Source organism: Erithacus rubecula, assembly GCF_903797595.1.
Source record: "Erithacus rubecula genome assembly, chromosome: Z".
NCBI lineage: Eukaryota > Metazoa > Chordata > Aves > Passeriformes > Muscicapidae > Erithacus > Erithacus rubecula.
Window position 1 is genome coordinate 22,318,808 of NC_136661.1, and position 254,511 is coordinate 22,573,318.

The 254,511-nt window shown below is 40.8% G+C and overlaps 5 protein-coding genes and 1 long non-coding RNA gene across 9 annotated transcripts in view; 5 read left to right on the forward strand and 1 right to left on the reverse strand.

Annotated features, from left to right (window-relative positions):
* The window catches only part of LOC306814121, an 8,549-nt gene extending 1,443 nt beyond the window's left edge, over window positions 1-7,106 (forward strand). Inside the window, exons 2-3 of the long non-coding RNA XR_013777100.1 lie at window positions 1,302-1,556; window positions 6,141-7,106. This is a non-coding gene — a long non-coding RNA (uncharacterized lncRNA). The remainder of the gene's footprint in view (window positions 1-1,301; window positions 1,557-6,140) is intronic.
* A 9,099-nt stretch (window positions 7,107-16,205) lies between these two features.
* C1QTNF3 (C1q and TNF related 3) lies at window positions 16,206-34,167 on the forward strand. 3 transcript variants are annotated; one of them, XM_079330645.1, is made up of 6 exons: window positions 16,206-16,443; window positions 25,251-25,362; window positions 27,576-27,730; window positions 30,271-30,400; window positions 31,085-31,184; window positions 32,314-34,167. In XM_079330645.1, the coding sequence occupies exons 1-6, from the start codon at window positions 16,249-16,251 to the stop codon at window positions 32,471-32,473; spliced, it is 852 nt and encodes a 283-aa protein (XP_079186771.1). In that variant the 5' UTR covers window positions 16,206-16,248; the 3' UTR covers window positions 32,474-34,167. The 3 variants fall into 3 exon arrangements, with proteins under 3 accessions (XP_079186771.1, XP_079186770.1, XP_079186772.1); XM_079330644.1 differs by lacking the exon at window positions 16,206-16,443 and adding an exon at window positions 20,184-20,711 and having other exon boundaries at window positions 32,314-34,165; XM_079330646.1 differs by lacking the exon at window positions 16,206-16,443 and adding an exon at window positions 20,184-20,507 and having other exon boundaries at window positions 32,314-34,161.
* A 6,728-nt stretch (window positions 34,168-40,895) lies between these two features.
* On the forward strand, window positions 40,896-60,378 carry AMACR (alpha-methylacyl-CoA racemase). The gene is made up of 5 exons (XM_079329875.1): window positions 40,896-41,261; window positions 43,918-44,061; window positions 46,580-46,740; window positions 51,250-51,436; window positions 59,580-60,378. The coding sequence occupies exons 1-5, from the start codon at window positions 41,006-41,008 to the stop codon at window positions 59,987-59,989; spliced, it is 1,158 nt and encodes a 385-aa protein (XP_079186001.1). The 5' UTR covers window positions 40,896-41,005; the 3' UTR covers window positions 59,990-60,378.
* A 1,236-nt stretch (window positions 60,379-61,614) lies between these two features.
* SLC45A2 (solute carrier family 45 member 2) lies at window positions 61,615-79,360 on the forward strand. Its single transcript, XM_079330230.1, has 7 exons — window positions 61,615-62,493; window positions 63,563-63,739; window positions 67,059-67,384; window positions 71,190-71,333; window positions 72,492-72,615; window positions 73,444-73,652; window positions 77,556-79,360. Exons 1-7 carry the CDS (start codon window positions 62,055-62,057, stop codon window positions 77,772-77,774), a joined length of 1,638 nt encoding a protein of 545 aa, XP_079186356.1. The 5' UTR covers window positions 61,615-62,054; the 3' UTR covers window positions 77,775-79,360.
* A 9,892-nt stretch (window positions 79,361-89,252) lies between these two features.
* RXFP3 (relaxin family peptide receptor 3) lies at window positions 89,253-92,359 on the reverse strand. Of its 2 annotated transcripts, XM_079329903.1 has the most exons (2): window positions 91,410-92,359; window positions 89,253-91,205 (listed from the first exon to the last, which is right to left on the reverse strand). In XM_079329903.1, the coding sequence occupies exons 1-2, from the start codon at window positions 92,282-92,284 to the stop codon at window positions 90,947-90,949; spliced, it is 1,134 nt and encodes a 377-aa protein (XP_079186029.1). In that variant the 5' UTR covers window positions 92,285-92,359; the 3' UTR covers window positions 89,253-90,946. The 2 variants fall into 2 exon arrangements, with proteins under 2 accessions (XP_079186029.1, XP_079186028.1); XM_079329902.1 differs by having other exon boundaries at window positions 89,253-92,359.
* A 7,933-nt stretch (window positions 92,360-100,292) lies between these two features.
* On the forward strand, window positions 100,293-243,517 carry ADAMTS12 (ADAM metallopeptidase with thrombospondin type 1 motif 12). Its single transcript, XM_079330281.1, has 23 exons — window positions 100,293-100,576; window positions 105,159-105,520; window positions 151,437-151,611; window positions 173,223-173,419; window positions 175,300-175,383; window positions 176,731-176,855; window positions 178,091-178,240; window positions 180,714-180,857; window positions 181,532-181,676; window positions 185,555-185,647; window positions 185,877-186,022; window positions 186,851-187,020; window positions 195,684-195,817; window positions 202,600-202,720; window positions 207,601-207,845; window positions 209,225-209,366; window positions 216,444-216,570; window positions 223,311-223,521; window positions 225,590-226,738; window positions 231,222-231,374; window positions 233,890-234,063; window positions 237,249-237,402; window positions 239,797-243,517. The coding sequence occupies exons 1-23, from the start codon at window positions 100,447-100,449 to the stop codon at window positions 240,030-240,032; spliced, it is 4,767 nt and encodes a 1,588-aa protein (XP_079186407.1). The 5' UTR covers window positions 100,293-100,446; the 3' UTR covers window positions 240,033-243,517.
* The last annotated feature ends 10,994 nt before the right edge of the window (window positions 243,518-254,511 follow it).

Sequence of the window (254,511 nt, forward strand, 5' to 3'; positions counted from 1 at the left end):
ATTTTGAAATATGTATGGCACATTACACAATAAGATTGTTAGCAAACAGCATGTAATCCAACTACCATGCTGTTCTCAGCAGTTATTTTTCTCTGGCACATTATGCTTTTGAATTTATGCAACTGCTGGTGTAATTCAATCTTATGTATAAAAATTTGAGATGTTCTGGTGTTTCCTTCAAACTCTCTACTGGAGAAAGTAAGAGTACACCAGTCCCAGGACTGGAGGCAGAATATGCCTGGGAACTGAGGGACTTTATGTGACTGTATTTTAGCAGCTGGCAAATAAATTTTCCTTCTTCTATTCAATTTATCCACTTGTCAAATAGTGGCAGCTGCAGTGCCAGACTGCCATAACTTGTAAAATTATTTGGGACCTATGGACAGGGCATGCATTTATAAGCAAGGGCTTATGATTAGAAAGGAACAATTTGCAGTGTTGCAAATTGCAGCTGTAAATGTGCATTAAAAGGTAAGGCAAAATGCATGCAATTGTCCTCATAGTGCCATCACAGTCCTGGGCAAAAAAAACAACCTGCAAAAAGTGTCTTTCTGCAAAGAAGCAGCAGTGGACGAAGAGGAGGGAGTGCTAGTGCCTGGCAGCTGCCTCTGCTCCAGGGACTGCACCAACCCAGGATGCTCCAGCCTGGCTCCAGTGCAGTGCAGTGATCTCCCTGTAGCTGCAAGGATGTCTGGCCTGGCCAGAGAAGCCCCTGTGCTCTCCCACAAATCTGTCACTTCTGCCCCTGGGGGTCCACCTAATTTCTCACAACCTGCCCCTCAGCATGGCTTGTCTGTCTGTCCTGCCCAGCTGTGCCAGCTCTCGGGGTGACTGGCTGTCCTTTCTGCTCTCAGACCAAACTTATCATCACTGGAAATCAATATCGGGGACCTGAAAAACCACTCCACAGCTTTCTCACAGACCATCCAAAAGACTGAGGTGCTGCAGGTCTCTCTTATTCCAGCTCCTGGCAGATAAACCTGGCTAAACAGAACCTGCTGAGTGAGAGTGCTGCATCAGTGCCACAGCCTCCAGAGCCCTCTCTCACATTGCTTGTGTTCTGTGCGCTGTCTCCAACCTCAAGCAAATAATCAGCTGTGGAATTGACAGAGTGGTCTCTAGGCACGGGGGGAAGAAAAACAAAAAGGAAAAAAAAAAAAGGGAAAATGAAAAATAAAGGAAAAAGAGAAGAAAAACAATAATAAGAAAAAGAAAATAAAAATAGAAAAAAATTATGTATAAATTAAAAATAAAAAAAAAAAAAGGAAATTCCCCCAGTCCTCATGATCTATGCAATACAGATAGCAGCAGCCAGTGCATGTTTGTCACAGTGTCTGGAAGCATCTGGAGTGCCTGGAGATGACCTCTGCTCAGCCTGAAAATCAGAATGGAGGGACTTTGACTGCAGGTCATTGCTCTTCTTTCCAAACCTTCTCGTTGTCAATACTTGGCTGAGAAAATTCCAGTACTTGCCAGAGGATGTGGAGCATCAGTGGACAGTTGTCATTACATGAGAGAGCTGCAGCTGGTTTCCCTCAGGCCATCCTGAGCCCCAGGTGAGGCTCCTCTCTAGATGTCTTCTCTGAAGCAGGACCCATCTCACACAGGGCAATGGCCAGGCTCCATGTGAGCCTCCCTGTTGCACTTTGAGCAATGAGTCATCCAAATGGATTCCCAGTGCTCCTCAAAAGCCCTGGGATGTCTTTTCCACCCCTGCTGACTCCCACAGTTCTGCCAGCCAGGATGAACACCAGCCCTTTTTCCTGCCTGACCCTTTTTCTGCTGTGTCTGCTGCTCTCCTTTGCCCCACCGCACAGTGTTTCAGATGCTTTCATGGACCACAGCAGCTTCTGCTTGTTCCTCCCAGAAGAAATCCAAACCCCAGAGTAGCAACCCTCATGGCCTGCCCACCCAGATTAACCCATAAGACAAGATACTGACACCACTGAGAATAAATTGTGCCTATGAAAGTGAAACCTGGTAGCAGATAACTTGCAGGGAGGACATCATGTGCCCTATACTTGCATGGACTTGCTTCTGTTATTTCCAATACAAATGCAAATACACTCTTGTCTCCATATCTGCTAATTAGGGAGGCTTTAGGATTCACAGTCATTACATTTAGTAAGGACTGTGAATAAACTTTAAAATATCAGGATTCCATGGCACAAAAGCTCTTTCATAGTCTTTATTCAAAACTAGGCTTCTGCTGCATTCTTGCCATTTTAAAAAGACCCTGCTATCTTGAACATTGCATCTTGTGATGCACAAATTGGCTACAGGAAAAGGTTTCTAAACCAACATAACTCATTATTGATAATACAATAGTTGTACTTTATCTACAGATCTCTGATCTAGGAAGTCATTATTTTTCAGAGCCTTTGCCATAGCAAGGGAGAAACACTGAACAGCATTGTTCAACATTATTGTGTAAGAACAGCATATTATTCTACAGTATTTTCATAACCTAGTTCTGTTCCAAGTACCAACTGGAACATGGAGGGGTGCTTTTAAACACTAGATACAAATTCCCCATTGGTACCAGCTTCAAGGTAGTGAAACCTCCCCATTCCTCACATGTGATTCTCATCTCACCTGAAATGCACATAATTGTGCAGAGCCTCCCATGACTGCAAGGAATCCAATGAGATTTATCGAGTGTGTGTCCCAAATTCATAAATTACTTGTATACTCACCTAGATTATGGACTCTTTGCTACATGACCCTTTTGACACAGTTCCTTCCCCACTCCCCCTCCCCAGCCTCTCCTCCTGTTTCCCTGTTTATTCTCCTGCATGTTGGAGTTTCTATCTATGTGTTTCCATATTCCACATGACCTTTTGGGAACAGGAGGTCACAATGTCTGCTGAGCATTCAGTCCTTGTTGTGTTGTGGGGTGCTGGAGAAGTACATCTTCAATTCACAAAGAAAAGCATGTTTATTTTTCTAGGTCTTTATGGCACAGGGTAAGTGATGCTGAGATCAGTCAAATTCCAGTTGAATTGGAAAGTGGTTCCTTTAATTTAAAAAAGAAAAACCTTGTCTTACATCACAGTTGTTTTCATAACAGATCTAGAATCCTTGTATAAATCATACTTAATTTTATACTACACTAATTACTTAACTGATACTTAGCTGATGCAGCACAGTGTAAAGGGCTGACTAAACCAGTCCTATAACTTGTTCCCCAAAAGTTCACCCTTCCCATGCAAACCTACTCCCTGCGTTCATCTAGTTCCCCAGAAACCTTCCAAAACACACAGGTCAGCTATGTGAAGTGGTCCTTGTGGTTCTATTTATGATGCAAAAGTGAATCCCAGTGTGACAGGACTGAGGGTGGACTCTGGTGTCACTCTCAGCCAATGCCATGGCCTCAGCAGCGTGGAGCATCCCTGTGGTTTTCCCAGACTGGGGTTGAAGGAGGTGAGGAAAGATCCCACTCGTTCAACCAAGCAGATACAGCAGCAGAACCCCCTCTATATGCATGCAGAGATGACAATTCATACAAGAGAAACAATTGAAATTAGTAATGATAAATTACAATGCTCATGGTTGTGCAAAGTCACCACCCCACTGTGCCCCTGGCTCAGTGCTCCTCTGGCAAGGTCAGTCTGTGTCAGAGATACCCCAGAGCAACCAGGGCAGCCCTATAAAGAGGAACATCTATTCTTGCTTACATTGGGGTCCTGTTTTCCAGCTTCTCTTCACAGCTGTGGGGGGCTATTTTCTCAAGACAGAAGGTCAGAGACAAGCCTGAAAGTAGCAACTTCATCTAAAGTGATGGTACATCACTTTTGAGGAGAGATATTGATATCGTTCTTATCCAGCTTAATTAACAGGAATCCCACTCCCTGTCTGTATTTTAAGATAGGTTAGCACTGAAGTTCTTCTGTGCAGCACTTTGGTTTTTGACTCTAGCACTGGGAAGTTTGGCACTCTCACATGGCTGTTCCATCGGCTTGTAGCTCCTTCCAAACTTGTCTCTGCTGTAGAGAGAGCTCTGAATTCAAAGTTACTGTTTGACAGCTGGTGGAAGTGAGTGTTGCAGTGTTCTGAAGGTCAGCTTGAACTAGCAGGAGAGGTGTGACCACAGTGGTTCCTGGCAGTGCCCAGACTGCTGCAGGGAGAGAGATGCATTTTTCACCAGCCAGTCTCCAGACTACTGGAACCTCTCAAGCCTGTTTCATAAAATCCCATTGATTTTCTGCTGTGACTGTGTGTGAAAGCTGCAGGGGAGTGCCTCTGTACCTCACAGGCATATGCAAGGAGAAGGGCAGTTTTAAGAACTAATTTGCCCTTCAGGAATGTGGATGAAAGACTGTTGTATCCTAGAATGAATGCAAAGCCAAAGGACCAAAATACAGCTGATATAAACTTGCTGTAAGCTCCTCTTTGAAGCACAGTTTGGTCTTAGTTCCTCCCTACATTGCTGCAGGCACTGCAGTGTCTGAAGTGTATCATTCCTTTCTGTTTGTTTGAATGAAGGCCTTAGACTTTGGTATCAGACCGTGGGTCTCACCACACCAGGACATTGAACATACATGTAAAAAGCAAATATCAAGGTTTGAACAATAAAAAATGAAGCTCAATAAATTATTTTCTTTGCTCTTAAGAATATGTTTTTGTGGCTTTGTAGAATTGTTTTCATATTAATTTTTAGGATGTATAGAATGTGTTAGCCCTGGGCAAAGTGCATGCATCCAAATTTAAGTACTGAAAAGGACTTGGATGCACATGGGCTGGCATGACAGGTGTCTTTCCACCAGCAGTCATCCCAGCCATTTTCAGAGACAGAGGTGTTCCAGAGAATGTGCTGGAGCTTGAGATTTCAGTGTCTGGGCAGGAGAGTTGAAGCTGCTGCTCTTGCTGGCCAGAGGAACAATGCTGGCTTGGGATCACCTGCAGCTGTGGCTGGTCTCTGTGGACTCCTTGGGGTCAGGTTATAGTTTCCTGGCTGGCAGTTGCTCTGATGAGGAGGTGAATAGTTCTGGGTGACAGGAGAGTAAGGGGTATTGGCTCATAAGATAGAGAAAAAGACTTGGAAACATGCAGACAGTGCTGGTAAGTGTCCTGGCAGCTACAAACAATCAAACAACTCTCTGTCTACCTTTCTTTCTTTGCCTTGAAGGTTATTTTGAGAAACAGGTTTCTTCTGTGGGATCTTACCAACATTTTCCACGGGGCTGGGCAAAGTCAAGGTAAATGGTAGAGTGAGGCTGGCATGAGCACCACCATCCCAACTGCAAAGAGTGCCCAAGAAAGAAACCAAAGAGGCAAGATTGGAAATCCCTCTTGGACTCTTTCTCTCACTCCTCCCCTTGGGACCAGAAGATCATGAGTACAGGGAGGCTGGTCCCTGGGATGTGCTGTGCTTGCCTGAAAGCCCTGGCTGTGTTGAAGCAGAGTGGAGTTGTTGAGGCCAACATGTGTTAAGTGTTGTTAAGTGTTGTTATGTTTCTGTGTTAAGACTTAAACAAGGACAAGGCTACACTTAATTAAAATGACATGTTTATTTGGGGTTGTGCAAGTATCATGTGGTGTCCAAGGCCCAAAGGTGAAAGGTGCCTGTGTGACAGGAGTGTTGTACTCAGATTTTAGTGAACTTCTACCTCCTGTACACACAGTACTCCCTGGGCATCTTCACCAGTGTATGCTCTCAGAATTGCACTCTGCAAAAGTGATGTGATCTCTGATTATTCTGTGGGTAAAATTCAACCTTGGTGGCCTTTCTGGTGAGAAATTATTCTGGTTTTAACACTACACTCTTGTGTCCAGGACTCTAGCATGAAGCTTCCTGCATTTTTTCCCTACCTGGTGCCTATTTCTGTGTGTTGGTCTCCCTTGAACTTGCTCTCTGGGAAATGTTTCCATGAGCATCTTCAGCTGTACTCTCCCATGCTGTGGAGCTGAGAGCCCACCATTGGAGGCTGAAATGTTTGTTCTGAACTTCTTTTGTCTTCCTCTGAGATATTCTCTTTATTTTCTCATAACATAAAAGCCAGAGCAGACATAAGCACTGATGTATTGACTTTCTGCATTTTCCCAGACCTCACAGAGGACACACCAGTGCTCCTACATAAAGCACTTTTGACCAGAGGGCAGTGATATCCCAACTTTGCTTTTACTGTTTCTTTCTCCAGCAGCAGTTGCTTCCCTGATCTAGATGGAAGTGCATAAGGAGCGTGTCAATCAGCTGTGGCTGTGTCCTGTGTGGTTACAAAACGTTCCCACCTCCAACTTCTTGTGCTAGTCTGTGCTCATCAAGTGTCAAGGACACCTTGGATGGGTATTGCCAGTTCCAGGCAGCCCTCACACGTTCTGTCTGCACAGGAAGGAATCCTCAAACAGTTTTGATGAGTATTTTCCTATCAAAGTCTGTGATGTAATTGAAGTTGAAAATTTCTGTGAAACAGCCTTGATTTTGGACCAAAATCTCAACACAAAAAATGCAAATAAGTAACCTAATGTAGTTCTGAAAAGCAGATAACAAAGAAAGAAAGTTTAACTTGTGTGCTTTGGTTTACTCTATTTCTGCCTTTTAAAATCTTCACATATCCCCCTTTTTTAATATTGTCACATTTTACAGTGGGGTGGCAAAAGGAAAGAGCCATTCCAAAAAAGTCAGAAGAAAACCAGCTTTATTATTTTTTTCTTATTTCTCTTCACATGTTGAAACTTCAAGTGAAAACTGAGACTTGATGTGAAACAAATGTCAGTTTTATTCTGATATTTTATGTAAGGAAACCAAACACTTAAGTGTGGGGAAAGAGGAGGGGATTGGAAGAAATCACATTTTCCATCATAAGGTATCTCAACCGTAACACTGATATCCAATTTTCCAAACACAACTTTGAAGTAGAGGAGAACAGCAGCTGCCAGTCACCTCTGACTCTTTCAGCACCCTCCTTCAATTCCTCAGAACAGTGTAATTTGTTTTCCTCACCTTATACTCAGAATTCAGACAAAAGAAATTTTTGGCACTCTTCCTGGACAAAGCAATAGGCAAGGGCTGCAGGGGGGTGGAGGTGTGCAGCTCCTGGCAGCTCTGCTCTGGTCTGGGATGGATCCTGCAGGTCCTGTGGCCCTACATGCCAGCAGGCACAGTGCCCTGATGCAATACTTCTGCCCTGAATGTCTTTCAGGTGCTACTGCTGCAGACATGTGGATTGCAATAACTTAGGTTACTCCGGTACCTGCAAAAAGCACATTCTCTGCTGTGCATGTAAGAATCAGACCTAAAGATCATAATTGCCAGATGTTTGTCTGAGTAACTTAGACTGTAAGGCACTCTTTACAGCAGACTAGTTGAAATGAAACATCCCCTCTCCCAAGACTGGGTCTGTGAGCACATGGAGTTTGCCCAGCTTGCCTTGGCTCCAGCCATCTGCACTGTCTGGACTCCCCAGAGGAAGCTCTCACTAAGGGAGAGCAGCAAAACCTCGATAAACAGCAGCATTCCTCTCCTAAGCCACGGACAAGGATCTCCTCCTATGAGTGTGAGCTGCAGGATGATGAACAGCCTAATAGCCCAGGAGATCCCTGTTCACATTCCATGGTTTGCCCACGTCTGCTCCATAGCCCAGACACTCTTTCATATATTGGCTCAAGCTGCTCTGAGGAAAACAGAGAGGAATTTTCCACCGTTGCTATCAGGGGTTAGCCACAGCAATGTGAGAGCCTGGCTGCCAGACAGCTTCCAGCTGGAAGCAGGGCTTTCAGCACAGTGTCATCTAACCCTTCTGTGAGCAAGTGACAGGAAAGCAGTCCAGAGAAATGCAGCTCCTCAACCAGCCAGACAACGATGGGTGGTGCTGCTTGGACAAGAAGCATCCTGAGGAATATGCTCAACCTGATGTTTAGGGATCAAAATAAGCCTTGAATGTATTTTCCGTTCTCTTGTGGTTTTTACTTCTTGGGGGTCATACCTACACTGCAAGACTGCTGGAGAAATGTGAAATGAGCACTGCTTTTACCAAGTTTTTAAAACAGGGCACTGTTTCTGTAAAATGAAAAAGCAGTTGTGATTCAGCTTATGTGTCCAGTGGATAAGGTTAAATTATCCCAGTCTAAGCCGTCCTTGAAAATAAACATTTTCCTCCTCATTTAATTTCTCTGGCATATGGTTTATTTCTCCTAATCTTCTTCTGGACAGGAAAAAAACTCCTGTGATTGACAGCACAGAGAGCAACAGATGGTGCTGCCTTTGTTCAAGCAGGACCGAGAGAAATAACTCTATTCAATAGCATTGCTCTATCTCCTCAGGCACTTTATTTTTTTGGTGATGAGCTGTCATTACCTTTTAAGTCAGATATTCAGATACGCACCAACTTTAAATTAAAAAACAACAACAACAAAACCAGGAACAAAACAAGCCATATTTCTGGCTTCATGTTCCTTTCTAACACCTCTCACAAGTTTAAAAGCAGATAATTTCTCACACAAGCATCTGCAAGTGTGTTGTAGTACCCAGCAAGATATCCATGGTGCAAAATTCCCTAGTGATTGCTCAAGGATGATGGTACTACTCACTACACTATACCATGTAATGCATGTGGGAGGAAAAAAAACCAAGTTTCACAAGCACAAAATTAGTTGCAGAGATATGTATCCAAAGTAATTATAGACACTGTTTCAAAATGGATCAGCATAAGATGGTAATTTAGATTTTAAAAGTGTTCAGCAAGTTTCTACCTTGATTTCTCAAATAATGAATTTTCTACACACATTTTTTTCTGCGTGGTCAAATACAGCAGGGCAGGCAAGCAAAGCCCCAGAAATCCTGATGCACAGGAAAAACCCTGTGTAAAGGAGAATTTCAAGTTTTTAATCTACAGTTTTGGTAATTTAAACTAGTGATCTCTCTGTGTTTTCTCATTTTGCTCTTTCCCTCTCAGAAGCATATCAAACCCACATGGCTCCATCCATCCATGACACATCCTCCTCTTGTGGGCTGGAGGAAGTTTCTGAATGACCTCCACAAGCCTCCACAAGCAGCTCTGAGACAGAGCTTAGGACTGAATTCCCAAATTCTCCCTGGTCTTTGGGGCCAGCAGCAGCTTCTTGAGCCCCTCCAGCATCCTCCCTACTGAGCAGAGTGCAACTCCTGAAGTTGCCTCAAACTAGAAAACAAAAAATAAACTCTTGTTTGAGCAAAAGAAGATGAAAACACAGGTTTAAGGATTTTCCTCAAGTGGGACCAGAACTGGAAGTTTAGTGCTATGCTGGAGAAAACAGGGTATGTAGCTCACCCATGCCCACCCCTGTGACCACCACAGAGCCTGCACAGGGACAGCAGTGCTGGCAGTGCTTGCCAGCAGCAGCTCCAGCTGGCCCAGGCTCCCTGGCAACATCCTCCTGCAGACCCCACTGCCCTGTCTCACGCCAGGTTCAGTTCCAGCTTGTCCTCAATTAGAAGGGATGTGTGGCACCGGGCAGGATCTGTCTCCTTCATCACCAAGCTGCAGGCATGCAATGCACTCCAGGCATGGAGACAAGTGGGGCTGCCTCTTCTCTCTGCTGATGAAGCTTGTTACAAATAATATTTTAGATAGTTGGGTCTGGCCTCAGCTGAAATGTTCCTTTCCCCTTTTCCAGCCTCTTTGCCTTCCCTCTGCTCCAGTGTCTCAGTCTCCTGCAGAGATCCATAGTGGGCAGTGCTGGGAGCTCCTGTGGCAGCTCCTGCTGATTTGCCCACTGCACATGGAGTGTCCTACATGCTTTGATTGTAATGTCAGACAGTTAGAAATTCATCTGGGGTAATTTTGGGGTTTCCCCTCCCCAAAAGCAAGTATTTCCTCTCTGGAGTGCAAATGATAGACAGATCCCAGGTCACGTAGCTAATTCCTTCAAGGCATGAACCTCTTTGGATGCAGAAAATAATTTACAGCAACTCAACCAAGCAGAAGAGTGTATTTTAAAAGAAATTTGCATATGTGGTGGGCAGTCTCTGGCTTATACTGCCTTCACTAGTACTCAGATCAGGCTTGCTGCCAGGGAGGAGGTAGATGAGGTCCCTCTCCCCTGTGGCTGCTGAGCAGAAGTGGGCTGTGTTTGACAGAAGCTGTGAGTGTTTGTAGCCAACTATAATTTAAAATTTAGCAGATCACTTCAGATTTTCCCAGCTCCAACTACATTGCTGCTGTAGGATGGTAAATCTCTGTTTCTGACTTGCACAGGTACTTCTCTGCTGCTGGGTTGGGTGAACACCTTTGGCCTCAATCTCTGATGCTCCTCGTTTCTCTGCCTTGCAACCTCCTGGCATCCTTCTGCCGAAGAGAATTGTTTTTTCCTGGTTTTCAGGAAAATGTGTCCTTTCCTATTTCCTAGAACACAGGTAATCTGTGCCACGTGGTATGTTTTGGGAGGCAGAGGCAAAGGAGAATGAGAATCCCATCAGCTGCAGCACATGGTAATGATGTTACTTTTAGAAAATACTCGAAAGAATTCAATTTCATCTTTCAGAGGCAGCCCGAGAAGTGCAGAAAAAAAAATTACTTAAAGGAGGGGATCTGTGGCTGGTGTCCTGCATCAATTTTGGCAGCAGACAAGTGAAACTGAGTGTTCAGAGGAGCTGAAAACTGCTGCCCTGGGGAGAGGGGGTAAAATTGCCCCCAGCCCCAATTCGCCCAGCCCCTCCTCAGCTGGTGAGGATGATCTTGGTCAATGCCATCCAAGTTGCCTAGTGGGGTTGTGGTCCACCAGTTGCCCCCAGGCAGGCAGGCAAGCAGGCAGGCAGGCTCTGCTGCCTTTGCTGCTGCAGCAGCAGATATGTGTCCAAAGGCTGCTCTGGGATGCACAGCTTCTCTCCCTTGCTCACCCTCGTGATGCTGCTGCGCCTTGGCACCCTGCCTGCTTCACCCATGCCTACAGCTGGCCACAGGCTGCAGCAAAACAAACGAGCTGATGGCAGTGATAGCGCTGCTTCTCCTACGCCCCGTCCTCACAGCTCAGCCCGAGGTGCGGGCGGAGGCTGCGCTTGCTGCCTCCTGCTTCGGGACTGTCTCCACTCAGAGATCTGCTAACAATCCTGTGGCTGAGCCTTCCATAAAATTACTCAGGTTTCTTTCCCACCAGAAACTGAACTTGACATTACTGAAGAAGTTAATAGAAATTACAGATGTGGAGTGAAACTTGCTGAGCCAAGTGTGTCCCATTGCAGATGAACTTCTGGCCATAATTCATTGTCCCATCTGTTTTTCTTATGAACTAATGAGCTACATTAAAATCAGATCATTCATTTAATGTCTGCTTTAGCAGCTTCTGTGTCCTGAGGTTTCTGAGGCTTTTTTAGAAATGTGCTAGAGAAATCAGCTCTCTTTATTTCTCTCCAAAGCCTGTATTGCCTGAATGAATCTGAGCCATATATGAAAAAATGATACCTCCTATGAACACATTCAGACTTCTGCTCATAGAATCATCGAATGAATTGGACTGGAATAGGCCTGTGAAGGTCATCTACTTCAATCCCCTGCAAATTCAACTTGATCTTGAATGTTTCTACAGATGAAGTATCTATCACCCCGCTGGGCAACCTGTCCTAGTATTTCACCACCCTCACTGTAAAAACTGTCTTTGTATCTAATGTAAATCAAACCTTCTTTATTTTAATGGCTCTTGTCCTGTAACAGCAGACTCTGCTATAAAGTCTGCCTCCATGTTTTTTATAAGCCTCCTTTATGTATTGAAAGGCCACAGGAAGGTTTCAGGAGCCTTTTCTTCTCTGGACTGAACAATCTCATCTGTCTCAGCCTGTTTTTACAAGAGGTGGTCCAGCCCTCTGACCACTTTCAGTCTCATCAGACAAAAGACTCCACCTTGTTATCTTCAAATTGTGAAATATGCCAAGATGATTCTCTAAAAAAAAAGAAAACAAACCTTGAAATAATTTTTCTCTTAAATAGAAGCAGTAATAAGTTAGTTAACAAAAAATTAAATTAATACACCTTAGCAGCAATTGATTTGGAATGGAAGACTGATGTCTTTGAACTTTTACCTGGTAAGGCTTATAGAAAGAAATGTTTTCTTTCCATAAAGTATTATTAAAAATAAAAGCAACACATCTTTCCATAGCATGTTCCTAACAAAGTAAATTGACATGGTTGTCGTGTGGGTGGCCATAACATGGCCATCACATTGCCTTGCATTATATTGGGAAGGTGATTTTAAAAATGAACCTTCTGGCAGGAGATGACAGCAAAGGCTCTAGCTCAGAGTTCACCCATTTCTTACATGAATGTAATACTTTTTACTTTTAAAACCTCAGGATGTAAACCTGCTCAAACCTTCAGCTTTGCAGGGATCATCTTTACCTGGAGCTGGTGATGATGCAGTTGTGCCTCACTGTCCAGTCCCTCTGTTTGGGGATGTGTGGCTTACACTGAACTGGAGAGGATTAACTGCTTATACAAGGTCCTCAGCTTCTCATGTGACTTTTAGTTTTATGCTAGAGAAAGAGAAGCTTTTTGGCTGTCCTATTTGTTGACAAAACCCATCAGGGGAACAGCAAGGAAGAGGCCCCTGCTGACATCAGCAGGGTACAGAGCAATTGTGCTGAATGGGGTGGTATGATCCACCACGTGAATCATGGCACTCAAGCTTGAGAAACTTCTAACCCTTGTTAAAAACAATAGACAGACAAAGAGAGGTGGAAGCAAAGCATGAGAAAACACCCAATTCAAGAAAGTTCACAGCTTTCCCCACCTATGAAAGCTCAGGGAGAACAAGAACCAGAAATGCTCTGTTAAGGATTTATCCAGAATCCTACAACCCCATGGCTATCTCTGATGAAAACACCACTGTCTGAGGATGGGCCACTACCAAAAAGACTATTCTAAACCACTTAGGGTTTTCCAGAGCATTTGTGTTATCATGAAAGTGAAAAAACATGACTCCCAGTGCTGCTAGCAGAAAGAATCTGGGGAAATCCTTCAGCATCTGAAGGCCCAAAGGGCAAATACCTTAGGCAGTGCTGTTTTCACCCTTAATTTTTACACTGTCTGTTGAACTGTAGTCTTTTTTATTTACTCCATGACAGAACATTTTATTCATCTTGTGAGGTTGTGCTCACAAGAAATCGATTCACATGATGCATCGTCCCCCAGGGCAGTGCACCATGGGCTGCAGACACTGCCTCACTGTGATGCCTTAGGAATTTGCTTTTATATTTTCCAAATCCTGTACTGCTTTGGGGTATAACTCTGAAACTCCATAGCTTGTCAACTTCTGTTCTCCTGTTTTATTCAGACAAAACCATCCCTCTAGGCCTGTAACTCAAGGACTGCCTCAGGCCCCAAAAAGTAAAACCAAAAGTGAATTGGGGTGAGCAAACTGAGGGTATATGAATTCACTACCTGAAGCTGTAATTGGAGGAGTAACTCCTGATATGCAAATGGACCAAACTTATAATTGTCTAAAAAGCTCCTGATCATTGTCCATTTTGAGTGTAGCCCCTCTCAGAGGCTCCTGACTGTCCAAGGTGTGCCTTTTGAAGGCCTTTAGTAAACACCCACTTCCATTCTCTCAATCTTGTCTAGCCTCTGTTCTAGGCAGCCACGCCAGGCTGTGCCTGTGAGCAGCAGAAGGGCTTCTCCAGGACAGCAAGACACTCTTCTCCTCACCTGACCAGTGCTGAAATGGCATCACTGCTCTCAGAGAACCCCTGTCTCCACACAGCACCTCTCCCTAACACCCCTCTATCCTGAGGATGCTGTCCTGATGGCAGGTTAAAACATCACACCCAACATACACAGGCATAAACAGGTTGCTCAGGTCCTTAATTGGCAGCAAGGATGCGACAGACTGCTCTTGTGTCTTTGTTAAAAGAAAAACTCCAACAACACAGACACTTGAAGCAGCTGGAAAAGTAGCTGTGCCTAAGGCACTGCTAGAGAACTATCCACCCAAACCATTTAGGTCTAACTTGCTTTTATTTCCACTTTACTCACTCTGAATCAGTCCAGTTGTTGTCATAAGGGCATAAGCATTTGGTAATAAATGTGGCAGAAAAAATTTGGAGAAACTCCAGAAAGTCCTGTTAAGAGCTGTCCCCTCAACCAGAGTAAAAGCTGACAGTCTCAAGACCAAAGGCTGGATGTGGCTGGTAACAGGTCTATAAATGGTCTGTAAGTGTCTAGACTTTGTAGGAACATCTATCTTTTCCTATGGATGAACAAGGAATTCATCAAGTGTATAAAACCATTGTATAAAATATAATATAAACCCCCCACCATGGTGATGTAATATCCTTTCAAAAGTATCTTTTTTTTTTTTTTCTTTGCCCTATGAATATTTAGAACTCAAATTAAGGAAACAAGCTTAGCTTTTCCTCGTAGGAAACTCATTCTTCTCTGTTATAAATGGTGCTAGTTGGCTGGGCTTTAACCCAGCAAGGGCTGCCAGCCCTCTAAGGGAGTTTTACTTGTCTTCAGTCCATGTGGCTCTTTCCCAGTTCTTATTGCAGCATAAATTTAAAAAAATATTTTTAGTTCAAGCAGGCAAGCAATGAATGAAAGTGAATGTGCCAGATGTCCCTCTCCATTCTGTCCAGTCTGTCCATTTTCTCCCTCTTCTAGGGTAAACAGATGGTTGTGGATGGGGTATTTATCACAAACCTTTTACAAGGAGAATAAACAAAGCAAAAAGCTAGGCCTCCAGCACATTGCAGCTGCTGGCTTTATACATGAGGTTGGCTTGGGTTCTTCTGACAAGTCCATCCTTTTTCCCAACCTTTCTAAGGCTGGTTCTCAGCTCCCCTCAGGCTGGCCCATTTGGGGTATGTACTGCTGGTTGGTGGTGATGGATGCACCTCCTCCTACCACAGTCTGATTTATTTTGTCCCTTTCATGACCCAGGCATGGTGACACAGGTTGCAGCCTGGACACAGTGTGTTCACAAGCAAGGGCTTGGACCTTTGGCCTAATGATCTCAGCAGAGCTCACCAGAAGGTTGAAATCTGAACCCAGAGTGCTACCACTTTCCTGACAGCCCCACCCTTAACTGATAGTGTTCCCTGTCCCAATATATGAATAAAACAAAGATGTGAATAATCAGATATATAATCACAACAGTCAAGAACTATCTCATTAACAAGATTTTATCATGGTAATGGATTATGGATCTGCCACAGTTTATTTTCATCCTGGGGCCAAGCAGAGGAGGGAGAACTGGGAAAGTTTGACCATTAATATAAACTCTGTTTTTCACTTGACAGCCTGCTTTCTTGAGGCTTTTATAGATCATCTCATCTTTTACAGATCTTTGGAATCTTAGGAACTCTGCTAGAAATTATTTGTGTGACACTGGGTCATGCAAACTCTGGAATTCTGCTTGCAGTCCCCAGACAAATATTTTACAGTTTATTCTAAACCTCTCCTGGACATGGCAGCACACTGAGAACATTTTGTCTTTGTGTCTTTCATTGTGCAGGGCAGAAGAAATCTGCAGGCCTGAAACTGCTTCTCAGCTTCCCACCCAAAATCAGCACACCTCACCTGAACTCGTCACACCTCCTGAATGTGCAGAGCTTGAGCTGAGGGTGCAGCCAGAACAGGGCTTCTCACAGGACCTTCATTACTGCTTGTTGGGTGGTTAAAATAACCAGTAGTTGTTTCTGTGGTATTTCAGCAGTGCACAGTTTTGGTCCTGGCCAGGACAAAGGAACTGCAGAGAGGAGCATATTTCAAGTAATAAATTTAAATATTTTGAAACTTGAGGGGGAAAAAGGGTGAATTAAGAGGAAGCCAAAGATTTGAGTTAGATTTTATTTAATCCAAACTAGGATATCCATCCCCGACAAAAATGTTGACCATGGCTATTCTCTTGGCACTGTGTCTGTTCTCTCCCCACCCTGCTTTCTGGGAAGTCACTGTGCTCTGGCTCTTCAATTAGAGACGGATAACTGATGATTGCACACTGGAAAAAGCTTATCACGCTGCATTATTTGTTCCATCTCTGCAGCCCTATCACCACTGTGAAATCTATTTCTTCAAGTTTGAAAGGGACTTGGATAAACCACCTGGCCATCCCATCTGGGACCATCAAGTGCTGGATCCAGGCAGTTTGTCAGACCTGTGAAAACGGCATTGATGAAGTGAATGTCTCTCTTGCACATATTTTGGAGCAAGGGTTTCTGCAGATGAGCTGGCAGAGGCTGAGATGTGTTTTGGAGGATCATGTGAACTGCAGCTCTCCTGTAGCTGGGAGCTCAGGCCTGAGTTTCTGCCCTTTTAGGAGATCCTTCCATTTAGGTGTATGGACAGGGTAAGAAAAACGGTTTTAGGCTGTAAAATGGAGGGGCAAGGTAGCAGGGGTAGTCCCAGGCTGCTGGAACATATCACCTCCGGGTACTACCCTGGGGAATCCAGGAGGTGGAGAGTGGATGGAGACACAGGACCTCAGCCCCAGCTCTCATATTATATTGGAAAGAAAATTCCAGTGTCAAGCAAAGTAAGGGGACTTCCTGACTGATAGAAAGTCAGTTAGGGAGAATCCACACCTTTCTGGAAAGGATTTCTGCACTGGTGAGGGCAGAAGCCATGTAATGGAGCTGGATTTGCCCTCCCCTCACTCTCCACAGCTATTGGGATAGCTTCCTATAGCCAGTTTGGGAAACACCCGTAAACCACATTTCTTTGCTATGTTCCTTGGGGAGCTGGTGTGACTGCAAACCCCACACAGCTCGGGTGCCACAAGCCAAACTGCACCACCACCCACTGCACACCACTGTCTGCAGAGCTCAGGGGCTGCGGGTTACAGGAGAACAAAATGTTTAACCATGGAGAAGGTTGTGGGCAATGACTGTAAGCTCTTTTTAGGTTACAAACACCTGGAAAGCCCCATGAATCTGCCTTCCCCTTGGTGGCCCACTCTGTAGGCTCTCCTGGGGAGGAGGGTGATGGGTTTTGCCTGAATCCCTGTTACTGACCAAAACTGCCACAGAAAAGGGAGCAGACCACAGACACTTTCAATTTGATCCTGTGGGTTTACAGCAGTCAGCACAGACATGGGAGAAGGCCAGGTGCCAGGCTGGGGTCTGAGGGCTGTGCCCAAGGCTGCTATAGCAGTGAGCTAAAGGGCAGGTGTTTTTCCTTGGCACCAGACAGAGGAGACTTCATCCTGTGCTGCTGCATGGAAATTCCAGCCAGACCAAGGGGGCAGGCAGCCCTACAAGGGCAGGATGAAGAGTGAACCCAGGGAGCAATGAGCCCAGAGAACTACAGTGGCCTGGGAATTTGGAGTTGGTCAATGTGTCATAGTGGCATGGGGCAGAGTGACCCTCATCCCTTCAGCTGTGGCCTCTCTCTGTCTCAGTGGAGACTTGCTTGTGAAACTGCAGGTGCACATTATCTCCATGTCTGGTATGGAGGAGTTATCACTGCACACAGGATTAGCTGTAAGTGAAGGAGCCATAAATGTTTAATTACAGATACAGGCCTCTCTTGAGCCACAGAATTCTTAATTATTAAAAAAAAATAAATTATTGTAATGCTTCTGTTTTGTTGCCTCTTGAAAAAGTAGCTTTCAATTTTACATACTAACCTCACCAATAACCCACCTACCCAATGTCAATATGAATAGCATGGTTGTAAGAGATCCCTTTTCTCATGGAGATGTTTTTACCTGCATACAAGGTGGGGAGCAGCTTTCACTCTACAGTTTTAGCATTTTAGCTGGTATCTCATTACCTGACCCTAACAAACCCACGTGCTTCACTTCATCTTAGCTGCTGATTAGCAGATAGAGGCACATTTTGTTGCCAGAGACCAAGAGGACAAATGCAGTGGCAGCCATGTGTGAGTTCAGCTGCCAGAGGCTGGAAGGGTGATGCTGGATGTGCAAATCCATAGTGAAGAGGTAGGGAAGGGGTCAGGTTTTATTTTGTCTGTAAAAACACCTGCAACACACACCAGCTTTGCACCTGAAAGAAAAATCAAACCTTTCAGGATAGTCCTTTTTTCATCTCCAGATCAGGAAGATCTGTTTACCTCAGCATGAAGCTTTTTCAGCATTTTATTCTAGCAGAAAGTTAATTCAAAGCTGCAATTTTCATGTCCTGTTATTTTAGATTTGAGTCACATGTTTGAATGAGTGTATTTGATCATTTGAAGATTAAAAATGGAGAATGAGAATCAATTGCTCCATTGTTTCTTTACTTCTGAGTCCAGAATTTCTGCCTTTAGACAATGAATTTGTGGGACAGTCATTCCTTGCTGAAGGCACAGAGAAGAATAATGGGCAGCAAATATTTCTGCAGATGGGATTCTGTTCAAAAGACTGGAAATAAAAGAGCAAAGTCTAAACTCTGCTATTAATTGGGCCTGAGAAATGTGTGTAGCATCAAACCACAAGAGCAGTGATGGGCAGGGACCAGGTGGACTCTATTAGTGAGCGAGGAAGAGAAGGAATCTTTTTTCTTTCTAATAGCTGCCAAGAAACATGCTTGTTTCAGCTTTTGCATGAAATGATAGATGGTGGCTTTGAAGCCTGAATCTCTTTGGTTTTATCCCTTCTCCTTTTGGGACATGGGTGCTGTGGATGTTCATTACTCACATTGGAAACATGTGCCAGAGGAAGCTCCTGGAACAGATTCTGGAAAGCTATGAAACCCCTAATGTCAGCCAAAAACATAAGTGCTGTCCCATTTGCTGAATCAAATTATTAAGTGCCAAGATAAATTAATGTTTGTCACTCCCAATTTTACAAAATCCAAGGTTTTCAAACCTCCTTCCTACCAAGAAAGTCCTCTCTACTTGAAAAGTTAACCCATGTTGGTGGCAGCAGCTTCTGCAGAATCTGCAACTGTTTTCTGAATTCTTCTGTAAATTCCCTTCCATCTCTGTTTCCCTGGTAAAATAACCAGAATATTTGCATTTGTTTAAAAATCAGGATTTTCAGTAGTTCATACAGCATAGGCTAATGAGCCTTTTCTGCAAGACTATTTAGTCAATTAATATTTATATACTGCAGCAAGGCTCAAGAGCTCATCTATGAAGTGTTATTTAATAATTCTGAATATCTGCCTCGGGGACCTGAGATTGAAATTCACTGAAATTGAATTAAGATTCAATTAAAGGTTTCTGCCATTAAATCTTTAGCATAGGAGCAATAAAGACAACAAATGCATGAAGCAAGAAGATGCATCTCTGCCTGGCAAGCCTGTGGGTTGAGATAACCAGGAGCCCACACTCCTCTCCAGCCAATGTCTCTCCTGTGACATGGCTTGTCCTGCTGTCTCCCACAGAAGAACCAGAATATGGAACTGAGAATTCTTTCTCACCATCATTCAAGCACTTTCCTACCATCACTCAGCAACCACCACATTGCAGGGCTGGGGATCATGCCTGGGACTAATGCCTTCCTCAGTAATGTTGCTGCAGCCATGTACTGGTGAAGACTTGCTCACAAACCTAAGAGCTAGTTACTTTTGGGGAGGTTGGTTGTGCTTGTGCATGCGTGTACAGAACTGTATCCTGCAGTAATGGCTTTTTAGAGAATACTAGTGGGTGGTTCAAAAAATAAAATAAGGATATTATTATTATACATATATAATTTGATTCTTTTAGTCTGAAATAAGCCCCCGGTAAATTTATATTTACTCGGCAGTGAAAACATAAAACTTGGTTTGGCAATTACATTTAGGAAAACATCAGGAACTCGAGGGAGAAAATATTACTTGGCCAAGTATGTTGAACTAATGCTGAGAAATGGGGCTCTGTGAATCTGAATTCAACTCAGTTTTTTAAAGCTACTTACCCGGTCTCCTTCCACTGTTGGCCAACTGACAGAAATTCAATATTTTTCTTCTAGTGAATGAAAAGCATAGTCAGAAACAGGCATTGGGTCAGGTTCATATGCAAAAGCTCCTCTTGTGCTTTTGTTTCCTAATTGCTTTTGGAAGGATTTTTCGGACTGGGCTGACGCAGTTGTGTGTGTGAATTTCCTGGCAAATAAGAAAGGTGACTGTGTCCAAAAGACATTTAAGAGTGTGAATTCACAGCCTTTCCATGTCTAATCAAGGAGCGTAAACCATTAGCCACATGTTCCCCATTTCCATCACATTTTTTCACACTTAAACAAAAACATGCCAAAGGAAAGGTGCTACATTTTTTAATGCCCCCAAATAGGAACCACAGGAGTCCATTAAATGCTGTGGTCATTTCCAGCATACAAATCAATTTTCCTTGTGGTGGTGAAGTGGTGAATAATGCCTGGTTTGTTTAAAGGAGCATGACTGATTTTGGATGAAGGATCCTGTCACTTTGGCATTTTTAGTTTTATTTATTGCATGCAAGCATATAAAACCTGGTACTGGTCTCAGTGCCAGGCTTACTAGTGGAAAAGCTGAAAGGACCACATAACGTCTGCAGCAAAGAGGTTCTTCTTCTGCAAGGCATTTGCTGGACTCCTGAAAAACTATTTTGATTAACATGGCAGAGAAGGATTTCATCATTTGGCATCTACTGGCTTTATTTTTTCTTCCATTTTGCCTGTGTCAAGATGAATACATGGAGGTGAGCAGAAGATCTTATAAACCAGTGGCCAAAATATTGCAAAGTCACCACCAGACTGGTCACAAAGATTCCAGAAGCAGGGAAATATTGAAACAGCGGAATCAACTTATAGAATGGACTGTTGATAATAGCACATCTACAGACCATAAAGTCCTGAGACCAGAGGTAGATGATGTAGAACTGACTACCTCAGATAGAGTCCAGGTACTCTGAATTAATCTTCTAAAGATATCTTTAAAGCTAATGAGATATTTTATTTTTTTGCTAACATTATTAGTTAAATATTTATGAAATAATTATTATTAAAGTTGTATATTGGTCTGTATTCTGCTGGGCTGCTTTATGGGATCTTTTAATGAGCTGGTAGTACCAGCAGTGGTTGGGGACACTGCTTTCAACACAGGCAGCAGTACTTTGTTCTGTTGAAACTGTGAACTTGTGAAATCATATATTCTGAAATACAGTCTCTTAATTATCCCAAGGTATTAATTATTTAATATATCAAAGTTTTATATATTGCTAACTCATTTGCATGTGAAGGAAAATTACAGCATTTCTAGAGGTATTTGGAGAGATTCAATTAGCAGAGAATAATTTTACTTTAAAGCTATGTATATAAATTATATTTCTTGAGCTTGAGACAAACATAATGAAATTCTCAATGTTCAAAAATTTTATTCTAAGGAGTTGCAGATACTAATGTAATGAGTAGATTTAATAATATAAATCAACTGAGAGTTCAAGAAGAAAAAAGGCTTGCAATGACATTCTAAATTGTCTGTAGTATCTGCATTTTAAATTGAGAATCTTTTTATGCCTTTCATGGCCCTTTACATACTACAATGAGTAGTTTATAACACAGGGAAAATGGTATAACTTGACTATACACAAAATATCTCAGTCCAAATTTGAAAGGAAAAAATCTGAAGGGCAGAAGGTGAAGCTTTTTCTAGCTCCAGGAAAAACAAAATTCCACTCAAATGAAGGAGTTTTTTTTATCAATGTGTTTGAGAAACAGCAAGAACTGTGTTTACTACAAGTGCTCTTTTCTGCAGCTGATACAAATATTTGAGTCCTGTATAGTTCACCTTTTACCATCTGGGGTTTTAATATTTTTCCAGATCAAAATATGATATGATGAATTGCCAAAATCAAGAACGTGCACATATGTGTTGAATAATAACCTATGTTATGATAAGCAGAGAAGAACTTTTGATTTAAACTCTGTCCTGGGCTTGAACATATCACAGTGTGGGAATAGGTTTAATATACCACTGTATTTCCTGTATTAAAACTTCATGGTGCTTTGTATTTTGTATTTCTTGGGCAGGAATTAAATGTTCCTCCAGTGCACTCAGCAAAACAGATATTTAACTGTAGGCATGTTAAACTGTGCTTACAGAATACAAACAGTGTAAAACATAAGGTATGCAGTCCAAAGAGCCAGACAGTGTGTGCAGTACTCCTTTCTGCAGGGAGAATTCAGCAGCTGTGTGCTGCAGACCATGTACAAAAGATTCCCCTTTAACACTACACAATGTCAGATAATGTAGGATTTAATGCAAAGCCACAGCCTTTTATGGCTCAAACTCTCCCTCGCAGAAAGTGTCACTGTGTTCAGGCCACATGTGTCTCTTGTCAAAGAGTTTAATGCAACTCATCTGGAGCTGCCTGCTGGGGGAACTGGTTGTGATAATAAAAATGAGCCCTGAGTCTGAGTACAGCTGATGGCAGTCATTTACCTGCCAGCCCATGTCCAAGGAGTAATCTTTTCTGGGGAAATGATGCGATTTTTGGCTTACTGAAATGAAATGGAGCACTAGCAGATGCATGACAGGGATAATCAATCACAGTGGCTTATGCAATATGTGTTTTCCACTTCCAGACTCCAGGAATTTCTAGGCAGAGGAAGAACAAAGGTGGCACTGACATATTTTAATTCATACCAAATCTCTCTTTCCCTTGAGTTATGTGGAAACTATTCAATTCCTATGTTCCTGCTTTCTTGGTTGTTTTAGATGGAATAGCTCCACCCAGCTAAAATGAATTTAGGCTGGGGAATTTCACCCTCTTGCTGAAGTGCTTTAAAGGTCCCATTTCCTGTTGTGGAAAAGAGATGATAGCATTTGTTGTTACTATTGTCTTTGCTGCACTGGGTGCAAGGCCAGTTTCCACACTGCTGTTAACTCATATAAAATATGAAAAATCTCTATACACAGCTAGCCAAGCTGTGTTTTAGCCTGAATTTTGGCAATTTTTGTTTGTTTATTTGCTTGGAAAAGGGGCATTGAGGGCCTTACTGCCCACAGAGAGAGACTAGTTTGCATTCAGAACAGAAGCCAACAATGGTGGAGTTACTTGTCTTCTGCATTGTCTTAGATAATAAAACAGAAACTCACAAAATCAATCTGGAAGTCAAAAAGGCTGGGTCTCCAGTTATAACTCATTCACAGCTTTAAATTAAGGGAATTTTATAGACCATCTGTTGTCTAGATCATTCTCCTATATACTAAATCATGGGAAATTCAGCAAATAGCTTCAGAAACAGTTCCAGTTTTCTATCAGTGTTAGGATATCAATGTGGCAGATGTGTTTCACAAGATCCTAAATCATGTTCATGTTCTGTCAGCAAAGCCAAAGATTCACTAACAAAATTTATGCACGAATGGCTGCAAAGGCTGCCTTTGGCAAATAGATTGCAACTAATCTCTTTGTCACTTTTGAGTGCAATTTTACTTTACTTTACTTTATGTTCATATGTTTATGAACATGTTTTTTCTTTAAATGTAATCTTCATGAAGTTGTCTGGTGTTAAAGATTTAAAAAAATCCCAAATATCCAGCCTCTTTGACCATGAAAAATTTTTTCTCCTAAAAAATGTGAAAGAATCAGTAAAGGTTATATATTAATAACTTTATGGATTGCATAAACAGCTATTTTGTAATCAGTGAAACTGTTGCATACAACCAGATAGGCAGGACTTGCCTTATTTCACACCTAAGAACCTAATGAGCTTTTCTTGAGGTAATGCCAAATAGTACTTGGCTATGACCATTGCTTGCACCTATTTTATTTTAAAAAAGCTGTTTCTCTAATAAAGTTGTTCAAGATTTCAGTGCATTGTCAGAAAAAGACAAACTGCACAGAGAGAGTCTCACACGCAGTCCACTTTCCTGGATTTATGTCTTCTCACAGTTACAATCCAGCATTCTAAATCTTTGGATATTTTTAGGCTGATATGACTTCTTAGCTCTTGGCAGGTGTGTATTTATTTCACCTTCCCATTTAACATGAATATGAAGCACTATCTAAAAAAAACGGCAATTTTAATCTCAATGCAAAAATCAATGTTGTTTTTTAGGGGGTACAAAAATTCCAGTCCTCTTGTACTAGGCTTCCTTTCAAGGACTAAAAATGAGCTGAAAGCAGAGCTACTTCTTGTCTCATATTAGGAAAATTACAAAAAGTGTATTGGGTGATTGTCAGTAATGTCCTGCCTAACAACTGGAAGAGACAAAAACAGCCAGAAAAATACAAACAGGTTCTCCAGGAAGACACAGTTCAAGAGGCAGAATTTATTTTTCTCATTAAGTATAGACCTTGTCCAGAATTAATCTAAAAAGCATAGCCTTGATCAAACCCCATAAATATGAAGTCCTTCTGCCCATTGGCAAGTCATAACTTTTCCATAACTCTTTGAATTTGAAGGATATTTGTTTAGCTGTCAAGTTGGCCTTAATTCCCATGGTAACTCCACCATCACTGGTTCCAGCTGGACAGTGCATGTGTCTGTCTCATTGGAAGGGCTGCAATATTTTGGTGGTGGTATTAATTGAATTTTCTATATCCATAAGTTCATATGCCTCTTGAAATCAATGTATTCTGGGGTTATGCTTGGTATTGTCCCAAACACAGGCAGAAAGCTTCAGATGACATCACTGATGACACTGAGGGCAGGAATACAGCACATCTGTGCTCATTTGACAGCTCCCATTCTGCCAGAGGCTCATCTTCTGCCACTAAACCAATAAGGTTTGCATCTCAGGATATTAGGAAAGAGTTGCAGAGGAAAAGAAACAAAGCAGGAACAAATGAGGAGAGAGAGAAATAAGATTAAACACTGGACCTTGGCCTTATCTGACATACTGGAAGATCTGTGGTAACTAAGTCATGAAATCCAGTCAGAATTGAATGAGTCTCCATTAGTATAAACACAATAATATGGAAAAGAAAATCACTTAAACAAAACCATTATTAAATGGATTACTAAAGTAGGTGAGCTGTACATAATAAATTCATTATTTTATTTATGCTGCTTTATTAGTCAGCATACAGGTTTTCATAGTTACATATTCACCACTACAAATGATCAGAAGCCTCTAATATCTTGTGTTGTGGTAAATTTAATTTTTGTCTTGTGTCTTGGCACTTTTTAGGGTCTCCCAACTTTAGTAGCCTGTAAATACACAGGTCTGGGATCAGGAAGAGGAATATGCTGAATGGATTTATTTTAGTATTTTCTAGACTTTTGAGTGCTTTGAGAGCTATTCCTTTAAATCTTCCAAAAATAACATCTTCAGGGATCACCTAATTATGTGAGAATTTCATGCCAGATAAGAACTGTTTTGAAAACTTACTAAGTGTATATAAACAGAAATATATAATGAAGACCCTGTAACCAACATGCATAAGATTAATGTCCTCCATGAATGAGCTACTTAAAGCTTATTTTTGTGCACTTAGCCCCCCCAGCCTGGACCACAGAATCCAGACTGCAGTTCCTGCTGCCGAGGTGACTTTGGAGTTCGACTCTACCAAGGGCCCCCAGGACCTCCTGGGCCCCCTGGGATGCCAGGTAAGGATGAAGTTTAGTTCACTTTTTTATCACTATAATTGATGACCATAAATTACAGGTTATTCTATGAAATAACAAAGAGTGGTCCAAACATCAGTATTTGGGGACAGATTCAGACACAATCTCTCCTGTAATTTCAGAGAAGAAAGTAGATATTTTCAGTTATATTCTAAGATGTTTTCCATTGAAAACCTCTTTGTTATAAAACCTCAGCTTCCACAAGTTCATACTGAAAGTAATCTTATTACATCTCTAGGGAAAATTGTTGTCTCTTGAAACAGCATGAAGTTCCTAATAAATTTGGAAGAACTTCTTCCCTGGGGCTGATTATTGTGATCACCTTTGTATGTCCAGCTGTGTTACTGTGTACTGTATTCAAGTGCTTTTCTTCATCTACCATCCTGCTAGTCAATATTTATAGAAATACAGATGCTTCTGCTCTCTCACAGAAATTCCTTTACTTCCTTCTTTGATCTTGTCTTCCATAATAAAAAAGTCCTTTTTTTTTTTTTTTTTTGCATTAAAAATGTGCACAGAAGAACAGCATACACAAGAAAAGTATATACTTTGATCTGATAATTGATATGGAAATAGAAGAGTCTAGAGAAGGGAAAATGCTGGTTGCATGCTGGCGTGAGTTTGTTACAGCAGCTACCTTCAGGGATTTGGAAATCACCATTCCTAAAGAAGAGGTACAACATAAATGAACAGGTCACTGAAAGTTCAAAAGCTTACCTCTTCTGTTATCACAATAAAAATGCAATTCAGTGATCCATTACTTATTAATAAATTGATGGACTCTTAGAAGCAGGATATGATTTTATACTAGACCCACATTTTCAAGGCTGCAGTGCACATAATGGGGTGTGGTCATTTCCCAGTTTTGCCCTTCCCTACTGTCTCAATCCCACTTTTTGTCACCACAGGGTACCACAAACACACATCTGGCAGCAGCCTCCTGCACCCTGGGGCTTCTGTCTCCTTCATTTGCTGGATTTCATGTTGCTGTGCCTGTAAGGGGAGCAGCAGCAGTTGTTTTTTCCCCTTGATTGAATCAAATGTTGCTTGCTTCAGAACAGACTTCTGATCTGAACTGGTAGAGCAGTTCTGGCTTCATATAAAGGATCATTCTTGTTATTTTTAAGAGCTGCAGATTCCTCTATTAAAACAAAAAATGTCATAATTTCTTTCACTACTTGGCTTCCTTGTTTGAAGGTTTGTTTTTTTTCTTAATAGGAAAACTTTGAAGGATCACTTCATCATCAGATTTGATCACAACAATGCCATTCTTCTTGTAAATTTGTAACCAGAGAGAATAATCAAAGAACAGAGTGGCAAGGAACGTAATTTCAGTTCAGGTAGAATTAGAACAATGTTTACATTAATTAATCCCCTGAGCTGAAAGATCAAGCTTTTGCTGCAGGATGTGTAATAACTGCTCAGTGATTCTAGCTAATTTTAAAATCCTGTCAGCTGCATAGACATTTGCTCAGTAATTTAGTCAGAAAACACCAGGAAGTAAGTAATACTGCAGATACATGAATATGTTTCGTAATGAGTCCCTTTACTTATTTACTCATAGTAAGCCATCTCAGAACAGCTTAATTATAAATTTTTTTTTCTTTCTTTAAATCTAGGACTATGCAATCAAACGACTGTTAACCTGCAAATCCTCACTGCCCTGTTTTAGCACAGATTTTAGCAACTTTAATGCTACAGCCATGTATTATCTGTGTGGATGTGTTTTAAAGATAGCAAAATCTTATTCAAAATTATCTTATCTTACCATGATTTACTTAATTTACCAGGAAATTGATTTTTATACTAAAGCAAAAGCAAGACTACTTCTGCAGGCTACCTAGTATGTGTCCACAGAAAGTGGCTTTTGCTTTCCTTAAGCCTTCTGTCTTCTGAGGTCTTCTTGAACATCTCTACAACAAAGCAATGACTTGGGATGCAATCAGTTTATACAGCAACACCAAGGCAACATGAGGGTTAACTCCCAAAATCTATGTCCTTCTGAAACTTGCTCACCAAAACCTTTACTGTCAACCTGACCTCACAGCAGTTTCTTATCCATTACAGCTCAGCCTGGGGTTCTTGGCACTGCAGAGTACCTGTGTTGCAAGCTGGTAGAAGAGGACCCTATCACTCTTATCTGTTAAAATACTATAAATTATTTAAGTAAAATGGAAAGTTTTGTTTCCCTTCAGGAAATCATGGAAACAATGGCAATAATGGAGCAACTGGTCAGGAAGGAGCCAAAGGTGAGAAAGGAGACAAAGGAGATATGGGACCAAGAGGAGAGCGTGGCCATCATGGACCCAAAGGCGAAAAGGGTCATCCTGGGATTCCCCCAGAGCTACAGGTACAACACCTCTGGCTTGTATTGGCTGCAGCAAATCTCAGATCATGGTTTTCTTCACTGACAAAACAGCACCTTATTACTATAAGATACTTAAGAAGCAAATTTCCTTGTAAATTAATACTGCAACAGCCATATACAGCTCTTGTCCTTACTGAAAAATGTTCTCTGCCAGATCTTTCTGGAAAAGAAAAGCTTTAGACAGAATCCAGCTGAGAAATAGGCAGAAAAAAACATATATGCTTTCCCTTTGAGGGCAAAAAGCCAGTATCTGGGTTATTAAAGGAGAATAGCAGGGACTATCATTTTCCTACCAAGCTGTATCACAAAAATAATTGCACTTCCCACAGCATATGGAAAGAGTAAAGGAATAATTTTTCTGAGGGAAGCCAGGCTGTGTGAGATTCTCAGAAGCACACGTATCCAGATCCTCAAAGTATTTTTGAATGCACTAAGAGTCACCTAGTTTTTAAAAATACCTCTCAGTAGTTTTCTGTATATTTATATGTCTAAATATTTTAAATATGTTTGGGGCTATGTAGGTTCTGCCTATGAATTAATAACTCAAAAGCCAGATGAGCATTTAAATATGTGTTCAAGCTTGAGCTGCTGATCTCAACTCTTATATTGGCATAATCTCACTGTTTTTGCATTAAAGCTTTTTCAAATCCCAGGAATCTGGCAGATGGCAGACAGCTTGTGTATTTATATATATTTACATGTATATGTATATATATATTAATATACATGCACATATATATAATATATGCATGTATACATATATAAAATACATACAGTATAGCTGAATATCTCATAAACATACCTTTAATTATATTTAACATAAGTCCTTGTACTATATTGAAATATGCTACCACTATTTTTTTCTTACAAAAAGACAGTGGCAGTCATGTAATTTTAGTTATGAAAAAGATGAAGAACAAAAGCTCATATTGTTATACCTATTTCACACACTTAAAATTCCATCACTCCTTTTAACAGATGTGTTTAAAAATGTTTACAGTATAGCATATTATTTCTTACATTATACTTCAGAATTTTACAGTCAGTGGTGGTATAGTGGAGAAAACACTTTTGAATACAATACTACTTTAAGTACAGGATTATTTTGAAAAACTTTGTGCATCCATGTTGACCTGTTACTTCATAATAAGACCTGGGAAGAAAAGACCTACTTTTCTGCTGTTCTGATCAGCCCACAAAAAGTAGCTCAAGGTCAAAGAAACTGTGAAATGGAATCTAGACAAAAGCAATAAATTCCATCAATCTGCCACTGCAGCTGCTTTCCTTTAACACACAAAAAACTTTGATGTGATCTTGGCTGAGAAGCAAGATATTAACAATTTGCCATCACAGAAAATGTATCCATGCAGGGGTAAGGAAAATCAGCCCAAGCTGTCAGCTCACATCTGGAGGTCCTCAAATTTCTGAACAGATGGCTAACAATTTCCATTGTTGGATCCAGACTTGCATTTGATTGTCTGTTTTGGTTTTGTTCTGGTTTGGTTCTGAAATCAAAAGGAGTTTGTTTTTTTTTTTTTTTAATTTTTAAATACCAGCATAACTGGAATTTCACAAAAAACCCATCATAGTTGTGATGGGTAGCAACAGCTGCAGTTGAACACTTGTCATTTAAGAAGCTGAGATAGAAATAAAATGCCAAGTGTATGTAATCTTCTGGCAACAAGGTGCAGCAATTCTGATGCTACCACATAACATTACTCACATAATTGGTGGGGTGGGGGATGACAGACTTTCAGAAAAGGTCACTCCCTTCCCTGGCCAGGCCAGCTAGCAGGGTCATTCCCTGGAATCTTGCTGAGGGTAATTGAAATTGTCTGGTATGGGATGTTTTGCACTGCCTCCTATGAAACATTTCTATGGCAAGAAGTGAAACATGAAGTGGAAGCACCATTTTAATTTTCTTATTTTCCCCTCTTGGTCTCCACCACCCTCTGTTTTCAAGACTGAGGGCAACTGACAAGATAGAAAAAGCATTGAATATTGAGTCCCAGCTGCTGCATTTCCAGAAGATCTCTAATAAAAATGCTTCATATATCTCTAAGCAAGAAACACTAATGTGTATGGATTTTACTGAGCATTGTTCATTTGCATGCAGTTAAAAGCAATATCCCATTTAAATGCACTGAGGAATACATCAAAACTATATAAAACCCTTTTGTCAGAAGCACCATCCATTTCAACACTAGGTTGCTGTGGCATCATTCTAGCAAGACTAAAAAGTAAATAAAATCTGAAATTAAGGTCCTGAACTGCAAACACTTGACCATAGCTTACTTTACAGTCATGAATAGTCCAATTGAATATGAGAACCCTAGTCTTCTTCCAGTTTCATTCAATGGGAGTTTTGTTAACTGGAGTTTATTGGCCTTGGAGCAAGCCCTAGAAGAACATCTCTGTCAGGAAAATAAACAGACTGCAAATACAGGATAAAATCTGTACCTGATTGCCCTATACATGTGCTTTTGTGAATGACTGTCTGAATAAGAACTGGATTTTTGCAGGTCGCGTTCATGGCTTCAATGGCTACTCACTTCAGCAACCAGAACAGTGGGATCATCTTCAGTAGTGTTGAAACCAATGTTGGAAATTTTTTTGATGTCATGACTGGGAGATTTGGTGCTCCAGTGAATGGTGAGCATTTGCAAAATAAAAATAATGCAATTATTGGAGTTACAGGGAGAAGTGTGATCAGTAATGATGAAGCATTATTTAACTGCCTTTGCACTCTCTCTGCATAGCTCTTGCTACAGACTTTCCAGAAAAATGAATTGAAAACTCAGCAAGCTGAGAGAGGTCTTGCCAGCCAGTGAGACTAGTGCTGACACAAAGGCAGGAGGAAGAGGCATGGCCAGGGCTCAGGAGGGAGCAGGACTGTCTGCTTTGCTGTGGCTTAGCCCTTCAGCCACTGTGATGATAGAACCATGGCCTTGATGTTGTAGCAAGCAGCAGCAACTTCACAGTTCCCTCCTCCACCTCCTGCCTCTCATCAATCTCTTCATCCCCATCTTCAGCTGTGAGCTGACCTCCAACAGATGTGTGGCTGGAAATGAGGCATTACAGTCCTTCATGGGTTATTTTTCAGCTGCATTAATCCCTCCTCTTCTGCAGCTGTGATGCAGGAAGAACAACCCCTGCCATATGCAGAATTAAAATTAATCAGATTTTGGAACACTATAAGCAGAAGTAAAATATCTGCTGACAACTGGAAGGCATCTTTGTCCACAGCTGTTATGTGTTTTAAGAAAGAAGCACAAATCTGCAGCATGATTACTTCTTTCTGTGAAGCAAACAAGTTGTATTTTATAACCTTTTCAGGGGTGTATTTCTTTACTTTCAATATGATGAAACATGAAGATGTGGAGGAAGTGTACGTGTACTTGATGCATAATGGTAATACAGTGTTCAGCTTATATAGGTAAGTAAAAGGCCAGGCCATCTTAATGCAAAAGACATTTGTACAGATATAATAGTTTGCTCACATTTCAAGAAATGTAAAATTGTCCATTTTTAGAAGAAATTCTCTAGGGTAAAAATACCAACCAGAAAAACTACTTTATTTTGCCATCCTCAGCTTGCATATTTGGACAGTACAACCACAGATGCTGAACCTAAAATTCAGCCTTGATCACCATTTCCTCAAACTCAGGGGAAAGGAGTTAGCACTGCAAGTCAGGGCTGTAATTCAGTGGTATCGTGCTGTCATTCTGCTAAAATATATCTTCACCCTCATCTTGCTTGTCAGAGAAAGGAAATAATGAAGTGTCCAGTGACTAGTTACAGTCCTGTTAACACGAGGGCAGAGAAATTTACTTTAAAGTTGGAAAGTGTTTAAGCTGCAGTAGTAAGGATGAGTAAGATGCATAGGTAGTAAAGATTCCATTTACTGGCCATTTTATCATTAGCACACCACTACAGGCTGCTTCAATCCCAATAGATCTTTTCTGCAAAAGAAAAAGTGCTTCATTTCTATTCCCCCTGAAGCACTGATGTCAGAAAAGGAAAGAGGTGGAAGAAAGGGGACCTACATTCACACAAAGCCAGGAGGTTAGCCCACATCAAATGTGGGACATATTCCAATAAAAGGCTCAGTATGGAGCAAGCTGCCTGTCTCTGCTCACTGCCTGTGCTGAGAGAACAGGGGCTCAGCTCACATCAGCCTCTTGGCCTGGAGGCATTTAAATTTAGCTGGGATTAATGCAAGGGGAAAAAAGCATCACAGGAAATCTGTAGTGTTGTGATCAATCAGCAGCGCTTCATTTTAAACAAAAAAATTCGTTCCTGTGTTCTGGAAAAAAATAAGTTAAAATTCCAGAACTTCAGAAAGGAATGAAATAATTTAGCACTTAGGTAAGGTAAAAAATTTGACTAGGAGATCAAATGTAGAAAGTTGCCAAAATATCCTCATAAATCTGACAAAATGTTGGCAAGTCTTTCAAGAAAGTTTAACTCAGGATAACAATGTACTTCTTGGATTTTTTAAAAAGTTGTTTATTTGGTCATTGTTGAGAAACAAAAAGCTGACTTGTTAAAATATTCATCCTTAGCTATGAATCCAAAGGGAAAGCAGATACTTCAGGAAACAGTGCAGTGCTAAAACTTGCCAAGGGAGATGAAGTTTGGCTGCGAATGGGAAATGGAGCCCTCCATGGGGACCATCAACGCTTTTCCACCTTTGCTGGGTTTCTTCTTTTCGAAACGAAGTGAAAAAAGGAAACAACCCAATAGATTATCTGAAGAAACAGCTTTTTTGGAACTGGTATGTTTCACTGGACTGTGAAATAGCATTGTAACGTTGAAGGATCAGGAAGCCTTTTTTTGAAGCAATGTGCTGCTACTTGTGTATCAGAGATGACCTGAATACGTAGGGTAGCTGACACAGATTCACAGAGTATTATCATCTGGGTTGCACCTATTTAATCATTAAATGTTGCTATTGCTCTCTTCCACAAAAGTGAATGAAAAACAAAGGAAAATGAGTTTAAGGAATTTAAAGAGCAGTTTACATAAAGTCAATTTAATCTCTAAATATAATTCAGTTAAATATATGTTAGGAATTGAACGACTGATTCAAAATTTTTGGATCATTTATTCAGTTCTCCTTACATGTAAAGTTTGCATCATGGAAACAAGCCTGAATGTATTATAAGCAGAGACAGGTGAGACCAGATCTAAAGGAAGAAAGAAAGAAGTTTGTGCTGGATTGGAATGAGCTCAAATTGAAGAAAAAAATGTGAAAATATAGATGTCAAGGATTCAGGTTTATTGCATTCCCATCTCAAACCTCTGAAGATGTATCTGGTATAATTTTTTACAGATTCTTAGCACATGTTTATGCTTAGTCTCTCTCTCTTAGAAGAAGAGTGTCAGTAGTTCTTGCCTTAGTAACAGCTTGAAGCTAAGGTAATTTAGTTTGCAGTGTGAAGGGGATCAGGCAGGGGAACTGTAACGTTTTCCCCTAGCCTTAGAATTTTTAAAACCTGATGTAACCCAATGCAGGGTGTCAAAGCAAAGGCATATACGCTAGAGAAATCAGGATACGCCAACAGCACAGAGATACACAAACTTTGTGGTGTTTGGAGCTCCTTCAGAAGGATGTACCTTATAATATTGCATATTTACTTAACAGTAAGGTTGTTGAGACAGTTTTCCTAGCAGCTTTCCAAGAATCAGTATTTCAGGAAAAGCCATTGCAGAGCAGCAGGTAAGCCAGTCCAGTATTTAAACTAGTGAAAGCAAATTCTAGCTGGCTTAGTAGTTCTGGTCCCAAAACTCTGGGCCACTTTTCAGTTACATTCATGTAACTGGCTTTCAAAATTTGGGTACCTGAAATTCTGTCTGACTATTTTTATTTGAATAAGCATAAAAATCAATACTAAAGTTTAAATGTATCTTGTTCTAGCTCTCCACACAAAAGTTAATTAATTATAAATTCCTTTTTACAGGCATTACATTTTAATCAGATATCACCTGCCATTAATGTATAACAGGAAGGTGGGTTAGGAAAACATTTATTTGAAATTCTTTTATACTAGATACAGGTATCAGTAGCACAACAATAGAGCAAATGAAACAAAATCTGTCCTATAAATTTGTATGTCCTTGTACACATTCCTAGCGTATGTAATCACATCTTACAAAGAAAAATGCATGTTGATACTTGATTATTATGACTTGTGATTTTTTAGTTTTTTGCATAAACCACTGAAAATATTAGCTTTAATGAACTGTTGTCTGATGAGTTTTTTATCATTTCTTTTTGAACATAGGTCAGGTCTATGCCACATGGGTTTTCAAAACCTGAGACCACGTTATTTTGTTAAGCTTACTTTGTAAAACATACATTTATCCAATAAAGATTAACGGTTACAAAGCTATACTGGTTTGTTCATATTTATATTTACCAAGGACATTATCATTTGGAGACAATAAAATGTGTTTGTTATTTTTAATATGCTTTTCCTAGGCATTTGTTTTGCTACTGAAATAAAGCCAGCATTAAGGATTAAAATATATTTATTTTACATGTGTGCATATATATACATACACATATATATACACAAAATTTAAATCTGTAAGGTTTCCTCTGAGGACTTACCCTTCCTTTGTGACATGTCCATTTTAAGCCATTTTGGTCAGACTGAAGCACTTAGAAACTGTACAACATAGGCTAATTTTAAGCTTCTTTTTATCTAATTATCTACTGTAATGACCACAACACTAAACAAAGTCATGTTTTTCCATACCTATTTTGTTTTGTTTTCATGAGTTTTGTGCAGCTTGGCCTGCTCACAGGGGAAAGTGATCAAGAATTACCACAAAAGCTTCTTCGACAAAGAAAGAGAAGTTCCAAGGTTAAAACAAAACAGTTTTTTTATATCAAGGTTAAAACTTCCCAGGTTTTGACTGAAATCTCAGCAGTTTTTTCTCTGCAAATTAGTGCATGCAATCTCTGCTGATGGAGTGATATGCTGATATAGTTAACTTACATATATATTTCCTTCAAAAGAAGAAGGAAGATCTTTCAAAATACAGCAGCTGATGTGAATATGAGTGTGTGTATGTTCTTCTTTTTTAAAATTAACAAGCTTTATATTCAGTAAATCATGTGGAATACATGATCTTTTTCCTCAGAAATGTTCATCAAGATTAGTCATCTTTCCATTGCTGCTGATAACTGAAAGACTCTTGCTTAGCAGATGCTCAAGACAAAATGTCTTCTTCCAGAGACTCTTATCCTCTGTTATAAAATACATAGTATCTTGCAATTTATTACAACTGAAAAGCCTTCTGGACAGTGCAAAGCTGTAATTTGGAGTATGTTCAATGGCTTCTTGTCTTTGCTAAGATTAATCTGTATCTCTCCCCCTCCCTGAGCTCCCAGATTTAACCAAAACTTGGAAGACCCACAAGTCCTTGCCTGCCATGAGAGCTGTGGTTTGGTAGGTGATATTTGACCTCTGTACTAGGTGCTGCCATCCTGGCAGCTGAAAATGCTTCTCAACACAGAGCCAAGTTGAGCTCTGCCCTGTGTGAAAACCCTCCCCAAATCCTAGTCTTCCCTTCCCTCAGAGTTCCAGGGACTGCTGTCCTTGCCTGTGACATCCTTGCAAGGCAGCAACTCTCATCTCTGGCTGTCATGAGCACTATTGGTTGCATTTTGCAAAACAGGGCTGTTTGTGACTCAAGAGGTGCTGGGTGCACCCCCTTGCCAGGGGTAAAACAAAACTTCTGTGCAAGAAAAACATAACCAGAATTAAAACAAACTGGGGGAAAATGTTACAGGTCTGAATCCCAGTTTCACGAGTAGTGTTTAAAGAAAGGAGAAAGAAGTTTAATTAGAACTCTGAGAGAGAAGAAAGACGTTTATGGTTTTACTTTCAGAAGTTAGTCCATGGCCTGATTGACTGAAGAAGCAGTTTAGACTGACAATAGTTTGCAGTCTCAGCCTCACTGAAAAGGCTGTAAGCCAAAAGGAAATCTTTAAATAAAATAGTATTTTTCTAAAGAGAGAATAAGGAACGAATTTTACACTCAGATCTTTCATCTTCCCCTCTCTTTCACTGAGCTTCTTATGTTGCAACCTGCTGCTTTCTGAAGCAGTTTTTAATAAAAGTGACTTTGAATTAAAACTTTTTTTGCTTCCTTCTTAGTTCAGATTATTAAAATGATTCTTTTGTGCTCAGAACAACAACAACAACAAAAAAAAAATCACACAAGGGCAAAACATGCAGGGAGTCATTGAACAGTGTGTGAAAAGACACAGTTCTTAATTTTGGTGAATCAATAACAAACTTCCTCTATTTTGCAGTTAGTTCTGCTTCAACAACCAAAGAAAATATAACCTGGGTGATCAGTCTGGATTTAAAAATCTGAGGCAACAAAAGGCTGTCATGCTCAGATACTAGTGAAGAAAGCACAAACTCCAGAAACAATCCTCATAAATTAAAAGAACTTGATAGAAGGTGCACTTCCTAGTATGACCAGGTTTTCTCTTAGACCAAACAGCAAGAGGTCCTTTAGTTCTTCAGCAAAATCACACAGTTTTAGAAGGAATTAGCACGTCTGCAGCCCCCCATTAATTTCCAGTCTTCTGCCACTGGACTGATGACAGATGCTGACATAAAGACTTAAGGACGGCAGTGGGAAAGACTCAGCTTTGTGCATCTGCATTTGGACAGAGCAAGCTAACCTCCATGAACACATTCATAGAATAATAAAACCCACATGGGACAAAGTTTTATTAAACAAAGAGACTCCTTGTATCAACTGGTGAAAAATTGCACAAATGGAGGGCTATTCTCCTGCTTTTCTGGAAACAGTCCATCAAATATTAATTAAAAAAAAAAAAAATCCACAAAATGCAGTGTTTTAAAAGAATCACATTGCTGTAACACCAAGAGTGGAAACACCCATGTGCAAATTATCTTTGACATCTCAGCTTCTGTTTCCTCTGAATGTGTCTCATGGTGTGTTCCTCCCATCATCTAGTCACATGCTACTTCTTGGCCTTGTCCAGTGGCAAGTATAAGATGCTTGCTGAGTAAGGACTTGCCCATATCCTGGAATGTGATAGGAAGAAATGGATATATCGAACATCTTCCTTCTGGAATCCATCCAAATGTACAGTTAACAAAGTGATTTTACTGTAGAAAATAGCACAACTAATATGTAAGAAAGAACAGCAGAATTAAATTAACTGTGACTACCTTAATTTTAGAATAGTTTCTAATAGTTTTGGTGTTTTTTCCAATCCTGGCAGTCTTTTGACAGTAAACACTCCAGGTTCTTATGGCATAAAAGTCAACAAAAGTCAAGGAAGTCTGCAAAGGCTAGAATTTCAGGCCAGGAAACTGGAATTCAGACATTGTGCCATTCTGTCATGTGCAAGTTCTGGTCTGCAGCTGGAAGTGCTGGATGGAATTTGATTTTTCTCCTGTTCATTTTTTAACCAAAAAAATAGTGGAAACATAGTTGTTTTAAAGAAAATTTTTTAGATATTACATCACTTCACATCAACATTTTCTTTCCTCTAAGACTACCTGCTTCTAAGAATGCATGTTGTGGCAAATCATTAAAGACTCACAAAATAAATAACACATATTAGGTATTCCATAAGACACACAGTAAATGTGTGTCATGGGCAAGATAATGGAAACAATTAATAGAAAATAAAGGTTTCTCGATCCATCACCCTAGCAATGCAGGAGAAATTGCCTCTAGTGAATGGGGCAGACAACACTGTCTGGCAGGAATGGCTCACTGGAGATAAATTTAGGGCAGAGTTGCTAAACAGTAGCTCATGTGGTGTCCACCTCAAGCTCAGTATTCAGGCAAATAAAATGTGGAAATAATCCCATTTTAGAGTTTCCAGTCTCTACAATAGTGGTTAGTAATAAACTCACAGGAAAGTACTTCTATCTCCTGATTTCCAAAAATAAAGATTATCTACATAAAGTTTCTTGCCATTCTCTTCATCTAAATCATGAAAGCACAGTAATACCACATGCTGTGTCTCAAAAGAAAGAAAAATATTTTGCTTCAGGTACAAGGGTTGATGTCCAAAGTACAGAAACCACTGTCACAGGCATCAGTAATTTGTTTTCCTACTCATCAGAGTATTGGGGGCAAATTTCTGACAATGTCAAAGTCAAAGGTAAAACCCGTTCAGTACAGCTGGGACAGATCACCACCTCAATGACTGACTGGACTAAAAAAACTTGCAAACTATAGTTTTTCAAGAATAAGTCTATTTTAGTGAACAGGGCAGCTTATACAATTACTTTCTGTGGATGAGACAGAGCTTTTATTTCTAAATCTACAATTCTTGATCTCAGACAGACATAGATTTTCAAGTAGCATGAATTCACAGCTGCTTTAGAAGGATATAATGACCTCAGGATAGATTTCTTGCTGCTGAGTGGTGAGATGTACACTTGGGAGAGCAGCAGTGTGCAAATCCACATTCACACAGAAGCACAGAAACACAGACAGACACTGATGCTCCAAGCTGATGAACCTATTGAAATGGCAGAGATTAGGGTGCCAGATTTAGAAAGAACATTGTACAAAGGACACTGTATCTGTCACAACAGCACAAGATAAGAGGTTAAAAATGTGGAGTATCAAGAAGTGTTATGAATGGAGCAGAGGTTCTATTCAGGCAAAGCAAAATGCAAGCTTTGAAATAAAGCTTGTTTGAAAGCTCTGACAAGCTTGGGACACAGAGCTACCATAAGAATTCCATAAGAATTCCATAAGAATTTATAAAGTTCTCAGTTTCAGTTTAATAAGGTATCTTTCAATTTACTAGAAAAATTTCACCTGCTACTTACATTTTCTGGCAATTATACTTACCAAGATTTGAAATATTATAACAAATATAATTTTTTGCTTTTTTATTTAAGAAAACCAATGCAAACTGTACAGATATCAGTATCTCTTTAGCCATGCATTAAGGTGGACTAAATTTTAAACTATATACATGTGAAAGAGGAGAATCCAGAGTTTGTACACAGCTGTAACTTCACATTGCTGCCTTAGTATTTTTCCAAAGGACTAAAATGTATGGATAATTGTGATCAACAAATCTGAGACCAAATGTAAGTCTGGCATGCAGTCCATATTGCAAAAGTGCCTGCACCTCTGCAAGAAATTTTGATATAACTCAGAGTAAAGACAATTTCAGTCTTTTAACACTGACTGTGAAATACGCATTTCACAGGATGACAACTCACTGATGTAATACAATGAAACACAAAAGCACTCTGACACAGTGTGGATTCAATACCAAAATCACTCCTTTCCTATACCCATTACCTCTGCAATGATTAATTAATACACCCTTGTGTTTGCTGCTGCTTAATAATGAGAAATATTAAATGGCGTCACAGAGATGAACATCACACTGTTTTTACTGCAGGCCAATGGTAAAGAAGATATCCTTGTTTTTAACATATCTTTTCTGCTGGCCAACTTGCTGGTTCAGGAGAGTTTGCTGGACTCAAATCATTAGCCTTCATCTCATGGTTAATTAAAATATCCATTTCTCTCTCATGCCTGCTTATTTTTTGGTTTGGTAAAATCCAATTTTTCTAATTGGAATTAATGCTCATAAAATGCTGTCCTCACCCTCCCTGAAACTGAAATAAGTTAATAGGGTTCTGACTTAAATGTTTCTGCCAGAGATTACCCACTGTAATTCTGGATGACAACTAAACAGCAGGTGCAAAGGACTGCTCAGTTTAAACCATAGCAAAATCCAGACATTATCCAGTGTATGATTATGGTGTTATTTAGATGGAGTAAACTAAAGAGCATCAGGCGTAATCAAAGGTGACACAACAGAAATTGCCTGTTCGTATTCAACACAAACTCCAGGACCTGAAGGTGTAAGGGGACAAATGAAACTGAAAATTAGTCAGAGAAACACAGTGTCACAGTAACATCAAAATGTCTCCGAAAACAAACCCTTATATGGAATAGTGTCTCTAAGGGAGATGGCTAACAAACAAAACTAGCCAGCTTCATTTGAACAAAAATGCAAATACTTTTCTCCTGGCCATTTCTTGTGGGTGGCATCATAATAGTGGACATAATCAGTGCCTGAATTACAGGACCTGATGTCTGCACAGAAAATTAAGGGTATTCTGGTGACAGACCTGTTATTGTAGAATGAGAAAAAAATTCTGCATTCATATTAGCAGCCTTTACACATATTTGTGTTTTAACCAATTTGAAGAAATGTATAAAATTAGCATGGGATGGATATTAAGGACTTCCTCACTCTGTCTGCTTCCCAGTAACCTCTAATACCGAGAGTAGGGCGTAAGTTTGAAAAGCTGTGCCAAAGGTTTCATTACCCTTTCTGGATTTACGTCTGTTCCTGTAAGCAGCTGATGCTGCAAGATCAACAGGGCCAAACAGCCCTCTCTAAACAAACATCTCACGAAAATGAACCCCTAGTTTAAATCACGCCTCCTGCAAATATTCCACCGCGGTACCTGGGGGTCTGGGTGTGTGGGGTTTGGCACATTTAGGTGCCCCGGGCATGGCTGGAGCCCAGCCAAGAGCTGCTGACCTTTTCCTAACAATGGGCACAGGGACCTGTGGACCGGCTGCAGCCGGCAACATTCAGCCTCAAAGGTTGCAGTTGACGATGTTGGAGTTTTTTTCCATCTTGAAGGGTTCTGGGATTCTGTGAGATTCCCGCCGCAGTAAGGGTGTAAAAGCCCATGGTTTCCTTTGTTCGGGGTCCCTACACGGAGCCAGCAGATCGCTCTGAGTTTTTTGTTGTTTATTTCCTCACGGTTAAATTATTTTAAGGATTTGGTGGACTGAGCTCTGCTGTGGGAGCTGGTGTGACTGTGAGTGCGGCGGGCTGTGCAGCTGCCAAGGGGCCTCGCTCCCCAGCGGCGCGAGTCCGCCGGCCGGGGCGGCCGCTCCCTGAAGGTCAGGGAAGCTTCCCCAAGAGCAGCCGCAAGAGTGCCGAGCCCAGCAGCAGGAGGACGCCCACTGCTGCTCACTGCGAGCCGGGGCCCGCGGGCTCTCACGGGCTGGGGGGTGAAGAAGCACCGGGAGCGGCGGGGCCGATGGCCCCGGGAGAAGCAGGGTCGATGCCCCCGGGCGAGGGGCGGCAGAGGCCCCGGCCCCCGGAGCTGCGCGAGGGCGGGCGGGGCGGCCTCGGGGCCGCCTCCGTGACCGAGGTGTGGGCGCTCGCCAGCGGCGGCGGCGGCGGCAATGGCGCTGAGCGGGGTGCGAGTGCTGGAGCTCGCCGGGCTGGCGCCCGCGCCGCTCTGCGGGATGATCCTCGCCGACTTCGGGGCGCAGGTGGTGCGAGTCGATCGCCTGTCCCGCTCCGCGATCTCTGCTCACGGAGATGTACAGGCCCGCGGCAAGCGCTCCGTGGCGCTCGACCTGAAGCGGCCGCAGGGCGCCGCGGTGCTGAGGCGGCTGTGCAGCGGGGCGGACGTGCTCATCGAGCCCTTCCGCCACGGTGAGGGGCCGCGGCCGCCGGGGAGCCGAGCGCGCCGGGGCGGCGCTGCGGCCGCGGCAGCCCGGGCCGGGCCGTGGGGGCGAGCGGAAGGTCGGAGCTGCGGGGCGCGGGGCTGAGCGGCTCCCGCCAGTCTGTGGTCTCTGCGATGCTGAGTGGGAGGCGGGCAGGGACCAGCTTTGGAGGTGTATTCCTGTGACGTGAGGCTCGGGTTGTGTGGCGGATTTGTGCAGAGCAGCCGCCATGTGAAACCGCAGGGAAAGGCCGCCGAGAGCGCTCAGACAGGGCCGTGCTCCCGGCCTGGCTCCGGATGAGCAGGAGCGTGTCCGACCCCGGGGTCACAGCGAGCTTGGAGCTCCGGATGAGCAGGGGGATGTTCGACCCCGGGGTCACAGCGAGCTGGCGGCACCACCTTGTGTGATGTGCAGGCCTGCTGTTGCTGAAGTCCAGCTCGTTTTATGGTTGCCGTGCAGGTCAGGGTTTGATTTTACAATTCCTTTGAAAGCGATAGATCTGACATGATGGTTGCACATTTACAAAGCACGTATCCCAGGGGGATGAATATGAGAGCACGTGCTAAGTAGATTTCCTCTGATTCAGGATCAAATCTGAGTTTGTGGAAAGCAACTTCCTAAAATTAAATATTATCTTTGAATTTTGACTTACAAGTCTTCATCTTCAAAGATAATATTTAATTTTAGGAAGTTGCCTTCCACAAACTAATCACTTCCTGCCGGTCTTAAATCTAGTTCATGGAAACCTTCCTTGTGTTTTTGCAAGTACTTTCCATTTTTAACAGGTTAAAAGTAAGACAAATACATCAAATACTCAATTACAGAATTTTTCCATTTTTCAAAGCTGGATTTTAAAGAGAACTTTTTGTTCATTTTTTAATTACAGTGTGTATATTTACTACTTTACCACATTTAGGGGTGCTTAACATCTGATTTTCAGTAGCAAAATTGATGCAGTTTTAAGATTGATACACTTTTCAGATTGACCATGTTCCCTCTTTTTTATAAGTCATACACAGGCACTCACCTGGTGGTTCTGTCAGTATCCCTCTGTGTTCCTTAAGGATGCTGTTCTGTTGGGAAGGATGCCATCAAGTCAGGTTGGACAGGAGTCTGTGTACTCAAATGTATTTGAAGATATCTGCTCCCAGAAGGGGGCTGGACTAAGTGGATTTTACTGGTTCCTTCCATCTCAAACCATTTTGTGGTCATGCTTCACTGAGGAGATAGCTGAAATGTTTTGAGGATTTTACAGTTTAGAAATAGATATTGCATATCATGGGCAGATTGTGTGTCACAAGTAATTCTTCTGTTTTGGAAAATGGGTTTATTCTTACCTTAAAATTGTTTTACTCCCCATAGCTGAGGGAAAAAAAAAAAAGATGTTGAACTCCACTTCTTCCTTCTAGCTGAGCTCCTGGGTTTTCCTGATGAAATTTTGTTTTCTTTGTTTTTATGGGCACTTGCTGGGATTTTTTCTCAGTTGGATGTGCAGGCAATTTTGTAGCTATATATTAGATTTTAAGGTCCTGTAAGTGAACAAGGTAAATCTGTGAGCTGTCCTGAGACTGCTGGAAAACACTGAGAAGGTGGGGGCCCAAGTGGCAGAGCAGTTTCTGTCAAGCCATGTGTGACTTTACAGCAGTGACTTTGTGACACCAGAGGGGTTATTTGTTGTCACCCTGTTTCCACCTGTGCATTTGAAAATCATGGACTTTGCCAAATTTCACTGCTTTCTTCTTGGCAGTCATCACTTGCCACTGCTCATTAATTAATACAATAGAAGTGGATCTCAATTACATTGGCGGTGGAGTAGCAGCATGGATTAGTTTTGTGAAAAAAGCTGGAGTAATAGATTCTGGGGTGGAATGAGCATTTAAATTATGTTATCCCTTCCCTTCCAAAATGTGTGGCCCTGCTGTGTGAGTATAGATTGTAGTTAAAAGTCTGACCAAGCTGCTCTGAACCAGTAAAAAAGTATAATTTATTTGCAGTTCAAATTTCTTCTCTTAAAACCATTGTTTTAGGACTGCAAGGTTAAAATTTTAGCCGTGTTTTCTGTAAATCTATGCTGATTCAATCTGTCTGCCACTGATTTCCAAAATTTGCTTATTCCCTGCTTTAAAAAAGAGTGTGTTTACTTGTTTGTGGTTCCTGCAGATCATGTGTGGAATAGTGGCATGGTCCATTTACATCAGTGAGTTAAAACACACAGGAACATGAGGTACTGAGAAATGATGAGGGAGGTATATTCCAGTGAAATACAGATTAAATTTGAAGTGACTTTAATACAGAAGATATGGGAGTTTTCCCCTCTCTCATTTTTGCTTGTTTTACAAGCCTTTGGTAGCTTTCTCTCTCAGTCAGTGGTGCATCGTTTTCTGTCAGTCTTTTGGAGAAATAAAACTGGAAAAAAGGCTGGGAAAAAAAGACCCCTGAAGCCTAATTTACACTTGGTTTTTATTAAAAATTTATGCAGTACGTTGATAATTTATAATGTTCATGTTGTAACATGGACAGTGAAGTAGAATGTTCTACTTCATAAAGTGTCATTGAGTTCTGCTGTTGTATAATCTAACTTTGAACCACTATGTTTTGAGTATTATTAAATGTGAATTGAAATTCCTTGCTTATGTCTTTTTAAGGTGTCATGGAAAGACTTGGGCTTGGCCCTGAAGTTCTTCTGCAGGAGAATCCCAGACTCATCTATGCTAGACTTACTGGGTTTGGCCAGACAGGAAAATACGCCAAGTCTGCAGGTCATGACATCAATTACTTAGCTTTATCAGGTAGGCTGTAAAATTTTCTGTTAAATAAAGTTTATTTCCTCTCTTTGATCAAGACTCAAGAACTTGCTGGAAGCAGATAGCTCAACATTTATCTGAGATGCAGTCTGATGAGTCAGTCAGCTGATCTGAAGTGTTTGTCAATGAAATGGGACTCACTGTCCTTTCCCTGATTCTTTCAGTCAGCTCTGGCACTTGCATAGCCCCTCTGTAAACTTCCTCACAATTAAAAATCTGGAAGAAATGAGGATGTTTTCTGTTAGGTTATTAAGGTAAAACAAATTGAGGGATCTTCTCAACTAGTCAGCACAAGAGGAAACATGTGCTGGACAGGCTGTTTTGCCAGCACCAGCTTGACAGTGAGCTATTACAGGCTGAATTGGCATGAATTCCCTGGCTGTACATTGTTTTTCTTCTTTTGTGCTATTCTATCTGAATAAAGTATCTGAATATTTATCTGAAGAGAGGACTGAATATTTTCTTCACGCCCTTCTCCTAATAAGTCTGTATACTTATAATGCTGAAAGGACTGCAAATTATTTTATGTGCTTGTGAGCAGATTTTTTTTTTTTTTTGAGCAAAGAGAAACTAGGCAGCACAAGACAATTGGGCTCTTGTACTTTTCTGCTTCTAAATATGTCTCCACTGACAGCAAATGAAAGGAAGTAGGCTTCAAATAAAGAGGAAATCCTGCATTTCATTAAGATGTTGTGGACATTTTGCTGGTTTTAGGTGGTATGATTTTACAAGTATGTAGTAGAAAACAGAAACGAAATTACACACCTCTGGTGCTGTCCCTTCATGGCCCTGCCTCCTGCTCTTCACACTGCTTCTGCCACTGATGCTTCTCTGAGCCTGTGAAGCAGGAGAGAAAGTGGCCCAAAAGTTCTTGGCTTCCCACTGGATAAAGTAGTTCTTTTATCCCCAGGAAAGTATGGAGCAGAGGTAATGCAAACCTGGTGATCTGGTATCACCTACTATGAGGAGTCACAGTGTTGTGGAATTAAATTTCTTTATTTCTTTAAATTTCTTTAGGGATGTATTCAGTCTTCCCTCATGGAAAATTTTTAGAGAGTAGAAAAGATTAAAGAAAAGATGCCTTGTTTGAAACATTTTTGACTTCATGTCAAGATGATTTCAAATATTAGGGTATTTTTATCTGTTATTAGTGGAGGGAATGAGTCTGTACAGAAACATCATGGTCCATCCCTACTTTAATTTGTATTACTTTCTGGTTTACAAATAGAGTGATTTTTTTTCTCTGGAGCTGATTTAATCAGTAGTGTTTTGGTGTTATCTTCCTAAAATAATTTTGCTTGGAATTGCACGGATCAAGTTTTTCTGCCTTTTAAAAGGATATAGAACAAGGTGTTTAGGTGATAGGTATCTTTCCTCAAAATGAGATCTCGTATTATGAGTATTTTCTAATGAGCTGTGAATTCCTTTAACTAAGAAACCGTTTGTGTTAGGAACTCTTAGGAAGTCAGTATATTAATTTTCTGGTGCCTTTGACAACTTTTTGTTAGAAGGAATGTTTTAGGCAGCAGCTGGGGTTTTAGTCCTGCACTACAGGATTTAGAAATCTTTTATATTGTGCACTCTGTTACTTCCCGTAGGAAGTGCATAAGATCAGTAATTAACTAAACAGTGCTTCAGAACCATGCAATTCTCAGGAAATTCTGACCATGTGTTCTGCACATCTCAACCTCAGGCCACAGACACAGGAGAGGGATGATCACACTGCAGTTTCTTGCTTGCCCAAAGGGAATCGCTATGAGGCAACTACAAAGAGTGAGGTCACAGTAAAGAGGTTGTTCAGGATGGCAGAGAACTGCTAACAAATTCAAAGCTCTGACTGAAGTAAACTGGCTTAGCCTTTGCTCTAATTCCTTTCATTTCTGCATAATTGCTGGCATAAACATACATTCCCTGTGTTTACATTGCATAGAATCAGAGATAACCTTCCTGTGCTAGTCACCTGTTCTTACATGCAACACTTTTTTCCCTAAGGATAGTTGGAGAGGGAAGATAGGATTAAAGCACAGTTTTCAATGTGAGATCCTTTGGTATGATTATCAGTTCATTTGTTAGGAACACATAAGACTACACATGTGCATTTTTACTTTAAAGTACTCAAAGAACAGCAGTTTCTCAAAGTGTCTTTGAGACTCATTCATAATGCCTCTGATGGGCAAGATTCAGTGCATGTACAGAGTACTAATATATAATTACTGCAGATGGGATTGGGTTTTTTTAATAAAATTTTGTTCCTATATAGTCAAAATATCAATGTTACTCTGTGAGAATTTTGTTAATCTCTTCAATTAATTACATCTTCACTAATGTGATTTCATATATTTTTACTCTTGTGAATTAAGGAGTCAGCCAAGCAGATATGGAAAACATTAGAAGATGGCTTTATGCCTTATTTATTCGCATAGATTGAAAACAATGAAACCATAGTGGTAAAAATGAATGTTTATAATTAATTTTATGCTTGCTTTGTTTTCTCTTTTTGCAGGTGTATTGTCAAAGCTGGGTAGAAAGAATGAAAATCCTTATGCGCCAGTAAACCTTCTGGCTGATTTTGCTGGTGGAGGTGTCATGTGTGCACTGGGCATTGTTACAGCCCTCTTTGAACGTGCCAAATCTGGCAGAGGGCAGGTCATTGATGCGAGCATGGTAAGCTTGTTCTCAGAGAACTTGGGGTTTCTTAGGCTTGCTTGGGTGTTCTACTCTCAAGGAAAGGGAGGCGATTGTAAGTTTTAAAATTGAGAATTTGGGAAGGGAAAAGTAAGTGATCTCATAAAATGGGTGTTCCTTCACACACAAGCAGTTATTGTGAATCACTGCTGCCATAACATCCTTATGCCATGGAGCACGTACTGCAACCTCTCCCCTCTCCCTACTTTTGCCTGTCTGCCTTCTTCACAAAGTATATAGCTGTATATATTTGAAGAATAAGTGTGGTGCATGGAGATAGGGTGTATAATAAACAATTGGCTTATTGGGTAACAGCAAAAATGACAATACTGTTGGAATAAGAATTGCATTAGCTTTATTCAAGATGCATCTTATGAATTTGTGACAGGTCATACTTTATTTAGAACCACTGTTCCTTGGGAAAGTTGCACTGCCCATGAATCATTGCAAGAAGTCAACTTCAAACACTTTGTGAATGTGCTGTAAAATAAATGAAAGGCTAAATTAGCTTAATAATAAACACTATGGACTTTTTTCCCCTTGAAGGGCACACACTTACACACAGAGCAGAAATACTTACTTACGTTTATCCTTGAAACTTATGTTGTCTGCAAGTGTTGTTTCTTTCTTATTCTCCCAGTTTTCTTTTTAAAGAACATTGCAGTTAAAATTTGACCTCCCTTTGAGGTACAGTGAACACTAAGTTTTGTGTTAAATACAAATTGGAAAAAACACATTAATTGAAACAAATCCATTTGTTGAAGTGGTCTTGAAGAGAGTAGAAGACCAAGAGGTGTTGGAGTTCAATAACTTTTTGATGAATTCACATGATGTTCTTAGAAGCAGTCCATGACATTATGGTCTAGATGAAAATTCTATGGAAACAGTGCCAAACAGGACTAATGGAACAAAAGTTTTTTAGTAGTTAATTATCAAAACAAAAATCTTAACAAGTGAAGTTCTGTAGATGTTTGTTGGGTTTTTTTCTGTGTTTTCTCCAGTACACTGAATGACAGATGAGAGATTGATTGTGTTTAGTAAATTTACAGATGATACACACATGTGAAGGACTGCAAGTATGCTGGACTTGGATTAGAATTGAAAATGACCTTTTCAGATGGGAGACCTGGTAAAACTGGCTGCCATTCATGGACATTGCTGCTCTGTAGCCCTCTGTAGGCAGAAACAATTTGCTGCACAAATGCAGTAAGGGAACAATTGGCTGAAGTACAATCCTGGGGGTTTGTAGTAGTCACAAGTTGAACATGAGTCAACAATATCATGCTGTTACAAAACACATACACACTGTATTAGGAGGTACAAACAGGAAATAGAGCCAGCAACGTTTATGAAGCAATTTTTCTAACCTATTCAATGTTTATGAAGTCTCAGGAAAATAATGTTTCAGACATTGACCATTGTCTTTCAGCAAGTAGCACAACAAAAATGATGACTCTGAAAACATGAACTAAAAGAAGAATTGAAGGAGATTGTGTATTTGTGAAAGAAAAACTGTGGAGAATTGTGACAAGTCTTCAGATATTGAATAATATACTTCTTGTCTTTTGTAGTACTACCAAATTTCATTATCATCCTTCAGAGAATTAAAGGAATTGTTAGAAGAAGAATCAGTTAAGTCTGCTAATGTCCTTGTTTGGAGTGGAATGTGTTGTTTTTTAAGGCCCTAAAATTGTCTCTTCCAATTTTTTCTTGTCTCATCATAATTGTGGAGTTTACAGTTCTCTGCTGATGTGCCTGATGACCTGTGAATGGATGAAGTATTGTCCAGTATCACAGGATGTACTTTACCTGGCATTTGGTCATATTTGTTATTTCTTGAATAGGCTTTCAGTGACACAGTTGATGAAAACTGGACATGCATCATCAACACTAAAGACTGCAGTGAATTGACTGGTGGATGAGCGTGTTTTTACACCTAAGTGGCTTTTTTGTGGAAGAAAATATTTTAATAATCACAGCACTGCAGCATTTCAGCTGTTTTGTTTTCACACTATTTTTGTTTGAGAAACCCTTTACTTTAGCTGTTGTACAATTTAGACAGTCTGAATATGTTAACGACTCAGACACATGGTAGAATTTTCTACAGTAGCAATTGCACTGTGCAAAACCCAGTGGACCCTGGGTCCTGCATTTCATCTGTCTGTCTCAGCAAAATTAAGTACCTGGCCTGAATTGATTGCTGCTGGTTGCTGGCTCTTCTCTTTGACTCTGTAGGGATCATGGCCATCTTACAGGAAGCCAGATAGTTGCCACGTGGAGTGGACACTGAGATGTGACACAGTAGGCACAATTGTACCTCTTCATTCTTGCGCCGCAGTGGAACAGAGGCATGTGAGTCAGGAGCACAGTTTGGGTTCACTGGAGTTTCAGCCACAGAACCTTCTGCTGATGGCAGGCATCTGACTGAGCATAACTCACTCTTTGTGAAAAGACAGCCACAAGAAAGCACGCTGGCAGTGATTGCTTGCATAATAGTCTCATGGCAGGAGCATTTAGCAGTCCAACAGAAAACTGAGGTCCCAGGTTTTTCTCAGCCTGGAGGTACTCAAAACCAAAACTCCCACATCCTAGAAGCCTTCATCAATCACGAGGATAGTTAGGTTTAATTCATTCCCGCTTTTGTTTGAGCTGTTCTCAGTCTGTGGAAAGAACAAACAGTTTGTGGAGCAGACAGGTCACCCATTGGGGTGATGCCTCTGGATTCTTGTGCCTGCTTTGGAGACTGCAGCTGTTCTTAATATGAGGGAGACATGAAACACATAACTGTTATTATAATCATTCTGCAATTAGGCTAAAGTGGAGTCTCTCCTTGTTATCCTTTTTATGTTGTAAAAGAAGGTGACCACATTAGTTAGTGTGTGGTGTCATTTTTACATGCCTTTGGAGATCTGGTGTAGATGTAAAAAAAGATACTTTTTTTACTTGTCTCGGAATTGCAGCAGGCCTCAGGCAGACCCTAGCTGAGACAGGGATTTCTGAAGTCCCTATACCAGTCAAAAATAGATGTGCTGTTGTAGTTTAAGTGTTTCCAGGGTAGGTAGCACATAGATATTGTACAGGTACTGACTAAGAGTTTTGTCAGCACCAAAATCTAATTTTCAGTTAGAGCTTGTTCTTGTATTTTCCCTTTCTTTTATTATCCTTAATTTCAGTGCTTTTTGTGTAATATTACTTTTTGTTAATATGAGCAGTGCAAGATCAGATAATTAGTAAAACAAACTTTATTTTAGCATCCTTGCAGTAGATTTGTAGATACGTCGATGAAGGTATGCTGTATTTTCTCTGTGAAACTACTTTAATTGACTTGAACATGTGACAGTGAGGACAGAAGTATTCCTGTCCTTGAAGCAGTACTAGAGGAGAGCCCAAGTAAAACACATTAAATGAAGAAGCCCTCTTAACTGCATACTTCAACAATTTGCATGTTTTAAATATTTGCATAGAAGGGTATAAACTAAAGAGATCTTTCTACAATGAAAATTTAGTAGCCTTGATTTTTTTTGTACAGTATGCTTTTCTCTATACTAGGTTAGTTTTATGCAACTGAAAATGCATGAATCAAGTGATAGTCAGAATAATACAGCTCAGATTTTAATCTGTTCTACTGATATGTTTCTGGCCATACACTATTAACTGGCTTGTCTTTGCTTATGGTACTTTCAATACAATTGAAAGAAAATTAATTGTGCTGCTGAGCAAAACTGTTGGATATGATTTTTCTTAAAAGACTGGCACAGCCTTGGTAATTATTGGAAGGTTGAACAAACTGAATTTTCATCTAGGTGTACTCCACATAAACAAAATTTTGAGGGACAATTTGGAATGGGATTGCTCATGTTTTCTACCTCTGTATTCATCAAACTCTTGTCTATGTAGTGATTATTTTGCTATGTGTATGTACCTGCCAGTGATGACAGTGAGAGCGTAGTTCTTGTTTTAATTTAGTGTTGGAGATTTTATTTGATTTCTTTCAAGTTTTCTTCTAAAAATAGCAGTCTTCCTATAATCAGTATTTTTAAAGGAGAAAAAATACATGGGACTTATACTGGTATCTTGTTTTCCAGAGGTTTAGAAGATGTTGATACCTGTCAGATGCTTAATGTTGTATAGAGTCAAGAAGCTTGTCCCATCACTTAAAGTTACTCATTCATTGTGAGCATCTAATGACTCTAAACTTGATAAATGAGGAAGCTTTGTGCATTGAAACTGTTTAATCCATCTGAAGCTGCCTTACTACATTTATGTTCTTTCTTACTTTGTAATTCTGGATGATTTCACATACGCTGTGTAAACAGTAATTGAAAATTTTAAGAAATGAAACTACTTACCAGAGATCCTGTCATTAAAATTCCTAGCAAAGAGCAGAACTGGTAGTAGGTTTTTTGTTGTTTTGTTTTATACAAAATTTAGGTAACATGACAATTAATTTACTGGAGCTTTTTTTTTTTTTTTCTCTATATTTCCAAGGTAGAAGGAGTAGCATACCTAAGTTCTTTCCTATGGAAATCACAAAAAGTGGGGCTTTGGAGCCAACCTCGAGGTGAAAACCTGTTAGATAGTGGTGCACCTTTTTATGAAGTCTACAGGACCTCTGATGGAAAATTCATGGCTGTTGGTGCCATTGAGCCTAAATTTTATGGCCAGTTAATAAAAGGTGAGTAGATTGGAGCAATTGTTTCATAACAGCAAAGCAGGATTGTGGATTCTTTAACAGCTGTTTTTGGTTCATGATGCTTGGTTCACAACCCAGTGATTTGGAAGAGACCTTTAAGTCCATCAAGTCCAGCCCTTTCCCTTGCACCTCAAGTCATGGCACTGAGTGCCACATCCAGTATTCTTTTAAACACATCCAGGGATGGTGATTCCAAAACCTCCCTGGGCAGATGATTCCAGTACTTCATCTAGTAAAAATTATTTTCCAAAAAAATGGGAAATGTGATTTCTTTGAAAAAGCCAAACACTTCCTGGGTCTAGTTGGGTAGTTGTGTAACAGTTTAATTTACTTTCTTTTTCTAGACATTAATTTATTTGCTTTTCACCCTCAGCAATTACATTCAAATGGCAAGTTTTCTTTTTGAGTTATTGTAATGGTAGTCTGCAATGTGACTGAAGTGCTAAATAACTTTTTCTGGGAATCACTTTTTTCCAATGACTGTTACACTTTTAAAAGACCTAATTCTTCGGAACTGCAAATAGAATTTCAAGCAATTTTTATTATTTGTACTATAATAAAAAATAAAACCTATTTAAATTGTTTCAGAAATAAATGTTCACTGGAAGTACTTTGTAGTATTTTTTTAGAAAAGGCATTTCTGTGGAAGCAAATTCTGCTTAAATAATTAATTTCTACCACACAATTTCAGAATGCTTTTTGTGTCTGGCTGTGGTTATAATATTTATATTTGACTAAGGCTCCTTAAATATGACCATAAATCATGATTTATTTATCTCTTTAAGAAATTAGAATGGGTTATGCAAAATATTTAACTATATGAAATTAAAACAAATTTTCAGGTGCATCTTAACTTCAGAACTCATTGTGTGCTTCAACCCTTTTATCACATGGACTCTTAGCTTCTTATTGGTCATTTAATTAAAATTTTTTTTCTATTGTGCTTCTCTGGTAGATTGTCATGCTTTCCATACAGAATTTAAGAAAATACAAAAAAGTAACAAATGAATTTATTATTTATTCTTTTTTCATTGCATATGAAGAATATGAAGGCTATAAGAAATTTTCAAGTTTAATTCTCTTTTGGTTAATGAATTCAAGGAATGTCAACAAAGGATTCCTAAAGGATTCCTGGAACCCAGTGTTTTGTGTCTCTTTCCCAAGGATTATTCCTTGAATTGTAGAATTCCTTGAATTATATCCATGATACAGTTGGTACTGATTTTGCCTGGGATAGAGCTGGATTTCTCTGCAGTAGCTTGCACGGGGCTGTGATTCAGGTTTGTGCTGTTTCACAGGGATGTTGCAGTTCCACATCCCTGTTATGCAGGGACATTTCAGTTCCTGGTGAGCACCTCTGGCACTGAAGGCTTTTCTCCTCACTCCACTGCACTAGCAAGAAGGCTGGGGATGTACAGGAAAGGGGATCTCAGCCAGGACAGCTGACCACAGGGACATTCTGGACCATAGGACATGGTGCTCAGCCATAAAACTGGAGGGAGGCTGGTGGTGGTCACTGCTCAGAGACAGGCTGGGCACCCTGGGCAGCTGAGGGTGAGCATTGATTTCATATGCAGCTCTTGTCTTCCTCGTGTTACAGGGCTGTAAGGTGGAGTGTGCCTTTGGTGGACAGGAACCCAAAGAGGGAGCTTGTTCTTTACACTTTGGCTTTGTTCTCTTGCAGCCTGTGGTGCTCCCCAAGTTCTTGCACAGCTGTTGCTCTGAATGGCTGCTTCTCTTGTAGCTTAGAAAGGCCATTGTGTGGAAGATTAAATTGGTACATGCTGCTATGTGAGGAAGGTCCTAGAGTGACCTCAGGGACATGTCCACCATTATATTGGACAAATCAGATGTCAATTTTGGAAATGCCATGTTCTTGGCTGACGAGGATGGTGCTTTTTGTCTCTAAATGTCCTGAGAATAACTGGTTTGTGAACTCAATTTGTAAGCAACTTGATCTTAAAAAAAAAAAAGTGTAATTGTTCATTCCACATTGATTATTTGCAGTTCTTTGAAATGTTTTTCTCATCCAATACCCTGTGATTTTCTTGTTTGTATAGGAGTTGGAGAACAAAAGTAAATATAAATTGTATCAAAGTAAAATGCAACCCCTTACCCTGAGAGTTAGGAAATTTCAATAAATATCTTCAGGGACAACGCTTGTCTTAAATACAAAGCAAATAAGAAAAAAATAAGGCTGCAAACTCAAATATCCATATGTTTGGCTTAAGTGATCAATCACTGGCCTGCAGTATTCATGGCCCTGCAATATTTTGTTCTTTGGAGACGTAGTTGAATCACACTTAAGCTACAGGACTGGGATAGAATCTGTACTTGATCAAAAAGCACCAAAGTTCTGCAATGGGGTGTAGTTTTGTTTATGACTCTCTTTCTCTGTGAGTTTTTTTCTGGACTGTTCTGCCTTCTTTTATTGATCATTGTTATGAGGCAAGACTTGGGCTTTTCTCTCTCTGCCAGGTTATCTGGAAATAAGCCTCTGATAGATGAAACCAGTGGCCAGGTGATACAATGTGATCACAGATGGGCTCTGTCTTCTTTAGATATCTTCACTGAGGAAAATGCTAAAATTCAGCTTTTCTTTTAGTTGTTTCTCAGAAATTTAGAGCTCAAAGTTATAACAGTGACCGTGAATTCTGGTTATATTGGGGCACCTGCAGTGGACAACTTTATTTTCATATTTGAAAGTTTTCATTATGTTTAGAGAGCAGAGAAGTTGCCTAATTTTAACAGCTGAGGTTACAAGAATAGTTATTCCAGCAATAAAGAACTTGTGTGTATCCACTTGTAAGTAGACAACAACTGCAATCATTGTTTCACATGTTTCAGTCTGTTTCTGCTGTATTTAAAAAATCCAACATTTATGCTGCAGTCTTTGAGAAAATTTTGCTTTTTGCCTTTAATTGTATCATTATCTTCCCTTGTTTGAGTTTCCTTTGTTTAATTTGTAGAAGTGTGGTGTTTAACGTAAATGACCAAACTCAGGATTTTCTCACAATATTGATTTGAAGTAACTGGTATCCTGTTACTGTGTTTGAGGTGCATATCATAATCTGTTCAGACTTTCACACAGGAAATATTTATTATTTTCAGCACTTAGGGTTTCAATCTTTCTAAAGTAATAGTGCACTGAATTAGAACAGCAGAACCTTCTTGTGACTTAGGGGTTATTTCCTTTCTGGAATATCTATTGCAGAAATTAAATTCAGAATTTAAGCCTTTGAATATTGTAGGGAAGAGAAAGGTGCCTGTGAGAATTGTATTGCTCTTTCACAATTCTGGGAATCTTTGACTTCGGCTGAGTCGTCTGTTCCAAGCATTAACTCCAGTTTTGAAGTGGATTTAAAATTGTATGTTCCAGTTGAATTTTCCATAATTTCATTTAATGGCTTTTCTCCATATTTCTGGTCAGTTCTGCTAGTGAACAATTTGGTGCTGTTCCAGATAAAATATGTTCAAAAACCATTTGTTGTCTCTTTGTCCATATTCAGAGGGTAGATTAGTTTTGCCACTCCCATAGAATGAGAGTACAAGGATATGGGTGTTGCAGGTGTCAGTTGGAGATTTAAAGACTGCAAAATTGAGAAAGGAGTGTGATTTCTGAACCATTTGTCTCTGCTCACAGAATTCTGCTTAGCCAAAGCAGAGCTGATTTCCTTTTGGTTTTGGCTCCCTACAGTGTTTCCCTGCAGAGTTCTTGCAGGAACCCAGTGCTGGAACCTAGTGCAGTTAATGACATGGTAAGGAAAGTTCTTAAGGAGACTGCAGAGGGAAACTAAATTTAAGAAAATAGAGCATATTAGTTTGAAAAGATTGTTGGCTTTGTAGATTGTACTCAGCAGGGATAATTACATTTGTGCTTGCCAGAAATCTATTAATTAAATAAATTGTTTAAAGGCTTTATGAGAAACTGAAGCTGTGTTAAATAGATGCAGTGGAGAAGTATTTGGGGCTCACTATTTGCTAGTAACAAGCAAGCTGTAGTCCTTTTGCAGGTATTAATTTCATTGCTACAAAAATCAGAAAATAAATAGCTAAAATGCCTTGGTATCTTATGAAAAACAGATGGAAGAAACATTTGCTACTAATGTTAAGCCTTAATCTTTAGACAGAAAGAGACAGAATGTCTTTCAACCGACCTGTGAATTGCTTCTGCAGGTTTGTTCTGTGTTTTAGCAATGGGTGCTTAGTCTTGCTGCAGCCAGGCTGCAAGGAGCATGTAGAACATAGTAAACACTGTGGAGCAGGTAAGAGTAAAGGTTTAATTCTGAGTTATAAGGTGCAAAGTTGGTTAAACAAGGTGAGCTTAGTGTCCACTGATATTGACGTGGAAAGCACTGATAGTCACTGAAGTCCTCAACTTTAGTTCCTACCCCATGGTACCCCTTTCATACTACTTCAGTACTCCTACATAGTATTATTTCTGTTTAAGAAAAGAAGGAAAACATTAGGAAGCAATTAAAAAACACAGTTTACATCATTATGAAGGATTTCCACGGGACTCTCCGTTTTGTGAAGTATTGTGTACTGTATTAAAAGTCTGTTGATACACTGAATGCAATACCACATTATTGTGACATGAAACATGGACAGTTTTGTCATTATTTTTTAGACTCAGTTGTACATAATGTTACATTTTATTTTAATTTATTTATTATGATAAGCCTTAAACATTGTACAAATACTCTAGAGGGTCAGGCTCTTGCTGCATCAAAACATTTACAGTTGTGGTAATTAAGTATGTCAACTTGGAGTACAGCTGTGTATACATTTGTGATGAGGCCACGTAGTACTGTGAGCCTGATCACTTTCTAAAAAATTCTTAAGTTTCAGAAACATTGTGCAGAGAAAAAAAATTTATAGTTAGTTTAGTGAAAATTCACTACTCTTGGAATATTCTGAAATTCAATTCCATCTCACAGTGAAAACAGATTTTATTTAGTCAGAAAAAGCACAATGGGCCTTCACCTTGCAGCTGTTGTTTAGGCCAAAATTAAGGTTTCCCATACTAGATGATTTTATTCAGTCATACAACATAATTTCAAAGTTACTCTGCTATGACCATACATTTTTGAAAAGAAAATTAGCAAGTTAAACCAAGAAAATTTTGAACAGAACTCTGCTTTTAAAATAGTATGACTGAAATAATATTAAAAAGTGTTTCAATTTCTGACATACCAAAGCAGCTTCACTGATTTATGTAATGAATTTTGCTGGTTTCTTTTTCTTGAAGTCAGTGCCTGATTTACTATAGTTTGTCTAAGAAGTTCTGTCGAAATGGAGATTTCAGTTTGTTGCATCCATGAATGATGTGGGCATATGTGTCAATAAAGCTGTAGTATTTGAAGGAGATTTAAAACTACATCATTATAGGGAGACAGTTTTTCATTTTTCAAAATTACTTTAAAAGCTGTACCTAGATTAGGTTGTCTGCGCTTTTCCATACCAAAAATCCTAGTTGAAAATTTGAACAAAAGAAATTGTGATTGCTTTATAAGATATTCTGTGTAAAAAATGCTTTGCTTTTGATTACAGTGAGTGAAGTCTGTGCTCCTGTGGTATCCCAGACAATTCTGTGCCATGTAATAGTTTCCTTGTTGAGTCAGTCAGTCCTGCTCTGATACTGCTCATATGCACCACAAGTTGAGCACAGGCTGGAAAATGAGAAGCTGTAGTGCTTAAATGCTCTCAGTTCATCCTGTTTAAAGTTGAAGTCTTCAGCAGTAGGCAGAAAATGAGCATGTAATATTAAATTCCAGGTTCTGGATATTGTTCCAGTTTGCCAGAGTATGTGCAGTGTGGCTCAGCCAACTTCCCATCTGCCACAATCATCAAAAATAATTGTGTAATGGGATAATGGTGGAGCTCTGCTCATGTTGGACTGGCTGCTAGAAACCAAACCAGAGTTAATAAGAGTATGAGTACTGTGAAACAAATTTTCCATTTGGCAAGATTTCATGCTTTGAGACAGAAGCTCAGGTAGTGAGTGTTTGCTTTCCTTTTGTGGAAGGTAAATTTGTCTCATCTCATGGTTCTTAAGTAAAATATACTGCACTGTTTGTCTCTCGTGGAAGATTTTTAAAATCAATAATCAAATTAATTTTGAAAATACTGCTAGTTTTAATTTGATCATGATGTTCAATAAGTTCAATAACAGCCTTCAGCTGTTCTCACTTTTCGGATGAATGGTTATGGACATGAGTGTAAGTTCAGTGATTTAACGTGCATATGACTTGATAAAACCATAAGGACTGATCATCTATAGTGTCATCTGTCCTGGTATCCACAGGCATTTCTAATAAAATGTGAATATACTTATTTTGTCTTTGTGATTAATTTCTTCTGAGAGTAAACATGCAAGGCTGTGTTTCTGGGTCTGGAGACTGGCAATTTTTGTGTCTTTTCCTTTGAAGTGCCAAAGTACCATTTCAAAGCATGTATTCACTTTCAAAACTATGTTTAATAATCTTGTGATGAACGGTGAAATTCTTAAATGCTGTGTTAAACTGGGGGGTACTTCGGGCCCCAGGAAGTGCCTATTGTGCAGATCATGAATGAAGAGAAAGAACTTAAGGAGCAGAAAAAAAGGCATTATGTCCCTTTCTTCTCTCCTGTGTGTTTCAGCAGCAATATAAGGAAGCAGTAGAAAGACAACCTGTTTTAGGTGTTTTCTGCCTATCTACAGCTAAAGACAAGAGGAGGTCTGCATAAATTTTACCTGCCAGCAGCACTCTATGTCCCAAGCCTGTAACAGTTGTTAATCTAATTATCAATTTGATACCAGATAACCAAAGATATAAAAAAGAATGCTCAAAATTCAATTCTGCAGAGGTCTTTTGCCTTTTACAGGGAGCTGCTGTTTTCTAAGAAGCTCATTTTTTTGTTACTTGTAAAGCATTATGATGATAGTTGTTTTCTAGTCTTTCATATTTCTCAAATTAACTTCTTTCATATTCCTGCTTTTTGTGAATTTTTCATGCTGTGTTCATGCTCCTAATTTCAAAATGGGACTCTTAGAACAGCCTTCAGTATATCACTTCGGATTTCTTTTTGGTATCATATACTCTGCTTATATCTCTGTGCCATCTCCATTTTGAAAGTGTAGTTCAATTTCTCTTCCTTGTTTTTTTACCTCCTTTTTGAGGTAATCTCTACAAGAAGTGATAAAAATTCTTGCATGTCCTTGGAAGTAGCAGAATGAAAGAGTAGAGACTGCAGAGAGGGAAATCCATGGGAACAGAGACAGATACTGGAAACTGGCAGCACAGAAGTGATGTAAGCTCTCCAGTGAGAAATGATATGATAGTTCAGGGATAGACCTAGGACTAGCCAGTCAGGAATTTGTCATTACAAGAGCTGTGTGCCTGTGCTGTGCTCAAAAGGGATGTGCTTAGTGTGTACCTGGGTGGTCCTTGCAACTGAGGTGGAAAGCAGAGTTATTGAGCAGTTAGTGAGTGAAGGGGCTGTGGGAATTGCAACCGGGAAGTGTGTTGGAGCAGAGGGAGCAGGATATACTGCTGGAGCCTCTTTGGACAGTGCAGTGAAGAAGCTGCCTGGTCAGCCTGCAGATACCTGCAGCTGAGCTGCCACATGTCCATCAAACTGGGCCCATTCATCCGCACCATCTTCTCACCTGTGGCATAAAAATAACCCCATCACGTTGAACTTCAAACACTGCAACCTGCTGAGTGTCTGGCTCTGGCAGATGTGCTGGCTCCTGAGAGATAAGTGTATTGCTGTAGTCCAGGGTCCATTCAGCAGATTTCTGTGTTGCTACTGCCAGGTAGAGAATATGATACCTATTATACAAGCTTTTCTCAGGACATTATTACCTCGAGGCAGCTGCTGTTTCTGTGAAGTGTTCATACAAACAAGTGTTTATTGTAGTGTACTTAAAAGGCTGTAGCTGGGTTTAGTCTAATTGCAAGTATCATAGAACATTTTATTCCTCTGCTCTCTGCCCTGCACAGATACCCAAATAAAGTTCAGAGTGACTTCAATATTGCTTGCAAAGTATTATCTTCTTGAGGAATATACTTAGCTGTGGGAAGCACCTAGTAAATTATCCAAGCCATGCTATAGTTAAACTTTGCTCTTCTCCTTTCAGGTCTTGGGCTAAATTTGGATGATCTCCCTGATCAGATGAGTTTACTTTACTGGCCTGAAATGAAGAAAAAATTTGCATCCATATTTGCACAGAAGACACAGGCTGAGTGGTGCAGCATATTTGATAGCACTGATGCCTGTGTGACTCCTGTTTTATCCATCGATGATGCTGCCTCACATCAGCATAACAAAGAAAGAAATTCTTTTATCAAAAATGATCAGGGAGAGATAAGTCCTAGACCCGCTCCTGTTCTATCAAGGACACCTGCTGTTCCATCAAGTAAAAGAGATCCTTTTATAGGAGAGCACACAGAGCAGATACTTCTTGAATATGGGTTTACTAAGCAAGAAATTGCTAAACTTTATTCTGATAAAGCAATAGAACTCAAGAACCTAAAAGCTAATTTATAATGTCTGACTATGCATATCAGAATAAATGTCTGGCTGATACTGTAAGCTTTTATGCTTTAAAATTTAACTATATGACAAATAAATGTTTGCATAATACTGCTTTTAAATAATTATTTTTAAAATTATTGACATTTAAAATTTAATTTGAAAACAGTGGGTCTTTGGTACTTGTGTATCTGGATGATCTGTTTTCTAGAATGATACTATAATTGTGTTCCAAAGATCTACACAGTTTACTTGGTAAGCACCTGTGAACTCTTGGAATGTTTGTTTAAGTGTTGTATCCTTTGGTTTGATTGTTTTAATTCTTGGTTGCACCATTGATTTGTAATACATGTAATTATCTAAAAGCAAATCTGATAATAAAATATAGTTATATTCTTCTTAAATGTGTGATTGTGTTGTTCTTTCATTAATTAGAAGGGATTTTTATATCTATTTTTTCATACTAATGAATTTGTTTTATCATGCTGAAACTATGGTCTAACTAATGCTATTCTCTTACCTGCTGCTGCAGAGCTATTATCTCAGAGTTAATCAGAGTTAGCCTGACTACATTTTCTCAATGCAGTCACATTTATTGGATTTGGAATATCAACTTGGCTAGAAACTAAAATCAGAATTTTTATTATTATTATTTTTAAAATATCTGCAAATTAATAATCCTTTGCTCTCCTGTGGAAAAATGGTAGGCATCTTTGCTGCACAGTTTTAAGCAATGGTTATTCCATGTTGGTTTTCATTTCCTTCAAACTTAAACTGTCATTTGAAACTGTCTCTTTCAAGGCAAAAGAAAACCTGCTTTTAAAAATAATTAGTTATATGGCATTAATACAGTGTTGTCTAGTCCAATTATGACATGAAGGGTTGGGTGTTTTGATAATTTTGTCTCTGTTTTGCTGAAAATTGGTTTGTTGGTTACAAAGGCTTCCACAGCTGATGGTTACTTCAGCTCATTTTACATATATTGTGGCAAAAATGTCAACATTTTTAGCATTTAAAAACCTTTTATGTTCTGCTACATAAGGCCCAGCCTGGAAGCAAGAATTATTTAGTAGGTCCTGGCAAGTTGTCTAAATCATCAACAAAATCAGTTGAGGTTTCCAGATGACAATCGGTCTAGTGTAATTTGTTGAACTTTTTACATTGTTGCTGTAGGAGTTGACAAGTTTCTTAGTCCCAGATACATCTGATCCTGATGGAGAAAAATCAGCGTTGTCAGATGTGACATCCATCATGGATAAGTTTTGAAACCAAAATTACTGATGCCAGTTTAAAACCTCATGTTGCTTCAGGATAGGCTGGATCAGCTGCCTCACTCAGGTGGCTGTCCTGAAAGGTACAGTTTGAGTAAGGTCACTACAGGTTTATTTTAAGGCCTTCCCTTGGCAAGGAAGACTGTTTTAAAAACTCACCTCTAAGTAATGCTGATATTCTTTGTTTTCAGAAACCGAGAAATAATCAGCTCTTTTAAGGGCAGTACACAGTACATACAGAAAATTACTCATCAGCTGCTGCTTGACAGATTTCTGTAAAGCTTTATGTCTGCCTCTGATGCTCAACAGCAATGGGTAGGTCCACTTACTCATCTTTACGAGGTGCACTGAAATCCTTTTCCAGATTGATATGGATTTTTCCTCCCAGGTCAGTCAGCAGGGAATGGTCTGATGCTCATGTTTGCTGAATGGAAAGATGAGAATAGGTTCCTGGTGTCACTGCCGTCTTACAGCAAGGTCTCACAACAAGAGGAACAGCTTTGTGTCAGGCTAATCCTGCTCCCAGACCATGTGATGTATGTTCCCGTTATATGTGTGCTTCATGCGTAAACAGTAATTCCTCAGTTGTGGATAGTCGGGAGCAGTGCAGACGCCCAAAAGCTCAGATCTGCTAATGTGAGCACTCAACTCCCCGCCCCCTTCCTGGCATAACTTGTGATCGCAGAGCCATGAAAGTATGTGAGTCCCTCCCCCAGCACAGACCGATCCCACCCGGCATATGATCTGGGCCCCATGTCAGCCCGAGCAGGCAGCACCAGCTCGCCACGGCACTGCTCGCAGCCGGAGCCATGACCTTGGCAGAAGAGAGCTTCCACGGGGCTCTGCCCCCCACCTCCGGAGAGGCCAAGGCCCACATGGATGGCACCAGCGAGAAGGAGGAAGCTCCGGGGCAGGCAGTGATGAGGACTGGAGCAGCAGTGCCAAGGAGGCGAGCGGTGGGCAGGCTGGTCATGCACAGCATGGCCATGTTCGGCCGGGAGTTCTGCTATGCCGTGGAGGCCGCCTTTGTCACGCCGGTGCTGCTCAGTGTAGGGCTGCCCAAGAACCTCTACAGCCTCGTGTGGCTCATCAGCCCTATCCTGGGCTTCGTGCTGCAGCCCGTGGTAGGTTCAGCCAGTGATCACTGCACCTGTAGCTGGGGCAGGAGGCGACCTTACATTCTGGGTCTGGGCATCATTATGCTGTTAGGCATGGCTTTGTACCTCAATGGGGACGTGATGATCTCAGGTGAGTGAGGGGCATGCGCTATGCTGACAGACAAAACTCATCCTAGCCTTTCAAATCAGAAAAAGGAGAGGGGTTCCCCTTTTCCTTCTTAAAACTCACTGTTAAAATTTGGTATCATGTGACTCGGGTGCACTGAAGGAGCTGGGGAGCGCTATAATCTTTGTGTACATTCAATTCTAACACTGCATGTTATGTACCCTGTGCATATGTTCTGTACTCAGTGTGTATGTGATTGCAGTCTGTTGTATGTTAGTTTGGTTGCTTGATAAGTTCCTGCAGGTAAAGATTTGCTTAGGCCATAGAAGCTTTCATGAGCTACGATCTACCTTCTTAGCTAAAATGATAGTATTGTTTTTGTGATGTAATACCCATCCAAATTGAATCCCTGTTCATCCCTGTTTTAGATGGATTCCTATTCAAAACATTTCTCTTTCATTATTGCAGCACTGGCTTTAACTCAGGGCTGTGTTGTGCTGTTGAGAAACAAAAGTCCTCAACTTCTTGGAAATCCTATTGCAAAGTCAAACAGGAGTGACATCCCTATTGTTACGTTTTGTTTTGGGATGTAGCTTCTTAAAGTCTTCACAGAAAGTTGTTGCTGACTAGGCAGATGGGGGATGTGTGTGTTTAATGGATTGATTTTTCTCTCTTCCTTAATATTACTGGTGTTGAATATATTTGATTTCATTCACCCAGAAAGAGATGTTGCAGTCAACTTTTGATTATCTAAAACAATATAAGGTGGGACAAAAAGAGTAAACTAAAAGTATTACAAAATGCATGTGTTAGGCTACCAGAGCATGCCTTGAAGGTGTAAAGGAATAGAGATGCTCTTGGTCTGGGAGCTTTAAGCATTCTGAGCATGTGCTGAGTCAAGGCAGTAAGTTACCCTAGCCCAGCTCAGTGCTACTCAGACTCAGCTCTCCTGCTTCTCTGATGAGATTCTGGTGTCACTGGACTCTCTTGCATAATCAATCATTTAGATTTTGAGGTACCAGGAAAGACTAAATGTGGTTTTGCAGAACATGGCACTGTTGCTGTCAGAATGAGGGTGTTTTTCTTTTTTTAGCTTTCATCGATGAGAGAGACAAGCAGCGGACGTGGGCAATAGTCATTACCATGCTGGGAGTAGTACTTTTTGATTTTGCAGCTGATTTTATTGATGGTCCCATCAAAGCGTATTTATTTGATGTCTGCTCTCATCAGGATAAAGAGAAGGGTCTGCATTACCACGCTCTCTTTACAGGTACACTGATCCCTTCTTTTCCTCCCTACCTCTCAAAGGAGGGGAGGGTAATTGCATGGATTTTATCCTCATTGTGTTTCTAATCTTGAATGAACTGATCATCTGATCCTGCACTTCAGTCACGAGACTTTTGTTGCTGGGTTTCACTATTCCAGAGAACAGCAACTTGTGACTGCTGCTACAAGTATTCGGAAGAAAGCTGCAGGCACAAACAATTACAGCAACACAGACATGATTTAAGAGTGGCTAGTTATTTTAAAAAGTGAAGTAGCGTTTGTTCAATTTGTTTTGGTTTTTTTTTTTCCAGTTTTTGCTGAGGCAGGAATTACTGGATGTAGCTTGTTTCATTGCTCATAAAAATAACATTTTTGACATGTCAGGTGGCATAGAACAAGAGCTGCACAAACCAGTTGATTTCCATTCTTCAGCCATGCTCCAGTATGTGCTGTATAGAAACAGGAGTTCTGTGTAAAATTCAGAAATTCACAACTCACACGAAATAGATCCCAGTGGATCACCAAGTGGATCAGTGGTTCAAGTTCCTGCAAATGAAGTTAACAGCTTCACTTGCCTTTGTATACTTTTGGGGTGTTGCTGAGTTGCAGAAGGACACAAAGATGTTGGAACAAGTCCAAAGGAGGGCCATGAAGTTGATGAGGGGGCTGTGAAGGCAGGCTGGGGAATTTGGGACTGTTGGGCCTGGTGAAGAGAAGGTTGTGTGGACACCTCAGGATCTCCAGCGCCTGAAGGTGGGCTCAGGGAAGCTGGAGAGGGACTCTTCTTTAGGGAGATCGTGTATGTTAGAAAATGCTTCCCTGTGAGGGTGGTAAGACACTGGAATAGGCGGCTCAGGGAGGTTATGGATGGCCAGCCAGTGTCCCAGGCCAGGCCGGATAAGGCCTGGAGCAGCCTGGCCCAGCGCAGGGAGCTGGTCCAGGTGTCCCTGCCAGGGCAGGGCGGGTGGGACTGGATGGACTCTGAGGTCCATTTCCTGAACATTGATTTGATGCAATCATCTGTACAATGTGAGCCTTGAGGAAATGCATGAGGAAAACACAGAGGACACCTAAGGCTGTGTACCTGTGAGTGACCCAGGAGGAACCTCCTGCCGTGTCAGAGAGTCACAGTCCCTGTGGAAGCACTGTTCAAAAAGCAGACTACATGGGAAGTCATGCAATCTTTGTTACAGCTGATTTTTGTGGCTGCTGAGCCCCCACCAGAAGCAGAGACACGTAGACTCAATAGCAGTTACAGAGTTCAAGGAGGGGGTGTGGTAGCTGCTGACAACAGGGCAGTTTTGGACACATGAAATACCTGTCTCCAGGAGCACAGATTGTAAGGGAAGCTTAAAACCACCTAGGAATGAAATCTGCATTATCCAGTAGACACTGACAGATAAAATGTTAAAGAATCACTTGTTTGGACAGAGAGAGGAGTGAGTCTCTATGTATATTCAGCACAGCTCTGTTGCAATTTTTTGTTCGGATGATTCCAGGAAGTCTCCCAATTTGAAGCTACAGATTTAGCTGATTCATTGTATTGAGCTGTGAAAAGGGATGTGGGACAGATAACATGGAATAAGACTGGGCAGAGTGCATGACTTGGTCCAGCATCCTGTGCTCTCCACAGCAAGTTCATCAATACCTTAACATTTCCTAATTGAAAGTTCTCTGGTCTGGTGTTGAAATCCTCTCTTGATTGGAGTTCTATAATTTCCCAAGGCAGTATTCTCCAGCAATTTACTAGCCTTGGTGTTAGTTTTCCCCAAACTGTAATATTAATATCCATTCCCTACAGTTTATATTTATAATTCCCTGTTTTATCCCTATTAGACATAGACAGCAATCTTCCTTTTTATTTTCCAGTTTCTGTTTTAGGTATTATTTCTTTTTCCCACTTTAATTCCTTCCTTCCTTTTATACTTAATATTTTGTACTTAAGATTTTACTTAAGTATATAATTAAGTATCATACTTTATTATATACTTAAGACTTTACTCACCAGTTTGCCTTCAGTTTGGGATTCGAATATGAAACTTGATAGCTTTGTAGTTATAAAACCCATGGCCACTTACTCAAGTGGAAGAAAGAGCGCACATACACAGCAACTCAATATTCAGGCTGCACTCCAGTATGATGATGTTTCTTTTTCAAAATTGCATGCAAAGACATCCTCAAATGTCAAACATTCTCTCTGAAAACATACACTAAAAATGCGTAGTGTAGATTTTCTTTAAAAAAATATTAATAGCATAGTTGTTTTTTGTGAGAACAAGCAAGGATACAGTCCCCTGTGAAAAGCCATAGGACACAATGAAGGAGGGCCATGATCAGACCCAGGTCAAAGAAGATACAGAAAGCCCAGAATGAAGTCAAAATCCCATGTTTTGTTGGGGTAGCAAGTGTAGGTGCTTTCAGTTTTTGTTAGATACGGAGCTTTGTTGTACACTGTTGTAAGTTCTCCTAAGCAGAAGAGTAGAAATGCTTCCAAGTTCTTGGAAAGTGCCTATTCTGTGGAACTCCCAACCATCCATCCCAGAGCTGCCTGGTTAACAAAGTGTCAGGACTCCCTACCAGAGCTCTGTGCTGGATGTAACAGAGAGCATGTTCCTGTTCCTGTGTGCTGTTGTAACAGAGAAGAAATTGTAAAAAAAGCCAAACTGACTGAAAACTGTGTTTATTAGCTTCAAGGCACAAAGTAGCATTCTCTTTTCACTCTTTAGTCTGCCTCTTCTGAGAAAATTACCAAATGGGATTCTGTTCTTTTTTATTTTCTTTTCCAAGTGGTGTGGTACTTAAGTATAAAACAATGCCTTTGGATTTATTTCCTTTTTTAAAAAAAATCATATGGAGGCAATATTTCTGTTTAGACTAAGCTAAATAAAATACATTTTACAAATTCTAAACTATAGATAGTCTCAATATAATTTTAATTTCTTTATTTTCTGTGAAAATAAAAAACACATAAATTTTTGTAGGATTTTATTTAGTTTTACTTGTATTACCATTTCAAAGAAAATAGAGCTTCAAAGAGTAAAAAAAAAAGAGATGGAGCCTATGTTGCTGTCTGTTCAGGCAATTTCTGGAGTGCTCTGCCTGACAGATCTGAAATTTTTCAAGAGATGTTTTAGTAACTGCTCATGTATGTGATTAACTCAGTATTCCTATTTCCTGTGATAAATATCTGAAGAGTGATTATTCCATCATTTCTAGAGGGTATCTCATATTCAGGACATTATGTACTCTTTGTTTATTTTATCAATGCCAATAGACTTTTTTTTTTCATTGTTGTTTTGTTGGTTTTTTTTCTACCACTGTAGGTTTGGGAGGAGCCCTGGGTTACCTTACAGGTGCTATGGACTGGGGTCAGACTATACTAGGATATACCTTGGCATCAGAATTCCAGGTGATTTTCTTCTTCGCAGCCTTGGTTTTCATAATCTGCCTTACCGTACATCTGTGCAGCATTCCTGAAGTCCCACTCAGATATGAAAACGAAGAGGCAAAGTTCTTGTTGGAAGCGACTGAACCCCATAAATACAGCTCCATAGAGGAGGAAATTAAGAATGGTTACTTAAAATCAGCCTGTGCCGAAATGAAATCTGCAGCCAAGCCAGGGAAATGCGCGGTTGCGTCACGCACAGAGGTGAGTGCAGGGATGATTTCATAGGATGTATTTTGCATCCTTGGAGACCCCTTAATTAGCTAATGCTGATTGTTTAGTGGAGTCCTTTCACACACACAGAAAAGAGCCCTCCACCAGGCTACAGAGACAGAAGTCCTGCTTGCTTTTTTTTTTCTTTTTTTTTTTTTTTTTCCCTTTTTTTTCTTCAGAAAGTATTGCCAGCAAGAGGGATAAAACAAGCTAGTTCTGATGCTTTGATCCATTGGCAGGGATGAGGGAGAATCTGGCTCAGTTTTCTGGTCAATGTCAGTCTCTTCATATCCTCCTCATGTGAATTTTGTAAATAGGATCTACTTTGTCCTTTAGCTGTAATAGAATTCACATAAAATTGTGGACAAAGACTGCAGACCATTAATCTCTGATGTAGGTCTCCAGTTCTCACTGAAGTTCACTAGATTTTGCACATAGTACATGTGAAATGTATGTAGTAAACATTTGGGTTTTCTGCCACTCAACATTTCATTGAGCACTGATGTTTTAAAATTGCTGCTTGTGCCACAGTGCTACCTTGCTACCAGAATTTGAGTTTTATTCTGAGTGAGATTGTAACTGTGCCTTTGTCAAAATTAGGAGGTGCAAGAGACCAGTGAGTACTTTTAAATTCTCACTGTTATTTTTTTTCTGATGCATTTTTATGAGAGATTTCTTCAAACTAAGGCACCTTGGAAGAGGTGAATCTACCAGAAAATTATGTGGGGTGCCCACTTCTAGAATGGTCTTGGTAAGAGGTGATCGTTCCTTCTGTTTGGTTGATGACTTTTAGTGCTAGAAATCCTCATGGCTGTCTCATGGTACCCTACATAAGCAAAGTATAACACAATAGGGATGACACAATTGCTTCTCATTTTAATTCCACCTTTGATTTCTTGGAATTATGCATATCCATCTAGGAGACAAAGGTTTCATAAATCGGGTAAAATGTACTAAGCGTGTGAAAATGATTGTAAGTAAGAAAGCAATACTCTTGTTTAATCTTCAATTAAAGGGATTTATTATCTTTTACTGTTTGCAATTTGTTTCGTAATAGCACTTGGTATTTCTAACCTGAAGAAAAATATTATTACACCAGATGCAAGACATATGAAATGAGCATTGCCTAGTGAGAATGCCAGGCAAACACAGAGTGGGGCAGACAGCAGGGCAACAGCTGTGGGGAGAATCTGACACAGATGCTGTCTGAGCATCCCCACTGCCAGCTTGAGCAGCCAGCATCCTTCACCAGCCCTGCTCTATCTGAGCATCCTCCAAATTGCCAGAGATGCTGAGCGCCATCAATTGCTTGGGCCATGTAGGCTCCAAAAAAACAAGAAGGCAAATGAAGATGAGAGATCAATGCAGTGAAAAAGGGGGTGGCTGACTGTGGTTTGGGGTAGCTTCTGCCTTGGAGAGAAATAATTCCATGGAGTCAGTAACATGAGTAACATGGAGCTCCGTGTCTGAGACCGGAGGGGGCTGTGGTGGCCAGTGCGGGCGAGCCTGTGCCATTGCCCTCCTCTCTGGCTTGGCTGGGCAGCCTGCTGCAGCCCCCTAGTGCTTTGATCAGTCTTGTGTTTCTTTGATGTGCATTTCTTTCTGTGTATGCGTTCTAGACACTCACTGCTTTAGTGATCTGTCTCCTGTGGCACATGTTTGCTGAGTTCATTCATTACTATAATCACTTCCTTGAAGAGATGGTTTGGCTTCCTGTTTTTCTCTCTCTCTCTTTTTTTTTTTTTTTTTTTATTGTGGGCATCATGGCTATATTTCTTCTAAATTAAGAGCCTATGCTCCCACATGCTAATAGCTAACATGATTATTTATGAGATTTGACCTGTTACAGTATGAGCAGACACCCAAAGCAATTGGCCTTGCAGTCTTTTGAATGGTGCCAAATTATTCAGGTTCCACTACCATAAAACCCTGGTCATATTGCTTCCTCTGTATTCTTATCATCTTATGCCCTGAGTTGTGTGATTTTGTAGAGATTATTTGGTATTGTGAGCTTTTGAAGGATGAAGTGCTTAAGCAGAGCCAAATTTCAGCACATTATTTAAATTAGGATGCAGTTTGTGTGCTGGTATGTTTTGAATGTGTTCATTAAACATTTTTGTTTTCCATTTCCACTCTCTGGAATATTTAAATAGAAAGAAAACATTTCTATCTAGCTGTCAAATTATTGTTTGTAATCACTGCAGTGTCTTTTGTAATTCCGTGACCTTATCTTAAAACTTTGCTATTTTAAAAAGCAGTGTGGAAGAATTACAAACTAAATTAAGCCAAGTCAAACAACAGTAATTATCCTTGAAATAACACTAATGAGTCAATCTGGAATTTGTTTGTTTTCTTTTTATAATTGTAGAAGGATATAATGCTTACCCTGTTTAAAAAAAGACAGTGATGCCAAGGGAAATTCCAAGGGATTTGGACAATATAAAGTCCAAGGTAGAAGTCAGCAACTTGAATTTTGGCATTCCTATGAGGATTAAAAACCTCACACTGAAGCAAACTATTTTCCAAGTTTATATGTGGTGATTATTCATAGAGTTGCTTGCAGCATAGCTGAGTTCAAAGGAAAGTAGAATTGTGAAAAGAAAGTACAACACTGAAGGAAGAAAGGAAAAAATGACATGCTACAGAAGATTGAAGACAAGATCCAGTCCAGGAATTTCCAGTAATTAGCATAACTTTTATTCTACATTTCATAACATAAATCTTCCCTAACCATCTCTCCAAACATTATGAGAGAAAATTGAAAGTTTTCATCATGCACAGTTAAAATAGTGTGTTCTTTTTTCTTTAAAAACAGTGACCCATGCAGGAGCTTTAATACAGGATGAATTTTGTGAAAATACCTGATGTCAAGCCCGCCTACAGTAGTTAAAAAAAAAAAAAGAAAAGTAATACAAATTATCTGGTAAATGTAACTGGAAAAGAAACTGAGAGTTTTGGGGCACAGGGCTGAGACAAGGAGGGAGATAACATGGGGCATTAAGGCTGGAGAGAAAATGTGATTTTCCTCATCAGTGAGATTTGTTACCCAGCACCAGTTAGGTTTTGATTGTGAGATGAGTTATTTCTCCCATGATATGAGATGTTCAGATGCTGGAGCTCACATTCTCTGTGTGCTGCCATGGTGAGCCACAGCTTCTCCCTGCTTCAAGGACAGTGCATAGTGGAATCTCATGATATGCCTGAAGAGGTAGAAGTTTCCCTAGAAAAATAAGTTTCCCAGGGAATTTAGCACATAGGATGGGTAGGGAATAGGGTCTCAGAAATACTCAGAAATCCACAATTTTAATTTTCAGGAAGTATTTTGAGCATTGCTTTTTTCTGAGATAGCTTTAAATTTTCAGTGTAAAGGTGATGGTCTCTATAAAGAAATAACTTTTGTTTCTGGTTTCTTGTAAAGGTGATGGTCTCTATAAAGAAATAACTTTTGTTTCTGGTTTCTTCTGTTGTTGGTTCATTGTTTTTTTTTTTTAAACTCTCTGAGTCTGCTGTAGCAGAAAATTTCCCTGTGATTCTACATGTAAATAATTGTCCTACTGATTATAACAGCAAGAAGTGTTACATTCCTGCTGGTATACTCCATCTCTTCTATAATTTCTGAGAATTTTATAAGTTGAAGGAAACTCAGGACCCAAGCAACCCTTCCTAGCAAAAAAAGAAAATACTTTGAAAGCTTAGCAATGAAAAGATACCACTTAGGCCTTCTTAATTTACTGTCAGCTATTTCATTAGCCTTCAGGACAATAATACTGTATTATTCTTAAATATTTACTTTTAGGAAAAAAGGCAGATGACCCTTAAATCCCTCTTGAAGACGCTTTCAAGCATGCCATCCCACTATCGCTATCTGTGTGTGAGCCACCTCTTTGGATGGATGGCTTTCCTGTCCAACATGCTCTTCTTCACGGATTTCATGGGACAGGTAAAGCATAAAATCCTCTCACTACTCCTTCCTTGTAGTATATCCTCCTCCATGAAAAATAAATGGAGTGGCATTACTATCCTGAGGAAATGACACTGGTGTCAGAGCCATTTATATCTGGATGGTTTAACAATAGTTTTTTTAACCAGCTGGTTAAGGTCAGGCCCTTGTTCCAAGCCTGTCGAAAACCTTCAATATTTGTAAGGTTATTTGTGTCTAACTGTTCCAGGTGAAGCTGGGAGCTGCTCCTAGATGGGCAGGTTTTCCAGCTGAGGCAGTGCTTGGAAGCAGCTGGCCCTGTCCTGGCGTGTGTGCAGCATTCACACCAAGTCCCCACCTGCACTGCAGCCCACCTGGCCTCAGGCTGTGCAGCACTTTGTACACAGAGAGCCACTTGGCAGCAGAAGGTTTTATCTTCTTGCATTTGTCTGTCCTGAGTCCCTTTTCTCAGAAACTGTTCACCTCCACAATACCCAGTGGTGCTTTTTCCATGCCATTCCAAGGACTGTGTGCCCTTGATGGTGATTCTTGCCTATATGGACGTGTCTACCTCCTTTCTTCCAGAGTACTATTATGCTCCTGGCACAAATCTCTCACTGCCACTCCCTGCTCTTCTGTGGTTTCCACACAGTATTCCCATTTCCTTGCCTTTTTTGTCTCTGTACGCAAGGCAAGAGGGAGGGGGTTTTTCCCTGCAGTATAGATGAAACTGGAAGAAAAAGGTTTTGCTTGTCTAGAAAAGTAACTTAATAAGACAATAACTGTGTGGAAAAGTGAGTGTGTTGAGGTAAACCTGAAAGAGAAAATAGAAGAAAAAAAAGAAAGTAGATAAATTAGGTATAGAAACGCTAAGGCAAGGAGGCAGAAGTGGAGAAAGTTAGTTGGAATTTGGACCCCCAAAGGATAAAAGAGCAAATGTGTCAATGCAAAGTAGACAGTCCAGGAAAAGGCAGAGGGTAATAAATGAGGCAAAGCCTGGATGTGATAGCCCAGGATTTGTGAGTGTGAAACCTGGAGAATTACAAATGAGTAGTTAGGACAGTGCTCAACAGATTTCTTGGGTGCTCCCTAGCAGGGATGGGCGCTGTGCCCTTGAGGAGGAGGCATTCCCTACATGCAGCCATCCCTGCCTCCTGTGACTGTCGTGGTCTCTTTCAGGTGGTGTACCACGGGAATCCTTATGCACCTCACAACTCCACGCTTTACCTCACCTACAAAACAGGGGTAGAGATGGGATGCTGGGGACTGTGCATCAATGCAATTGCTTCATCAGTCTATTCTTGTAAGTACCCACGAATGAGCTCCAACCCTGTGCTTGCCGTTTGGCATTGTTTAAAAGCTGTGAAGGGATGCCAAATTACCTGGATTTTGGTCCACTTTAAAGCATTAAGAAATGTTACATTCTCTGCATTTTTAGAATCTTCTATCTTAGCACAAACAGTTCCTGACAGCATGATTAGAGTCACTTTATGAGTAGATTGTTCTGCACGTGAACTGACCCTGAGCACTGAAATCATTCTGAAATTAAATGCCACACCAAATTCTTAGGCACTCTTTCATCTACCAGTGCTGCTGCTTTAGGCTCTCAAAGGTGGCCACTCCCCATTTGCATTCCCCATGCAAAATGTCTTGCCAGAAGCTTGAATCTTGCTCTCCAAGATTATGTGTAAACATGCTAGCACAGCACCCCAGGTAGATTTCACCAGAACTCCTCCCAAGGATTAAAAAACTACTCATGATCCAAAAACTCAAACAGGTAACATTTTGGGGGTTGATCTAAGCATCTAAAAGAGGCTTGAGGGAAATGTTTTCACCTTTGGAGCTTTTCTGCAAGCATTTCTTTGTGGCCTTTCTGTGGATGAACATTCATCTGGCACAAGTATCTCTAGGTGCAGTGCAATCTGCAGGTTGAGCACTGGGTGGTATGAGCAAGAATTCCTTGGCAAGTTTATACCTACAATAATTTGAGGCAATTTCCAAAATCATCACCTGAACAACATACAACCTTCATTGCATTTTACAAAATATAACCCCTTAAAAGGAACTCCTTGATAAATGTGACCTGTTTTTTATTTTTAATCTTATCAGCATTTTCACTTTCTTTTCACAGACTTGCAGAAAGTCCTTCTGCCATACATAGGATTAAAGGGACTTTATTTCATTGGATACCTACTTTTTGGACTGGGTACTGGATTAATTGGCTTGTTTCCCAATGTCTATTCCACTCTGGCTCTTTGTTCACTCTTTGGAGTCATGTCCAGCACACTGTACACAGTGCCATTCCACCTCATTGCAACGTACCACAAGGAAGAAGAAGAGGTGAGTGCAATGTCTCAAGAAGCATTAAGTTTATGTCTGCCTGTGTCTGCTAACCTGTTTTGGGGGTTAACTGGACAGAAAAGAAGAAGCTTTTAATTTAAATTTTGAACTATTAGTAATGACACATATGAAAGGGAAGTTTCTGACAGAGAGAGTTAACATCCCAGCTCCAAACTCTCCAAACAGTCCTTCAGTGAAACAGATAATTATTTATCATCATATCTGAAACAAAGCCAATCACAGTATGTGTTCAGGCAGCAAGCAGGTAACAGGGCTCCACTTGTGTTGTCTTCAAGTCCTACCTTCCTTATATCATTTCTTCCAGCCACGTTAGCAGAGTGCTTGAGTGCCTGAGTGCCTGAGGTTAATAACAAGCATGTAAGGGCTGTAAAAAATTTTAGTTAACTGCAAAGTGTTACAAAAGCTAGTAAAATAAATGACATTCAAATAGAAACAGCTTGATATAATTCAGTATTAAATCATATACCACATTCTCATTATGTTTCTAAATGCCTGTGGTTGGGTTTTTGTCCTCCACAGCCTCAAATCCTGTTTCCAAGAAAACTCTGGAAAAACTTGCACACCTTGCATTGGGTTACTGGGCACAGCAGGATCTTCATGTATTGTAAAGTGTTGAGTTCTTTAATGGAAAAGTTCTCTCAAGTCTCTTAAGTCAGTCAAAGAGCTGGAAACAAGAAAGATTAAAGAGAGTTGGAAAAAATTAGAAAGTTCTCAATATATCTTGGGACATCTGAAGAAATTAAAAAGGCAATGTTGAGCCATTGGAAAATAAAACATAGTTGAAACTAGCACAGGGCTAGATCAAGAGCAAGACAACATTGACCCCCTTTTCTGTACAGCTGTCACCAGCACCCTCTGAATGATGAACACAGCAAAACTTTAATTATTCTACTGAATGCTAGGAGGATGTCTCAAAGGGATTAAATATCTCATATCTATGATTCCTAATTTTTCAGCTCATTTCTTTGCTCCTTCCAACAGAGAATGGTCACGATTTTTTATAAACAAACAAACAAACAAACAAACAAACAAACAAACAAAAAAAAAAAGACTGGGAATGAGCCTAGGTTTGTGTGAGATCTCAATTCTAAACTCAGATCAGCCTGCTCAGAGAGGAGGAGTAAATGCAAAATTTTTATCCATTCCAAGACAGAAGTGAAATAAAATATGCTAAAGTGTGAGTGAACTTTACACTTCATAGGCCAATATATAAATATGTTAATTGTAATACAACCAGTTTTTTCTTCTTTGGTGTATGGTACTTGCTATGACAGACATTAAACGATATATAATTTTATGTTAGATTTTATGAGTATAATCTGTGTTAGATTTTATATGATATATAATTCTATGTTTAAATTTTAATTAACATTATTAATGGGTTGAGGTTTAGCTCAAGTCTTCTACAATGTACAAGATAGGAAAAAAAAAATAAAGAGTTAGCCTCAAGCACAAGGGTGCATTCATTTACAGATTCATGTATCTGTGGTCCGAACTACTGCCACATAGGAACACTGGGAACAGCCCAGCAAAATAAATATAATTAATTTTAAAAGTGCTTAAAATTGGAACTTTATCATTTCAGAACAAGGAGCAGATATTTTCCCCCACTATGCACTCTACCAAAATCATGTGCTGTGTTTTATAATGCTGCCAGTTCAGCTCCTGCTCTGTGCTGCTGTTCTCTAGGATCCAAATTCAATTTTTTTTTCTACTGGATTAGGAAGAGACTGTTAGTCTCCAGTACTTGTGAGCTTTGTGTAGCTCAAAGGCAATATAATAGGGTTTGCAAAAAGAAAAAAACATCTTAATGGCTAAGAGAATTTGGATACCAGAATACCATGGTGCTGCTGGCTTACAGTGTGGGAACTTCTTTTGTTGGAATACAACTTCCTCCATTTAACAGCCTATGCAGGAAGAAAATAAATATGTAAATTACCACATAATTTCCCAATAAAACAGAATAATTTCTTTCTGGAGGAAGGGACCCCCAGAGATCACATAGATCAAGGACAGCAATCTGGAGCAGTCTGCCCCAGATCTGGTTTGAATAATTCCAAGAATTGAGAGTCCACAGCTTCTCTAGTTAACCTGTTCCAGTGATCCACCAGCCTCACAGCATGCTAGTACACAAGACACTTGTATATAATAAATTAAAGCTTTTGCTCTGCTATGTGTATCATAGCAGATACACTGATTAAAAATGATCATTAAAAGAGGTCCTCAGCAGTGTAGAAGAATCCTAGCTTGGATGCTTGTTTTCAGGTTCCTTGCATCCCCAACAATAAAAGGATTACATTTGTACTTTAGAACCAATTTCCTTTATGCTCTTTGAGCTGTAACTTCAGTTATAACTGCCTGTATGTCAGCACAGCTGTAAAGCCTTTGGACATGGCTCCTCACAACATCCTTCCCTCTAAAGTGAAAAAATGCATTTGATCAGTGGAGTATTAGATAGATAAGAAAGTGGTATTTCACAAGAAATGATCACACCAAGAGGGTCGTGGTCAATGACTCAGAATCCAAATGAGAATCAGTGACAAGTGGTGCCCTCAAGGGTTTGTATGGGCACCAGTGTGATTTAATATCTTCTTAAACGACATAGATGAAAAGATTGAGTGCACCCTCAGCAAATTTGCAGATGCAATGAAGCTGAGGTGGTTTGACACACCTGAAGGACAGGATGCCATGGGGGGGACTTGAACAAGCAGTGGACCCAGGGGAATATGAGGTTTAACAAGGCCAAGTTCTGGTGCTGCACCTGGGTCAGATCAACCCCTTGATATCAGCACAGGCTGGCCATGAACAGCCCCAGCCCAGCCCTGCCCAGAAGGGCTTGGGGGTGCTGTGGGTGAGAGGCTGGACATGCCCCAGCCATGGCACTGACAGCCCAGAGAGCCAAACGTGTCCTGGGCTGCATCCAGAGCCCCGTGGGCAGCAGGGCAGGGAGGGGATTCTGCCCCTCTGCTCTGCTCTGCTGAGACCACCTGGAGCACTGCACCAGAGCTGGGGTCCCTGCACAGGAGGGACAGGGACCTGCTGGATTAAGTTTAGAAGAGAGACACAAAAATGGTCATTGGGCTGGAACAGCTCTGCTCTGAGGAATGGCTGAGAGAATTGAGATTGTTCAGCCTGGAGAAGAAAAGGCTTCAGATTGACACAAGTGTGGCTTTCCAGTATCTGAAGGGAGCTTGCAAGAAAGATGGAGAGTGATTTTTCACAAGGGCACATAGTGACAGGATGAGAGGGAACAGCTTCAAACTTACAGAGAGTAAATTTAGATTAAGTATCAGGAAAAAAATTTACTGTGCAGGTGGTGAGACACTGGATCAGGTTGTCCAGAGAAGTTTTGGATATCCCATCCCTGGAAGTGTTTAAGGCCGAGTTGGATGTACCTTTGAGCACCCTGGTCTAATGGAAAGTGTCCCTGCTCACAACAAGGGCAGTGGAACAAGATGATTTTTAAGGTGCAACCATTCTGTCATTCTATGATGATTCTTTGATAATATGATAATATGACCATGAGTCAGAGCTAAATTATCCATGACAGAATGACCTGTACTGTTAAATGTCAGTTTGACAGAGCTCAAATTAACCCGAACTTGAAAAAAATGTATAATTTTTCAGGTCAATTTTCAATTACTTCTTTAAGAGAAGGGATAGAGGAAAAAACTGCAGGTGGGAAAAACCGTACAATTTGTTGGAAGCTTGGAAAACTCACTGTTACTTGTGAAATCTTTGGTAACCTCTGTAGCCTCTGTGGTGCAAGAATGGGAGCAGCAAGCTATTGACCTGCTGCCCTGGGGGGCGTAGCAATGTCTTGGCCAAGAGCTGCTGCTGCTGACACCGCCCCGTTCCTGGGGTTTGTTCTGTTCTCTGCAGAGCCTGAAGCTGCAGGAGGGGGAGCAAGCAGGGGAGCGAGGGAAGGGCATCGACTGTGCTGCTCTGACCTGCATGGTGCAGCTGGCGCAGATCATCCTGGGCGTGGGCCTGGGGCTGCTGGTCAGTGCTGCTGGCAGCGCCGTCACCGTCATCTCGGCCTCCACCGTGGCGCTCGTCGGCTGCTGCTTCGTGGCGTTCTGCGTTCGCTACGTGGACTAGGACTGCAAGAAGAGGAGCAGCTGGAAGAAATCTCCCCAGGGGAGCGTTTTCTTTCTGTTTTCTTCACCAGTAGCACTGGTGCTGTTGCTGTGCTGACGCTGCTGGCACGTCACCCTCTCTTACCTCCTTGGATCAGTTGCAATTCCAGAGCTTTATGAAACGGAGACCTGATAGAATCGGCTGCCTCAGACACACATCCCCACACACCCCCACAGTGTGTGCACATGCTGTGACATGTGATGGTGTATGTGGCCACATATTCTGATGCTCTACACCAGGAGTCATGAAACTCCTCATTACCAATTTGTGGAAGTTAATGGATGAAGACTGTGATAAATTGAAGTAATATAAAAGGACGGAGTTAGGAAGAAAGGTTTTATTTATCTTGTTTTTCAAGTGTCTTAAGTTGGGAGCTGTTCCCTCCAATAGTCAAAAGCTGAAGGAGACTCAAACAGATGTCAGGGGCCATGCAGGGTGCAGTTCTATTATGATTAGTGGTACTACTAAATGGGATCAGTTATTACCAGCTACTGTCAAAAGCAGATTTGAGTGTGAAAAATGACTGAAATATAAAAAAGCTTGAAGCCTATTGTTTAAAAACACTACTGTAAAGTAATTATTTTCTACTGGATTGGGCTGCTTCTGTATAAATGAAGTGAAAGTACTGGCTGAGCTTGTCAGGAAAGCCTGCCTATGCCTGCTTTGCAAATCCATGTGTAGGTACCTAAAAATCTGTCTACGGGAAACAGCTGCCATTTCTCCCTTCTTTAAAAAATGGCCTCTCTGTTCTGATGCTGGAATTGAAAAAATAAACTTAGCCAACCTAAGAATTTGACAGTTGGTTGACCACATAAATATTGGCATTGGATATGACAGCATGTACCTTAAAGTAGCATCTCTTTTCTCTGTTTTTCTTCATGCTTTGACTGAAATGGCATTTGCTCTCTCCAGAATATTGTAAATAAATTCAGTTCTGCAAAGCACTATCAGGAATTATTGTACAGTAAATACATACACCCAGTTATTTGTATTTAATTGCATATGAAGCTCCATTCTCATTTTTATTATACTGCCAGAGTTTTGAAAACCTATTTGTCAAAGCAATATACTGTATTTATGCTGTGCTTCCTCTGTCCTGAAAACTGTCATATCCATCTACTATGTTATATGTTAAGCCACACAAAGCCATCTGCTAATGTAATATTGTTAATGAACATTGAGACACTATGGGCAAGTATGGTGTTTATGGTTGTTCTTGTACTTAATGCTGCACATGTGTAATCAACACTGTTCAGAGAAATGCAGTGTTGAGCTTATCAGTCCTTAGAAGCTCTGCAAGACACAAACTGACAACACCAAAAATAAACAGTTACATTTGAGCATCAAGTGCCTCTGCAGGGATGCATCAGCTTCATCCTTTTTCTGTGTTTTCAAGAGTAGATTGAGTCACATATTCTCAGGAAAACCAATTTGCCTTTAGGTAAATTCTTATTAATTTTAACAAGCCTGTGGGAGCCTCAGATACCTTTTCTTGATGATGATTGTGTCTCCCCTCCCAAAAGGGGCTCAGTGCATGGCAAACCTCACTACAGCATCTGCATCCTGCCTTTTGAAAAGAACATGTTTTATGGTTTCTTTTGGTTTGTGGCTCTTCATTTCACACCCATGAAAGAGAAAACTGGGAGAACAGAGCCTCTGGACTGTGTTTGAAACTGTTTGCAGGCACTGAGTCGGCTGGAGCATGAGAGTCTCAACCAGAACAAACAAGAGGAAGCCAGAAAATGAAGGATTGTTGTCTTACCAATTAGTTTTATGTCATCATTAGCTCACTTCCATTAACTCCTTATCTCCTGGGAGGACTAATTTTCAAGGGAAGAGCAAGGCATCTGTGGAGCCATAAAAAACAGATAAAGGAGAAGGTGATCTGGATTTGTACCACATAAACCTGTGCACCAGAAGCTGGGGTCATAAAGCTCTGATTCCACTTTGAAGCTGCAAAAGAAATTTTGCAATGTTTACCTATGTCTTTGTCAACATTTTCTTTGAGGTCTAACACTATTAGAACATTAACATTTAAATGGTCAATGTTATCCCTGCTCTGTTACACAAAGAGGGTGCTGGCATTGATTCAGGCCCACAAAGGGACCACAGATCTGTGGCAATCTGAGAAGGGTTCTGAACCTGCAGAGAAGAGCCCATCATGGATATCAGTGCTTTTATTTGCAGATTTATTGAGATAAAATTGTTTCAGGAACTCATATTATCATTTCTCATGATCTTTCCCTTTAATACTCACTGTGTGCTACAGAAGACAGAAACATTAAAGTCATCTGTTCTCTGGAAATCTCTATAAAAACATCCCATATTGTTCACAGGACTTCAAAACAGTATCTTTATGAGTCTTTCTTAGAAATAGCAAACTGACAAAAAAAGTATATACAATTTGGCAAAAAAGTGTCTAAACAAACAAACAAAAAAGTGGTGGTGCTCATTCTGAAATTGAAAATACATCTCAAGTGTTACTGAAAGCAATATAAAATGTTACTAACTCATAAAAGGGGATAAATAAGTATTTCTTTTAGCTATAGAAATGTTACTAATGTATGTTACTAATATATTACTATTATGTGAAAGGGGATAAAATATTTATTTCAGCAAAAGAAATGCTAAAATTTTTAAAATGTTGAAGGCATTGAAAGATAGTACTGTAATGCTCTTCTGTGCTTTTACATTAGTTCTGGACTTGAGCCATCAATATAATTTACTGTATTTAACATCAACTTTATAGCAATGATGTGAGTAAAAAGTTACAAGTACCCTGTGCCGGATCTTTCTCATCTGGTTTTATTTCCATATACAAAAAATCAAATAAATAAAGATCCTCTCTGTATCATGTTTGTGCAAGTTATACACTTACACAACTCACACAGAACCACAGAAAGGGTCAGTTGGAAGGGCCCACACTGGGTCATCTGGTCCAGCCTCCCTGCCCCAGCAGGGTCATCACAGAGCTCACAGCACAGGGTTGTGTCCAGAGGGTTCTTGGATGTCTCCTGTGAAGGACACTCCACACCATCTCAGTCACCTCTTATGGAGGCAGAACAAGCACAGCTCCCTCAGCCTTTCCTCATAAGAGAGATGCTCCTGTGCCTTAATCATCCTTGTGCCCATGCTCTGAACCCTCTCAAAGGTGAGATGTCCTGTGACAACCAACCCTCCTCCCTCCCACTCTCACCAAAATAGTCATGGTTGAATAAAACGAGGCAGGAGACAAATCTGCCACGTTGTCTTCATGGCACTTCCCTTTTTCTTCCTCTTACAAACAACTGCCACTTATTCCGCTTTAACAAGCAGGCATGTGACACAAGCAAACCCTTAAAGGAACTTCTGTTTCTCTTGTTATAGGACTTGAAGTCTTAGTAATGTCACAAGTATTCTGATTTTCCCGTGTTCATTCTGTGTTTCATAGTATTCTCATAAAGTTTCTTTTACTTGCTTGAAAACAAGCAACTCAGGTGGCTTGGGGCAGATAAACCTTTTTTTTCCAGAAATGCTATACAAATCAGGATGAATCATAGATTTCTCTAGGGAGAACTCACAGCTTTCTCATTGGTGCCTGTGAATCGCTACCAGTCCCTGCAGGATGTCAAAAGATAGTGTAAGTGAATGTGGCAATGGTGACATTTGATATTTTTGAACTGTAGAAGGACTGGGTGGAAATATCTGATGTAAAATGTCTTTAAATGATTTTTGGAATGATAAAGCTATAAAAAATGAGCTATAAACCAAAATTTTCCCCTCTAAGTTTCCAGCATTCATTTCCATTCTCTAGCTGCTGCATCTTGTTTATTTGAGAGGCAAACGTTCAAGGTCGCTTGTTCAAGACTGAACTGTGAAAAGTGATTTTATGGGCCCTGGTGTGATGCATCCACGAGTGCTGAGGGAGCTGGCAGACAACATAGCCAGGGGGCTCACGATCATCTTTGAAAGGCCATGGAGATCAGGAGAGGTGCCTGGGGATGGGAGGAGAGCATAGGTCATCCTGCTCTTCAAAACAGGCAGGAAGGAGGACACAGGGAACTGGAGCCAGTCAGTCTGGCCTCAATCCTTGGAAGTGGCAGAGGCCTCCTCAGGATGTTCACTGATGACACAAACTGGGAGGGGTGGCTGGTACCCCAGAGGGCTCTGCAGCCCCTCAGAGGGGCCTCACAGGCTGGAGAGAGGGGCAGAGAATAGTCTGAAGTTCAGCAAAGGCAAGAGCAGTGCCCTGCAGCTGGGGAGGAACAACCCCTGGCACTGGTTCAGGCTGGGGCTGACCTGCTGGAAAGTAGGACAAGGAGCTGGGGGTACTGCTGGACAGCAAGCTGTCCATGAGCCACCAGTGCCCCTGTGGCCAGGAGGGCAGTCACTGGTGTCCTGGGATAGGACAAGAGACAATGGGCAGAAACTGATGCACTGGAGGTTCCACTTGAATATGAAGAATTTCTTTACTTTAAGATCAATGGAGCACTGGAACAGCTTTTCCAGAGACACTATGGCATCCCCTCACGAGTTATTCAAGAACCTTCTGGATACAATCCTGTGCCTTGTGTCCTGCTTGTGCAGGAAGGCTGGAACATGAACACTGTGATCCCTTCCTACCTTCCTGACCCATTCTGTGATTCTTTTGCCTTCAGTTTCATGCATTGCTCCTATAAATACACAAGATGAGTTAAGCAGGTGCATTTCCTAACTTTTTTTTTTTAATTGAATTAATTTAATTGGAAATGAACATTTTGCCTCCCATGTATTAGTAATTTATCTGCATATTAAGGATACTAACTTCACATCCCGCAGAGCCATCAAACTGGAGGCTGTTCCCGTGGGTAAAGTACCCGCAGCAGCAGGAAAACAGTAGCCAGTGCTTTCCATCCTGGAGAGGGCAGTGGACTGGGATGGGCAAGGGTGTGTTTGAAGCAGAGCCGCGCGTGGTCCCGGATCACCGCGGGACCGGCCCAAAGCAGCGCCCGCTCCACGGGGAGCCGCGCCTCGGCTGCCCCCTGGCGGTCACTGCCAGCACTGCGCCCGCCCGCGCTGAGCGGCGGGCCCGGCACAGCCCGGCACAGCATGGTACAGCCCAGCATAGCCCAGCATAGCCCGGCACAGCCCGGCACAGCACAGCCCGGCCCAGCCCAGCATAGCCCAGCATGGCACAGCCCGGCACAGCACAGCCCGGCCCAGCCCGGCCCGGCACAGCATGGCACAGCCCGGCACAGCACAGCCCGGCCCAGCCCGGCCCGGCACAGCATGGCACAGCCCGGCACAGCCCGGTACAGCCCGGCACAGCCCGGCCCGGCACAGCCCGGCCCGGCACAGCCCGGCACAGCCCGGCCCGGCACAGCATAGCACAGCCCGGCACAGCCCGGCCCGGCACAGCCCGGCACAGCCCGGCCCGGCACAGCATAGCACAGCCCGGCACAGCCCGGCACAGCCCAGCATAGCCCAGCATGGCACAGCCCGGCCCAGCACAGCCCGGCCCAGCCCGGCCCGGCACAGCCCGGCACAGCCCGGTACAGCCCGGTACAGCCCGGCACAGCCCAGCACAGCATGGCACAGCCCGGTACAGCCCGGTACAGCCCGGCACAGCCCGGCACAGCATGGCACAGCCCGGCACAGCATGGTACAGCCCGGCACAGCCCGGCACAGCCCGGCCTGGCACAGCCCGGCACAGCCCAGCATAGCCCAGCATGGCACAGCCCGGCCCAGCACAGCCCGGCACAGCCCAGCACAGCCCGGCACAGCATGGTACAGCCCGGCACAGCCTGGCCTGGCACAGCACGGCACAGCATGGTACAGCCCGGCACAGCCTGGCCTGGCACAGCACGGCACAGCCCGGCCCGGCACAGCCCGGCACAGCCCGGCCCAGCACAGCATGGCACAGCCCGGTACAGCCCGGCACAGCCCGGCACAGCATGGCACAGCCCGGCACAGCATGGTACAGCCCGGCACAGCCCGGCACAGCCCGGCACAGCCCGGCCCGGCACAGCCTGGAACAGCCCGGCACAGCCTGGCACAGCCCAGCATAGCCCAGCATGGCACAGCCCGGCCCAGCACAGCCCGGCACAGCCCAGCACAGCCCGGCGCAGCATGGTACAGCCCGGCACAGCCCGGCACAGCCCAGCGCAGCCCGGCGCAGCATGGTACAGCCCGACACAGCCCAGCATAGCCCAGCATGGCACAGCCCGTCACAGCCCGGCCCGGCACAGCCTGGCAGAGCCCGGTACAGCCCGGCACAGCCCGGCCCGGCATAGCCCGGCACAGCCCGGTACAGCCCAGCATGTTACAGCCCCGCACAGCACAGCCCAGCCCGGCACAGCCCGGCCTGGCCTAGTATGACACAGCCCAGCACAGCTCGGCACAGCCCGGCACAGCCCGGCACAGCATGGCACAGCCCGGCACAGCCCAGCACAGCTCGGCACAGCCCGGCACAGCATGGCACAGCCCAGCACAGCTCGGCACAGCCCGGCACAGCCCGGCCCGGCACAGCCCGGCACAGCCTGGCACAGCCCAGCCCAGCCCGGCACAGCCCAGCCCTCCTGCTCCTCTCACCGCAGTTTCCTCGTTGTGCTGCTGCCGTCCGGTTCTCTCTGTTTTTTGTGCTCGGCCCAGGACAGCTGTTCGTGTCCAGCTGTCGCCAGGCTGGCTGTGCCTTGCAGACACTGCCTGCGGCCATGTGGTGGTAGGAGCCCCCCATGGGCACGTTTGGCACCAAACTCCCGGCAGGATCCGGCCTTGGAAACCTTCAGTGCTGCAGCCAAGGGTCAATCCTGTGCTGCACGTTCCCCTCTTGTTTGGCAGATGAGTTTTGCTGCCTTGGCTCACAGCAGGTGATGTGCATCAGGAAACGGGGACACTTGCACAGAGCAGCATCAGAGTCTCGGACGCCGCTGTTTTCAGGGCCCCTCTGCTCCTTAGATGACAAATGTGACAAACAGCAGATTTGTGGGGTCCAAGGAGTGACAAGAGGGAAATATTTCTGACTGAGATGCCCTTTGCTGAAGTCTGGGAGTTTACACTGGGTAAACTATGTAAGTTTACACAGTGTAAACTTATATATTTGGCAGACCACTACATAAGTGCAAATGTATCACAAACGATTTGGGGCTTTGTCCACATTCAGTTCTGACTTTTTAAAGAAAACAAATTAAATTAATGTTACCTTGCAATGCAATTAGCAAGTTATTCAGTTTCCATGGATTTGAGGACTGAGGCACCTCTTTCTTTAATAAGTGCTGCAGTTCCAACAAAAGTCCCAATCCCATCAAGCAGGCCTTTAGGAAGTATATCCCACTATTGTTAGATTGCCATAACATTGTGAAACATGGCAATAAAACATCTTTTGGAACAATGATTCTCTCTGAGAGAAAGATGACACCTCATCAAAGGGTGGTGTTCTTTTCTGGACAGGGATTTTGCATTTTAGAATATTTTCCTTGGAATTACTTTATATCAAGTGTGCTCAAAATTCAAGATTTCAGTTTACATCTCTAAAAATGTAATTCCAGTTCTGAAATTTAAACCAGATTCTTCCTCTCCCTATTTATGATCTACTGTGCAAAGTGAGCAGTTATTTACTACTGCTGTAGGATCTCTTTTACCTTCAGTTCAGGAGCTCATGGTTTGCCCTCTATACCTCTACACCCATCACTGGATTGGCCTATAAACAAGGGACTGGATTTCTGCAGGAATTGACTTTTGGTGGGCAAGAATAGTACTGTATTTCCTCTGAGCCCCTTCCACCATTTCAGCAGGAATTAAAAGCAATTAAAATATTTTTAAAAATTGTTTAATAGGTGATTTGAAATACATGGTAGTAGATGATTTGAGGGCATAAATTTTTTAGATGTTTTTCAGAATAAACATCAAGCAAGACACTAGTGCTAATTCTTCTTTATTGGAACAAAGATATATCCAGAGCAATCTGTTTGCTATCACAGAATCACACCAAAGCACAGAATAGTCGGGATTGCCTCTGGAGATGACCCAATCCAAGCCCCCTGCTCATCACAGGGTTGCTAAAGCAACAGTGTTAAGTCACATTCTGAGCATCTCCAAGTTGGAAACTCTACAATCTCTCCAGGCAACCTGCTCCAGTGCTTGGCCGCACCATTTGACAGGGTTTTTCTTTCTCCTTACATTTAAACAACGGAATTTCAGTCATTTTCCACAAGATTCCAGTTTTATCCAGTGTAAAGTTCAGCTGAGTGAAAGGGGAAGGGTTCATTTACGCTTTTAGAAGTCAGTGTCAAACAGTTAATTTGATTATTCTACAACTGACCAAACTCATTTAGCTGATCTGAAGGAATAAACACAAGTCCTTGGAGAAACAGTATCACATTGTCCCAAGAAATGGGTAAGTAAGGGAGAGAGCTGGGATCTCAGTAGAACACCTTTGATTTGTTATTTCCCACACTGAATAGTAATCACTCCTGTCCAATCCGGAGGTTCATGTTTCCCAAAAATGGTTAACTAAAGAAACTGCTTCTGTCTGTAGCTGATCTTTTGGCCCAATTTTCTCAGCTGTTCTGTGAGTCTATATTTTACAGTTAAGATTTTGGGAAGAGCTCTGAGGCTGTGTAGACACAGGCAGAGAAACCTGCTGATGTATATTATCAGCTACCTTTTAGTACATGAATGGGTTAACTGGCTACTCATGGCACTTACTGCTACTGGGATTGTACCTAGAGGAGATCCTTTTAACTGCTCTTATCATGATAAAAATATATTTTCAGTAACTCCTTTTAAATGGAAAAATAAGAATTTTCTTTTGAGAAATAACCCTCACTAAAAAATAAAAGATCCAAGCTCTCAATCTAATGTCCTTGAGCTGCACCACAGCCATATCTATTCCTGCTCCAGCTCAGGGATACAAATTAGATCAGAGCTTCTCTGCACACACTCAATTGAATAATCAATTTTAGGGCAGACAGTCGTGAATGGGAATGAAGGGGACTGGACTTTTTTACTTCTAAAGTGAGTGCCAAAATAACTCACTGAGAAAGTGAAACAGCATTTCCACCGAGGAGGCATTTCAAAGGGAAACCTGGAAATGCAATTGGAGGTTGTTATTACATTAAGATCTTGGTTAGTTATTTAAAGGGCTTAGATACTTAAACATCCCTAAAGAATCTAAGTCTTTGCCTGATGAGAACATCTAGTTTTTGAGGGTTCTCTCTGTCACTAGATGTCAGCCTGCACCTTCGGGTACCTTCCCTTCCATAACCAAGTGCACCTCTCTATCAGCACCCCACCAGAAATCTGTAACAGGAGATCAAGCATGAAAAATCTTGTCAAGAATTCAGTAAGTATTGTTTTGCTTCCTTCAGCAATGTTTATTTTAATACATGAAAAGGTGATTGTTACAAACGAAAGCATGAACATTTGTAGGAAACAGCATTTTTGAAGTGCGCTGTACTCATGAAACCCCGGGATACCCGGCAGGATTTGTTGTTGAGCTGGAATGATCCTCTGCTGAGGCCACACACCCTATTCACACAGAACAACTGCACCTTCTGCCAAGACCCAGGCTCACACAGAGCACAGATTTCATGCTGTTAGCTGGGACTCACAGCACAGGTGAAGCCAAGTTTCTCTCTGCTCACTTGTTGCTAGAGCTCTTTGACTGTGCTGGACACACACTGACCTGCACAGCGTGGGCTGCTGGTCTGGCCTAAGTCAACATCTGGCCAAGGGTGGATGAGCTGTGCCTCTTCCAAACAGCAGATCCATGACTTACTTACACTTACACCTGGTGGATCAGTGGCTTGTGAAAGAGCTGCCCACAAATTTCATTGTCTAATCCCTACACACTCTCAGGGTATTTTCATGTTTGGGTGATTTGCCAAATTAGAGGTTTTTATGCCTCTAGTGATCTGACACCTGGGGTTTCTCTGAGAGTGGTACATTGGCACTGTGGGCTACCTATGCATTGTTCTGAACACCACCTGTTTTACTGTGTTGTTTTCCTGGCACTAAACTATGTCTACATCAACATCCACAAAAGCACACAGGTTTTGCCATGCTGAGTACCACAGAGGCTGTCTTTCAGGCAGCTTGCTATCTACTGAAATTCATAGTTACACTCTAGACACTTGGACAGCTGTTTATTTAAAGCACAAGAACAGTTAAACATCAGATAAGGAAAAAATTTCCAGCAATTTAAACAAGAAATTATTCAAAAGCAAACACTGAGATTCCTCCCATATCCTTAATTTAGATACTTTCTCCTGGCCTACAGAAACACAATTATGTCTCTCTGAACTCTGGACTTAAAAGCTCATGGTATCCTTTTCTCATACAACTGTGCAACTTTCTTCACATGCAACAGAGATACTAGGGCTTTCTCCCAGAATAGAAATGCATTTTTTTGCAAATCTTTTAGCACATTAATCTGCTTTACCTGCAGGTCTAGAAAGACCTCAGGCTCCTGGATAGCATAGTGGAACTTTAATTGAACCAGGACCTGGGAGCAAGTCAACCACTATTCTTGGGGAGACCTAGAACACACATCTGGATCCAATTTCTATTCTGTATTAGCAATGAATAAAAATCTCTTCACAATTCCTCTTTGGAGATTACACACTAACCACTGTGCTGCCAAGCAGAGTTCGAGGGCTTTTGCTGCACTTATGATCCAGCAATAGCAAGCTACTCTGGCAACAGGGAACTGTTTCAAGGCAGAGAATATGAGCACATTCACAAAGTGGCCCAGAGATTTAACCATTCCCCTGGGATGTGGAAAAGGGGAAGCTAAATCTCTCAGGCCATAGGGGATAGCTGTGCCCACTAATATAGCATTTCACAAGGGAAGGGGAAGGAGCATAATCTGCACACACATTGAAGCTGGGACAGAAGCAGCACATCCAGGCACAGATTCAAAGGGATGGGGGGAATGAGTCAAGTTCACAGCAGCTTCTGACTTAGTGTGGCCTGGCACAGGGTCTTCTGTGTTGGGATGCAGAGTTGCCTTCCTCACAGGATACACACTGTGGCCAGTCCCGACAAAGATATCCCCATAAAGCACAGAAATAAGTGCTACAGAATTAAGCAGATTTAGGCATGCTTAGGAACAGATTTCTAGGCACAAAAATTTTACTAGAAAAAACTTAAGTACCTACAGACTTCACCAGTCAACCAAGTCAGGATTTAGGAGGTTAGAGAGGCAGTTGTACAGTACTTAGATGCTCAAGTTCTTCTGTTCTTCAGAGTCTTTATATCTTTGTAAATACACCCATCAGCCACCAGCTTACTTCTGCTGTTCTTCTTCAGACAGCTTGTACATCGATACCTTCCCCATTAGCAAATGCCCAAGGCTGGAGAAATCTTTTTTGCCTTGAAAAAAAAGTTAACAACTTCTCCTTGCAAGTAGCAGAACCAGCTGCTTTCAGAACAAACACTAATTTAGCAACAGGAGTTACCAACATGTACGGTACACTAAAAAGTGCAATTGCCACCATGGACAGAAATATAAAGTTTGCTCCATGTCAGTACTCAGAGGTGACTAACAACCCTCTGCATAAATGCCTTTTTGCAGAACCAGGCAGATGTTGGAGTTAGACTGCAAGGAAAGGGGTTGGAAATAGAAAACAGTTTTGAAAATTGTATTTAAATAATAATCTGATATGCGGTACTAGGGATTAATGAACTTGTGTTCTGAAAACAAAACCAGAAATGTTGCATTTTGCTATAATGTAAAACAAATACTTTAATATTTTAATTTCAATTTTTTTTCCTCATAATAAAAAAAAAATATTTTAAGAAGTAAATACATATCCTTATCATAAAAACTTTCACAGCTTAAAAATACACTTCTCTTATCCCCCTAAAAGTTTGATTCAGATAAACCTCAAATTGTTTCCCAGGCATTCTTCTGGAACAGAGGCTGGTAAAGGCCAATCCCTGACATTCTCTAGGCCACACATGCACTGTAGGCCCTAGGGCTGCTCAGACCAAAGGAACTTCACTTCACTGAAATACTGACAAGAATCAGTGCAAACCCTCAGCAGAACTAAAGCCTTTGTGCTTGATTTTAAGTGAACTCAGAAGTATCCCAGAGCAAGCGATTTTAAGTGGCTAGGATTGTTTCTTTTCCCCCTTATTTTTTGGTTTTTGTAAAAATTTTTGATTTTATTTACAGTTGTGCTGATTTCCTGAAGTGAAATATGAACAGTCTGAAGTGCAGAAAGAATTAAGCCTGCAACCTCAGTGCCCTGGGAGAGATGCTATTTTGCTACACATGGTCTGGGGCTGTGAGGATTCCTTTCCCCTCAGTGGTCTGGAGAGAGGCTGGGGAACAGTATTAGGGGGCTCACACCCTCCCTCCAAACCCAGGCTAAGGAACACCCCATGAAACTGCAAATTCTGTCCTTGGGCTTTGCCTTGGCTATCTGGGTTGCTCTATACCCTGGCAGTAGCTGAGGGGATGGGAGTAGGAAAAGCAGATCCTGCACTGATCTGGAAGAGAGTACAGTGCTCCTTGTCACCACTCTTTCCTAAGTCCCTAAAAGAGGGGAAAGGTGCCAAGCCTGAACAAGCAGGAGCTTTGTTCCCTCTTGTCCTGGCTGTTCCCCTCAGGGCCGGTTTGAAATAGAAGAGAGGCTGTCTGATCCCTGTGCCCAGGGGAGCCCAGGGAGCAGTGACCAGTCAGTCTTGGTTTAAGGGTCCTGCAGCAGGGAGAGAGCAGCTCAGCTCCCTCTCCCTGCCACAGACAAACACACAGGATGAGAGGGCTGCTTGCAACTCCAGCTTCAGGGCACGTGCTTGAAGCCTTCCAGCCTCAGTCCACCCCAACCAGCCCCTCACATCCCTGTAGTCCATTGCACATCCTACATTCTCCCTGGCTGGAGTCCCATCATCCTCATTAGTTTTTGCTCCCCAGCACAGGAGCAAGCACTAAAAGGCATCTCATAGAGACATCCCACCACTACCTCTTCCTAGTCCTGTTCTCCAGCTCAGGGTGCATCTCCCAGACAACAACGCCCATCAAGTGTCTCTGAGGGCAGACAAAACCGCAAAAGAGCATCTCTCACTAAGAAGTCCTCCTTTACTCATCCCTCCTCCCCTTGTCCTGACCAGGCATTCAATATCCCCAGGCCACATCTGGCACTGTCCCACCCCCCAGACCCCCTGCCATCTCAGCAGTGCTGCTCCATGGAGCTGGCAGGCAGCAGGTCATAGCGGCTGCTGTACATCACCACGCCGGGAGGGTAATAGGCCACCTCTGCCTGCACGGCTGCAGCCCGGGGAGCAGCAGGGGCAGGGTGGACAGGCATCACGGCATGCAGGGCCTGCTCCTCCTTCTCAGGCTTGGTGGTGTCAGTGAAAGGGCGCATGGTGGTGAGGGAAGGTGAGGTGATCTTCCAGAGGAGGTTCTTCAGTGCCTTGCGGAACTCCCTGCGCATGAGGCAGTAGAGAACGGGATTGAGGCAGCTGTTGGAGTGTGCCAGGCACACACTGATGGGGAAAAGGTACACTTGGGAGAGAAAATACTCATTACTGAAGTGCACCACGTTGAGTTTGATGAGTATCCCCCACGTTGTAAGTGCTTGGTTAGGCAGCCAGCACAAGAAGAAAGACAGCACCACGATGGACACTGACCTAGTGACCTTGGAGCGGCGCTTGATGCTGGGGCCACTGCAGGTGCTGCCCACGTGCTTGTCACTGATGAAGCGCACCAGGAGCAAGTAGCAGAGACTAATGATGACCAGCGGCACCACGAAGCCCAGCAGCACCTTCTGGATGTGGTACAGACCCAGCCAGAATTGCGCATTGCTGCCTCGGCCCTCTGGGAACTTGACAAGACAGAGAACATCGTCAAAGACAGTGGCGGTGGTGGAAAAAATGGCATGGGGCAGGGAAGCCAGGACAGCTGACAGCCAGATGAGTGCACAAAGCCACTTGGCAGAGCAGCAGCCCCCTACAGGGTCTCTCCGACGCTGATTCTTCAGGGCTGAAGCCACAGAGCGGTATCGAGCCACACTCATGGCAGTGAGAAAGAATACACTGGCATACATATTCATTGCTGTCACATAGGAGACGATCTTACACATTGCCTTGCCAAAGAGCCAGTTGAAGTCCAGCGCGTTCTCCACTGCCCAGAACGGCAAAGTCAGCACAAACTGGAAGTCAGTCACTGCCAGGCTGGTCACAAAGAGGTTGATCGAAGATTTCCTCCAGCCTTGCTTGCTTTTCATCAGGTAGAGCACCAGCAGGTTGCCCACCAGTCCCAGGGCACACACCACGGAATACACCAGCGAGATGACAATCCTCACCACATCAGAGCTGTCCCCCTGCATCCCGTCGGCTCGCTCCAGGTTGATGGTCTTCAAGAACTGCAGGAAGGACACATTGCTACCGTTGTCCATCTGAGCGCTCTCCAGGAAACCCAGCGGCGCGTCCCAGGACTCCCTGTCCGCTCCTTCCTTTACGCCAGCGGGTGGCGAGCAGGCACCGCGCTCGCAGGGCTCACCCATCCCATGCTAGGGTGAGAGACGGGCCCGCAGGAGCTTTTTTCCCGAGGCTGACCGGCGGCGGCGGGCTGCGGGGACGGCGCGTTGCCGGAGCGCGGTGGCACCGCTGGCGCCGCTGGCTCCGCGCCGCGCTTTTATGCGCGCCGGCGGGGCGGGGCATGCGCGGTGCGCGCGGAGCTCTCCCGGGTGCTGAGCGCGGCCCCGCTGCCCCCGCGGACCGCCCCCGTTCTGTTCCGTTCCGTTCCGTCCTGTCCCGGCCCTTCCCGCCCACTCCCGGCGCGTTCCATCCCTTCCCGCCCCGTTCCATCCCTTCCCGCCCCGTTCCATCCCGTCCCGTCCCGCACACCTGGCCGGGAACCGCACGTGTGAATCAACCGGGCGTTCCCGTGGGCTCAGTGCGGCAAGCGCCCGACCAGAGGCGATGCTCTCGCCCTCTCCACCCGTCCCTCGGCGTCATGCTGCCTTCCCCGATATGATCCCCCTCTCCCCCGATGTGATACCCACTCCCCGCTGTGATCCCCACTCTCCCCGATGTGATCCCCACTCTCTCGATGTGATCCCCACTCCCCGATGTGATCTCCTCTCCCCGATGTGATTCCCCACTCTCGATGTGATCCCCACTCTCTTCATGTGATCCCCACTCCTCCGATGTGATTCCCCACTCTCTCGATGTGATTCCCCACTCTCTCGATGTGATTCCCCACTCTCTCGATGTGATTCCCCACTCTCTCGATGTGATTCCCCACTCCTCCAATGTGATTCCCCACTCTCTCGATGTGATCCCCCACTCTCTCGATGTGATTCCCCACTCTCTCGATGTGATCCCCAGTCCCCGATGTGATCCCCACAATCCCGATACGATTTCCTTCCCCGATGTGCTCCCCGCCGACCAGCTCTCACAGAACCTTTCCTCTCCTACGTGGGGACAAGTTTTGGGGATGTCGCACCTTTGCCGAGCCGCCGGGTGATCCGTAAACCACCCGCGCTTTCGCGCTGGAGGAACCTCGGCACCGAGCCGGACCGCGCTCCGAACGGACGCGCCTCCTGCTTTTGGGACCTCGGGAGACGGTGTGTGTGCCTCACTTGAAGCGAACGGCAGAGAAGGAAGCAGTAAAGGCCGGCTCTCGGCACAGCGCCTGGGCGAAGGCGGGAGCAGCAGCCGCTTCCCCGGAGGCAGAGGGATCCCGCCCGCAGGGGGCTCCCCTGTCTTGCGCGGCGCCCGAAAATCGCTTCCCCACCAAGCTCGCCGCAGAAACACAGAGCAATCGATGGGAATAGGAGCTGAGGCTTTCCTTCTTCTGTTCCGCTTTTAAATAAATCAAGACAACTGCGCATTTTGAAAACCAAATAGATTCCGAATACAGTCAAGTAAAGCACCGTGAATCAGCCATCTGGGGGAGATTTACGGAACATTTAACAAGTATATTATTTCTCCATTGATTTATCTCACTGAACTTCCTGCAAAGACATAGTCGTGTGTGCTATTTGTTACCAGCAGTCCACTCATCACTTTGATTTGTATCTGCAGGGACCCTGTAAAAATATCAGCCGGATCATGCCATGGGAGTGTTACAGAGGAACAAGACTAATTAGAAGTTTTATACATCATGCATATTGCTTATAATGAGGGTGCAATTTACCGGAATTAACAATGCAAGGCTCTGGGAAGGTTTTTTCCTGTCATGGTTTAACCCCAGCCAGCAGCCAAGCCTCGGGCAGCCACTCACTCACACCCCCGCCAGTGGGACTGGGAAAGAATTGGAAAGGTAAAAGCTGGAAAACTTGAGGGTTGAGGTAAAAAGTTTCATGGAGAAAGCAGAAGCCACACATGCAGGTGAAAAAACCAAGGAGTTAATTCATCACTTCCCATGGGCAGGCAGGAGATCAGCCATCTCCAGGAGAGCAGTGCCCATCACATCTAAGTGTCACCTGGGAAGACAAATGTCATCATGCCAAACATGCCCCTTTCCCTCTTTTTCCCTCCTCTTTATATCCTGATGTTACATGATGTTACATGGTCTGGACAGTGGCCTTTGGTTAGTTGTGGGCACCTCTGGCTGTGTCTCCTCCCACTGTGCCAAGCAGCCCCAGCTTCCCTGTCAGCGTGGCAGTCTGAGAAGCAGAAAAGGCCTTGGCTCTGTGTAAGCTCTGCTCAGCAGCAGTCACTAAAACATCTCTGTGTTACCATCAGTGTGTTCAGTACAAAGTTAAAGCATAGCTCCATATCAGCCTCTTCAAAGAAAATTAACTTCACCCCAACCAAATCCAGTACATCTTCATAATACATCCGAATCATGGATTTTTTCCTAGGTTTCCATACCTCTTAATCACTAACTAGGGTTGCATCTAGGTGGCATTTTCAATACACAGCATTGAGTTCATCTCTCAGCCTGATGAATGGCAACAGTTTTTCAAATTTTTTCAACCAGAGGAAATCATCCTTGCAGTGAAATTTAACAATTCCATTAGTCCCATCAGTGTTGCCCAGTCAACTGTAAAACAGTACATGCAGAAGACAAAGCCACTGATCCTTAAAACCAGCAGCAGAACCGTCATATAAACAAGCAACATGAAAATGCTGAGTTTCAACCAGACCTGCAGAGGTTTGTAAACAGTGCAGAGGGTGAGGCGCCCCCCAGCCCACAGCAGCAATGACTGCCTTAGCACTAGAGTCAGCACTTACTCAAAACCAAGGTTAGCAAAATATTCAAAATAAGCAAATTCTTGTTCAATTTTCCCTCTCCACTTAGTTCTGCTACTATTAGCCCCCAAGGAAAAAACAATCTGTAATCGAGCCATGCAGAGCCAATGACAGGTACCCTTGTTAAATTATTAGTGTGATTGATAGTAAAGAAGTGGATTTTTTCTAGATTGAATTCTGACCTATTCTCATCATACTGCTATTTTCACATCCAATTTTAAATATGTCACTGGAAAAATTGCAGCAAACATGTCTTGCATAGAATAACTTCTTCTACCATTTCTTCTGTTTGGCACATCTTTTGACATATTGATGAGACCAAACAGGAATAATGAGTCAGAAAGCAGAACAGGAGGGAAATAATGTCCAACCTAATACTGCTTTTTCTGTTATTCATCCAGAAAAAGCAACGAGTGTGAACTGAGGTACCTCCTGGGAACACTGGTAGTGGACTTTGAACTCAAGTCTTCAAGTGTGAAATGATTGTCCAAGGTTTTTGCTCATGTTTTTATCCCCAGAAAAAGTCTTTTTTAGTCTTGGGTGTTTTTTCTTTCTCTTTTGTCATTCTTCATTTCAGAGAAATTTTAGAGGCAAGTAAGGGAACTTGCAACACCTAGATAAATAATAAAAGAAATATTTGCTGAATATTTTATCTAACACACTGCCAGAACACTGCCATAGCTGAAAAAATGTTTTAAAAGCCGTTACTTTCAAAAAGTATTGCAAAACTCATCAGATATAGTCACAAGGGTTATTGCTGTGGAAGATGCTGTCATCTGTTTTCTCCCTGTTCACTCCAGCCATGCTGCCAAAGCTGTGTTGCTAACGTGTAACCTTCCAGGGTCTTCTTTTTATCCAAGTGTCAGTGTAATTCGTGTTACTTACTGAACTTTCTGTAAACTAATAAACTTGACAGGCAGAGGCTTCCATTATGCTCTGTGGTGTTAAAAGTGAATAAATGGCTGATTTGTGTATTTTGTTAATCACAATACATCAGCCAGAGGCTTTTTTTGCATATACACAACTACTTTGCTAAAATAATCCACGGGGCTGAAATTGCTAATTTGCCTGTAGGCAGCATCAACCATTACAGTAGAGTTAAAAAGGCTTTCACTAGTTCAGACCACCAACAGAAACTGCCCATTGTTTTAGACTATATTGTGTCAGTGTCCTGCAGGTGTTACTCAACTAGCCTTAAAAAAAAATGTTTTAGTTAAATATGCTAAATAAACAGTTGCTGAAAATTATAATTTTTCTACAATTTACCCCAAAGAATTCCTATAATTTTTCACTCCCTTCACAGACCTCATACACAAACAAAAGATTTATTATAATTACAACAGTGGCTGAATCAGCTGTATGCTCCTCTGAAATATTTTGGCAAGGAAGATGGTGCTCTGTTTTCAATACGGAAGACATTTTGGTAGCTTAAAGCAGATTTTTAAAATATTGAATGTATTGCTAAATACAGAAACATGGGACTATTTCTCAGGATATTTTTGTAGCAATAAGAGATTTAAATTTTTTTTTCCTTATTTGACACACTGAAGCAAAAATAGTAATAACAAAGCTCTAGAACAGATTTTATTTAAAAGATTTATTAGTGTTTGTTGCTTAAATGGGCTTTACATTATTTAAATGTTGCATTCATTAAATTGAATTCCCTTTTATAAATAATTCATTTTATGCCATCTTCTCTCAAACAAAATTCTGGACCAGGAGAAGGAAACTAGAAAATAGGAAAGAGATATTTCATATTTGTTTAGCTTTTCAGTTCTAATTTCTGGAACTGATATGGCCTCCCTTTGGTTTTTTTATGAGTTCAGGGCTGCAATCTCACCCTTCTGACCAAATTCAGACAGTAACTGCTAACAGTAACATTTTCAACTGGATTTTACAACCCTACCTTCTCCATCCTGAGAGTGAACTTGGTGTGACTTGATGTATGTCCAACATGGGACGATTTTCATGGCAATTCTTCTCTTAAAAGTGTAGTTGGAAATGGATACAGGCTTTCATTACAAAATCTCAGATAACACAATGGTTGCACCACAATTGATGGACCACAGACATACCTGCCAGAAACTATTATTTGGACACAGAAATAGGTTTTAACAAAAACAAAACAAAGCAAACTCCTTGGGGTCCTTGGAATTCAGAGTCATCCTCTTTCATTTAATCTCCCTGCCAACAGTCACAGTACTACAGAACCACCTAACAAAGCCCATCACATCACATGTGATCCAGCTTTTTACCTTTTCTAGTCTAAGCAAACTGTTAAGCTGCCTGAATAGCTAACAGTCAGGTCTGGACAGTGTTTCACCTTGGGTGTGACAGACAAGGATGTGTTATACTCGAGAGGTATCTCCTCTCCCTGCTGACTGCAGGAACAGAGCAGAGCAAGTGTGTATTATATAATTTTATATCTTTAAATTTTGAGCAAGAGACTTTCATTCCTAGTAAAGCAAAATTTCCTGTCTTCACATGGACTGCATTTTCTAGCAACTCTTCTATGCCAAATCATATAATTTGTGTTTTAGTTCCTCACTGCTCAGAATGTCTGCTTTTCTGTCTCTCTGTAAACATTTCTACCTGCATATAAATTGCAATACATAAATTTCTTTATTGGCTGTCCTGGAAGTCTACTTAAATTTAAAAAAGTCCAATATTGTTTCTGGCTTGTCAGCCCAGGATTGATTGTGTCTCTTGATTGTGATCTTTCAATAAATACACAGCCTTTTTGTGTGGAGCTGCACCTATTGAACTGCAATAACTGTTGCCACAAGAACACAGCTGAGTGGTACTGTATTCTTTTTCTTTTTCTAACTGAGGTTGAGTTAGAAAAAAAACAACTCACTTCCTTTCAAAAAAAGACTCCAAAACCTCAGGTTATGCCTCTTGGAAAAGGAAACCATTGGGAAGACACAGTGCCATAAATTCTGTTCACTTAAAATAGCTGGCCTCAGTATGTACTCACATCAGGAGAGTTCTTTCTACTTGTGCCATTGCTTCACATTTTGACTGTTTTGAACTGGGATAGATGCAGTCTTTTCCTTCGTAGTTGGTACAGTGGTGTCTTTTGGACACTGTGTCAGCTGCAGCTACAGCATCCCTGCAGCAGGAATCTTACTGTTCCCCAGGGTATTTTCTAACACTACACCCAGTGAATAATTTTTTCTGTGTATGTGCATGCTGGCACAAAGCCCAGGGAGTTATAGATGTCTCAGACCAGATTCCCACAGTTTTCTTTCTCCACTCTGTATGGCTTTTCAATCTACAAATTTTTGTCATTAAAAAAAAAAAAAATCAAATCAAAACAAAACTCATTCCCACCAACTCTCTTGAGTTCCTAAAGCTTTTAGCTCTCCATCACTTCCAGGGTTGGAGAGAATTACAGACAACAGGAATTAAGTCTTCCTGCTGAGGAAGAAACCAAGATGTAATGCTGCATGAAATACTAGTTGCCTCCTGTCAGATTCACCTACCAGTGAACACCTACCTAAAGAGACGACTGAAAATGGAAGAAAATAATTAAATGTCTCTCACAGAAGGGTTATTTTTCTGATGGCCTTCAAGAAGTATGTTAAACCAATACTTTGTAAATATATGCCCATCTCTTGAACCATCATACTTTCTTTCCACTGCTCCCAGCCTGTTCTCCTCATTTTATGTCTTATTCCTTTTTATTTCATTGGGTGTAGATATTTTATTTGCCAACTGAATTATTTTAAAATATGAATGTCAAATAGTGTGGCTTTTTCTATGTAAAATTTGCAAGTGTTTTCTAGATGTTAAATATTATATATATAACATCAATTCCAGGTTACATTTAGCTTTAAATTAATTTCAGAGAAGTATTGATAAAGAGCTAAGCAGGCTATAACCCAGTCTCACAACACATCTTAGTGCCCACTGTGTGACTAGACTAAGAATCCTAATGGCAAGAGCACCAGGAAACTTGTCACTGTAATGGATGAGATAATATTATTCATGTGTAGAATATATGGACAGACATATTGAAATAAATACTTTGCAATTAACAAATCTTCTCTTGGCAAGTGATACTGTATATCAAATACTTCATGTATTTTGCATGGTCTGTGTCCTTCCATTATCTAGAAAAGAAAACATAATGATTTCTAAACCAATTATCACTCTTATAAATATGATCTGTTTCCAGAGTTATCTGGGTCCTGGGAAAAGCCACATTTCTTGCTGATTTAGAGAACCTTGGAGCTTTAAGTGTTTTTTGTGCTTTTGTGCTCCGGAGTTCACAATTCTCAGAGCAAAGGCAGTTGAACTGTGGCAGCCATTCATCTTGAGAAGACTGAGCAGAGAAACAAACATAATTAAGCACAGATTGCTATGAAAGTATACAAGTATACAAGAAATCCAAAGTGGAGTTAAGTTTAAGCAGGAGGCTACCAAAGCAGATGAGGAACCCAGGCCAGGTATTGAGCATGGAACATCACTCACCTGTGGAGTCTGGACCCAATAATCACAGCAGATACCACATGAGGAGAGTCTTGGCAGAGAGCACGTGGAATGCACATAAAAATGTAGATGCCAAGGCTATGTAGGAGCTTTCTGTTCAAAGGGAGGACATCAAGAAGTAACTCTGATGTGCCAGCACACTGCTAAAATACAGAACATCTTGAGGAGTCTTTAGCTGCATCAGGGGAGGTTTAGGCTGGAGATTGAGGAGAATTGCTTCAGAAGGAAGGATGACTGGACTTTGGCATGGACTACCCAGGGAGTGGCTAAGTCAGCATCCATGGAGGTGTTTGGGAAAGCACTGTTTGGCTCGTAGTGCCATGGCCTAGTTGACACTTTAATACCCAGTCACAGGCTGGACTCAATGACCGCTGAGGTCTTTTCCAACCTGACTGCGTGACCGGTGAGGCAGCCTGGAAACGGTGCTGTGACTGCTGGGCCCCGAGGGGCCGTGGGCTCCGGGCTGCTCCAGCGGGGAACCCTCGCCATGCCCCGCTGCCGCCTCACGGAGCGGTGGGAGTCGGGTCAACCTCCCGCGTGCTCCCACACCTCCTCCCGCGGCGGGGGACCCTCCGCCAGGGCGTGTGCGGGGCTGCCAGGGGCTTGTCCGGCCCGAGAGCAGCGGAGGGATGCCGGCCGTGCCGGGGGCCGTCCCGCCCCGCCGGGCCGCACGCCTCGCTCCGGCCGCGCCGCAGGGCGGAGAGGGGCGGCAGCCCCCGTCGGCGGCCTCGCCTCTCCGCCCGCCCCGCCGGCCCGGCCCGGTTCGTCCCGCCGCGTTAACCCCGCCGGCTCCGAGGCGGGCGGGAGCTGCTCCCTCCCCACAGCCCTCCTTCCTCCGCCGGCAGAAACCAGACACCGGGCCGGCCCCGCGCAGCCCCCCGTGCGAGCGGCGCTGTGTCCGGCGCGCCGGAGCGGCCCGGCCATGCCGCGGCCCCGATAGGCGCCCCGCTCGCAGCTGCCCGCCCGCACCATGCCATGTGTCCCGCGGAGCCGGGCCGCACGCATGCTCTCCCTCTGCCTCCTCGTCCTCCGCGCCCAAGCGCCCTGCCTGGGCAGGGCCCCGCCGGCCGGCAGCTCCCCGTTCCCCGACGGCGGGCAAGGTCAGTGGCGCCGGGCGGGACGGGACGGGAGCGGGTCCCGCGGGGCAGCGCGGCTCCGGGGCGCTGCTCGGGCTGGGGGCGGCCAGCCGGGCCGGGCCGGGCCGGGCCGGGCCCCGGTGCTGCCCGGGACGCTCCGCACCCGGCGCTCCGCGCTCCGGCCGCGCCTTCCTGCGGCTCCTGGGCGGTCATCGAGTTTGGCTCTGTAGAAATGAAGGTACTGCTAAACGCTGCCTTCTGCAGATCTTCCCCGCTCAGAGGCAGCTCTCTAAATGCCAGAATCGTTTTGTGCTACAAAACCGAAGAAGTTTTCTGTCCCGATTATTTATTTCTTTATAACCAAGCGATCGCTTCTGTACCGAAGGCGCTGCAGAAGGATTGGTGTTACCAGGGTTCAACACCCGCTGTGAGTTTCTCACATTTCGGTAGGATGGTAAATTACAAGTCAGACTTCATCCGCAGGAGGGGTTTCTTTGAGGCTGCCCTCACAGTTGCGTTATGTTCTCCCTTTTTTGCTGTGGGGAGAGCAACTCAGGAATTTTATTTTTTATTTTAGTTTTTGCCTGTTTCAGAAAAATCGTGGCTCCCAAAGGAAAAAAGTTATGGGTAGTTGGAAGCCTCTGCCTGGTGGTAGAAGACCCAAAAGTATATGAGAAAATTCTGCATCCTGGTGCAATCAACAGCTGTGGTGCTTTCAGGAGAGCTTGAACACAAATGAGAAAATCTTCTGTACCCCTCAGAGAGCGTGGAAAGGAAAAGTGTTTAGATAAGGTGCCTGAAAATTGGAAAGTGACTTTTCAAGTATCCTGAACTTGGTTCCATTTGGATTAATTGAAAGTGGATGCCAACAATAATTACATCCCTGTGACTTTAAGTGGGATAGAACAGGGATGGTTGTGTTAGCATATAGTGGCTGTTTAATTGTCAGGAAATGAATATAGAATTAATTTAACTTTCTAGGCATGGAAAACAGTCTTTTCCAAGAGTTTGCAAATAGCATTGAGTTAAAATGCAGTTAAAAATGTGGCTGTTTTTTTACAAAGGAGGGTTTCTTGCAGTGTGAAGTGTGGGCTGAAATTTGTATGTGGTGCAGCTGAAGTGTTCTGCTCTCTCTATATCCATTAGTGTGGCAGCTGGGACAGCTGGGGATGCCCTTGCTGAGTGCTGAAGGCCTCCTGTCTGCCAGGAGGCTGTGGAGTTGCTGTGTTTTGTGGGTATGATGCTTCCTCACAAGATGAGCCACACTATTTCCTATCACAGGGTTTGAAAGGAAGCCAGAGGGTCTGAGGGGCAGATGTACACAAACTACAAAGATGGAGATGAAACAATGGCAAATGGTGATGTGTCACATTTTGAAGGAATTTTGTCAGGGAACATGTTATGTATTTAAAGTAAATTGTGGTTTTCCTGTTATGTGTGACAGATCATGTATGTTTTTCTCTTTATCCTAGTTTGTTCACTTTGTCTACAGTCATTCTTAATAAGGCAATTCTCTGCCATATGCAGTGAATTTGAATCCACAGAGGAGCAGAACACAAGGGAGTGGTTTTGAGTATTATCAGATGTTTTCAATAATGAAAGGTCTGCAAAAAATATTTCTCTGACAACTTAAATAATACTTGGGCTCCTCAAAAAAGTGTGAAGGGCCTGAACAGTTGCCTGTCCTGTGTGCCCAGAGGGTCTGAGCAGACACTCTGATTGCAGAGCAAAGTCCTTACTGCAACGTGTGCTGCTCATTGCTGTGCTTCAGTCTTGTTTGCAGCACCAGTGCAAGCCAACATGCTCAGGCTGTAGTTCTGGAAAGACAAAACATTCTCTGAAGCTACACAGACACCTTTCCTGGCTTGTAAATCCTGAGCAGTGCCCACTCACCTGGAGTGGAGAGTATGCTAGGTGTCCAAGGGGGATGCTGTGACATGCCAGTGCCACAGCTTGTCAGTGGCATTCGTTCTCTCCATTCTCTTCACAGCTTGTTGCTGTGAAGTTTTGTGGGAACTTGTGGTCTTTTAATAGGAATTCATGTTACTATATGAAAATAGAGGCACTCAGTGTTGAAGGATGCAGGCCTTAATTTTGAGCAGTCTGGGTTGCAAGTATTTAGTTCTTTCCTAGAAGGGCAGAAAGGGAGCACCAAAATTGTACCTCCTGTCTTTGTTCTACACTCTCCTCCAGGCAGAAAGTATGCTATCTTAGACTTAGAGTGGAGCTCAGTAAATATTTCTCTTACAGTTAGGATTGCCTTTTACCCAACAGTCCAAGCAATACTGGTTACTTGCAGAAATACCATTACCCTCATCCTGTTAGACTTCTGTGTTGTAATCTTATTCCCTCTGGTATTTTGAAGACTTTTTAATAATTCATTTATGAACTTGTATTACAGTACATTATTATTGCAGCACAAAGACCTCTCCAGTGACTAAAGAAGTATTTAATAAGCAGCCGGAAAAAGTTAAATTTCTCTGCTTTAATAATCCAGTGCTTCAGCATTATTTTCCATCTTACTGATGCTAATGGTCTACTTTACCCTCTATACACTAAGTGCTGTAGTGATGAAATAAAAAACAAAAAAACAAACAAACAAAAAAAGTTTTTAATCCAAAACCACAAATCTTTGGTCTTGCATGGAGTTCAGCACTGAAGCCACAACACATTAGGTTCAAGACATCAGGCAGAGCCAAATCGCACAGTGACAGCAAATGAGTAAATTTTCCTTCAGGCATTTAATTTGATTATTTAATGGGTTGTGCTGAAAGCCGTAGAAATGGGGGTCTGGTCTTGCAGCATTCTGTGTTAATCTGACTTTGCTAGCACAATATGGGCTGTGGAACTTCCCACAAGTCTCACAATTTAACATCTGCAAATACGTTATATTTTTGGGTGTTATCTCTTCTACCTGCCTTGTTTTAAATTTTTGTTTTTTGTTTTTCCTGCTTCACTCTGGAGTGTGAGGAGGGGGAGCCTTGGTTTAGCTTCAGCTGCTGAGTTATCAGGCATCCAGGACCTTTTGCGCTGTCCAGAGGCTGTGCCTTTGCTCAGGCATGGAGGTGTGCACTGAGTTTCCAGTGTCCCAGTCCCCTTTGTGGACGAGGGCAGATGCCTCTAAGAACCTGTGGTGGGCATTAGTGTCCATGTTGTCAAGACCTGGCTCTGTAAAACCTCAGTGATGTGGCTTGTCCTACAAAGGCTCCAGGTCACTGCAGGCTGGTGGGAAGGCTTGTGTACAAAGAAATCTGTTGTGTAAGAGAATAAACTTGTTTCTGAATTAAAGGTGCTGCTGAAACCAGTTCAGATTTCGGATGTAGTTGTGTATGTGCTGGGAGGCCAGGGGTTTTGTGTGTTTTGTTTTGCTTTCCTTTCAATTGGAAGTGTTTCAGTGCACGTGTCTCAGGGGTCCATGGCCTGAGGAAACTCAAGCAGCCACGTCTTAAACTGCAGCTAATGAGGACAGCTGTGTTCCTTCCAGAAGGGGATGAATCCAGACAGCTGCCTGCTTAGGCAGGATTTTTCCTCTGTGACTTTGAAGGTAGCAGGCAGTGGAGGGAGAAGTTTTTCTAAAAGGACTCTCTAACCAGACCTAGCCTGGAAGCAGCTGGGAACAGGCTAATTGCTTTTTTAAGCAGCTTAGTTAATGAATGAAATGTAGTCAATTCATGTATGTGTGGCTGGGACTTAGGGAATGAAGAGCTACTCTGGGTAAAGAAGAACTGGATTAATGTGTGTTGTTAAAACTTCTTTTTAATTAAATATGTTCAGACTGTCATTTCTTGGGTAGAATTCAAATATGCCAGCAGATCTGGCCCTTAGGGGTTCTTATGGATTTTATTTTACATAGATTTGTGTTATTTGTGTGGGACTTTTGTGTTTCACAGCAATTAAAAAAAATAGGTACAGGTGGTGTTTCCTCTATATCTTCTTCTTATGTATGGATCCCCTGTTGTAGTAGGGGACAGCAGTGTCAATAATGCTCTCCTCTCCTGCTAGATTCTGACATGTGATAAGATTTCCAATCTTATCCTGCTTGGAACTTTTTATACATGACAGCACGATTACTTCATTCTCTTCAAACTCTTTGAAATTCTGAAGCTGCAGCTGCAGCAGCTGCTAAAGATGATGCCACTGAGATGCTGTTACTACAAATAATCAAGCCAATTTGTGTTCTCTTCACCTTTGTATGTTTGCAAAGCTCTGTGTCCAACTTTGGGTGGTCAGTTTTTTGGATGTGTGAAGATTACACTCCTCTATCAGAGTATCATGTGCTGGAGACCTAGGACATGGAGGCTTCCCAGTCCTTGTGGGATTGGGTGTTATGTGTGTGTTATGTGTGACAATCAGTCTTTTATATGAATGGTGACAAAATATTTGAAAAGAAGAATGTTTAGCTTCTAAACTAAGTGTTACAATGGGAGAATAGAAAGCCCAAATGAGGAATGTGTTCCATGGTAGTCTGTCCACTGCCCGCCTTTGTGTCAATAGGATGTTGTGGTGAATTGCTCTCACTTTTGATTTTTCCTCTAAATTGTGTGAGATCTGAACAGGCTAGTACTCACTCTGGTTTTGTTTCTTTTTTCCCCCCCCTTTCTCTCAGAGCAATTTGTGAAGACAGTGCCAGAATACCATGTGGTTCATCCAGCAAGAGTAGATGCAAGAGGGCAATTTCTTTCTTTTAATCTACACCATCACATCTCAAGCCTGAGGAAGAAGAGAGATCTTGGAAAAAGAGAAGATGTGGTATATTACAAAATTAATCATGAGGAGAAGGATCTGTTTTTTAACTTGACTGTCCACATGGGATTTCTTTCCCATAACTATGTAGTAGAAAGGAGACGTGGCAACCACACCAGAGCAAAGATTTCGACTCACTCTGCAGTTCCTTGCCACTTCCTTGGCACAGTGTGGCAGCCTGGCTCTGGCAGTGGGACAGCAGCCATCAGCACTTGCAGTGGCCTGGTAAGTGGTGTGACATTTACTGGGTTCTGGGCTATTTCTGGTGTCATTAGAGCTGAGCTGGTTTCTGCTAAGAAACCAGATGGGCCAGTCTGATACCTCACTAACATGGAAAGAGGGTTTAATTCTATGGATATTGTTTGGATTTTTGAAGAATCAGAAAGTCAAAAGGTGATGCTGAGGCCCACTGACATTTATTTTTAGCTAGTTTTTGTTTGTTTGTTTGTTTTTTGTGATCTGGACTGAAGTTTTCTATCAGTCATGCAGCATGAAGCCATCCAAATATCGAGTCATTGTTTTGATTCCATTAGTAGTTGGATTGCCTTTCCAATGCATCTGGATATGAGCTTCTGTTCTGTTCCTCTAAAAGGAATGTAGCTCAAGTACACTGAAACTGCTCTGTGAATCACACCAATGGTTGAAAGGTTGGGAAAACACAATCATTTCCTTATGAATGGCACTGCAGCTTCAGATATAAATGATAGGTTAGATGCAACCTTAGCCATAGCTATGAATTCAAGTATTAGCCACTGCCAGGTGGTTGCATCTCTCATGTCAAAGAGAACCTCTAAGACTGGAGCTTGAAGTCGAACATTTCTCAATATCCTGTGGTTCACACTGGGACATGGACATGGAAGCCTTTTTTTCCCCATGCTTTGTTTTTTTTAATCACAGCCTTTGCTAGGTTTCTGTTTGTGCTGGAGCATGAGGCTGAGGATGCCTTTCTGGATGGGAAGAAGAAGCAAACTGCCTGAGTATGAAGGGAGAGTAGGGAGATGTGTAAACTGGCACTCGTGATTTGTGAGCAGCAGAACCCAAAGGGTTTGTGCAGTGTGCAGGCAGAGGTGATGATGAAGGGGGTGCAGCATGTGTGTGCTCTTGTGCCTTGTCCTGGAGGGTGAATGACAATGTTTGAGAGCTCGTGAAGCAGGGGACTTTTGGCCAGCACATCTCAAGTCTGGGGACTGAGGCTTCACTTCTGAGCCTGAGCACCAGTCCAAGTGAAGTGTGATGTGTAACCTTTCCCTGCTAACCTGTCAGTATCAAAGTGTGTTCCTTGCTGCTGAGCTGTATGAAGCTTTCAGAAACTATGGAAATTCGTCTGGCAGTGTGTGATAAACAGCATGAAGACAGCACTGGTATATATGGAATAGGAAACTCTGGAGGTTACAGAGGTGCTGATAACACATTTGGCATTTTTCCTGGAGAAACAAACCATTGCTTGAGGCCAGAAGTTTCAGTCCCACAGGTATGATGATCAGGGATTTTATTTTCTAAGTTACATTTCCAGTGAGGACCAACTTATCAAAGTTTCCCTAAAACATGTTTTGATCATACAGAGTCAGTAAGTAAAAGGAGATACCATGATACAAGTAGTTAATTTGGTTGTTTTGTTTTGTGCTTTACCAGAATGCCTTTGCTATTTTTTTCATTAGGATGAGAACTTGAAAATGAGGTGCTAGATCTTCATTATGTCTTTGGAAGTATTTGGTCTGCAACACAAACTACCAAAAACCTCAATTTGCATTTTAAATCCTTGTTAATATCCTTTAAAGTTACCCATTTATTTGTGTTACAAACTTTTTGACTTTTATTTTCACTTGAAGGTTTTGAAAAAACTCTTGTATCAGAAAAATCACCACTGTGATTTTGTGTTTTTATCCTGCTCCAAAATGAAACTTTGAAAATATACAATCATAAATTAATTCAGTTGAATAAATGAGTTTTGCCTTGGGATAAAAACATGATGGTTTTGATATGATTATTTTTGAAGTCCAGAAGTTGCTGCTCTGAAGAGATAGCAGTGGTCTGTATCTTGATTCCCCCATGTGCCACAAGCTGGGGAAAGGTGATTGAGCTTGCCTTTCCCTTTAAAGTTTTCCAAAAGATCCAGTGTCATATGAAAACATCTATCACTGAATAATTTTGTCAGCTATGAGAAATGAAATCTGATTTTCATAATAAAAACCTAACATTTCTGGAACTTTTTTTGAGTGTGGTTTCTCCATATTTCTGAGCTCTAGTGTTGATTTATTTTCATTCTGGTGATCCCCAATTTTTTGCTCTTTAGCATCAAATCTATTTTTGTGTTTTTTTTTCTTTCTGGGATGAGTTGTATTTTCCTATTGAAAATATTTTTTTTCTGTTTACTTTAGTGAAGGAGGGGAGGAGAGCAAAGGAGAACTGAGAATAAGTAAACACCATGGAATTAGAGTAACCTACTTTAGATACTAAAGTAACCTATAGCATGAGAAATGGATAGCTTGTTTTCTGTCATAAAACTGTGCTGATGTGTTCAAGCCTCATAACCCAAGAGCTGATGAAAACCAGTGTCTTAGCTTTGAATTACTGGGAGCAGGAATGCTAGTGGTACTCCTTGATTTGACACTTCAGGTTCATCATCAAATGAAAGCCTACTGTGCTTTTGTTGCTCAGGTATTTTTTAATAAGCTCAGTGAAGCACCAGTTTACCATTGTAATGAATGACAAGAAACTTTGTGATCCCTAAACTTCAATTTTTTTGCTTTCTCAGTCATTGGAGCTGGTAAAAAAATGTAATACTGGAAAATACTGATTTGATTAAATAAATATGTTTTATGGAATGTTCTTTGGTTGTCATTTTTACTGTCATATGGTTGCATTATTATTTTGTAATTTTGCCCAAGTGAATTACTTAGGAATATGTCCACCCCTGTTTTACAAATGGTGCCCTGAATTGGAGCAAAATAAAATCTTAAAGATGCCTGTGGGAAGGGAATCCTGGTTCTAGTCTTCTTTATGGTGTGACTTCTTATTTCAAGTCTGTTTGGTTTGTATTTGACAGTTTCTTAATTTCCTGGACAATGGTGGTATATAAGAATCAAACAAAGATGTGTGCTCTAGGTTTGTGTTTTCATAAAAATCACTCACATACTGCACTAAAAACAGAGAAAGTCTAGAAATGTATTTTTCATCTCCCTTTCATTTTCACTTTCAAGTATATTCCTACTTCCCTTGGCATTACACAGGCATTGCTGATGTATTTTTTGTGTTACCAAAATGGCCTGCAAAGGAAATAAGTGGTACATGTGAGATGTAAGAATGGGTGGTATAGTCATTGTGTGACATTATTCTTTTTGAAAAAAAAGTAAGTGTGTGTTTGTTTTCAGAAGTATACATGGAAAAACAAATGATTCATAAAGGGATTTGGTCAGAGCTGGACAAGAGGATACAGAGAATAATTAGCAGAGATCTGGAGGAAATAAGATGTAATTTCCAAGTCCATTTTTTTTCTTACAGCTTGTGAAATCTTGGTTTCCCTTTCATGCTAAATGGACCATGACCTTCTTAGCAGGTTGAAGAACATGATGTTGTAATCTCTGTCTCTTCCTCTCTGTGTCAGTTTATTAAAGTATTTTGCATTTCTGAGCGTTTTTGAATAATGCATGAGTTAACATGGGAAGAGTGGGACAGACCTCGCTGTTTATTTTGGGACACTCTTGGATGAGGGACTCCTGAGGGAAGTCACTACTAGAACACAAGAAACACCAAACTATGGCACTTGGAAAGGGGGCAGACATGAAATCACTTAGATACAGAAAATTTTCCAAGATTAAGTAAATGGAGAAAATGGTTCATTTTTGTATCTTTGAGTGAAAATGATGTCTGGATTGGCTGTCTTGGCAGACTATTTAGGGCACTCTTTTAATAATGCTTTGAGTTTTCCCAGTGCCTTTCCACAGAAGATTACAATGAACTTTCCCAATACCAATGCCTCAATTGTCAGTTATGTGCTGGTCCTGTGAATCCCTTGTGTTGGAGCAGGGGTGTCAGCTTGTCCTATCAGTAGGGCTGGGAGCAAGCAAAGCCCAGTGAAGTTGAATGAATATCCTAGGTTTATATGCACAGAGTCCTATAAAGCTGGGAAGTGAGTTTTCCTCTGATAGTCTATCCTCTTCATTAGGAACAAGGCCCTCTTTTATCCCTCAGTAACACAGACATTGTTTATAGTATTTTTAGATGACAGGGCATCATTAAGGCTTTGTTTCCTTGACACTTGTTTACAGAGCAGAACTGTCAATCATCAATTGCTTCGGAGGATGCATTTGTCTTCAAAGGCAATACAAACATTAGCATGGAAAGGGGAGGAGAGTGGGAGGACATTAGTATGGAAATCTGTGCTCGTGGATCTGATGAGGTCCTGGCCATACAGAGCCTGTGGATAGATTTTGCTTTGGCTGTGTCCATCCAGTCAGAGGTTTGCCTCTGTCCTGGTGGGCATCACTGTTTTTCAGAAGTGCTGGGTGCCCTTGAAAAGATTTTTGAAAGGTTTCCCCTGCCTCTGTTCTTCTCTCTGTGCTGGGCCACAGTCAGGGTAGCCCTTGGTGCACCTTTATTGGTGGCTCTGTGGCTGTTTGTGTAGCAGCTGGTAGGAGATGCTCCAAGTGGGACCTCTCTGGGCACATCTTTGTCAATCCTGACACCTGTGACAAACTTGTCACTGAGGTGGAATGGTGACTGAATTCTGATTGAATGTAACTGTTCTCTTTATTACAGGGTATCGTGAAGTGCAGAATGAGCTCCTGTACTCATACAGTCCCACCTGTCTCCTCAGTGGGGCATAAAATCTACCAGTAGCATTTTATCTTTTGCAGGCTTACATCAGTTTGGGGGAATTTAGCATGATCTCCGTTTTCCTGTTACATGCCAATAAGCTTTTCTAGTTAGTGTGAGATGCCTTTTTTATGTTGACCCACATGATCTGTCCCAAGTAGAGCAGTTCTGTGCAGGTATCATAACAGTATTTTAGTGATAGTGGGCCCTATGACAATGGTCTAATGCTGCTGTTTAGACTTTCCTCTCCTATAGATACAGAAAACATCCTTCAATGTGTTTGACTAGGTGTTTTCCTTAGATGAGGCTTAAGAATAAAAGAATCTTTAAAACAGCTTTATATTTGTTCTAAAGTAATAGAAGAATAAAGTGTCTTGGCAAGCTTATAATACATATTTTTATCTGCAGCATTTATCTCCCAGCATTTGAGCTTGATTACTGACCATTTGTTTATCTGTTGTTAAAGGTAGTTACTTGAATTTAACAAAGCTAAAGTACTACAAAATTCACTCCTAAAGCCCAGAAAAGTATCTGTGTCTTTTTATTCCTGTGTAGTACACATGCAGCTAGTAGAATTGCGCCTCTTCCAATTGAAGTGTTTTTTGATTGTTAAATGTGGCAAAATATGTGGCAGTGAAAAAGACAGTTAAGGAAAAGGGGCATGTAATGTTTTATTTGCTTGAACTTTTGACCACCAGAAACTGGATTCAGCACTGATCCCTGACCTCTGGCTGGACACTCCCAGAACACATTTGGACACATGTGCTGTTTAGGTGGCTGTTTGAATTTTAAGAGTTGAATTAGATTATTTTCCTGTATTGCTTCCTGAGATACTTGAATTCCATTCTGTGAACAAGGCTTCTGAGAGACAAAACCAGAATCTCATCAGGGGTCTCCTTCTCTCATCTGTCCTCTAAGACAAGTCTCTTGTTTCCTTCTTTGTCTTTCCCTAAGGGATGGTAGTGGTGGGTCCTGCTTGTGTTTGGAAGTATGGCCTTATCTGCCTGCCTGCCACTTGTGTTCTTACTTAGGTGTCAGTGACATCAGTGTCATGGCTGGAGCCTCTCTTGGTTTGTCTGTCAATAATCTGGTGGAACCAAAATGTAGGAATATGGTGTTTGAAGAGTGGCAGGAATGAAGCTGAGCTGCCAGCCTTTTCCTCGGGGATGGGAATGCTCTGTGGCTGGATGCCATGGAGTTTCCACAGTCTGAACTAACCTGGTTGTGTAGCTGCTGTACATCTCTTCTCACATGCAGTAGTATGGAAAATACTGCAAGTAGAAAAATACACACTGAAAGTAAATGCAGTTTTTTGCTATGCATCTGTTTTTTGTCATGCTTGGTTTGCCTTGTTTCTCCATCATAGTAATAAATATCTGGGTATTCTCCTGGACTGGCTAATGTTATGCTTGCATTACATGGTTGCGTTGCATAGTTCTGTTTTTCTTTTTGAAGTTGATCCACAGGCAAGGTGTATGGTGGTCTGTGGTGGTCTACCCCCATCCCCCAATAGATTAATCATTCAAACTTTCATTAGGATTTGCTGCAGTACTTTAACATCCATCCCTTTTCTTTGTCTTTGAGCTTCAACTGTCCATCTGCCAGCTCCCTTCCCCCAGTCTTTTGTCTGCAAAAATACTCTAATTGACAGGTCAAATGAATCTCATCAGTGATCTCAATACATGAGAATCTGGCTGTGTTTGTGGCTCCTGCTTTTGGCCTTGTCACCTTTAACCAATATGAAGTTGTTAGACCAGAACTGACTGGAGCTTTTATAACACTGTGGTTACATTTCAGTGGAGGAGTCATTGATTGGGTAGGTTAAAAGGAGGGTTAGTCTTTATAAGCTGTTTTGAATGGAGTACCCAGATTTAGAATGCTTCTTTAAGATAATGATTTTTTTTGAGAATATGAAAGAATGACTCTTACAAGGTAGTTCTAAGGAATCTTAATCTATTGTTCAAGTATGTATCTATATATTTGCTAATTATTTAGGTATAATGTTCATGTGCAGAGCTGTCAATCATATTCTCAGTTTCCATGAGTCTTCAATAAGTCCATGAGTAATCAATCTACTATGTCATGATTTCATTACTTTGGTGTTTTTTTAATAAAAAGTTTATGTTTACTGAGGGAGACCTGTGAGATTGTGACTTCATGTTCAGGGTGCAGAATTGAAAAACATGCATAACATCTATTTTGCTTTGATTCTTAAAAATGTAAAATGGTCTGTTCTTTATGTCTTTTAGTATCTTTTATTACATTTGGAAGTTTTTGGCTTCTCCTCTGAAAGAGAAATGCCAGTATCAAAGCCATTAAGTCCTTAAGAGTTTTGCAGGTCAAGGTGAGAACTTTTGATCAGTGAAATCATGGCTGTGCACACTCAGCCTGGCCAGTGGCTCAGCACAGCTGTAAGTTGTTACTGAGTGAGATGCAGTGCTACCCATCTCCCTGTTGATGGTGAGGAGCACTGAGAGTTCAGGAGAGATTGGAGGAAATTTCTTTGACTGGGAAATTGGAGCCCATGTGAGAAGCCAATCTGTGGGAGAACAAGACTTTGACAATTCTGCTGTTCATAGCATTTTTTTTTTTACTCTGTTTTCATGATGGTCTCTTCAATTCTCTTTGTCTTTTATCAGTCAGAGGGGAGCAGCTGCAGTCTCTGCTCAGTGTTAGCATCAGAACTTGGTTATATTTACACAAACATCAGACACACACACAAATCTGTACACATACATGCAGCTCTGTCACTGCAGGACAGCTGCACTGCAGCTAAAGCTCTTGGGTTCAGATCTGTTTGGTGTGCTGAGAAGTCTTCTTTCCTGTTGTATGTATTGTTTTTTACTAACCTATGGCCAAAAAAATTGTTCTGTTTGTTTTCTTTTTTCAAGAATCTGATGCTTAACAGTAGACTTAACCAACTCATTTGTTAATTGCAACAGAATTTAAGTATTTAGTGATTTAGTCTGGGATATTTAGGTGATTTATATACACACTGGCTCCAGGTGTGCCCTGGAGAAGGACAAGCATTAAAAATGAGTAAGTGGTCATTAAAAGCTTGTGGTCTTGGTTGAACAGTGGCTGTGTTTAAACTCCTTCACAGCGTGTTCCAATATTCGTGGCAAACAGTAAATCCATAATAAAACTTGTTGATGCATGGAAAGAGTAGATCTAAATTCATTCTGGTTGGAACTCATGGTAAAGGCTCACACAGATGCAACTTTGGGTTTGAAGATTTTTAAAATTTCAATCCTCCCTCCCACCCCCTTTTAAAAATGTATGTATTTGAAACAAAAACAATTATAAATGATCAGTCCAATCTTGAATATTTGCTAATTTTTCTGCAGTGTTAATTGTGTCTTTTTTCTTATCTGGAAAAGTCATGGACCAAATCTGGTCAAAGCCATAAAAATGGAGACTGTGTATAGGGTGTGTGTCTGTTTTATCCACCATCCTCTATCCAGCAATGACTAGGTAAATATCTGGGTATGGGTAAGAACATGGCAGTTGGAGATGTCCCATTTAGTCATCCATGCTTCTGTTTTCAACTCAAATCAAATTTTTGGAGGAAAACCCATTGACAAGTTAATACTTCACATATTATCTGGGCATCTCTTTATTCAGTGTTAGAAATATGAATATTTATATATAAATTATAACACTTAAAAGTTGATTTCGATGTATCTTCATTTGTTTTTCACTAGCTTTTTCTATCAGGTTCATTTGATGCTTCCTGGAGTTGTTGTCATGGAAGACACAGTGAACAGTCAAATACTGAGCATAGTGTTTAAGATGATTTACACACTGATGTAGTGTATTCTTAATTTTTTTTTGTTTCTTGTTTGTTTGACAGCTGTTAAGATTAGTTGATTATATAGTTCCAATTTTTTTCCTCATGAAAACAGCAGCTGAGGTTCTTTCCACACAGTAGCAGGTAGATCAGAGTCCATATGCTGTCTTTCTCTCTTCACTCTCCAATGCTGTATCATTTTTTCATTCATCTCTTAATTATCTTTTTTTTCTTTCTTGTTCAGCTGCTCGCTCTCTGGAGTTTCTGACATCCATTAGTTGTCCTTGTCCTTACTCTTTTTAATAATAGCTTCTTATAGTTTTCTGGTATTCTGTATAACAGATTATAAACTAATTTTTAAACCAGATGTTAAGACAAGGAAATTCTACATAGCCAAAAAACTTAATTATTAATAAAAAACCCCACAAAAAACATTAAGTTGCTTTTCCAAATGAATTAATATAAAATTGCTGAATTTCTAACTGTGAGATCTAATCTATCATTTCAATTGACTCTGTAGAAGATGGGTAAATTTGTAGACAATGAGATATCTTGAATGGCAGGGAAGTAAATGGATAAAATGAGCAAGTGGTGGAGAATAAATCCAGCAAAGTCATGAGAAAGTAGCCTTTAACTCAAGACATATCAGTCTGGAAGGTTTCCAGAACATCTGGAAGTTAGTGATTGTGTCTTTTTATCTTTGCTCTGTTCTTGCAGCCTTTCCATAAAAACCTGCTCATGTCTGCTGGTGAAGGCTACTGAGTTTGAAGGAACTTTATTCTAATCCAGTCTGGTGATTGCTGTGATGGCACAGGGTATATAGCAAGTTTTCACCAACCCCAAGTATTTTTGCCATATCTGTGTTTTAATACAGATGCTTTCTCTTGAAAGTGTTATGTGGAGTGGAAAGCATGAATTGGTTGTTGTTGCTACCATGAGGCATAAGAAATTCTTTTATACAGATTATTTCTGCCTTTTTTTTCTGTATGGAGTCTGGATGTTCTTTGTTGGCTCTTTGTACTCAAAGAGCCTCAGTAGATCTTAATGTTCGTTAAACTGTTTTTGCCATATCTATAGACAATGCCAAAGTGTTTGAACTGCATTGCCTGCATATTTTACATCAGCTGTTTTTTCCTAAATAACTTTTAATCAAAAGAAGAAACCATATTTCTTATTGCATCATGTCAGTTCAGAGTGGCTGAGTATTTTCTGAGATTTTTTATGTATATTTATATAATGTAGTTAAATCACAGCTGGTGGTTAGATGTTTGTCAAAAAACAACAGGTGTGCTATAATCCTTTCTTCATCACAAAGCACTGCACAAGGTACTGCAGCTTCTTGGAAGCAGGACCTCAGTCCCAGCTGTCAGGAAAAAAAGGGATAAATTAGAAAAGTACAGGTTTCTTCTTACATAGAGAATTGCATGTTTCTTATTTTACTGCTAGCTAAGCTACAGAGACTACATGCCACTTGTTCATCCAATTAAGTGTTCTCTTTCAAATGAGGAAATGGATTTCACTTGACTTTGGAAAAGTGATCAAGAATCTGAGAGTAGTAGCAGTTCAGGAGAGAAATGCCAAGGAGAGTTATGAAGCTAAATGACCATTACTGCACCTGTGAAAGCAATCCAGCTGTAAGGAGGGAATAAAACTGGGGAGTGTAAATTAGCTACAACTAACCACAAAACCCCTGCCTGCAGTAGCAATCATTGCCTTCCAGGAAATTGGTAGCTGTCTATTCAAAGAATATAAAATTTAATATTAATATTTTAGTAAGATTAAATAGAGATAACATTAAATTCATTAAATGTTATGCCTGATCATCAGCTACAATTATTTACCCAGGTGAGGCTTTAGACTATTAAATGTATTTTGCACTGGTGCTCTGAATTGCTTTGTTCATCAGAAAGGAGTATTATCTCCAGCCCAGTTGTGTTATCTTTTTGGCCATTTTCTCATAATTAGGACACGTAATCTTCTGGCAAGGCAGTGGAGCAGATTTTGGCACAGTCCCTTCATGTTATGGCTGTGAATGTTGCTTTATATGGTACTATTTCTAGTTAAGTTGATTATCATAACAATTCTCAAGAAATGTGTTCTGTAAAGGACTGAATGGCAATTAGATATTTTAAAATATAAACAAGCCAAGTTTATTTATATCAAGCTTCTTTATGGAGACTGGAGCTAGTTGAACTGAGCTGCATTTTTTCATCCTTTGACAAATGTTCTGTGTTTCCCCATTACTAAGAACTTCTGTTCTTTGAACTATAAAGTCCTGTGTAACAATTAAATTGAAAGCCATTATTCATCCAGACAGTCCAGTGTGAAGACTCAAGATGGAGAACATAAGAGATGATGTGCAAAGTGGATAAATGGTGTGTGAATTAGAAATCCAAATGGGATAAAAACATTGGGCATAGTAGCTCAGATCCTCACAGTGGACAGATTTCTGTGAAGTGTAGGGATTTGTGAATTGTCCATCTGATACTGGCATTCTTAGCTCTCACACAGGCCTTTTTTGTGTACAAATCAGGAGATCAGAATGATCTTAATTAAAACTAAAACCAATAATTCAAAGCAGAAAACCTCTACTAACCCACCCTCTCCTCCCAAACCCTCAAACTTCAACCAGAGTTCTTAGGGCCTTCCTTTTTAGTTTTTTAAACCTGATTACAAGACAAGGTCTAACTTTTTAGGAGTTTAACCTGAACTTGGCAGTAGATTGACCTGTTTATAGGATCTGCACCAATGCCACAGAGAATGGAGTAGTATCCTTCACTGTATTTTGACATCCCACAGTGGAATTAAATGAGGTCACTAATTTACACTTTCATGGTACATCTACCATTGGTGAAGAGCCACTGACATTGATAACTGGAGTCCTGTAAGGCTTTTGGGAACTGCCCATCATCCTCCCTGCCCACCTGGCTGCATCCCAGTAACTGAGCTAACAACATCTAATAACAAGGTGAGTATGTGTTTATTTGTGTGTAGCATTTACTCTTGTGTATTTAGGGTGAATCAGGGGTGCTGATAGCTCTGTGTTTTGGAGCACTGTGTCACTTGGGGTGACACATTGCAATTCTGTGGTATTAATGGGTGAAAAAAGACTGTTCATGTCCCTTAAGTCTCTGCTCTGGGGCTGCTTTTGTTTAAAATTTTTGTTGATACTCATGGGACAAGAATCAACAACATGTAATGAACTTTGCTTAGGATGCAGATCTAGAAAGTATTATCAGTATTGGGAAGGACCAGGATATTGTGTTATTAAACCAGGAAATAGTAGATGTGAAGTTGAAGAGAGAAAAATTCAAGTGTCATAGTGGAGTCTAGAGTCACAGACTTAGTGAATAATAGACATTTCTACCTTAAAAGCACTACCTTGTTGCAAGAATAAGGCTAAGATATGAATATATTTGCTTTATACTTAGTGGATTTTTTTGGGCCAATTTGCTAGTAGAAGGATGTTACCTTGGAGAAAAAAAAAAAAAAAAAGAAGAAAAAGGAAGAAAGATCCTAGGTACTGAGAGAGATGAGAAAAATATGGGAAAAGGTGACTAAAGGTGCACTCAGGACGCAGCAGGCATTTCTCATTGCTGCATTTGAAAAAGGGTCAGAACCTGTGGGATGTACCACATCTTATTTATCTTAGGTGTTTGCTTTCAGCAGTTTTGAGAAATAGAATGGAGGTAAGAGATGCTGGTCTGAGACAGTCCTATGTGAGATTTAGTATTTGTATTATATAGTATTAGTATTCCTTTCTTAACTCGTTTCTAGCTGCCTGAGTTCTGTTTTGAACACCAAGTGATTTGTGAGGATTCCTATTCTGTTCTTGAAAGCAAGCTGACTTCCTGGAAAACTAAGAAAAATAAAGATTTAGACTGGAGCATAAGAGATAAGATAACAGGGGGAGATGATTTAGACATACCTGGCCCTATATGAAGGTGAGATTTCAAGGCATCCCCTTTCAGCACTTCTCTGAAATCTGATTAATAAATATCTTGTCTCCTTCATGCATGGTCTTTGTTCACTTCAGTCTTACCTTTCTTTTAAGGGTATAGAGACAACAATGAAGATAATACTCCAGGGTGCAATGTACTTGTATTTGTATATGTTTACATAGTGTGATTGAGATAAATAATAAAACCAACACCTTTCCCAAATATAGCCCTCTGATTACCCAAAGGCTTCTGAACCAAGTGAGATCCCTAAATAAGCTAAATTAACACATTTGTGGGTGCTGCAGGAAGGCAGGGGAGACAAGAATTGAAGCAGAGACAGAACTTCAAGACAAGGGGAAAAAGATAGAAAAAGGACAGGGCGTTGTGCATGCAATTGATTGCAGACAAAAGATCTTGGTGGCTGTAAAGTTCAGTTGTCTGGGAGCTGTTATGCAAGAAAGGTGAGGCAGCACAGAGTGTACATCCACAGGAGAGTGAGCATAGCAATATTCCTGTAGGGCTTGCACCGAGGGGTGTTTTGCTGTGGTGTAATTCACTTTGCAGCGAGGGAATCTGGCACATGCTGTTTGTGGCAGAAGAAGTTGTTCTGGGTAAAAAGCACACTTACAAAGGGTTTATTTCAGGGTGTCCCACCTGCCTTCCCATCTGAGGCATTTCTGTTCCATAGTATTAAGTGTTAGGTAGACAGCAAGAGAAAAGGAAATAGATCTTGAAAACGGGGTTTGCATGAGGACTGTTCTCTGGACCCCATCCAATATCATCCTTTCCTCCTCACTTTTGCCCAGCCTCTTTCCTTTGGGGGAACCAAGGAAAGGTTATTGGGTGGTTTAGCTCAGAAAGCAGGGGAGTGTGTCTCAGTACATTGTTATGAGAAGTGTGCAGTGCCCACAGCAGCAAGCACTTTGGCATTGATCCAGTGAAAGGAAGCAGACAAGCAGGAGGTGCAAATAGGGGATAGGATGTTTTCATAACATCTTTCTTTGTCCCATTCTAAGATCAGCCTACTGATGCAAATACATTTCATACATGTCCACTGTAAGGAGTGAACTCTGGGGAGCAGTGATTGTATCACATCTTCTTGGCCAGCCTTAATTTGGAAATAATCTTGGTGCAGACCAGTGAGGGTTGCACTAAAGATGCACTAAAAAACATGAGTTCGTCGTAATTGTTTTTACCAATATGGAACAGGAAGAGAATTGCTCTTAAAATTTTCCTTTTGTTGTGGTCCTGCTGTAGTTGCTGTGGTATTTGGTATCAATTAGAGTGTATGCTGTCTGAAGCAAGTTAATATTTCTGTCTTCTCACAACCTTGTCTTGAGACCCCTTTTGTTCCTTCATGGGTAACACACTGATGCTGTATTGCTTTGTGAGTGCAACTCTTTATTGTAATAGCAGCTTTCAGGTGTGACTTCTCACGTTGCCCAGTGTGGTGTGGCTCAGCCCTCTTCTGTTCTTCCTTTGCTCTGGCTTTGGTTGCTCCCTCTGACCTCTGTTTGCAGGTGGGGCCAACTGCTTGCATGACCTCTCCAAAAACAAGGGTGACACTGGATTTGGAGGTAGTCTGGGCACCCCTTTCCCCCCCAGTGGCATCCTTTTATTCTCTTCAGCAAAGTGCTGTGGTGCCTTTGGGCAGTACCAGAATTGTACTGGATTGCAGGAGAAGAGGTCCCCCCATGCACTGAGGGAGTGTGGGGTTGGTGGGGTTACAAGTTAGTCTAAATACAGCCTTTGACTTTAGCAATCAGATAGGCTCCAATTACTGCTTTCCATCTTTTGTTGGTGTCTCTTGGGAATGTATCCTTGCTTGTCAGCAAGAGTGGAGAAACCTGTGAGTGACTGGAGGTGCTGCCCGGAGTGCCCTGGAGCTTACTAACCCTTTGTCCAAAAGACTTAATAGTGCTACAGTTTCTAAGACTATCATGTATCTTTTTGGTGTTGGTTTCATGAGGGATTCAGACTCATTGCTTTCTGTTGCTGAAGTAAGATAAGGTATCTTACATTGGTTTGTTACATGATCGCAGTGCACTGGAGTTGCAGAGAGAGAAGCCTGGGCATTCTGTAAGTGCGTGCTGAATTCTGCAATGCAAGAGCCAGGTTAACTCTTTAGAGAATTATTTTCTGAGCAGTTTGCCAGGGCTGGAAAGGCTTTCGGGGGGTCATCTTTCACTTTAAGAAGTTAGTGAGCAAGTATGTGAGGCAGCAAACTATTTACTTTCTGGCTTGGATTCTTTTCTGCATAGACTTGCACTGGTTTTAGTCAGACAGCAGACATGGTGCTTACTCTGTAGTCTCTGCTTTTTTTAAAATCTCTGAGAGGCTAATTTGTGTTCCAGCAACCATATTAAAAGCAGAGGGTAACCTGGTGTGAACAGCAAGAATTTCTAATTGTTTGACTCGGCATAGGTGTTGGGTAACATCACAGAAAATGCACCATAGTAATTCCAAATCTGTCTTATATGGAGGCTGAGGCAGAGACCAGCTCTTCTCTTATACTCTGGTGCTGAAGAATGAAATATGCTGTCTTTTTCAGCAGTGTAAAACTTACTGGCTGACTTGTGACACAGTTCTGTGCATTGTGTTATGTGTTACCAGAACAAAGGTTATCCAGAGGGACATTCTCTTTCTACGGGTACAGTTGGAAAAAAGAAAGTAGTTCCAGGTTATAAAATGTGTTAATTTTTACTCAGCATTGTACCAATTTTTAAATCTGGGAAATGGGTAGAACTGCTCCTGCTAGAGATGGGAAGAGATGTGAAAGCAGAACTCAGTTGGAAGAAGTGTTAGAGCTGCAGGGTGAGTCAGTGTGGTGGGTCCACAAGGGACCCATGGGTGCTGCTGGAAACTCTGCTGTGTTTTCTTGGCTGCCTCTGTGGGCAGTCTCTGACAGGTTCCTTCCATGAATGGCCAGCTGGCTCCTCTGCCCAGCCAGTTGAGTGGCTGCTTGCCCAACCCAGTTGTGAAATACAAATAAAGGCAGTATTTAAATGCAGAGGATTTGTTTTTGGACGTGGATTTACTGTAAGAAGTATAATTCTACTTGGCAGAGTAACTCATAAGGCTTTTGGAGTATCAGAAGAGCGGAGATTTTTTGTTACAAGCAAAACATTTTTTGAGCCATAAAAATGATAAGATTATTTGCAAAAGTCGGTCACAGCTAAGGGCCAAGTTCTGTTCTTGTTGTGTAGCCAAGAAAAGGGTAAACACCAGTGTGATGATGAAGGTTTTTGTATGCTCAGAGAATTTTAGATCTTGGAGTATGTTGGTGCAGATTTTCTTGCATATAATGCAGGAATGTAGTGCATTTAAATAATGTTTCCATTTTTGCAGGATTATTAGGCAACGTGACGGTACCACAGGAGTGGGATCTCTAATCAGTTTTACTGAAGAGTATAATGTCAGCATCTTCAGTCAGCTCAGGTTACTTGTGTGATTTTGTCAAGAGCTGTGTGTAGAAGTACTGTTGCTATCTGGTGGGCTTTATTAAATATGGTTTAGTATCATTTGAAAATGGAATTCATGGTTAATAGAAGATTTGAAGTGAACTAGTCTCTGTAACTACTAGTGGTAGCAATAAAAATACAGGAAAGTTTTCAAATCTGTGAGAGAAATGATGGAATCATGTCTGATAAACTTTGTAAGGAACTACGAGAGACAGGCATGAGAGGCAAAAATGGAAAGGGGCAGATAGTAGGAGGTTTGGGAATAGCATCCTTGTCTGTGGGCAGTAGTGAGGGGTGCAGGTTACCAGTGAAGGGGATGCCTGTGAGAGCTGGAAGTCTGCTTGCTGCAGTCCACACTGCTGTGTATTGCTGTGTCCCCTGAGGTGTAAACAGCTGTGGAAACTGGATGTCTGACATGAGTATGCAAGACCAGCACACTCCCAGTTTCTGTACTTCTGTTATCAGAACAGCTTGCACACATCCACATTGGTTGTTTTTTTATTTTTATTGTTTGTTTGTTTGCGTGGGGGTTTTGTGGGTTGGGTTTGTTTTTATTTTTATTTTTTTTTATTTTTTTAAAAATTAATCTAATGTATTTTAATTTTAACATAGAAAACAATCTCATTAAATACAGAGAACTACAGCAGGCTGCAGATGATACTTATTGAAATAACAAGCTCATAAGAAAGAGAGAAGGCAGTTAGGAAGGATCTCCTGGGCATATAATCAAGGTTAATTCTCAAGCAGTTGTATTTTTTGTGTTGCTCCTGCTTGCATGGTAATGCTTTCAATCTCACTGGGAAAAACAGAAATTTCATGTCCTTAGGACAGGATGGACTTGAGCCTGATTTAAAACTCAGAGGGAATTCTTTGCTGCCACCAATCCCTTCCTGCTCCTTTGTGCTCTGTCCTGAGAACACCTTGTGTGAGTCACTGTGGAAACATACATTACAGTTGTAATTGAAGGGCTGATGATGGGGACAGGTTTGGACAGTTCAGATCATTGACTATCAGGAGCTGTGTGTGCCTTTCAAAGGAAGTTAAGTGCTGCATTGGATTTGCCAAAATAGAAAGGGGAGAAGCAAAGCAGTGGCAGTCACTGTGCCACAGAGAAAAGTGTTTCTGAGAAAATGTGAGTCTGCTCATTTCAGTGAGCAAATCTACACTGACATGGAAGAATAACAGGGTGGCAATAAGTATATCTTGAGTAAGTTAAGCTCTAACTGTACAAACAAGAAGACCATGGAGGAAAATATGAAATACTGTGTGGTAGGCAGATAGCGTGGTGCAATTTTGAAGTGAATACCTTTTCTTGTAATTTGGTGTGGAATCTCTAAGAAAGAAGGCAAGTCTAGTCTGGTACCTGCTTTCTAGCAAAGCTCTTCTAAGAATAGCCTGGATGTTGGTGAAAATGGAGTAAATGTATTACGTAGGCAAAACAGAGGTGGCTTTGCCATCAGAAGAAATGTAAAGTGGCACTTGCAATGAGATAGTAGCGCCAGGAGAGATTCCCTTTGTGATCAATTCGATCCATTGTGCACCTCCCAGGATTCTGTTAACCCTTTTGACTTCAGATGTGTGTTAAGGACAGTTGTCAGCCATCCTAAGGTGAAACCAAGAATCTCAGAGTTTCTGCTTTGCAGGCAACAGCCTTGTTTCCAGAACCGCAATTTCTCTTTTGTGTGAATTTTTGTTTGAACATGTAGAAATTTGAACTGTTTCCTGGAGTTCAGATTATAAATGGCATGATGGCTGTGTCTTATCACATGTCTTGCTGAGAAAGATGTGTTCCTGCAGCGTTTGTACTATCTACATATGGGACCAGGAGCATTTTCATGTTGTCTTTCAGATCTTTGTACAGATGTTCAGTGCCAGAAGAGACAGAATTGATAGTTACAGGGAATTTTGGTAGAAATGTACCTGCTTGGTAATGGCTCCTCGTTTATATTTGTAACTTCAGCTTTCTTAGTTACTGTTTTAAATTAGAGGAATGAGCATAGCATTGATTTTTAAATAAAAAACATTCTTCATAAAAATGTGCCAAGACAAATGCCTTAGAAAACCTAAATGTGTCATAAACATATGTTTTCTGGTCAAACTTGCAATCTAATCAGGAAATGTGATTAGAAAATGTAAAAAATGTAATCTCATTAGATAGGATCTGTTGGCTTTGGCCATACTTCCTGCTGTTAGTTCTTTACCAGTCTGGTTAATATCAGCTGTCCTTCCTTCTTTCCCTTTCTGCCCACCCTGATGCATGTCAAGCTGACATGTGGTGTCCTGTGATGGGCTGTGTCCTCCAGTACATACTGTGCAAGCACTGGCTCTTCTGAGTTCTTGGAAAAATTTCTCGTTTCAAAATTTCTTGGAACACCACCTTAAGTTCCCAGGTGTTCTTGACCTTTCCTTTTGCAACTCTTGGATACAAGTTATCAAAATTTGGTCCCCCTAGAAATGTAAAGATTTAGAGACCAAGCTTCTGCCTTTAACACTTCCTTTAGCTATTTTCGAAGTAGGAGTAGTCTGACAACATTGCAGGACTGCCTTCCCATCTACAAAACAAGAACACTTGGGTTAACAATTCTGGTTTGTTTTGTTTTCTTTTCTTCTATGTGTCAACAATTCAGTAATTTCAATTTAATAACAGAGGTTATATTTGTCATTTGTCATTCCCAACAGGTATTTTATATTTGTGTTTCACTGCCTGTGCAATCAGTATCTGGGGGGTAGAAAGGGTGTAGACAAGGTAGATGCCTAAAACAGTTGAGTTTTTAAATTCTTCCTTTCTGCTGACCTAGGCATCTGTTCATTTTGCCTGGGGACACTTCTGGGGAAATTTGTCCTTGTTTCTGAGCCAGGTGGCATGACTTGTTCATGGGTGTCAATGGATGTAGGTAGATTCTGTTTATTAAGGTGAGATTGCAAGGACTGTCTCTGTTAAAATAACACAGTACTATGTGGACAGCTTTTCAGGCAGATAAGTCATTGTGTTTAAACTCAGTTTGGATGTGAAAAAAGCTCCAGTGAACAAATGCAGAATCGTTGCCTAGATTTACCAGGTTTTGATTGCAATTTGAGCACTGCTGAAAGAAACAGACTCCTTTTAAAACAGTGCTTTCACAAGCATAGTTCAGAGCAAATGAAGTTATTCAAATTGTGCCATCTGCATAGGCTTGATATTTTAAAATACCTAATAAAAAAGCTGAAGAATTGAAGACCTGTACATCTGTCTCCCTGAATGTTATATTACATCAATTTATTCTTTTCAAAGATTTTTTCATTTTATTACTGGGTGGCTGCATCATATTATAGGATAACTTTTTTTGTTTTGGCTTTTCACTTCTAGTTTCAAAAACTAGTGTGAGATAAAAATACAAAATAGATAAACTATATAAATACCCAACATTACCAAAAATTTTGTTTTTCAGGAAAGGCAGAAATGCTCTAGTAATGGCATTATGGCTTATGCGTCAAATTCTCCCCTGTTGATGATAGCTTATGTTCACTCTCTTGGGTCTTTTATAAGTTTTGCTTCATTGTGCAGGCTTGTAAATCTCAATTATACTAATGGGTGTCATGCTTTCACATTATAGGAAAGAAGTGCCAAATACAGCCCACAGTGGGATGCCCTCATCCAGCAACTAACTCTTACACTATGGAGCCTTTCTCTTAGCTATCAAAAACATTTAACACTGGGGAAAAGAACATTAATACAGCTTGTATTTGAGTCCAGGGACAATGATCTGGAAAGCTGTTTGCCGTTGTGTCTGTCAGGCTGTTGTGTATTGAAACAAGAGGCAAAACAGTTGTCATAGGAAAGGAAGTAAGTGGCATTTGCAGGGTTAGTGGTCAGTTAATTATTGCTGAAAAATACATAGCAACTTGCTCTTGCTCTTTTTAGAGATGGCATTTGATATGCTACCCTCATTTACTGAAATGTCTCGTAAAATAGTTCTTTGCTGTGAATTAGAAGGCCAAACATTTGTGCTCCCCTGTTTCTGAGAAACCAATTCTCAGACAGGCATGAAACATGGGTTGACACCATGATATGGCATTTTAATGAGGCCTGATGTCCTGTCTCTGTTTTGAAAGAAGTCGAGTCACAGATGTTAGCTGTGCCTTCCTGAGGTCTGCTGAGCAGGATGGTAACTCTGATTGCTCTCGTACTGCTGCTTTGGTTGCAGCCTTTAAAGAGAGGCTCAACAAAACCATGCACATTCAGAGACATGTATGCACTGGTTTTAGGGGGCTTTGATGCTTTAAATTAGTGTTCTTAGAACAGGATTCATAAGGGTTTATTTCAGACACTTTTATGGGTTTATTTTAGATGCTTACCCAGAGGATGTTAAGGTGCATGTTTGCATGGGATGGGGGATCCAGCCTGCTAAGGGTCAAAGTCATCTTTATGAAGGCCTCTAAATGTCCTTCAGCAGCTGAGCTCTGAACTGAGCTTACTGGTGCTTCACAGCTTTGAAAAAGCCTTATCTACCACAGGTCCTGGTTATTTTTTGTTAATAACTTCCATAAGTATTTCAAGCACAGAAAATTATCTGGAGGGAATCTATGATATCTCTGATTCAAACAGGGGTTAAGTCTGTACATTCAGAAAGGAATGAAGTTACTATAGCCTGGATTTTTGCATTGGCTAATCTGGTTTTACTTCACGTTTATGTCATACCTAGAGGCTCCTAAAAGTATACTCTGAATCCCTACCCTTTGACTGATTTAATGACATATTTTGTCTAGTCAAGACACCGTAATTTAACTTAATCTCTGGACAAAATGGCGTATTTTTGCCTTTTTCTGTCTGTTTCCCTTTACTTTCTCCATTCCAGCCAAAACAAATTATCTTGACAAATATTTGACCTCACTGAGTATGCTTGAAACCATAGCAGAACTGATGGAGTTTTTGACTCTGGGGTGCAGTAAACAGATCGACACTGGAAAGATTAATGTTCTGACTCTTAACATTCCCTGAAAGTCTCTGCTGCAGGTGATGCAGCTGTTAGGATTTCTTAGAATTTAAAAACATGTGTGAGCAAGACAGTAGCAATACTTAATATGGTGAAGTAATGATTTCATATAATAAACTTTTAACTCAGAGGGAAAGCCATCTGGTTAAAAATATGTGCATTTTTCTCATTTCAAGTATAGCCTCAGGGTTGTTTTTTCTCCTTTTATTTCTTACTGCTTTTGATTTGTTCGAGGAACTAGTTAATGATGTGTGGCAATCAAAGTCATCAATAGCTACCAACAAAAATGGGGGTTAATTTTGGAATACTCTTGTCTCTCACTCCCTTCTGTTATCCAGTAAGATGCTAAATGAACCTATTATTCCTGAAGTTAAATTATTAGAAGCAGACACTGTTTTTTAGTTGGATTGTTTTTTTGGGGTGGGGGGGGGGTTGATCTTTCCATCAATGTCTCCAAAAGGTGTTTAATGTGTACAATGTGGAGATATCCACAGATGCAAGAACAGAAGGATGTCAAATAAATAGAAGTGTGACTTCTTGCTCTGTTTATAAATGCTTTTATATTTTAAAAGCTGCTTTTGTAGTATCATTTTTTTCAACAGAGAGTGAACTGTCTCTAAATGTGTTGCAGAATGCACTGGATTTCATAATTGAGGGCCAGCTGTTGCTCTTGATATAACAGATGTAAGTCTGCTGTGTTCAAGAATTATTTCTTCTCAGGTGATGAATGAAGGGAACAGACTCTGTAATGATATTCCAGGAGTGAAGAGCTGGACAGGGGTGGGAGGCAACAGGGCTGTTGAGCTGCTACTCAGATGGACACGAGGGCATAGTGGCCTCCAGTGAAGTGTGGGGTAGTTGAAGGAGAGTATCAGAGAGGCTGTGTAGCAGCTCACATCATCTGCACTGTGTAGTGAGAATATCAAGGTGCATGAGCAAGGACTGCATGACCTCAGGAAGGCTCCAGCAAACTCCACCTCCTGACAGCAGCCCAGACACAACTCTCCCATCCTGGACAAGGTGCATTCAACACCAGCCAGGGTTTGGCCCCATTGCTGCTTTGTGCTGTGCTGTAAACAAATACAGGCTTTGTTATAAGTCTTAAATGAGAGGCAGTTTATTGACATCTAAAAATATATTAAATAACCAGGTATCCAGGTTTATTCTTGCTATCACCAGCTGCTAAGTAACCATCTGATGACACTGACTGCTTGAGTACTGTGATTTAGCTGAATTTTAAAGCTGGTGTGCAACTTTAGTTCTGACTTGAATAAACATTTCTGTTCTAAAACTTAATAAAGTCCAGAGTTTTCTCTCTGTGTTTTTACCTGCTTTGCAGCTCTGGTGTGTAAAAGCAATAAATGAAATTGAAATGGCTTTTTCTGTGTGGCTCTGGGCTATAAGACTTTTCACACCTGGTGGTGTACAGGAATGTCTTTGAAATAATAACTCATCTTTTTAGAGAAAGTGAAGGGATGTGCGTGACTGACACAGATGGCCTTTCTTCATACAATCTTCAAAGAAGCTCTTCTTTATTATTTTTCTTGTGGTCAAAGAGGAAGTAAAAATTAATATAGAGAAATCCTAATCTCCCAAGCATTTTTATAGACTGCATCTCATAGTTGTTGGTTTGGGTTTTTTCCCTCTGGTCATAGTCCCCTTATTATATGTGCTGAACTTGGGAAAATTGGAGAATGCTCTTTAGCTTGCATGGAGAGGGTCTGTATGAGAAGAGTGGATTTTCCAGCTGAAGCAAGCTTGAAATTCATTATAGCCTTCTTTTATTTTTTTTCCTCGTTTTAAAGCCTATCAGATCTAAGTTATAAATACATTCTCCTTGCAGAGTTGCAGGAGCATAGACTGTCCCTGCAGTTGTCAGTGATTGCATTTCCCTTCCTCTGGTGTGGCAGTGCAATCTCAGTCACTCCTCCTTTCACAGGTGGAAGTAGTATCTGAAAAAAAACTATGTTTGGTGGTGATGGTCACCCTGTGCTTGATACACTCTTATTCTGTACCTGTATAATTCGTTGTATGATGTACTTGTGACAAGTGACTAAAAAAGACTTTTGGACAGCAGTCACTTCTGGGCTGTGCCAAATTAGTGACACACAGAGGTAAGGAATTTTAGTTGACTATAAGTTGATTATAATGCTCAGTGAAGTGGATATTAGTAGTTTGGTGGGTTCAAGACATTACCCACTTTTCAAGTGATGTTTGCTGAAAAACCTATTGCATTCTGGCAAAAGTTGCTACAGTATGTATTTTCATTCAGTCCTGCTGAAGGGAAAAGAGGAGGACCAGACAGATGAAGATCCTGAATCCTATTTAATTTTAAGGCAGCTATGTAAAATCCTGTCACGGTCCCACAAAAGGATTCAGGCTTTATGAATCTATCTTTCTTACCCTGACAGCTCCTGCACCAACACCTCACCTGCAGCTTGGCTGCAGACACAGATTCTAGTGAAGGCAAGGCAAGATTAATTGTACTCATAGTGATGGTTTTGTGAAATAACATTTATCTTTTGTGTTACAATCCTTTTAGGAGAATATTGTGCTTCATAAGTAGGTGAGCCATGGCAAGGCTCAACTCTGGAGGTTTTCATTGCTTCCTGGCACATCTAGAAGATGCAGGACTTTAGCCTTGGATCTCTGTTATCTGTAATTAAATGCTTAAACCTGTGGTGTATCTGCCTAAATAGGTGACTAAATTGATTCCATCTGAACTATTCAAAGCCACTGAGCTGAGAGGGAGACTTCATTGAATAGCCCTTCCCTGATATAGACCACGTGGATCTTAATATTTGCTTTTTTCATTTGCTTTTCAAAGAAAGATCTCCAAGTGTTCAGAATGTCAACATCCCAGAGACAGAGAACTTTATTTTTGAGCCTTCAGCTCCAGCTGTTTTCTGAACGTCCAACATCAGCAGCTGTACAGATATAATCAGATTGGAAAATGAGACTGTTTTTCTGGTTTTGCCTGTAGATTTCTTTAGACTGTGTTGTGCCCAACCCTTAAATATGCAGTTGTTGGGGAACCAGAGCAGGAAACCAGGAAAGTTTTGCTCTTTCTTTTGTCTGCATATACATAGCTCAGTTCCTGCTCTTTTTAGGGGAAGGTACCCATTCTCTCTATGGAAATGAAGAGGGAGGCATAGCCATTTTAAAAACCCAGCCTACATAGAAAATCAAACCAAAACCCACAATAAAAAAAATCCCTGACCAAAAGTAGCTGGTGCTGTGCATGCTGAGGAGAGGCAGGGTGAGACAATATGGTAATAAGACCAAAATGGAAGATGTGCAGCTTCTTGTATTTTTTTTTTTTAATGCTTTAATCAACCAGTGTGCTAGACCTGAGAAACATTTATGGCATTCATAAATGGCAGAGATAGGTCAAAATACCATTTGAACCAAACACCTTACAATCTTAGCTGGTGTAACTTCTACTGAAAATCTGTCCAGGCTGTGGTGGAGACTTAATGTCATCTACTCTATGCTGTTTTGTGGGTCTGGTATATGATAGATTAGCACATTTGCCTTTTCTAGTATAGACAAGTGCACTTTTGTACTACCCAGTTTTGAGTCAATGGATCAATGGAGACTTTAATTTAAAGTCTTATTTTTCTATAATTTGATAAACATTGTTGGTGTTGATGTTGTACACAATGATTTATATGTATTACTGAAAAAAAACCTTATTAGTGTTTTTTTCTCCTATCTGAAGCTTTTTAGACAAACTAACATAGATGTGAGCTTCATGTTTTGCTTAAATTTCAAATGTTTATGTTTGAATTGTGGGTTGTATTGTTAACCAAATCAAATCTGAGCACTACTTCCAAAAAAAACCCTAAAGTACAAGAGTGGTAAACAGATGGACTTGACTTTTTTTTTTCTGGGTTCTTTTGTTAACTTGAGTAAATTTTCTTTTTACAGGAGCCAGTCATTACACCTTGGCTGTATTTTTTGGATTTGTGAGCATGCACTGAAAACTGGGTAGTCCGTAGTGTTTCTCTAGGTGGCTGCCTGCTTGAGTAGGAAAAATTAAATGGAAGAATTGAAACTGAGTTTAGGTCCTAAATGGAGGAATCCAACCTTCTGCTTCAGGTTTAGCAATTCAGAATTATTGTTTTCAAACTCATGCATGCAACATGCTGTGAAATTACTTAGTGGAATTCTAGTGAAACTAGGGGGAGGTTGTTTGTTTGTTTTTCTTTTTGGCTCAAAGTGATACCAATTGATTCATGTGGCCTACAGAGATAATACAATATGTCTGCTTGAATTAAGATATCAGATTCTTCCCTTGAATTTCACCCATTTAGACACGTTTTGACAGAGTTTAACATTAGGAAGCCAAATGTCAATGTGCTGGTGATGCAGAAGGGAGACGAAGGGCTCCTGAAGTACCTGGAGTCCTGTAAGTGTGGGATATTGTTTGGTACATCCAGATGATTCTTTTAACTTTGCTTTATTGCAGAAAGTGGTAGTGGTTCCTTTCAGATATTCCTTGGCTGTTTTATGTGAGGAAGATCCCTCCTAATCCCACAGAGGGAGTTAGTTTCGTCTTCGCTGCTTGGAACAGTTGGACATCTAAAGATAATATTTACTGGCACAGATTGCATTCAAGTTCTTTCGGTCTTTCTTCAGAGTTGTGTTATTTCTATGTAGATATTCAGATTACAATCCCAAATAGGAGAGACCAAAGGTGTGTCATTTCCCTGGCAAATGTGGGGTTTGTGGGTGTGTGGTATCTGGTTATAGAGATCTATTGGATGACTGTGCTGCTTACTGAAACTTCTCTTTTCCTTTCTTCTGGTTAAGATTGATAAGAAATCTCCACTGATGCAAAATGTAACCATTTCTTATTTAGAAAGACCATTAGAAATGAGTAATGTCTTTTAATTTCGATGGCCTTTGCACCTTCATTGTTACTGTAGGTGCAAGGTGGCAGTTCTGTGCAGGTATTCCTGCTGCTTCTACAGTTCCTAAGTGAGTGAACCAGATGTGTTTTATCCTTCTGAGCTTGTGTTTTCTTTGCCAAAAGCAAATTTTCATCGAAGGCAGTTTCTCTAGGATTTTTCTACAACCATATGCAGCTAAAAATTCGATTAGGCTATTTCTAAAGGATATTACCACAAGCATTTTTTCCAGTCCTTTAGCTGGAATGCATTTGCATCTGACTCATCCCAAATGTAAGCAGCTAGAGAGAACTGGTTTGAGTTTAGAATTTCATTTGAGACCTGAAGATACTTGGATATTCTGTTTCTGTTACTAAGGACACCTCATCCATCATCGCTGTTTGTTCTTTAAAAATCTTCTTTGGTGAGGTTGAGAAGCACTGTCCTTCTCACAGGTGGTAAATTTATACAGAAGTGTCCCTCACAGGTAGTTACTGGAGTTCCTGGGAAAGGAGAGAGGTTTCTAGGACTACGGTGTAGGTGCTGTTTGTGGTTGGGTGATACAGTTTGAGCACAGGAAAAAGTGGCACCAAAAAAATCTATTTCTTTTCCATCAGCTCTCACTTGCTGGAAACTTTTATTTAGGACTCCCCTGGTTCTGGCTGTGTCAAAGTAAACTGAATTAAAGAACTGTAGGTGAATCTGGTAAGAAGAACTGCTTCATTTTCTTCTTCAGGAGAAATTTTACTGAAAGCTGTCAAGTGTCCTAGAAAAACTCTCCTTAGGTTCCAGGAATAAGATGCTTATTGCATGCAAAGTAAGTTAGGAGAAAAACAGATCCAAAATGGCAACAAAAAAGGATTATTGTATCTGGAAGTTTGTTTGAGATGATGAATGCCTAGTTATGTCTAGATGTTCATTCAAAGTAAAAAGCTCAGTCTCTAAGAAGCATACTACTGTCCTGCATTCTTTTGAGCTTTCAGAAATAAGATTTTGCTTATTTAGTGTGTTTGTGAGTAGCAGGTACTGGAAAGCCATATGTATGGTCTTTTTTACAACCCTGTAATTCTGTAACTGAGAATTAGAACAGTTGTGTTAAAGCACTGTTCTTGCTGGGTTATGCTGTGTATGCTTTGTTTTTTTTCTGGTTTTGGTTCTATTTTTTTTTAATAATTGCCACTCCATGCTATGTGATAATTTCCATTTTGCTGTATGCCCTCTATTATTGGTGGAAGATGCTTTGGAGCAGTAAGCATAGTGTACTTGGAAATATATCACTCCTGCAAAAGATGGCAACATGTGGGAAGAATGCATAGCAAATTGAAAAAAAAAAAAAGGTTTTAGTAAAGAAATCCACCTTAACAGCTTTAAGGTTGTGAAATGCCTGCTGCAGTGTTTCTGTTACAAGCAGTGTTGAATCAAGGGTGTGTGTGGTATGAGATCTCTCAAACACTTGGTCATAAATGCTTTCTGTATTGGTTTCTTTCAAGTGTTCATAATGACACTTAATTGCTGCTAATTGAACAGTTTCTCATTGCTTTTATTTGATGAGAACATTTTGGTTTTTGTTGCTTTTTTTGTGAACAGATTTTGGTAGTTCTTTCGCGTTTTTCTGAGCTGATCAGTGTGACAAAAATTCATAAATTTTTCACAAAGCTAAATTGGCTAATGTGTTAGTAGTATTCTGTTTTATATATGGTAACTGAATACAGAGAGATGAAAATCAGATGTGTTCACTGCTTTTAAACATTTATTACAAAGTATCAGAGATTTCATTTATTCTTTTTCTGATAAAAATCACAAGTATGTTCAGCTCCTGTCAGCTTCCATTGCAGTTTTGATATAAAGTCAAAAAACTGGTATGGCATCAGGGCTTGCTTATGAGGTTTTTATGTTTGTGATGTGCCCATGAATTGTATGCTGATGTTTAAAGAAATGTTAGTTAAATACTTGTACAGGGCTTGAGAAACTGTTGATTGTATTGGGGAAAAATGGAGTTACTGAAAAAAACCGAAGTGAAATATGCCTCTGCTTTTTCTGTTCATTTTATATCTTGGCTGACAAGGAGAATTTTATTCAAAAATAGCCTATAAGCACAGTGCAATGATCCAAAATCTGGAACTCAATGCCATATTAGGTATAGCTGCAATAAGCTACAACTTCGTTGGAATGATTACACATGGGACTGGAATTTGAAACATGAATAGGGTTATTAGCACAAAAATACCATTCTGGTGGTTATTTAGCACTTAATTGTTTAGACAAACTACACTTCATATTAGTGGAGTTTCTAACACTCTCCTAGTATCCTTCATCACCAGCTTGTGAAGTTGTTACACTGGCAAAAGCAAAGCTGATGTAATATGGACTATAAATAATGCTGTTCTCAGGTGAAAACTCTTATTTTTGACTAATGGAATTGGTGGAATTAAGGGGAAGTATTTAAGAAGTACCCTGAGAAGTCAGTTGCATGCAACTGGCACTGAAGACCTTGTCACTAAGCTTTTGTACAGTTTTACCCATATTGCTGTTTTAAAACCAGTTACAATTCCTAAATAGCCAGGAAAGGTCCCATTTGTCTAATCAGCACTTCTGATCCAGGAGCAGCCAGAAATTCCAGGCAAACATGGGACACTGCATTAATCCCAGTTTAGCTGCCATTTGCTGTCTCCAGGCTGCAATTACTGGAAGGCTGGTAAGGGAGCCTTAGCAAGGAGTGAGGGAAGAGGGCTTGAAAGGGATAAATAAACATTAAGTTCTGGCTGCTGTCTAGGAAAGCATTCTGCAGGCAATAAGGACCTGTAAGGAAGGCTTTGAAGAAATGGTGTTTAGCTCCCAAGTATTTTTGTAGCATTGCAGAAGCCAGTACAGGAGAGAATTATTTTTATCTGCCGTATCACATAGTACATAACAGCTTTATTGGCATTATACTTTGGGGAAAGAATGTGCTTGTGTTTTCCACTCTCATGAAACTAAGGATTGCCTCCCCTTTTTAATGGAATTGTCCTGTACACTGTTGACAAGACCATGCTCTTTAAACCTTGCTCCAAGCACAGGCTACCCTTGCACTGGGAAGCACTGGCAGAGCTCTCTGTGGCTGAATTCCCCTTCAAGCATGCACGCTTTGAAAAAGCTCAGTTTTCATAAAGGTATTGTATGTTCTTCTTGGCATCTGAGATAAAGTGTTGGAAAACAAAAGCAGACAAATCTCAGATTTCATGTTTCAGTTTTCCAGCAATCTTGGGCAAATGAAAAGTTTGTGCAGACTCTGGCTGTGCTTTCATAGTCTTGCTCTCTTATGTTAAGAATCTAGCTTTAAGAAGCTGAATGGTCTGAAGGGGTAATGTTTCCTGATTTTATCTGCTTTATGGGGTCCCATAGCTTATGCTTTGAGAATTGACACAGTATATGTAGCACTATGTGCTCTAAACTGTACCAAGAGGGCACATATAATAAGCATCATCTGTATGAATTAGTAAAAATAATACAGATTAAATGACATGGTTTCAGGGTGAAAATCTTTCAGTGTTTATGCAGTGTCATTTTTACAAACTGTTATTTTTTTATTTCATTGTGGCTACAATTTGCTGATGAAAATGAGCACTGTAATTCAGCTGTATTGGAATGGGATAGAAGAATTAAATGTCTTACAGGACTACTTTGTGAGGTGTAAACACAGTACAGGGAGATAGTATTCTTTGAGTAGTGTTACTCACAGCAGCAAAAATCTACACAGAGGCATAAGAACTGCACAGAACTGTCTGGTCCAGTATTTAATTCACTGGTATTGCCATTGTAACTTCAATATTATGCAATGGTCATCAAAAGGAAAGAAATTAAAATAATAAATTCATAAAACTTAAATTAAAAGCAGAAAATATCAGAAAGCTATGGGGGAAAAAATCCATAAAGACATTCAGTTAGATAAATGAATATTTAGATATGTGTTTCTCAGTTAAATACTTTTAATATTTTGCTTCCAATGCTTTGTGGTTTTAAATGTTTCATTAGTTTAATGAATGAAGAGTTTCTGCAAATTATCATAATCTAGAAATTAAACATATTCCAGACTACACTATATTCCTCATGTAGAATAGAATGTCTCTATACAGTAGAGAATATTCTCAGTATTGCTTGTAGGGCTGCAGTGCTAAGTACATATGCAAAATTTTACATAAGTTAAATGAAGATGATGTGCCCCAGGTTCACACAGCAGTACAGACTTGGCAGTACTCAGGTTTTTGCAGCTCAGTAGAGGTGGAGTTCACCAGTGTGGCAGAAAGAAGGCTGCAGTAGAAGAAAGAATACTGCAGTGGTATCCCAGATCATTGTAAATGAGATGCATTGGATGGAATATGACTCTATCTCCTTCTCAGCCTGTCCAGACCTACAGGATCAATGAGGAGGACACTTGCAGGGCACTTCCTTGTGTGCAGTTTAACTCATTCCAGGACTGATGGCTCAGACCAGATTAATTTGCCTGTTCTTCAGTGATGCCGAAAGAGATTCTGAGGTCATAAGCTTAATTTATGTCTGGTCTAATGAGTGCCCTGTCTGGAATTTGATATTGACCTTGAAAAATACTAAATTATGGGTGGAGCTGAATGGCCCAAAGCAGCCCAGTGCTAGGAGGGTAATTATTTTTTGTATCTTTAAATGTGTAAGAATAAACTGAACATCTGGGATTCATTTTTACCAACTTTGCCAGAGACAAGATATTGCAGGATCAGGGAGGGAATCCAAAGGCATAAAACTGATAATAAAAGCCTCCCTAAAAGTAGTCAATATGTGGCCTCTTTTCTAATGCAGGACATGGGTTTATATGATTAAATAATAGTTTCCTTGATAGTTGTTCTGTAATCATGTAGCACGTAGCCAGAAAATGAGTAGATGTTGCTTGGTTCTGCTGTAGAATATCTTCTGAGTTACTTAAGAGCTGCTGCTGAGGAGTCTGCAGTCACCTTGCTGCATGCTGAGGGCTGATAGTGGCATGAGTTCCTTTCCTTTCACAACCAGTAATCTCTCTTCCCTTTCAAACTTACACTTCTGACTTGTGTCTCAGCTTGGGATCACTGACCCTCTGAGTATAGTCGTGAGTCCATTAACCAGAGTCCAGTTCCCACTGATGGGAATTCACTCAAGAAGATTTACAGTGCACTCCCTCAATTTACTGTACAGTATAGCTGAGAAAAGAGTATCAGCATAAACAAGGTCATTATTGCACAATAACTGCTTATGTGTGTTCAGTCAGGATTTGAACTGGTGGCCAGCTGTAGCCAGGGAATATATTTCCTTCTCGTGCTGTAGTGTTAACCTAGTGACTCCTCAGGGTATTCTTGAACTCCTTTTTGTTTCATGTCACTACTGGAAGCTTGGTGATGTGGCATAAGAATAATTGATTTATTTTAATTCTATCTGTTATTCATTATTGCATGTATTTCATCAGAATGCAAGTCAGACTTGCATAAGTCAGAATAATTAAAAAAAAGAGGCATTTCCAATATTGTATTCTGCGTATTGCAGATTAGAAGAAATTAGTGTCTTTACTGGAGACAGTGGGTGATTCTGATCACGATGGTAACAAAGGATTTGTCAGTGAAGAATAGGGATGGGCAAACATGACTAGTCAATGCCAGAAGATTAGCACTCTGTAATTGAACTGCCCAGAGGCAGTTACTGTCTGGGGAGGAAAGCTGTTTCTTTCTAGTTCAAGAAGAAAACGACAGTCCATTTCTTGAACCTTCATGATTTAGTACTCTACATAGGTACAAGCAAGTGGGTTTTGGTGCATTGAACTACCATGAAAGGTTTTGAAACTCTTTTTCCTCTGGGCTGTTGACCTAATCCATTATTAAAAACAACCACAAAAAGTTATCTTAAGGGAACTTCTTCTGTCAAGCTAAATTGTTCAGTCTGGAATCATCACTGGGTCTTGGTCTGTCTCTGAAACTTTGAAAGTTTCGAGGACATTCTGCTTGTGAGGCTCAGTAGATCCGAAAAAGAACTTTTTTCAAAAGACCTTCCAGACAAGACATTCTGCTGTCCTCCAACGCCACAAAATTATATGGAAAACATGGACTTGTCTGTTCACTGAAGGTTGCAATACCCTCACTGGGTTTTCTTCTGGGAACCAGCAGCAGAACTTCATGTGAACTCAAAGGCTTTGTGTAGTAGCTCTTTCTGCTTCCCCGCCTTCTCTGTGGGCTTGACCACTCCCAATCCCTCCCAGTCTCTGAATTTTCAAAGATGCTTTGGTGTCTCAGTGAGGGAAGAGCCTAGTTCTGCTAAGCCTGCCATATCATTCAGCAACATTCAGTGTTAGAAGGAGCAAAGCATGAAGGAAAGAAGGTTATTTATTGCAGCAACATGACTTAAATATTGCATTTTCAGAAAGTTAGAAAGTTTCTGGCTTATCTCCAGCTTGACATCAGTTCAGTCTGGAATCCCACATAGAGCAATGACCCCAGAAGCATTTGGAAAATACTCCAGAGATAGAAGGATGCCTGGAATATCAGCTTGAGCAGAACAACAGAGCCTCTGTCATGAAGTCCATCCCTCCGGAGTCCAGATCTCCACATTTGACACTTGTCATGAGGTGACCTGCCTGAACAGTCCCTTAAATCATCCTGATGCCTACAACTCTTCTTCTCTGAAGGCTTTCACAACTTCATCACATCAGGCTATCAGCCCTCAGAATCAGTCCTTCCAAAATATATGACTGAGATTTAGCTCAGCAGATGGTTTTAGGTAGTTCTTGGATGGCAGACTGCAGCAGAATTCTGCTACAGCAATCTTCAAAGAGAATTGAGCAGAAGCATAAACTTTGCTACTTGATTCCTGCTTATAGCCCATGAAAACAAAACATGATGGCAATACCACTGGCTTCCCCAACCTTTTCATTTGTTTAGTCATGTCCAAACGAACAACTGAGTCATCCAGAGCTGGTGAAAGGACTGTCAGAAGGATAATTACACCATGAGGAGGCAGTCACAAGAGTACTTACCTGGACACAGAATGAAAATACTGTGGAGTATTTTCCAGCAGAATCTTTGAACATAGTAATATTTTCTGTGTGCTCCTCCATATGTTCTAAAACCACGTCCTTCTTTGATGGTGAATTACAAAAAGTGCCATTTATTAAATGCATGTGTTTTCAAAATCCCAGATGTAGAGGGATGCTGTGACCTAAGCAGATAGGTCTGAACTTGGATAGAAATTTAATCAGAATTAGTCCAAATGTACTCCTCACGTGCATTTCACTATTATGCTCACACATTCTTTTTCTGTCTGGGCCTTCCTGAAATCAGTCCATGGGCTTTCCTATTGGAAGTCCCCTTGGAAGAGGGGACTGTGATGAAACGCTTATTTTTCACTCCTTGCACAGATGCCTGGTGTTAATTATCCAGGAAAAGATTGTGTTTTATTTGCAGCACAGGGATTGTGAAACATTTCTGGGAATATAATACTATGTTTGAAAAGTAGTAAATGTCGCAAAATAGGAATGAAAAAGTTTACCCCAGACTTTGTTACAGATTGGGAGGAGATGAATGGATTGCTGTTCTGGAGGGGCAGAAGGGCCTGGATCAGTGCATCTGCGGAAGTACAGGCAGACAAACTTTGATACACAGACAATGTTCTCATTTATAGATTGACTTCCTGATGTGATTCTGATTCCTCTGTATATTGTGCATCTGTATATGTTTAACAGATCCTGGACTCTGGCAGGCATTTAAAAAACTCCAACTTAATTGGTGGCCTCTCACAGAAGTCCATGAGAAGTGTGTTTTTATAATGAACTGTGCCTTGGTTACCACACAGAGAGTTTGCTGGGTTCCTCAAGAGGTAAAATGTGGCCCATGACATCTTGTAGCTTTGGCTGTAACATGGATTTTTTTGTTTCTGAGACTCACAGGGAGGTCTGTAAACCCACATATGCATCCCATTGTGGCAAATGAGTGTACATGGTATTGTTTATTGGATTGTTTTTCAAGCCATATCTCTATAGGGAGCCTGAACAATAAAATAAACCTTCCTCATGTGGAGTATTACTCATTTTTAATGTTATTATTATAAAGACTAATAATTCACATGGCAGTAGTGCTGTGTGTCTGAGTCACAGGCATTGTGGTAGGTTCTGTATAAATATCACCAAAAAATGCTATGAGACTGTGAGTGTGGAATAAAAGGCAGTAGGATGAGTACAGACTGGAAAGGGATTTTTTTCTTTGGAAGGCGTTATGCTAGACATACATTTTGCTGTTCAAACTTTTCCTCTCAGCAAAAGGAATGAAGGGTTCTGTTTGACTCTGAGGGTTGGTTGAGCCCTTCAGTTCAGAAACTCAGCTTGCAAATGCTGGCAGTTCTGTGAGTGGCCCTAAAATGTGCAGATGATGTGTGTCACCAAGGAGGCAGTGTTTGCTACGGGGTATTAGTGTCGCTAATATTAGTGTTAGAATCTTTTTTTATTGGCTGTTAGCCCTACAGGTGATTGGAACTTGTGTGTTTCACTCTATTGTCCAAGTATCCATATGGATTCCTTATGTGTGAAGAATCTGTATTAGTGGATCAGTAATATTGGCTCATACTCTCTGTGTCTATCTCTTTTACATATACAAGCACACACGCAAGCAGGACTGTGATATTTCTAAAAGATCTATGGCAGTAGAGGAAAATAATTTCTCTACAGTTTGAAAAAGATAGTATATATACATTTTTTAGCAAATATTCCATCTGAAGGATTGAAAATTCAGTTCAACTGAATTATTTGTGTTTATGTGTTGCCAGTAGAATGAGACAAAGTTCAGAAAGTTTGTTGCAAGTTGAGGGTTGATTTGTGCTAAGAGTTCTTAGTTCTTAGTGTTGCTGTAGTGCACAGTTGCTCAAATCTTCTGTAATTGTAGGGATTCTACTGAGATGCCTGTTGTACTTCTCGTGTTTTGTGTGTTCTTGATTTTAATCTATGTGTGTGTGTGCAACTGTATCTTTTGATTATCCCTCATTTGCTTGCTTTCTCCACTACATATTGCTGTGGCTGAGAGCTGAACACAGTTTCAAATGCTGGAGCTAGAGCTAATATTTCACTTCTGTAGCTGTGTTACAGTCTTCCTGAATTAGCAGGATTATTGTTTAAGGACATCAGACAATCAAATCCCAACAGGTTCCCTGGAGCCCTCAGAAAATAAAGGCTGAGACTTGAACTGTGGAAAAATACATCAGAAAAGATTGAAAACTAAGGAGACTGAAGATAAAAGCATCTTACTTTTATATGTTTTTCTAATGCTTCTTAGTGAAAGGTAATCAAAGACTGTGCTAAATTAATGGGATCACATTATGTCAAGAAGCCAAATATGGTATTTTGGACAGTTTGGGCAGAAAGTGCACAGGGAAGTCCAGAGCCAAAGGAGGAGAGGTCTGAGCAGTGTCTGGGTCGGCACAGTGGGAGAGTGGCTGCTGTCCTCACCTGTTGAAACTGTGAAAAGATTCGTGTGAGTCTTGATGTTTTTGAAGGAAATCAGGCAGAATCCAGAGATCTCCTGCCCAACAACAACTATTTTTGGCTGTAGAAGTTCAGAAGAAAGTTTATCCTAGGATTAAGTGGTGTAGCTATTAGAAAGCAGCCAGCAGCCCTGGGGAAAGAAGCCTCCCAAAAGTGGTTTTTAACTGCAGTTGCACTAAACCAGCCCTGTGATTTTGCCTCTGTTCTGGCAGAATCTGTCTTCAAAGTCTTCTCATTCAAAATTTGAGTTTCGGACCTGTAAGTGCTGCCATGTTTTGAGTACTGAGCATAGAATATGGTCATGCATATTTTAAAGTGACAATAGAAGGGATGGGAGCAATGTGTTTTCCTCTGAGCCTAGAGGGGATTATTCATTGCCTTTGGAATCCACATGTATTTGTTGTGTGATGTACGCTGTCAGGTTACATTCCTGTTACAAATAAATCAATGAGGTTGAGAGCCAGGGATGTATTTGTTTATTTTCTGGTTTTCATTGTCATAGAGGAGAAATAAAAAAGGCTGACAAAGAAACACAGCTAATTGAGAAAATCTTGCTTGAATTGTTTTGGAGGAACACACCCAACCACCCCCCCAACACACACACACACTTAGAACACTTAGAAAAGCTGTCCCTTCCCTTGTGCAAGAACATTGTTTTTCAATGATGACATTTCCATTACTGCTAACTTCAGTGGAGTTGTCAGAATCTGACATTGTCCTGTAGGAAACACCTCATTTGAGATTGTGTCTTTCCAAAAGTGACAGTCTCATGTCTCAGTTGAAAAGATTTCTGCAGTACAATTCTTGTATTTACCTGTGCAACTCCAGCTGATAGTAGGAGCAGAATGAATTGCTTATTGTGTGTACTGTTTAAGATCAAATTTGAGAGAGGTAAATTATGAAATATCAATTATTCAGTCCAGACTTCCTTCATAGATTTGTTTGTAAACAGTTCTCTGGGTACACAAAAGCCTGTTAGAGGTTTATGAGTGAAATACACCTCTCTTTTAAAGACCTCTTAAATCTATTGGAGTTCTGTCAGCTAATATTTAGTATCTTCTATTTATTCCCATTGTTATCAAATTTTTCAATTTTTAGTATTCCTAGATTAGTTAAGAGTCATGCTTAATAGTAGCTGAAGATGCTTTGTATATTTTGTGTTTATGTAAAATTCTTTAGTAAAACATTTTATTGTGCAGAACCATGAGCAAGTCTTGAGAAACATGTCATTTGCAGACAGCATCTCTCTTATCTGTACAAAAAGTATTTTCTTATTCTTTTGCATGTTTCCCTACATATCCCTGTATCAGTGTAATGTAAAAAGTATTGAAAGTCCTAAGGGAACCAACAGCTGAATTCTTAGAAAAGCTGAACATCTGTGCCTTTTTTTTTTCAAAGTTAAAGGGGTGTTCTGAATTCCTAGGAGGTACATCATGAGGATTTCAAAACATGCCAGTTTCAGAGAGAAAACTTTAACATCCTGTGAGCAAAACAAGACAATGGAACTTTAACAGAAAGAAAATGAGTCCTTTTATTATTATAGCAAAATACTTTTCCTCACCTGCTTGGTTCCAAAGAATGTCTTACTGCAATTTTTTTCTCCAGATAAATAGCTCAATTCTTATCTATTTTGGTCTTTCTTTTTTAGTGCTATGGCATACTGCATTCAAACCTAAAAGGCTGACTGCTGCTTTTAAGACAAAATGAAATGCTTTTATTGCAAAAAGTGTTGTATTTCCAAAACAGCAAAACCAATCGCTTTGCAGATAAAGAATGATTTTGATGGAAGGTCTAATTCTTGTCAGTTTGAAATAAACCAGTAATTTTTTCAACTGTGAAGACCTGTTTTTTTACAGAAATAGTTTACAAAGAAAAAACCCACACATACCAAAACAGTGTGAAATGGAAATCTTAAATTAATAATTTTAGACTGAAACCATATCCTTTGATCCTTTGAACTCACAGGTGAGTTGTACAACTAAGACACGTCTAAAAGGAGTGTTTGCTGCTTGCATGGGGATCCAAGACTCATGGCAGTGAAAGGTCAGCCCAAAATCCCAGCCTGCCCCATAGTTAGTCTGGGACCAGAAGGATTAGTCTGATGTGACAGAGGTGTGCAGATGTTCTGCTGTGATGTCCCTGGAGGTTATCTCAGGCTGATGTTACAGCTTCAAGAAAATCGAAACTTGGAGCATGAAAGGTGCAATAGGAACATGCCCTTTAGACTCCAAAAAAATGAAGAAGTACTCAACCAAGAAAGCCTCTTTTTCTAGTGAAATAGCTCTCACAAAGATAGCATCTGAGCAGTAGATTGAGATTTCCTTCTTGGTGGAGGGTTTAATTTCCCAGACGTTTGGCTTTGTTGAGTGTGTGACTTACTTTCAGAAGGAAATCATGATAAATAGCATATTCCTGGCAAGAGGCATAAGAGATGGCTGGAAAGTAGAAATATCTTCTTGACCTACAGTCTGTTTCTAAGCTGCAGGTGGTATATTTCTAGATCTTTTCTAATCTTCCCCACATAGATTTATCCAGCCATTTCTGGTACCTCTCTAAAACATTTCTGATTTCCTGTCTTTTGTGGCATCTAACAGGGCTTGAGCAAAGCATTTGATGCTGTGCCAAATGACAACCTTGTTTCTAAACTGGAGAGATGTGTTTGGCCCAGGACCCAGCTGTGTCCTGGGCTGCATCCAGAGCCCCGTGGGCAGCAGGGCAGGGAGGGGATTCTGCCCCTCTGCTCTGCTCTGCTGAGACCACCTGGAGCACTGCACCAGAGCTGGGGTGCCTGCACAGGAGGGATGTGAACCTCCTGACTTGGGTGAAAATATGCTTTGTTTCCCGACAGCTTGTTTTGAAGATCCTCACATTTATTGCTAGGGCAAAGAGGCAGGAATTCTCCAGATTGTGCCACTTGCTGCTTCACCACACTGTCTATTTTCCATCCTTTTTAGCTGTTTATTACACACAGACTTTCTCTGGAAAATTTGTTGATTTCCCACCAGTTTCAGAAGCACTTTAAAGTATTCATCACCTCAGACACCCTTGGCATTTCATCAGATCACTCTCCCAGCAGAAGAGTCCTGGAAATTACCAGAGTTTTTATGCTAGCCTTTGTCTAAGTAGTTTACTGAGTTTTGTATCAAATTTTATTTGTTTTTTATTGAGTATATCCTGCAAAGTTTTGAGCAGAAACTTGACTTTTAGTAGATTGAAGAGTATTTGTTTGTCTTGCAGGCTTTTGCTTTTACTGGAGTGGGATTTTGCACAACTTGTACTTCACAGTATAGGTCATTTCTCTGCAGCTCTGAGAGAGAAGTTAATTTTCTGCCTGTGAGCTGTAGTGTCTTGTGTGCACAGGTAAATTTGATGACATTTCAGTGTGTGCACTGTACCTCTCATATTAGTGGGAATGAGTTTCAGTCAGAATTCAGGCTTCAAGGAGGGATTTGTACCACATTCAGAGCTAACTCAAATGCTCTGTGCTTTTAAACTGACTTGAACCCCATGCTGACGCAGATCAGCCTCCAGCTCTGGTCTGTATGAGGGTGAGCTGGGATTCATACTAGATTTGTGAAAACACTCGTGGTGGTGTGCCAGATGCCATCATGAAAGCACATCATTCTCCCTTCTCAGGCTTTCAGAAATAGCCATGGAAGTCAAGTGACTGGCGTGTGCTTTGCCCGAGGCCAGAAGGAGTTTAGCACATCTGTGGTGATTGCCAGTTGCCATCATGCTGGTTCCCAGAGTGGCACCTGCTGAGTGTGAGCTGGTACTAGAGACTGCACTTTGTCCTGCAAGTCTTGGATCTCAGTTTGAATCCCATTTTTACTGTTTCATTTAATTTCTTCTCCCGCTCCTTCCACATCTCAGTTCCTACTTTCAGTCCTTATTTAAACAAAGACTAGCTCGTGGTGTAGAATAACCTTTGTGGTGTAATGTGTCACTCACTTGCTGCAGCTGCCTTCAGCTGGGACTGAATTTTCCTGTTTTGTGAGGTATTTGGTTTTGATTTTGATAGCTCCCTTCCCCTTCATTCCTCCCCAGGGATGGGGAGCTCAAGCTGCAGCTTGAGCATGGCTTGCAGGCTGTCACAAGGCTCTGCAGAGGAAATGGGGCAGCTGCTTGCACACACCCAGAAAACAAGGGCAGTGTGTTTCAAGCTGCAGTTGTTGAGCAGAATCCATGACTCCTCATGGATTCATTAGAAGATTCTCCCATGCCAAAGTGCTGCTTCTTTGGTACTGGGAAATCACCTTCTGAAAGGCACTGGAAACATGGTGGTAAGTAGAGGGTGAGGGCATCAGTATGGGCTGCCTTTAAGGTCACCTTGAAATGACACTGATGGTAAGTGATGGCACAACCCTTCCATGGCATGCTGAAATTCATTCCCAAGTCCTGTCTGCACTGTGAAGTTTCATGAGTTTGGAGGAAAGAGAGGCAGAATCGTCCTCTCTATGATGACAAATGCAGACCTAAAATATCCTGTCTGGTCCTGACACCACTTGAGCTGACCAGAGTGAAGAGAGCATCAACAGCAGAATCAGTCTGATGCTGCTTTTCTTCACAGACTTCTTCATCAAGCAACATGATTTCTGTGGGGAGGAAGAAGTTTGGCTGTGAGCTTCCCTTGGTCTGCTGTTGTGAGGAGTAAAGTTCCTGACAGACTTTCATCCACTGGAGAATGGGATAATTGTGCTTTCTTCCATCTATCTGCACACGTTGTGGCAGCTGTCATCATTTGTATCTCTGCTTTCTGGCTGTTGACTGGGGGTCCTGTAGGTCGCAGTAATACAAACAATACTTGTCAATAGAAACAAAGCCACTTGTCATTTGATCAAATGTTTGCATTTAGTTATTCTCTAATAAAGTTTGAACTCTGCAGTATTAACATTGTCATGCTCACTGGCTTGAAATTAATTTTAGAATGTAAGTGAGCAGGAAGCCAAAACAGCCATGGTGCTTTCTGTCTCTGTAATTAAAGATCATGTCTGCTTTGTGAATCCTCTTGCCTGTCTTTTCATTACTAATAGGAATGTTTAGGGACGGAACCTCTTAACAATCTGGTGTTAAATCTTTACTCTTCAGCATTAGATATGTTTTAAATCATCAAATGTAATGTGTTTTGCAAACTGTGAAAGTGTACTGGCTTCTAAATCAAAGCTTCAAAATTTCCAATTCAAAGTGTCAGAGGGGATTTCAAATGCTCAGAAGTACAAACTATTTTGACATAGTTAATTTGCATTTTCATGAAAGGCATTTTTAATATTAATGAGATAAAAATCCCCAGTTCGTACAATATAAGCCCCCTGAATACAGTGCTTTCTGAACAAATTTGGTTAGAAAAATTGGAGTGAGATATTCCAAGAGTATTTTCTGTGAAGAAAACAGCTGTTTCTCTTTCTTACTCTCCGAAGCTTCCTTTAGAGAAATTGGGCAAACTCTTTGTTTTGTCTCAGAGCAGTAACACTTGCCTGAGTTATTTTTTGATCCTAAATGAAGTAAAGACTTGATAATCTCACCCTCTTGGGACTAAAGTCAAAGCCTCTTGGAAAAGCAGGGGGAGTTTTATTACTTTTTTCCCCACAAGTTGCCACTAAATCTTCCAATATAAAAGCAGAGGACGAGGGGAAAGGGGAGAGCGTAAATATGAAGAATAGTAAAATCTCATAAAAGATATGTTACTGTTCACCAAAGAGTGTCCTTCAAGCTGCATAGCAAAGCTGATTGATTTTCAAATTTATATTTAGCTTGCTATTGTATTCACCCTGAGGTAGAGCTTGAGACCTTATTACTTTTTCATAGTCCTTGCTTGATGCAGTGCCAGTGTGACCCAGCTGACTTTTGCAGGAGGAAAAAATATATTTAGTTCTGGGTGTATTTAGTTCTCAAGGTAACTTACTCAACTGCTGTAAGTTGCTGTGTGTCTCAGAGTGCTGGTGAGCACCACACACCCAGGCTGTGCTGGTGGGGTGTCTCCTCACTGCCTTTGGACAGACCAGGCAGCCCTAAAAACAGTGACCGTGTCTTCCTCAGAGACCCAGAGGACTCAGCAGTGTATCTGTGGAAGAGCAGAGGGGCAAATGAAGGCATATTTTGGACTGTTTGCTTCTCTTACATTTTTTTATAATAGCTGTTTGGTTTTTTTGTTTGTTTGTTTTCTTGACATTTATCCTACATAACCTTAATTCTTTCACTCTTTAGGAAGAGTGAAAAGAAGAAATTAAGTCAAGTGTGGTCACTATCAACCTGGTGCTATAACCCAGAGTATTGATTCTCTGCCAGGTCTCTCAGCTGAGTGATTGTGTATCTTAATTAGTTGTATGGTAGCTGATAGACATGGCCCTGGAGACTTGGCTGCTCTCCTTGGCTGAGGATGAGCCCCCAGCCAGAAAGACCCATCTCTCTGAAGCGTCTAGAACTGATGTCTCTCCTTAGGAACCTTAGAACTGGAGGATGTCAGACAATTCTTTCTCTCCAGATACCTTATTTTATTCCACAAAAGTCCATCTTGCTGTAAATCTGGTTATTCCCCCCCACCCCCCCCATCTTCTGTGTCTGAACTTTCTGAGCTCACTTTGTCCAGGGCATAACTCTGCTCCTCTGGCCAGGTGGCAGTTCCTAAATATTATAGCAAGTATGACAAAAGAATGCAAAAATCATGGAATAACAATATTCTGTTCTTTTACTTACTTTGTCCTAAAGATAAGTTAATTTCAAACCAAAGCTATGTTAAACCTCAAGGCTGTGTTTCAGTATCATAACACCTTCTTCAATAAGTTGTGCTAAAGCCACAGTTTTTTTCTGTAGAAGTGTGTAAGAGTTAGAGTGCTTTCTTTTTCTGTGGGTGGTATTCATAAAAGTCTTTCATCAAGTTACTCAGGACCTAAAATCCCCAATCTCTTTTTGTTCTGAGTGACATCCTGGCAGGTGTATTTTTTTCTAGCTCTGTCTGAGGATGTGGTGAAAAATCTCATTTGGATGCTAGGTTTTTCTTTTGGCTGAAACAGGAACAGATGAAAAATAATAGTAAAAAAAAAACTAAAAAAAGATCCCTGGGGGAAAAAGGGATATACAGAAAGGAGCTAAGTAATTAGCTAAAATAAGTTTAGTGTGTGTAATATTAACAGATAGTTTATTTCATTAGCTGAGTTTAGATTATTTGCAGCTGCAGTTCCCTGGTAATGCATGTGTCATATGTCACAATTTTTTCTTTAATTCTTATATTCAAACCTAATTTCTTTTACCATATTGCAGTTATAATAAATGCCTGGAGCAAAGTACCTAAAGGTAAAACCAGGATCTTGTCCTCTTATTTTATTTTCATGTTGCTTCTAAAAGTCACTGTATTTTCAGATTCTGTCACTGTCATTTTGTCAAGAATATTGTATGAAATATGTTGTCAGAAATATTGTTTGGTTTCAGGGAGTTATTCACTGTTCTCACTACAGATTTTTTAAAACTATTTATTTATTTAATTTTTGGGGGGCATTTTTGTTATCATTCTGAGTTATTGTAACTTTAGACTACAGATTGCTGTTTTTTCCTTACCTTTTTCTCCTGACAAACACTCAGTAATTCCAGGCCCTCCTGTGTGGGGTAGTATTGCAATTTCAAAACCATAGCCAAGGGTAAAGCTGCTCTTTCCCTTCCCACAGGACTCAGCTTCAGCTTCCCACGTGGAACTGATTGAAAAAAATATGCCAAAAAATGTATTTTGACAAACCCCCAAGCTTTTGACTGAAAGAAATATGTGAAAAGTATGTGCTTTCCACTGGAAAATGCAGATTCTACTGAAAATCAAAACAGTTGGTTGAAAACTTTAGGTCAGAAATGTCCCAGGATCATCATTATCCCTTTGGCAAGTGACATGCAATGTAGGAGATGTGATGTGTTCAGGGAGATGTTTGTTTCAAAATAATGAGGCACATGAATTAAAAATCCCATTATGTGAGGTAGCAGCATTCCCAAATACAGTATGGTAATCATTTGCAGCCACAGCATGTCAGAATCTGAGGGCAAAGAGTGAGATTTGAAAGAGGGGAGAACAACAGTTTATAAAAAAATACTGTGGTAGATTTGTAGATTTTCACCCATAGGCTTTGAGGGAAACACATACCTCCCAAACAAACACTCACCCTCATCCCTGTTTTTGACCATTTCTGTTGCTGCATTACATAGTAGCTTTTCATAAGGAAGTTCAAATGAGGAAAATTTCTCTGCAATATTTTTTTTTTGTGGTGATGACTAAACCCTTTCATAAATGTAAATATGAATGGCTTTTTTCTGATGAGACTTTCAAAACTGCCCTCCATTGTGTGTTCTGACATTCTGTGAATGCACTCAAAGGCTGGTGAAGCTGCAAACTCCTAAGAAGAACTTATATTGTATTTACATAGCTTGAAATCTCATTAAGTGAAAAATTCTTGCTGTTATATTTGTGAGTTAGAAAAGAACAGCTATGAAGAGCAAAACTAAAGATGTATTTAATCAGCAAGGGGAATTTTGCCAGTCCTCAGTGCTTTGAAGTAAGTTTAATGTGAAGATTTGTCTTTTTTTTCTTTGGTCTCAGTTAGTGTAAAGAATTTAATTTCTTGGGGCGTAGCCTGTGCAGGGTGAAAGTGCAAATGCAAAGCAAGAGTTTAGTAAGTGCTGGAAGTCTCTGGAAGCTTTTGGAAAGCCCCTATGTGTTAGAAATGAGCTTCTCCACTTTTGAAGTTTTGCTTTTTTCCCTGCTCCATACAGCTTGGATAGATAGCTGAATTTTTATGTGCAAGCATTGATGAGGGAGCTTGAGGTTATCACTGACAGGCTTCCTTCACCTTTTGTAGGATTGTCTAGCCTTTCTTGTTGCAGATAGACCTTGACACAATAATCCAGTGACTATTGCCACTTGCTCTAAAAAAAATTAGGGTATGCAAATGAAGATGGCTAGTTTTTCCTGATCCCAATTGGCTTAAAATGACACAAAATAATAAAATAATCCAGTTACAAATTACAAATATCCAGGAAAGATTGAAACCTATGGAATGGAAAGGAATGGGCAAGGATTTGTGAAGGTGCCTTGATTCCCTGAGCAATGTGAGGAAAGCCACATCAAAGATTTCCCAGTCTGACCACAGTAGATGCATTTTTGCTATATGGATTCACTCTTGCCTGACAGTTTTATCCAAAATGAATGTGGATAAAACTGCTGCTTCTGTGGTGTGACTTTGGTCCTATGCCTTGATATATAATTTTAAAAGAAATATGAGCATTTTTGTGTGTGTTGTTTAATAATTAGAAGTCTCAATCTCTTTTTTCTTAAAAGTGAAACAAAACCCATACAGGCAGTAGCTGTGATCCTAGATGAACAAACACATGTGACTGTGAGTCCTGAACCTTTGGTGCTTTAGGGGTATAAACACAGCTTCAAACCAGTGACAGCTTCTGGCTTTAAAATTTAGACTTGCATTGGAAAGAAAGAGTTTCTGATCTTCAGAACTGCTGGGTAAGCTGTGAAATGACAGTCACAGTTATTTATTTATACAAGTTTACTGTACTGGGCCTGTGGCAATTGGTGTGGAGGCAGAAGGTATCTCACTGAGCTGCCCTTTGTCTCCTTGTACATAGAGCCCATGGTTATTTTATAGTTTTATATGAGTGCTTTTCTTCCATTCATATGGTTTCTTTCATACTAGCTTTCCCAACCATCCAGAGAAACTTTAAGGCTTTGGAGTATTTAAAAAGATTTTAAAATTTGTCTGTCAGTCTATGTTTGAATGCAGCAGCTGCAGGAGCAGAGTGTTACTGTGGATTTTCCCTTTTCCAGAATAGGCCAAGATGGGTGCCCTGACCACAGCAAGGAAGCAAAGGGGAAGCAAAGCCATAAGACTGGAATAGCCCAGCCTCCTGTCACACCCTCAGTGTGGTCTGAGTTATCAGCAGATCCTTTGCTTTTAGATTTAGTACTGTTCCATACATCTTCACATGGAAGGGCAATGCAATGGTTTTGCAATGTTTGCAGTCCCTGCCAAAATGCTGAGACACAACAGACCAAGGCCATACCTGGTTGGAAGTGTGTCCAGGATCATGTCAGAGTGAGGTGTAAAAGGATCCTGTGCAGTCCAGATGGGAGTTAAGGGCTCTGCAGCTTAAGCAAAGAAGGGAGGCTGGCACAAAAGTTTCAGCATGTGAAATGTTGCAGCCTTTGTTGATCTACTGGATGTTATGAATGACTTGCTAATTCATGAAAAACTACTTATTTATTCCATTGTAGTGCTGGCCTGGGGGCCATTGAGGGTTTATAGTCTGAGTCAAACATGGACCACACAGTCCAAACCATCTGATGTGTTGGGTAATTGATTGTGGGACTGCAGCTGGGAGCAGAATTTCGATTTGCACTTATGAAACAGCTTCTATTCCAGTCCTGATCTCCGGGGAATGGATGCAAAACACCAGAAGAACAAGATGCAGCTCTTCCTCGTGCATCATGTTTGGCAAATCAACTTTTGACCTTTTAGTGGCTTTGTAAAAATATGAGAGTCTTTGCCTCAGTTTCAGGTTATTAGGAAGGAGATATTTTTCTGTTTCCCTTTGGACTGTAATGGCTATGAGGTATGAAACAGCCTAGATGTATGCAGCAAAATAAATACTGAAAACCTGTTGTTCATATTTCATCAGTGTAATGACTGGCTTATGAGGAAAGCTTGGGATTGGTGGTATGAAATATATATTTCTTTTTGACTTCTAGTACTGGACAGAAGAGATTAACTCTTTTGTGCTTATTTTCAGACTGGGTATTTCCATCTGCCCCATGGGGATTACTTCATTGAGCCAATTAAAAAGCATCCACAGAAGGAGGGAACACCCCATCCCCATATTGTCTATGGTGCAAATAACCTTCAAAATGCTGTAAGGAGAAGACGAGCCATCCTGATGGGAAAGGAACAAGCATGTGGACTGAATGGTACTAATTTTGCTGGATTTCTGCCTATTTGCTTCCTGAATCTTTTTAAGCAGCTATTTCCCAGTGCTGTGTGCCTTTCCTTCTGCCAGGCTTTTTAAAATTCTGTAAGAAAAGATTATGCAAAATGAGAGCATCTCAATCAAAACACCACAGGAGCCACCCATCTGTGCTCTTTTCTGAAAAGTTAAATCCTCATTATGACTACTGGGATATGTTTATCACGTCGTTGATCCTTTCTACCCCTCAATTTTTCTCCAAACAGAACTGTTCAGTGAGTTTGAAACTTCAATTCTTGAGGAGATTTGAGATGACAAGATTTGCAGTCAGCATTATTTTTAATACAATATTCTCACTCCATGCGAGTTCTTCAACATAAAATGACTCCCCTCTAATCCATAGTTTGAATTTGGGATTTCTAGATTTTCTGTGATTGTTAGCAGATTACTGAAAGAGTTTTTTTTAACTATCTTGAGAGTGAAGTACAGGGCATCAACAGCAAGTTTGGTTTTTTTTTTTTTCTGGTAACAGTCTAAGTAAAAATAACTTAAATATTGATGCAGTGATAGTCAGGATCATATCTTTTGTGAAAACAAACTAATACACTATGCTGGAGGAGAAGAGTATATGTAGAGGGTAGTTGGTATCTCATAATTATAAAATTCCTTTATTTAGTATAAATAAATATACTAAATAAAATACAGAGTTCCTTTATTTAGTAAAATAATTTACATAATTTATTTCACACCAAGGATGTACAGATTTTGTATTGGCTTTTGAGGTCTTGAATCTGAGTCTGCACAACTTTAGACAGGCATAGTATTGGTAAGGGTGAATCACTAATTACCTACATGACCTAAGGCCTGAGTTATGTACAAAGAGCTGCAGGATACACAGGATTGTGTTTCTGGCTTTCACAGGTCAGTGGTTTAAGAGAAGTCTGTTCCTTTCCAGGAATGGGAAATGAAAGGAGGAATGTAGGAATTTTTAGTCTCCAATAATGACTGCTGGTGGAGTTTTACTGCTATGTAATATGGATTGGTAAATTAAAGAAGCAAAGAACAACTTGACCCCCCTATATTTCATAGACCTGAATTGTACTTCTTGCTTCCTGGCCCAAGGTAGTGCAAAATGGTAACAGGGAAAAAACATGAGAAAGCTGATGGGGGAGTTACTCAATCTTCTGTGATACTGGGAAGGTAAAGTTAAGGGGAAGCCTTAAGAATTAATATGAATGCTGCTCCAATTTATTATTCATCAATAAAAAATATATATCTACCTAACAGAAAATAATCTTGGGTTTGAAAAACCAGGAGTATCTAAAGGTGATGTTTATACTGGTATCAGTTTCAAATAGCTGCCAGAGTTTTCATTCCTTCTGGTGACTGCTGGGCTAGACAGGAGAAATTAGTTTAGATTTGCCTGTGAAGAATGAGGAAGTTGTTCTTGTCTTCCAGGTTTCTTTTCTGGATGGGATAATGTATTTATGAAATAATATCTGTATACAGTAATTTTAAGTGTGGAGAGAAGATAGGAGATCCTCAGGAACATGCTGTGTGCTTGCTTTGAGTGATCTGCTTATTTTCTTTCTACTTCTCACTTTTTGCCTCTTGTATCTTTCTTCAAAGTTATGCAGAATGAGACAGAAAAAAACTGGCTTTACCTGGGGACTGTAAAAAAAAAAAAAAATTCCCTGCATCACTTAGATTAGCTAAGTCTGCTCTAATAGGCTTGTCAATTTAAATTCCCTCTCTGATGTTATTAATTCCAAAATGACAGAATTGTTTCTGGTGATATTGTGTTCATGATGTTGCAGGCAAACAAAGGTAGTGTCTTATGAGCTAACAAAGTAGTAAGCTATAATTTATGTTTCTATTTTTCACTAACCAAGTCAGTCTTTAGAGGAAATATCTGATTTTGACTGAACAGTAATCTTGGCTGTCATAAAAGTTAAAGAATCAGTATGAAAAGTGCTTGGGGGTAAAACAATTTCCTGAATCATATTTTTTCCCTTTGTGCGACAGCATATAAATATACCAATCATAGATTCCTCAAAGGGCCTTAACATTTATTTTGTGTGTTATATGTCCTGGGCTGCACCCAGAGCCCCGTGGGCAGCAGGGCAGGGAGGGGATTCTGCCCCTCTGCTCTGTTCTGCTGAGACCACCTGGAGCACTGCACCAGAGCTGGGGTCCCTGCACAGGAGGGACAGGGACCTGCTGGAGAGAGCACAGAGGAGACACAAAGATGATTGGAGGCTTGGAACATTTTTCACCCTGGAGGAAAAAAAGGCTTTGGAGTGAGCTAACTGTGGCCTTCCAGTACCAGCAGGCAAGGAGGATGGAGAGAGACTTTTTACATGGGCTTGGAATGATAATACAAGGGGAAATGGGTTTAAACTGAAAGACACTAGATTTAGATATTAACAAAAGATTTTTTATCTTGAGGATGATGAAGCTTGGAACAACTTACCTAAAAAGGTTGTGAAGGCACCATCCCTGGAATTGTTCAAGGCCAGGCTGGATGGAGCTCTGAGCAGCCTCCCTGCCCATGGCAGGGTATTGAAACTAGATGATCTTTCAGATCCCTTCCAAACCAAGCCATTTTATTATCTCATTTCTGGGTATCCAGCTTTTGAACAAGGATAGAAGAAAGAAAGAAAGAATTCAGTGTCATCTTCTGTTGCTACTCCGCATTGTCAGAGCAGTTGCTCTTGTTAGAAGTAAAATACAGAATAAAAAAGGAATACAATTCCTGCTTTATGTGCCAAATGTATTCACTACTTAGGCTTTAGTGAATACTTTGTGCATTAATACATTTTAAAGGTAGTAAGTTGACTCTGTTAGCTTTTTGGGATTTCATATACTTAATGCTTTTGAGGCAGGTGCTAGAAAGCTTACACACAAAAATGACATAACAGATAACTTAGAATAATGCCTTTTGGTATCACTTCAAGGCAAGGCATTTTCAATTTGCAGTTCACAGCTAATTGCAAAAACAAATTCTGTTTTATAGGTTAAACTCCATTTTGTGTTTTCAACTCTCAGCAACTGCTGATGGAGGAATTGGTGCTCAGATATTTTAATCTTGTGGTCTGAGATTCATCATGCAGTGTCTGCATTTGTTTATTTGAGCTCTGAGTTTGTTAGGCTTTTAAAAATTAAACTTGAGTTTAAGATCCACAGTTATTTCTGTGATTTATGCTTGATGTGTGTTCAGGTTAAAATGTAGTGGTGATTTTTGATTGAAGAAGTTGAATCACCTCAGTGCTTATTGCTTATTGCTCAGTGCACAGACTTAAATGGTAATAAAAGAAACCTTTTAGTCAGAAACTAACCTGTCTGTCAGGCAAGGAATATAATGACTAGTTGTACAGACAAAATCAAAGTAAAGGAATTACATTGAGAGGGAATGGGTAGAGGATGCTGATTTCATGTGCTATTTTTCCCAGGTTTGGTTTTTTTTGATGCAAGATCTGTGTCTCTTGGAAGAAGCCTTATGCAACACCAACTTTTATAACTTTTGCTGTGGCAACAACTGCATGAATATCCAGAGTCCAACCTGGTTGTTACCTCTCTTCCCTACGTGCAATAATACTTTAGAATCAGTGACTTTCCTGTAGTCTTGTAATGATTGCATCAATTACTTTATAATTGGTATTATCTTTAACTGTTTCAGATACTTGGAGAAAAGTCATCACAGTAAATGACGTAGATTAAAATTTTGCTTGTGCTTCCATTGCTGCTCAGGAAAATGCCACCTGACTCAGTCATTAGCTGCATGCAAAACTGAGTTACTAATCTTGAAAGCAGCATAACAATACTGGATGCTGCAAGCACCTGTCTTACTGTACCATTTAAAATATGTATGAGAAGTAGCAGAAAAGATAAATGTAAGGTGTCCCTATGCCTTATAAAAAACCTGTCTATTCCTTTGTGCCCACAGGAGAGGAAACTGAGGATCTGGGAATTAGTTTTATTATTCTAAATAGGTTATTTAAAAAAACTCTGACAGTGCTCTGAGATATAATGTAAGGGAAGAGAAATTATCCTACAGAAAAAGAGGTGATCTTCCACTTCTGCTTGTTTTCATGCAGTCTGTCACAAGGTATTGCTTTTGTTTGTGAGCCACAAAATAGGAGAAATTTTGTGAAGTTTGAAGTGAAAATGCTGTGATGTAATGAAATTTTTCCTAAGTGCTACTAAGAGATGACTGATACAAACAGGTAGACATCTTTTTCTTGCTGGAGAGAAGACAGGTTGCTGTTGGTCAGTTAAGTTTATTCAAATTGCAGCTCAGTGATTGCTGCAAAAGGCTGTGATTTATAACTGAGGAATGAAAGATTTAGGGTATTAAAATAAATCTCTGAGAACATTTAATTGGAGCTATAGGTGTACAAAAATTGTCATGTATTTTACCCTGATTTTGTCATTGAGGTATTTGATAGATCAGAAGTTAGGATTAGTTTGTGTTTGACATGGGCCTCCAGCTCCTTGTCTGCAGGGAAGTTACAAATCTTAAAACTGATTTTTTTGCATTTGGATCAATTTTGCTCCAAACTGGGCTGTGATAGGATAAAGCTGACAGAAGAGTCTGGCTGCTGTGTGAAATTATGATGATGGGAGGGGGAGCAAAAGGAGCACAGGAACGTTGTCTGTGCAAAACTGATTGTTAAGTATTTTGAGTGATGATGACATAATTAATTTAACAGAAGTCTAAAATGCCATTAAGCTGTTTCATACAGTGACTACATGTTGTACTTCCTATGTCTGACTGCAGGACTTTATCAATCATGGTCTTGCTTTTTGATTATTAACTTGATACTGTCAAGGGCTTCCCTTCAGTTTTTGTGCTTGCAAGTGTACAGGATGAGCTCGTAATAATGGCTTTTGACCCTGAAATCCTTTGTTTAATCACTTGCAAGAAGGAAGGGAAAAAGCCCCAGGGCAGTATTTTGCTCTCAAGTGATAACTTATCTTTTGTTTACCAAAGGACATTATGGCCAATATAAGCAGCTTTGCTTGAGCTCCTGGTTGTAAGCTCAGAACTCCTGGTGGAGGCTCTGTCTCTTTTAAATAAATTTGCTGATATTTTTCCAGTCTTTGTTTATCCTTTATTTTATCACATCAGTTATAATTCAGCTTAATTAGCTTGGTTTCCCCAGGACACAGAGACTATTATTCATAGAATGGTAAAATTGGCATATCAAAATTTAGTAGCTGGGGTTAATTCAACCTCAGTTAAGGGAAGAGCACCTATCTCCCTGCAGGCTGTTCTTTCTGTTCAGCCTAGAACTGGCTCTTCTAAGCTGTTTATGAGACACTTGTCATGAAAAGAAAAGAGCAAATAGGAACATGCAGTCAGAACAATCTATATTTTAAAGCAGAAACAACGAAGAAAACATCTTGCAGAATAGCACAGAGTATCTCTCATCTCCAAAGCAGTTTGTACTGAACTGTAAAAAGTGAATGCCTCCTTGTGCAGAGAGCTATGTTTAGCATTTCAGAGAAAAGGGACCTGGGAAATAAAGACATAAGAATTGGTTTATCATAGCAGTCAATGAGACAATTGCTGCTAACTGGTATCAAAACACTTCCCCCTTCCCCAGTCAACCTCATGGAATAAAACCAAAAGATTCCAACTTTCTTTTGGTTTTCAGGACTGCACTGGAGGTTTTTTAGTTGCTCTCAGTGCAGGTAGAAGAGAAAGGAATAAATACTGTATTTTCTGCCATTCTTCCTCTCCAGTGCAACAAGTGAAGAATCAAAACTAGAGGTTTACCCAAGTGGATTGAAGTTTGTGCTGATATGGCTCAATGCTGGCAGAGTGCTGGCACCTGCTTTCCCAGTCCCTGATTGTTTTCATATTTTCTTCTCTTTTCTGATGGAATTTCATTTTGTATTTCTCTTGCTCCTATGAACTGAAGCAAGGTGAATTTCTTAAGTGCTTGTGTTATGCAGGAGGTGAGGGAGAAAAATATGGCAACACAAGACTGTTGTTACAAGGTCCTAATTGTCTCATGTCTCCACCAAAGGCATCATATACACTACCTCACTCAAAGACAGAATAAAATTAAAAGTTCTGTGACAAGCTGTTTTCCAAATAATATGAATCACACCTATAAAGAGGGAGAAGTTTCTTCATTGTGATTCACCGGTCTTCCTGTTCAGTCACTGTGCCACTGGAAATAAATGGTGTTTGCTACACCATGCTTGCTCACTGTACTTGATTTCCTGTGGTTTTAGGGGTAGTCTGTGATCTCTTCCATGTCTTCATTGAAAGTCTGTTTAACTACTCATCAGATTGAGGAATCTCAGTCTGCATCCAGGCTAACTTAATTCGGCATGTCTAACTGGGTACTGTCTTAGAGGAATATATTGTGCTCTTGATCTGTGCCTATACTTTCCTTATCAAACTGTGTGTGAGGCTATTGCACTTCTTGAGTTTAGCAGTTGATTTGGTAAACAAATGCCTTGGTAAGTAAATGTTGAATTGCTTCAATATTGATTTGGAGAGCAATAGTACACTTTAAAATTAAACTGTTACATATCCATACCTTTCCCTTTTGTAGAATAACAATAGCCTTGAATGAATGTAAACTGAAATTTCACAGGTGAAATAAAAAATCCAGAAAGCTAAGCTACATTTGATAAAACACTTTTGATGCAGAAGTTTGAAAATTTGCTCAGACTACTTGATTCATTAACAGAGTAGTGTTGGCAGAGATGTTCAGCCTTCTGTCAGGTTAGCACCAGGTTTCTCAGTCATACTGAACTCCCTTTAAACCTTCTAATAAGAAACTACAGTTACCTTATTATTTCTGGGCAGATCACAGATTTCCATTTCTTCTTGGAAGTGCTGGACTCGTTCTCTGGGGCTGATGAACCCTCAGTATCCAAAATTAGTTTCTCTGGAGTTGAATATCCTTGATATCGTAGATGTACTTTAAACAGGTATCTGAGTTCGGATTTTCTGCATTAAACTCTATGTCCTTGCAGCTTCCCCACTCCTTGCTTGTGGCTGTGTCCTCCACTCTCGAAGTCCCAGCAGCTGCCCGAACTTGGATCCATTTTGTGTGTTTGGAGCACTTATACTCAAAGGCATTCATCGTACTCCTCTAAGCACAGATTTTAGCTTTATGGTTAGCTGGGAGTGAGGGGAACTTCCTAACTTGGGAGGTTAATTTTTCTATCCACTAGTACTTCTGTAAATTTATAAGCTCCCTCCCTTTTAGGATGACTGAGGCTCCATTTCCATTTATCCCACACCATGCACAATTGCTTGGGCTGCGTGGATATTCTCCACCCCTGTGCTATTTATGAGCTGTCCTGAAATAAACTATCTAAATAACAGGCTGGAGAGACATTGTTCACTGAAAGGTCTATAGATTATACAGGGGTTTTTTTTTTAAAAAATTGAATTATCCCAAAGAAACAGACATCCGTCTTTATGCAAAAAGAAAGGTGAAGATTGCTAACAGGTACAGAAAATGCTTTTAGTTGCTACCCTTTAGAACTGCACTTGTTTGAAGATTTTGTGGAACTGTTTTCTTGCATGTCCATGTTTCTCTATGAAAGAGCATAGGAGAGAATATAGATGTTTCCCCCATTTAAATTTCATTTAGAGTTACCACTTTTTTCTCTTCCTCAACTTAACCTTACTTCAGCAAACAGTTTAATAAGGTGTCTTAGCTGAAAAAATAGGTACTCCTGTGCTCTTTAAACAGCAGTGATGAGGTCTTTGTATAGATAAATTAGACTGCTACAGAAAGTCTCTTCTAAGCTGTTCTAATCAATGTCAAGGGGTACTGTCCCAAAAATAATGTTTGTGCAAAATACAAAGTCCAAAGCTTTTATGTCCTTTATTAATCTTTCTTGTAAAAAATGTCTTGGTCTAATATTTTGTTCTTCTGAAGAAAAGGTTTGAGTTGCAGCTATAAAAGAGATATTTTTATACTTTAAATACTTTTTAAACACAGTTAAAACATAATGTCAGCCTGTCTCCCATTGTGCCAAAATTGAAATTAGCAGCAAGTTTCTTGCCTGCCCAAACTTTAAAACAAGGTGAATCAAGTTCCTTCCTCTCTGATCTGCACTGTTGTCTGTTGAGCCCCCAGTCTGGTTCTCCTCAGCTCTGTGGAGGTTTGGATTTGAATCAAACTCTTCCTTCAAATACTGTGGTTTGAACAAGGGATAATTCCTGTCATTTTCTGTATGATTTGCCTGACATTATGTGTCTGACATTCTCCAGATAAAATATTCACTGTACCACTCTCTGCTTTATGGCATTTTCCTTTCAGCGTCCCAGTTGCATTCAGTGCCCAAGGTGAGGTGCTTCTGTCAGTCAGGTCTTCCTTCAGAGTAAATGGAAGATGATGAGAGAGTTGAAATTTTGTCTGTCAGGGAGGTCACAGGAAAGAAGAGCAGTAAAAGAAGGGAGTTTCCTGCAAAGCATGGACTGGTAACATTTAAAGCAGCTAAAAGTTGTCCAAGCAGAGATAACCTTTATATTGGAGTATTAATTACTAAACAATCTTTTCCTTGGCTTAGGGCTATAACTTGGTTTTGTTCATCATTATATTTTTTTAAAAATATTTTTCTGTCCTTAAGCTATAATTAATTCATACTTTTTTTATGACGAATGTGAGCTAGATGTTTCTTTCAGGCAAATCTGCATTTTTCCCTCTTTCTGGTCCAATGCAGTTACATACCTTGATCATCTTAATGCTTCCTGGAGAAAATAGGAGCCAGGGAATTCTTGCAAATAAAAACTGAAATTGTCATTTAGAAAAAAGCAGAGGCTCAATCTGTTGGGAGGGCTTTGTTTGATTCTCTTTGCACAGGAATAAAAATTTAAAAGTTCAAACCCAGTTCTCAACAAACACTTTCAAACTTCTTGGCATTCTCGTGTGGAAGCCCCAGTTGCTCCTGTCTGTGAAAGATTCTGGCATAGTTTTCAGTAGGTAGTGAACACAGGGAGTTCAGTTAATTAAAGCTGGTGTTACTGGTGAACCTCCAGTCCATGCATGACAGAAATGCAAATAAATTAATGGGCTTACGACATCCAGCAGGTTATAGTGCCTCTGACAATGAGTCCCTAATAGGAAACTGAAATCAAAAGAAAAAGTCACCCTCAAAACTGGCTAAAACTGGAAACATCCTTTATCCCTGCAGTGGTATTCACGAAGAGCTGAGTGTGACACAGCTCTCCTGAAGCTGGTGTTATCCCAGCAGGATAGCTCGTGCAAGGTGTCTGGTGGCAGGAGGTATTAACCTCTCGCCTCAGAGATGCTGCCTCCCCTGAAATGATGTGATCTATGTTGTTCCTCCCCTTTCTCCTTCTAGGATTTTACAGATGCCTCTGTCTGCTGTCCCCAGCTGCAGGACTGAGTCTGTCCCTGCTCTGCTTCAGTGTCTGCCTCTTCAGTGGCTCAGGCAGGCAAATTAAATCTTGTGCGTCCAGCTGGAGCAGGAGAGCCTCAACAGCCGTCTCTCAAAATATCGTGAGGCTGGAAAATGTTGTTATCAGGACTTGCTTCTAAGGACAGAAAATGTTAACAGCAGTATGTCTTTGATTCTCAAGATGTCATATTAGCATAATTCATTTTGGTAACTGACCAACCCCTTTCCTTCTTCAGGGGGAAGTCCTCATCTGTAAGAGCTGTGCTTTAAGTGCTGATGTTTGTGGCAGAAGCACAGCAGGGTTGGGGCTGAGCCTTTGAAGGCTGTATTGCTTCGTAACATCATCTGATATACAAGACATTTGGCCTCAGCCAGGGACAAGGAGGCCCCTCAAAATGCTAGCATGTTGTTTTTTCTTTGAGCACACTAGTGTGATTGGTATTTTAAATACAGTGGAGAAATTGAATGGAAAAAACAACAGCTGGTCCAGAAAAAGGCCAAATAAACTCTGTTGTGTAAGCCCAGAGATAAGAAGTTACAGCGTATGCTGTGTTAGTGATATGATATCAAACCTTGAAAAAAAAGCATTTTGTTTCAAGATTAATTTGAGACTGCCTTTCTCTTCCTTAGTAATCTAAACCAAAAACAAACTAATTAAAACTCGTTGTCTAACTACCACTTCAAAGACTATTCTGTTGGTCTTTCTATAACTGTTTCTCTTTCACATCACCAACATTATACATTAATTTATTTGAGGTTACTTTACACTTCTTGAACTGTGGTTTGAACATTTAAAACTGAGATTTCAAGTTTCAGGAATTATGGGTGAACTATAGTTGCTATTTTTCATAAATAATGAACTTTGGTGCAGGTAATGTTTGAGGTGCTTTCTTGAATGTGGCTTCTGTGTCTGCAGCACACCTGGAGCATGAAGTCTTCAGATGACTGCAAAAGAATTAAAGGATGGAGAAAACGGAGCACAGAATTTCGCTAAGTTGACACCTGTTGGTCAGTGCTATTGCCTTCTCCATCTTCCTTCCAAATTTCATCTCACATGATGGTGCCAAGAGGACTGAACAGCCTACAGTAATTTATGGAAATATGTATTTATTTTGGGTATTTCTAAGGATGGCTGATGAGGCAAGGAGGAGGATCCAGGCATTCTCTCCAGCCTTTACCCTTGTTTATACAAAATGGCTTATGCTCATCTTGGTCCTCACAGTCCTTTCATAATGAAAATAGGTCATGATAACTTTGAGTGATGTCTGGAAAAAGTGCTGTTTTCTCCATAATTTCAGAAAAATCAAGGGAAAAAGCAGTTGAAATTTAAGTCCTGTAAATGTAACACTACAAGTCCAACCTAAGGGCTTGTGCAGTCCATTTGAACAGCTAATTAGTTCTGTTATAAAAATAAATGGCATTACCTATTTGTTTAATTCAGGTAAATGATTGCTTTGGTTCTGCCCTATTTCCAAGATCCTGAGGTGGGAGCAGGACAGTGACAGACTGGATGGGGTGAAGCAGACGTAGCTGTCAGATAAAGTGTGTTTGCCAGGCAGTGTTGGATTACCCTGTGCATTGGAAGCACAGGTCTGCTTCATTTGCTCTCTAACCACACTCTCTTATGCAGTATGTTTTACCTGCCCTCCTCAGCATGGAGGTTGATGTTTCTTGTAGATCTGCAGAACTTTCTGAGCTTGCAGTTAGCTACTGGCTTGCTGTTTGGCATGAATAAAACAGAGGGAGAGCTGAGCATCCTGTGTGTAGAGAGGGTGTGAAAGCTGCTGGGGGTGAAGGTCGCAGGCAGCACAGCTGAGATAGCTCTGGCAATATGGGAGTCTCAGAAAAGGCTTTTTTTCCTTCATTCCCACAAGAAACTGGCACCATGACCTGAATTCTGTTGTGTTTCAGCCTCTCTGCTGTGCCATGTCCAGTGTGCTGCAACAGGTTCTTGTTTGTCCCGTGTAAACTTGGCTTTTAGTGAATTATTAAACAGGTACAGTTTGTAGAATGGGATCATTGGAGAAATCTTGAGAATGTCAATAACACATAAAGTAGTGAATGTAAGTACCAAATCTCGTCTTCTCTTCACTAAAAGCCAAGGACACCTGTTTTTCTCATGAGTTTCAGAGCATTTATAAAGCACTGATTACTGTCATGCTTTCTAGCTTTTAAAATCACTCTCAAGTCCTTTTAGTACACACTACCTATTAACTGTGAAAAAATATTTTTGAGAAAATAAATGGGAAAAGGAATGTGTTTATACCAATAAGCTAAACAAAATGTTGAAATGCAGTACTGAAATTAAATCTGGCAATTTGTACAGGGACTCTAATGGACCTTCTGTTCAGCTACTTGGATGATTGAAAAAGTTTTTTTTGTTTAAAATTATGGGTAGTTGGATAGTACTGCAAATGCTTTATATTTGGTTTAGAGTACATTTCTTCCACCTCCTTGTCCCTCTGTGTGTTTTGCTAATAAATTATATGATATATTTTCTTCTATATACCTTAGGTGTTTCTACAGCTAACATAGAGAATACCTTCTGGTAACTTCTGAAGAAAGCAGGGATCTGTCTTCCATTTAATAGACTTTAGATGGAAAAAGAGGGAAGTTTAGTTAGACTTCAATTAGTTAGATTTTTTTTTTTTAAATTTTCCTGTCCTTTTGTGTTAAGTCAGAATTCCAAGGCAGCTAACTGACAATTTTTAAGCTATTGATTGTAAGCCCAGGAAATGCTCTTTGCCACTGCTTAGTGAAATAAGTGCATGTATATTTTACTGGATGCTTTGTTAATTTATGAAAGAAAATGCATCCTCATATGTTTTTATTGAAATATTTGGGAGCTGAGGTCAGATTATTTCTTAACCAGTCAATTCTGCAAGTACAAAGGCAAACTTCTATCTGGAACCATTTTTTAAAGAAAAAATAATTTATCTGCTTTATGCTTAGACTTGAAATTATCTATTTCTGTATAGGGCTTCACAAATGGACTACCATATTACAACTGGAGAACTCTCTCAAATCTATGTGCTCTCATCTGAATTCTTGACTTATTTTCACATCTGATGGAGTTACAGTAGGTAAATCTGACTTCTAGAAATATACCCAATGTTTTTGTGGTGGCAGTTCTAGGAAATAAGGGCATAACAGTGGGGATAGTTTCATCTAGGCTCCCGAATTCCTTTGCATATGCATGTTCTGTAATTCAGAGCATGCTCTGTTAACATCTGGAAAGAGATTCTTTGAAATATGTCACAGTTCAAGCACTTCACTTTTGAAGGCTGAACTAGAAGCTATTATTTATTTTAAATGTGAGTATATTTGAGTAACTGAATGATAAAGTACCCAGAAAATACTAATCCAACGCCAGAATGTGTAGCAGAAACCTGACATAGTAAAAATACAGAATAGCTGCAAAATCAGGCAGTTTATACAGTGAATGTAAAGATATCATCTTTAATAACTTTGTCTGAGGAATTTTTTTTAAATTTTAAGACATGCCTGTGATATTCTCTACAATTGAGCTGGCATTTATTCTCATTGTGAAACCCTGTATATTAATGTTCACCACTACTCTCACACAATGAGATCATGTTTGTGCTAAACACTGAAATACACCAGTATTCTTTGGCATGGCTGCCAAGTAGCACAGAGCACTCTTTGTGCATACATTAAATTTTCTCAGTCTCTTGCTCAGAGTGGCCAGATCCTGGCTGCTGAGAGGAATGGCTGGGCTGTGCCTCTGCCATGAGCATTCACACTGTCACAGCAGCTCTGACAGGCACAACTGTCTGCTTGCTGGGTTTGTCTCCTAGAGCTGTTTGGAGATTCCTGGGGGATGAGCTGAGCAGCACTTTCCAAACTGTCTTTTACCCAGAATGAACCTGAGCACAGTGAAGGTGTCAGGGCAGACAGTCCTGACATCTGAAAGAGAGTTGGCCTGAAAATGGTGTGAGGGGTTCAGATTCCTGGAGTCCTGGGGGTCACAGCTGAGCTGGAGCCTGGCTGAGTATTCAGTGAGGGGAGTTGTTTGGTGTTTTGGGAAAGGAAGAGGTATGGTTAGGGAAGGAGGTGCAGAAGAATTCTGTAAGATCAGGACAAGGAGCAGTTCAGTAGTGGCATGATGTGGAATAGCTATAGTTCATCAGCTCTGCCTTTCTTACATAGTTTCTAACCAAACTGCTGAGATTCAGCTTTTGTGAGGGTGAAGCTATGAGCTGGAGCAGAGTTTCAGTGTGCAGGGAGGCTGCATCCTCTTCTGGGATGCAGAAGGACCACTCAGCAGCCTGGGTAATCACAGGAGTGGTAGCATCTCCCAGCTGTGCTGGGCTGCCTGTGTGTGTTTGCCTCTGACTTCCTTCCTATCCCTCCTGGAGAGGAGGCAGGAGCAGCTGGTCCCAGCTGGCTCTGTGCTGATCATTTGCAAGCACAGAGAGATGCAAGTGGCTGATTCTGCTTTATTAACTTGAAGGGAAATGATGAGCTAGTGAGGAGTTCGTGTGGTGCTGAGGCTGGGTCTCGGGGACATAGAGGAGGCTCTTAAACCCACTTAAATTTGTGATTCTGCATGGGGTAGCATAAGCAGTGCTGGGCATGTGTTAAGATCCGATTTGTCAGAGGTGTCTCTGCCCAGATTAAGGTGCAAACAAGACCATATGCTGAAGTTAACAATATGGATTTTATTTAACAATGAATGTGAGGTGGAGAAATAGAGAGAAGTAGAAGGGGGAGGATGGAGGTGAGTGCAATCAAGCAGAAGGTAGTCACCAGCTATGGATCAAGCACCATCCCATTGGTCCTTCTTCACTTGGCATCCTGGGTCCCCCTTCCATAGAGCCCAAGTTCCAGGGAGCCACGGGATGGTTACAGATGGTGTTCCCATGACTTGTGGTGTTACATAGATGAGCAGGTGCTTCCTTTTCCATCGTTTGCCACAGGAGGAATTTTTGTCTGGATGTGTTAACCAGGATGTGCTAACCAGATCCTGCTGCCAGGCCTGGAATAGTGCCTTCCTGTTGCAAATTCCTCCATTCTGTGCTTAACTCAAGTTCTCACTGTGGTGATTTATCTTATGGCAAGTTCCATCTGTGGCCTTTACAGTATTTGAGACAGGCACCTGTACTCCTTAAGCTCTTAAAACATGCTGGTTTTGTCATGCTGAGGGTATTACAGGGTGCATTTTGCAAAGGGTGTCTGTCTGGAGGAAGACCTTCCTTGGTTGTTGCAAGGCTGCAAAAGCCAATATGGGCCCCTTGGGTGTGTGGAGCAGCAGTGTCCTCTCCAGGGAGGTGCAGTGGCACATTGAGGTGTTTGCAGAGGGCTATCCTATGATTCTGCAAGCTAAACAAGAAAGCAGGTGGGAGCAGAAGCCTCTTGTTATACTGCATGGGGAAATCCAAGTGCTCCCCTTCAGTTCTGCAACAGTTTATCCCTGGTCACACCACAGGAAACCCTGTGTAAAGATGGACCAGTGTGGAAGAAAGCACATTACAGTCCAGAGGAGAGAATTATGCTGTCATACCTGCTTCCTTTGCAGTTTTTCAGCTTCTGGTTCTGTTGGGAACAGAACAAAATGATTCCTTATGTTAGGACTTGATAGGTATCAGTACCATATGGACTTTGGTGTCTGATGAAAGTGGAGATGCTGATTTCTGAAGTAAGTTATTGTCACAAGGATATGCACAACTTCATCTAGAATCCATAAATCAAATGTGATTATTCTCAGTTATTCTTTCATGAGGAGATGACTGCTAATGAATAATATAAGATGCTGAAGCTGCTTGTGTGCAGAATTCTCCCCAGTCTCTGTGGCACAGCACCCAGCCTGCTGCTGCTTGTGCAAACTTAATAAAGCCAGGAGGTGGAGGCCCCTTTGAGCTTCCTCTAGTCCCTTTAGAGGCTGGTTGCAATCTTCACAGCTTGAAAACCACATTGTCTCTTCTCTAAGCCACCTGCAAATAGCTAACCTCCTATGTAAAGCATTCACAGTGCTCAAATCTTTGGAATTACAATCCTTAGTAGTCATTCATTGTCCCTTGCTTCTTCCAGCATAATTGTTTTGTTCTTTATTTTCTGGCATCTTTCCTTGCATTGGTGCTCTCTCCACCATTACTACAGTCTTGCCTGGTCTTAGAGCTTGGCATTAAGGCAGCCTGCAGTGAGTGGCTTTGTGAAAATCAGTTAAGTGACTTTAAAGAACTAATGAGCACGCCAGAGACCTGTGCTGCCAATTTCTGAATCCTGCAGGTTCTTAACCCTCTTCCTGTCCATGAAGCCCCATAAAACATGTACCCTTTGAACATTTCAGCACTTTCTTTCACTGCTGAGTTCTGTAGTGCCAGCCACAAACTTACCTGCAGCATGCAGGTAAAGGAATAGAGTCACAGAATTATTTAGGTTGGAAGAGACCTCTAAGATCATTGAGTGTTATCCCAACACTGCCAAGTCCACCAGTAAAATGTCCCTAAGTGCCTCATGTACATGTCTTTCAAATACCTCTGGGAATTCTGGCTCCACCACTGCCCTGAGCAGCATCTTCCAGTGCTTGGCAGGCCTTTTGGAGAACTTGAATCCCTGCTGGCTCAACTTGACACCATTTCCTCTCATCCTGTCCTGAGTTACCTGGGAGAAGAGAACACCTCCCACCTGGCTACACCCTCCTGTCAGGGAGTTGTCAAGAGTAATGAGGTCCCCTTGGGCTTCCTTTTCTCCGGGATAAACATCCTCAACTCCCTCAGCTGCTCCTCATCAGACTCATCCTCCAAAGCCTTCCCCAGCCCCATTGTCCTCCTCTGGACACTCTCCAGCACTTCCCTGTCTTTGTTGTAATGAATTGTAGCCTTTTAGCCTTGTTCTTGGTCCTGGCTGCAGCTGCTTGGTGACCTCTGATTCCCAGCATGTGACCAGTTTGGGGTTTTTTTCATTATTACGTGAATTAAATTTATGGAACATAAATTTTTGGAAGAAAAATATGGAACAGAAATTCTTGGAGTCTTCCAAGAGCTTCTTGATGCTATTTGAAAAATCAAACTGAAAATCAGATCAAATCTAACAAAGCAGACTGCTACTTCAAGATGTCACTCTGAGATGTTTTGTGTAAATTTTGTGTGAATGAATTTTCAGAGAGTCGTAAAAAGAGAAAGGTTATTAATAAAGCCCATGTGTTTTAACTCTTTTTTTCATCATAATGGTACCCAAAACTGCATTTCTCTTTTATTTTTAGGTTAATAGTTATTAAATTATTTGGTAAGAGACGTTATTACTTGCACATAATTAATTAGGAATTTGTAATCTGCAAATTTGTTTCACAGGGAGTGTGTTCTGTTTTAGTTGATACTTTCTTTTCTTTAATTTTTAATAGAATTGTGGTGCAAGTTAAATTGTATTCAGATGCCATTTTACCAAGAGCCTGATCAATTTCGTTAATGTTTTCACCAAAATAAGAGGCACCAGACACTAGTGTTGCCAAGTGAATCAGCATGGAAAGTTCAAATTATATTGAGTAATGTACTCCTAGGAAAGCATGTGACACAGCTATAATTTTTAATTGTCCCTTATTGACTTGGATATAATTCCTGGGTTAAAAAATAAAAACATTCAGGCAGAAGGGCAGTCATTGATGCAAAACATTGACAACTTCAGGCAATATCTCCCATGACATTGTTCTCTGTGTATCTCCTGACCCAGCACATCTATCATTCCATCTTTACAGCCTGAGTGGTAATGAGCAGGAGACACTCAGCAGCAGTATCTGATTAAGTGCATCAGTCAAGACAGGCACAATTTTAGCTTAATTCTCCTTCAGAGTGGTGTGACTTCACTGTTTGATATGCCATGTTTTTGACAGCAGGAATGTCAAAGTTAAACAAACCTTGCTGAGTTGTAAGCTTTCTTTCCCTGTGCTTGTTTTTGCTGGGACTTGGGGGTTGTCAGCATGGGCTTGTACGTGATTAAGTAGTTGTAATAGTTTCCTGTGTGAATACTTCTTAACACTCAGAAAGCATTTGTGTGACTTAGCTTGGCCTGTTTTAGAAATGGTTATAAGAAGAGCTGTTTTGGTTATTTGTTCAGTTTTAAATTCACACAGTGCCTTTCTTTTTTACAACAGTTTTACCATTATGGCATGTGAGTCCTTACTCTCACACTGTCATCAGCCAGACTTAGTTTTGTCTGTTTATAAGCAGATCCTGTGTGTATAAAACTGCCTTGTTTATTTCAGAAAGGGTGCTTAGAACATGGGAAGAGGATTGCTTGCTGCATTTGTTTTGTAAACAATCAGTAAGTTCTTGTAGTAGATCAACTATGAAAGTAGCTCACTTTCTTACCAGTGAAAGAGAATATCACTTGTACAGTGACTGTGTTTCAACACAGTTTATTGACCTCTTGAAAAACTCATCCCTAAACTGTATCATTTTGTTAATACTTAAACTAAAGGCATGTCTTAGAACAAAGTGAAGGTTTTTGGAAGAGGCATAATGTGGCAAGTTATGAACAGCATGGAATTTGTTTATCTAGCATCATTCACACCTGGCTGGAGTTGTAGTATTTTGACTGTGAACAGTAAGAGTGGCAAAAATGACGGAGCTCTTGTGCAAAGAGAAGGGAGCTGCGAGTAGAAAGTGAAGACACAAATCAATGCTACTATATTTTGTTTGACAGTTCTCTACAAATCAGTCATTCTTCTCTTCTAGGAACTTCCAGACATTTTCACTTTGCTTCTGCAAAGCCCTGTGTACCTCCAAAGATGTTGGAAGCTGGCTGTGTGTAGTTAGCACCTTGACATCCCCTTGTGTTGCTCTGCACTCTTCCTTGAGCAACACCAGCAGGAAACAAAAACAAGCAGGTGGGGAGGAAAGGGGGTGGAAAGCCTTTTTTGTGGAAATCTCAGATAATGCCTTTAAAGTGAGGTGAGTCATGTTTGCCCTTTAAGGGAGTTTGGAGTGGTGGAAGGCAAGCAGAAATGAACTACTTAACAGTCAAGCTCGTTTTGAATGGATGAGTCCTTCAAAGTGAAGAAGAACATATGTGGGGTTATTTTATAAGTGTGATCAACTGGTAGTTAAAGATTAGAAAGCTGTTCTTACAAAGGACTGGCAAAGAACGTTGTCACCTGATGAAAAATTAAATGTTTTTACTGTTTTGTTAGATGGTGGAGCTTTTCTTTCGTACACAGAAACTATGCAGCTTTAAACTGTCCTGAACAAGTTTGTGCAATAGTGTTTTTTTCTTATATGGTTGAAAGATAACTTAAAATCTTTCCTAGTAGCTGTAAGTTAAGGATTTTTCATGTTGCTGCTACTCAAGTTGCTACTCAAGTAGGATTTGTAGAGTAGTTTCAGGGGACGTTTTTATTTTCACTAAAAACAGTTTGAAATTTGGTCATAAAACCCAACCATTTTCTGAAGCTTATCAGCCATTTCTATCTAGAAACTGATGAAAAGTTTTCATCTACACCATTTCTTCTGGTTATGCAGTCAAATGTCTGGATATCACATATCCATGTTGGGACCTGGTATGTTACTGTTGCGCTGAATCTGTTTTTCTAATAAAAGGTTCATATCTACAAAATTTTCTCTCACAGCAGCTAGAAACTGTTGGGTGTTGCTGCTTAAATTTCTTGCAGTTCGTTACCTGAATCTCTTATCAACCTTTTTTTTTTTGTTTAGTCTTAGACTGTCTTGGCTACACACTCTCAACACTACATTCCTTTTCTGTTCCTAAGGATTCCTGCACTATTACTGTGTTATACCTCTTCTTCAGAAATCCATGGAAACACTCAGGGTAGGAGTACCCCTTTCTCTCTTCTGTTTCTTAATGGAGGGAGCTGTGCTCAGTAGTAATGATTGAAGAGGGGTTTTCCTCAGGCAGCACTGTTCCTAGTCTCAGGCCATTCTTCACTTTTTGGGTAGTCCTAGACTGGTGGGCTCCATCAAGATTTCCATACCTAGATAACAGGGTGCCTGTGATTTTTCAGTAAATCTGAAATCACTTATAACACTTTACTCATTGAAGGCAAAAACAAGGTAAGGTTATTTAACTTCACAGTTAGATGGTTAAAAGAGACTGTCAAAATTTGGAGAGACATAAAAGCACAAGTAGAACTATATTTTGTAGGTGCCTATTTTGCGGCTCCAAGAGGTTATCCCTCTCTGCTTTGTCTAAAAAAGCCAGGAGTCTTCACACAATGGGGGTGCAGTCCTTAGATGTCACCTGTCCAGGTGATGTACCCTGCACAGGAGGTTGTCCATCACTGAGGAGAGTTTTCTGCAGAATCCTCTGGATATCTGGCAGTCATTTTCACCTCATCTCAGATTTTCATGCTTAACCAGGACTCCAAACTTTTCCCTGAGGGGTTCACCCCTGCAATCTCTATGACTTTAAACATTTTTACCTCCGGTGCTATCAGCTGCCCAGACAATTAGCAATACTTTTTGCTAGCTGTAAACAGAAAACCTGACAGCTGGCCTGAAGTTTTATTTGGCCATAAACAAAGCACTTAACCAATAGCCTGAACAGATTTTTTTTGTTCAGATAGCTGTGGGGAAGGTTTTTCTCAGCACAAAACCCTTAAAAATGTAGGTAATGAGAACTGTGCTTCATAGAAATAAGAATGCTGAAAATTGTGCAAATGTACAAGGGAGGTTAATGAATACTAGGTCATAAAGAGCCCCTCATTGAGGAGACAATTGCTGTAACTGAACAAAGATTGAGGGATCAGCTGGAGTGGTGCTGCAGTGTGGGTTAGTGGGGTTAGGGTGCAGGTTATAGCAATGATAGCTCATTGCTGCTGTGCACAGCACACTTGTGCACCCTGGCGCAGTTCTAAATGTGGCCTGTATTATTTTGCTTATTAATGTGGCATATTTTAATTGTACACATTATGTGTTATCAGGATCGAGGCGTCTTTCAGGCTGACCTCAGAGAACACATATCTGAAAACCTGAATATACAAACCAAGATGGTTACCATATTTTACACCAAGAGATATGCACATCTGGTGGTGCCACATTTTGTTAGGTACACAAGACACTGTGATTATTCTGTCTGCTCTTGGGTCTAAAGGGCAAACATGATAAAGGTGTAGCTGGTGTGATGGGACCCAGCTGCCACATCTCCATTCTTCAAGGGCAGAATGTCTGGGTAATTACTCCTCAGCACTGGGTACTGCTGGACATGGAGATAGTGCTGGAGAGTTGTGCCAGAGGTAATGCCAGAGTTGATGGTGGAAAGGCTGTAAGCACTTGAAGCTGTCTTTCTGGCCTGTGGATGTGTCCCATCTGGAATTAGGATACCATCTTTCATGAGTGAGATGACAAGGGACTACTGCAATACATGTCGCAGAAACAAGTGCTCCAGATCCTTTTAGGACTTGGGAAATCCCACCACTGTAGAAGAATTTCTCAGGGTTATGGGTTGGAAAGATGCCAGCAGTTGCTGTCAAGCTGGCATCTCATTTGCTCTTCAGGCCCTGCATTATTTAAGTCGCTGGTATTTTCCTGGTAACATGGATAGCTGGCATTCAAAGCTGGAGTGGATGGAGAGGAATTAGCCCCACTGAACACACTTCAAGGTTGCTAACAACCTTACAGAGCAAAGACTTCTTCCTGAAAAGCATTAGATGCACAGATCCCAAATTAGGGTGGAAGCAGGAAGTGTCCTGTCAAAAGGCAGAATGCAGCAGGCGAGGATCCCGTGGCTGCCCTGCTGGTGTTTAGATGACACCTGCTGGTCAAGTGTCCCCACTTGCCAAGGATATTCTCCATGCACAGAACAAGGCATTTTTGGATGTGCCACAGCACTGGATTTAATGTGCCTTCTGATGAGAAAATGAGCTGCCTGTGAGGAAAGCATATCCCTTATCTAAAACTATCAGCTGGTGTCATTAGAGAGGGTAGAGCCAAACCACAGGAGATAAATTCCTTGAAAAAGGCATCTCCAACTCAAGTTTTTTTTAGCTTGGCTCTGTCTCACAATGTAATTCCTTTGAGTGTTTGAGTGGGGTGACTTTTTGATGCGTGTTTAATCCATTCAGGAAATTCAGAACCTCCCTGGACAGGGCCCTTCGTAGTCTGGTGTCACTGCCGCTGCAGTGGTTCAGGTGGGTGGCAGCCAGAAGAGTCACTTCCAGCTAATATCATCCTGTAAGTGTTACAGCCATACAGTTCAAGCTTGAAAATAAGTTCAAGATTGCATTGCTTTTTACTCTTCCAGATACCCACAGCTTTTTCAAGCAGCAGGAGCAGCGGAGAGAGAGATGGGAACAAAATCACGCGGCTGTCAGAAGAGTTTCTCGGCGCTCTGTCAGCAAGGAGCGATGGGTGGAGACTCTCGTGGTTGCAGACAGTAAAATGGTGGAGTATCATGGAAGTGACCACGTGGAGTCATATATCCTCACTATAATGAATATGGTATGTGCAATATTTTGGGGTTTTTAGATAGACAAATGAAGCAAATTGAATTTGATTTTGCTGCTGATCAATGCCCGTCTGCTGCATTGCTCGTGGAGAAAAATGTAGTGCCATTAGTATATATTAATTGTAAGTCTGTATTTTAAAGTTTTTTTTACCTTGTTTGTTGTATAGACACAATTTTTCTCTGGATTTATGTGAAAGAAGTCTCATAGCTATAAATGCTAGTGCTGGCTTTCTTTCCACTGAAATTCTCTGTCTCCCTTGGAACCTGTTGCTCACTGGTGATTTCAGATTTTTGGCTGTAGCAGAAAGAAATTCCACAGGTTTTAAGCATATGAATTCTTTCACATATTTGTGGATGAGGAAGGCACATAGGGGCCTGCAGGAGATGATATTAACTTTGCAAAAGCTGAAATACCAGCTTGTTACTGTTTTGGTCACAAATCAAAACTGCAATAAATGAGCTATTATGAAGCAAGTTAACTGTCCTAGTTGAATCCAATAAAACTGTTCTTCCAGATAAGTATCCTTTTTGAGTACAAAGTTCACATTGAAATAAAGAAAAGTTGAACTTCAGATGCTTTCCTGTATGGCAAGTTTCAGAATATAAGTTGTTCTGGGTAAAGCCATAGTATCTGCCCATAGATATGTCTTCTGTTATTAATACCTTTTATCAATATTATATGTATCATGGTAGATAATGAGCTTGAGAGTATATTGAAGATGTATTCTGTGTGGTTATCATGGAAATGTGCAATATATGTGGAGGTAATCAGAGTGTAATTCTAGAGTTGGTGACTGACCCTGTGAGTTTATACAGCATGTTCCCAGCTGTGTCCCAAGCAGTCTGACTTGTGCTGAGGCAATGAGCCTGAGTAAACAGATACAAAGGTTGTTCAAGCACGTGAGGTTTTGTCCACACAGGGAGAAATTCTTTGAATAAAACCCAGTCATTCTCAGGTTCAGGAACAAACAAGACTCAATGTTTTCTCTGCAATCTGACCTTAGATATTAGGGTTATTTAAAATGTTTCAATTTTCAGTAGAGCACACTTAAAAAAATCCATATCCAAATAAGATCTCTGTAAACACAATTTCTACTTCATTTTGGTATTTTCTCTTTTAGTGGTCTTCTCCATAACAGTTTTGACCTGTAGGCAATCCATTTTTTTCATTCATATTTCCTGTGATAGATGGCATAGGTCACATATAGATATATGTATAGATAGGTTGTGATTATCTTCTGCTCTGATTCCTTTTCATCCAGCCTAATTCAACATTGTGATGGTGTTCATAATAATTGGATGACGTTTTCACAAAGTTCAGTTATTGTTTTTTATCTGGAGTATTTTTTGATTGGAGTAGTTATCTTGGCTTTTGTTCTTACCATCCTCTCCTGTAGTCTGAAAACGCAAGAGCAGTCATCACTCAACTAATTTCTCTTTCACTAGTACTGACTAAATTTTGCTGCTTTGTGACAGAATCCTGTTCATATAAAATGGGATGACTTGATATGCTGGTTTATCTATACCTTGAGTGGGTCTTTCCATTGGTATTGCATGAGTAGATGTTGTATTCCTTTCTGCTGTTGTTTTTTATGAACTCAGAAATTTTTAAAAGGGAAATGTACGCAACATAATCGTGTATGGGCTTTTGCTGTTTAGCTTAGTGACCAAATGCTGTATCATTTGGCAGAGTTAGCCTTTGCAGTAGTTGTAATATTTATTGCATTTCAGTAAACTTTCAGTGATTTGAGAATTTAAAAAGCAAAACAATCCCCAGATCAACATTATGCTAGAAGTAAATGCATTTTCTCTCTGAAGTTGTGTTCTGCTGTAGAGGAATCAGTTGATCTCATATCCCCTGCCTCTGGCACAGGTCACAGGGTTGTTCCATGATCCAAGCATTGGCAATGCAATTCACATTGTGCTGGTCCGGCTCATCCTCTTTGAGGAGGTGGAGGTAAGGTTTTTATTTACCTCAAAATGTCACTTACAAAACTTCTGGGTTCAGTGCATTGGGCTGTAATCATATTGGCTTAAAATAATGTTTTAAATTTACTCTGTTATTAACAGATATCTGTTATTAACAGATAACTCTGTTATCCTTCAATATGTCTGGTTTTAGAATAAATGCTACCGTGGATAGCAAAGTATTTTAGCTCCAGGTATTTCTGCATAAAATTGCATAGGAAAATGTAATTAAAACAGGCAGACTGAGAGGGGGGAAATGGAATCTCCCCAGTGTCAGAAGAACATGGGATGCCAAAGAAGACTAGATGAGAAACAGAAACTACACATCAACATGCAGGATCTAATTAGCATTGCCTGAAATGTATTACAAACTGCAGTACTGTGCTATTTTCAGGTCTCTGAAGAGGTACAAGTCTTAATGTGCAGTTCAAACATGTATTTTTCGTTTTAAATCTCTTTTGAAACAAAGAAAAATGGGGAGAAGGTAGATGTTAATTAGTGTAACTAGCTGTATATTTATAGTTTCCAATGTCTCTATTTCAGAAATATGTTAATATGTGCTTAAATACACGCTGGTTGTCATGATTTTATGGCTATTTATTAAATGCTGTGCATGACATAGCTAGTTCTGACCAGAGGAACACCTTAAAGGGATTTTCTCTGTGGCTTAAAATTTATAACCACAACCAAACTGAGGCAAGATAAAGGGAGTGTCCAAGACCATAAATTAGAAAATTCAATTTGGCATGAATTTATTTTGCATACTTATTTATTTGTTTGTTTGTTTGTTTGTTTTATTTTTTATTTTCAGTAACTTGCATGTAAACTGTATAATAATAAGTTGAGAAAGAAACAATTATGACTGCATTGTTTCTCTTAGGAATTGAAAAATGATGTGGAATAAATACTCTGTTGGAAGCATGTTCTCTGAATATGACAGTGTTCACATAACATTGAGTGACAAATTTGATCACAGAGGCCCACAATAACTAATCTTCACCTTCTCTTCAGAGGAAGATTTTATTTCAAGAGAACATAAAATGTTTGAAATTTTCAGTTCAGTGTTGGATCTTATGAAGCTCATTTTCAAAATGCGTGTAGAGTCCTGTGTTCTGTAATTTTTCCTTTAGCTGCACCAATTACAGAAATGTCAGCATTTTAACTTAATATTCAATGTTAGATAAATAGGTGTCGTTGCTCCTAATGATGGCTCTAACCTTAGGGAAAATCATAATTGATTACATTTAGGTTACCCATCTTCACTGCTCATTTCACTGAAGTGTTACTGCAATGCACTGCGGTCTTTACAGTAATATATTCCTTCATTTCCCTTTAGCAAGGCTTGAAGATAGTGCACCATGCTGATAAGACATTAGCCAGCTTCTGCAAGTGGCAGAAGAGTGTCAATCCCAAGAGTGATGTCAACCCCACACACCATGATGTGGCTGTCCTTCTCACCAGGTATGACAGCAGTGACTGACTGTTGCACAGTTGCCTTTCTTTGATGATATTCCTTTATTGGCTCATGCCATCACTTATTTCATCCTGCACAGAGCTCAGGAAAGAGGTCAAAATATTTATGACTCTGTGTGTGTGCAGGGGTTAGAGGGGAATCTTAGTCACAAAATAGAGATTTGTGGGTCCTGAGAGGTAAGCAATTTCCACAGCTCAGGTAATTTTCCCCACTTGATGCTATCTCATTTTGTGCTTAGTGACCTGCTCTATTTTTGTTTGAGACTGAAACAAGGTAGCATGTACATGAAAAACTCCTGAAGAAGTGTGCAGGTGCAGCTCAGAAACAGAGTATTTTGCAAACATGGTGCCATTAATTCTTAAGTTTTAAAGCATATGATTTTTAAATATCTCCATATTTAAGGGGACACAAAATATTTTTTAATGCCTGAGCAAGGGAGGAACAGAAAACTTGACAGTGAGGTTGTCTGAGGTTATCCAGGGAGTTTGTGTCATGGCACAAAATGGGACTTCTGCAGGTCTGTGAAAATGGATTCAGTTTGCACACAGGTGGCAGAAAAGATTGTGTCTGTGGTCTAAAAAAAACAGTCCTCGACTGAAGTCTGTCAGGCAAAAAAAGCAGCCTAAAATGCCTTAAGTGGCTCAATAAAAATGAGTCACAGACTCGTCATGTTGGAAAAGACCTCCAAGATCATCAGGTGCACCCTTTGGCCATTGACCTTCTCAACCTTTTCTCAGTCAAAAATCTTAAAATAAGAATGTGAAATAAAGTCTTAGAATTATGTGAGATTACAGTCTCCAAGTATAAAGTGCTCAGACAGTTCATTTAAATGAAGCTGAGCTATGGTGACTTTAGTAAACCATGCTTTAGAATGCTGTCAGATGTGGAAATTGTTAAACTTTGACTTCTGGGAGTTGGCAATAAGTGTATGTATCTAGGCACTACCAGCACATAAAAACTGGCTGCAGACTATAGTATAGTACAATATAGTGTAGTATAGTACAGTATAATATAGTATAGTACAGTATAGTGTAGTATAGTATAGCAGTAGTAGAACAAGTAGAACATGTAGAACAAGTGCATGTTGTTTCATACATGTTTGTAAAGGACTAACACTATGATTTACTTAGAATTCAGGTTTGCCAATTACAAGGTGGAAGCTTGCTACGTGGTGTCAGTGACACTCCACAGTTGGTTTTGAACCTCTCTTTTGTGATTCTAGAAAGGACATCTGTGCTGGCATGAACCGTCCCTGTGAAACCTTGGGCTTGTCTCACCTGTCAGGCATGTGTCAGCCTCACAGGAGCTGCAACATCAATGAGGACTCTGGCCTTCCCTTGGCTTTCACTATTGCTCATGAGCTTGGACACAGGTACAGTTGACAGGGAAGGGGGAGCCTGTCTGAGTCGAATTTATTATTTGCATCCTAACACTCAAATTGTGAGACAGAAACAATACAGAAAGTGACTAATGTCTCTATTACTAGAATGAAAATTTATTTCAAGGCAAAGAAATAAGAAATAAATTCTTAGACCTTTGACCTGTGTTTTACATATACAACTATTCAGTACAGCAGAATGAAATAATTAAGCTACAAAAAAGCATCACTCAATCATCCTAATTTTTTCCAAACATGCTAGATCTCTATGCCATTACTTTAGATAATCTCCAAGCCAATCCAAAACATTTGCAGAAAATAAACCTGTTTCATTATGTCAAGGCATTTCAGTAGTGCAGATTAGCTAGAAAACATTTTTAACTCATATAGAAAAACATATATTAATCTTATAATATATTGTAGTTTATATACATTCTTCTTTTTTAGGAACCAGTAAAGTGTTTTAGGGCATTTCTTAGTAAGTGGTATTTTATGTATAATGGTGCTATTATAGGTGCATTTAGATCAAGATAAATAAAGTTCCAGGATTTTTTTTAGTTTTTAGTTTTAAACATGGTTAATTTTTTTTTATCTGTATGATTGGATATTTTGTTTGAGCTAAATTTCTCAGAATTTTAGATTTTTGGAGGTATTTTGTTTGGTTAGATGGTTTATTAAATCACTTGAAAAAAGAAATTGATTTTTGAAACTGTTTTGACACAGCTGCTTTCCTCAGGGCAGAGTGTTGTCTCATGGATACTCTGATTTGACTGTAATGCCTGCACTTTTCAACTGGACTGTGTTGCTTGGCTAAGTCACACATTCATTGCTTTTATCTGCAATCATATTAATTTCACTGTGCACCAGCCACTCATCAGGATGGAGTCTCTATTTCCAGATAGGATATAATGATGATGATGATGATGATGATGATGATGATGGCAATGACCCTGTCGCCCATTAATTGGACACTCTGTATTCAACCTCTCCATTGCCAGACAGGAAATAGTATAAATAAATAATGCTGAAATCACTAGAATTGGATCTAGTGCTCTGGGTTTAGGTCATTGGTTCCCATAGCCTGTTGCTGGCAGGGACCATTTCATTAGCACTAATGATCTGAAGGGACTTCTTCCCCATAGATTGATCCACGTGACTCCTTGTTCTCCTTGTCTGTCCTGGCTGGTGGCTCTGTGTCCTTTGGATGCTGTGAGGCTCAGTACTGCTGTACTTGCCTGTGCAGGGCCTTCCTGAGGACTGTCTCCATAAGGAATGTTGAATACTGTAGGGTTTGTTGTAATCCTGTTAACCTCAAGCCAGGTTAGTGTACACATGTTGAGAAGTTCATGTATAGACAAGTTTGTAAGAACAGATGAACAAAAAATAGGAAGGCAGATGTGCTCCCATGCCTTAGATGAATGCCAGAAGTCAGCTCTTCCCCACACAGCCTCTCTAGATGTTTGTAGCCTTAGGATTCAACAGACCCTGTTTGTGGAAAACAACCTCTCAGAAGGGAGAGATACTTGCATTTATCCTTCTGACTCATTACTGGAATTGATTCTGACTGAAATGAGCCCCACTTTTGGAACTTTTGAGTCATGATATGATTACGTTTTTGAGAAACGTAGTCTTATGTATTTTAAACACACTGTATCTGATTCGTGACTCTCACTGCTCTCAGGACTTAAGCACCTCCAGATGTTAACAGTGTAGGTGTCAACATCTTCATATATCCATGTCTTTGTATGTTATTATTTTAGATAGTCCTCACACTGAGGTGATAAAGAGGCATGCGTGTTTGCTCAGTTGAATCCCATCCAAACTTTTGTGTTTATGGCTTCTGCAGGCTGTTGAATAAAAAAATTTCTCAGCAAGTCAGAGATGCTGGAGAGAACCTACTATGGAGATCTGTTTGCATAGATTTAGAAAATTAAATAGGATGAAGGAATAGAGGTTTGAGGCAAATTCACTGAACATTCAATGATTTTGTAAACATTATCTCTGGTGCAGTCTATCAAAAGTTTTAAAAATAAAAAAACAGTAGAGACAATTAAGAGAGGGTCTAAGACAGGATGTAACAAAGCCTCAGTTAAGTGGCAAAAGTTGGATTCAAGAGTTAGGATGCAGGCTTGGTTGTACCAGCTGTAACATAACTTCTGGGTTTAAACTTCTGCCCCAACTGTGCACTAACATTTGGACTGTCTTAAAAATACACAAGTACAGTCTGTGACAGTCTGTTCTTTATTTGGTGCAGGGCAATATTGCTGTGCATAATATATGTTTGAAAACCTGTGGGGGTGTAGATTTTTCATAGATTTTGGGTCGTATGTTCTGTGTGTGTGTTTTCTTTCAGCAAGCAGATAACTACAGCATTGCAGTATCTTTTTAAGCACAGAGGGCAACCTGTAGATAGGTATTGTGGTACAGCCAATCAGCTGGAGTTATTAGGTGTTGTTTTTGTCTTCAGTTTTGGAATCCAGCACGATGGAAAGGAGAATGACTGTGAGCCTGCTGGAAAGCGCCCGTATATCATGTCCCGGCAGTTGCAGTATGATCCTACTCCACTCACCTGGTCACAGTGCAGCAAGGAGTACATCACACGGTTCCTAGAGTGAGTCATCAGGGTGTAGCATGTACCTAAATTGAGCACAAGTGTGCTGGAGTTTAAAGTGCATCATGTATTATTGTACTGATAATTCTAGGGGTTTTTTAATAGGATTGAGTTAATTTCCATGGGGGACATGCCACTGTCCTGTTGCTTACTTATCTGGGAAAAGCTCTGTATAATCTTGTAGTTTGGAAGTGAACTCAAGTCTTCTCATATTGGCTTGGATTTGGTGTGATCTGCATCTTTTTGCAATTAGCAGGAAGAAAGAAGCCTTTCCATCAAGGGCATTGACAGAACTTCACAGACTTTGCCTTTGGCCACAGTGCCCTGTGTTTGGCTCCAGTGACTTGTTCAAATCTGTTCCATTCTTTTTAAGAGCAGCAATGTGTAATGTGTAAAATAACTTTAACCAGAGACTATGGAGTCCTCTGCAAACCATACTGAGCTTATGATATTTCCACTTTGATATTTCCATTTTGCCATTTTAAAAGTATGTCATGCTAGACAAAGTAACTATTTAGCAGTATTTCAGCATAACTTGTCTGGAATCTGGAAGTATTATTTAGATGGGCCATAATCAAAATTGCCTGTGAGAAATAGGTATTGAAAGTCTGTATAGAAGCATCAAAAAACTGTGGTGGTAGGAAGTTTTTAAATACAGAATTTTTGTCTTTTAGTCGGGGATGGGGATTCTGTCTGGATGACATCCCCCAGAAAGAAGTTCTGAAATCCCCAATCATTGCTCCTGGAGTGATTTATGATGTGCACCACCAATGCCAGCTTCAGTATGGTTCCAATGCTACATTCTGTGAAGATGTGGATGTAAGTGCTGAATGTTTTTTTTTCATTCTCCTAGTAAGAGCAAGTTTGCCTTGTATTTCACAAGATCTTTGCTGGATCTTAACCATATCTATGGTTAGGTGCCTGTCCTTCATCAGTAGAGACATTTTGGTTTTAAATTTGTAATACTAACTCTTAGGTAAATTATTAATGCAACTAATATCCAATTTTAAAATATTCTTCAACCTTGTGACTTTCAGTTGATCAAATCATTCTGTGAACAAATCTTCAGTTTTCTGAAGAGTTTTCTGAAGAAATTAGTGTTGTGTTCTCTTCCCACACACCCTGGTTTTTCACACTCTTTATGATCTAACAAACAAAAGAATATTTCAGTCCCTGTGGAAACTATTTCTTTTTAAAAAAAAACATTTTTGCATGGAACATTAGATGTTTATGCAGAAGTGTATAATTTATAGAGTGCTTTGGCATCTGTCTTACAGCACAGCAGAATAGTGTTGTGAGGAGATGCAAGGGAACAGTGTAGCCACAGCAACCCTCACAAGGTTTTGGAGAGCTGCAAAGTAAGAGGTTGTGCTAGCTAAAGTACAAGTGGTATGGTGTTTTACTGGTACCTGAAACATTCAGAGCTCTTTGGGTCTGTACAGCATTTTTTATGCATAGAACAGCTCAGAATCAGTGTTTCCAAGTGCTAGCCTGGCTAAATGATCACTAATTTTCATTTTCCTGTGTCTTGGGCAGTGTCTTCACTTGTGTCTTCAGTAAATACTGGAAGCAGCACGCAGCAACTTAGCCCTGTCAAAGACAGATGTGTTTTGGCTATTGGCAGTGCTGGTATGAACACAGCTGTGGACTGGGCACTGCTGATGTTGACTGTTCCATTCAAATAATTATGTGTATCTCCATCTACCCTTCTCTTAGAGAAATTATTTCTGATTAATCTTTTCAACCTTAATAGATAACATGATTACCAGTGTTGAACTAGAACTGCTGAATCTGAATAAGGTATTGAAAGATTACTTTCATTACCTGCTGTTACAGTTTCCTTAGTTACTGTAATTTGTCTGTTGGTACAGATAGAAAATTAGGTTGTAATTTTGTGTATTGGCTCAGTCTGTCTCTCCTTGAGTTTGAACTTAATAGGCCTTTACATTCACATCTCCTGATTAACCAATTTTACAGCTAGACATATGTCAGAAAATTAATTGGTATAATTTTGCATTTTACTGAAAGGCCTGTATTTTGCTGGTAGTTGCTCTGGCAGGAAATTGTGAGCAGTAGAGTCAACCTGGAATGTTGAGTCATCAGTCTTTTTGTCATTTGTCTAAGAGGTCTGACTCTTTTTTGCCTTTCCTCTCTTTGCTTAACCCTGCTCACTGACAAGCTGCTTTTGTTTTGCACATTTTAATATCTGACTGAATTTGATCCACAGATCCTTTTTGAGAGAACAGTCTGCATTTAGCTGAAGATGCCCTGGGGTTCAGTGATTACGCTTAGCAAAAACTGATATTTATAATTCATATAGTGATTTCCATGAAACACTTAGGCAGCAAAGTGCCCTGTGAAGTATATAAATATTGTTCCTCTAATAAGGTAAAGAAAAACAAAATATGGACTAGATAATGGAATTTCCCAAGTCATAGCTAGACCCATAGCTTCCTACAGAACAGCGAGTAGGAGATCAGAACACTCAGCTTGTTGTCTTTTTCTCCAAAACTTTCACTGGCTTCAGTGAAACTGAGTCTGTTTGGATTCAGCTTTCTTCAAGGCACAGACCCTGTTCTCACAGATTGGGTGGAAAGTGTATATCATACTGCTGGTGGAAAGAAAAGCCACGTGCTTTGCAATGAGTCCATGGCAGTCATTAGTTTCTGCCTGCTACCTCCAAGGGCACGCAGTACATAGTTCATCCTCTCATACTGCTGTTGTTTTAATATTCTTAGCGATGGAAAAAAGTTCTGGGACATGGAGATCAATATGGAAAAATCCTTGCAAAACTGAAGACTTCCCTCTGTGAATTTTGACTTTGAAATCTGTGCATGCACCTAATAAAGAAAATAACTGCCAATGAAAAGCTGTGTTCATTTTCTGTGCCAGTTTCTCTGGTATCTGGGGCATGGTGCAAGGATGCACTTTTGACACTAGAAAGACAAAATGTGTTTTCTTCAAGAGTTAAAATAAAGAATGACTTTCATAGCGAGAGAAAGTTCATCAGCACTTGAGAAAAAGAATACTGGAGCAGCTCTGCCTGCAATGATGGCTTCACAAGGTCTTCATAAGGAATGCTACCCTTCAACTATAAACACAGAACTGCAAAAAAGTTTGTCTTGTATGCATTGCCTAAAAACAGTGAAACAAGATGCAGTGGCCCAGACATTGTATTCCTGGAGGAGTTGGAGTGCTTTGAGATGTTCCCTGCCATCAGCTTTTTTCTGGTGCTCTTATTGACAGACCAAGGTAAACACAATGGAGAAAGTAAATAAAAGAGAACTCTCTCTAAGCTTGTGCCCAAGCTTAGCCATTTTACACAGAAGCAGGTCAAAATGAGCAGCCAAGCTCTGCATTTCCCACTTGGATGAACACTGCTAGCCTTTGGGGCAGCATTTTTGGAATTGCACAGTTTATATGTTGGCTTCCAAATCTGGTGTGTGGCTTGCTCTCAGAATCCCAGTGGGAGCTGCTAAGGGGATCCTGCTTATCTCCTCCTTAACTCTTTTCTCTGATGACACTTGGAGCCGTCCCTTGTTCACTGATGCTGCCAGCTCTGTTCCCTTTTCCAGAGCTGGACTATAGCATGCAAACAGCCTGAGTCAATACCTGGGATTTTGCTCCTGCTGTTCCCAGTGGCAGTGTGCAGTCCCTCTGAGAGCCCTGCTTTCTCCACCTTGGGACTGGTGTTCCATGAAAAGCCCTGATCAGTCAGGAGTTCCCAAGCATGCAGGGTTCCTGTGTGCCAAACAAAGAAAAGCTGGTGTGCATGTGACCTGGAAGAGGGAGAAATGGCCCTCCAACTCTGTCCTCCCTTTCTAGAGAATAGTTTTGACTGAGTGAAGTGGGTTTGGTAAAAGGTAGCTGGAATGTTTCTTGCCCTGCTTTCTTTGTTGCCTCTCAGGAATTTCTGTCCCTTCTGTGGAGCTGAGCCACTGCACATGGAGCAGCAGCTGGAATGCTGCGATTTATTGGAAACCTACTGCATTAAACTGGCACCAGTTTCTGAGTTGCTTAATATGCACACATTCACTAACCAGAGCTTTTACTCTTCCCAGCCCACTATGCTTTTTTACTCTTCCTGTCAACTAGCTAACTGCTTTTTTTTTCATATCATTTCCTTGCCATCTGCCAAGCTGGTGTTTTAAGAGGCCTGATCACTTTTTCCTCATCTAGTTTTGGGACCTCCACTGATATTGTTGGAGGCATGATGTTCTTTGTATTTGCCTGCCTGGCTTCTGTAACCTTCTTTGATTTCATTGTATATTTTCAGGCAGACAGGAGAACAAAACAAGATTGTGTTGGTTAGTACTCTTCAAGTGAAAATTGTTTCATTTTCTGTTCACCTTATCTGCGAACAGTAGCGACCCAAGTTTGTTAAGCCATTTTTTCTTGTGTTTATCTAGAAGCTGAGCAGCCAATTAGGAGAATATTTGAAGTCACATAGTAAAGGGAATTCACTTGATAGTATTTACCTTTTTTATTTTTCAAATAGTTCCTTTTTACACAGTAATGACAAATACCTAATTTCAGACCCTGGATGGTTCCTATCGTGAAAAACCCTGGTCCCTCTGGAAATACAGCCCTTGCAAGGCTTTTAAAGTGGCTGTACAAAACTGTGGGAGGTTTTTGAAAATCTTGGCCACAGGAGTTCAGCCCTGCCTCAGACTGCTGCAGATCTCTTTCTTTTCCAGAACCTTTGCCAGACGCTGTGGTGCTCGGTGAAAGGCTCCTGCCGCTCCAAACTGGATGCAGCTGCGGACGGCACTAGGTGTGGAGAAAACAAGGTGACTGTGAGCCACGCTGTGTGCAGGCTGAGCTGCCTGCCAAAGGGCAGAGAGGAGCCATGAGCAGCTCTGCCACTGTTGAGTGTGAAGGAGGGTCATCCTGTGACATCTCCACTTATATTTCCACTTAAGTGTTCAACACTTATGAGCTGTAAAAACAAATAATTCGCAGAAACATTTTCCTGTGATAATGATCTGAAGCTCTGTGTGCTTTCTCTTCTCTCCTCAGTGGTGCTTCTCTGGTGAGTGCATTACAGTAGGGAAGACTCCTGAAGCAGTCCATGGCGAGTGGGGCGTTTGGTCATCCTGGTCCCACTGCACAAGGACATGTGGGGCAGGAGTTCAAAGTGCAGAGAGGCCGTGTGATAATCCAGAGTAAGATGAGTGCACTGTCTCTCCCTACCTTTTGTTTAAGATTTTTGAGGTTCTTAGGACATTGGAAACACTCTTGTATGGGACTGTTGTCAGCAGGTGCCACATCAACATGTGTCACACATGTGACACATCTTTCTTCCCAGTTAGGCATACCTGTGTGAAATTCACATGTTTTGCAGTAGTCATCTTGTTCTTTATTTCTTACCCTCTACGGAGCTTATTTCAACACAAAATTAATAAATAAATCCATACTTAACATTTAGGCTTTGCAGAAATAGTGTAAATCTTGCTTTATTAATACTGCAATGAATAAATAAATGTCCTCAAATACTAAGTGAGAACAGTTTCTAGCAATCTGATCCTGAGAACTCACCTTCCATATGTTGTTCTAGTTCATCAGCTTTAAGCTTCAGACACATAAGTCGTCAGGCACAGAACATGAAAGGCAGAATTCCCTACTACATATCTGAGTTCATGAAGACTCCACATCTCACTTTCACAAATCACTGACAGCAGGAAACATTTGTCTTTTCAGAGAGAGCTGTCAAATGCACTGCAAAGTATGGGATTTAAAGCAGTCCATTTGATAGGTTAATTTGTTGTGAGCTCAGCCAGGTAGTGCCAAGCACTTTTTTGGGAGACAGGAGTTGTCTAAATTTCTGTGCATGATACTGATATGTTTGTGTACTCAAACATGTGGTGTGAACAGTATCTCTACCCTGTCAAGGATTCAGATTTACCTTGTTGTGCTGCTGGGACCTGAAATACATTGTTGGTTTATTTTTTTACCCTCAGTCTCACGTCCCAGTCTCAATGTTCCTTTTGTAGACCCCAGTTTGGAGGAGACTACTGCACAGGAGAAAGGAAACGCTATCGCATGTGCAACATCAGCCCCTGTCACAAAGACCTGCCCACCTTCCGTCAGATGCAGTGCAGTGAATTTGATACAGTTCCCTACCAGAACGAATTCTACCACTGGGTTCCTGTTTATAACACAGGTATGAAGCTACAGATTTTTGTAATGTCTTGTATAAAAATTCAAAGTTACATACCTATGATAAACTTCTTTGAGGGCGAAAAGTCACTGAATTGTAAGATTTCTAATGAATTAGAGAGAAAAATCTGGTGTGCTCCTGTATGCTGGTGTGCCTTTTGTGGGAACAAAAAGGCAGTGGTTCTTCTCTACACGTGGGTGTTTTTTCAGAACTCTGATGATAATGGCTGTGATTGTAACTAGTTCAGCTCCTGAAGAGATATTGCACTAAGGAAGCTGTTGAAGTCATGTCTGTACTAGTAGTTTAGAATAGATCTAAACCATCTTCTCCAATGTCAACCACAGAACAAGAAGCAGAGTAGTGTAGAGCTGCATCTTTGGGCCTGCAGGCATCACTGCATGCAGTAAGTAGAGCTCTTCCACTGCACAAATGTGACTTTACTACTTCCAAACTCAGATCTGCATGGTAGGTGTACTTGGCATTATAGTGAAGAAGTAATATCTGAACTGGTTCAGTATCATGCTGCCCTGTATTGTAGAGGCAGAGTTAATGACTCTGCTTTAGAACTTCCTTTGGAATAGCTAGTTATTAAATAAAAGGACAATCATTATTAGTATACAATTTAATTCTTAGGTTGTGCATAAATGTAGGGTGTAAATTATCCAATAGAATTACAAAATCATTAGGGTTGGAAGGAATCTCTGGAGATCATCCAGTCCAACCCCAAGGCAGAGTCACCTCAAGGTGACATAGGAACACATCCAGGTGAGTTTGAATGTCTCCAGAGAGGGAAACTCGACCAAATTCTTGGGCAGCTGTTAGAGTACTGTCTCACCCTCTGTGTACAAAAGTTCTTCCATGTGTTGAGGTAACATTTCTTATACTTTAGGTTATGGCTGTTGCTCCCTGTGCTGTTGCTGAGCACCCTGAAAGGAGTCTGGCACTATCCCCTTGGCACTGACTATGAGATGTGTGTATGCATTGGTGAGCCCCATTCCCAGTCTGGTCTTCTCCAGATTAAACAGGCCCAGCTCCCCCAGTCTGTCCTCACAGCAGACATGCTCCAGTCCTTTAATCATCTTTGTGGCTTCTGCTGGATTCTTTCCAGTAGCTCCTTGCTTTTCCTCTGCTGAGGAGCCCAGAACTGCTGAAACTGTTCCCAGTGCACCCCAGGAGCCCACTGACCCTCCTGGCTGTCATGGGCAACCTGTCACCCACCAAAACTCCCAAATCCTTCTCAGCAGAGCTGCTCTCCAGCAGGTCAGACCCCAGTCTGTGCTTGGGGTTATTCCTCCCCAGGTGCAGGACCCTACACTTGCACTTTTTGAGCCCCATTAATTTCTCCCTGCCCAGCTCTCCCCCCCATCAAGGTCCTGCTGAATGGTAGCACAGCCTTCAGGTGGATCAGCCACTCCCCACAGTTCAATAGCAGCAACAAACTTGCTAGCAATGTATTTTTTAATGGAAAAGTAGGGTAGGATAGGGAAGATTGGCCTAAACTTTTGGTTTCATTTGCCAGTAGTATTTTTTGGCATGTTAATTGCTTTTTCACTTATTGGCAGTTCTGAATTTGTTTCCTAAATTTCAGCTACTGTTTTCATTTCATCTAACAAATACACCATTGAAGATGAACCTAGAGTAGGCAGACTTCTAGTAAAATTTCTAATGAAAGAAAATATGGTTGATGGAGATCTTTTTTTAAGAAATCTCAGTAAAGCCATGACAAATGCTAGCAGCCTAATGTTTAGGCCAAAACCAAACTCATAAAATGTTTTATGCAGTCACCTTTGAAATGGAGATTCCAGACCTCTGTTTCTCAGGGTCTACGACTGCAGGGTACAGCATTTGTTCTGTTCATGTTCTTTCTGTGACACTGCAGTAGAACAGGTGGTTCTGCATATGCATTGTCACAGAGGGTGTTTCAAAAGGGCATTGAGAATCATGAGTCACACTTACTGCACTCTGGAAGGCAGGGCTGTGTTCTGTCCGTGCTGTATTTCAAACAGGACTGGCCAGAACTGTACAGACAAACCAGTTCAATTTAAAACACTGTGCTGCTGAGCCTGATATGTTTTTATCTGGAAAATAATTTGCAAAATCAGTCAAATATCAAGGAGATTTTTTTTTCTGTGGCTTGAAAACTTTTTGACTGTTTTCACTCATTTTCTCAGCATCCAGATTTTCAGCATAGATTTCCATTTCTTCCCTGTGACCTTGGAGGGCCTTAATTTTCACTTATGTCCTTAGTTTTCACTTTCATTCTTACACTCCACTATGACATTAAAAGTGTTTTCTTGCTGCTAAACTCCTAACTTAAAGTAGAATTGGCTTCTAGGAGGTAGACAGGCCCTCCTAGTAACACTCAAATAAGCAGGGAGTTGGGCAAATCCTGTGTTGATTCTTCATGTGACATCACTGTATGACTGAGAGTGGGTGTCTCTCATGGGCACACTGCTTCCAGTTTTGTCCAGCCAGCATTACCTGAAATACATCTGAGAGTTTCCTCCCATCTCAGTTGAAAATACTCTTTCACCTTGTATCAGTGGCTAAAGATGTCCTGGGCAAAATAACTTCAAATCAAGTCATGAAACAGTGCTGCCTCTGAGAGACACAGCAGTCTGAGCCTTCCTTGAATGTGTGTGTCCAAACAAACCAAGACTTTAAACAAAAACTAACCAACAGCCTATTGTAAGCCCCCACCAAAATGAGCTGATGTTTCAGGTCTCTGGAGACTTACTCACACTGTCCTTCATATGTACACCAGCCTTTGTCAGTTCCCTTATTCTCTCAACTTGTGCAACCCAATTTCAAGGATTTTTCACAGCATTCTCTTACTATGTTGTCTTGCTGCCAAGAAGGCTTTGGCATTTGTAGTGGGATAATCCTGCCTGGACACCAGGCATTTACACTGTTGCTTCCTTGCTCAGCTGAACAAGGGAGAGAGAATGTAATAAATGGCTTGTGAGGTAAGGGCAGGGAGAGATCACTGGCTGATTACCACTGTGGGCAAGACAGACTGGACTTGGGGAAATATGGTTAATTTATTAGAAATTAAATAAAAAATAAGAAATTATTAAATCAGAGTAGAGTAGCCATGGGAGACAGTATTCCTTGAACCTCTCCAGCATAAATGCTTCCCTGCAGTTCTTCCTGAACTGCTCCAGCACGGATCCATTCCACAGGTGCAATCCTATAGGAGCAGGCTGCTCCAGCATGGATCCCTGGTCCATGGTGCAGTGCTCATGCTCCAGCACGGGCTTCCCGTGGGATCACTGGCTCCTTTGTGCACCCACCTGCTCTGTGTGGCTCCTCCAGGGGCTGCAGGTGGATCTGCTCCCCCAGAGCTCCCTGGGCTGTGGGGGCACAGCTCCTCACCAGGGGCTGCACCAGGGGCTGCAGGGGAATCTGCTCTGGCAGCTGGAGCAGCTCCTGCCCCTCCTCCTCCACTGACCCAGTCTGCAGAGCTGCTCTGCTCACACATTCTCCCATTCTCCAGCTGCAGTTCTGCAGGGTTTTTTCCCTTTCTGAAATACATTATCCTTGAGGTGCTGCCTCTGTCACTGGTGGTTTGATCTTTGCTGGCAGCAGTTCCTTGTGGGATGTGTCTGATGTGGGCTCTGTCAGTCTGGCAGCTTCTCACAGAGCTACCCCTCTAATCCCCCTGCTACCCAAGCCTGGCCACACAGCTCTTCACTATCAGGCATTTTGGATCCTCTCATGCTGCACTTGGGATATGAAGGGGAAAGAAAATATAATAAAGCTTTCCCAAGCACTGAATGCACATATAATTTTTATGTGGAAGTGTCTAGCTGAGGACAATGGATTCCTGAGCCAGACATTCTGTGACATTTAAGATATTGTCTGCTTCTTCATCCCACTGGAAAAAACAGTAGATTATCTGGACAGTCACAATTCTCTCTCCTGGCTTTAATTTCAGAGCTTGCAGAAAGCAGTTGTAGCAAATGTCACATAACTAAAGAGTCATTTCTGTTGTGTAAATTGTAACTTCACAAGAGAACATTTTTGAATAGCTTATGATTTAATAAAACTACCAGCTTTAACAAGCAGTCTCACAAAAAAAGCAGTAAATCACATCTTGCTGTTTCCTAGCCTACCTGTGTTTGAGGTTTCAATTGAGAAGTTTCGGGCTCAAATGACTTTATGTCTGTTGGAGAACTTGCATAGTCCTGTTATGGAATTGCTCTGGACTTCAGAAACCCGTGTGCTCAAGCTGGAGCATCAAAGTACCCCTGGGAATCTTAAAATGATGGAGGCCTCCAAGTTCAAGGGTGATAAACTATCCAGAAGACTGAGCAGGATATTTTCTGAATTTTTCTCATGACCCAGGCCCCTGTTTTGACACTTTGGTTAGACTTCAGTACGTATCCACTTCTTTTTCTGTCAGACTGACCCCATGTTTATTTATTTCATACCATTTGACAAATTCCTTTTATATGAGTCTGGTAGCTTCTCAGGGCTTAACTTCTATAAGTTCTACATTAAATAATATAATTACCTTTATTTTCTGTATCAGCATCAGAATCATTTAGTGTACAGTCAGATAGGAGTTAAAAATGTTTTAAATTTCATATTTCTTCCAAAATATTTTTGTGTATCAAATAAGATATATTCTGATACAGTCACAGGGCTGGGCTAACAGGATGAAATAATGTTTCTTCTGCCCCTATTTCAAAATTAAACTTCATTTTAGAGCTCCTGGGCTGGTTAAAGTGATAAGTAGCTTCACATCAGCTTTTTTTTCCCATTTTGTTTGTTTGGTAATTGTCTTTTCTTATTTTCATTGTTTGGGATTCCCTCATCCAGTTCTGAGTTCTTGCAGAGATGTGGGGTTGAAGAGAAGAGGCCCACCTCTTTTCTTCCTTGTGAAGTTGGGAAAGATACTGAAGCCTTATCTTCTTCTGACAGACACATTAATCACATCCTTCTTAGTCAGGTTAAGCTGATCCCCCCTGCATGTGAACTCATGGGAATCAGCAGTGAGATAAACAAATTTAAATTGGTAAGGAAATATATTCCTTTCTACTTATCTTCATGTTTTTCTGTTTACACTTGGCGAATCTGAACTTTTAAATAATATACAGAGGGGAAAAATATCACATGCCCAAATTTCAGAATTTTTTTGCTCAGTTTTGCTGATTTACTTCTTCAGTCCCATTCTGATTACAGATAAGTCACCAGGCCCTTAAGAGAGCTCTGTGGCCTGGGATTCCATTGCATCCATGTTTCTTCTACTTATTAGGAGATTGATCATGTCTCTGGTCAAATCAGCAGCAGGTGTAAGATGTGGAGATCATGTCAAAAATCAAGTTGCAATTTTTCTGGGCTGCTGAGTGTTGGTGGCACTTCAGCTAAAATCTTTTGTCCAGCTAGGAGAAAGACACTGGCAGAAGGATGCAGCCAGGCTGAAGAAGGTTTACAGGAGAGCAACATGGAAGTCAGAAAGTCACTGAGAGGGACTTTTTATAAGGGCTAGTAGAGAAGGACATAGGGAATGGCTTCAAACTGACAGAGGGCAGATTTAGATTAGAAATAAGGAAGAAAAGTCTTTACTGTGAGGGTGGTGGGGCACTGCACAAGTTGCTCAGAGAAGCTGTGAGTGCCCCATCCCAGGAAGTTTTCAAGACCAGGCTGGACAGGGCTGTGGGCACGGTGGTCTAATGGAAAATGTCTCTGCCCATGGCAGGGGTTTGGATGATCCTTGAGATTTCTTCCAGTCCAAAACATTCTATGATTCTGTGTTTTGAAAAACACAGATTGAGAAAAGCAAGTTTTGCTCTAGAAAGGAAAACAAGGAGTACATATTTGTTTTCCTTGTGTGTGAGTTTGGTATCTGTTCTGTGTTTAAAATATTAGACTTTTGGAGGTCATTGGCTGGTTCTGATGCTGTTTATTTACAGTCCTAGAAAAAGAGAGCCAAGGTCCCTGAGCTCAACCATAATAAATAATAATGGTAGATAGATAAATAAATAATTTTAGGTAATGAATGCCAAATACAGCACTACTATAATTTCCTCAGTGGTGACCTAATGAGTCTTTCTGCAGATGAAAAAAATCAAATAAATACCAGATAGAACTGAATTTTGAGTGGAGAAATAAATACTCTATAATTTCCAAAGGGGCTCCATAGAAAACATACAGAAAGAAAAACAGCAAAAATTTGTGGGGGAGTCCAATTTTAGATCAGTTGACACAATCGGGTAAAACAGGAAAGCTTTCATATGTAGAAAGCATTTGCAAGTGTGAAAGGTTGTGGTTTGTTTTGTTTGGTTTTTTTTTTTTAAACTTTTTATTTTTACTAAGTAAGGGATTTATTTTTCTTTATAAACTGAATCTGAGTTACAAATTTACAGCATCATAGTTATACCAGGAGTATGTCAGCACTTTCTGCTTCTTCTTGTTTGGTGATTTCTGAAATTAAATTGCTTAGAGGAGCTACAGATTTTGTTAGAAAGAATACAAAAGCTGAAATGGTTTCTGTAAAACCTGTGCCTATCAGGGCAATTCTGAGCAGGTAACAGAGCACCTGGAATTGTAGGATTCTCCTTGTCATAAATGTGTTATGCTTTGTATAGAAAAATGGTACAGTGAGAAAGTAGGCAAAGTGAAGAAAAATTTAGAGCACTAAAGGAATCAATTAAATCACATGGCCAGAAGAATAATTCTGCAGCAAGAAGTGAAATCACTTGTATCACTTTCCATGACAGCTCTTATCAAAACAGCTGATGGGTGCTATGGCTGGCAGCTTTCACAGAGGTGCTGAGGGTTGGTGAGGATTACAAACTTTATGTTCTTGCCTGAAAAAGTTTTTAGCTCCATCTCCACTGGTATTCTCAAACATAATTCATATCACCTGGAATTCCACCAGTTGTATAGCCATGGTCCATCACTTTGCAGAGGTAATTTTGTCTGAGAAGCCAGAAGCACAACATTGGTGACAGACCTAAGATGACATTTTAGCTCTACTGACAAGAGGGGGGAAAAAAGCCTTCATGAAGGTTTTGAATTTCCTTTACTGTTTTGTTTTGTGGGGCTTTTTGTTTATTTTTTTGCTTTCGATTGGTTGGTTGGGGTTTTTTTTTTTTTTGTTTTTTTTTAATGTGTTTTTGTTCCCAGTTCTGCAGTATTTCTTTTTACATGAATGAGATTCTCAGTACCAAAGCACAGACTGTGAAGGATTCAGTTCTTATGCTGCAAGAGCTTTGTGGGGAACAGCCTGTAGTCACCTTTATGCACTGTGTGGTGTTGTGTGTATCTTGGTGCTGTACAAACCAGAGCAAATTTTCCTCCTTCAAAAAGATGAATTTTTTTCTGGAAATTATTTAGTTCATTTGCATTATCAGAAGTTTGCACTTCTCTTATTACCAAAAGTTTCTTTAAGCACAATTCTTTCTATGACACAAACAAAGCCAACGAAGGAGGAAAAGATAAAAATAAATTCATCAACCAGGATGTGGAAACTTACAGTTACCCTGTCAGGCACAGGATAAAACTCACTCAGCATCAGCACCTCTGAAGCACAAAGGGAGATAGTTTTAAAATTATTCAATAATGGTGCCTTTAAGTGTCACTACTGACTGGTGGGTTTAAGGCCCACTGCTTTTCTCAGCAAAGCATTTCAGGTTGCTGAGCATGAACAAATTGCTTTAGAGCTGGGTGAGACTGGGGTCTTTGAATAGACCAAAACCTGAAGACAAGTCTTCTGTTGATGCCTTTCATTATTGTGATAGTGGACAATTTTTAATTCAGTCAGATAGTTCTGGTTTCACTGGAGAGTTTTCGGAGAGTGTTACAAAGACAGGGATTATGTCTGTCTTTTCTTTGACACTAATTTCAACTTTAACTCATCTTCCATGAACACAGTTTATTTATCAGACTTATGTCTTTTGTCTCTGTCATTGTCTTTGTTTCACAATTTCCTGTTCCCAAAGGCCAGTGTCTTTGAGACAGGGAGGTTTGGTGTTTGGCTCTTCTTATGGAATAGATGGAATAGATTAGGGCCCTGATCCGTCACAGAAAATCTTGTTTCAGAGTCCACTGGTTGCTCTTGCAACTTTGCTTTTCTCTTTCCTGTTGCTTCTGTGGGACATCTGTCTGAAAATAGCCTGAGTCTGTCAGACTTGCAATATTATCCCTATTTCATAAGTTGTCAAGCAGGGAAAAAAAGAATGTTTGAAATTATTTATTAAGTGCCAACAGGTAGATGAAAATGATGAATGACACAGAAGATCAGAAGCAAGAAGCTGACTGCTCTCTGAGAGAGGCTGACAGCAGTGATGAAAAGTTTAAATTACCTCTGATATTACTCAGTCACCAGCTGGTGGAAAACTTTTTTGTCAGTGTCCTTGGCAATCCCACCCATTCACTAATAACAGCTGGATTTGCTGGCTTCCCATCCCTTTCTCCATCAGAGCTGATGGCCTCCTTACAGCCTCACTCAGCAGGGTGAGTGGCTGCTGTGTGAGGGCACCAGCCCCATCTGCCTCCCACAAATCCACAAGTGCTGTTTATCAGGCCTGTGTCACCCTGGCTCTGCTCAGTTCTAATTCTTCCAGTTCTGGCAAAATGGTTTAGCAAAGACTCTGTGCATTGCACTTGAGTTTCTGACTGATATGTTGTCTGAGTGACTGTTGTTGTTTTCCTTTCAGCAAACCCCTGTGAGCTCCACTGTCGCCCAGTAGATGGCCATTTCTCAGAGAAGATGCTGGATGCAGTCACTGATGGTACTCCTTGCTTTGAAGGAAGGCACAGCCGAGATGTCTGTATTAATGGCATGTGTAAGGTATTGGGTATGTTTGCATGTTTCTTTCTCTAAAATTTAATTCCTAAAAGTTATGGGAAAATGCTTAACCATTTCTTTGTGGGATCAAGGCAAAGTACTCCATTTTATCACATTTTTATAGCAAGTTTACAGAAAAAGCTATCCAAGTAGATGTACAAGTAATTTCCACTCTTTTTAATGAATCTGTTAGACTGGCTGCTGATTACTTTTAATGTTTTTAAATCCTCTCGGTTTTTCCCATAATTTTAAAACATCTGTTTCTGATGAGAAGTTTTCACAAAGGATTGTAGCTTTCTTAATGAAAATTCAGTTTAATCTTACATGTGTAGCTGTTCTGAGCTGTCTTTTAGTAGGATCAGACTTTGCAGTTGAGGGCAGTAAAAATTATTTTAGTTTATAACATTGAATTGAATGATGTTGTACAGTGAGGTAATGGGCAAACACAGAGTATATGTCTGAATAATATTGTGTATTGAGGAATAAGTATAATGGTCTTTGCATGTTGTATGTGTTGGTAGCAGATTTCCAGGATGATGCATGTGTCTGCATGGCATTTGAAGGAGTGTTCTGTAAATTTTGCAACCTCCATGGTCTTAGCATTGCTTTTAGTCAATTTCTTATAAATAAGTTTAGTACCATCCTTGTAAAGGCTATATTTACACCTGTGGTTTATTTCTTTTTTGAGGGTTTGTGTCCTGTACCCTCTTGAAGCCTGATAGGTTTCTTGCATTTAGCATCTTTGGAAACAAGAGCAGGACTTGTGGAAACTACATTAGCTATCATTAGCATTATCATATGCCCCAAGCCACTTAATTGTGTAAAAATGCAACTAGAATTGACTTTAAGAAGTTGTCTGCTTCATCCCTTTGCAAATTATATTCTTTTTTTAACATTTTTACATTATTTTTCCTAGAGAATTCCAGTGATACAAACTTCACCTTTTTAATAGATGACTAGTATGCCCTTTTTTTAAACTTCTTATTTTATTAGAATGACAATGCCTCAGAGAGCAGTAATAAAAGATGTACTTTAAACTTTCTTTGCAAGACTTGCATTTATGAAAGGGAGTTACCAAGACCCTGTCCAAGTTCACAGTGAAGAGATCCTGCTTAACTTTGCTGAGAGCCAGGATGTGCCTTTGAACTATGATGGCTTTGAACAGTTCAAGCCAGAATGAATCATGACTTTACCTTATTGAAACATACAGTAGATGTTGCACACCATAGCAGTGCTTTTGACCTTCACTTAGAAGAGACTAATTACTAAATTCAGAAAGGCTGTCCATGTGAAACATTCTTTTTCTGATTTCCAGCCCAGCTAGACTGGCATCATTATGATTAATTTTAGTTTCTATATGCTTTCTGTATTGAAACCTTGCCTGTGGCAGTTCAGATTTATACATATTTTAGGGATTGCAAGACTCAGTTAATCCAAACTGAGAGATCAGAGGTGAAAGGGAAGCTAATCTAATTGCAGTTTGTAGAGCCCAGATCCATTTCAGCATTAGCAGTTCTCTGGAGTTAAAGCATTTCTGAGAAATTCCCTCCAAGGTGCTGTCAGTGTTGCACATGGTGACTGATCCTTCACATTCCTGACAATCAGATTCAGCTGGAGTCAGGATCACAGAATGGACAATATAGCCATGACACCGAAAACGAGAGCAAATCCCAAACAGCACACAGTATGAAAGACAGCATGCTTTTATCTGACTAAAGTACCCAGCACAACACCTGAGGAGAGGCTTTTTCATAGCTTTCTCATCTATCTTCATCTAATTCACTAGTAGTTGAGTCCAGCTGGCTAAACACAATAAATACACTGCAGGTCATGAAGAATAATAGAAATGCTTTAATATAATTAGTCTGGTACATCATTCATGTAGTTTGATTGCAACATGCTGCTGACAATATGGAAAAGACATTCACAAGTGTTAAATCACTGTTCTGGTTTTCAGAACTGTATCTCACAAGAGCATTTCACATTTGTCCTGAGTACTAAAATAACACTTTGCTTTGGTCTGAAGTTGAAAAAAAAAATTAAATTAGTAAGATGTTAGACCCACTGTCTAAATTGTTCACCTGTGATTGGTGTCTAGAGTAGCTATTTTTTATCAAGCGAGTTCATGGTTTTCCTACTGGGTATGTCAAAACAAGATAGATAGATCCAATAAAGAATTTCATCTTTGTAATTCATCTGATTTCAGTGAGATTTTGCAGTTTGTCATAAATTTATTCAGAGCAATCAGAGGAACTGATGGCTAATTTTGGATTGAGATACTTCATTTTAGCTACATGAGGTATACTGGATGCTTTTCTAGCTGGTGACAAAGCCACAATGTGCATCTTCAATAAAGAAGTAAATACAGACAGACCACTAATTCACTTGGTTGTTTTGATTTATCCAATATCTCCTGATTTTTTAGAGGTGCTACCTCTGCATCAGTGCTGAAGGAAGGCTTACAGTGAGGTGTTGTAGCATGATATTCTTTTAGAACTGGTCAATTCAAAGACAAGCTAAAATTTGGAGGCCTAGCCTATAAAATAGCTGGGTCCTCTCTCAATGTAGACATAATACAGATGAGTTCTTTCAGGAGTTCTGACAAGATCTGTCAATAACTTAATCTCAAATCATCAAGCTATACTGTGACTAGTTTGTTTTTAAACTCTATTCCTTAGCACTTATTTTTCAATTGTAATTTCCCCACTTTTATTTAGAAGACCTTTAAAGCACATAGCCTATATTCCTGCACTTAAATTATACATCACAACTACACTCTGAATTCTTACTTGGTGAGTCAGTTGTTCCCCCAGTGTTAATGAGTGAAATGCCACCAGAGCATTGTTGTTTAGCACTGATACATACATTAAAGGGATTTTTGGTTAAGTACAAGCCATCACATCACCTGAAAGTGAAGGCTTACGTGTTCTTTGCACTGGAATGTGCAGATACTGAGGGTGGAGCATCTCCAGTGTTTCTAGCAGCCATTCATCTCCACAGAATTGTGATAGCCTGTGGCCTTCAACCATGAAAATCTGTGGCCTGCTGTCTGTGGTAATTCTCAGTATTGATTGACATTGTACTGGGGAATTGCACAGCTGTGTAGTACTGGGGAAGGAACCATGATTTTCTCTTACTGAAAAGCAGATTGCAAAGCTTGGATTTTTATGGAGTAGCTTTGCTGCTTCTCACTATGGTTCAGCTTTCTCCTCCTGCTTCTAGTCCAAAAAGGCATTTGATTCAGACCCATATAGATCAATTACAAGATAAATTACTGAGATCAGGACCAATTTCTCGCCATTTAAGGCAATGTCATGACCAACATGAAGTAAACATAAGCTCTTTATTTGAAAACTTAGTGGAGGAGACAAAAGGAAGGAAGACCTTAAAGTTCAGTGTAGCATTCACATAATGGATATTCAGGCAGTACATCCAGGCCATACTCTTCAGTGACAGCAAGGGCTTTTTGTATCTGCCCCCCACTGCCAATCTGACACAAAAGCCTCTCCCTCTGGAAATGGAAAAAGGGCAATATCTCTGGCTGTTTTCCCTTTAGTCATTGAACAGCAGGAAATAAATTGTTTCTCCTTCCTGTAATTCAGCTGGGCAGTTCAGGTCATTACATCTGCCTTGCACTGTGTGCTGTGACCAGAAACAAAGCTGATCTCAGATGCATTAAAAAAGGCTCTTGGGGAGTGGGACAATGGCAAAGGGCTGCATGGAGTGATGCTAAGTTGTGTTGTCCATGCCATGGCACACAGTGGTTCCTGTAACACAGAATGGTTCATGGGCAGTGGGTGCACAAGGACATATGTGTGTAAAAAAATCAGAGCCTAATTGCTGCTGATACTCTTTCCTGTTATATAACCTGCATTAGTCATCAGAATTACTTTAGCAAATTCATCATAGAGTCATAGAATGGCTCAGATTGGAATGGACCTTAAATATCATCTAGTTCTGGACTGCAGGTGCACATTAATGGGTCATATTGACCTTCTGGAAAGTTTGAGGCATGTTTAGAAAATGCAGCAAGTGCATCCACAAGAATAAGAATAATGAGGAAAGCAAGTAAGAAGAATGAAGCATCTTGAAATTATTCTAATGGATGGCAAAAATAATGTGGTATTCACTGGAGTGATAAAGGAAAACATGGTCTGGAAATTAAGGTTCATGAAAATGTATCTAGAGTAAATGAATGCTGTTTATTCTGACACATAAGAATATTGCTTTATGATGGTTTTTAATGGCTTTGTAGAATGAGGCCCTGCTGTTAGATGTGAAGGTCATGGCAGCACCAGCAGCACCCCAGGGCTGGGGAATAAAACAAAGGCTTTATTTGCTGTAGCAGAGTAAATTGTCTGCCCTGCCTCATTTTGGAGTATTCCAAAACCCCAGGAATGTATAGGAATGTTGCATGTATAGGTAAGGCTCATGTCTGATCAGATACAAACTGTTTCATATATCAGAACACTGAAATACAAACTTCTGCTGTTATTATTGGAAGGGACAAAGGGATTCCTTTCATATCACAGCAATGCCATATTTTGATGCCACAGACCTGTTGCTGAAGGAAATGGTCAAGTGGGAAAGATCTGAGCTGGTGAGGTACAGCCCATGCAGAAGCACTGATTGTCACCCCAAAGGCAGAGAAGTGATGATGCTGTGGTGCTGCCATCTCAGTTTGAGCCAGGGCTGCAGCAGTTCTAATTGGAACTAATTAGTTAAATCTTTGGAGGTTTTTACACCACACAGTACTTGGAAGGGAAATATACTCAGTGATGTTAATTTCAAACTATGTGATTGACAGTGTGAACTAGACAAATTAATTCTGTATGCAGCCTCTCAAACAAGAATACATAGTAAATAAAGATGGACAGAAATCTTTTCCAAAACAGGAATTTTCTACCAGAAAACGACAATTTGGCAAAGAATTATACAATTTGAAGGCAAGTTCAAAAGATAAGCCCCAATCATATTTTCTAATAGCAAAGCACAAGGGTTCCATCTTCAGACTTTCCCCACCTTTCTGTTCAAGTATATATGTACATAATACAAAAATAAACTTCAACTTCCATGACTCTCCAGAGTGTCTAATTATTTCCCTGGTCTAATAATAAACCTGTGATGTAAATAATAAAACTATGATGATTAACAGATGTACCAATAGTTTGGTAGATATACTCTGGAATGCCTCCCTCTGACAAAACAGCAATGCTACAGCCTCTCTAAATTATTATGAAGTGTTAAACTGGTGAAGAGACAGATCTGAGCTCCTGGAAAGATAAAGAAACATCCTGTTTTGTAGCAGTGTGTATCTGTGTATTGTGAATAGTTGATTAAATCCATCCTTGGTCAAATAACTGCATACTTGGAGGCAAAAAGTTAGTCACCTTGCTAACATATTCTTATCTCTGTAACCTTCTGTACTGCTCATAAGCGTGGTCCTTGGTGTCAGGATCTATACAAAACCTTTCATTTTTTGAAAGTGCCCTTCACTGAAAGGAGGGAGAAGCTAAGGCTGCTGCAGAAACTTTTGACATGGCTGTGACTTTTCAGAGCTGTGTGAAAGTTGCTGGATATTAATTGGCAGTAAGTGATAGATGCATCTTTTCTTTTTCAATCTTCTTCAAAATGTTGCAGTTTGGTAACATCTGTAGCTTGAGGCCTTTCATTTTCTCTAAATCATTGCCACTTAGACAAATGTTCAGGTGTTTCTTAAGCTGAAAATGATAGAATAATACTAGTTAATGCAGGTTAGTCTAATAGATTAGATAGTCTAATAGACAGGATTTTCCTGTCAGATGCTTGCAGATCTTATGAGATGTCCTGTAGGTAAAATAAGATCAACATCAAAAGAGGTTCATGCATCAGATTTTTATACATCAAGAGGATGTTAGACAAGTTGGCAGGTATTGCACCTGAAAGCTTATTTTGAGAAAAATCAACACAGAAAACCTATCTTAGGGTGACTTTATGATACTGTATGCCTATCTCAAACTGAGACAAAATGTTTACATACTACCAGACTTCTGGCTATTTATCTATATCACAGGCCTCCAGGTATCTTAAATACTATTAACAACCACTAAGTGTTGGACATTCAGTTGTGTTCTGCAATCTTGCTTGTTTTTGAAGAGAAGCAGAAAAAAAATCCTGAAACCAAATGAAAATGCTGGTGAAATTTAAAGATATCAGAGCACAGAATTTTTGGGTTGGGCAAGGAATAAGTTTTTATGTGACTCAGGGTGAATAAATTCTTCTCTGTCTTTCTTCCTGGAGCAAGCATAAACTGGAAAATTGGACTTTCCTAGAACTTGACCCACTTGATTAATTTTATCTTCACCCATGCCCCTATGCTGCAAGCTGGAGAGTCATGGTTGTAAAACTTCATGCCTGCTGGAGGGTTTCTCTTTGCCAGGGGCATTGTCTGTAGTAGAGGTTCTATGAGATGGCCACAAAATCCAGCAGAGATTTTGGTTCTGTTATGCCTTGTATTCCTGGGCACCTGTGGATGGCTGTATGCCATAAGAAAGCAGACACAAATCCTAGATGAGTGGCCAGTCCCAGATAATGAGGCTATTTGGGTGGCACATTTCTGTGTCATGTGGCTGGTCACTACTGTATATTTTGTGGCATGGTGATGGTTATTTGTTAGAGGTTTTTTTCACCTTGGTGTAATACACTGTACAGGATATAAACTACTCCCCTTCTCAGAAGTGCTGTGATGAGCTCCCAGTAATTCATTCTGGAGGCTGCATTTATTCTGACACTGTTTTTCCTTCTAGGCTGTTGGCTGTGATTATGAGATAAATTCCAATGCAACAGAAGACCAGTGTGGAGTTTGCCTGGGAGATGGCTCTGCTTGTCGTACAGTGAAGATGATGTTTAATCAAAGTGAAGGATTTGGTAATACAGCTTCTTCCTTTAAATTCTTCCCTTGGTGGAATCATTTCTTTACATAAAAATGATTAAAGTGCTTCTCGTTGAAAACTGAGTGATCATCTGCGTGGGAAATTGTAAATGGGTTTTTCAGTGAATCATGCTTCTGCCAGAAAAAATGCGTGCTCTGTGCTTTTTGGTACACCTTGTCTTACAAAACTTGTCAGACACCCAAGAGGTCCTGTGCAAGTCATGCAGTTAACAACAGAATCAAAAATAGCAAGTGCATTTACAAAGTGAATGTAATTTGCCATCTTGTAAAATCTGGACCTGGTCTCTGTGAAGTGAAAAGTACCAAGCAAATGCCAGAGTGAGTGGCTGGGGATTTGTTTCTACACATCATAAAGGGGAGAAGAGGAACTCCCTGCAGGGCTGAAGTGATCTGAATAAGCACTTGGAGCACTGAGCCTGTTTTCACTGACAACAGCAAGACATTCAGGCTTTAAGTTGATTTGTGTGGGATGAATGGAAGCTAGAGAGTCTGGAAGCAGGAGTAGGACTAAAACAAGTAAGAAATATGGCAGTGAGCTGGAGGTGAAGGGACAGCTGGGATCAGAAGCTTTCAGTGGGAAAAACCAGGACAGGAGGGGGAGAGATGAGAAGACAAGGCACTGGTGAGTTATGTTTGGAGTAAGGTCTGCAGCTACAGAAGGAGGCTGATGCAGAGATGAGAAGTCTCAAGATCAGTAACTGGGATGATTGCAGTGAGGAGGGGGAAATGGTAGTGCCTTTGGCTGACTTTGGGGTTTGTGGGGTTTTTCAAATCTGATAGTTCTGCCTTGCACATGATTTGTGCTACTAATTTAAAACTAGTTTGACCAGATTTTCCAAGGTTTGGGTAAAAGCATTAATATTTTAGGGGTTTTTTCTGTGCTTGTGTTTGCTTTTCTTCTCTCTGTGTCCCCAAGGTGATCTGTGAAGAGATCTGCAATACTGAAGCAGTTCAGTTTTCATATGAATGTGAGACTTACAAAGGAAAATCTAGAGCTCCCTCTCTTCCAGTACTACTGTAATCCTTCAGCCTCTAATCTTTTGCTTCTGCAAATCCAAAATTCACCCTGCCTTTGACTGTGTGGAAGCTTTCCAAGGCTAAAGATGTGAACTTTATTTTTGAGTAACAATTTTACATACAGGGTCCAATATTATAACTTAAGAAAGGATGAGTGTCTTTTATTTTATTTAAATTCATTTTGTGTTTTATATTTACTTAGTTTTTTCTTACCACAAGATTCAGTCAGTCTCACTGATGGATGCTGCTGTGGGATACTGAGTGTTAAGTTAAATTATTTCCATGCTTTCTTTAAATTCAGTAAAATTGTGATTAGCTGATTCTGCTAATTCTCTCCCTTCTATATAGAGTGACTCCACTGTAGACAAAAAAATGGAAAAATGTCAGACAAGGCAGAGGCTGGTGGGCTCTTCAGGACATGTGAATTTCACTGATGTACGCAGGTGTTACACTGGGAAAAGGAAAAGGGCTGTGTACATGATACCTGTTTTCTTTTTGTGTCTGACAGATAAGTTGTCAGTGTTAGATTTTATAGCAGAGTGGCTGCTGAACAGTTTAAGTAAACATAAAAACTTCAGGCTCAGCATAGGTAACAAACTGTACCAAGGCATGCTGCCAGTCCCTGGCAAAAAAAGATTTGAAAAGTTTTTTTTGTATCCAGTGCATAGAAAAATACAAAGACAAAGCTAATATATTCTGATTTAAATCTTTGTCCAAAACCTTGGTCCAGCAGGGCCCTTCTTGGTCTGGTGCTGCAGTGTGTGTTCTCTGAGTTGACTCAGTTGCCATCTCTGATTAGTGCAATGCTAGGGAAGAGTTTTAATAATTGAGCCTTTCACTGAAGGTGAAAGGCTGGGCAGGCTGATCAGTTTTATCTGAAGAAGTCTACTTAGAAGTCATACTGCCTCGTGGTGAGAAAGAAAAGTTTTGAAATCTGTATTATTACTTGCATTTTCTTTAAAAGTCTTTGTTTTTTCTCATGGATGAAAAATGGGAATAGCAATCCAGGGGCATCCAACAGAACCATGGGCATGGCTGCATCATCTTTACATTGGCTTGTGTTGGAGTTCCATGGTGGAAAATTAGATCACAGAGATCTAATGTGAGCACAGTATCCCAGCTGTTGACACTAATATTAGCCAATTTTCAGGGGGTTGATTGAAAATCATTTAAATTGCTTCTGCTGAACTTTGGTGGCAGAAAGGTTACAGCATCAGCTGAGCATGGAAAAGCAAGATCAGGCCTAGGAAATCATGGTAGTGTCTAGAGCTCAGCATAGAGGAAAGTTGTGCCTCAGGAATGTGTATTTTTAGAAGAGGATTTTAAATACAGCAGGCTGGAGAGTAGGAAAGTGAACTGTTGTGATAAGGAGAAACAGTCAGATCTGGTCCTCTTTTGATCTGCAATGCTGTGCTAGTGGCTTGACTAAAACTACTCTTTTCTCACAGCAGTGGAAAAGGAGAAACAAGTTCTTCAGTTCTTGTAGAGCTATGTACACAGCAAGAGTTTCATGAATTTGTTCATCTCTGTTTTGGGAGCATACAGATTTAATTTTAATTAAAAAGGGAAGGATTGATAGCATCTGAGGGTTGCCAATTCACAGGTGTGCAGAAGCATGCACAGTATGGTTGCTGCAGGATTTAATGAGCCCAATGTGTTAGTAAGACAACTGACAATTTGACTGCTATTGAATCTTGGATCTCCAGATACTTATCAAATGAAACCACATAACCAGGAACAATTGTGTTAATACCATCCACAGAATTTATTTTTTTAAATTATTATGTTGAGTGACAAATTCAAAAGCTTGCTGCTGATTAGCTTTCCTTTCAAAAATCAGATAATTTTTACTGGGAATCAGTGAGAGGCTCTGGGAAATCAGGAAGTAATTTGGCTGGTGGGGAGGGCCAGGGAGAAGGCAGTGTGATACACTGAACAAATGGTAACTTCCCTTACCAGACAGTTGCAAATAATTTAAAATAAGGTTTATGAGCAGCAGCAGGTGATTCAGACAAAAATAACTGTGCAAAATCTTAAAAGAATATACATATTTTTGTGTTACAACAGAACAAAAATTGTTTTATAGGTTTTATGCTTTGTGTTTTGAATTAGAAATGTTATTCTAATAAATTAGTTCTAATAAACTACTGTAAAAAGACATCAGCTTTGCAAAGCCAAGCTGTCAGAATCTGATATAATTAATATTTTCCATGCTGTGTTAATTTGTCCTGGTTTAAGTATGCCTTCTAATCAAGCCTTCAATTACATAATCACACACTTTGTTCATAACATGTCTTCACTTCACTGAATGAATACAACATTTGGGAGAATCATTAGACTTGCTTACTTACAATAGACCTAGACCACTGATTTATTGAATAATAGAAGTCATTCAGTGAACTTCTAGATTTTTTTACTTCATTTACTTAGAAAAATCTGATTCACTTAGGAAAAAAGTTTGAATTTCCACAGTCAATCTAGGAGACTTGCAAAATTTAACATTCATAAAATGCTCCTTCTTAAACATCAGTCACTGGAAGTCCATATATATAATTATATATTATTAATATAATTAGGAAGGACCTGAAGTAGAGAGATTCTGTTTTGTACCACAACCAGCATATGACATTTTAACCAATATTTGTTACACCACAGAAGAACTGCAAAGAAAATTCAGATGTTGAAGACTCTCAGGCACTTATTTACAGCAGCAGGTTGTTGTATAGTACATAAATAGCTCTGGTAGGTAAAGAACCTTGATACTGAAAATTGCTTAGCATGCCCAGTGTGGTTTGTCTCACTCATGTGAATGAGTAAGCAAAGGTGATAAGCTCATTTCACAAGAAAGATGAACAGGATGTGAGTCTCAGAACTTAATTCATGACCTCTGAAGGGTGTGATGAGAACTTGGGAACTCATGTTCCAGTCTTGAAGCAAACCAGCAGAAAATGCAGCTCACACTCCCAGTGCACCAGCTTGTAGCAATGTCATCCATCCAATTTCTAGAGCTCAGGGTCAAAAACAAGAAAGCTACCTGTGTTTGTGTTTGAGTGTCTATGTGAATTTCCTATTTTTACAATTCAGTAGCAACAACAATAGCAGCTTCCTTTAAGGTGGGCAGCACAGAATCTTATTGCCTGTGATGTAAACAAAATTCTTAATGCTTTGGGTCATTCTTAGCATGCAGACCAAAAATCTCCAGGTAACTACCCATGAAGAGTTAACTCTTTGAACTTTGTTATGAAAATTGGTAGTTCACAAAAATGTGCTTAATTTATGGTAGTAACATTGTTGCAATTGAATAACATTTTGTTGTTGTTGTTGTTCTTGTTGTTGTAAGGCAAACATTCACAGAGAACTTACATGCCTTAAGAGAAGGTACATGGAATTCCATACATACCTGCGCGTTGGGTACAGATGAAAATATTCTTTGTAGATTGAAGAAAACTTTTCCCACAATAGGCTGTTAACTTGCTGAAACTCCCTGGCATTTCTCCAGATTAAAATGTGCCAGAGCCCTTGGGCATGGTTATGTTGAAATGGTTATGGAAATGTTGATGCTCATGTGTGGAGTAGATTTCCCCTGGCACAGCTCTGGAAGTCATTCACCTCTGCATTCCTTCTAAATGCCACTGGCATTGCTTAAACACTATTCCCCAACTGATACTGGAAACCCTGACTTGAAAAGTCACACTATTAACAAACTGAAATACAAACTCTGTGACAGCATGTTTGTATATTTTTTTTCAAGCTAAGCTGTTGCTTTAATCATTTTACAAGTAAGTGTAATGCAGTGACATTCTATTGTTCACCTTCATATATTTTTCTTGTCTCTTAGGATATGTTGATATTGGGCTAATTCCAAAAGGTGCAAGGGGGATCAAAGTCATGGAAGTTACAGAATCAGGAAATTTCCTTGCTGTGCGAAGCAAAGACCCAGAAAAATACTACCTGAATGGAGGCTTTATCATCCAGTGGAATGGTGAATACAAAGTGGCAGGCACAATATTTCAGTATGACAGAACAGGGGATCTAGAAAACCTGACTGCTCCAGGACCCACCAATGAATCAATATGGATTCAGGTAAACCAGAGTTCATGAGCAGAACCTGCTCATTTGGGTGGCAGCAGAATGTGCTGTGGCCCTGGAAGTGGGGCTGGGAAAATACCTGTGTTGGTATATAAACCACTATTAATGTGCTGTCTTGGAAAAAAAAAAAAAAACCAAAAAACAAACCAAAAAAACCCCAAAAACCAAAAAAACCCAAAAAAAACAACTTAGTTGAGCTGTTTTGGAGATAAATAAGCACCTTGCTTTTGAGGGTTGTTCATCATTCCTAGGAACACATGTCCTGTATCATACTCCAGTATTTGTTAAATGCTGGTACAATCCTGTGCTGCCACTAGGAAAAGTATCCTGTCACCTATAGTTGTTCAGTCTTTTGCCCAAATTTTCTTGTCTCTTGTACCAAATTTGAGCAACACATGTGATGTGATGTGAACCAGATCCAGGTGAAAAATAAGTTGTCACAAAAAGGGAGCTGATGTCAGGCTGTGAATAAAGCTAGGGATGGCTGACAGCAGTGACAGCTTACACAGAGCAAGAAAAGAATACAGCATTACATAGATGGGTTAATAGCTTATGGTAATGGAACTGACCCATTTAACATCCACAGAGGCTTCTTTCTTTTGTTTCTTTCATGTCACTTTATGGATTCTGACTTAAACATAACTAGCATCTGTCAGTTCTGAAAAAATGTTTTGGAATTGGCTCTTAGATTTTTGAAAGTTTCTCTCATGACTTGTTTGCATGTGTATCTACCATGCAATTAAAAGCATTAGGATATGATGGGAGACCACTTTCAGTGTCTGGTGAGAAGACAAAACTAATGAGTACTCAGACTTCACTTTTAGCAGAATTGGGAAGAAGAGTAAAATTTCATGGCTGAAGTTTTTTATCCCTTGGTGATGTTTACTTTCTCCCTCTCAGGTGAATTTCTTGAGTGCCCCTTCTCAGTTGGAATTTCTGTTATTTATTCAGAAACACTGAACAATAATATTAAAGCAGTGTCTGAATAGAATGTGTAATTTTCTGACTTAATGGTTGTTTTGTAATAGCTATTTCAGAAGGTAGGAAAATTATAATGGGGATAGGTGATAGCTCTTAATCAGCAGCATAGGAATGCTTTGGATAGACTTTGCCTTTTCTTATAGTCAGTGGAATACCAATTATGATGAACCATTTATTCCGTCTGTGTTTGCAGAAGTTCATGTTAAGCAGCTGTGTCTTTGAAAGATTCATGTATGCCACTGTTGACATAGAAGTAGAAATTTTGGAAATCTGCTTCTCTGGATTGGTAGCAGACTCCAGTATGGGCAGCTTCAATTCTTCTGTTTCACATTTTGAAAGCTTTTGACCAGTAGATTATTATTTAAACAATTAATAATCATCACTCTCTCCAGCTGCTTTTTCAAGAGACTAATCCTGGAATCGAGTATGAATACACTGTACGTAAAGAAGAAAGTAATGAGAATGAGATTGGAGAGCCAGAGTTTTTTTGGCAATATGGAGAGTGGACAGCCTGCAGTGTTACCTGTGGAAGAGGTATTCCTCACTTCTTTTTCTCTTGCTGCTTGCCTTCATTACAGATGTAGTCCTCAAAGGGATAATGTTCTTTAATCTGCATTTGGTTGGAAATCAGACCACGTGGTTACAAAAATTATGTGAGGAATAATTTAGTTTACTTTGAGGGTGGCAGAGCCCTGAAACAGGCTGCCCAGAGGGGCTGTGGAGTCACCTTCTCTGGAGACATCCAAAATCTGCCTGGCTGTGATCCTGTGCAGCTTGCTCCAGGTGACCCTGCTTTAGCAGTGGGGGTGGATTACATGATCCCTTCTAACCCCAAGCAAACTTTGATTCTGTGAATAATGTGTATTAACTTCTAAACAAAAAAAAATTTAAAGTTATATAAGTCAAATAGGTTTCTAAAACAACTGCCCTGAAATTCTTAGCTTCTTTTAATCAAAATTAGAAGGTACAGTGTTCTTTCCTTCATAATTTTTGTCAGTACTGTTCAGCATAGCCCTTTTTTCCAGCAATACAAATTTATGACCTACTATTGTTTCCCTATTAAGTCTTTTCAATATAATAACTACAAAAAATATTCTTCATTTCTGTCCTGCCTTGACAAGCAAAAACTCTTTTTTATGCATTGCTCAATAATTACTTAATTGTTACTCGTCCTGAGAACTTCCATGTCTTTGCCAGTTTGGCAGTGGCTTGGGTACCACTGCAGTTGTATTGTTCTGTGCAGCACATGAAACCAGAACAGCAGAATGATGATTGTGAGGTAGGATTTAACAACAGGTCTAGAAGTTGGGTTCTGGTAACTCATACAAAATGCTAGCAAGGAGAATTTCCTCTGAAGTAGCTAACATCAATGAGATAATATTTGTAGTAAACCAACAGTAAGGATAAAGAGACTAAATCTTTACATTAGTAATTTTTAAAAACCCATCTATTGTGGGAATAATTTGGAAAATGTCAAGTAAAGGTTGTATATGAAGGGGAGTCTGAACTTGGGGGAAAGGAATTGAAGCCTTCTGTATGAATTAGTTCTTGATTTTCACAGGACAGTAAAAAAATTCTGGAGATAGAGCCATAACCTTGTTCTTTAACCATTCTGTACAGTGCAAAACCTATATAGAAGAGCAGAAGATCAGTAGAAGACCAATAATGTGAAAAAGGCCTTTTCTAATACTAGAGTATTGTTAGTGGTTTTTGGTAATTGCTGCTTTATTAACTGCTTTGTGGAACCAAAGCAAAAGGACAAACAAGTGTTGTAACAAGTCTGGTTGTGAGTCTAAAAGCAGTAATGATTGCAGGAACAACCTTTTAAAATTTCTCCTGTCAGAGAAGACACTGAAATAATGCATTTTCAGTGTTTCGGACAAAAGGCGTTTTCTGACCTAATTTTATATGATTGAAAGAACATTTGAAAGCCTAGTATAAAATATACCATCCAAATTACATCCACATATTATTTTTAAAATATTTATATGCATATAATCAACACATTATAGAAATGTATATTCATTCATATATATCTACGCTTGAGCAAATAGATGTGATCTATTTTCTGAATTTTTTTTTCAGAAGAGTCTCTCAGCACAAAATTCTGTGCTTTCTGATGGGGAGACACCCACTGTTTTCTTTAAATATGTGTACGAAAAAAGTATTTTGCTTAATTGTGTGCTTTAAGTTTTAGTCCTGGTACCTGCCTAATTGTAAGTTGTGTTTAATGTAAAAATTGTTGTCATAAAAAGGGAGAGGGGGATAACATGTTAGAAGACTGTTTATTATGCTGGTTTGAGGTTATTTTAACATTAGCTGCAGTTTTCCCACAACTGTTTCTCACTAGCTAAATTGTAGCCCTGAGTACTCTATTGTGGCAAACAAACTGTGTGAAGTGGCTTTGATTTCTAAACGCCACATGGGTTACTTAGAGGAAGGTGAGGTTTTTTCAGTTTTTATTTACTAATTGACTTCTCTGTTTACTGCATTTGTGCTCTTAATAGATGTTTTTTGAGCTTATTGCCTCTGTCTAAGTAGAAATCGTGTTTCAGTCAAAGTTAAGGATTTGATGGCTTAGGTTGGAAGAGGAGCCAAGAAGTGCATCCCAGTTCATGAAGGGCACAGTCACTTCACCAGTTCTCTGTATTCCTTCATGGCCAGAAGGAAATAAATTAATTCACCTGTAGTCCTCTTTCCTCTGAGATACAGATATTTGGAAAATAACTGGTCGGGTCTAAAGAAGGATGTAGTTTGCAATGATGCAGTCAGGGTATTGTCTCACTGCCTGCCCATTAAAACAGAGCAATCCTGGCACAGAGCTCCAGTGCATCACTTGGAGCAGGGCAGTCTGATATGCCAATCTGCCTGCAGTTCTCTGCAGGTACACATTTTATTTGGTTATACTCTGGGCCATCGAGATGTGGACCAGCACCACTGCTCGTAGCATTAAGGTTGGAAAACACCTGCAGGATCATGGAGTTCAAACACGACCTTGTCAACTAAACCATGGCCCCAAGTGCCTCATCCAGTTATTTCTGGAGCACTCCCAGGGGTGGTGACTCCACCACTTCCCAGGGCACCCTGTTCCAATGCTTGACAACTCTTTCAGTGAAGAAATGCTCCCTGAAGAAATGCTCCCTGATGCCAAACTGACTTCCACAAAACTTCCTTCTGGCTGTGAACAATGCAATTGATTTTAGGTGAATGTTCACTCTTTGGCAGTAACACGCTTGTACCAAATCACTGGCATTTGAAGTGTTCTGAAAAGTTTGTAAGGTAAAAGTGCACTGAAGTAGACAAGATCATCTTCTGATATGGGCGTGCTGCACAAGTTTTATTGAAGACAGCTCTACAGAAAGATAAATGAGAAAAGCTGTATTTATTTAGCCTAACGCTACTAATAAATAGCTTTTGAGGATTATTGCAACCACTATTTGGTAAGCAATAAACAAGTACTTTTAGAACAAAAAAATGAGGTCCAAAAAAGATGAACTGTTGAACTAACTTCGACAGCTGCAGCCAGTGGGAGAAATAGATTCATACCTAGACTTCTGTTCTTCTGGCAAACCTGGACCTGCCAAAGATCCGGCATAGATTCTTTCATCACCACTGGTCAAAAACACAACAATAAATCCAAGGATACTTCAGCTTTTGGTGAAATAGTACAATACAAACAAATGCTTTCTGGAACCAAGAAAGAAAATTTGCATTAGGGAATAACAAATAACAGGCAGGGCAATGGACTGATACAGGAAAGCTTCAACAGTCCAAAGAGAAAAAAATACAATTTTAGCCCTGTGGTGCAGCTCCTTATCCATGGGAAATGTACCTAGAAAAAGTCCCAGTGATGAAAAGAGACTGTAGAGTGAAGTTGTCACTTCCCAGAATGAACACAGGACAGCTCCCTGGACATATTTTCCCCAGGTTCTTGGCCCCAAGGTGGCACCATGCCATGCCCTGGTGCATATCCTCTTCAGCTACCCACTGCAGGGCTCCCATCATGTGCTCCCATCTGCTGTAGTGACAAAGAAGGCTCTGGCCAGTCTGCTGTAACACCACTGCATGGGCAAAAAATACTCTCTGAAAAATCAATGCTTTCTATGGCAAGTATAGCTAATTCTGCATGCAGGGAGAAGGAGAGCACATTGCAATATCTGATACTCACTTGCAATGTAGAAAATAGGTAAGTAATTATATTGTAATCCAGTTCATGGCAAACAAGCACCAAAGGGGATAATTCGTATTAGAAGTCTTAACCTTTTCTCTGTCCTTAGAGCAGGACAGGTTGAATCTCTTCTGTTATTTGCTTTATGCTGAAAGGAATTTCTTTGCAGCGAGAATGTGTGCACACAGGTGTCCTGCAAACTGCTGCTCTCTCTGGACAAGAGCTGTCCTACCAGAGCCCACTCTCAAGACAGCAGGGAGAGCTTGTAGGCTTTTTTGCATGCAGATTAATTTAAATGTGTCACTGAGGTTCTTCTCTAGACCAACTACCTATTATTCCTTCTTTAAATAATCATTGGAGTGGGTAATGTTAGAATTACAAGTATCAATCCTTTCTCCTTGTCTAAAGCTTTAATCTCATTTCTTAGAACCAGCTTCAAGTGGCATTAAATGTAACAAAAAGCATAGCACAGCACAGCTGCAACTAAGGGAGAATATTAACCAATATCAAGAATTTATTTCTCCATAGGTAACATTGGTAGTTGGCAGATTTTAAAAGCTCTGAGGAAGACTTAACTCTAAGAATTTTTGGGGGGTTAGCTGGTAAGGACCTCTAAATCCACAACTTTTACAAAGGCTGCTTTGCAAAATTATCTCCAAGTGATCCTAAACTTGCAGTGTTGATTTTAGAATACAAAAGTAAAATGTTTCCATTCACTGTTGTGGGTCTGAGTTTCATAGCATTGAGAATGTAAAGACTGGTACTTCTGCTTAACTTGTGCAAGAACAGAATATAATTTGTTTATTCGAATACAAAGTAAACTCCTTACAGTGTATCTAAGAGTATCTAACTCAGGCAATTACATGCTTAAAAGCTCTAAAATCAAATATGTCTGTCTTGCTTATGATCCCTCATTTCTGTTGTTTACAGTCCAAACTGAGGGTTCTGCAGCAAAAAGATCCTAATCTCTCTTTCAAAGACCTTTCATACCCAGATGACTTTGAACTGGCTCCTTTCTTTGCAAAGCAAGTAGGAGATCAACATCTGTGTGGGTCAGCCTCACATCTAAAGAGTCTTGCATTAGGGATGAAGTTTCACAGAGAAGTAGGAGGAATCTGAGCAGATTTAGTGAAATGAAGATTATTCTCTGATCTGAAGATTATTTTTCTTAGTTTCTCCTCTCTTTCCCAGAAATCCTTATTTTTTTCACAGAGCTGTAATAGTATACACCAGGTGAACTAATCGCCATTGAGGTCAGAGAGAAGTCAAAGTGGTGAAAGGAGGAAAACAGCTACCACTCAAAGCCCTTTAGAAATAATGTTTAGGTTTCAGACATTACTGAGGTTTCAGTATATTTAGAATTTTTAATCTGTGGCTTAAATAGGGATTACCCACTAGAGTTGTATAACGGTACATACTTGCTAGGGCAGGGTCAGTAGTGACTAGTTGTCTACTTCTGCAGTATTTTCTAGTTCAACTTGTTCAAACTGATAAAAACCATTTCATTACGTTGTAACATGTAAACCTACATTTATATGTGCATATTGATATATGCTTATTGGATTCCTTCCAACTTTGGAGCTGAACTACCAGAGATTTTGAAACTACAGTGGGAATTCACATAACTTTCCTGAAGAAGTTGATTGTTAGAATAAACTATTTCATTGATGTCAGCTGTCCCTTTTATGAGAATGTACAGCTTCAAAGCAAAACTTCTGCAAAGGTTTATAGGGACTTTACAGTGAATTGGCACTGAAAATTTATCAAAGCAAAAGCCTTCTTGTTTGTATTTGAAACAGCAACATATGATTTTGAAATGGACAGAAACACGTCTGCGAGCTGCTTTGTTTACAGCTGGCAGGAAGGTTGCTGGATTTTCTAGTTATGCAGAGCAAAAAAGAGAGCACTGCTACCTGGGAGTCCTGTGCTGAGCCAAAAAGCTTTCTCCAGTTTGAAGTCACCTACAAGTAAGAGATCACCATGTCCAGACCTACTGCAGTCTTGCAGCAGCTTCCACACCATGGACTCTGGAACTTGATTGCCCCAGTCCCTTAGTCTTCCCTTACAGGTGACACTAATCACTGTTCCAGAAGATCAGCTTTCATATCTGACTGGAGCAGTGTCAGTCATCAAATCTTGTGATTTAGCCACTAATTGTTTTATATGTCAGAAGTCTGAAAGTAATCAAAAAGTGAAAGCATTTCCTCACATACCTGATGTTCTCAGGTGGTAAGAAAAAGAGATATAGGTTTCCATGAAATGACCCAAATAGACATGCAAAACTCTCTTCTGTGTTGTTGAGCCAGTGCAGGATTAATTGGATTTGTTTATCCTACAGGGCTTTTCCAACCTTAACATTTTTATGATCCTGTGAGTCTGTATGTTGCAGAGGAATATATTACTATTTCCCAATTATTTTCTATGGATTGCTGTTCTTCCACATAGTTTCCCACACTAGTTTTTAGGAGGTCTGAGGAAAGTAGAAGCTTGTTCCCTAAACATACTGCAAAATAGCCCGTCCTTAATGCCATGACAACAGGTCCTGTGCCTGAGAAGGATAAAAGTTAAGCAGAGGCAGTGATCTACCATGGGTGTATTAATTGCTGTGAATTAATAGCACAGTTAATTTAATGACAGTTAATGGAGAGTTTTTATTCCTTAAGATTTCTTTGGACTATTTTAATTCCTCTATATCAGTCTCACTGTAACCTTTCAAACTGTAATATTGCAACACTTTTGTTTACATTGGGGTGCAGCAAAGGATCTGCCTCAAATTATTGCAGAACTGTGTGGGAAGCAGACTCCTGGAAACTGATTTTCTTTAGATTCACACTAGGTTAATGTAGTATTTTGGATCATGTTTCTTTCTGTTAAATGAGTTGAATTTGTGTAAATGGAAATGTTAGGAAATAACCCAGATTATTTGTATGGATTGTTTCTGTGTGTCTCTTCCTCACGATGCTTTGCCTCTTGTGCTGAATGTTGCATATTACTTACTTAGAAGACTTTTCATCATTGATTTCAGTCAAAATGTGTACCAAAACTTCTTAAAAGTTGAATTCACTTTAAGAGTCACAGGATTACTGTGGCTCTGGTTCATGTTCTGTTTAAATAGCCTTCCCAACGAATAAAGGAAAGGTCAGCAAAACCAGGCTTGATGTGAATAGCCTGGTGCTGCTGTGTTTCCTATTGTCTGTGGGTAACTCAGGAACCCTTCATAGCCATTTAAACCTGCTTGATGGCCTGCAGGAGCCCTTTCTGAGGCTAACTAATGCCTTAATAAAGTGCTTTCTAATATGTCACTTGAGCTCAGATCCGATCCAGAAGAGCTCTGCTTAACCTTTTCGTCTTGGCTGCGCGTACCTGTGGGTTTGTGCAGTCCATGCCCAGCCTGGGGGGATTACTGCTCCTTTTTTGTGTGTGTGTGTGTGTGTCTCTGGAAGGGGTGCAGAGGCAGATCGCCCACTGCGAGTGGAGGGGCAGCGGAGCCACCAGGAACTCCTTCTGTGACCCGGCCAGGCAGCCCCAGGGGCGGCAGAAGAAGTGCCACGAGCGGGACTGCCCGCCCAGGTAAGGGTCTGGGGGGCCCTGGGGTGGGGAAAACAGCATCCCTACTCAAGGGAAGGTGTTCCTGATGCCAGGCTGGCTGGCACCCAAAGCCTGCCACGGGCCATGGTGAGGGCTGCCACGCCTTGCAGAGCAAAGTGCCAGAAACCCCATGATAAATCAGAAGTGAGCCAGCCTGAGAGGTTTATAAAGCAAGTTACTGAGCATCTGTGCTGGAAATGGCAGAGATTGTTCTCTCATGTATGTAGATAATATTCTTGTTCAGTTTGGGTCCAGTTGTGCTTGAAGACCATATAGGTTCTTATTTAAAAACTGTATCCTTGGCTTAGCTCAAGTGGGCTGAGAATTGCTGTGTGTTCCAAAAACAACTAGCAGAGCCTTTAGATGTTGTTTCTCAGCATTCATGATATACCTTTGTTCTTTTTATGAGAGGTAATGAGTAGAAAAGCCTACTTCTAAAACTAGTTTTTATACTTTATAATACAGTATTTGGCATTTTTTTATTATGTTCCTTTAACTTTGAGTGAAGTTTTCTTCATTCTAAGGTCATGTGGGAGTAAACCTTTCCTTTCTCATAACATTGTCTTAATTTATATTAATCTTTGTTTTTTCTGTGCTACCATTTTTACAAGTAGGGTAAGGAAGACTAAACATTCCAGGTGATTGCAGAACTGTGGGCTTGTACAACAGGCACAGATTTGCTGCAAGAGATCCATATTGGTTTTTATTTCATGCTTTAGGTACCTTGTTTTTATCTCCTATTGTCTTTGAAAGTTTTTTATCATGTTGTTCACGAAGGTGCACCAGTAATTCTGGTTCTATCAAAATCAAATTGAAGCAGTGAGCCCTTGGAGTTCATTGTGTTGCATTTGCCAGCAGTGAATTTCATGAAACTGTGATATTAAAAGTCATGCATGATTGTTGGATTCATCAGTTGTTTCCTAGTATCTTCATAACAGTATATGATGCTTCTGTGAGAGTTACATCTTAGTGCTTGCAGCACAGACTGCCAGCATTTAATAATTCTTTGTAGATTGCCAGGAAATCAATTGACAGCAGACCAAAATTTTTAATTATTTGACTAGTTAAGATCTGAGGCTATTCATACACATTAAGGTGTTTTTATGGCACATATAAACTGTACTGTCAATTTAAAAATTACTCATTAACTCAATTTATTTAATTAACTCAATTTTTTCCAAGTGACAGCATTATTCAGACCTGCTCTTCAAAAGTGAGGGAGGGGAATTTGTCCCTTTTTGAGCAGATTGCGAAATGTCATACATAAACCAAACTCTTCTGCAGACAGGCAGAAAAGATCTTGTTTGCTGACAGTCTGTGATACTTCTTGAGCTTATTCTGTGCTGCAGTGGAAATCACAAGTCATCCTTCTGAGGACAGCAAAATCATGACAAAGTGCAGTGCAGGAAAACCATATGTATTTAATTTTAGAGTTATGTTGCATATTTATTTTTCTCTTGGTCACACAAAAGTGTGACTGAGTCCCTGAGTCCCTGTTCTGGCTCTCAGCATGACCTACATGCCTAAGGAGGAATAAGTCAAACATAAATCAGATTTCTCTGTAATGTTCTTCCAGCTTCCAACTGGTTTTAATTCAAGGCATTTCCAGAGGTTTTTGTGGCTTTTCTAATCAGTAACCTCCAATGAACCTCACTCACCCAGCCTCCCTCTGCAGCCTTGAAAAACTTCTGTTGTATACAACTTCCTCTGCAAGAAGAGCCATGGCTCTAGTGCCTGTGTGAAGCACCACCACATTCTGTTTTGAAGTGGCTCTCACTGTCTTCTGTTGGTGGCCCTGAGTTCTTGTGTCAGAGGAGATGCCAGCAAACAGCAGATTATTACTCAGTGCTCCTAAGCCTTTCTTTTGTAAATCTGCTTTCTGTATAGTCCCAGCATGGGTTAGTTGGTGTTCACATTTCCATGGCACCTCTAATCCAGACAGCTGGTTACTAATCTTCCTTTGAAACCCAAGACAACTGAGGGCCCTTTGTTGGTTCCAAAGAAATCTGCATGCTGGAGGCAGGTGTGACTGTCCCACGTGGCATTCTATGGGATAACTGAGAGTCCACGTGAAGCTGCTGAGGACAAAGTGTTCTGTAGAGAGGTGGCTGAATTCTGTGCTAGAGGTGAGGGCAGTGCTGTTAAACACAACACTGCAGGAGACCTCTGTTCAGTGCTGCAGCCACAGAACTGAAATTGTTGCATGACCTCGACTTCTCAACAGTGAACCAGGTGCTTTGTAGTACATTCTGTCCAAAAAAAGGATGGTTGTTCCCTGCTAAATCCCACTGATGGAAAACATGCTACTAGGCCACTAAAAAAAGAAATAGATAATTTATCAAACAGAAGCTACAGACAAAGAATAAAATGGTTGTGGCCGTCACAAACCAGGTCTTATCTCATTAATCCATTTCAGAATGTCAGGTGTCAACTGTTTAAATTACAGATTTCTGAGAAGTCTAAGTCTTAACATTCTTGTTTTTCAGTCTGATTATTTCTGTGTTTATTTTATGCTTATTATTGCACTTATTACTACACTTTCTCCTAAAATAATTCAGAGGAAAATTTAAAAAAACCCTTTAAAATATCACAATACATGTGTGCCGTGTTTTGATTCCGAGCAAAATAAAAATGTGGCTGGGCAGCTGAGAGTTAAAATGTCATGCAGCCACTCAAGAACTATTTCAGTGATATTGCTTAGGTGCAGTGCATCAAGGCTGTAGCATAAATGCATGCTTTTTTCCACATTATGCTGTGGAATATGGTTTCCAGTTGAATATTTCTTTGGTAGGCAGGTATTTAGTCCCATAGGTGTTAATGTCAAAATCAATACTTGAAAAAGAGTGAGATTTTAACTACTTACAGTATTATGAATAAAGTTTTCCTTTCCCCTGCAAAGAAAATTTTCTGGAGCCTTTTTAACTTGACTACCCACTTAACAGTGTAACTATAAATAGGTGATTTTACAAGTACTTGGCATCTCCTGCTTTCTATCTGTTGTTACTGTGTTGTCCTGCTTCCAGACTGCCTAGTACTTCCAACAGCATCATAAGAATAGGAAATCTGGTTTACATTCCAGTGAACAGAGTGAAAATCTGTGCCCTGTTGGTATTTGCTGTGCCTGATGATGGACAAATACATGATGAAAGCCAGCAGTCTCTCTTTAGGTGTGACATGACCTGATGGGAAGGAGGGAACATTCAGCCCCATAGCCCCAAAATCCCATTCTACTGCTTTTTCAGCAGGATTCACACATCATTCACCACACATCTTCTATGAGGACTGTGTCATAGGCTTTTGGGCTCTGTCTAATTTGTTACAAGCCTTAGAAACCAAGTTTGTGAGGAAAAGATAAGTCTCCTTTAAGGCAGCTGAATGCCACCTGAAAGAATGAGATTTTCTTCCTATCTCTGTCCCAGGCGTAATTGCAGAAGAGCTGAGCACTCACACCTGCAGCTCAAAACTACCTGAGGTTTTGTTTTCACCAGTCAGGCTGCTCTCTGTTTTGAAAGTCTGAGGAAAATTAGTGCTCATGCAAATTAATTACCTAAATTGTGCATTTTGCTTGCTTGTTTGTTTGTTTGTTTATTTGCTACCACAATCTTTCCATGCCAGGCCTGCCTGTGGAGATAAGACAGTCATTTCACTTTGCAGGGATTTGTTGATGCATTAATACTTAAGAACCACTCAGTTGCTGTAGCAGTAAATGCCAGAGGTAGAATCAGAAACCAGAGGTAGGAACAAGTATTGGGTGGTGACTCTCATGAGTTTCCACCAGCTTGTCCCAGTCTCACCACAGACTTCAGCTTGGCTGGGAGACCCAGCAGCTTGGTCATTTCACCCCAGAGGTTGCATATTTAGAGCTCAGATTGCTGTGTTAATCCTGGATTTGTGTTCTGCAGTCACATCCAGGTTTGGTTCTGCCTCTGCAGTGTGAGGAGACAGCAAAAGCTCCAAGATAAGCAGAGTTTGGCAAAGCAGTCACTCAGGGGCTGCTCTCTCCTCTGTGGTCCAGAGCCTGCTCTGGGGCATCCTGTACCAGAATAGACAATGGATGTTGGCTGTTTTGCCATCTTGCTTTGCCTTTGTTCCCCTTTGGCTGAGATGCCACAGTTCAGGTCCTCAAGCAGAAAGCACAAAGAGACAGGAGAACAGGTGATTCCATGTCAGATTTCTGACTCTTGGATGTTCAAGGCCTATGCATGTACCCTAGGATGAAAATAGGAATACACAACATCAAAAATTCCAGTTACTGATAAGAGTAAAATTCCAGAGCAAGTTTTTTTGAACTTAACCCGCACTGAGTGAGAAATAAGTCTGCAAAAAAAATTACCTGTCTGACTATGGTTTTATTTTGATCATGAAGATGGAATAGGATAAAATCTCAATTCTGGGATTTTCTAACTGTGGAGCACCTGACTTTTTTGACTACTTCCACAGCTTTTAAAAAGTGTTTTTTTGTGCAGTAGTTAATCACACACCATTACTGTTGCTCAAGGTTCTGTGGTAAACTCTGATAATTTATTGCTTCGAGTTTGGTATTTCAACATGCCAATTGTTAAACCCTCAGTCAGAGCCATTTGAAAATGCTGAGGGGGAAGAGGTGTCAGTTTAGCATATCTGTACCTTGAAATATGTAATCTGGTCCCATTAAAATTAATAGAGCAATTCACATATTTATGTTCCATTTGTGCCAAAATGTCAGCAATTTACAAGATTATAGAAGAGATAAAATTATAAAGAAGATGCAAGAGATGATAACAACCCTGAAATGGCTTGATTCAGTGGTAATAATTTGCTCTTTCTTTTTTTATTGCTGTGTTCTGCTGAGGTGTACTTACTTTATCTATTTACTTGTTAGAGTTTGTTGTTTGCAGACCTGGAAGAACAAGTAACAATCTGAAGGAAGGAAGGAAGGAGGAGGAGAAAGATATTTTGGGTGTTTTTTTTTAGTTTAATTTGGTCCAGAGATCTTACCACTGGGTTGTGGTGGAGGTGGACTGCATTCTGGAGCAAAGCAGTCAGTGCCACAAAGGGCTTTGGGGCAACTCAGAAGGAAATGCTGCCTGTGTAGGTTACTAAACAGGAGGAAGATGGGTGTAGGTACCACAGAGAGGACCAGATGGCTGCACAAATAAGCTGTATTATAGCTTGATGGCTTTGAGTCTTGGTTGTTAGGGTTGTTTTTTTCTTTAATTATTAGGAATAGATACCAGTGCCTTCCACATCAGCGGCAGCTCATTTGCAATGGGAGTAAAAATGAATTAAGGAGTATGGAAACTACAGTGGGGAGGGGAGAAGGATTTTCAGCAAAGACAAAGCATAAAAACTGTTATAAATCTGGATGCTGAACTTTGATGTATTTATCAGAATAGTATTATTTTGTCTCTAAGTTCATGGACTTTAAAAGAAAAAAAAAAAACCCAAACCCAATAGAACACTGCTGGTTGTAAGCCAAAATCATTTTTTTGCCCTTTTTTTCTAGAAAGGTGTTTTTAAAATATATTTCTGCTTTGTTTTCATTATAAGGCTTTGCTGTGGCCTCCTTGAAAACTCTGGAACAATCAGTATTGTTTAGGAGCTTTTGTAGCTTGGAGTTTAGAGCTGGGCCAGATTTTTTTATGCAGCAGCTTGAAGTTGTGTTCTTCCTTAGGTCATGCATAAGTGAAGGAAACAGGCTTTTGTTGGTTTGATTTTTTTTTTCTTCTGTTTTTCAACTATAAAGATAAATCTTTAGGTAAATGCCACAGTTGATGCCAATGCTTCTCAAACTGTAGAAACCCAGAAATTTTTGCTCCCCTTTCTTATTATCTTATATATTGATATACAGGTACACAATCTGCTCTGGGTCAGCATGAGAAAAAGTAGTTGGCTGATGCTGGAGAAATGCTGAGGTGAAACAAATGTAAAGGGAACAACTCTTGTTGCTAAGGTGTTTTGCATTGGAAAATACAGTTCTAGAGGAAAGGGTTGCCCTCAGTTTGGTGGAAAATTGCACACCACAGTGTGGAAGACTGACTTTATTCATGACAGGCACATATAAGGGGCTTATTTCTACGTTGTGAAGGAATGAAGTACAGAAAAGTCCAGCCTAGTGCAAACCTGGACACCATGCCCAGAGGGACAGTGCTGCAGGCACTGATCTCATGACTAACCTGGTTTTGGGGCTGTGTGCCTCACTGCTTCCCCTAATAGGAGCAGGCCTTGTGGAGGTAACCCTTACAAAGAGCCAGTTTGAGTTTTTGTGCATTACTGGCTCCCTTTACCCATTGCACAAGGGGCCTTTTCCACCTCTGTGCTGTCATTACAGACTCCCCAGTCATTGTCATTCGTTAACTCCTCTGTATTGAGGTAGCAATAAACAGGAAAACGTTAGGATGGAATAAATAGATTACTTGTTTAAGTAGATTTGTTAGCAGTTCCTCAAATTTGGATTTGAAGGACTACCTACTCAGTTGATAGTTTACACTTTAATTGAAGCATAACTCTTAGTGCCTACTTCTGTCTGTAAATCCTGCCTATGCCTTCTCTCTTTCCTTGACTGTCTGGTACTAGAGCACAAAGTGAATGGGAGACCTTGAGTGATCTGAACTTAATGTAAAGAGTATGTTTCTGAGCCCAGATTTTAAATTACTGGCTCTTTTTCTTGCAGTCTCTGACCTTTTCCTTGATGTGCTTATGGTGGTTCATTTTCTGATGTTTCTCACCCTGCTGGTTCTCAGGTGGTGGGCAGGGGAATGGCAGAAATGTTCGACCACATGTGGCCCAACAGGCCAGAAGAAGAGAACTGTGCTTTGCATCCAGACAGTGGGATCTGATGAGCAGGCACTGGATGTCACAGAGTGCCAGCACCTGCTTAAGCCAAAGACCCATCTGTCATGCAACAGAGATATCTTGTGCCCATCTGACTGGACAGTGAGCAACTGGACTGAGGTAAATTCATGTCAGCTCAAACACTGAGCTTTTTCTCCTAATGACCTATTATAGTCAGCAGAGAGGACCAACCACCTACTCTTTTGCCTTTTTAATTTTTTTCTAAAATACTTTTCTATTATTTAATGTGTTCACAAATCCTTTGTGCAGGGAAAAAAAATAAAAAAAATAAAAAAAAAAAAAACCAGCCCTGGTTTCTAAAGACTTTAGGAAGTGTTGCATGTTAACTTGCTGAGCTTTTGGGGACTGTAGAATGTAGTGTGCTTAGTGCTAAAGAGTCTGTGTGAGAGCAATGGATGCTGTGGGCCAGACTGGGGAGATGACTACTGTTGCCTCTGTAGGTCAACAAAGTGTTTTTAAATTCCTTACATTCACATCTCTTGCATCCAAGACTCTGCCTTTATCCCATAGCTTTGGGAACACATGGGAATTGTTCAAAGCTGCACCAGGAGAGGTTCAGGTTAGACATTGGGAAGCATTTCTCCCCTGGGAATGTAGTCAAACCCTGGGACAGGCTGCCTAGAGAGGTGTTTGATGTCCCCAGCCTGTCAGTGTTCAAGAGAGCATTTGGGCAATGCCCTTAGCATGTGCTTTGACTTTTGGTCTGCCATGAAGGCAGTTTGAGTACATGATTGCTGAGGGTCCCTTCCAGCTCCAAATATTAATCTTCCCTTCTTTTTTGAAGACTCCTGTCTCGTCTATCTCATCAGTCTTTTTTTTTCATTAGACTCACTGCTGTGAGAACAGCCACATACTGAACTAAAAAAATCTTATGACTGTATTGGATTGGTTTATTCTCACACACAATCATCACAGAATGTTGGTTGTTTTGTTAATTGACTAACTCCCATGTTTTAAATACCTGTGAAAAAACAGATTAAGCATATGTGATTAATGGTACAATTATATAGGAATAGCACACGGCAGGTGCTCATGTGCTGTTGGATTATATTTACAATTTACTGACAAAAATATATTTTTACACCTGCAGAAACTGGAAAGAGAGTGTAGGACAGGCTATATTTGACCTGCACGAATGACAGGAGCTGATGAATCTATCTACTGTCAAGCTACTCTGGTTGCTTTCCTGCTCCTGTTGCTGCAGAGCTGATGTTATTTTACAGCTGTGAACAACAGAGTGCCCCAGCAACACAAAATCACTGGTGTTCCTACTGCCCTATGACTCAGCTCTAAAATGAGTTAGATGTGCCAGGGGCAACAAAGTCCTGCAAAAGGAGAGTTCATCACTTCATGTTGAGCACCTGGTGAGGCTTCCTTGCATCCTAGGAAGAATTCTTCCAGGAGGTTTTTTTTGTATCATCTCCATTCCTACTCAACCAGTCATCCAGCCCTAGTATCTCAAACCAGAGGAGTGTGATTTTCCAAAATCCATAGTGGAGTGACAGCTGCATGAAGACATGGCTGTACCTGTGGGCCTGAGGATGAAAAGCATCACAGGGAAGCTGGGTCTCCTTAGTTCCCAGCATCATTTATACACAACAGTGCTCTTCTTTAAATAGAAGCCAGGATGGCTCATTATTTTCAGTAGTCTCTAATTGAGGAGAAACATGCTAGAAGCACTGGCAGCAGTTCACAGTTCCGCTAAGACAATGAAAAATCCATTTGATAAAGTCAGTGAGGGTCTGTGAGCTGCAGAGAAATTACACCATAGCAGGTTTGTGGCACTGTGAGTAGCATTGAGCTAGCCAGGTAGAGGTTTGATTACAGATTTTTTGTCTGTTTTTTTTATAAACATGGTAGAAAAGGTATTGGCTAGATAACTTTCTGAGTCAGTGAAGAAATCAAATTCTATCATATTACTTTGATACTTTGTCTTTATCATGTTGTCTTTTTTCACTACTATTTCCACGAGGTGACATTTACTGTCAAAAAATTTGGAAAGAACTCCATGGCAGCAGAGCATCACTAGAATGAAAGGCTTGTTCTTCAGGAGAAGCTTTGTAATTGATTATTTCTCATGATGCTTCTTGTTGTGAACAAATGCCATCTGATACTTCTGTGCAGTGGAGTGAAGAAGGGAGATACATTAATTCTGTTTCATTTGCAGTGCACAGTCACTTGTGGTGGTGGAATCAGGACTCGTAATGTCACTTGTGCCAAAAATAATGATGAGCCATGTGATAGTTCCAGGAGACCAAACTCTAAGGCCCTGTGTGGTCTTCAGCAATGCCCTTCTGCTGGAAGGTTTCTGATGCCCCCATTGGCACCCAGAAGAGGCAAGATCATAATCAGAAAAACAACTGCTGATCCTGAACGGAGTCTTCCTCGCAGAATACCCAGACCAAACCCCAGGTTCCATACAACAACAAAAATACCCAAGCAGGGAAGCATAACTCCCTGTTTGCCTACGTCCTCTGGTTTGGTAAATGTCTCAGGAAAAGAGGGAGCAGCTAACAGGACATTACAAAATAATTTTGCTGAATCAAGTGATGTTTACAAACACCCAGTTGTTTCTACTGAAAATAGCTCATATCAAAATAATACTTCATGGCCTTTTCATAACAATTTAAGTACTGAAATTATAAGCCATGCTGAAAATACTTCCAAAAGTGTGCCATTTTCTACTGCAGAGAGGGAGATGCAAAGAAGTGAGGACACTCCTGTTTCCTCTTTTACCAGTAATCCAGAAATAACTTCCAGCTATGATTACTTAACTGAGGAATCTGACAACACTGATGGGCCACTTGGAGTCAGCCAGAAAACAGCTGATCTCTTTTACAGCACAGAGCTCAATCCTGAAATCAGGACCAGAAGCACAACCTTGGACACTGCCTCTCCTGTCACTCAGAGTGAGACTGTGACTTCTCAGTCCCCACCAGCATCTCATCACAGAGACCCTTCTGTGCTCAATCCTGTCAGCGGAGCTGCACAAGGACTGGCACTTCCAACAGCAGCAAGCCCTGTCAGTCTGCAGGTTGATGTGCCTGTTGTAGAGGTGACTATCCCACAAGCACTGGTTACAGAAATACCCACAGGGCTTGGTGGTGCACTGAGAGATCAGACTGACAGCAGAGAAGAAAGAAAGCTGCCTGACACCACAGCTACCAGCACACAATCCTCAGCTCTCAAGCATGCTCTGAACAACCAAAGTGCAGCTTCTGAGGGAGTTTTAATGAATGGCACAGGCAACAGCCACATAATAACATCCAACAGTTTGCCAAGTGATGCCTACTGGATAGTAGGCAACTGGAGTGAGGTAAGTTATTTATTTCTTTAAGAAGTGGAGAGTGTGAAAAACTGTCCAAAAAATTGCTGAGGAAATGAAGCTTCTTAGTTTGTCATAATTTTCTGAAATCAGTATCATACATATGAAATACTTACCACAAAAAAGCAAGTGGTAACTTGGGATGTCTAAGATTAGGTTGCTTATAGAGAATGAATATAACCATCAGGGGCCTTACCATACTTTACTTTTTTTTAATACCCTTCCCACTGTCAAGTTTTATTTTTATGTAAAAAGAGTTCCTTTTATGCTAATGGATTTTATATGCTTGAACTCATGATCTCATGATACTAAAGTAAAAGATGTTGGTGTCCGAACTAATCATCTCATTTTTTGATGGTCTTCTTTTACCAAGCTAAAGTGGATCAGATCTGGAAACCTCCTTGCATTGATCCAGCTCTCTACTGATGGAGAATCTATCAAAGGTCTTTTTCTGTGTTCTGTTTGCTCTTGGGTCTGCTGAGAGTGATTCACAATCATAGAAATGCAGAAATTCAGGGCCCAAAAGGACAGCATGAGAGGACTAAGTGTATTCCATGTCAGTGGAGGCATATCTAGAGCCCTGAGACCATGCTGGATGCAGACTGTGGGGGAGACCCCTGCTCTGTCCCCAGTGCATCAGCACTTGTTCAGGACACTCCTGAGGGCATTTTGGGCTTTCATCTTGTGCCTTCCTGTGAGAATGGCCATGTTCTAGTGGGACAGGTGAAGCATTCCCTCCTGCACATACTCCTGCTTTTAGATCTGCTTGGGTGCAGGACCCTGCAAGAGAACATCAGGGGAATAGTCATGGCCCCAAGCCCCCACAGCCTGAGCAAGTGCCTGTCCTGTAGAGATGCTTCTGTTCTACTCACTCATTATCCACCTTGAAATATTTTCCTTATACATAGCCAACATCTTTCATACTGAAAATGAAATTTTTATATGCAGACTGTGGAGGAAAATTATCTTCTTAATAACTCTTTTGGGGTCTGACATCTAAATTATTTTGAGATTTTCCTGGTGTTCTCTAAATATATGGGGACTTCATTGTTCTTGCTTCAGTTTCATCAGTGATGTTCATTGTGGCCCCAGTGGACATATGGCATATAAAATCAATTACTATCACTTTATTGGTTACCCTCTTTCTGAACACAGAAATGAGATTTGTCTTGTTTTGAAACTATCTTGCTTTGGTGTATTCAATTTGTGACTCATTGTAAACCCTGGATCCCTACTACAGTATTTCTAAATCAGCAAAAGTTCTCAGTTACATTTGAGATCTATCTGTGTGTGTGTGTGTGTGTGTGTGTATGCATAAAAAGTTTTCCCTAAATGTAGTATTTTATTTTTTTTTTATTTCAGGGTACTGCTTTCTTACAGTTTTTATTGTGGTGAGGTGTCATTGAATTCAGATTTCAACATTCCTGCCTACTCTCCCAGCTGTCATCATCTTCAAATGTCTTAAATGCATGCTGTCTTTGCTCATTCAGTTAGTGAATGAAAATTCTGGAGAGAGCCTGGCTTTGGACAGAGCCCTGCAGAACTGTGTGTGAAATGTCTGTTCATTTTGACATTGGACCACTGAGAACCACTTGTCACAGTTTTTCAGTTAGTTGAACACCAGTCTTGTTATTTCACCTAAACTGTATTTTCATGTGCTAAAAGAATTCTTTCACCATCACTAAAACTGCATCATACCAGCCAGTTCCTTATTTTCATTAAATTAAAATGTTCCTCTGTCAAGATATTAGGATATAAAGGATATTGGATTCAATTATTAATAATTAAACTGAATTATTTCTTCTATTAATAATTAAACTGAATTATTTCTTCTAAATAGGTCCATGTTGGTCTCTCTATTGCTTTATCATCTTCATTAGTCTTTGCCACTTTTATCTTGATTGTTCAATAATTTGGTTTTTGTCTTCTTGTGAAGTCAGTTTGGGTGAAGCATTCCATTTGACCCCAGACAGGCCTTTTTCTTTTTTTTCCTAGAGATAAATTGAAGGATGTTCTTACCTAATTCTCTGGGATTTTTCTCATCTGTTATAGAGATTGATTCTCAATAGTTCAAAGATTATTAAATGAACACTTGGATGAATATAGAGTTAGGGTTAATACTTTTGGTTTCACAGAATTGGTGAAGTCAATTTGAGGATATTTAATGCATCTAACTTTGTTATTCTTTAATAATTTAGTAATCTTTTGCTACTCTCACTCAAGCTGTTATTTTTTTGTTAAAATAAATTTTTTGGGAAGTATGAATTTCATTTTTCAAGTTTGATGAAGTGGTAAAAAAGAATTTATGGAGTCTCCATCTCTGCAGATATTCTGAAGTCATCTGGACATGGTTCTGGGCAACTGCCTCTAGGTGACCCAACTTGTGCAAAGGTCCTTTCCAATTTCAACCATTCTATTGTTCTATTAATAAAGTCAGCTATTCTCTTTCTCATTAAATTGTTACCTATTTAATATACATGCCTTGACTCTGGCATTCACAGAACATTTTCTTTTTGTTCATGACTTTTAATTAATTTTCAGTCTACAGTTTTCTGACTATTTTTGCTCTCTCTGTTTGCCCATCCTTAGTAAAACTTCTAATCTGTTTTTAGATTACATTTCTCCAAAACATTGATATTTCAAGACCACTGCACCTACCCTGATGAGTGTCTTGCTGTGCTCTTTCTCTTTTAGTAGGCCCCAATATTTTGACATTGCTTTGCTCTGTAGGAGATGTCCATACTGGTATACAAATAGTGCCAAGAACAGTGATAGTCACTGAGGTGGAAAGGTGACATGTCCCATAACAGGGCTGGAACTTGACCCCTCAAGGGAAAGGACTAATTGAGTGGGGCAAAACAGTGACCAATTCCACTGGTGCTTGTCTGTAACTTTTACTTCCTTTCCTGCTACTTTCCTGGGCCATTCTGGGCAGTCATTTTTTTCCTTTCCAAGAGCTTTCTGGGTAGCAAAAATACTCCATTACCACCAGATCAGCTCATTCTAATAGCCCCTTTGCTACTGGTCATGTAAAGTCACCTGCACTTTATCCCTCTGTGACCAACATTTACTTTGCTGGGAGGAAATCTTGGTTCCCAGATGACAAAGGGAAAAGCAGTATGTCTCCAGAAACTTATTTAGTATCAAACAACAGTCAAGAAAGCTAAGGCTTTATCCTGAAACAATTTGAAATATTATGCCTTCCTCTCTTAACACTGTGCCTGCACACAACAGGGTTTGGAAGAATCCTGCTGTTCCACCTTCCTCAGAGAAGAACATAAATCTTCCTCAGTGTGATCTGCTCTGCATCATCCATGGAGCAATGTGGCTTTAGTCAAAGACTGAGCATCCCTTGGTGTTGTTGGACTGGTATAGCAAAACTGGGGAAGGCATCAAGCCATCAGAAAGCAAGGCAAGGGCAGTCTGTCCTTTCCACGAGAAAATTGTTTTGGATAGGTGTGTCACTAGGCAAAAATGAGCAGTGGTAAGCAGTTTCCTTTAACAGGACCTTTGTGGCCACTTGGACACCCATCCCAGAAATCACCATGAGATCAAAAATCTCCAGTGTTGATTTTTTTTCCTGCCCTAGCTTCAGCTAAAGCTTCCTTGTTTTTCCTAGGACGCTGACTCAGCATTCCATATTTAACTTTCCCACTTCCATGCAGGGAGTTCAAACCACACAATAGCATTCGCTCTCTTCATCATTTTGCTGACTTAATCCAAGATTATTTATGCTGTTTCTCATGCCAGCTACAGGCTGCTTAGTGTTTGTTGAATTTGGCTCTATATGTATAGTTCACTGACCCACCCTTTCTAAGGCAGACAAAGGTAAATGGGTGTCTCCAACCCCTCCTGCTTTGGAGTACAATGACAGTGTTTGGGGTTTTTTGTGAGGTGTGTGCACTCTTGGGATATGGACTGGAATAATCAATATTCTCTTCACTCAGGCACGAAAGTCCTCCCAAATGTTGAAAATACTCAGCAATATCCTGAATTAATAATTTAGAGAAACATTTTCCTCTACAGTTTTCCTGAGATTCTGACATACTTATTTAAGATTTTCAGCACCATGCACTCAATTAGCTGACTATCTCATCAGCAGTATTAGGGCTACAGATAGAACAATGCTGAAGATTGGAGATAAAAAGCAAAATGTAATTGCATCCAAAGATAACAGAAGAAAAGAGTGAAACAGCTGGTACAGATTTAGAATGTCTTGGTAAGCAGAAGTTTACCAAAGAAAAGAAGTGCATAGCATAAATCAGGATTTGTATAGTCTTAAGAAACCAAAAAAAGCCCTCTTTCAGAATACTAAGTAAAATGTTGGTAAATTTCAAATATTCTTTTGGGTCTCTGTGGTAATATATGTCATCTAAAATAGCTCTAGATATTTGCATTCAGGTTCCAGGGTTGTTTCCAGAATGATGTACTAATGTTGAGTTTGCCCCTGGGCTTTCCTCTTGCCTTTGTGCAGTGCTCTACGACCTGTGGAATGGGGGCTTTCTGGAGACATGTGGAGTGCAGCAGCAGGAACACATCTCACTGTCAGGACATGAAGAAGCCTGATGCTGCAAAGAGGTGTTATCTCCGTCCGTGTGCTAGCTGGAAAACAGGAAATTGGAGCAAGGTAACTTCATTCAGAGCTGTGTGTGAACAGTAAGCTTGCAAATTTCAGTGGGTATGAAATTCTAAATACCTCATTTTTAAAACAATTATTTACTCAGTGAATGCATACATGATTCCCAGTTGACCATTTGGCACTAATTTACTAATTTCCTGACCAGGTTATATCTGGAAACACATCTGCTGTGAATTCTGTTCTTCCTGTGGTGGGTTGTGCTCATTAATTTTTGCATCTAGAGCCAGAGCAGGACTCACTGCTCATGCTCTGTGGAGATCACAGGACAAAGGTGTAAATAGTTGCTTGTGGCATCTTTTTATTCTCTGCCTCCAGGGCCATATCCTAATTTTAAAAAGCAGTGGGAATTTGGGAGAGGGAATTGTCATGTTCCTGTTTGCCATCCCTTGTCACCATCTCTTATACAGCATCGTTTGTTCCCCATTCACGTAACCTCTAAGTTTTACATTAAAAGAAAAAAGAAAATAAAATTGTACTGGAGAGAATGCCTGCTATGTTTAGGATTCTATTTGGTCCTGGTTTTGTACCCATGGCCTGGGCAAGGGACAGAAAAGTGTCCAGGGTGCTAAGTGGAACCCAAAGAATTGTGTGTGAATCCCATTTTGGTATTTTAAGCTGTGTGAAGAACACCTGGAAGGACTTTGGTGACTTCTTGAAACATTTTTTTCTTCATGAAGTCTGAAAATTGAGTTTCAAACCATGGGTTATTTTTCAGGACTAAAAGAGATAAACTACAAAATTCTGTTTTAAATATTGTTGATTTAATAAGAAAAACGATAGGTGTCTCAAGCTTTTCCAGTACAGATCATTTCTGTGGACAATGTTGTTGCCATTGGGCTAGAGGGCAGATTGATACAAATAAAAGGTTATAGTTACAAAACCTGTGTTATTATTGAGCTCTTAGACATAAAATTGATTTGTACAGGAATTACATGCCTCTTTAGAAAGTTCAGGAAAGGCCAGGGCTTTACATAACTACATTTAAGCCTTCGAAATTAATTTTAAAAGATACATAGACATCCTGCCCTCCCAGCTGCAGTAGGGCAATTTCACCTTTACTTTTTCTTCATAAATGTCATTGCTCTTGCAACAAGTGAATGATGTTCATGTCACAACAAATAGCTAGCAATCAAGTTTAGTGCTAAAATATAACGGGAAGCAAATTTTTTAAAATGTCAGACCAGTTATGAAACAAGTTTGAGGCAAGAGGCTTCTCCTATCAGATTTGTGTTACCCTCCTAATTTTCCATCAAGTGAACTATACAAATTTAATTGTAGTTTCATATATAAAAATGGTTCCATTTTACTTGCTTTACAAGTGGCAATTGCTTTTTGTTACTCGTTTCAAACATTTTTAAGACACTTTGTCACAGCAAGATGGTTGGGCTTGCTAGTCTTGCAGTAGAGCTTTTTCTGTTCTTCTGCTCTTATTTAATTTTTCTCCTCCCCTAAAAGAAAGGTGCTTCAGACTAAATCTTAGAGTCTGTGTTTAATGCCAGGTATAATTTGCATGTATTTTGGGAGTGTCATACTCAGTTTCTTTTGCAGTCACTTCTGTCTTATGTTTCTATCCAGAGACAGAAACCTGTCCTGTGGACAAGAATTAGGATTCCCTTTTCATCCATTCTTCATCTCCTAGAGGAAGTATTACATTCAGATTCCTTGCTCAATTAAAGGATGCTTTTATTTATGCAGAGAAGAAGAGCATCAGTTGCTATTGCATCATAGTGAAGGTGAAAGGCAGTCTGAGAAGTTTTCAGTGCTGCAGTTGGCTTTAATTTGCTTTAATTCTGCTTGAAGACAAAACATATATTTTTCCTGGGGTAGCAAATTCAGCTCTTCCTCAAGAGAAGGAAAGGTCCTGGATTTTGGTGTCTGGAGACAGGACCTGGTGATGCTGCATGAGGCTTGGAAGAAGCTCTGGCTAGGAAAAGGAGACTGGAAGGGTTCATTTAGCTCCTGTCCTCAGCAGAGCTCTGAGCTGAGCAGTGATTCCACAGACTGTGAGTGAAGCTCAGGTTACCACTTTCTTCTCTCCCATTCTCTCAAACTGAGGCTGCTCTTGGGGTATGGAATCTCCTGGTGTCATGGATGTGCAAGGCAAGTGAGAGTGGGAGCTGCTATTCACTCCCTTCCTCTCTCTGAATCAGCTAAGGAACTGACAATATCCCTGCACACAAAATCCATTTTTGTATTTATTGCATTATGACTCTTTCACTGTGATGTTTTTGGAAATAGCAAGATTTCCCAATTAAATACATATCCACATTATTAATGGCCATAGCAGTGTAGCAGGGGAAGTACTCACATGGCATGTTCTGGGCTGCTGTGAGGAAAACCACAGTGTTTAACCTCACAGCAGCTTGGTGTTACAGTGACCTGGAAATTCCTTCTGTTCAGGATGCTCCAATCTCGGGCTGTCCTCCTGCTCTGTGACTGGGGCAGATACAGCCCCTCAGCAGAGCATCATGTGGAGATGTGCCCCTCTCTTTTTTGTGTGCAGTGCTCTGTGAACTGCAGTGGAGGCTTCAAGACCCGGGACGTTCACTGCGTCGATGTTCGGGAAAAGCGGCTGCTCAGGCCTTTCCATTGCCAGTTACTCAGCTACAAACCACAGTTCAACACCAGCTGTAACACAGAGCCTTGCTTGCAATGGCACGTGGAGCCCTGGAGTGAGGTACTGTTCTTTAAAAGGTTTGTGAATCCACAGTTTCCTTTCAGGTAAAATTCTGCTCCAAAGAGCACACGCAGCTGGTGAGTTATTGTGTATGGTTACAGCAAAAATTAGCACAGGTGTACATGAGGCTTCACAGAATCCTTCTTAGGATTGCATGTGATTTACAGCTGGAGCTGTAAATTACCATATCCTGAAAGGGAGAAGCAGATGGCCTGGAAGAAATTTCCTTTACTAATCCTATTGAAACAGTAAATGTGGTTCGTTTAGATGAATCCTTTCTGCTGCTGTTTGAATGTTGCCTTCTCATTATGGAGAATTTGGAATTTTCCTTTACACTTTTGGACTGAAATTTTATGGAGCAAAGGCTTAGACCAGACATAAGATAAATTTGACTTTTGGGTCCCTTTGTAATATAAATCTGTGCCAACAAACTCAGAGGCAGCCAAACACATATTTATGTCAGCTAAAGCATGTGGCCTGATGATATTTTAGAATTTAACCTCACTGAAAGCAGCTCTGGAGAATGTATCATGATGTTTGCAGCCCTTTGGACCTGATGCTTTGGGATTTTAAGGAGCTGATCACATTTTCTTTACAGGGCACTAACAAATCACACCTGGAGGAGACTTGGGTATGCCATCAGAGCAATCAGGAAGGGTTGAAAAAATAAAAATAGCCAAATTATTGCATTTATTTGTCAATTAAAATACTTCATAAAAGCACTAGTCCAACCCTGGCACTTGTCCTCATGCTAAGGACACTGGATAGAAATGGATTGAAAAGGTTCATTTAGCAGATGTCTTGTTCAGATATATTGTTCTGTCTATAGGGGTGCAATTCCTTGTAGGACAGTAACAATGCATTATTCGAAGTATATTTGATGCCTTATTTCATATCAGAGTATGAAATACTTTGTGAATTTCAGGCAGACTCTACTATAGACTTAGTGAAAAAAAATATTTAAAGTCAGTGGATAAGTAATTCTAGAATGGGGACAGAAGAATGTTTAAAAGATAACCTGAATCACTATTTTTGTATGACACTTTTACTGCCAAAGAGTTCAATTATTGTATGGATTGAATTTTAATGTCTCCAAACACCTCATAAAAATGAGATGCTGCATCTTACCTATGAAGTTGTTCTGTCTTCAGTTAATATTGCAGATCAGTCCTGCAGACATACGATTTATAATCTAATTCTTGTTAGAGATGCTACTGGTGTTGTTGATACAGTTGAGCAGATCTTTGCTGCCAACACTGTGCAGCCACTTCTACTCTGCCCTTTAGATGTTCCAGTATTATGTGCCAGGAGCAGCTTTTCCCTTGTAACAGCTTCTTCTCAGTCTCCTTCTAAGCACATGGAATGAGCATCTCAGTGCAGAGCTTTCCTTCATGTCTGGACTTCAGGACTTGATGTACAGACTGGTGTATCTATGTAAGCCCATGGGCCTGGGTTCTTGTCACCTGTGGCCCCACGTTTCTAAATGACCACGTCCATCCATCTGGTGGTCAGTTTGTGGTTCCCACCCACTGTGGCTGTGCCCCTCTTGCAGTGCTCGTGGAGGTGGCAGGTCCCCTGCCCACGGGAGGGGCTCTGCAGCTGGGCCACGAGCCCTGGGGCCAGTGTCCTGTGCAGCAGCCAGCCCTGCACACGGTGCATCCCCAGCCCTGGAGCCCGGCAGGGTTCAGTTCATTCCTGGTTTGTTTCTTGGCATGAGGTGGCTGTATTTGGTCGCATTGTCCACTTGTCTCTGAACCTCAGCACCTGTGGAAAGTGCAGTTTCTTATGCACAGCTGAAGCTGCAAGGGAAGAGATTCTGAAAATATTGCTGAATTTTTCAATCTGTTGCTTCAGGTGATAGATATTGTAGCTTTTACTTTTTGTGGCAATATTCAATGTCGTTCAAGTCTGGGGTTTTTTATCTTGTCTAAAAACAACAGAGTTTTACCATTAACATTTCTCCATTGCACATTTGAAATTTTCCACTGTTAGAGACTATTGGAGAGGATCGGGCTCTCCATACAGCTTTGGGAAGTACTGTACTTCCCAAAGAGAAATCCTGAATTTTGACCTATAACCTCTTACTTAGTACCTGGACATCTTTTTGACAAATACCGGGTTTATCCTTGGGGAACTTTCAGTATCTGCTAGACATATTTATCTATAAAGAAACTGGTGAATGTAATAAACTTTTCCCTCCAGTTTCCTTTATAAACATTGCATACGTTACAAGTACTCTTCAAAGCAGAATGAAATATGAAAAGAATGCTAAAAGCAGGAGCCACAAACCAGGAAATATTTCACATTTAACTCCTGATTCAGCAAATTATTAGTCTCATTTAACTAAGAAAATTCAATGAGTTGGTTTTTGACCTAAAGCCATTAGATTGGATGTGAGTATAATGTAATGTAGAGTTAGTGTAGCACTTAAATACGAAAGGGAAGTGTGTAAAATAAGTAATAGAATAGTACATGTTATAGCAACTATTTTACTTACTTATTAATCACATATTGATGTATTCATTAATACTTTCACTTTATAAAAGTGTTTTAAACATCAATACATAGTTGTTGCAGGAATTCCTAAGATCTTTCAATGTACCTCACACCAGTACTATTGTGCTTCCTGTACAGAGATACACATTAGACAGAGGATAATTTGCAGAAAAAGGCTGAAGTTCCACTCCTATCTTCATCTCTTGTGCTTTGTTAGCTGACATCCTCTATTTGCTGAATTCTTTTATTTTAAAAGTGTTTGGATTTTATGGCCTTCTGTGTGCAGCTATAAAAGCAGCTGGCAGTTCTTTTGTGGTCATAAGGAAAGGGTAAGCTCTGTTTAAAAGCCAGGGGGAAAAAAAAAAAAACCTTATTGGAATTTTTAAAAAATTTTGGCTTGGTGTTTTATAAGCCTAAATCATCCTTTTCCTCCTCTGTAGAAAACAATCCTCTCCCCCTATTTATACATTACAAGATGCTTTATTTATACTATTTACCCTCTACTGTATCCTGTCAAATTGCCACCATGTACATGTCTGGATGGAGCACAGAGTACACAGATCACTGTAATGCCATTGCTTCTGGATCACTTGGCAGTTTTAGCTTCCTGTCATGTCACAATCAAACCTTGCCATATTACAAAATTTCCATGTAAAAAAAAATAATGTGTGTTTAAATTGCTCTTTCAGTGTCCTGTTTCTTGTGGAGGGGGCATTCAACAAAGAACTGTGAAATGCATGAATACAGAAACTAATGAAACTGAAGATGACAGTATGTGCGTGGAAAAAGCCAAGCCCACAAAATATAAGAAATGCAATCTGCAAGAGTGCAGGAAAAATACAGGTAGAGTAATCACCTGCATGAAACAGTTTTCTCCCTTTGTGCTGAACTTCTGCAAAAACTGGGAGCTGGCTCAGTCCATCAATTTCTTTTGAGTAATGTGTGCTCAGTAATTACAGGTCACCTTGGCCTGCTACTGCTTAGTGCTCTGTTGGCAGAACCACACTGTTGTCTCTTGCAGCACTTCTGGCCTTGTGTTGCCATGATGGGGAGTGCAGTCTCTGGGCATGCATCCCTAATTTATGATGACACAACTAAATTAGTAGGTCTGCTTATATTGATTGGCCTGTTTTAGATAATTCAGGCTGCAGTGAGGACTGTGGAAGGACACACAGTGAGTCCAAACAGATGCCATTTCTTAAGATAGATCCTTCTGTGGAAGCTGTAAATTCTGGACTGGGAGTGCAAGCAAACAAATTCTTACAGACACTGTAAAAAAATCAGTGTCCCACAGGGTGAGGCTGTCCAAAATCAAGAGGTGGAGAGAAGTACTCTTGTGAGTCAGTGTCTTGAAGGCCTAGGAGCCCAGCTGTGTATATGATTAATAGCCAAAAAAAAAAAGAGGCATCAAAGGAAGGGGAAAGCTTATAGAAGGATATACATCTTTATGTGCAGTCTGTGCAGTACTGTAATCAGCAGATACCCTCAGATAAAGAACAGCAACAGCTCACAGCCCTTCTAGAAAAAATTTGAAAAGCCTGTTGGAAGATGATCTTCCCTATTAGTCAGTGCTCAGGGTCTAATCTGACAGTGAGACAATGGTTAGAATCCTGAGGGCAGTGCAGATCTGACATGCTCTTGAGAGTGATGCATCACTCCTGCTCCTGTCCAAAGAGTTTTAGCACACCTTTTGCCCAGGGCTGCATTGGTCTGCTTATTTCCTGTCTCTCATGTTCAGAAAACAGATTGAGATAAACACTGCCTACACATATTAGAAATAGTTATTTCTGTGAATAAAAGCTCAAGTGGCCCATAAAGCATAAGAAATGTCCTACTGGATAAGCACTGGTCCAAGCAGCCCACCCTTATGTCTCTAACAATGGCATTGGAAAACTCTACCTAGCAGGAGTGCAGGGGGTTGGTGCTTTCTTGAGATTAATTTCTGTGACAGTCCTCCAGCATTTCCAACTGACATATATTAGGACTATTAAAAGTTCTCCATGTAGTGCCTTTATGTTTAAACTTCCATTAATATGTTGCAACTCCTTTTGATGATATGATGATGTGAAAAAATGTCTAAAGCTAATCTGGACCTCCCCTGTCTCAGCTTCAGGCCATTTCTGCTTTTCCCCTCACTGTAGGTGTGGGTGACCCCCACCTCACTACAGCCTTCTTTCAGATAGCTGTACATTCCCTGATCATCCTTCTGACCCTCCTATAGGTGAGCATTACATTTGCTAATTTCCAGTCAGCTGGAAATTCTCCAGTTAACCAGAACTGCTGGTACATGATTGAGAGTGGTTTGGCAAATTCTCTCACCAGTTTTCTCATTGCTCTGGGGTGGGTCCCATCTGGCCCCAAGGACTTGTGAGTGTCTTAATGGGCAAAGCACATCCCTAACAATCTCCTCCTGGATTATGGAAGTTTTGTTCTGCTTCCTATCCCTAACTTCCAGCTCTGGGGGCTGGATATCCTGAGGACAGCCACACTAGAGATTACATCCCGGTGTGAAAAAAAACTGCTTAATCTGTTTTAAACTACCTTTATAAAAGTTTCCATTGAGTATTGCCAGTTGCAGTGTTGAGGGATTTGCTGGAGAGCAGCCTTGCTAATATACTATCTTCCTCCTTTTGCAGACCTTGTCTTCTCACAGCTGAGGACCTCCAGTTTCTAGTATCTGGCTAAATCTGGCCCATCTCAGTTCATTAGAGCTACCAGCATGGTAGTACAGACAGCAGCAGTCCCTGCCATGTTCTGATGTGCAGGAATTAAAGCATAGCCAAGCTGAACATGCAGTTAGTTGCATGTGCATTGTCTGCTCTCTCCTGCCTGCCCTGGCTGGCTGTGCAGCATCCTGCCAGCTCATGCTGTTTGTTGTAGGAGCAATTACAAGAATGCAAAAGTACCAAACTCAAATCGTTGTTGCCAGGCTTTCTCAGGCAGTTCTTATCAGCAGAAAAGTCAAAGTGGAAACATAGATCAGCTGTGTCTGCCACGAAAGTAAAGTCTCATTGAACAGTCATGAGTGCTGTGCTTTCCAAAGCAGAAGGTGTTCACCAAAAATCCTGGAATTCCAGAGGGAGGTCAAGCTGACCCATAGTACAAGGGAAGAGAAAGCCACCATAAATAAGACTCTTAACAGACACGACAGTCTGGCACAAAGCTGTTCAAAACTCTAGAAATACTGGGAGTGTGACAGCAAAATACAGCTAATTCTTGTCATCTTCTTCAACACAGGGCTGCCCTGCAGCAAAGACCAGCTGTCAGTTCACTTCTGCCAGAGGCTCAAAGTCATTGGCAAGTGCTTGCTGCCATCCATACAGACTCAGTGCTGCTTCACGTGTAGCCAGCCCCGGATTCGGAGCAAAGCGAGACATGGGGATCAGCGAGGCTTCAAACAACAAAATTACACTAAATCCAGAAGAAAACCGCCTCAAAACCAAGAAAACAACAACCAAGCAGCTTGGCACTAGCTGTTTTTTTCTTGTTTCCTTGAATAGAGCTTCTGTTTACAGCTTTTGCATTCCTTATTTTTTTCTGAACCATCCAGCATAAATGGAAATCTGAGATCAAAACTGGGAAAATGCATCACCTAGGGTTATAAGTCATAATTTACTGCTTTGGTTTTTTATCTGTAATAGTCAAAAATGTGTAACTTAATTTTCAATGTACCAACAGCTAGTACTTCTTAGGCTTGTGTAGACACTAGAAACAGGCTTGCAAGAATTTTCTGATTTTTTTGTAATGAATGTTTAACTTGTTCTTCCATCTCTTTTCCAAAATCCACTTGAAACACCAGCACTGCTTACTGAAGAGTGTTTATTGAAAGTGGTCCTTGAGGCAATAGACACATGCCTGTGCCATGGGCCAGTTCTCTTTATGCTCACTTGCCTTTATCTTTTAGGAATCAAGGTGAAGTGCTAGCGTTTATCTTAATTCATTGCTCACTTCATAAATTTAAAACCAGAGTTTTTTAATATCAGTTTATGATAGGCAGGATGAATAGAAACATCATATTTTTCAGGTCAAAAAAATCTTCGCTTAGTACTTGACTGAACCTCTGAAGGATATCTCAGCCATAACCTGCTCTTGACAGTTTTGTTCTGCTACAAATGTCTTGCTGTAACCTGGAAACCCATAACATATGGGCTGTTAAATTCCCAAATGTGTTTTAAGCAGCATTTCTTGGTACCACAAAATCCAAGCTGTTTGCATCTATCACCTTAATAGTCATAGAATCATTTAGGTTGAAAAAGACCTTTAAGATCAAGAAGTCCAACCTCTAAACCATATCCCTAAGTGCCATATGTATGTGTCTTTTTTACACATTTAGGGGAGAAACTAGCAGTCTCTTTTAGACAGTTTTATACTTTCCATCTGATAGAATGATTTCACCATAAAGAAAAATCTGGTTTTGCAGATCTTTTGCTAGACAAGCAATAACATTCTTAAGTATCATCTGTAGTTCCTCATAACTTAAAATTAATTATCCAAGGCCATTTGAAATTAGAAAAGGTAATCAAATCAAAACTATGGCCAGTCTCTATAGCTGCAGGTATTCAGACAGAAATCATACATGTCAGCAGGACATAGAAAGCTGTCAGGAAGCTGATGGAGCATAGAGGTTTTACCAGCTGGTTCTGCAACAAATTTAACCTCAACACTTACCCTTTGGGAAGAATGGTGTTCTCTCTCTCTTGACTTCTCACTTCCACCAGTTTTATGTTAGTGGTCAGCTCCATTTAATTTAAGAACATTACTGCTCTGAACAGAGGAACCAGGAACCTTCAGTGTAATGCTTTCCACTCTTTGCAGCACAAGAAGTAAAGGAGTCACATAGTGAGAAAGCAAAAGACTTCTAAGCTGATGTAGGCAAGGACAATTGGAAGTTGAGTCTTTTGCATTTAAAAACTGAAATCTTTCTGTTCTTTGACAAATAAAAAAGGAAGGAAGGAGCAATGACCTGGCCTAGCTAAACAATTTTGCTAATTTCATGTAACTTATATGATAGAATTCAACTTTACAGACTTAAACCTTTCCTGCAGCTTCAAATGTGGCATGCAGGCATTTCTGCTGGAAATTTCCCATATACGTTTTGAAATCAATTTTACACCATCAGCATAAAGGCCAACTAGCAGCCGGAAATTCTGTAATTCACACAGATATTGAATGATAGAGCTCTCCTTCCATCCAGTATCTCCCAGTAGTGCATAAACCCACATTCACAAGAGCACTCTACCACCTCACTCAGAGCAGACTTCTACCCCAGTGCAAATCCATAATCACAGTGGAACTGAGGGCTCCTGGGGCAGGAGTCTGAGGCCCAGAGTAGTGTCTGCATAGCTCAAGCCTCAGGCATGAGGGCACCACTAGCCCAATAGCATGTCTGTTTTTAGCTATGCTTCACATAGATATTGAAAAAAACTGCCAGAACAAACTTCAGGGACACGAGACTGGACCCTTTGAACAAAACTGGGCATTTTGAAAAGAGCTGGACAAGAGCAGACATTTAGATTCCTTTGGAATTAGGTAGGATTTGGACATCTTGGTTCTTCTAGCTTTTTGAAAATCTCACATTTGCATCTACTTACCTTACAATTTCAGATTGCAGGGAAATGCACATTTTATGCAGTATATGGTGAGACACATGGTCATGAATCCAAGTGTCACTGTGGTTACAGAACTATGACTAGCAGTAGCTCTTTTTCTAGACAGACCATTATTAAAGTTAGGTATTTCAGCCTGGGTATAATGTGTTAACCTAATGATGGCCACGAGTCTGACTGTCATTTTTCAATGTCAAAGGTTTGTGTCCTTTGGCTAAGGACTTGCTTCTTCACTTGAAGTCTCTGGGAGTTCAAAATATGCAGCATGGCAAGGTTAGATTTATTAACCTCTGTGATGCCAATATAACCCCAGTTTTAGGTGCTGATAAAACAAAATCCACTGTTAAAAATGTGGTGCTAGGTTAACAGACATGGGGATGACTTGCAGTGGTGCATGTGGTGCATGCACACACTTTTACAATATGTCTGTGGTGTTGCTGGCCAATGCCAGACATGATGCTTTTTAAGTTTCACAGTTTGCTTCTCTCCTTCTGAGGGCCCTTGAGCAATAGAAATCTGGGCAGTTCTTACTCCTCTGGACACTGAAGTATGGAATCCTGTGCAGGAGCAGAGCTGTCCTGCCTGATTTTGGAAGGATTTGGGCAGGGCTTGGGCTTGGGCTGCATGGTGTAGAGCACAAAACAGCCAAGCAACCTGGGCTGGTGGTGCTCCTCACATTCCCAGAAGCATTCTGTAGGATTTGGGCAGGACAAAGTTCAGTGCATAGGGGTACCTGCATAACAGTCTATCCACAGAGGCCAGCAGAAGGAGGCCACAGGTATGTGGGCTAATGAGAAAGGAGCTGACTGAGTGGATATGGTGCAGGTTGGAGGAACATGCCTGCAGGAGTTGTCCTTTCCAGTGCTCCTTAGGGCTAGTATGGAGTTAAACCATTTCTGCCTTTGTTGTTTTCTTCAGGGAGCTGTTATTTCATTAGAAATTAATAAAAAGTGAATAAATTATATTAAGGACATTAGTCAGATAATCTTTCTGCCCAGGGAAACACAGTCGTTGCTGTTTCTCAGCTTAAAACTTTAGGGAAAATACTGTGATAGCATGAACCATTTTAACAGAGCAGTGCCACTGCTATTATGACACAACTGTTCTTAAGTAAAGGTGGATTTAGGATGTGAACCAGATGGTCATTAGTCTCAAAACTGAATTGAATACTAAGTGCAGAGGTGTGTTATCAGTATATTATCATATTAGCCCAAGACACATCAGCTTCAACAGATTGCTCAGGAAAAAATGTGTATTTGCCACATTCACAGCTTGTTCTAACATTTCAAGATTTAAAAAGCAAACTATGATGACATATTTGTTTCAAGCTTCAATAAATGGCATTGCATATGTTTGATGTCTCTGGTATTTTCTATTTCCAGTGCAAGAAGATTTGTACAATGGAACTGCCAGGAAAAAACAAAAGCTATAAAAATATATGTTACATTCGAGGGATCCCCATCACTGAGTTTTTTCAGTGCTTGATACTCTAGCATAAAGGAGATCATTAAAATGGGTGAGGGGGAAAAGCAGAAGGATAGGGCATGGTGGTAAGAAAAATATACACTAAAAGGCTTCATTACCTGCTATGAAATAGAGGAAATCTTAACACTGTTAGTGTAAGGAGATACTCTTGGTAGCAAGTGAGATATCTTGGTAGCAAGAGTGTCTGTTGTGTCTATTGAAGAGTTGTATATAATATTACCATGCCCCTTGGCCCCACCCTGAATCTTCTAAACACTCAAAATTTGCCACTTCTGCTGGTGCTTATGCCTAAAAACTTGATCAGACCAGCCCTGATCCCTGATCCCTGATCCCTGATCCCTGACATCCCAGAGCACAGCCAGCCCTGGGCAGGGAGCACCATCAGCCCTGACTGTGTCACCAAACCACCCCAGGCAGCCAGCCTGGCTCAGCCCCACAACACCCCAGGGAAGTCAGGCTTTAGAAAGCCCAGCCCACAGGAGCAGAACCCTGCACAGGTGCTCTGGGAGAGGATTGAACTGGTGGGAGAAGTGACTGGAAGCTCTCTCTACTTTTCCAAATGCCATTAGGCATTCCTGGATTCCCACTGCTCAGCACAGCCTGGCCAGCAGATCCTGTGGGTGCTGCACATTGTGGCACAGCCTGCAGCCCCCCTGGCTCAGCCAAGCATGCACAAATGGATGTTACAAATGGATGTGGGGGTTTAGAGAAGCCCTTGCCCAGGCCTCTGGCAGCAGGCAATAACTTTACTGAGGTGACAGCACCCCAAAACCCACTCTTGTTTGCAGGTACTTTAATAATGGCTGATTTGGTCCATTACAGAATGAATTATTTATTTAATAGACAGAAAACTAACAGACATAAGACTGAAACTAATACTACACAGGAATAAGGACAAAAGGAGACTGCTTGTGGGTAAATGTAGCACGAGGTTAAGGTACCTCTTAATGTTACAGGTAGAGAAGAAATAATATAAATTTGGATTCAATGTATCTCCATACATTGAGATCCTTTCCCTCAATCTGCAGGGAAGTAACCATGGAATTTGTGTCCAAACTCTGGGGAGAAATTTCTCACACTTTCAGGGTGTGCGTGTAGAAGGTTTCTGCCTCTGTGATAACTCATATCTCATTTACAGTTTGTAAAACAGGGTCTCTCAGTCAAGAATATTTCTTTTATCCTCTTCCCACATCATTTCTCCAGACTAAGATGTTGGTTGTTAGCTGAGGCCTGAGCCCTTTTGGCACCAGAGATGCCCCTTGCTGAGCCATTTAGCCTGGTTTATATCTGTGCACCAGCTCTCTGTAGTGGAGAGAAGAGGGGAGGATGTCCTGCCACAAGCACCCACCAAAGGAGCTTCTGTTGGCTGCCAACATCAGCTCAAAATTAAACCAGCATGCTGACAGGGTGAGGGAAGAGAGAGGGATTGCAGGTGGGGTTTTCCAGAGTTAGTTGATGCAGCAAAACTGATAGTTAAATTTTGTGGACACGAAACCATAATATGTTGCAGACTTAAGAGGGAGATATTTCAGCCCTGCTGAATGTCCTTTGTTTTCATAGGGTTCTTGTGTTCCCTGGAGAGCAGGAGTTGGTGCCAGACACCTCTCTCTTCCTTGGATTGGCTGATCTGACTGTTTCAGAATGGTGATTAAAAAGAAACATAGTTTATTGCTGCTGCCCAGCACTGCAGCCTCCCTAGCCCTTACTCTGTCACTAGCATATGGGGAGCTCACATACAGATGCTGCTTATTTCTGTCACTGGTTGATCCCAACCTCCTCTTTTCTGTTAGTGAACAAATACAGATACCTCCAGCACACTCACAGGAACAAAACCTGGGATGTGTCAACCCAGGAGTACAATTTTCTCCTACAGATGCAATGGTTACAGCAGTAAGACCCAGGGAATGAGAAATAACCACAGGACCCTCAGAGTGGCCAACCACAGTCTGTAAGTTGTGGTGTCATGGTTTTTAAGGGAATCTCTGGAAACCAAGATGCTGCTAAATAACCTGGGCGTCACTCAATGCCAACCTGGTATCACAAACTAATAAAAAAGAAAATATCAAGATTCTTAAAGGCTTTTTCTAATTCACTGTTACCATTATGGGTCATCAAGTTGTCATTTGCTAGATCAAAGTTAAAGATTTGGGGCAGAGGAAAACGGTTTCCTGAAGGGAGTGGATGTTTTGGAAGGCAGTCATTTGCTAGATCTCTGGAGTTACCTCTTTCTCTGTGCTGTTGCAAGCAGGTGAGGTGGTCTGGATTCAGTGAGTTAGTGGCTTCGACTGGGGCCTGAGACACCAGAAAAAGAAACAGGATTGTTTGTGGGAAGAAACCTTAGAGATTATCTAGGCTCAACACCCTGCTATGGCCAGGGATTCTTTCCACTAGAGCAGGTTGCCCAAAGCCCCATGCAGCCTAGCCTTGAACATTTTCAGGGATGGGACATCCACAACTTCTCTGGGCAACATGTGCCAGTGCTTTACCACCCTCACAGGGAAGAATTTCTTCCTAATATCTAATCTAACCCTATCCTTTATCAGTTTGAAGCCATTCTCCCTTGTCCTGTCACTAGAGGCTTTTACAAATAATCTTTCTCCATTATTCTTGTCAACTCCCTTCAGGTACTGGAAGGCCACAATTAGGTCACCCCAAATCCTTTTCTTTTTCAGCCTGAACAATCTCAGCTCTCCCAGCCTTTCCCCACAGCCAAGGTGCTCCAGCCCCTAAACAACTTGGTGTTTCTCCTCTGTGCTCTCTCCAGCAGGTCCCTGTCCCTCCTGTGCAGGGACCCCAGCTCTGGTGCAGTGCTCCAGGGGGTCTCAGCAGAGCAGAGCAGAGGGGCAGAATCCCCTCCCTGCCCTGCTGCCCACGGGGCTCTGGATGCAGCCCAGGACACGTTTGGCTCTCTGGGCTGTCAGTGCCATGGCTGGGGCATGTCCAGCCTCTCACCCAGCAGTCTGAGCAAAGGGCTCTGCAGTTTACTGTGGTGTTGGTGTTAAGGAAAGCTCCCACTTGCAACACTGGTGTACTTGAGTGATGGCAAATGTGGCATTAATGGGAAACTGCCTTAAGGAAAACTCCAGGGTGAGGGGAGCTGATCAATGAACTATCAGGGAGGAAATGTTTTATTGAAAGCCCATCAGGACTCACTGTGGACAAAAGTGCAGTGAACTTTCAAGCTCCCCACGTGTGCTTATTTATACAAATGGCAGTCATGGAGGCTTGACATTTAATTATGACTGTGTTCACTTGGAAGTATGTTTCCTTGCTGTTTGGCTCTGGAAGTAAAAATATTGTTGGGTTATAACATATGGGAGCATGAATCAGACTCATTACAAACAGTGCCAGCTGATGAAATTACTGTCCTGTGCTGCAATGCCTACCTGAAAGCTAATGAAGTGTGGTCTTTTGCAAATTTTTTCCTGTGTGAGTCTCTTGCTAGTCCCAGCCTTCATGGCCTTGGTTGTCATTGCAAATTGCTGGACTACCACACCCACTGGAAGATAAGTGAGATTTTTTTTTACCCCTAGCAGCTGTGAACACAAAAGTGACTGCTTTCACCCTCCTGCCCATCTGGTGAGATCCTGAGCCCAGCTTGTCTCAGTTTCACAGCCCTGCAAAGTGGAAATTTTGCTTTACATCTGAACTGAGAGAAGGCCACGAGCACCCACAGGCTCAGCACGAGGCAGGAGTTTGCTTTCAGCAGATGTCCCTCTTGTCAGCAAGTGCTCCCTGCATGTCACCTGGAAGCTGACAGTTCCCTGTTCCTCCTGATCATTTCATTTCTGTTCATGGCTCTCTTCCAAGTTTGTGTTTAAGCAAGAAGGCAGAGGGGATGTTTTAGCTGCCAGATCCTGCTGTAGTTAATGGGAGCAAGAACATGTCTTGGTAATTATTGTTACTACTTGGTCAGCAAACTTCAGATTTTGGCTGAAGCTTCCTGCTGGCACCCTGTGCTGTCCCACAAGGGTGGTCTGATTGAGCAGGGTACCCCTGTTTACGTGGGGACCCTGCTGGGAGCAGGCAGTGGTGGGTGTGAGGGTGCTGGGCTTTGGATCTGCTGCTCCTTTGCCTTTCCAACACCCACTAGGACTCAGCATCCTTCTACCTGACCTGCAATCACCCTCCAAATGGGAAAAGTGTTCTTCATGCCCTGTTGGACTCATGGTATCCTGAAGAGTAGTGAGGTGGGGAACACAAAAACATTCTCTGCCAAGCTCAACAAATCATTTGAGCAACTCGTGTCTCAGGGTTCACTGGCTGCTGTTGTAACAGGATTGTGAGGAGGTAAAAAGCGCCACTAATACATTGGAAACTTTGTTCAGGAGCTTTTGTTCTGATGCTGTGGGTGACATGGCCATGACCTTCCATGAACTGCAGAAAAGTAACCAAAACTGGAGTTGACATTTTCCATCCAATAAAGACAATCCCCCTTATTCTTGGTGAAGAATGTGTTTGTCTGTGTAAATGGGAAGCAGCAGTGGGAAAAAAACTATGCTAGAAATTCAGTTTCTGAAAAGCAGAGTATTGGAGCATTTCAAACCTTTTTTGCGTTAATTCAGGTTTCGTGAGTAATCATGAATAGTGTCAAAAGTGATAGTTCTAATATTTCTGACAGGAAATGTTCATTTTGAGGGGTGTTGGTCAGTTCTCTTTACAGTACAGAAACTGTTGGGTAGTTTTTCTACCAGCTTCCACTTCCTTGCAGTTCACATTTGGATGAATGAACTGCTCTCATTGCAGTTTTATGCAATATGTTGGAGGAAACCCTTTCCTATCTTTCCTCTTGACAGAGTTTTCCAGCATATAGTGACAATTATGACAGCACAAACAGCATGATGTCTTGACCATAGATGATCTGTTTGGGATTTTTGTTGAAATATATAATCAATTCACTGAGGAAGAAAGAGTTATCCAGAAAAGCTATTTATTTTCTTGTGGCCAGATAATTGTGCTGGTTTCATACAGGAAATCTGCTGAGCTCAGAACTGAAAGCTGTTGGTTTCCCTGGTTATATTTTACTGACCAACAGCTGTGAGAAGCTGGTGCTGAACTGGCTTTGCAGTTACTAAGAGTCCCCAAGCAGATTTAAAGGGTGTGTCTGTCTGACTCACACTGTTTATACACACATACCTGGGGCTCTTAGGTGCTTGAGCCTGGAAACCTTTCATAGCAAAAGCAGTAAAATAAATCTCTGAAGGAAGAACACTGTGTGTCCTCTGTAACAGCCCATGGCACCTGCTCCTCTCAAATGAGAGCTGCTTGCTGAGATGAAGATATGCAGTACATGGAGTGCCAAACCCACTGTAAATTAGAGCTACAACAGGTTGTCTTTCTTCCCTTTCATTATCTTTATTTATTCAGAGAATGACTGTAAATATTTAGTCCTAGATTATTGAATTAAGATTGCTGGTAAAAGGACTGTTGCTTCCTTAACAATACTCCTTCTGATCAAGCAAAAACCATGTTCTTAGTTTGAGCTATGTGGAGGTTGTGTCCTGGTGAAAGCAGCACATTTTGTGTGCTCATGAGCTGCTCAGATGACATGTTTCCTTTAGAGAGAGATGGATTTGATGAGTGACCTGTTAGATGGATGTGAAAGTGGTTGGATAGTAAGATCCAGAGAGTGGAGGTAATGCCTTTGAGCCCTAAAGGGCATCAGAGACAAATGGGACACCAAGGGGTCCTTACTGGGACCAGTGTTATACCTTCATTAATGGCACAGAAAAGGGATCAAGTGCACCCTCAGCAAGTTTGCAGATGACACCAAGCTGAGGTGTGAGGACACACCTGAAGGACAGGATGCCATCCAGAGGGACCTGGAAAAGCTGGAGAAGCAGCCAGGGAATCTCATGAGATTTAACATCACCAAGGGCTGATGCTGCAGCTGGGTCAGATCAACCCCAGTATCAGCACAGGCTGGGCATGAACAGATGGAGCAGCCCTGCCCAGAAGGGCTTGTGGGTGCTGTGGGTGAGAGGCTGGACATGCCCCAGCCATGGCACTGACAGCCCAGAGAGCCAAACGTGTCCTGGGCTGCATCCAGAGCCCCGTGGGCAGCAGGGCAGGGAGGGGATTCTGCCCCTCTGCTCTGCTCTGCTGAGACCACCTGGAGCACTGCACCAGAGCTGGGGTCCCTGCACAGGAGGGACAGGGACCTGCTGGAGAGAGCACAGAGGAGGCACCAAAATTATTTAGGGGCTGGAGCACCTGTCACAGCCAGATTGGGTGGGACTCTAAGTAACCTGGTGGAGTGGAAGGTGTCCCTGCCCATGGCAGGGAGTTGAAACAAGATGATGAATTTTCTTCCAACCCAAACCATTTTGTGACTGACTCTGTCCATTCTATGACAGATTTTTCAAACTTTCTGCTTTTTGTTAGCTGCCAGTTTTTTACCTTCTTTTTCCAAACTCTGGACTGTGTTCTTTCTTTCCAGGCCAGGAATAGATGCAGCTTCCATTAGAAATTTGTTTCACAGAGCAGTGCTTGTAAACTTTGGTAAGTGGCTCCTTTCCCTTAAATGAGATAAATACACTGAGCTTCTTCAGGCTTATTCCAGACTTTAATCTTTTCTGCTCTGGTTAAATGCTTAAAAAAGTTATTTTGAAATGCAGATGCACAAACTCGTAATTTGTCACTGCATACAACATTGTTATTCTATTGCTTTTTCAGCCTCAAATTTTAGTTATTTCACCTTTTCCATTACATTATAAACACAAAGTCGGATGGTAGTTTGCAATTACTGTGATGCTATTTCCCAGGGTCATGAACTTCAGCATACCCCTCTCATATATGACCTCTCATCTTTCCTTTTCCTTTCTTTATGAAAGTAGATTTTAAAATTCCACCAACTTCAGCAAGTGACACAGCTCACCCTATCTAGCCAATCTTCCTCATTTACTGTCTTGCCAATTTTTGTCTCATCTCAAAATATTCCCTGCACTGATTTTCCATTTTCTTCCAGCTCACCAATAAAGGTATTTAATGGCAGGAATATCTTTCTAGAGGAGTAAAAGTCTTTGGTGGACATTTCCCTTTTATTTTTATGATGAATTCTGTTTGTATTTGACATGGTTTATGCAATCAAAATATTGCAAGGGGAAAATCAAAATTTTTTGCAGATGTCTTTTGCCTTATCTAACCCAGCTTGGCTGCTGGTGGAAGCTGTATGAGAACTGTGGTTATTCTAGGCTGCAGAATCAAGCTAGCACAAGCCCCAGCCCTAACCTTTGTCTTGCAGAAATTTCAACCTCAAGGCACATTCAGAACAAGCTCAGCAACAGCTCAGAAACATCTTTGATGTCAGATTTCTGTTACCATAACCACTGAGACATCAGTGGGTCAGATGGATGGTTGCCATCTTAAATATCCAAACAGGAATGAAATAAAGTAAATTATTCATAAAGAGATGTTGCAAGACATGCTTCTGTGTTGCCTTTTGACACCTCTAACTATGCATTTGAAATCACAGGAATTTTGAAATCTTAAGCAGCTGCTGTTCCATCCAGCTACAGAGTGGATCAGAACAGCAAGACTCCTGGAATTTGCTACAGCACAAATATCTGGCATCTCATCACAGTATTGGGTGATATGCTGACTGTAAAGCTTTAGGCTACAAATATTCTCAGGACATCCCTTGAGCTGTCTGCCAGGAATTTGCAGGTCCAGTGTTTACAGCTGGATGAGGCCTGGCTGTGAAGAAAGGGGCTAATGATGTGGTGCTGGGTTTAAAGGTCTTCCTGAGTTCCTGTGTGCCTGAAGATTTGATCAGCAGAGAAAATTGCAATAGGAGATGGGGTGCTCCAGTCATGTTGGAAAAGGTGCATCCCCACCTGCTACCTTGGTGCACACAAGTGTTGATCCAGAGCCTTCCTGCTCTTCCCCAGGGACTATTAGTTGGCCATGGCTCCTAGAAAGGAAAACCAAATTGAGGAGGGAAGGAAAACCAGCAAGGGAGCTGGCTGTCTTTATCACTGCAGTAATTGAGCAAATAATCCCAAATACCTGCATAGCTGAATCCAGGAACTGAGCTGCACTTGATCTAGGGAGGCTATTCTAGCTCAGAAACAGCTGAGAAGGGGAAATATTTTGTTTTATTTGCAGCTAGTTTGGTGCAGAAAGAAAGCAAAGTGCAGTACTAGAAAACAATGAGAGGTTCCAGGTGACAGATCTTGTTGCAGATCCAGGTGCTCTTTGGATCTGCTTGCCTGTAGTGCTAAGCTGTGATCCCAGGTGCATCCCAAAAGCACAGCCATAGGCTTTTGGTCAGGAAAAATGTCCATGGTGAGCTCCCAAGCAGTGGTGACTGAAAAAATGAAATAAAAATGTGTGCAGTGTTCATGAGAAAAGGAATTTGAATTTCATTGTCACTGTGGAGGACTTTCCACTTTCCCCTTGTGCCACCACTCAGCTTGTGAATAAGGAGTAATTTGCCTCTGAATCGACTAATGTGGTAACACTTATTTTTGATGATCTAGGTTCTGAGCCATTTTATGACCAAAAATGCCTTTTTCTATACAAAATAATGCATTATTTCAAATGTCAATGGTGCCTACCTTGTAAAATAACAGGTGAACTCAGAATATCTAGGCAGTTCAAAACTTGCTTCTCAGGATCTTTTTAATGAGTAAAAAGACATTTCACTGAAGATACTTTGTTCAACTATGAGAAGACCAGAATTAATTTTAAAAACGTTTATTATAGAATGAGTGACATCTTATTAGATAAAAAAAATAGCTATAATTTTCTTTTCATAGAAAAGATGTGGCAGACTTGTAGTTCTTACTGAGAAGTTGATAAACAATTAAAAGCTTGACCTGTGTCTATTTGTTTGACCCTGTGTGCAGCCCTAGCAACTACTGAGAAAAAGCATTTAATGTGTTTCTAAAATTAAGGTGTTAACTCTGAAATCCTGTCTGATATCCTTTCTCTGCTTAATGTGTCCCTCCATAAATACTGGGGGGGGTGCTGATGGTAACTGATGAGCCATGCTATCATTCACTATTGCTCTTTGCTGTTGAATAGCTTCTGTATGATATGTGTTTTATTTATTATTAATATTATTTATCAACACATGCAATTCAAACATGATTCATATGAAATTGCTATGTGTGGCATCTGAAGACAGTCCTAAAATGATATGCTGAAAATTATTTCTACCTCAAGTACTAAGTCATGCTCCTTTGAGGAAGAAGCTGAATAAAACTGAACAGCAATTCATAAGATTTTCAGCAGTGAGGTACTTGCCCTTTCCCCATTTTTTAAATGAAAAATTAACTGCTTTACAACATTTCTTTTCTTGAAATTCCATCTGTGTTAAAAAAAAAAAAAAAAAAAAAAAACAAAACTAAAAAACCCCCCAGCTTTGAAAAGCTTTGGATAATTTTGAATGAAGTTCAGGTGTTGAGCTAAATATACCTTGGGTGAAATTTGCATGACTTTAAGTTCCCAAGTTGAAAACTGTTCTGAGAACAGTGCATGGGTTTTTATTGAACAAGTGTCTGCATGTGTATCCTTTCCAGTCTCCAGCTGAACAATTCTGGCCACCTGCTGCTCATTCTACTTCCATCACATCTGAAACAGCGTGTGTGATTTCTTCCTAATAGACTTCATCATTTTTGTGACCCTTGAGGGTGCTCCCTTCATTATGCCTGTGTTATTTCTGCTGGGGAGCCCACACCTTGTGCAGCATCCCAGATGTGTCTCACAGGCAGAAGGAAGGGAAGGAGCCCCTGCCCAATGGAGCCCAGGATGCTGCTGGGCTTGGCTGCACTGGCCCATTGCTGGTTCATGCTCACCTTGTCCCAGCTCCTCTCCTTTCCTGTCTATTGGACTCAGCCCGTGCTGGTGCAGGGAGTGCAGGAATTTGCATTTCCCTTTGCACAGCTCCCTGGGGCTCCAGGACTCGAGCCCATTGAGGACCCTTTGAACGGTGGCACAATCCCCTGGAGCCACTCTCACAGTGTGAGGGGACACTGTCCCTTCACCCACATCACTGATGATGACAGGACTGGCCCCAGTATTATCCTCAGGGCACATCACCAGCTGCTGCCCTTTGCAGACTTTGCTGTTAATCACAGCCCTTTTAGTTCAGACACCTCTCACACCCACTTACTTAGTCCCTGCCTCACTAATTTACCAATAATGGTGCTACAGAAGGCAGCAGTAAAAGCCCTGCTAAAGCTGAGATAAGTGGCAGGTGGGTATTCAGGGGGTGAATTCAAAACTTTGGTTGGCTTGACTGATGGTAGCTCCTCAGACAGCCTAGAGTAGTTAAAGATGCATTCACAAAAATCTCTTTGCTGACAGTCCTCACAGCTGCAACTCAAAAGCAAAAGGTTGTCAAAAGAAGAACAGACACATCCAGCAAGTTCAGCCCTTTTCAGAGTGTGAAACAAATAATGTCATCTCATAATTCAGTCCTTATCTTCCCATTCTGCATTTACTGAAGGGTCAAATTTTTTTGCAGCTGGGAAAGAGAAAAGAAAACCAGTCTGCCTTGCACTGAGACATGTCTGAGGATGAAAACTATGGAGCTGCAATTCGTTAATGAGATTAATGTTTATGGAATTCCTGTGTGCTGCTATTACACCCCATAATTCATGCTGAGGGTGGTGATGCTGCCCTCCCTGCCCAGCACCTCCCCTCCACCAGCTCTTCCCTTCTATGAGGAGCAATGCTTCTTGTCAAGAATAAATGCCTCTTTTTATAGTGCTGCAACAATAACAAAGAGCTATGGAGAGAAAAATCTTTCCACCTCCACCATGAAGACTGAAAACCATTTAAGGGAGGAAGGCAAAAAGTAAATTGCTGTACTTTTCCTTTTCAAGATGATTATATGGATCTTTCTGCACACTCC

What these genes read in the sequence shown, in the direction of transcription:
- C1QTNF3 (XM_079330644.1), top strand. Translation starts at nt 20,424, where the DNA reads ATGGCAGAGAAGGATTTCATCATTTGGCATCTACTGGCTTTATTTTTT. An exon ending in CTACCTCAGATAGAGTCCAG is followed by an intron (nt 20,712 to 25,250) that starts GTACTCTGAATT and finishes TTGTGCACTTAG; the next exon opens with CCCCCCCAGCCTGGACCACA. An exon ending in ATTTGGTGCTCCAGTGAATG is followed by an intron (nt 30,401 to 31,084) that starts GTGAGCATTTGC and finishes TAACCTTTTCAG; the next exon opens with GGGTGTATTTCTTTACTTTC.
- AMACR (XM_079329875.1), top strand. Translation starts at nt 41,006, where the DNA reads ATGGCGCTGAGCGGGGTGCGAGTGCTGGAGCTCGCCGGGCTGGCGCCC. An exon ending in CAATTACTTAGCTTTATCAG is followed by an intron (nt 44,062 to 46,579) that starts GTAGGCTGTAAA and finishes CTCTTTTTGCAG; the next exon opens with GTGTATTGTCAAAGCTGGGT. An exon ending in AGGTCATTGATGCGAGCATG is followed by an intron (nt 46,741 to 51,249) that starts GTAAGCTTGTTC and finishes TATATTTCCAAG; the next exon opens with GTAGAAGGAGTAGCATACCT.
- SLC45A2 (XM_079330230.1), top strand. Translation starts at nt 62,055, where the DNA reads ATGACCTTGGCAGAAGAGAGCTTCCACGGGGCTCTGCCCCCCACCTCC. An exon ending in TGGGGACGTGATGATCTCAG is followed by an intron (nt 62,494 to 63,562) that starts GTGAGTGAGGGG and finishes TTCTTTTTTTAG; the next exon opens with CTTTCATCGATGAGAGAGAC. An exon ending in TCACGGATTTCATGGGACAG is followed by an intron (nt 71,334 to 72,491) that starts GTAAAGCATAAA and finishes GGTCTCTTTCAG; the next exon opens with GTGGTGTACCACGGGAATCC.
- RXFP3 (XM_079329902.1), bottom strand. Translation starts at nt 92,284, where the DNA reads ATGGGTGAGCCCTGCGAGCGCGGTGCCTGCTCGCCACCCGCTGGCGTA.
- ADAMTS12 (XM_079330281.1), top strand. Translation starts at nt 100,447, where the DNA reads ATGCCATGTGTCCCGCGGAGCCGGGCCGCACGCATGCTCTCCCTCTGC. An exon ending in TCCTCTTTGAGGAGGTGGAG is followed by an intron (nt 175,384 to 176,730) that starts GTAAGGTTTTTA and finishes ATTTCCCTTTAG; the next exon opens with CAAGGCTTGAAGATAGTGCA. An exon ending in GAGCGGGACTGCCCGCCCAG is followed by an intron (nt 216,571 to 223,310) that starts GTAAGGGTCTGG and finishes GCTGGTTCTCAG; the next exon opens with GTGGTGGGCAGGGGAATGGC.